Genomic DNA, 288,358 nt, shown 5'->3' on the forward strand with positions numbered 1-288,358 from the left:
CTGCTGAAAAGTGGACAGGAGAGAGCCTTGAATGGTGGTGATTTTATCTACAAAATAAACAGCCAATTCCCTCTGCCAGGATTCAGAATGGGCATGGATGGGGGTACAGGCAGATGGAGATGTAAAGTCTTTCACCACCCTAAAAATTTCTTTACACGAGTGATACTGTGGTGAGGCCGATAGAGTGAGTGAGGGCGATAGAGTGAGTGAGGGCGATAGATAGATAGTGGGGACACGGCCAGTCAGAGGATGAAGTGTGAAGGGGTTGTGAGGAAAAGGGGGACACTAAATGGTTGGTGGCACCTAGGATAGGTCAGGGGAGGGGAGAGGCGGGGGGATAGAGGGATGAGGTGCATAAGTTTAATAGAGGCTAGAGGACAACGTAGAAACTGTAAAACGCAGAAGGGAGAGGGGGCAGAAATATGAAGGAAAATAGCAAAGGGAAATGGAAAAATAGGAATGACCAGCAGGATAGAGGAGGGATGGTGAAGAGGCAAAAATGAATGAGACAGCCTGAAAGGAGAAGGAAAACAGCCTGACCTAGAAAGGGCCAGATTAAAAAAAATGTCCAACCGCTTTCCATATTCTACAGATCCCTTCAGCATTTTGAGCCCCAGTTTAGCATCATATGAAGACTGCAACACATTTCACAGATGTACCCGTTTCCAGAAGAAACCTGACCACTAGGGGTGAGTTCTCTGTACCATGCATGCTGCAGATCAGGGCTAAACACCCAGCGCATGTGTACAAATTGACGGTTACATACTCACTATCAACATATTTATTCTTGTATTTTATTCATGACTATCAAAAAACACCCTGTCACCTCGAAAGGTAGCAGGGATTCTGTGCACTAAGGGCCAGATGTAGGTGGCCGAAAATAGCCATTTACAGATCGGTAAATTCGGCCGTTACCGACTGGTAAATGGCCATCGACATGTAGGGGCCCTTAAATGTTGCATTTTCGGTAATTTTACCGATTCGGTAATTTTACCAAAAATGCAAGATTGAAATGTGGGTAGCCAATTTTCCATTGGCACATGGCTTTCAGAATCGGTATTTTACCATGGAATACAAATCCATGGTAAAATACCGATTCCTGTGTACATGCACATCTGTGCATGTACACATGTGCCATGTGACAGACAGACGTGCCCTTAGGGCATGTCTGTGTGCCACATTGCACACATGCCCGTTTTGGGGGTGCTAGAGGGTGTCAAAGTGACACCCCCTGCACCCTTGACAAATTCGGTATTTACCGATTCGGTAAATACCGAATCGGTATTTGAATTGAATCCTATGGGCTTCAAGGCCCATAGTATTCAATAGCAAATACCGATTCGGTATTTACCGAATCGGTAAATACCAAATTTTTAAGGAATTGGTAATAAATCCAGATGTTGGTACCTACATCCCATTTACCGATTTTGAAATACCGAATCGGTAAAATTCGGTAATATTCGGTATTTCAAAATCGGTAAATGTGATTTACCTACATCTGGCCCTAAAACTCCAGCAGTTGTACGAAAAAGCGTTACATTTGACCACAAATGAAAGTGCAATAAAATTATAATCAAAAGATTAGAAGCAAAATGCAATACAAAAGCCCTAAAAATATCGCTTCGAAAATGTTTGACAAATAGTTGTTACCGGTTAACAAAATTTGAGATGTTCTAGGCCGGAGATTAACAGAATAGGAGAAATACACTGCTAGAAGCCTAGGTCTGGGGAATTTCTAATTTACACAAGTCAAAAATTAATTCCCTTTGGGCGAATTGACATAAATACATAAGTACTTACAGACAAACAATAAACTCACCAATATCAAAAAGTAACAAGGAAGCAATGATAATAGTGAAAAATTCAATACACGTGAAAACACTATGGTAAAATTAAGTCTTTGGACAATTTATTAACATGCATTATATTTGTTAAAAATTGGGAAACACATACAGGATGAAACTGTAATAAATAAAATCAACATTCCAATAAAAAGGAGCTACAGGAAAAAGGACTAAACTCAAACAAAACAGTTATTTTGAATTTTCCTTGGTTTCTTATTCCAAATTCACTCCTTAAGCATCGACGCGTTTCGGCGGTATAGTCAGTATATAACCGCCTTCATCAGGACAATTGTACAAATGTTTCCCAATACTTCTGAAAATTTAAATAAGATCAGTCTTAGTTACACATAATAATCACAACAGATCATATTTAAGAAAGACATATTTAAAAAACATAATGTATGCATCGAAACGACCGAAGTGTGTAAAAAAGCACTATCTAACAAAACAAGGATGGGATTGTTTTTACTACAGAAAAATGTGCAAGTGAAGAGGCAGGAATGTGAGAGTAGAAGCATGGGAAGAGGGGTGAGAGAACAGAGGCAGCAGTAAAACGGGTTGCAGCAAAAAAGAACTAGCCATGTCTTCATCTTCTTGTTCTGCATGAAATTAAAACTACAATCTCAGTACAAGTCGGTAAGGGGGGGAGAGGGAGGGCGGGGGCATTGCCAGGATGGCTAAAATGGCAGACGCCATTTGAACGAGCTCCGACTGAGCCTCATAAAGCCATAAATATCCTGCTGTGAACTCAAGCCTAAAATGACTGCCTCCCCATACTGTGTTTGAGGCAAAGCTGTGGCGGCTCCCTGGGGTCCGAGGGTGGCTAGGAGTACGAAAAGTGGCAAAAGACGGAGACTATGAAATGTGGGCCTACCTGTGTTCCTGTGCTCGAACGGCTGCCTTTCCTGAGGCGACCTGGCCAGGGAAGCGACAACGGCGACTGCTGGCGGACATGCTAGGGTCCTGTTGGCGTATTTCGGCGGAGTTGCTGTGCTCGCCTCCTGGAGTTGCTGACGCAGAGGTATGTGGCCCCCGCCCGAGAATCCTGAAGGTGAGACATGGCGTTTCCTCCTGACCCAAAGCAAGACGACGGATGACTGAGGTGGCGCTGACCGGAGATTGTGCGGCGGATCCCCCTGGCGGGGGTTGTGCCTCTGATAGAAACCCCCCGCACTGGCGGGTGCACGACAGAGAGCTGCGGACGCCGGCTCTGCAACGCTGCTGGCCTGCCTCTGCTGGCCTGCGGAAAGACTCAGCGGCTGCCATCCGGCGATAGAAGGTGGTGCACCTGGCCCAGGAGATATGAGGTGAGCGGGCAAGACCGCGAGTGCTGGACTTTACACTGGGCCCGACCCGTGTGGGTGCAGTGGGGTCACCACATTCGGAGGCACGCCGGAGAGCTGGAAAAAAATGTGCTTTACAAAGAAGGACTGACTTTCAGGGATTTTAATCATTGATATCAATTATGAAGCTATCTTGCAATTGAGTTACACATGGTCCGTGCCGACTCCGTCCTTTAAACGAGCCAGCGCTGAAATGTGCTCAGCCAATGGCGCACTAGCAGGACGTAGCCCTGGAGGCGGCCGAAGGGCAGGGGCTACGAATTCTGTGCAGCCACCGTCCTGCTTTGCCCGTGCAACGCAGCTGCCGTTCCCGCAGAAAGTTACCAGGCTGCAAGTTGTCAGCCTGTCCCTGGTCTGGAGCCCCTGGCCGCGTCGCCCCCGCCCACCCATCCATCGGGAGCCGAGGACCCGGAGCTCCATGAATCATTGTCCCCAACAGCAGCGGTGAGGAGCGTGTGTGTGCCTCCACGCGTGAGTGTGTGTGCATGGGTGAGTGTGCCTGTTGCGCCCGTGCGTGTGTGTGTGTGTGTGTGGGTGTGTGTGTGTGTGTGTGTGCATGCTTGAGTACGGCTGTGTGTGTGTCCATTTACTTGCCGATTAGTACAAAAAGACAAGAGTAAGCATTTCATTTCTAATTCAGCACGTTGAGCGAAAGAGAAAGCACGCCCACACAGCAACCAGCCAGCGTGCTCCCGAGGACAAATCCAAGTGGGAAAAAGCACGCGTCTGACTCGTGTCCACATTCCCAAAACAGGGCGACTATAGTTGTCGAGCTAGACAGCAGTGCTTCGCACTGCTTTTGTCTAGGCTCGACCTAAGCTTTGTTTGCATGAATAATGCGTTTTCCAAATCAGAAATCCCCGTATTGTTTTAAAGCTTCTGTCCATCCCTACCATTCCCACATGTTTAAAAAGTAGACTCCATTATGTTTTCCAATCCATTGTCACATCTTGCTGAAATTTATGTCTTTATTTCCCCCACTTCTCCCCCGTCCCTGCAAACTTCCATGGCCTACGTTATCAAAAAGCTTTAAGTCACGCAATGTAGTGATGAGAGTCCATTGATGGAGGCCGGAAAACACTTTCTACTTTATTAAATGGTAAGGTTAATAAGTTCATACTTCATCTGCACGCTAGCTCCATTAATAATAGACTCTCAGGCCAGGCTAATGCACTCCCTGGTCCAACCCAGTCAGACATTTCCCAGGGATTATGCAGTTTTTAATCGATCCAGGTGCCATATAATGCAGAGATAATGTTCAGCCCTGCTAGCGCTTTCATCACTAGGCAACCGCAATTAAAAGTATTAGCACAATATTTACTTCCCCACCCCCCACAAGAACCCCGCACGGCTGTAAGAGGTGGTAGGGGTAAGAGGGGAGCTTGGGTTTATGGACCAGATATCAGCTGTGAGGTGGCATCCTGCACCCTTATCCTTGGCGCTATTACAATGCCCAAAAAGAAAGTAACATTTTCCAACGCATCATTATCTACACATAACTTTGGTTTATTTGTTCTTTCATTTGTGATCTTCCTATTAGTGTTTCTGACTATAAAAATGTTTCTGTGCATTCATATGATAATTTGCAAAAGGATTCTGTTGACGTACTCAAACACCGTTATTCTTTAAAAAAATCGGTGGATTTGTAAAATAACTTTGCACATTTTTTGCTATCTGATTCGCTAACAGGAAGTACTTTTATTTTGGTGCCCTTCTGAGTTTTCTACGACCTTCGGATTATATTTCCCTGTTTAGTCATTTACTAACATTACAACAAAAACAATACAAATGTGTGCCTCAGTCACACTAATATGTGTTTGCAGTTCCTCTTTCGTTGCCATAGCTGCTCTATTCTGGATTTAGGGCCATATGTATGAAGGTCACGATTTGCGATTCGGAATTAGCGATTTTTACCGAATCGCAGATTCAGAATCGCTAATCGATTACGTATGAAAGAAATCGCAAATAAATAGCAATTCGGTAAAAATCGCTATTTATCTGCGAGAATCCAAAAAGCGATTCCTTTAACCCGAACATTCGCTAAATTGCGATTCCTTAACGGAAAAAAATCGCTATTTTGCGAATTTCGCAAATCAGCCAATCGGAAACCTGGTGCAGCTTGATGACATCACTACCAGGAAGCGACTGACTACCCATGCTGCAACAGTGTTGCTGAGTGAGAGTCACAGTGAGGGAGAGTGGGATATTGAACATTGCTACAGTTACACCATGGCTGAAAGTGGCAACATGGAAATGCCTGAAACACAGCAGCAGGAAGGAAAAAGTTCCAGAAAAAGAAAACTGAAATTTTCTGAAGCAGAACTGGAGACACTGATACAGGAGATGGTGCCAAATCACGATTTGCTGTTTGGGAAGAATTCCCTGAAGGTGCCCGAGACCCGGAAAAGACGCATTTGGGCAGCCATACAGGCAAAAGTGAATGCGCTGGGAGTGACACACCGGAGTGTGTACGTACTACGAAAACGCTGGTACAACCTGCGCCAGCGTTCAAAAGAGAAGTTAGCTGCCAGGCTGGAGCAGTCACAGCACACCGGCAGAGGGACCTCAACTGTGCCAGACTCCACACCTCTGGAGGAACTTGTGGAGGGTACCCTGCTACCAGAGAGCGTGATGGGCGTGGCTGACCTAGACAGCTCAGATCAACAAGCATCCAGACCAGGTAAGAAGCATGCCATCACGCCCCAAACCCCACCCCCCACACCTCCCTGCAGTGACCCAGTGGCCTGGGAACCACATTTCATGCTAGAGCAGGTACACAGGCAGACACACCAATGCATCTTGGGAGATGTAGTCACATGAAAATAAAAGTTGTGTTAACCAGCCACGCAAGGCAAATATTGCGTGTGCAGGTCAGGAAAGGGAAATGAAAAAGTAATGTAACCCCAAACTGTGAAATAATTTATTTTCACATTGCAAATGAGTGCAGTTAATTAATATGTGATGTTCTGTCCACAGCACCAGCAACTACACAGCCTACAGGCAGTGGAAGAGTGATGGGACCTCCAGACTCAAGAGACGCAGGGCAGGAGTTAGAAACAGATGGGGAGGGGAGCCCTGTCAATCATCCGAAAACACAGAGGAGGAACATACTGAGGCCACTGCCACCAATGGAGGACAAGGCAGAGGACAGCAATAGTAATTTGCAGTCCGAAGACACACGCCCACAGCAAGAGTCCAGGCCACAAGACAGCCAAGGTCCACAAGGCACAGCCAGGCGCAGACATCGCACGGCCAGCAGCTTCGGAGATCAGGCTGAAGAATCTGTGTTTGCCGGCTTGGAATTGAACATGCTACAGGTGCAGCGCCTGCAAGCAAAAAACATAAAGGCGTTACAGCGAGAGGTGAGGGCAGGGCTCAGTGGTATACAAGGCGAACTGAGGGGTGCCATGCATGCTCTTTGTGGAGAGCTGCGCCGCAGAACATGCTGCAAGGCGCAGAGAGCTGGAGCGCATGGACCGTTATACACGGGCCACCAACCGCTTGGCCTCTGCCACTAATATCCAGACCAGGCGCAGCATCGTGATGCAGCAGGAGTTTTCACATGGCATACAGGACATTGCGACAGCAGTTGTGCAGGCAACATCTGCTCTTGACGAGCTGCGGGCCCTCCGCACTACAGGCCCTGGGGTACTGAATCCCAGTGAGGAGGACGCACAGTCAGTGCGGAGCAGCAACACCCCACCACCCATAATGGAGAGGAAGTGGCAGGAACAATAGGCCTGCTACGTACAATTAGAATTAAGCGGTGTAACACTAACAACAAGCAGGGGCCGCATTTTGTTTGCTTCGAGAGAGGTCAACTTAAGACCTGACTTTGCATTCACTCCAGGTTGAATTGTAGCACTGTGAGTTAAACATGTGCATGATATTAGGAGTGTGAGTAGTTGGCAGGAGGGATGTGTGGCATTGTTTCTCCTGCAATTAAGGAATAAAAAACACTGTTACACAAATTAAATTTGTCATTGTGTCATTATTTCTTACCTAGAAGTAGTTGCGCGTAATCTCATCACGCCTCTGGAGGCCAGCTGCAGCACCAGCTACACAAGCTGCCTTGCGTCCAGGTCCAGGCCCCTCCACGTCAGAGGATTCAGATTTGCTCAACTCCACTGTTGTGCCTTTCCTGGTAGCGATGTTGTGCAGCATGGCACATGCTACCACTATTTTACAACATGTTTCTGGGGTGTATTAGAGTGCTCCTCCACTTTTATGAATGCAGCGAAATCTGCTCTTCAGTATGCCGAAAGTGCGTTCAATGGTGCCTCTTGTAGAAATGTGTGCTCTGTTATATTGACGCTCCCAGCATTAGCAGGATTGAGGTAGGGTGTCATGATGAAATCCCGGACTGCGTAGGCACTGGCACCTGTGAGTTGAAAAGTGAATGGTCAGTCACTGTAATGCACATGGTAGTCAGTAGGAATGTGCCCTATGTTTCAATGCATTTACCTAGTGGGTATCCCTCGCCCAAATCACCTCTTGAGAGTCTAAGGTATAGCCCACTGTGACGAAATATGAAAGCGTCATGTGTCCTGCCTGGATACTTTGCTACTATGTCAGTGATTATGTTTTTGGCATCACACACCACCTGTATGTTAAGTGAATGGTAGCATTTCCGGTTCCTGAATACGTACTCATTGTTTGAGGGGGGGGGGGATATTGCAATATGAGTCCCATCAATGCATCCTATGACGTGGGGGAATCGGGCAATATTGTAAAAGTCCTGCTTGGTCTGAGCTAGCTCCTGTGGGGTGTTGGGGAAGTGAATGTGGTGTTGCATCCTCTGTGCCATGGCATCGAGGAACGCATGGAAAAAGCGCAACAGGGCACTTTGTGATCCCCTCCTACTGAGGCTATCACACCCTGAAAACTACCTGAGGCCAGCAGGTGTAGTGAACACAGGACCTGGATGTGAGTGGGGATGGCTTGTGTCCTGCGTGTGGGGTGTTCAAGATGGGGTCTGAGTTCTTCAATTAAATCTAGTATACTATCTTCCTCCAGTCTGTAGTGGGTGTAGATGTCCTCCTCAGTGCGCTGGTAGATGGTGATGCGCGCACGGAATATCCTCTCCTGGCGTCTCCTCCTCTGCGCAGCAGCTCTCAGTCTTTGCCTCCTCGCTATCACGTAGAGCCCAGACATTGTGGAAAAAAGTCTGTTGCATTGTGGGCTTCCTTATATACTTTGCACCTGGTTACCACCTGCTCCCACTTGGTGGTAATTGCGATTTCCAAAACTGCGAATTTCGTGAATTCGGAAATTGTGAATTTTTGATACATTCCATTGCGATTCCTTATTTGCGATTTCCAGATTTGCGATTATCGCTAACTAGGATGATCGCAAATTAAGGAATCGCTATGGAAATCGTAGAATTCAGGCTCATGCAATGTAAGGAATTGCTATTTTAGCGATTCCTTATTATGCAACGATTTTTTGCTTCATACATTGGGATTTGCTCATCTTTAATCGCAAATGCAAATTTTTTCTATTCGCAGCCTTTGCGAGTAAAAATTAGCTTCATACATATGGCCCTTAGTTTTGCTTACTTGCCCCCTCCTATCCTAACTTGTGCTTACTGTTTCATAATCCCTACCCTCAGTTAGCATCACCTTTTTAGCACCAGCCAAGCTTCTTTTTTGTGTGCCATTGCCATCTTCCCCTGCTCACTTGTCCGATGTGCAGCCCCATTATGATTAAGCCGTTCCATTTCTTATTTGGAACATTTAACACCACTGCTTCATGCTGCTCTCCTCCTCACTCTCCTTCCTGATGCCTCCCGCTGCTCTTCTCCTCCTCACTCTCCGTCCTTGTGCCTCCCGCTGCTCTTCTCCTCCTCGCTCTCAATCCTTGTGCCTCCTGCTGCTCTTCTCCACACTCTTCTACTAACTCTCTGTCCTTGTGCATCACGCTGCTCTTCCTCTTGCTCTCTTTCTTTGTGCCTCATGCTGCTCTTCTCCTCACTCCCCTTCCTTGTGCCTCATGCTGCTCTTCTTCTCACTCCCCTTCCTTGTGCCTTGTGCTGCCCTTCTCCTTGTTTGTCTTCCTTGTGCCTCACACAGCTCTTCTACTTGCTCTCCTGCCTTGTGCCTCACGCAGCTCTTCTCCACGCTCTCCTTCCTTGCGCCTCACGCGGCTCTTCTCCTCGCTCTCCTTCCTTGTGCCTCAAGCTGCTCTTCTCCTCACTATCCATCCTTCTACCTCATGCTGCTCTTCTCCTCACTCTTCGTCCTATTGCCTCAACCTGCTCTTCTCACATTCCTTCATTGTGCCTCATGCTGATCTCCTCCTCGCTCTCCTTCCTTGTGCCTTATGCTGCCCTTTTCCTCGCTTTCCTTCCTTGTGCCTCATGCTGCTCTTCTCTTTCTCACTCTCCGTCATTGTGCCTTGCGCTGCTCTCCTCCTCTCTCCTTCCTCATGCCTGATGCTGCTCTTCTCCTCGCTTTCCTTCCTTGTGCCTGCCTCACACTGCTCTTCTGTTCCTCGCTCTCATTCCTAGTGCCTTGTGCTGCTATCTGCTTCCTCGCTCTCCTTCCTATTGCCTCACGCTGCTCTTCTCCTCCTCACTCTCCATCCTTGTACCTCATGCTGCTCTTCTTCTCGCTCTCTTCCTTGTACCTCCTTCTGCTCTTCTCCTCGCTCTCCTTCCTTGTACCTCATGCTGCTCCTCTCCTCCTCACACCCCTTCCTTGTACCTCCTGCTGCTCTTCTTCTCACTCTCTCTCTTTGTGCCTCCTGCTGCTCTTCACTTATCATCCTTTTGCCTCATGCTGATCTTCTCCTCACTCTCCTTCCTTGTGCCTCCTGCTCCTCTTCTTATCACTCTCCTTCCTTATGCCTCCTTATCCTCTTCTTATAACACTCCATCTTTTTGCTTCACGCTGCTCTCTTCCTCCCCAAAGAAAGTCCTTCCTGATGCCTCACACTGCTCTTCTCCTCTCACTCTCCGTCTTTGAGCCTCCTGCTGCTCTTCTCATCACTCCACTTCCTTGTGCCTCCTGCTCCTCTTCTTATCACTCTCCTTCCTGTGCCTCCTGCTCCTCTTCTTATAAGTCTCCATCATTTTGCCTCACACTGTTCTCTTCCTCCACAAAGTCCTTCCTGATGCCTCACATTGTTTGAAGTCTGATGCCGGCTGCAAGCAAACCAGCATGAGTGCGGAGAGAGGCTGCTGCCAAATGGTGTGTGATGTGCATGCGCCGCCCGCACACATGCACTGTAGGCAATCCGCCCAGAAAAGCCTTTGGCAGCATTTCTGAAAGTCCTTTACTTAAGTCTCGGAGGCAACGCATGTGTGTTGGCTCACGAGACTCAAAGATTACACTGCGCTCAATGCGACATACACTACAAATACCACTCAGTGCCACATAATTACACGCCACATAATTACACTGCACTCAATGCAACATACACTCCAAATACCACTCCGTGCCACATAATTATATGCTACATATTTTCACTGCGCTCAACGCAACATACACTCCAAATACTACTCAGTGCCACATAATTACACGCCAAATAATTACTCGATCTATCTATCACCCTCACTCTATCTATCGCCCGCCCTCTATCTATCTATCGCCCTTCCTCTATCTATCACACTCACTCTATCTATCTATCGCATCACCACAGCATCACTCAGGGGCACCACAGCATCACTCAGGGGCACCACAGCATCACTATGTGCTACCACAGCATCAATCTATGCAACCATTCAACAACAACTGGTTCAAATATGTTCTATCAATGTTTCAAGCTTTATTACAAATGTCACAAAAATATGTTAATATTTTACTTCTGTTCTTGGATTTTCATCACAATAAAATACACTGAACATAATCTTCACAAAAGTTATTTACAAAAGTGTAAGCTATTGCCATTAGAAATTACAATAACTTTTATTTAAGTATTAATTATTTAAAAAAATTAAAAGACATTGTTATTTGTAATATAAATACACCTAAGTCACGTAAATACAACACATATTGCATTACAAATGCTGTAGGTGTCACATTTGCAAAAGTTATAACTATTGGCATTGTAAATGACAAAGCTATTAATTTCGCTATTTTCAAAACCAACACATAAATAAAAAATGTGTCATTTACAATACCAATAGCTCAAACTTTACTAATGCGAGACCTATTGCATTGCAAATGCTTGTTTTTTTATGTGACAGATCCTGTTTGAGGAGAGATTGAACATGAGAAAACATGGCCATGTTTGAGAGCGTGTGAGAGGGTGTATCGTTGATAAACAAAAATGTCGTGCTTTAGTAAAATATGTTTTGGATGTTGTTGCCACCGTAAGAGCGGACGCTTGGATGAAAGCCAGCCTGCCCCGCCAGAGGGCAGCCCAAGTTTTGATATGTATGTAAAACATGGCCTTAGGCCTATTCTGTTTAATAATTGATGGCATAAGTACACAAAGGATAATGTGGAATTACAATGGCCCTTAACAGGATCATTTGATGAGAAAAAGATACAGTATTTACAGGATCGATTGTTCGCCAAACGAAGCCGGCAGGCAATGTTAGATTCTTTAAAGCAGTGGCAGAAAGAGGCGAAACACCGTCATATAAGGAAAGTAAAGTTACTTAAAGAGAAAAATGGTCAGACCATAACCCAGAAGGCTGTAGCATATGATAGGCAACAAACTGAGAAAAATGTTGAATGTATAGATAGGCAGTTTAGGTTACAGGTGGATAAAAGTTACACGGCTCGAACTGAGCCGGAAGATGAAATTGAGGACCTATTGGATGTGCGTTCCCCACCTCCTTATGCCCCGCAACGAGTATACCCTGTGATACCACTTGTGAATGCCACCGCCTCGTCCGCCCCACAAGCCACGGCCCCGGCTGTTGCTGCGGCCTATACGATCATGGGGCCAACGTTCACTCCCGCTTCCCCAGTACCGGCCACGGCTACATTATTGACCAGTGGTCCGTCTCCTCCCATTATGTCCTCTGTAACGTTAGCTTCACCGGTCTCGGCCTGGCCTTCCCTGTCGGCCACATCGACACCCGCAATGATTGATTCAACCCCCTCCCATGCCTTCGGGACTTTGGGCGCCCGACGGCTGTATACCCGCAATACGGTGGGCTCGAGGGAAAGGCAGATGGTCATAGATCAAGCATCCCAATGGGTGCTGAATGCCATCTATACGATTACAGATATATGGGGGGCCATGCAGGATTTGAACCAGTTATGCAGCAATATGCTTTAGAAACTATGGCCAATCATTTATTTTCCCTATGGGAGCAATGTTTCACAGATGGAAGAGCCCTGCAGGTCCTATATGGCATTGTGCACCGGACACACAAATTTGAATTAGGATTAGAAGATGTATACGGGAATCTGGTGACCATAATGAAGTATCGAGATAGGTTGTTTACTAAATGCCCGAACTGGGATACTCAACATCCCATGCAGGAAGTGCATCCGATCTATCACCCGAAATCCCCGAGGTCAGAGATAATGGTAATCAAATTATTCAAGCTCGTGTTGAAGCCCGATTCCAAGAACAATGGGTTTATACCGCGTGGAAAAGAAGTGAGGTTCTCTTCCTGAAATCCCAGTTACCTGACCCTCGGATAAATCCCACTGCTTATTATAAGGAACTCACTGAAGCCACTTCGTCGGCTGTGATGACCTTGGCTGATATTGAATTCTTTTTTGGGTTACTGGTCCCTGTCAACTTATGGCGACAGCTGCACGATCATCTTCACGTTAACGAGTTGGGAGGAACTTGGGACTAAATTAAAGACTGGTACAAGGATCAGAAACCAGGAGATAAACCAAGACCGCAAATTTTAGCTTTACTGGGTCGGATTATCACATATATGCATCCTTTAATTCCACTCTGGAAGGTGGATTGGGATAAACTAACCGCTTGCAAACAGAAGAAGGACGAGAGTGTCAGATTTCTTTACTCGATTCGAAGGGGTGTTCATTGATTTCAGTGGGCAAGATTTGTCAGTGGAAGGTGGGGTAAGATTATTCGTTAATCGGTTTGTGACTAATCTGTTGCCCGAAATATCTGCCCGGCTCCAGGCAGCCGAAAGTACTTGGACCACCTCTACTCCTTCTGTTATTCTGAGTATAGCCCAATACTACGAACATAGGGAAAATGAGAGCAAAGATAAGTCTGACAAAAAGACGAAGGACCTAAAGACTCGAGTGTTATTACAGCAAGTAGTCAGAGGACGGGGTAGAGACGCAGTAGGAAGAGGGGTGGGAGGGGTGGGAGTAGGACAGGGAGGAGGCCCAGCTGTTACTTTGGGAGCCAACCAATGTGCTTACTGTAAACAGGAAGGGAATTGGAGAGCTCAGTGTCCTTTCCTCTTAGCAAAAAATGGAGCTGTGAGAGGGAGAGGACGAGGAGGAGTTGATCGAAGTGACATGAGAAGAGAAGAAGTGACACGAGGTGAGGCAGGGGGAAACTGTTTTGATAAGACGAAAGGGAGGCAGTACTATAATGAAGATTGTGGAACTGGAGGGCCGGATGGGTATTACTGCACATAGGACAGCCACGGACAGAGCAGGGGTCGAGTGGCAGTAACCGTCAATCAGAGAGGGCATTATGTTAAAGGACAATTAATGGGAACTGTTGAGGATTTTCTAGTAGACACAGGTGCAATGAATAGTTCGATTGCTCGTTCACTGGTCCAAGGGGCTGCTCTGTCCGGGCAAAATAATATTTCAGTCGGGTTTTCTGGAATCCCGGTAGTGAGCCCCATTTCTAAGCCTCTCCCGCTTACCATAGGTCCCGTCACGGTGGATTCCCCATTTTTGTTGATGTCACATTGTGGGGAAAATTTATTGGGATTGGACCTGCTGAAAAAGTTACATGCAAAGATTTATTATTCTCCTGATGGAGTGTATTTAACTGTTCAACCGCCTGGTCAGTACACTCGACAGAGTTTCACGAAAAATGAACCCCTTCCTCTTGAGTTGGCTGTCATTCCATCCACATTATGGGCGACAGGTGATACAGATGTTGGCATTTTGAATATTCTGCCAGTCTCTATTACTTTAAAACCGAATGTTCGTTTGCCCCGTATTCCACAGTACAAGATCTCACCGGCTGATGAGAAGGCATTGTTGACGATCATACAGGACCTCATTGACAAGGGTGTAGTAGAAGAAACGGTTTCCAATATTTGTAATAGCCCTATACTACCAATTTTGAAGATGGCCCCTACAGGAAATGGCCCTGATTATGCTGACGCTTATCGTTTTATAATTGACCTGCGCAGAGTTAATAAAGTAGTAGTTCCTCAATATCCTGTGGTTTCAGATATTACCACCATGATTCCCCCAACAGCTAAGTTTTTCTCCGTTATAGACATAAAGAATGCTTTCTTTAGCATTCCAATACATCCTGATAGCCGTCATATCTTCGGCTTCTCGTTATCTGGACGCAGCTTTAGATTTTGTCGCGCCCCTCAAGGCTATACGGAGAGTCCTAGTATTTACAGTCAAGCTTTGAAAGTACTTTTAGATGAATTGAATTTGCCCCCAGGGAACGTCCTCCTCCAATATGTGGATGATTTATTAGTGGCATCAGATACGGAGGAAGGTTGTAAGGAAGCTGCGGTTAAATTATTGTCGCATTTTGCAGCTAATGGTTAAGGGTGGGCGTAGTTCGCGAAGTAGCGCTACGGGAAGCTACGCGAAGCTACGCGAAGTGCACTTTGCACTACGCGAACTTCACGTAGCACTACGCGAGCTGCGTAGTAGCATGTTCGCACTGTACAAGATGCGTTTTCAATGATTGCACAGTGCAGACAAGCATCCGGCACTGTGCAATCATTGAAAACGGCATCTTGCACAGTGCGAGCTGTAGTTTTCTGCTGCTCAAGTAGATTATTACTCAAGCGGCAGCTTTCTCAACGCGAACTGGTAGTTTCTCATTGAGAGCGTTCGCGAGCATGCGCAACCACTCACAATGAGAAACCTGACCTCCACGCGTTGAGAATCTCGCCCGGATGTCATTTTGCTTGCTCGCGGTCATGAACATGACGTTTAGAACCGCGAACAAGCAAAAAATGACCACTGCACTACGCTACGCTGCACTACGCGTGTTCGCACTGTGCTACGTGCAGCTCGCATAGTGCGAAGTTGCGCAAACTTCGCAAACTCCGTGGAGCGTAGCGTAGTGCTTTGCCCAGGGTTACGAATGGTAATAAAGTGTCTCTTTCGAAGTTTCAATATTGTCGACAGGAGGTGACCTATCTCGGTCATCCACTGTCGAAAGAGGGGAGGGAACTAACTCCTGAACGTGTGTCTACTATTCTTAACATGCCTGTTCCTCGTACTCAACGTGATGTTCGTGCATTTCTGGGCATAACCTCTTACTGTCGCCAGTGGATTCCTAATTTTTCCCTTCTTACTAAACCTCTTTTGTATCTAACCACTAAGGATGTGCATGAACCTTTACCTTGGACTGATGAGTGTCAGGAGGCTTTCGATTCTCTGAAAACTGCTCTCTGTTCATCTCCTGTCTTAGGGACTCCCGACTACTGATAGCATTTCGTGCTCTACGTACACGAGGTGGACGGTTGTTCCCTTTCTGTGTTAACACAAGGATTTGGTGGTAAGCAAAAGCCTTGTGCTTATTTTTCGGCAGTATTGGACTATGTTGCCAGAGCACTTCCTAGCTGTTTGAGGGCTACTGCCGCAGTGGCGGTGGCTATCCGACAGTCAGAAGGACTCGTTTTAAATTCCGACCCCACAGTGATGGTACCGCTCGCTGTGGACACCCTCTTGAATAAAACTAAAACTCAGCACCTTACGAGTGCACGACTTACTGGATATGAATTAACTTTATTCGCTCCCCATATCACTATCAAAAGGAGTGCCACTCTGAACCCAGCCACGTTACTATCCCTCCCTTCGGATGAACCAAACAATGACATACACGATTGTGTATTTTGTACTGAGGAAGAAACGAAGGGACGGGTGGACCTCACCGACACGCCCCTATCTGACCCCCAAGGGGAGTTGTATGTGGATGGCTCCTGTGTCAAGTTACCAGATGGCACAACGACAGCTGCTTATGCAATCACTACTCTTCACACCATAGTTGAGGCTTCTCGAGTTCCCTATCATTCTGCGCAAGCAGCTGAGCTAATAGCGCTGCTGCGAGCCGGTAATTTAAGTGAGGGATTGGAGGTAAACATTTATACTGATAGCCAATACGCCTTTGGCGTGGCTCATAGCTTTGGAAAATTGTGGGCAGAAAGGGAATTTCTCACCTCACATGGCCAACGAATACAAGGCCCTTTGATCTTAAGGTTGTAACTGCTTTTACACTGCCCCGAAAGGTAGCAATTGTGAAATGTAGAGGGTTCCATGATGGAATATCGTTAACATAAATATCGTCAGAAATAAATATAGTCACTAAAATATCGCTTACATAAATATCGTCAACCTATACTTAAACAAGGATTCACACAAATATCGATTTTTTTTTATCGACAACCCTAATATCGTTCACACTAATATGGACAACATAAATATCGACTACTACATTATCGACTTTATTTTAAATAACATTACCTTAGACATATATATCGACTACACTAACATCGACGACCTATCTGCTTATAGAAAAATACAAAAAATATCGTCTTTTTATTACCAACTCGATATGCACTATTCTTTTATTTTACTCACTTTTTTGTACTATTTTAGTTTACAAAACTATTCACACATATAATTATTTTGTTTTCCTATTACTTATTTATATAAAAATAAATAATATAGGTTAAAAAAAATTACATTTACTGATACTATCATACACTCCGATGGCCTAAAAGTGAAACACATTTCTTTATTTTCTACATATAAACTATTTACATATTACACAAAAAACCACATATAAAACTTTTTACTATATACTTTAACAAACAAATAGTGATGCAACAAACTCTTACGAAAATAACGGTTTTCTAATTCAAAATAACGTTCTCAACCAATGATTTTGAATTTTCACTAATTGAACGAATCAAAAGCTACCATTAATTAACTCACTAATATAAAAACAATTACACACTTAACGTAATTTACCATTTTTGGCCCAAACTTGGAGAAAAACGGTTACCTTGCTGAGAGCAGAAAATACAAACCTACGACTACAACTACAAAACGTCATACTACACTTCAAGTAAGTTAAATCCCATTGCTTTTTTCATTCGAACTTAGCTAAAAGTAGATAAACTCCCTAATTTAAAAACTGTTGTTCTTTAGAGTGAAAACAAAGCATGTTGAACTTATCAACAACGACCAGAAACTTAGTTTAAAACATGTATAAACTACCTCATCCATGTCTACTTAGATAGCTGATAGAAATTATTTAAACTTGCTAAGTAAATGTACAATTTAATTCATATGTTAACAACTACTATCATCCAAATACTATAAGTAACACAATGATAATTTTTTCCACAGACTCTACAAACTTATTTGCCTATCTACAACTACACTACCAACATCTTCTACTACATCAAGTAAGTATAGTCACTGTATGTATAACAATTCAGAAAGTAAAATCAAACACCTATTACACTAAATCATGTCTTTCAATTATTCTTTAACACTACTACAGAACTTAAAAAGGAGAAAATTCTGAAAGAGAAATAAGAATAAAAGATTTACCAGTGAAGCCACATAGTAAGTATATGTTCACGCTTTTTCTTGCTCTTATACACACCTCTATAAATCGTGTTCAATGTTCTTAAAAATACATATATATATTTCCACAGATCTACCTTAGACATGGCAACTGGAGCTACTTTCATTACTTTGCAAAAAGGGAAACTAATGCTGAGCTACATGGGTTACACCTACACCCAAGAAAGAATAAAAGCGAATAAGACCCATTGGAAATGTAGTAAATATTACTCAAGTGCATACTATGGTAGAGCAACAACTGTTGATAACAATGTGGTAAATGTACGTCAGCATAACCACCCACCAAATGTAACTGAAGTGGAAGTTAGAGAAGCACTGGAAACATTGAAAGATGCTAGTACAGGATCACAAGAAACAAGCACTAGTATTTTGAAAAATGTTTTAAGCAAAGTGCCAGAACATGTGACAGGACAGCTACCTTCTATTCCCAACTTAAAGAGATTCATTGCAAAAACTAAACGTGCTTCAGATCCAACTCCACCAACCCCAGAAAGTTTTCAGGATATAAAAATATATCCTGAATATACCATTACACATAATGAGGATAAATTCTTAATGTATGACAACCACAGTCATGACAAACGAATTTTAGTTTTTGCTACTAATAGTAATTTGCAAAGACTTAAATCATGTGAAACATGGATGATGGACGGGACTTTTAAAGTTTGTCCCAAACCTTTCTATCAACTTTACACCATCCATGGGGAATACCAAGATACAAATATCCCTCTAATTTATACTCTGCTGCCAAACAAAACAAATACTACCTACGTTGAACTTTTAACAACGATCAAAGAATTAACTGATAATTACTATCCTCAAAGAATTATAATTGACTTTGAAATGGCCATGATTCAAGCTATCCTTAAAATGTATCCCCATACCTCAATACAAGGTTGTTATTATCACTACAACCAAAGCATATGGAGGCACTTACAAAAATCTACTTTAAGCATTGAATATTCTACAAACAGTCACTTTGCTTATCAAATAAAAAAGTTGATTGCATTGGCATATGTACCCACAACAGAAGTAGCTAACTACTACAATTTATTAATTGACAGCCCTTTCTAACTCCCTTCTTGGACTACTTTGAAGATACCTGGGTTGGAAGATTACATTGTTCAGGCCTCCGTAGACAACCTAAATTTCAAATTCCATGGTGGAATGTATATGCTAGTACAATAGCACAGAAAGCTAAAACTAACAACGCAGTTGAAGGATGGCATAATGCCTTCCAAGCCACTTTAGGAAGAAGTCAACCAACACTTCACTAACTAATCCACAAACTAATCCAAAGCATAAAAATAAATAAATAAAAATAAATTACTATTCTAACTCCAATCCAACATAAGTCAGGGAAAGTGCTGGATATTAAACCATAATAAATTACTATTCTAACTCCAAACATAACATAACTCAGGGAAAGTGCTGGATAGTAAACCATTATAAATTACTATTCTAACTTCAATTCAACATAAGTCAGAGAAAGTGCTGGATAGTAAACCTTAATAAATTACTATTCTAACTCCAAACATAACATAACTCAGGGAAAGTGCTGGATAGTAAACCATAATAAATTACTATTCTAACTCCAATCCAACATAAGTCAGGGAAAGTGCTGGATGGTAAACGATAATGAATTACTATTCTAACTCCAAACATAACATAACTCAGGGAAAGTGCTGGATAGTAAACAATAATAAATTACTATTCTAACTCCAATCCAACATAAGTCAGGGAAAGTGCTAGATAGTAAACCATAATAAATTACTATTCTAACTCCAATCCAACATAAGTCAGGGAAAGTGCTGGATAGTAAACCATAATAAATTACTATTCTAACTCAAAACATAACATAACTCAGGGAAAGTGCTGGATAGTAAACCATAATAAATTACTATTCTAACTCCAATCCAACATAAGTCAGGGAAAGTGCTGGATAGTAAACCATAATGAATTACTATTCTAACTCCAAACATAACATAACTCAGGGAAAGTGCTGAATAGTAAACAATAATAAATTACTATTCTAACTCCAATCCAACATAAGTCAGGGAAAGTGCTAGATCGTAAACCATAATAAATTACTATTCTAACTCCAATCCAACATAAGTCAGGGAAAGTGCTGGATAGTAAACCATAATAAATTACTATTCTAACTCCAAACATAGCATAACTGTGGGAAAGTGCTGGATAGTAAACCATAATAAATTACTATTCTAACTCCAATCCAACATAAGTCTGGGAAAGTGCTGGATACTAAACCTTAATAAATTACTATTCTAACTCCAAACATAACATAACTCAGAGAAAGTGCTGGATAGTAAACCATAATAAATTACTATTCTAACTCCAATCCAACATAAGTCAGGGAAAGTGCTGGATGGTAAACCATAATGAATTACTATTCTAACTCCAAACATAACATAACTCAGGGAAAGTGCTGGATAGTAAACAATAATAAATTACTATTCTAACTCCAATCCAACATAAGTCAGGGAAAGTGCTAGATAGTAAACCATAATAAATTACTATTCTAACTCCAATCCAACATAAGTCAGGGAAAGTGCTGGATAGTAAACCATAATAAATTACTATTCTAACTCAAAACATAACATAACTCAGGGAAAGTGCTGGATAGTAAACCATAATAAATTACTATTCTAACTCCAATCCAACATAAGTCAGGGAAAGTGCTGGATAGTAAACCATAATGAATTACTATTCTAACTCCAAACATAACATAACTCAGGGAAAGTGCTGAATAGTAAACAATAATAAATTACTATTCTAACTCCAATCCAACATAAGTCAGGGAAAGTGCTAGATCGTAAACCATAATAAATTACTATTCTAACTCCAATCCAACATAAGTCAGGGAAAGTGCTGGATAGTAAACCATAATAAATTACTATTCTAACTCCAAACATAGCATAACTGTGGGAAAGTGCTGGATAGTAAACCATAATAAATTACTATTCTAACTCCAATCCAACATAAGTCTGGGAAAGTGCTGGATACTAAACCATAATAAATTACTATTCTAACTCCAAACATAACATAACTCAGAGAAAGTGCTGGATAGTAAACCATAATAAATTACTATTCTAACTCCAAACCAACATAAGTCAGGGAATGTGCAGGATAGTAAACTATATAAATTTTTCTATCTAAATTATTTTTTATACCCTATTCCCCTATAATACCAAAAACACGCTTCTTCAATATTAATTTAGTAATTTTTATTAATAATAAAAAAAAATTCGTGTAAAAATGTTAATTTCGATTTTAAAAAAAATGTTCATGATAATTTTCTAATTTATTAATATTTTATACAATTTTTTAACACTACATCTTTGAATTACTACCCACCCTAATCCCCTATAATAACAAAAACACGCTCCTAAAATTTTATTTTGAAATATTTAAATATAATTATAATTTTAATTTCGTGAACAATTCTTAATTTCGATTTTACATTTCGAGTTCATATTAATTTTCTAAATTATTATTATTTTATAAAAAATTTTAAAACTACATTTTTCAATTACTACCCACCCTAATCCCCTATAATACCAAAAACCCGCTCCTAAAATTTTATTTTGAAATTTTAAAATACAATTACAAATTAAATTTCGTGAACAATTCTAAATTTCAATTTAAAATTTCGATTTCGTGAACAATTCTAAATTTCAATTTAAAATTTCGATTTCTTAATTAATTTCTAATTTGTTTATATTTTATAAATTTTTTATAAACTAAATTTTAAATTACTACCCCCCTTATCCCCTATAATACCTATAACCCGCTACTAGAATTTTAACAAATCTTTTGTACAAAATATTTTTTAACACTTATTATTACTAGTAGGAGTTTTCTAAATTTTTTAAAAACATTATACATATTTTTTTATATTTTTTATAACACCATATATTTTTGTGTCGATATTATATACAACGACATTTTACTCAACGATATTCTGTTCATCAATATTTTTGTTTGACGATATTTTTGTCATTCTCACAAAACGATATTTTTTACAACGATATTTACTAATACGATATTTTTAACATTCGATATTCTTACCACGATATTTATGCTAGTCGATATTTTCCCGTCGATATTCTATCTTTATACCATGTAGAGCACACAAGGCAATAGCGGATACTGTAGGAGAGAGGAATGCTTTTGCTGATCAAATAGCAAAGGAGACAGCTAGATCTATAGTTTCTCCCATGTATGTAAGTTCAGCTACATGTGTTGAGGAGTCTGATATGTTTGATAACACCATGGAAAGTGTCCGAGAGATCCAGAAAGAAGCTACCCCTGCTGAACTGTTCCGTTGGGAAAATGAGGTGGGGAGGTTGGATGACAATAGTTGTTGGATTGACTTAAGTGAGAAACAAAGGTGGATGCTTCCCAATGCATTTGTTAATGCTGTAGTAGTTATGGCTCATGGAACAGCTCATGTTGGAACAAAGGGTATTTGTGCTTTGTTAGACCCAGTTTGGAATAACCCTAATATTGCCAAGACTGCGACTCATTTAGTTCAACATTGCATGGTTTGCTTACGACATAACCCAGGAGGGCGGGAATCTGTCCTTGGTGGAAATTTTGCACCCCCATCCTTACCTTTTGAAGCACTCCAGATGGACTACGTACAGTTAGAAAGAGTGAATAATTTGAAATACGTTTTGGTGGTGGTCTGTGCTTTTAGTAAATGGGTGGAAGCCTAACCCACCAAGGAAAACACTGCACTGGCAACAGCCAAAGCCTTGATTGAAGAGTATTTCCCAAGATACGGATTACCTAGAGTGATCTGGTCAGATCACAGGAAACACTTTAATGCAGAGCTTATTAAGCATATCTGTAATGGATTACACATCAAACAGAAATTGCATGCTGCTCGGCATCCCCAGTCTGCAGGGTTGGTTGAGAAATACAATGGAAGTTTGAAACTGAAAATGGCAAAAATTAAGGAAAGCTCCGGGTTGAAGTGGCCCAACGCTTTGCCTTTAGCTTTAATGTCTTTGCAGGTCACCCCCCATTCCCGGTCAGGATTGTCACCCTATGAGGTAATTTTTGGGTGGCCAGCTAGTGTTTGGGGCGTTCCACGACCCAGGAGTTTTCGAGAAATTGACTACCCAATGATGACAGATTATTTGTACACTTGGACCAAAGATCTTCGTTCTATCCATCAACAGGTATCAGACATGTTGCAGCCCCTGACCGAGGGTCCCGGACATCGCTTGGAGCCTGGCCGTTGGGTAATGGTGAGAAATTATCAGCGGAAATCTAGTCTGGAACCCAGGTGGACTGAACCAGTTCAAATTCTACTGGCTACTCGGACAGCGGTGAAGGTGAATGGTCGGAAACATTGGATCCATGTTTCCCATCTGAAGAAAGTACCTTTCCCGCTTCTTTTTGATCAACCCAACCCAGAAGGAATTTTGGCCAAGGAGAGTGAGAGGGCTCCTTGTGTACTTCCCTTCTCTGATGCCCAAGAAATTGAGAAAAGGCAAAAGGAAGGAGCATCAGGCATGAAAGGGGTCTCATCGTCAACAGTGAAATTGGCCCCTGAATCGGTTGCCCCTGTTGATACACAAGGAGTTCAGGATAAATCAGACGTCACGGATGCCACTTCACCTGCTTTGTTTGTTGACCAGGAGATACCTGGTCATGTTCGTTACAATCTGCGTCCCAGAAACAACGCGGTACCCCCGATAAATACAGCAGGAGATAGGGAGAGACTTGAGTGCTAGAGCATTACTAGATTAGTTTGGGGGTACTGAGCGAAACACTGGACTGAACACGCTGAGAGCTGGAACACTGTATTGCTCTGTTCAGAAAGAAAGACTAAGAAGTCAAAGAAAGGGCCCAGGTTGCAACTGTATATACAACGTTATTGCACGGATTTGTTTTCTCTTTGATGAACGATAGGAGCCTGCCTGTGAGGCTCTAGACGGAAACAGGAAAGAAGCACCTTCTGGCAGGTTGGACTGCGTCCCTTAGTGTAGTTTGGACTTTTAGTTAGAATGTATCCCTTTGGTTGTGTTATTCCTGGGGAGGAACGCCCCCTTGCTCCTCGATATATGCCTACTTATGTACCCATGTTTTCTTCTTGGACAACACGTGTGAAAGTCGCTTTTGTAATCACCATCACAGCATTTTTTATTATAATAATGAGTGTGTTTTTATATTTAGAATTTCACCATCTTATGCATACTGTGTTGGGAACTTCTACTCCACCGACTGAACATTATTTTCTTACATAAGCCCCTCATAAGGAAAGGCATCGCCAGACTTATGCTAAAAATTTACTTGTGGAGATGTTGCATAAAACGCATAGTGCTACCAATACGATAAATTGTTGGGTTTGTGGTTTACTGCCCTCAGTGATGCATAGACATGATCTCTTTATTTCATTGCCTTATCTTATTTGGGAAGTTGTGAGACCTGGTTCAAATTGCTGTCAATGATGTACCTCCACTACACAGTAGTTTCTTCTCAATACTCTGAGCGTGATTATGAAATGATCCTGGCTTATATAGAGGTACAAAAGGGGGTGGTGATGGACGGAGCATCTGAACCAATCAAACACTCATACCCAGTCACCATATCTGGGTTTAATCTATCACCGTTCTTTAGCCCACTCTGCCACCCCAGTTCAGACATGGCCATATGCAAATCAGTCTGACCCCGTGCCTCATGGGAACAGTCCAGCCCGAACTTCCAAGCCATGCTTTCCCTGGACCGGAAACAAGCTTCCCAGGACCGGTTTCTGGCATTACAGCCGTCCAGGAAAGACATGGCTTGGCAGTTCGTGCTGGACTGTTCCCATGAGGCACAGAGTTGAGGCTGATTTGCATATGGCCATGTCTGAACTGGGGTGGTGTGGAGCGCAAAAAAATGATGGATTTAGGCCCAGATCTCTGTACTGGGGTGAATGTATGACATTGTTCTGCATTCTGTCCATCAACTGTTGCTTTTACATTTGTCACCCCGAGTGGGATGGGTACAGTCAGCCCGAACTGCCAAGCCATGCCTTCCCTGGATCGGAAACAAGCTTCCTAGGACTGGTTTCTGGCATTACAGCCGTCTTCAGCCAGGCTTGCTTGAATCCAGTGGCAAAGTGAGCAAGGGACTCAAGTCTGAGCATACCCTGTCAACTTATGGCGAAGAAAGCGGTACAAAAGGGGGTGGTGATGGACAGAGCATCTGAACCAATCAAACACTCAACCCCAGTCAACAGATCTGGGTTTAATCCATCACCGTTCTTTAGCCAACTCTGCCACCTCAGTTCAGACATGGCCATATGCAAATCAGTCTGACCCTGTGCCTCATGGGAACAGTCCACACCACTGGAGTCAAGATATCCTGGGTGAAGACGGCTGATAGCTAGAAACTGGTCCTAGGATGCTTGATTCCGGTCCAGGAAAGACATGGCTTGGCAGTTCGTGCTGGACTGTTCCCATGAGGCACAGAGTTGAGGCTGATTTGCATATGGCCATGTCTGAACTGGGGTGGTGTGGAGCGCAAAAAAATGATGGATTTAGGCCCAGATCTCTGTACTGGGGTGAATGTATGACATTGTTCTGCATTCTGTCCATCAACTGTTGCTTTTACATTTGTCACCCCGAGTGGGATGGGTATGCTCAGACGTGAGTCCCATGCTCTCCACACCACTGGAGTAAAGCTATCCTGGCTGAAGACGGCTGATAGCCGGAAAACAGTCCTAGGATGCTTGATTCCAGTCCAGGAAAGACATGGCTTGGCAGTTCGGGCTGGACTGTTCCCATGAGGCACAGGGTCAAGGCTGATTTGCATATGGCCATGTCTTAACTGGGGTAGTGTGGAGCGCAAAAAAACAATGGATTTAGGCCCAGATCTCTGTACTGGGGTGAATGTATGACATTGTTCTGCATTCTGTCCATCAACTGTTGTTTTTATATAGAGGTACACCAGGGTTTTGATGCACAAGGGAATGATGGAGAAGGATCGCTAGACGCAAATGCCTGCATGAATCTATATACAGAATATGAGAATGTTACATGGTTGAAGAGTGCAATCCTTGACTTTGCAGAATTTAACTTTACTCAGTGCTTCCAGCAATTTCAGGATCAGATTGTTACTGATGACAAAGCTATCCCGGTGCCTATATTGAATAGCACCTCTGTCTTCTGTGTACAGGGAACCAGAAACATTTCAATAGGAGACAGCCGGTGTAATTATACATATCGACTGCACACCTTTAGTAGCCCCCCGCTGTTAACATCTCCAAATGTTTATTTTGTGTGTCGCGAGAATGCCTACACATGGCTACCTCGGGGATGTATGGGTCGTTGTTATTTGTCCTTCCTGTATCCACTTGTCCATATAGCACCCTCCAATTATCATAAAGATCATAGGTTAGACGGTTAGTCTGCCTGTAATACGAGATAAACGGGAATTGGATACATCTGAGATAGATCAGACTAATGCTCCTGAACAACCCTTTATCGACATTGCCAAGGGAGTATTTCCTATTTGGGGGCCCATCATCACAAGTAAAGAAGTAAGGCGCCTAGCTAGAGTAGTTGAGAGAGTTATAAATACCACAGCTGGTATATTGACTAATCTGACTGTGGAGCTTCAGGCCATGAGACTTGTTTCTCTTCAAAACCGTATGGTGCTAGACGTTATCTTAGCAGACTGAGGAGGAGCTTGCCGCGTGATCGGCAGCTCCTGTTGCGTGTATATCCCTGACTCCGCCCCCTCTGTCCATTTGGCTATTCAAAAATTGCATCGTTTAGCTTCTGAAATACATGCTGACACAGGTACCTGGTCCCTTTCTGGATGGTTTTGGGGTTTATTGTCTACCTGGGGTTGGAAGATCCTGATGGTATTAGGTAGTATAGCAGGTGTTATCTTTACCTGTTGTCTCTGTGTACACTGTGGACCTGCCTGGGTATTTTTGAGGACTAAGGGCCAGATGTAGGTAGCCAAATACCGGTCGATAACGGCCAAAATTCGGTAATTTCGACCGTTACCGACCGGTATTTGTAAAATGAGATGTAGGAAGCAAAAATGTTCAGAATCGGTAAGTATGAGTCGTTATTCTACTGATTCGGAATTTACCGAATCCCTATTTACCGAGTTCTTATTTACCGAATTGGTAAATAAGAAATGGTAAAAAAAAGCAATCGAGATGTAGGAAACCTCAAAAATACCGAATTTCATGAAAGTCGGTATTTAAGAGTCAGTATTTACCATGGATTGAAAGCAGGTGGTAACCAGGTGCAGGCTATAAAAGAAGGTCCCAAAATGCAACAGTGCAACCAGAATGGCGGCATTTTACGTCATAGCAAGGCGCTATGGCTACAGGCAGCAGAAGAGAGGGTATGGAGAAGGGAGGAGCAGGTCTACAGACAGAGGATAACACTCTTCCAACTGACTGAGCCAGAGATACTGCAAAGGTACCGGTTACACCCCAGAACCATCCGGGACCTGATCAGGGACCTCCACCCACACCTGGATCACCCAACACCAAGGGCGCACACCATCCCACCCCATGTGCAGGTGCTGTGTAGCCTACACCTGCTTGCCTCTGGGAGCTACCAGAGTGTGATTGCTGCAGTAGGTGGGGTGTCCCAGAGCTGCCTGTTCCGGTTCTTCAGGAAGTTCCTTGATGCCATGATGCAGAGAATGCATCATTATATTCGGTTCCCTGACACACCTGCGGAACTTGCCAAGACCAAAACTGATTTTTATCAACTGGCACACTTCCCTCACGTGATAGGCTGCATAGATGGCACCCACATCCCACTCTGCCCACCTGCAGCCACTGAACACATATACAGGAACCGTACGTCAACGCACTCCATCAATGTGCAGGTGATATACAACGCTGGCAACATCATTACAGACATTGTGGCTAAATTCCCTGGTAGTACCCACGACTTATACATATTCCAGAACAGTGGGATCTACCCACGCCTTGTTGCTGGAGAGTTTGGGGACGGATACCTGCTAGGTAAATTACTGTGACACACCCTGAGAGTCATAGCAGATGAATGTTTCATGAGTATGTAACTAATGGCACTCTCTTTTCCACCTAGGCGATAGTGCATATGTCCTATGGTCCTTGGTGCTCACTCCCTACCTCAATCCATCTACCAGGAGTGAGAGGCGGTATAATGTGTCTCACAGATCTACTCGCAACGTAGTGGAACGCACATTTGGACTCCTCAAAAGCAGGTTCCGCTGCCTCCACAAGAGCGGAGGTGCACGCCAGTATACTCCCATCCTGTGCTGCAAAATGATAGCGACCTGTGCCATGTTGCACAATCTTTTTTTTTTTTTTTTTTTTGTACAATCTTGCCACCAAGGAAGGCACAGAGGTGTAGATCACACATCATGAGGACATTGATGATGACACAGAACAGGCAGAGCCCTATGCAACAGGAGCAGCACCAGCAACAGATGGGAGACTGAGACGGGCGGAGATCATATGTCAATATTTCTAAGTAAGTAATGAGACACAGACAGGCTCACTATATGAAGTACGTAGTTTAATTGTCACTACGGCATTCAAATCATACCACACCATGGTATTACAATGTCAATTATCATGACTGGGTGGTCACAGTTAACCCCACCGTGACCTGTCCTGTGGTTTGAGGGCATTTTTAACGTTTGCGTCCACGCAGTACAGTGCGGGATGGACGAGGCTTGGTGTCAAGGCTTTCGGTGGTGCCTGGCTCTGCAGATTGTCGCCTGCTGCTCCTACACATTTCAGGAACAGGAGTGCTCGAGCCACTCCTGCTGGTGGATTCATCTGTTTCCCCCACACCTGTGTCTCCAGCAGTGGCTGCCTGTTGCGTGAGCATCAGTTCCATGGCAGAGGTGACTCTACCCATCCCCCTAGACATATCGGTGCAACAGTGCACAATTGCATCCTGCATAGCAACAGAACATCGGCACAGCAGGGAGGTTGCAGTGGCAAGGTTCAATGCTTTGGTCTGTTGCTGCATACCCAGACGTATCTTGCGCCTCTCTAAGTGGTCCCTATCTAATTTGTCGCACAGGACAGTCATGCACTGGTCGATGTTTGCCATCTTGCTGTTCATACTGCGCACCTGCCTGTGAACTGCCATTATTGCCTTTGCCTGCAGGCGCTTTACCTTCACCATGGTGGCCTCCAGACCGCAGAAGACATCCTCAACATCCTGGCCTTCCCCTCTCTCCCGTGCCCTTCGGTCTCGGACACTGGCCGCACAGCTCTTGGAGTGGGCTGCTGCACAGCGTTGTCTGGCACAGGTGGATTGGTTGGCATGTCACCCTCCTCATCTTCCTCCTCTGATGTTTCGAAAATCCGGAGAGGGGGCACATCAAGCCGCCTTGCCCTTCCCTGCACAGGTGACGGTGATGTTGGTGTAGGGGAAAGTGCTGCTGCTTCTGAGTCTTGAGTCCCAAACAAAAGAGGTGATTGAGGCTGTGGTGTGCTTGTTCGCTCAGGTGTCTTGGCTGCCTGCGCTGTGGTTTTCCCTTGCTGAAATGCGCTGGGACCTGCTCCTTCTCTTCTCTTCTCCTCTCCCTCCTCTCTGTTGTTGGTGCCCTCTCCTCCCTCTCCTGTGCTGTGCTGCACGATGACTCTCCTGTGGACAGACATGGACATTGTGTCAGTGGAGTAGTTCACCTGTGTGTCATGATTAAATCACATTCCTATCACACATTTGCCTGGTCCTCATCTGCTTCTGGAAGTAGTGTGTTGCATGGCTTGCTGTATTCTATGTTGACTGCATTGATGTATCTACCAATGACTACGTGTACCATGATGCATTGCTGGACATTAGTAAAGCCTGTTCTGGAGTGTGATGCAGGCACACAAAGTGGGGAAGGGGGACAGGGAAATGGGTAGGGATTATTGTCCATGCGGTAAGGGGGACGGTGGCAGATTTCCTTGAACCCGCTTGGCGCCAATTTTAGAGCATTACCGCTCGTCATTATTTTAAACTGTTGAACTGTAGAAAGCAGCTCCGTGAGCCTGTGACTAATTTTATTTTGTGAATGCACTGCTTTTGGGAAAGTATTGCCTATCTGTGTGAGAACTGAATACTAGTTTGCACATTGTTTAAAAATACCACTTACCCACACGCACTGAGGGACCAGCTCTTGTTGATAGTCGATCTGTGCCTGCCCGCCCAGTCCGACCCTCCAGCCAATCACGGGTGCGGAAGGCGGGGCAGAGCCAGGAACATCGTGGGAGGCGAGCGGTTAGCGCTCTAGCTCTCCCAAACTCAAGGGCCATAAAGGTAGCGAGGAGGCACTCGCCAGCGCGGTAAGGGGGACGGTGGCAGCTTTCCTTGAACCCGCTTGGCGCCAATTTTAGAGCATTACCGCTCGTCATTATTTTAAACTGTTGAACTGTAGAAAGCAGCTCCGTGAGCCTGTGACTAATTTTATTTTGTGAATGCACTGCTTTTGGGAAAGTATTGCCTATCTGTGTGAGAACTGAATACTAGTTTGCACATTGTTTAAAAATACCACTTACCCACATGCACTGAGGGACCAGCTCTTGTTGATAGTCGATCTGTGCCTGCCCGCCCAGTCCGACCCTCCAGCCAATCACGGGTGCGGAAGGCGGGGCAGAGCCAGGAACATCGTGGGAGGCGAGCGGTTAGCGCTCTAGCTCTCCCAAACTCAAGGGCCATAAAGGTAGCGAGGAGGCACTCGCCAGCGCGGTAAGGGGGACGGTGGCAGCTTTCCTTGAACCCGCTTGGCGCCAATTTTAGAGCATTACCGCTCGTCATTATTTTAAACTGTTGAACTGTAGAAAGCAGCTCTGTGAGCCTGTGACTAATTTTATTTTGTGAATGCACTGCTTTTGGGAAAGTATTGCCTATTTGTGTGAGAACTGAATACTAGTTTGCACATTGTTTAAAAATACCACTTACCCACACGCACTGAGGGACCAGCTCTTGTTGATAGTCGATCTGTGCCTGCCCGCCCAGTCCACCCTCCAGCCAATCACGGGTGCGGAAGGCGGGGCAGAGCCAGGAACATCGTGGGAGGCGAGCGGTTAGCGCTCTAGCTCTCCCAAACTCAAGGGCCATAAAGGTAGCGAGGAGGCACTCGCCAGCGCGGTAAGGGGGACGGTGGCAGCTTTCCTTGAACCCGCTTGGCGCCAATTTTAGAGCATTACCGCTCGTCATTATTTTAAACTGTTGAACTGTAGAAAGCAGCTCCGTGAGCCTGTGACTAATTTTATTTTGTGAATGCACTGCTTTTGGGAAAGTATTGCCTATCTGTGTGAGAACTGAATACTAGTTTGCACATTGTTTAAAAATACCACTTACCCACTCGCACTGAGGGACCAGCTCTTGTTGATAGTCGATCTGTGCCTGCCCGCCCAGTCCGACCCTCCAGCCAATCACGGGTGCGGAAGGCGGGGCAGAGCCAGGAACATCGTGGGAGGCGAGCGGTTAGCGCTCTAGCTCTCCCAAACTCAAGGGCCATAAAGCAACTCGTCGGTCCAACGCGCAGTGTTGACGCGCAGTGTGGCGCCTAAGCCTGCGCCTAAGACGAGCCAAAGACCAGCCCGTCTACGCCCGTCCGCGACAGGACGGGGCTAGGGGCCATGGCGGTCTGCTCCCTCTCAGCAGAGAAGGGTCAAGGCACTACTCAGTTTTATTCACGCCAGACTCTTATGGAAATAGGCAGGTACGTTACCACACTGTGCCCCCTCTGGACTCGTTCCAGTGTGGGGGGACCTTTCTCATGTTTGGGGTGTCACATGCAATTTACCAGCACTGCGGTTATCACTCCCTGTCATCTAAAGTGTGCCAGATCTGCTCAGAGCACCAATCCTGTAACACTGAACACCTATGCCCCTAATGATCCGCCCCTAACGTGTAAAAACCTTTTGTGCAATGTCCGCTCCCTTGTCTCTCACGCTACACAGGTCTGGGACCTCATTACAACAGAGAGACCCCATCTGTGTTTCCTAACGGAGACCTGGCTTAAGCCTCATACAGTCCCAGCCATAACGTTGGGGGTACCGACAGGGTACAAAATAGTAAGGTTGGATCGCCCGATTAAAACGGGAGGAGGGCTAGCTATTGTGTTCAAACAAGAGATGGAGGTTGCAGTCATTGAAACTGTGTGTACCCCAGAAATGGAGCTCATGATTTTTAAGATCAACCCTACTTCTAGGGAGGGGCGTGGCTTAGCAGCATGCCGAGCTAGACGCAAGGCTCGGGAGCTCCCGGCCGTCGCAACCAAAATCCGCCGTACACTTCATGCCACAGATCTAAAATTCGCCACACGGACCCCCTACAGAGACCCTGAAGCTGAGACGCTGCCGAGAGAGGTCCGCGGAACCGCTGGAACCCTATCTTTCGCGGGGTTTGCCTGGTCAGAGAAGGAGGAGGCGGCAAACACAAGATGGCTCCCCGGGATCGGAGCTAGCCTCAGCCAGACACCGGACGACGGAGAGCGGAGCACAGCTACCGGGAGGTCCTCGCACTGGCACTGCGGGGCGTGGGGCAGGAGAGGGGGTGTTGCGGCCCGACAGCCCGCACGGACTGACCCCGAGTGACGGTGGAGCCGCTGTTGGGAGAGGAGGTGCTGGCGGCGAGGAACCCGAAAGCCGATGCCGGGGAGAACACCACGCTGCACAGCGGACCCCGGCAGAAGCGGCGGCACCCCACGGAGAGCCCTAGCTGAGCGGTGGGAATCCTCCCCCCCTCCCCCCACCCCCCGCACTGCTCCCCGGCCGCAACCGCCCTTTACCAACATGGCGGCCTGACCGGCAGTCGGGGACCCGGGATTGCCTGGGGGGGACGTGGCCCGACGGGGAATGGCGTGCGCTGCCTGTGAGGGACTCCCCACCTACCCGCAGGGGACCAGGAGCAGTAGCGAGCGGCCCTGCACACCTTACACCGACGGGGCTGCCCTTCACCAACAGGGCGCCCAAATGAGGCAACCCCGTGCCTGACAAAAACGCAACCCGAGGGGGAAAACATTGGTGCTGGCGCGGAGAGGGGGCGGACTGCGACTAGCGAAGGTGCCGGCGGACCCTGAGGCTCCTGGGGGCCGGTCCAGGGGAGCCTGCCCACGCAGGCAAACACCGGAGTGAGGTGTCCCGAGACGGTGGGGCCCGGAGCTGCGGGGGGCCCAGAAGAAGACGCTGCTGCCTCCGACCTAGATTGTGTCGGCCGCGCGGGACCCTCTTGGGGAGCGCCCAAGTGGCCCCTGAGACCTGGAGAGAAGTACGGATAGCTGGCGCAGCAGGGATGCTTGGCGTCCAGCCGGCGGGGTGAAGGAAAGCCAACGGGCAGAGAGCAGAAACACGTGGAGCTATTCCGGGGCACGGAGTGGGCTCTGGCGGCTGATACGCGCAATCTCGAGAAACATACAGACTGCGACAACCAGTGCGCGGGGGGGAGTGGAACTCACCGGCACCTCGTCGGTGGGCGACCATGGGAAAGAAGGATCCTGTCCCTTAAGCCCTGAAGCAAGGCCCCATGGACAACTTCGCGACCTCCCGCCCAGGGAGGGAACACCCCAATGCTGCTCAGGAAGGCTCTCTGGACACCGATAGACTCCTAGCGGCCATTCAAGCCTCAAGATCCGAAATACAGGAGTCGAGAGCGGCGCTGGAAGTTAAAATAGGTGAGGTAGGGTCCGAAGTTACCCTCCTCCGGCAGGACTTCAGGAACCTTTCGGCGCGAGTCACTGAAACTGAAACTCGAATTGGAGAGGCGGAAGACTCAATTACCACGCTACGCAAAGACATGGCGGAACTCCAAGCATCCCACAGACAACTCCTTTGGAAGGTGGATGACGCGGAAAATAGGGCACGCCTCAACAACCTCCGCTTTGTGGGCTTTAGGGAGGGAATCGAGGAGAACGATATGGCAGCCTTCCTCCACACTTGGCTGACCACGACTTTCCCAACGGCACGCTTCTCGGCATGCTTCGTAATCGAAGGGGCCCATAGGGCACTGCTGGCGAAGCCCCCGGAAGGCGCAAGACCTAGACCAGTGATTGCACGTTTCCTGAACTTTGCTGATAGAGATCTAATTCTTCGTGAGGCCAGGAAAATGGGGGAGATCCGCCTAGAGAACACTACCATCATGATTTTCCCGGACTATAGCCAGGAGGTCCAGAAACAGCGTCGCTCTTTCGACCTGGTGAAAGCAAAACTGATGGCGCTAAAGATCACCTACATGCTGCTCTTCCCGGCGAAACTCAAGGTTATTTATAAGGACAAATCACTCTTCTTTACACACCCTGAGGACGCCTGGCAGTGGCTGGAGGAGAGACCTGTCCTCAATAGTAGAGAGGCGGCAGGGCGCGAGGAATTGGACAGGTCACTGAGAGAGAGAGTCAGCTGGGGCCTCCCAAAACCACAAAGGCGGAAATCGAGGAGGCTGCACTCCCGCACGCCTGGGACACCATATCAAGCCCGCACATCCGCAGGGGCCAGAAGAGGGCGATCGGAATCACCGGGAGAATCCTCCACTGCGGGCGCACGAAGACAGGTCCCTCGCCAATCGGCACTCTCGGATGGAGACGGCGAGGATCGGGCGGAAGAGGGAGTATCGGAACCTGAGGAGGTGGACCCCAGTGAGGAACGGGACTCGATGCACCCGCTTGAGAAGGAGATCCGCCATTTGGAACGGGACTTGTCCTGCAAACAGAGTGGAACTGACTCCGCTACGCAAGACTCACACTCATGAGAACTGCAGAGTGGCATACTAGAGAAGACGGCCGGGAGGCACGAAGACACGCAAGTTGACAGTACTTTCTTGTGTTTGTTATCTCTCTCCTGTCCAGTGTACATGTTTTTCTTTCCTTGAACTGGTTGAGACATTGGGTTAGAAACGACACTGGAGCTAGTGCTCTCACAGCCTTTCGAGTTGGGGTGAAAGGTGAGGGCCGGTTAAGTTGAGGGGAGGAGTGGGTGGGCGACAGACCGTCTCCCGCTGAAAGCTCGGTCCTATATGGGGATGAGGCTGGAAGGGGAGGGTGGTGGGGAGGGGGGGGGTCCAAGGGGGAACAGAGTTATCTTGAGTTGGGGGAAGGGGGAACAAGGTTGGGGGGAAGCCACAGTTGGGGAACACCCGAGAAAACCTACTCTACCACTGCCACAGACACACCCACCGTACGCACCGCTATCAGCTAAGAATCAACACACACGAAGGCAGGTACACTAACAGCGCAACCAGGAGAGGAAGAGGCACTATCCATTTTAACGTGGAACGTTAATGGCCTCGGGTCGAAAGTCAAACGGGGTCTAGTGAACGCATATCTCAAGAGGCTAGCGCCGGATGTCGTTCTCCTGCAGGAGACGCACCTCAAAGGTGACAACTGTACATTCATAGCGAGAGGTAGGCTCAGGGTCCTGGCACACGCAGGGTACACCTCAGACTCGAGGGGAGTAGCGATTCTGGTTAAAAAGTCGCCACCTTTCTGCGTCACGCACACATGGAGCGACCCACAGGGCACATATGTGGGGGTTCAAGGGATGTGGAGGAGACAGCGATACACTATAGTGTCGGTGTATGCGCCGCCAAAGCTTCAACCTCGTACACTTCAAGCGATAGCATCACTCCTCATCGACACGGCAGACACCATACAGATAGTGGGAGGTGACTTCAACGACGTGATGTCAGACGAACTAGACCGTACAGGGCTACCACGTAGAGGGGGACCACAGACAGCTCTGGCACAAACGATGACCACATTAGGACTCACGGACATATGGCGATGGCGACACCCCACACAACCCGCCTACTCCTTTTACTCGGGGGCACACAAAGTCTTTTCCAGGCTAGATTATCTGTTTATGGCTAGGCAACACTTAACGGCGGACGATGTAGTGGACTACAAGGCGAGGGGTATTTCTGACCACTCACCCCTTTACGCGAAAGTGGGGGGGGCGAGACGGAGGAGGGGAACTGAATGGCGTCTGGCGGCATGGGACATCCAATCCCCAGAACTTGCCAGCGGAGTCAGGGCAGACATTAAAGTGTACATAGCCGAAAATGAAGTGTCCGTTGCCTCTAAGATAACCCTCTGGGAGGCGATGAAGCCAGTACTACGAGACAGAATACAGGGCAGGCTGAAAGAGGCGAGACGGAGGCAGCAGGAGGAAGTGGCAGCCCTGGAGGCCTCCATACTGACACTGGAGGAGGACTATCAGGCACATAAGGGGGAGGACACGTTGCGGCGCCTGCTAGATACCCAGCGGACATATAGGGAGCTGGTCTCCAATGAGGCGAAGACACATTCGCTAGCAACTCTACATCGTCTGTACGATGTGGGGGATAAATCGGGTAGGCTCTTGGCCTGGCTCAGCAGGAGAGACAGAGATGCACGGTGGGTGGAACAAATCAAAACGGGAGATGGTGGTGTGTGCTGCACCGACGCTGCGATAGCGGAGGCGTTCGCGACCCACTACGAGAGATTCTACACAGCTAGGGACCTAGGGGACGTAGCTGTGGCGCTGCAATACCTGGAACAGACTGAGATACCAATCCTATCACCTGAGTCCAGTGCGGCCCTAGATGCCGACATAACGCTTGACGAGATTGCAGACGCCATAGCAAAACTAAAAACGGGCAAGACGCCGGGCCCCAACGGGTTCCCAGCGGAATTTTTCAAAAAAGCGTCGGACCTCCTGACCCGGCACCTCAAAAACCTCCTTACTGAATCTTTCAAACAGAACGCGCTGCCACCAGACCTCGCGCTGGCCACCATCGTGCCGATCCACAAAGAGGGCAAGCCTAGAGAGGACTGTGCATCATATCGCCCCATTTCCCTCCTTAATATCGAAGTGAAGGTATTAGCGACCATCCTGGCAACACGCATGAGGGCGGTGATCCCAGACCTGATACATATGGACCAGTCGGGGTTTCTCCCGGACAGGGCGACAAAACTAAACCTTCGACGCACCCATAACTGGCTGCAGGAGGTCAAGGGAAGGAGCGAACCTCACTGGTTCCTCTCCCTTGACGCAAAAAAAGCATTTGACGCGGTGCACTGGCCCTTCCTTATGGCGGTGCTCCAGCGGTTTGGCTTTGGTCCGGCGATCTGCGGCTGGGTACGGCTCCTATATCATGCCCCGAGAGCTCGAGTGAGAGTGAACGGGAAACTATCCCGTGAATTTAAGGTCGCAAGGGGCACACGGCAAGGGTGCCCGCTATCCCCCTACTGTTCACACTTACCATCGAAATCCTGGCAATTAATATCAGACGGAACCCAAACATCCATGGCTTTTCATTAGACACCCCAGGGGCGATGCAGGAAAAGATATCACTCTACGCGGATGATGTGCTCCTATACGTCACCAACCCCGACATAACAGTGCCAGAATTATTCCGGGAACTGGGCAGCTTTGGTTCGCAGGCGGGCCACACCATCAATTGGCACAAGTCGGTCCTATATGACCCGCAAGGGAGGGAGCAGTGGGGAAACATCCCAGAACGCCTGGTCACGACATCCACGGGCTTTCTATACCTGGGGATATATATCACCCGGGATGAGAAACTCTCCTTCTCCAAAAATATAGACAGAATCATGGGAGACGCGGTGAGGGACATGGACAGATGGAAACGGTTACCGCTCACGCTCCTGGGACGGGCAGCGATGTACAAAATGATCACCCTGCCTAAGTTCCTCTATGCACTCCAGAATGAATACTACCCGCTCCCGACCGATACGCTACGGAAAATACATGCAGATCTCCGTACCTTCCTATGGCTGGGAAAGCAGCCGCGAATAGCTCTACAGACACTCCAACGACACCAATATAGTGGGGGCATATCTCTACCGAATCTGGAGGCCTACTACTGGGCGGAACACCTGACGCCCATAAACGAGTGGATCCATGTCCAGGCGGACCACCCGACGTATATGTTGGAAAGACACACACTATCGAACAGAAACATTCTCTATTATTTATATGGTGGTAGGATCGGGGAATCGCTGCTACCGGCGACGTCAATCACACTAAAGGCATGGCGGCAAGCCACCAAACGCATGGGCTGGGAGGGAAAGCTCAGCAGACAAACACCATTGTGGCACTGCCGGTGGCTCCCGGAACTTGGTAAACTCAGAGGCTTCCAACGCTGGGACGATATAGGTATGTCCCACATAGGCGACATGATCTATAAGGGAGAATTGAAGACGTTCCAGGCTCTCAAGACGGAATTTGGGCTCAGCCACACACAATTGTTCAAATACATGCAATTGAGACACGCTTGGAGGGCACAAAAGCTACAACTCGCTGACATACCTGAGTATGCGCCACTAGAGGGTAGACTACTCCAGGAACACATATTGGGTAAAGCGGTCTCCCTCACCTATAAGACCTTGACTAATAATATGCTGGGCGACCTAGTGAGACTGAGGGGAGTGTGGGAGGCAGAGGTGGGTGAGATGGAAGATATTGATTGGGAGATGGTCCTTATGCACCCCCGGGAGGTGGCGATCAAGTCCAGGCTCCGCCTCATCCAGTTAAACGTGCTACACAGGACGTATTTTGATAGAGTGAAACTGCTCAGGATGGGGAAAATAGCAGAATCCGCATGCTTAAGGTGTGGTAGTCAGCAGGGGCACTTCTATCACACCCTTTGGCAATGCACAAACATACAAATCTACTGGACAGACATCTTTACAGAGCTGGGGGAGGTTTTGGGGGTGGAACTCACTCAAGAACCTAAGTTAGCCCTACTGGGCCTGACCACTGAAGTGGACCTGCCTCGCCCCCTGCTCATTTTTCTGGTTCTAGCGCTTGTAGTCGCCAAGCGAGACATTGCAAAATATTGGGGAGCAGCAGAATCGCCGACCCTTGAGGAATGGAGGCGGGGGCTCGACCTTTACATGGCAGCGGAGAGGGTGACCTAAAAAGCGAGGGGATGTCCCAAAAAGTTCCGAAGGGTGTGGGCCAAGTGGAGACAGTATCACGGTCTGGAGGGAGGGCGATGAGGAAGAGTGCCAAGGGGAGAAAGGAGGACTGGAATGTGGACTGTGTAATACTGGGGCGTGTGTGGACTATGCCACCCAACAATGAGGTACCTCCGGTACATGAGACCCCGTGGGGAAACGGAAATGCTGAAATTGGCGGTTGCTAGGGGTGGGGGGAGGGGGGGAGTGGGAATGGTGGTTGATAGATTGGTATATGTACGTGACCAAAGACTCTTGAAAACGACCCAAGGTGTATCAAGTGGCTGAACAGTTGACAAGTTGAAGGGGGGGGAAGGGGAGTTGAGGGTTCAATGGGATTCAAGCCCATTTCACAAAAGCAGATATTTACTGTGATGTAGACTATCCACGCCGGCTAAATTGGTTTGCCTTCAACATACATCTTGCAAGCGCCGCCCGGCCTCCGGGATGTGGGCTGAACGGCTGTGTGGCAAAGTGTTTTATATGCATATTACCTCTCCCGCTTCTGGGACGACAGACAAATCGCATACCATGCTGGTCTTTTCTGCAATAAAAATAAGTTACAAAAAAAAAAAACCCTACTTCTAGGGAAACCAGGAAGGGTGCACTTGTGTATCGACCTCCTGGCTCGTGTGGGACCTTCTCCATTAAATTAATGGAAATTTTGGCTCCTCACATGCAAGCTAACTCTGAGTTCATTCTGGTGGGGGATTTCAATATCCACAGTGAGATCACCACGTGCACTGAGGCACAGACTGTGTTAACAGACTTGGCCACACTTGGACTTAATAAAAAGAATCAGGGGCCGACCCATTCTGCGGGCCATACTCTTGACCTAGTGCTCTGTAACTCAACAGCTATTAACTGTCTTACTCCCAATCAAGTCGATTGGACAGACCACTCAGTTATTATGTTTTATACTCGTTCTAACTATAAAGTTAAAGCTATCCATAGGACGATGGCCGATGTTAGAAGGCCCTGGAACAAATTAATCCCTGCAGACTTCAGGGCAAATTACTCTGAACCCATATGGGAAGCATGCGGTGAAAACGCCACTTTAGCCCTAAGCGCATTTAGTGAAGCTGCGTTAACAACTATTAATCATGTGGTCCCGCCGAGAACTTATAAACCCCGACCGGCCCCAAAACAAGAAGTCTGGTTCACTGGGGATCTCAGACAACAAAAAAAGACCATGAGAAAGTTAGAGAAAAAATGGAGAGTCACACACAAGGCAGACGATAAGGAGGACTTTAGGAGGTCGTTTAAAAATTACCATAAAGCAATCCGAGCTGCTAGGAAACAACATATAGCAGTCCAATTATCAGCTGCCGGTTCTAACGTAAAAACCCTGTATAAAATTCTACAGACGTTCACCAAGCCCACTGCCTGTGACACTGAGGGGATCGAATCTCAAGAACTCTGTGATAACATTTCACAGTTTTTTGTAAGGAAAATCGACGCCATCTATAATAAGATACTAGCGTCGAACTCCATCTCTAATAATCCAGTAACAACTGACTGTCGATTCCAGCTACATACTATGACTACAGATAATGAGGCTAAGAAGCTTACCGTTTTCCCACCCATCTCTATTGAAGAGTTGACTGCTCTTGTCACGCAAACAAAGAGTGGGTTCCCGACTGACATCATCCCAGCACGTATTATGCCACTTCTGCTGGATGATCTGGGGGCTGGAATACGGCATGTAGTCAATCTGTCCTTGTGTACTGGGGAAGTCCCTTTAGACTGGAAACAGGCTCTTGTGAGACCTCTGCGTAAAAACAATTCGATCCCCTGGTCTGATTTGACAAATCTGAGACCGATCTCTCTTCTCCCTTTTATAGGGAAGCTTGCTGAGAGACATGTGAATCAGTATTTGTCAAAGTTCATTGAACACGCGGGTGGACTCGACTCCTCCCAGTCGAGTTTCAGGCCCAGGCACAGTACTGAGACCGCCTTGCTGTCCGTCGCTGACAATCTTCAGATGCTACAGGACAAGGGCTATTCCGTTGTCCTGGTGCTTCTAGATTTGTCAGCGGCGTTTGACACTGTGTCACACGACATCATGACCTCCAGACTAGTTGACATCGGTCTGGAAGGCAAGGCCCTGGCCTGGCTAAGGAGCTTTTTCAGCAAACGCACCCAGAGAGTCATCTTGGGACCATACCAATCAGAGGTGGTGGCGATCTCGAAGGGGGTGCCACAGGGCTCTTGTTTGAGCCCTACGTTATTTAACATCTACGTGGCACCCCTAGCTAACATCATGAGATCCCACGGGTTCATTCCAGTATCATACGCGGATGATACCCAACTCCTCTTCCCTTTTAAGATCATGACTCCCGAGGTGCGTGACTCCTTCGCCCAGGGGATGAAGGAGGTGGCACGTTGGATGGCAGCTAACTTCCTGCAGTGCAACGTCTCCAAGACCGAGGTTATGCTCTTTGGAGAGGCCAAACGCTTATGGACTCCGGACTGGTGGCCTCAAGATCTTGGCCCCGTCCCTGAGCCCAAAACAGTGGTAAAAGATCTGGGAGTGAAACTGGACCATGAGCTTACCCTAACACAACAAACTAATCAAGTGGTGGGCTCATGTTTTCATGTGATTGGGCTTCTCAGGAGAGTATTCCCTCTGTTACCGGATACCACCAGGAGAACGTTGGTCCAGTCACTAGTGTTAAGCAGGCTGGACTATTGCAATGGTTTGATGCTAGCTGCCAACGAGGGTATCTTTGCTAGATTGCAGGTTGTGCAAAACACAGCTGCACGACTAGTTCTAAATGTCCCGCCTCGTACTCCCTCAAAACCGTTGCTGGCCAAACTGCACTGGCTTCCAGTAAGGCAGAGGGTGATGTTTAAGATCTGTTGTGTCATCCACAAATGCCTTATTGGAAAAGGTCCTGGCTACCTCACTGAAAAATTCATCCCTTATGTTCCGTCCAGATCCCTGAGATCAGGAATTGCTATGTGTTCCCAGGGCCATGAAGGCAAGAAAGGGGGGCAGGGCCCTATCTGTAGCTGGCCCCAAGTTGTGGAACCAACTCCCGAAGGAAATTAGAGTATGTAGGGAACATTTCCCTTTTAGGAAAAAACTCAAAACGTTCCTCTTTAATTTCTAGATGGCCTTAGGGCTATTTACTAAATTATTACTAGTTCCTGTTCTTTAGTTGCTGCCAGAGGCGCAGAGATACTCCTTCGGGAGTGATTCACAGCGCCATACAAACATGCAAATAAATTACCTTGTTTCTTTGCAGCTCTGGCAGAGCTGTCAGCGTCCCCAATGCCATGGATGCTTTCCGGCTCCAGGGTGGATTCCACAAGCTCCTCAAGGTCTGTGAGTCGTGGTGCTGTTTTTTCCTCCACCTGTTGCTGCAGCTTCTTTTCTGTGTGCAGTTATTTTTTTCTTCGTAATGATACGCAGATCGTACCATCTCTTTTTTGAGGTCATCTATTTCCCTGTGGGTGACCCCAATGGCATTGGCCTTGGCTTGGATGTCAAGCCAGGTAGTGCGTTTCACAGACTTTGCAACATGCAGAGACTGTTTTCCAAACATTTTGCTGTGGTGTTTCACCACCTCCTCAACCAGCACCTGCAGTTCTGCAGGGCTGAATTTGATTTTCCTCCTGTGCTCTGCTGCATCCTTCTGGCCATCCTGGGTCTCCATTATGCTGCTCAGGTATGCTCAGGGAAGTCTGCTCCTCTGTCTTTCCTCCTGCTCTCCAAACTGTTCAGTTGGTCTGCACCTGCATGGGTGTGGCCACTCTCAGGTACTGGGGAGGGGTGCTTGATTCTGATTGGTTGGTTCCTCTGTACCTTTGTTGTGGGGTGTGGTTAGTGTTCCTGATTGGTTCACAGGCTCACATGTATGTTATTTTCAAACTCCCGAATCAGTATTTACCGATTCGGTATTTACCGATTCGGCAAATATCGATTCTGTAAAAACCATTCATTCCTATGGCCCAGGAGGACCATAGGAATGAATGGGTTTTACCGAATAGGTATTTACTGATTTGGAAAATACTGATTCGGTAAAGACTGATTTTGAATTTCGAGTGATACCGAATCGGTAAATATTACCGATTTTTTACCTACATCCCGTTTTCCGATTCTGAAATACCGATTCGGTATGAGTCGGTATTTAAGAGTCGGAATTTTTTTTTTACCTACATCTGGCCCTTATTTCCTTGATTAGCTACATCATGCTAAAAGGGTGGTTCTGAGGGATAAAATCGATTTCCTACATTTATATTAATTATTTTGTGTTAGCACGATGTATCAATATTCACATGTATATTATAGAACACACTAATTGGTTATGTCAATGCAGGAACTTCTTTTTTGCTTTTGCATTATATTTCCCTTGTACGCAGATTGAGAACCAAACAGACTCCATTTTGTCTGAACATGTATTATACTCGAATGGTGGTCCCGTGCCACCCTCCAGCAGCCAAGTAAGCTCTGTTGGTTGAGCTATACAGACAGCTGAATTCATACTATTCTTTCTTCTTCTGAGACCCAAGGTCGCATCTGGTTTCAGAGGTGATAAGCGCATTCCTGGAGGCGCCGTACCCGTGCTCCCAGGCACCGAGACGAAAGGGAGTCACCCCTGCTGACCCTCCCCAATAATAGCAGAAGCAGACTTCTAAATGAGCTTTGTGTGCTATATATGGTCTTTCCTTTAAGCTACTGTGCCTACCAGTAATTTTCCATGTACGGTGATCTCATGTAAATCAATGAAAGTATATATGCCATGTACTGAGTGTGAATCTGCAGTCTTCTCCACGCACTGAAGAGGTGACGTCGGAGGGGGCTCCTCTATAGAGTGTTGGTTGTCTAATAAACAATTTACTTTTCTTTACTGCCAACTGATTGATTATTTGGTAAGACAATAAGTGTGGGCTATTGGTAGGTATAGCTCCTTAGCTTATTTTTGTAATACGTCACCTTCAGAAGCATGAGAAGCAGAACCACTAGAAGAATCAGTACAAGTAGAACCAATACCACGAGTACCAGGACCAGAATAATCAAAAGAACAAGGTGGACCACACGACAATGAGGACGAGAGAGTAGGCAGACTTGGAGGATATGCAGGATGAGGAATCAGTGTGGAGAACCACTACTAGGACCAGTGCCAGCAGGACTAAGGCCAGAAGAACCAGCAACAGGATAAAGAAGATGCGGGCTCGGAAGATAAAGAGGAGAACTAGGAAAACCAAGAGTTGGACAGTGAAGAGGAGATGGTCCAGAAAGACCAGAATAAAGACAAGAAGAAATAGAGCAGGACAGTTAACACCTGAAGGAGTTGAAGCAAGGAGGTCCAAGACCAGGAGGACCAGTACCACCAGGAAGACCCAGACTATGAGGAGGATGGCCAGGAGGGCAAAGGGGACCCAGACCAGAAAGAGCAAGACAAGAGAAGTACCCGAACAAGAAATACAAAGAAAGGTAGAATGGCTGGGAGGATGACTGGGTGGAAGATGGTGATAAAGAACTTTACAATCAGGAGGACCAAGGACGAACAAGACCAACATGACTAGAACTAAAGGGTGGAGGGGTACTAGGAGCATGAAGAGGAGAACCAGGAGCAGGCAGAGGACACGGAGGATGACCAGGAGAAGTGCAAATATCAAACTATCAAAAGCATCAATAACCCCAAGCCCAGGACCACTAGGAGGACAAAGACTGGGCTCACCAGGAACACTGGTCTCAGGAAAACCAGGAACAATAAAACCAAGGAGGACCAATACCAGGAGGTCCAATACCAGGCCCAAGAAAACCAGAACCAAGAATAGGAATACCAAGACAGTTCAGTTCAAAGTTTATTTAGCATAGTTACTTAAAACCGTTGCTACAAAATATCTCATTGCAGATTTAAAACCAATTAAAAGACATTATAACCTAATGATATTTGCAACGCATTAAAACAAGCAATTATTGTAGCAGCGTTTGTCCTTATACCGATCTGCTGTGTGATAATTCAGGCGTTGGCATTTTCTTCTATACTTGTATTAAAAAAATTTTAAAGCAACAGTTAAGCTGCGTGTCCTCGGGTGAAAAACATGCCAACACAGCTTGTCTCTGTGTGAGAATACCTCTCTGGTTAAAAAGTGGTTTTAAAAACCATCTCCTTTCCTAGGTTAATTCTTTACATGTGCAGAGGAGATGCAGCATATCTTGTTGCATTGTCACACATAAGTGGCAGGGACAGGGATCAGCAGGACCAGAATGACCAGCAGAAGGAGGATAAGAACTAGGAGGAGGGCCAGTGAACTATTGCTGCAGGAACTGCCAGGGAAAGTAGACAGGCAATGAGAGGACTACCAGGAGAATTAGGAGCAGAAGGAGCAAGATGAGGATGACCAGAAGGACAAGGGCACATATGGGAAGTGATGAGGAGGCCCAGGAGCAGAAGGGCCATCAGGAGGACAGCTCTACACGAAGGCTTAAAATTACCAGGACCATGAATGACTAGAAGTGATCCTCGGCTAGGTGCATTAGGGTATATTTTTTGTTACAACATTTATTTTATTTATTTATTTATTTTGACAGTTTTCTATATCGCGAACAAGACCCTTGCGCGTATCAGAGCGCTTTACAGTGCAGATATACCCACATAAAAACGTAAAAATACAATGAATTAGGTGAATACAGTAATGGTAAACATTAGAACAACACATATTTACAAGAGAGTATAAACGATTCAGGTGAATTTGGCCAGGAGAATCGATTTAACTTCTTTTTTTTAAAAAGCTGCGGATGGATTAAGTCTCGTTTCTGGGGGCAAGACATTCCAAATCCTGGGAGCCATTCCTGAGAAGGAACTGTAATATGTTTTCTTCTTGGAGAAACATTGTGGTTTAAGTAGAAGATTGTTAGAGCTCCTTGTAGATCTGTTACCACCCAATAGTACCAGTTTCTCTTCTAGGTATCTCAGTGTTTTGTGATGTAAAGCCTTATGTGTCATACAGGAGATTTTCAAATAGATTTTGGCCTCAAAAGGTAGCCAGTTGAGGGCCAAAGGACAGTGGAAATGTGGGTTTCTTCTGGAGCCTGTGATGAGTCTGGTGGCTGTATTGATTGAGGCTCTTAGAGGAGCGGTCGTTGATATGGGCAGGCCGCCAAGAGCAACACTCCCATAATCCACTCTGGGAATTACTAGAGATTGAACTGCCTGTTAAAGTCACCTGCCGGTATGAAGGGTTTCAATTTTCTAAGGGTGTTCATCTGGAAATTAGCTCCTTTATTTGCAGCGTGGATGTGCTTCTGCATATTTAGCTTATTGTCCAGTGTTATTCCTAGTGATTTAGTGGAATCAATGATGAGAGGTTGACCATCGAGTGCTGTAATGTGCTTCATCCACTCGCGGATGATGGTTATTTGGTTGGGAGGAACGGTTAAGAGAAATTCTGTTTTTAGGGTGTTTAGGTTTAAATGGTTCTTTGCCAGCCAGATCTGTGTTTTATGGAGTGTTGTATTAAGGGACTTGATGTCTTCAAGTGAGTGGACCTTAATGTACAGTTGTGTGTCATCGGCAAACATGTGAAACTGGATATTTGAGGAGTTGAGTAGCTCAGTGAGTGGTTCCATAAACAGATTGAGGAGTGTCGGGGAGAGAGAGGAGCCCTGGGGTACTCTCAAAGTGACCAGGGAGGGGTTAGAAAACGATTGGTTAATCTTGAATCTTTGTGTTTTAGAGGAAGGAAGTGAACCGGTTTAACACTGTACCAGATAGTCCCATCCTGTGTTTCAAGCGGTCTAGTAGGTTGTCATGTTTGACTGTGTCGAAGGCTTAGGATAAGTCAAGCAGGATTAACCGGCAGGCCTTTTTTTGATCCAATATTTGTAATGTGTCATCAAATATGTGGGTCATGGCCGATTCTGTACTGCGCCCTGATCTAAAGCCTGATTGAAATTGATCGAGGGGATTGAAGTGGTCTATGTGATTACTAAGCTGCACGTGGACACATTTTTCTAGTAGCTTGACCAGGGTCGAGATGCTGGAAATTGGGTGATAGTTATTCAGGTCAGATGAATCCGCCGATGGTTTCTTTAGGATGGGGGATACCTGACCAGCTTTGAGGATGTCTGTGATGATTCCTTGTTGAAGAGAGGTGTTTATAATCCTAGTCCATAGGGGCACTAGCAGTGGATTGAAGGTTTTTAAGTGGGTTGCTGGGAGAGGGTCGGTGAAGTGATTGGAGGGATTCAGGGCGGTGAGCATTTCTAAGATAGTTTCTTCGTTGTAAAAGCTGACGTTGTTCCAGGAGGCACTGTTCTTGAGATCGAGCTTTGTAGAGCAGATCATCAGGGGTACCTGGTGTGGTCAGTGAGGCTCTAATATGTGGGTCGGTATGGGATAATAGATTTTTGCGTAGGTCTGTCTTTAAGTTTCAGTCTTTGTTGTGAAAAAGGATGCAAGCTCCTCACATTCAGGGAGTGTTTCAGGATTAGCTTGGGGGGAGTGGGAGACACCCTTAGATTGAGCTTTGAATATTTCGAATAGTCTTTTGGGACGATTCTTGGCTTGGTCTAATTGTTGACGAATGAAGTCAGCTTTTGATCGTCTAATCTTTCTATGATAGGAATTTCTCGTGCTTCTTAGCAATTTGAGGTGGGCAGCGGATGGGGCGGCTCTCCATTGTCTTTCAATTGCTCTTATTGATCTTCTGTCTTCATTTAGCCTACCATCATACCAGGGGTTTGATTGTTTTGCTGTGAGTCTTTTCAGTTGTAGGAGAGCTAAATTGTCTAGTACCTGGTTCATAGAGTGAAAGTAGCGGTTGGTCAGATCATGTACATCCTTTAATCCAACCAGTGGGGGTGTGAGGGTGTGACTAGAGGTTGCAAGAGAAGCAGGGTCAATGTTTTCTGGGTTCCTCTTCCAAATGTTCGTTCTCGTAGGTTGGACAGAGAGTAGTTTGTTTTCTTCCTTGATGTGGAAAGTAATTATGTGATGGTCAGACCAATTGCAAGGGAGGATCAATTCCAACTGGGTAGAGCCTGTTTTGGCAATGAATAGGTCGAGGGTTGAACCCTTATCGGGGGTGGGGCTGTCACAGATTTGGGACAAATTAAGGTCGGACAGAAAAGCTTTGAGGCTATTGACCTCTGGGTCTTCAGGATCATTCCAGTGGAGGTTGAAGTCCCCCAGGAAGATCTGAGTATTTTGTTGTCCGACATTTACGGCTAGGATAGCAATTACATGTTCGATAAAGATGGGGTCGTTTCCAGAAGGGTAGTAAAAAGAATGTAGAGAGCATAGAGGCTTGTTATTGCTTGTGATGTCTAGGCAAAGGTACTCACAGGAGGAGAGCGCCGGTGAGTTGGTGTGGTTCACAGAGAGGTAGTTCCTATGGATGCAGGCAATGCCACCCCCTGGCCTATCGAGTCTATTTAGTCTTGTAATGTAATAGTTAGGGGGAACCAGTATGTCTAAGAGGGGCGTGAATGATTCATTTAGCCAAGTTTCCGTTAAAATTATGAGATCGGGTTTATTAGTTATTATGAGGTCAGCTATATCAGTGGCATGACGTGCTGCCGATCTACAGTTTAGTAGGATACATTTTAGCTGGGCATGGTGGGAGTAGTGTTATGGTTGTGAAGGAGTGGTACCCTCTTGAGGTTATTTTCAACAATACCTCTGGGAGTATGTCTCGAAACTCTAGAGCATGGGTACTCACAAACTTTCTCTCGGGGGCCAAATTTACATTGTGGTTTGGGTCCGAGGGCCGCACCGGTGGGGGTGGGGTCAGTGGGGGAGGGGGCGGGGCTAGAGCAACAACAAAAAAACTGTTGGAATGAGGTTCCCTGCAGCGGACGCCTTCGTCCACTGGGCCACCAGACCCGGCATACACACATCTATCTTTCTCTCTCTATCTGTTTCTCTCTCTCTCTCTCTGTCTTCCTCCCTCCATCCATCCCTCTCTCTATCTCAGTCACACTCCCTCTATATATCTCTTTCTCTGTCTCCCTCCCTCCATCCCTCTCTCTCCCTTTCTCCCTGTCTCCCTCTGTCTCACCCACTCTGACTCTCTCTCCCTCACTCTGACTGTCTCACTCCCTCTCTCTCTGTCTCCCTCTCTCTCCTTCCCTCTCTCCTCCCCTCTCCCCTCTCCCTAACTACCCTTCCTCCTCTCCCTCCCTCACTCCCCTTCCTACTCTCCCTCTCTCCCCTTCCCTCTCTCCCTTCCTCACTCCCTCTGTCACTCCCCTTCCCACTCTCCCTCTCCCCTTCCATTCCTCACTCCCCTTCCCTCTCTCCCTCCCTCACTCTCCTTCCCTCACTTCCGCTTCCCTCTGCCTCCCTCACTCCCTCCCTCACTCCCCTTTACTTACTCCCTCACTCACCTCACTCCTTCATTCCCCTTCCCCCACTCCCTCACTTCTGCTTCCCTCCCCCACCTCCCTCACTCCCTCACTTCTGCTTCCCTCCCCCGCCTCCATCCCTCTATCGACCTCAGCCCTCTGTCTGTTTCCCTTTCTCTGTCTCCATTTCTCGGTCTCCCTCCCTCTCCCTCTCCCTCTGTCTCTGTCTCTGTCTCCCTCCCTCCCTCTACCTCCCTTGACGTAAAGAGTTTCTCTAACTTCCAAATGCTCTTGCCCCATGAACTCCTATTCAATAGGACTAATTCTCAGCAGTGGCTAATCTTGATTCATTTCCCTTTCTGGAAGTAGCATCTCTTACGTGCCCTCACTCCAGACAGAGCGCCACCAACTTTTTGAACCCTGAGGTGTTCCGAGACCCTTGCCACACTATGATGCATTATATTCTAATGCTAAAATCATTGCATGTCTCTCCAAAAGCAGCATAGACAAATGCTCTTCTTGGGCACTCCCAAGCAGGATGAAGAAGCGCATGACCCCCACCACCATATCGGAAACTGCCCTTGACTCGATACTGAAGGAATTAGCTGCATTAAATTTAGAGCAGTGCAACTCTGTGGTAAAATGTCACCTTTTGTGGACTGCTAACATGACTGTGTCTGCCAGGGCTGAGACAGCTTACCGCTTCCAGCTGCACCCGAGCACTTCACACGTCTTTAGAAAGACCATTTGCATGTTAGTGGAGCTTTGTTGATTTCACCTCTTCTTAGGCCCCTGCAGCTCCAGTTGCAGGGGCCTAAGAAGAGGTTTAATTCACAAAGCTCCACTAACATGCAAATGGTCTTTCTAAAGACGTGTGAAGTGCTTGGGTGCGGCTGTCTGTGTGTGAGAGACTCTGCTGCTCTGCCTATCACTGGGTTGGATCACCCGGCCCCCACAGAGCAGCAGAGTCTCTCCGAGTGTCGCTGCTGCACCCGGCAGTGTTTGCAGACATTCTTTAAAAATGTGTTCTTAAAACACGGGTACGATGTCTGCGAGGCCCGCGGGCCGCCAGGGCAGGCTTGCCGGGCCGCCACCGGCCCGCGGGCCGTACTATGAGAACCCCTGCTCTAGAGGCATTGGGATGGATGGGTTGGATAAAGGACAGTGTTTGCAGGTTGTACGTCTGCACAGGTTCAGAGGGAGGGGATGTAATGTAATGTAATGGAAATGCCGATTTGTATCACGCAGCAATCGCTCCAAGGAGCATCTAGGCGCCCAAGAGAGGACCACCAGATGTTAGGTAGTCTCTATGCTTACTTGACCGAGACCAGGGTTACACTAGGCTTCTGGCCGTTGTGTCTTGGAGATTAAAGATCCAGGTTTTTAGGTGTTTGCGGAAGTCTGTTTCCTTGTCCAATATTCTCAGCTGAGGGGGGAGAGTGTTCCATGCTTTTGCTCCCAATACCGCCAGGGATTTGCCCCCTCGGGTTTTGAGTCTGAAACCCGGGACGGTAAGCAGGTTGGCAGTTGAGGAACGTAGTGCTCTGGTTGGACAGTATCTGCTAAATTTTTTCCTTAGATATAACGGGCCTAGGTTATGAACAGCTCTGAAGGTAATTAGCAGTACTTTAAATAAGACCCTTTTTGTTATGGGCAACCAATGTAATGCATTGAGTGCTTTGGTTGCTGATGATCTTTTCGGCCATTTCAGAACCAACCTCGCTGCTGCATGTTGCACCATCTGAAGTTTGTGTGTAACAGCTTTATTTGTACCAGCGTAGAGGCTATTACAGTAATCGATGCGCGATGTTACTAGTGCAACCGTAACTGTTTTTCTTGCTTCGAAGGGCAACAAATCAAAGAACTTTCTCAGTCCCTTTATCACCCCGAAGCACATGCCTGCCACTCTAGCCGCTTGTTGTCTAAAAGACAGGTCAGAGTCGAAATACACCCCCAGATTACGGGCCGAGTTGGTAGTATGAGGTGGTATTTCAGCTTTTTCTGGCCACCATAATCTTGGGATGAACTCGTTTTTTGGGCCTATTGGCATGATCTCCGTTTTACCTGTGTTGCATTTCAGGTGATTTAGGCGCATCCATTCAAAAGTGGCCGATAGGTAACCTTTTGGATGAGAGTTCATAGGAGTGAAGTAGGGAGGTAAGATCTTTTGGTGATATGGGGATTATTTTCCTGGTAGGACGTCATGGGGCATTAGAGTAAGGTACTGTTTTCCATCTGGGGGGGCAGCTGAGGTGGGGGCTAGTGCATGGCCGATGAATGTGTTTCGTTTGTGGCTTGTGTTGTTGCTGAATCAGGTCGTGAAGGGTTTGGATGTTCTCTTTGATTTGATGTAGGGATAGTAGTATCACATCAAGTCTGTGGTCAGAAGTAGGGGCTATCATGTTAATAGCCTGGACTGTGTTTAGGTGAGATGGGGTTATTACTTGTGTGGGGTCCAGGGGCATGCCATGGGCTGGTTTGACGTATGGTAGTTTACCAATGTGATAGTCCGTGGGGGGAGGGGTGGAGAGGGTACGTGGTGGAGTATTGATGCGTACTTTAGTTGGATCTGATTTGATGTATGGCAGTCTTTCTGAGTGGCAGTCACTGGAAACGGGGGGTACAGAGGGGATGGGAGGGGGTGTTGCTGTGAGCTGAAGGCAGAGGGACCGTGAGATTCCAAGTGCGGGGAGATGGGGAAGATGGGAAATGATTTTTGTTATAGAGACCACACTTGATGTATATGCATTGGATTGAATATTAGGTTTTAAAGAGCACATGATTTGACTGTGCACTTCAGGGCACTATCGGTTTGTCATAGAACCTCCAGCAGGTAAAATAACACATCAGACTACAAGAAATGGACACGTTTTCGGGCCTTTCCTGAATTTAAAAAAGATCTTATTCTCCATGTGGGAGGAGCAGTTTTGCTGATGAAACATAAAAAGCTCTGCCTCCCATCCTAGACCTTTTAAAGGATGGGACTTGCAGCTTATATTGGCTACTATATTACAGCATGCTACTATGCGGATACCACTACAAATGATTAGTAAGTGGTTACTAAAACAGGGAATAAGTAACTTTGTGTACAAGGCATACAGCCTTTCATTTAATTTGTTCTCACATCAGTATTAGAGTTTCTAAACGGGTGTGATATGTTCTGTATGCCAGAGATATACTAAACCTCTGGCTGCAGCATTCTGCATCAGTTGCACTCTGTAAATTTCAGTTTTTGGAAGACCATGAACGGTGGCATTACAGTTGCCTAGGCTTAAAGAGACAAAAACTTTGAATGAAAAGCTAAAAAGAAGCAAAACATTTTTCAGAGTGTACTGATGAAAAATGTATAAACTAATAACTGAGCTCTTGTGTGCACTGTGTAAAAAGCTATGATCATTCTTTATACCCAATACAATGCCTGGAATTGGGAATACTGCAAGCGCCCAAGGCCAGAACTCATTTTGACACAGAGATATTTGAATAGCAGGCATGAGGATGTCTGATTATTTCATTGTTTAATTTCAAGTCGTTTTATCCATCAGTATGTTAACAGCTGATAAGGAGCTGATGAAATTGACAGAAGGGATTTAACAGACGTCTTTATCTTAAGCAGTTTCTATCGTTTAAGTACATCAAAAAAGTGTTTCCAAAGGGCTTAATAAGGTGGGTCAGAGGAAGCATTTACAGATGTAACCATAATGGAGGCAATATTGAAGATGAGGTACTCCACAGGTGATCTTCACAGCAGCTGATGATGTTAAATTGGAAGCGGCACTCTGTCTGAGAAGGAGTAACTTATCCACTTCAGAGTGCTATCCAGCTCCTTAAGTCTGGTTATCAGCACCAGGTGGCCTCTGGTAGGATGTATGACGTTACAACCCATGCTTTTACCACGCATGCCTTTACAACGCGGTTTTTACATCGCAATCCATTACAACGCATAGCGCTTAGAGGTGCTGGATAGTGAAAAGTTTAATTTTCTATTCCAACTCCAGTCCCCGTGGACACTAGGGAAGGTGTTGGATAGAAAATTTAACGTATTCCCTATCCTAGAGCGCCCCCCAGAGCAATGCTTTGTAATGGTTTGTGTTGTAATGCCTGCGTTGTAATGGTAGTGCGTTGTAAAAGTTTTGTTGTAAAGGTTGTTCACCCTCTGGTATCAAATGCAGCAGACCAATCTAATAAGGGCAGCGCCACAGAAGTTTAATTGCCTGCTTTCAAGCACCCCACCACGGAGGTTGAGGGAGCAGTGGCATAATGCAAAATGATGGGGCCCCCTGCAGAATATGAGGAGGGGCCCCTGAGATTCCCATATATCAGGGGGGTAACAGAGGGCCCCTGCAGCTCCGGCCTCACGGTTTCTAGTTTTGGAGGGGGCCCCCTCAACCTTTCAAGCCGTGCCATTGCATACCTTGCAGAATGTGTGCAAAGGCATGGAATAAGAAATAGTTAAATGCTCTGGAAAGCCACTCTGCTTTACCGAGCATGCACCTGAAGTGTTGGGAGGGTCCAACCGTTAGGAAGTATTCATTGGTCTTTGGTTGAATGGGGGCCCCTTGAAGGGTTGGGGCCCCTGAAAGGTTGGGGACCACGCCATAAGGGCCTATGTTAAACCTCAGGGTGACAAACAGGGCTACTCAGCCACAGCTGTCCTGCCGTTGCTGAATCTATATACCACAAAACAGGATTTGCCTGATTTTGTGATAATTTTCATTAAAATGGTAGTCTTAGCTGCCACTAGGTGATGGTATAAACACAGGAAAGGGCCCCATATCACATTTGTGACCTGAGCCCCACAAACGCTTCTGACAAAGCTGTCATACAGGACTACAGTAACTGATATTCATGCAATACTACACTGGCAACAAACTACTTGCAAGGGGTGTAGACTTGTATTATTCTCAGTCAAGTCAGGTGTTGATTGCAAACTGCCCTAACAATTTTGATAGAGCAGCTGGGAAGTTGGAAGGTGTAGTGAGCCAACGGGCCACTACCATACATCGTATCTGTAGACACCCGAGGGGCTGGGCGCGGCTGCTTGGTTATTAATAGAGGGTGCGGGCCGCTCTGAGGGCCAGCACGGATCCAGACAGTGGCTCGTATGATTGTGTCCGGCGCACACACAAAGCAGGGGCCTACACACGTGCAATCACCCTCCAAACCTCTGCACCACATTGGCGATGAGGAGGTACTTACCTCGCGAGTAATGGCACAGGCAGTGGATGCCCAGCGATGGTGGCGCAGTGCTTGGCGAGTGAAGTGGTTGATCGTGCCGCCTCACAGTGGTGAACACCGTGTGAGAAGACCTGAGGTGACCCGGGCGACTGGAGGAGCCTGGCAGCGAAACGCGCTGACCACAGTAAGCTGTGTGGTGGTGCACACAGTGTGGATGAGAGAGAGAGAAGCCGAAAGAGGCCAGAGATGCTGGAGGCATTGGTGTGCTGCCCGGGAGAAGCCGGGTTCCGGCACATGTCGAGGAGAGGCCCTGGAGCATGCAGCGAGGAAGGGGTTTGGTCACCTGCACAGAGGAGGGGCAGAGAAAGCAAGGCGACAGCGTGCAGGGAGAGGCCAAGCCGGAGAGCTGCAGGAGCACAGCGTGGAGACGCTCCAAGGCAGACAGCAAGGACACCGTGAAGGGGATTAGTCCTTCTGCAACAAACACAAAAAAAAAAGAAAAGTCAAGTCACGCTGATAATGTGGAAAGACAATCCTAAAGCAGGCGCCCATTAGAGGAAAGAGAAAAACATAAAATAATAAATATAGATAAAAAAAGGGACTACCATACAGGTAGGATATCAGAGGATAGATATCAGAGGATAGAGAATGAGAGGTATAGACTCAATAAGCACAGCACAGCAAGAACTACAGAGAAGAGCATAAGCACGGCAGCGGCAAGAGTTGACAGGAAGCCAAAAGCAAAAAAATAAAGAAAACAAACAAAAAAAATCTTGGTGCAAGACGGAGCAGGAGCGACATCATGAAAGATGAGCACATTACACGTTAGCGGCATTACCACCACCATTCAGCTAGCTAGCAGACCCGACCACAGCAGCGACGAGGTGGAGGAAGTGGATAGGAAGGATGGAGAACTACTTTCTCACGACGTGTAAAACTTATGGGGCAGTGAAAAGGTCAACCATGCTACACATGGGAGGGGATGAACTATACAAACTCTTCCAGAACTTGCCAAACACAGATAATAAGGATGATTAGAATGCGTGGTAACAGCACTCGACAGATACTTTGTTCCTCAACTAACCCCGGATTATGAACATTTCAAGTTGAGACAGGCTCGCCAGCATGAAGGAGAGTCGGTTAACATGTTCTTGGCGAGCACACTGAAATTAGCCAGCACGGTCACTGACAAACAGCTGGAGATACGTGTGCAACTGATCCAGGGGTGCCAGTCAGCAAAGCTAAGGAAGTTGATCCATCGTCAGCCAGGAATATCACTGGATGAGATATTGATCCTCAGCAGATCGCATGAATTAGACAATGTGAGAGCCGGCGAAATGGAGTCAGCCCTGGGCCACAGGACACAGACGGTCACACACCCAACACCCACGCACATCAAGGAGAAGTGGGCAGACGCCATCCAAAAATGAGCTGGGCGAGGACGAGTCAATTTCCCAGCAGGGGTGATGCCGAAGGCATTTGGAAACTGCGGTTTTGCCACCCATCCCATGAGGAACTGCCCAGCAAGAGGAAAAACATGTCTGCAATTTGGCAAAGCCGATCACTACGCAAGGGTGTGCCTGGGAGGAGTGAGGCCTATTACCCATGGAGAAAATTTAAAGAAGTTTGGAAAAGTGAAGGTGGAATCGGACAGGGACGATTAGCAAGGCACAACAGCCATGGTGAGCCAGCAAATGAGATACCTAGAGGAGGAGGACGATGGTGAAGTGTTCACAGAGTCATTTGCCAGACGACAGAATCAGAAGAGGAGACCTCCACCCATATGTTCGGTGCAGGTGAACGGAGTAGAGGTAACGGTGCTTATTGACACTGGTGCATCAGTGAACACCTTGGATGCTGAGCAGTATCAGCAACTGAAGCGCCGCCCGCTGTTGGAGAAGACTAAAGCAAAGATATACAGCTATGGAGTTCCCCATATGTCTAAAAGAAGTCATAGAGGTGGGAGTGCGAAATGGGTCCATGGAGTTCAGGACCAAGTTTTATGTCAGGAAGGAAAGCGCGTGCATGCTGCTAGGCTGTCATATGGCAGAAGATCTGGGACTAGTGCTATTCGCGAGGCAAGTACTTTGGTCTCATGCAGAAAAAATCATGGGTGATTTCCAACACCTATTAGAAGGATTGGGACGTCTAAAGGGGGCCAAAGTCAAGCTGCACATCGACAAAACCATGAGACCGGTGGCACTGTAACACCGAAGAGTGCTGTTTTACTTACGGCCCCTCGTTGAAGCAGAGTTGGACCGACTAGAGAAGGAAGGAGTCATTGAAAAGGTGTCAGGACCGTCACCGTGGGTATTTCCTCTTGATACAGCTCCCAAAACAACGCAGCCTGGGGCCATAGGGTTGTGTGTGGACATGAACCTGCCAAATAAAGCAATAAAAAGGGAAAGGCCCATCACTCCAACAATTATCGAGATTGTGGCAGTCATCAACGGAGCTAAGTGGCCCTCTAAAGTGGGCCTCAACTCTGGCTATCATCAACTGCGGCTGGATGAAGGCACCCGGTACATCACAACGTTTTCCACACATGTTGGGCTGAGGAGGTTCAAAAGACTGAGTTTTTGGGTGTCTTTCACAGCAGAGGTATTTCAGAATGCCATAAGAGAAACGCTATCTGGGTTGGTGAGAGTCATCAACTTCAGAGATGATGTACTGATATCCGCAGACACTCTGGAAGAGTATCATGCAAACCTGAGAGCAACTATACAGTGACTCGAAGAACAAGGACTTACGCTTCACAAGAACAAATGCTTCTTTTACACCAACGAGGTGGAGTTATTTGGATGTCGGTTTTCGAAGGAAGGCCTTTAAGTGGACCCGGCTAAGATTGAGGCAATCCGAGCGGCGGCCATCCAGCAAAATCCCACCTAAAAGTGCAGTTTCCTGGGGATGATAAACTACTGTGGGCGATTCATCCACAAGTTGCCAACACTGACGGAGCCCCTGCGCACGTTGATAAAAAAATAAGAGTTGTGGGAATGGACACATGAAACAGCATGTGCACTCAAGGACGTGAAGGGGGCACTGCTTCAAGGGGCATCGGTGGCCTATTTTAAACCAGGAGGAAAAACAGAACTCATTGTAGATGGCAGTCCAGTGAGACTGGGGGACGTTCTTCTACAGCATGAGGAAGGTGATGAGTGGCTGCCCATCGCGTATACCAACCGCACCCTCACAGCAGTGAAAACCCGGTATGCGCAGATCGAAAGGGAACCTTAGCCATCAGATAGGAGTGTCAACATTTCCACATCTATCTGTGTGCCCACAAGTTCTAAGTAACCACTGATAACAAGCCCCTTGTGCCATTATTCAGCGGATCTGCCAGAAATGGACTGCCCTGAATAGAAAGGTGGGTGGTAGAGCAACAACAGTGCGACTTTGACGTCGCATATTACTCCGGGGAGAGTAATCCTGGAGACTGTCTGTCAAGATACCCGACGGCCGATGACCCATAGACGACAAAAGAAACAGACTGTGGAGAGGATGACTTCGTAAGGCATGTCCCAGAGAAAGCGTGCCCTTGAGCTATGTCCTCAGAGGAGATGGCTCATTGATGAGGAAAAGGAAGTACTCACGAGCCTGTGGCGATGCTGCGATGAACTGAGTGAAATTGAAGAAGGACTTGTACTGAGGGGACAACACGAAGTGATCCTGAGAAGTTTATGGAGACGCACTGGGGAGCTAGCTCATCAAGGACATCAAAGAGTAGCAAAGACCCAAGCACAGTTGCGATCTAAAGCATGGTTCCCATCGGCAGATCGCATGGTGGAAGAGACAGTGAAGGGTTGCCATTCATGCACAATTATGGGAGCCGAGGGAGCCGTTCCTCCCATCATCACGGAAGAACCCTGTGACAAGCCATGGTCAAAGGTCAACATGGATTTTGGAAGTTTTTGCGGATGATGACTAACCTTGGTCGTTATAGACAGCAACTCCAAATTTCCCGCAGTTGAACTCGTTCGATCCACAGCCTTCGAATACATGAAACTAGCAATGGAGAAGATATTCACAATGATGGGGATCCTGGATGAAGTAAAAACGGACAACGGTTCACCTTTCCAGGGTGCAGAGTGTAGAGATTATCTACATCATCTCAACGTTCACCACCGAAAAAACACTCTTCAGTGGCCCCAAGCAAATGGGGTGGTACAACGTTTTATGAGTAGTTCAAATAAAGCACCAAGAATTGAGGTGGATCAAGGGGAAAATCTAGAAGTGTGCTTACACCAATTTCTGATGGCGTATCTGCAAACTCCAAGAGTGAACTTTTGTGGCTGGGTATTTTGTGTTACTATTTTGTGTGTTTTTTTAACTGATGAAGTTATTCATTCCCTTAAGGTTAGAAGGGATGTATGAGCCAACCGGCCACCACCATACATTGTATCTGCAGTCACCCGACGGGCCGGATGTGGCTCCTTGGTTATAAATAAAGGGTGCGGGTCGCATATGAGGCCAGCACAGATCCAGACAGCGGCTCGTATGATTGTGTCCGCGCACACACCAAACTGGGGCATACACATGTACAATCACCCTCCAAACCCCTGCACCACAGCCGGTAGTTCAGATATTCCTAGTTTTGCGCCCTGAGCTGCACCCTCAGGGCAGCACTTTCTACAATTCAAAATTACTACTTTTCAACCCTTCCTAACAATACCTGAGGAATTTAGAACTTTCCCCAAAATATTCCAAGGCTGGAATAGTAAATAAACCTCCTAAGCTCTGAGCACTAGCGCCGCCTTGATTCACTCACTTCTACTGAGGCACAGCCGGGAGCTACGATCTCTTTTGTTTTTAAAAATTGCTTGAACCTGTGTATTTTTTAAAACTGTATACTTGCCTGCTCTTGGCATAGCGATTTCCCTTTGTGGTTCTGACTACTATTGCCGCCATTTCTGCATACCGCAGGACACGCCCACCGGCGCTAGCCACGCCCCTTTTGCCAAGCCTTCTTAAGCGCTGAGCACTAGCGCCGCCTTGATTCACTCACTTTTCCTGAGGCACAGCCGAGAGCTACGATCTCTTGTGTTTTTAAACATTGCTTGAACCTGTGTATTTTTTAAAACTGTATACTTGCCTGCTCTTGGCATAGCGATTTCCCTTGGTGGTTCTGACTACTATTGCCGCCATTTCTGCATACCGCAGGACACGCCCACCGGCGCTAGCCACGCCCCTTTCGCCAAGCCTTCTTAAGCGCTGAGCACAAGCGCCGCCTTGATTCACTCACTTCTCCTGAGGCACAGCCGGGAGCTACGATCTCTTGTGTTTTTTAAAATTGCTTGAACCTGTGTATTTTTTAAAACTGAATACTTGCCTGCTCTTGGCATAGCGATTTCCCTTGATGGTTCTGACTACTATTGCCGCCATTTCCGCATACCGCAGGACACGCCCACCGGCATTAGCCACGCCCCTTTCCAACCCTCTCCCTCACTTGTATATAAGATGTGTCCCTACCGGAAGCGCAGCGGACGAGTGCAGCGGGCGCGACGATTGCGCGACGATTGCGCGCCGAAGGCGCGCCTAAGGCAAGCCTGTCTGCGCCCGTCCGCGTCCGGCCGGGGCCTGGGGCCCGTCACGCTGCCCTATTCACATCTTATGCCCCTAGGGACTTGATCGCTTTACACTCACTCTGTCCGCTGGAACCCGCCAGCTCCTTAAAACAACAACTTGGTGTTTTCCAAGCCTGTAGTGCTTTTCCAGAGCTCAGGGCCCTCCCATCCTCCCTCACCCTGAGCACACAGCCACCTCCCCTCCTTCTAAAGCCCTTCCCGCTCAGGCACCTGCTAACATGGAACTAGCAATTACATACCTCAACACCCGGTCGTTAGTCAGCCACCAACATGACATATGCCACCTTCTGGACTCAGACCGACCCGACATTCTACTCCTAACGGAGACCTGGCTGAATGAGGACTCCTCCCCTGACATCTTGGCAGCCATTCCTCTGGGGTATTACATTCTCCAAGCCAACCGACCAGCTGGTAAACCTGGAGGTGGCGTAGCCGCCATTATCAAACTCTCCATCAGGTTCACTTCCCTTTCTCTACTCACCATCCCCCAGGTCGACTGCCTGGCAATCAGATTCGAATCTTCGGTGTCCCCTCTTACCTGTGTCCTGGTATACCGCCCCCCTCAACCCATGCCCAATTTCCCCTCTCTCTTTGGCGATCTACTATCTCAGCTCACAATCAACAACTCCAAACTCCTGGTTCTAGGAGATTTCAATTACTGGCCGTCAGATGCACACGAAAGCTCCCACTCCCTGGCTTTCACTTACCTATTAAGAAGGCTCAATGGCCTTCAACACGTCCACACAGCCACTCATTCCAAAGGCCACATCCTAGATCAGGTGTGGACCTATAACCTTGAAATCATGTCGCTCACGATCATATCTTGCCACTGGTCAGACCATTTCTTAATCTCCTTTCTTCTCCTGATCCCTCCACCGCCCCCCCGTTGCAGAGGCCCTAGCCTTCTGGCCCGCAACTGGAATAAAGCAGACCTCGACCTTTTTCTAACCTCTTTAACATCTTCAGTTCCGACCAGCCCAGGCTCTATAGACTCCCAGGAAGCCGCACTTGTCAAATGGCTAGAGTCCGCCAGCGACAAGGTCGCCCCCCTTAAGTCAATTAGAACCAAGCGCCCCCACGACGCACATCGTTGGTTCTCAGATAGCCTTAAAACCTTAAAACTGGGACTTCGCCAAGCCGAGCGTCGCTGGCGCAGAAACTATGACCCCTCAGACAAATCACACTTCCTAAAACTATCCGGAGAATACAAACAGGCAATTTCAGCTGCCAAAACTGCCTACTTCTCCACAAAAATCCTCAACTCCGCGCTAAAATCTAAAGAAATCTTTGCCATTGTGGAGGAGCTTTCACACCCGGATAGGGTGACCATCAAACCCCTCCCATCTCAGGCACTCTGCGACTCCCTTAACTGTTTCTTTATAGACAAAATCAGCAAAATTAAAAACAATATTTCCTCTGGATCCCCGGCGACCTCCCTCTCAGAGGCCGCCCCCTCTTTTAACTCCCATTCCCTGACCCAGATTCCCCCTATACTTAAAGAAGACTTCCTCTCCCTACTTCACAAAGTCTCATCTGGTTCCCCCACAGACTGCTGCCCTCCTGCGATTCTCCGGGCCGCCTTTTCGGCTTGCCCCGCCCCTCCACTAGCCCTCCTGAACAACTCTCTCCTGCTCGGCGAGGTCCCCAGCCAGTTCAAGAACGCTGAAGTAGTTCCCATACTAAAAAAAAACAACGCCGACCCCGCAGTTATGGGTAATTTCCGTCCCATCTCCCTTCTCCCTTACTTGAGTAAGGTACTTGAGACACATGTGACCAGCGTCCTCAGTTCCTTTATTGAAGACTCCAACTTCCTAGACTCCCAGCAAGCCGGGTTTAGACCGGCCCATTCGACAGAGGCGGTTATCCTCTCTGTCATGGAGGAACTCCGTAGAGGCGCCGATTCCAACATTAGCCAAGCCTTGGTTCTCCTGGATCTGTCGGCGGCCTTTGACACGGTCGACCACACCATCTTGGTCGACCGTGTCAAAGAGGCGGGCATCAGTGGGACGGCCCTTAACTGGGTCCGCTCCTTCCTGGAGGACCGCCACCAATCGGTCCGACTCTCCCAGTTTTCGGCAGACAGGATGACGGTCACCTGCGGCGTCCCGCAGGGTTCGTCCCTGTCACCACTCCTTTTTAACTTGTACCTCACCCCCTTGATCCGCTCCCTCCGGGAAAGGAATGTCACTGCATTCAATTATGCAGATGACATTCAGCTTGTCTTCAATCTCGACTCCTCGGATGAAGCGGCCCAAGACTTCCAGTCCATCCTCTGCCATATCAGTAATTGGATGGGCGCTCACCATCTCAAACTTAATCCCGACAAGACGGAGCTTGTTCTTGTCGGAGGCCCATCCAATCCCTGGAATTCCACCTTTTGGCCCCTCTCCCTCGGCCCCTCCCCTCGCCCTGCTGACAAAGTGAAAAGCCTGGGGGTTTACATCTCCCATGACCTCTCAATGAAGCACCAGGTCAGTGCTACTGTGTCCTCCTGCTTTTTCCAGCTTAGGAAGATCCGGAAAATAGCCCATTTCCTGACCACTGAAGCCCTCACCTTCGTACTGCTGGCATTAGTCATCTCTCGGATCGACTATGCCAACGCCCTGTATGCTGGCATCTCACAATACCAAATCAACAGATTGCAGCTGATACAGAATCAGGCAGCCCGCCTAATTTACCACCAACCTAAACATCACCACGTCCGCCCTCCCCTCAAAGCCCTTCATTGGCTTCCTGTATCGGAGCGTTGCAAGTTCAAACTAGGCTGTTTGACTCATAAATCTTTGGCCGGCATCGGTCCCTCCTTTATCTCCTCCATTCTGCACCCTTACGCTCCCTTCAGACACCTCCGTTCCTGCCACCATGCGCTCCTCCAGACGCCTAGATTCAGGAGTAAAAAACACGGAGGTCTCAGATTCTCCTTTCTGGCCCCCTCATTCTGGAACTCTCTTCCGCTGGAACTTAGACTTTCTCCTTCCTACCCTCACTTTAGGTCTCTTCTAAAAACTCACCTCTTCCGCAGCACCTACACATAAGTTTTCCTCTCCTCCCCTTTATGCCTCTCACCGAATAAGTGAACAGCGCCAAGAAACCGTCCGGTGTATGCCGCGCTTTATAAGTAATTTTTACATTACATTACATTACATTGAATATTTGGGGGAAAGTTGCTCTTTCCCCTAATCTGGAGAACTCAGGGTCCATACATGTTTTATAGCAGTGGTATTACAGCCCAGTGGCCACTTTAAACTTAGAAGGAACGTAGTATGCTTGCATTTAGGCAATTATTTTACTTTATGCCAAGCAACACCCTCACACCCCCCCCCACTCCCCCCCCCCCTTTAGCAATCGTGTACTTTTTTCAATCCACTGAGCAAGAACGCTGAATTATATCAATATTTGGAAATGAAGAAACCTTCCATAAACATAAGCATGTAGCAGCATCGTTTTTTTTATTTTTTTATTTTATTTATTCATTTATGTATTGCATTTTTATAAAGCGCGGACTTCTCTCTACACTTCGCAGCGTGAGAACTGCATTCCTCCTCCTCCCAGTATAGGCCACGCGCTCTCCTCCCTCCCAGCACACCAGGAAGGGGGGACCCGGCTCCAGTAAATGCCCTTCCCACTGTGGGCGGCTCGTGGGCGTGTTTACCGCAGAAGGGAAGCTCCCTGGTGCGGCCTGTCAGAAACAATGCGGACCCCCTGCGTACTGCTAGGCAATCACTTGTACTGAACTCCGGGTAGGGCAGTAGCAGTGCGCGAGGACCTGGATCTGGTGTCTCCGCTCCTTTCCTAGTTGTTGAAGGATTGACGCCGCCGCGGAGCCGACATTTCCTTCCGTGGAAGATGCAGGAGGGCGCGCGGCCCAGGCTCTCTCTGTTGCTGCTGTTCTGCTGGGCGGCTTCCTGGCAGACAGGGAGGTCTGCGCCCACCCGGATCCCAGGTGAGTGCCCGCTGCGCCATACCCTGTCCCTGGAGACCCCCTGCCTCGTCTTTAACCGCTGGAGCCGCTGTCCGCACGTGAAGGGCCTTTCCCGCTGTACCTTGGGAGTTTCCATGCTTCCTGAGAGGACAATATTGCACTGTGCGAGGAAAGGCGTGTTATTATGATACTGCATACTTATTTTATGAGGTTTCCTGTTCCAAAAAGTAGGTGGAATGTAGCATTGAGGCGTTCGGGTCATAAAGGATTATTATTATTAATATTTTTAGTTGACGAGTATTCTGCGTGTAAAATTATGTTAATAGGATATTTCTATTGAAACTGATAAAAAAATAAGTAGAGGATCCGCGCAGGGAGTTAGTAGCCTGCATGGAAATTAATGAGAAAAGTCACGGTGCTTTTCGGAGCATGGTTGGCCCAGCACCTGCTGGATGTATGTGAGCAAGATGAGTTCAGACCAGCTACAAAGTCGCACGTGTTTGTCACAATACTTAGCCCATTAATTTCAATCGAGTACTGTTGGTGACAATCAATATGTGTTACAGAGGTCGAAGTAGGTCGGATAGGAGGGGCATGACGTGCATGTAATTTTCTAATTTATGAAAAAACGTTCCCGTACTATTTATGAAAAGGCAACCCGTACCGGAACTGTTAATAAATGCTTCAGCTGAAGCGCCATTCAGGGAAACTCCTGTGAAAGCAAAGGCAGACAGATAACTGAACACACCCTTCTTGCCTGCCTGAAAGAAATGCAAATAATCTGCAAAGGGTGCTTGGGAGCCAGTATTGGCTTTAATTGATGGAATCACTTGAAGCTTTGTGATGACAAGGATTTATTCTTTTGACTGGAGTGGTAGTGCAAGGGAGTTTCCAGCTGGACTGTGAAATGTGTGTTTTTAAGGGACGGTTTTATAATACAATTGCATTACATACAGTCTGGGCCTTATTAAAATCTATATTTTGGAAGAACCATTTTCTTAAACCTTTGTGCGCATTTTGTAGCAGTCTATCTTACACTGTGTTTAATGCAAGTTTAAAATAATTACTTAAATATTCAGTGCTTTCTGGCACGTGGGACCTCGTAGCACTAAGAATACGCAAGCTCTATTCTCCACTGCACCAACCAAGGTTCAAGTCTGAGGCTACACACAGACCTCTGCAGTGCATTGACTAATAGAGGGTTCATAATGTATTATAGTGCATTTCCCAATGTTTGACTTTACTTTTTAAAAATGTATTTTCCATTTAGAATGCACATTATTTTATATGTAGCTATCTTACGGTGAAAGACCCCAAAAAAGTACAGAATATTTTTTTTTTAGCCACACCTTTCACCTCGCCCCCACGCTCACTGACCCAGCCCCCCTTGCTTGCAAAATCAATTTCCAAATTATTTTTAAAGCACTTCGATCTCTGGTTACAAGTGAGTTTGAGGAGAGTATAGTAAAGACTTATGCACTATTCAGAACAGATAAACTTACTGCCACATTACTTGAATTTCAATGTTTACCTCATACCTCCACAGATTTTTCTTTTTTCCACTTATTGATTGCATTCCGGAGACAATTGCATGCCCCGGTATCCTGTGAGGTACTGATAAAAACATTTTGTAAGTTGCAACTGTAGTAGTCGCTTTAAAGATTTAAGCATTTTCAGGTCTCTGGCCTGGAAAGTGTGCTGATGAGATAATGGCATGCCTCACATTTTTAGGCAGAAGCAAGCCAGAGCTGAGCCAGGAACATGGCATGGTTTTATGAGCTGATGCACTAGCCAGACCATGGTATGATTAATCCTAAAAATCGGGCAAGTGATATGCAAATTATGACAAGAATCTTTACAATTCAAAGATATTCTGGGCTTATTGTACAAAGAGGCCGTTCTCCAACATAGGTGGCATATTGCACACCGCCTATTTGTGACCTGCCACTGGTTTTGCGATGCGAGCTATGTACTAAGTCATATCAGAAAATCTCTAGTCTGAGGGGGTTGCAGAACTAATGAACATTAATTAGGCCAGTCCCTATTTATGATTGGCTACAAAGAGATGGTGGCCTGCAAGGAACAGCAGACCACCATTCCTGTAGTCGCATGCCGAAATGGGAATCTTTTTTGTTTGTAAAGCAGCCTTTGTTCTTTAAAGTTGGTTACCACCTCCTTAGAGGAGTGCATAACTTATTATTGAGTTGCAATTGATTTCACATGCCATTGATGCATGTCTTTACGAGTCTCAATTAGGAGGGAATGGACCTTTTTATGCCTCCTAGTTGCAATATGGAGCAAGTCATTAAACCTATGTTGCCATTCAGAAAGGCTTTACCAAATCACACAATGAGTTTAGTAGATATGAAAAAATACACTGACTGGCATTTATTAAAATTCATAATTTTACGATAAAAACATTTTGTTAAGCATTCACTCTGAGTGTAATCACTAACAGGTGCTCCCAAATTCTCTAGTTAATGAAAATGAAGCAGCAGGTGGTAAAGCGGTTTGTCCAGCATAATAGAGATCGGCCCAGTGGGGGAGACCAGGTTTAAAACCATATTTCCCCTGCAATACACAGTCTACAATTCAGCTACAGCAGTTATTTCTTATCTTTTTAAAACAATCCAGCAAAGGACATGGAATAATTAAAAAAATTAATGTTTTTCTTCATAGTACAGTGTTTAATGTAAAGAAAGCAGAGCATTTGATTTGCTTGATAATAAAAATTGCCCCCCTTGACTTTTACTAAACAAAACTATTTCAGAAAAGTTTTCACCTTGAGGCTGCCATGCAATAGTTTTGCAATACAATAAGGTCACAGGTGGTGGCATAACATTAGCTAACTCTGTTTGTGAGGTCTTTTTGAACTGTAATAAGCATTAACTTTTTCAATGATTATTGATCTAAGGTAGATTTTATTCTCAAAAACGCAAAATATTATTGATTAAGGCCAACACGTGTTTCACAACATGTCGCTTCATCAGGACCGTAGCATAAGTTCTCTTATACAGATGTTAATACGGATGTTTAAGCGCAAAGTTAAGGCGCTGCAGTAATAAATAAAGTATTCTTCTTAAATTTCACACATGCTGGGGGTCCAGTGTGTGCTGATATTGTATTTCCTTTATTTTTCCCAAATGTAATATTCAACCATTTCATCAGTGTGATAGCCTATGGCTCTGTAAAGTCTGTACAGAATACTTCATTCATTACTGCATCTCTTTAACTTTGCGCTTAAACATCATCATCATTTTGAGAGGTGGCCTGGTATATGCTGTCCACTAATTAAAGTGGGCACCCTGTACCAGTCCACATGACCCATATGATGTATGAGGTCAAAGATAACCTTAAGAAAGCTACCCTAGTGGTAGATGTGGAGAGCAGACTTCAGGCCTAATTTTTTTTTTTTTTTTTTTTTTGAAAACCTTTATTTATCAAAACAAAGTACAGTGCTATTCAGCCGTACATCCCGGAGGCCAGGCAGCATTGTGACTCAATTTGAAAACATGTACAAAACAGAAATACTGGAGTAGTCAGGTTTAATTTTATGATATGAAGAAATCTAAAATAACGAGAGAAACCAACAAAGCCAAGAAAAGAGAAGAGAGGAGAGGGAGAGGAAGAGAGAAAAAGAGAGAAGAAAACAGCAAGGCTAAGGAGCATAAAAATGGTAAGGCACATGTCACGGGCGGAGGCGGGATCGATACATCATACAAGCATCAGGACACAAGACAATCATATGGACGGGGAGCAGAAAATCAGGATGAACCACGTGGAACCTAGGGAAGGGGGAGCTATGGAGAAAGGTGGATCTCCGGCTGAACCATCTCCGGGGGTACACAAATGTCTCCTCTATATGAGTTCCAGGCACTCCAGATCAATCCGCACATCTTGGGCTTACCCCGGGCCATGTAAACAGTTTTCTCCCGGAGCATGCACCAATCCATATTGGTTTTCCAAAGACTAACAGTGGGGGGGGGTCGGAGCACCCCATCTCTGGGCGATGTCCCTCTTAGCTATCATATTGCCCAGGGTGACCCATCGGGTCTGAGCCGTATCGTAGTCAGTCGGACCCCACACGTTCAACAGACAGCGCCGAGCCTCCGCATGCAGGGTCACACCAGTCACAACTCTCATTATCGCTCCCAATACGAAGCAATGACGTGACACTCCCAGATTATATGCATAAAGGTGGCTGTTGCGCCACATCCTCTCCTGCAAAGGCAATCCTGGGAGAGTCCCATGTGAATTAGTCTGGGGCCTGTGACATAGATCCTGTGGAGCACCTTCAACTGGATTCAGGCCTAATCTTGAAGGAATGTAAAGCAGTTTGTTTTACCAGAATATCACCTCCTGAATGACTAAATGAAGGAGAACTTTTGGTAGTGGTAGTGCACTGCGTTTATGTAAACAAAGTTAATATAGTCTCCTGTGCTCCTGGGAATCACTCCCCACTCAGGAATGTAGTTCAAAGTATACTGAAGGTGGCAGCCTCAAGAATCCTTGGTCTGTCTCCCTGGGCACCAGGTGGAATGCCGAGCTCCCAGCTAAGTTCAAAATAAATGTTACTTCACTCCTTTATGCTTGAGTTTGTAAGTTTCTCATTTATTAATACACGATGTTGTATTCACATCAAGTAGTCATGTTTCATTACTTCATGATCCATAATGCATCATTCTTTCTTTTATACAACGTGAATTTCACTACAATTGTTCCCTTCCCAATGCATTTCGGCGTGGTACGCCTTCGTCAGGGGACATATCTGTGAAAGAAATGACGTTTGTTCAAATATCTAAGAAACCTTTTGAAGGTGCCTCCAGAATCTGGGTGTTCTACTTCGCATAGTGTGCTAATGGTTATTCATTACAACGAATGGTGTTAATCTCAATGGTGGAGGCACCTTCAAAAGGTTTCTTAGGTATTTGAACAAACGTAATTTCTTTCACAGATATTTCCCCTGACGAAGGTGTACCACGCCGAAATGCATTGGGAAAGGAACAATTGTAGTGAAATTCCTGTTGTATAAAAAAGAATGATGCATTATGGATCATGAAGTAATGACACATGACTACTTGATGTGAATACAACATTGTGTATCAATAAATGAGAAACTTACAAACTCAAGCATAAAGGAGTAAAGTGTAACATTTATTTTGAACTTAGCTGGGTGCTCAGCATTCCACCTGGTGCCCAGGGAGACAAACCAAGGATTCTTGGGGCTGCAACCTACAGTATAAATGAAGGAGAACCACACAGAAGTTATATAAAAATATGTATTTATTAATGTAACACTCTCTACTATCCTCTAAGCGAGGATTGAACACAAAGCGCACAATAAGAAATTCAATAGAACAGTTGTAAGTAGCACAATACACAGTGGGCTCCAGGGGGAGACCAAACCTTATACTAAAATAGTGGTATAACAGTCACGACTGAGATCAAGACAAGGTCTGGAGCATGTAGAATCGCGGGGAGCCCAAGGAACCACCCAAGGTGAGTAGACCGGGACCCCACGGAGGCCGGATGCAGTGTGGGAACACGACCGCGGGCTCTGTACGATTCTATGGGGAGTCGCGGTTATACTTTTAAAGTTTAAGGACCCTTCTAGGAGGACTTCGAGCCAACCCTTTGGAACTTAAGAGTTTGAAGAGCCTCCCCACCCGTGGATACAGTAGTACCAGAGTAACCTATCCCAGGGGAGCCGGGTGCATAGGTCTGAAGTGGCGTCAGAAACTCTTGTCGTTATCAATGGAAGGCTGTGAAGAAGTACTTCTGCCGTGAAGGTGAAAAGGGTCCAGTGAAATCCAAGCCTGGATTCTGGAAGGAAGGAACCCGAAAGCAGAGGGGACAGTCTGGGTCACTTCAGAGTGACCATGGGCTCAGCAGACGATTGCCCACCGATGTCTGGTGCTTCAGGTGCCAAGAAGGGATGCTTGACTCTGCAGCCACGAGGGCCAGGAGACGTCGCAGACGACCAGGAGCCAGAGGTGAGCGGTCCCATGAAGGATGTCAAGTGCATAGGAGTCGGTGTCCGGCGGGAGCACCAACAAGCCTTGGCAAAAGCAACCCATGCAGGAAGGTCAAGCAGGTTACGGTGTAAACCAGCAAGGTCCAGGAGACTCTCCAAGCAATTGGGAGTCAGGGCACGTCTGAAGCAACTGGGGAAGCCCAACAGAAATCAAGATGACCCTCAGGACGTATGACCAGGAGTCGAGAGGGAACCTCTAGCAAATTTGCAAAGTACCAGCCCACGGAGCACTCGGTGCGAGGAGGCCAGAGTTCTTTAGTGCAAATACTGCTCAGGGTCAGAACCACATGGAGTCCAATGCACAAGCTTGGGAATCGCCAATAAGCATATGCACTTGCAAATGGACACTGCACAGGGGTTCGGGTTATGCAGTCCCCATGAGGGATTCTGGCCTCAAACTCCGTGAGAGGGCAGATTAACCTCAGGGACCTTCGGAAACCCACCTCCTGTGTTGCTGAAATCTTCAGAGTCCGCAGGAGCTCAGGAGCAGCAGACCGGTCAGTTGCATTACAGTGCCTGCAGTTGTAGGGGAGTTACTCCTTCACTTCAAGGGAGATTCTTCAGTTGTTTTAAGTGCACCACAGGCCCTGCACGGAGCCTGTATGGAGCAAAGGCACAAACTAAGCTTTGGACTGAAAGAGGGACGAAGTTGAGCCCAGTCGAGGTCCAGCGAAGTCCAGAGTGTCCAGACAGTGGACGATCAGTGCTTTCTTCTTGTAGAATCTTGTCCACGTTAAATCTAAAGTCTTACAGCCAGGTAAGCCCTTTTGTACCACTCGGAGAGGGTTGGACAGATTCGGGGGACCCTCCTAGGGGAGGGGCAGGACATAGGGGTGGCTACAATCATGTCCTTTGTCCAGTTTTGCGCCAGAGCAGGAGCCAATGGCTCCCAAAACCAAATGTGGCCCAAGTGCAGACTATCAGGCACTTTGGAAGTACACCCACCCAGCCCCAATACACTAAACCCTGTCTGGGAGGTGGTCAAACCTCCCTGTGACAGGATGTATTGTGCTGCCTTCCTCTTCTCGAGCTTGGCTCAGCAGCAGGAGGGCAGAAATGTGTCTCTGGTCGCAGCATCCATTTTTTGCTGTCCTCGGCGAGCATGCTGTTAGTGGAAGGCCTTTAGAGAGAAACAACACTTAGATCCCAAGCATATTCACAAAATGTTAAGCCGTCTCTAAATAGGTCTGCTATTCTTTCCGTAGTCCATGCCTGCTATAATCGCCTGTGCCATTGTGTGAGGTATGTGACCTCTGATTTTTTTCCAAGCAGCCGCTATCGCCAGCTTGGCAGCTCCCAAGCCTAGCCACATTAGAGCCTTATTACTTTTAGCATGGTACTGCAGTACTTCAATCTCGAAGCCCAAGGAGAATACACCCTGGAGTATCTGGAATGGGGTAGCCCAGGATCTCTAATCTAATCCACGGCAAAATTTCTACCCACAAAGTCCTGATGGTAGGGCAGTCCCACCAGATATGTCGGAAATCTCCCAACAAACCATATCCCCTCTAACAGAGATTTGACGTCTCTAGAAAGATTTTGTTCATCGGGTAGAGGTACCAGTCATATAGTATTTTGTAACGAGCCTCCTGCATACCCAGAGAGTGATTACATTTAGCGATCTCGTTCTACAACTTCCTCCAGTCCCCTTCTGACACTTCTCTTCCCAGAACGTTTACCCAGAGGGCTATGTGTCTTGCCTGAGGAGAATGCTGGGTTGTGAGGAGGAGGTTATATAGGAATGTGTTAGTACCCCTAGACGTCCCCACTGTTCTTACAAATTGCTTGATAGGAGTTAAGCTCCTCGTCGCTGCCTCCCTAATATCATGTGTCAAAGCCAATGTTTCAATTATAAGAAATGGAAAAGTTCTGCGGCCGGGAGAGTGGAATTCCATCTACAATTTTCGAACGTCAGGATAACCCAAATGTGGAATAGATCTGCTAGCGTGAAACAACCTCCCTCCCGCCAAGCGTTGAATGGGCCGGGCTCCATGACTGGTAGGAATGCCGGATTGAAGTGAATAGGAGTGTGTGGGGAGGAGGAAGGTCATCCATCCGGTAAACATCCATTTGTACGCGGTCATTACACTGCATACCATTACTACGCAATCGTTACAATGCATGAACTGTAATAACGCATAGCCTTTACTACGCATGTTATTACTTTGCATGCGCTGTTAAAATGCATGCGTTGTAATGCGTGTATGGCTGACGGTAGTCAGGGTATGGATTGGCGAGCTGTGAGTTAGAAGGAGGCAGCGATGACAAGGAGGCAGCAATGACGAGAAGGCAGCAATGACGGCACACACCCAGAATTGCAGTGACTAGGAGGCCAGCAAGACTGTGTGGTGGAAGGCGACCTGGTGACCACAGCATCGAAGCAGGGGCACGAGGGGTTCCGGGCACCCCTGCACTCATCTCAGCACCCTCGTAATTCAGAGGCTTTTGTGGGCAGTAATGCGTGTATGGCTGATGGCAGTCAGGGTATGGAATGGCGAGCTGTGGGAGTTACGAGGAGGAAGCGATGACGAGGAGGCAGCAATGACGGCACACACCCGGAATTGCAGTGACGAGGAGGTCCGCAAGATGGCGTGGTGGAAGTAGACCTGGTGACCAAAGAATCGAAGCAGGGGCATGAGGGGCTCCGGGCAGCCCCGCACTTCTCTCAGCACTCTCGTAATTCAGAGGCTTTTTAGAGGAACTTCTGCTGTCCTTTCATTGACAACGCTTGCAGCCGAGGACAAGGGACGTGCACCGGGGGAGGAAGAAGTAGGAGGAGGACTGTTTATTAAGGTTCAGGGTAGTGTGGTGGTAGTGTATTAGGGTTTAGGGTAGTGTCAGGGTGTCGTGTAGGGGGAAGTGTTTTAGGGTTTAGGGTAATGTCAGGGGGAAGTGTTTGTGTGTAGGGACAGGACTGGGGCACAGGGTAGGGTCGTGCTGGGGGTAGTGTTTCAGGGATTAGAGTAGTGATGGGAAGTTTGTGTTTGTGTAGGGCAGTGTATTTGCATTTAGTATTTAGCGTAGTGTTGGGGTGTTTATTGTTTGAAACATATTTTATTACGTTTCTAAGTGTTGGGGTGTTTATAAAAGAAAAAAATGGATGTTAAATAATGTGGTGTATTAAATTTCATACCGGAGTATTAATTTTTAAAATATATTTTAAGTTACACCCCACCCCCCACCCAAAACCACTATTTGCCTGGCATCCCGTCCCAGGGGGTAGGTTACTTTTAATAAAAAATATTCAAAATGGTCCATGTATGGGAAGTAGTGGTGTGCCAAGTAATCTGCGCTGTAAAAGTAAGTTCTTATCTTATTAATGCATTTGCAAAGTAATGGTATGCGCAGTAAAAATATGCGTAGTAATGGCATTTGCGATGTAAAAACTTTGCACTAAAAGCATGCGTACTAATGGCATGCTAAGTATCGTCATGGATTCCATCCATCCGTCCCTCTTGTTTACTCTATCCCAAGTGTTGAGCGTAGTCTTCATGGGGGTGCACAGATTGGCATTGATGGGGTAATGATCTTTCGGTTTCCATCAAACAGCTCATATACCTCATCCTACTTCACCCGGTCCGTATGTAACCAGTGTTTATCTGATTCCCGCAGAGAACAGTCGGCAATGACCCTCAACTGTGCTGCCTCATAATAGAGGTGAAAGTCTGGTAATGCCAGTTCCCCTTCCCTCTTTGGGCGTTGTAGTGATCTCTGTGGAAGTCGCACCCTCCTACCTTTCCAAAGAAATCTGAGACTTGGAGACACAATGATTGAGACACAATCTTGATTGACCTCTCTAGGCAGGGCCTGAAACAAGTATAAGAACATTAAATTAGTACTTTTATTTATTTGGCAGCCAAAGTGGCATCAGATATCTTGGATCAGCACATAAAGCAAATGGCGCCTGCATAATTTTCCTGGTTTTACTGCTTTAGTGAACAAGTATATTGTTTATCCCTTCAGCTTTACAGTAATGCAAACATATCTTTAAGACAAGACGTTTTGGCTTTACCAATGCTTGTTGAAAATATCTGAAGTTCTGCAGCCTAAACACAGTAAGATGCTTCCAATATTACATTGAAAGAAATTATCTTTAATTTTAGTTCAACAGTTCTTCCTTGTAGGTTGGTGCACTTAGAACAGGTATATTAACCATTTTTACTTTTAATGTGTAATGAAAATATTGCTCTTACTGGCGGAAATATTTACTATTGGCTTTGAATTACTATAACATGAAGACCAAGTTTAAACACACCAGAATGACTGGGGGATGAAAAAGGGAAAGAATAGAAAGAAAAAGCTTTGGAAAAGTACTACCCCACCAGCACGGGTAGACAAAGCCTTTCTTAGGAATCACTCGACACAGCAGGATACTGCTGAATACTACTGCAATTATATGCATCTCTTCCACAAAACTAATATTATTTACTCAATTGATTCATAAGGCAGCGGTGCCAAAATTCTCATTGGCTTGTTGTAGAGTTCTTTGAACACCACTCCTTTTTGAGGTGGGGATTGTATAGTTTATTTCCAAAGATTTGTGATAAAAATGTCTACACAGAAAAATAAAATTTGGCTTAAAATTCTGTTCAAGCTCTTCAGATACTCCAGAGTAAACTGTTTTGGGATTGGGTAAAGTGTTTAAAGCTTATTTCATTACTAGGCATCTTCTTTCCAGGCAGGTAGAGGGGGCTGGCTCCGAATTCCTGATTTGTGCCATTACATCGTATATTAGAATCCGCCGTTTGATCCTGGGCAACTTCTCGCCTGTCCTGGAGGCATCTTTAGCAAGTCAGCGTGTGCTCCCAGACTCGGTTTTAGAATGGCACCAGCTGGTGCTTTAGAAGGTAAAACAATGGTGTGAAAACACGGGTGCCTATGGAGTGTGAAGCACATCAAAGAACAAGGAGGGGTCTGTTGTGCTCCCGAGATGTACTGTAGTGCCAGTACCATTGCCCCTGCAACTCTCTCCTTCTCCTTTTTTGCAAAGCGCTATATGTGACAGCGCCTCTTCTTTCTTCCAAGGCGCTGTATGTTGCAGCATCTCTCTCGCTCCTCCGCTCTCCTTCCCTCTGCCTCTCTCCTCCTCTCACCTTCCTTTTGAAGCGCTGTATTTGGCTACATCTCCATCTCTCTTCACGTCTTTCTCTCCTCGTCCTTCCACTTTACTCCCTCCACCTTTCTGCCTCTTCTTAATTTCGAGGCGCTGTCTGTGCCGGCACCCCTCTTCTCTCCTTCCTTCCTCCCCTCTCTTTCCTGCTCTCGCCTTCCTTCTGAGGCGCTGTATGTGTCTAACTGTTGACATTGTGTGCACGTTTGCCGTAGAGCCCTTCTACGACCTCCTGATGGATGATAATCAAATCCCACTCCCGACCGCCATAACTTTGTATTAATGTAATTGTTTGTATTTATTTTGCATGTGAGTGTGATACATGTATTTGTGTGATGCATGTATTTTTGGTATAAAATGTTTTTTTGTTTTTATTATCTGTGTAAAAATCTTAGTAATTATTACATTTTTGTTTTATCTAATTTTGCATTTTTTATTCCATAGTGGGATGTGGGTTTATAGGGGAATTGGTTGGGAAGTTATTTAATTGCCTCAAATTGTAAAGCGCTCTGATATCCTTCGGGGTCAAGTTCGCGCTATATAAAACTTTATAAATAAACAAATAAAATAAAATTAGACCAGTGACCCCACGATTCTCGCTTCTGAAGGGTGCAATCATATCTTCCACACCAGATACTGGTGTGGAGGTATGATTTCAAGGTGTTTGACACCAAACACAGTATGTTTCTATGCAGCTGATTTCGAGATTGCATTTACCGCGAGGTTATAATGCACCTCTACCTATACGTCCAGCTTGAGAGAAGGGTCTCCAAAGGCTGCAGAGAGTCTCTGCTCATGCCGGGGCACCCTCTCACATAAAACCCAGCACCCTGCCTTCAGGATTGTTAAGGCCTGCTTTAGGGGTGACTTATACTTTTTAAGTGTAGTGACTAGTAGATATAGTGAACCTATATCTAAACTAAGTGGTGCAAGCACCATCTTACACAGGCTGTACTAGCAGACCTAGAGTCCCATTTTGCCTGGCCTCTCATGGGTGGCATAATACATGCTTCAGCCCATGGGAGGCCTCTAGGGGAACCTATGCCCTGGGTACACAGTACATGGTGTACCTTTCTAATTTCCCCGTCAAACAAAATCCATACATTATTTAACTTTGATACACTGCGAGCGATAAAGAAGTGAAACCTCAGCTCAGTTACCAATTTGGCTTTAAGTTGATTTTTTTTTTTTGTGCCAATGCTCCTTATTAACCTGTTTAAGATCATGTTTTTTTATTAGTCCAAGCATTTAGAGGGTTCTGAGCCCTGGAGCAGACGCCTTTCACATTAAAATAATTTCCACATGTTTAACCTGTATATTTTAATCTGCAAAAACACGTTGACAAGACCTTGGTGTTTTTGTTCTGTGTGCATAAATGATTTTGAAGCATAAACGTTCATGCGTACCTTCTCCATTTTATAAGGATATAGATCGCACCTTGTGTAATTGTCAGCGAGAAACGAGGAAGCACAGTTGAAATTTCACAATGCTTCCTCCTCACGCGCCACATACTTTACTGGGAGATTAAGGGCAGATCTTCTCGTTGCTGTGAGTCATTGCTGCCAGGCAGGGCATGCTCTTTCACACGTTTATTGTATACGAGGAAAAGCGCTGCATGTTGTGGAATAAAAACTCATCTCCACCTAGTATTCTTATAAATGATCATTTATGTTTACCTGTAGGTTGATTTGTTATAAAGAATGGGGAGGGGACACTACTTTGTTTTAAATGTGGGTTGTGTGGGGTGGAGCAAGCGGACCCAAAGAAGGTTCTGTCTTCTTGGGACTCCTGCTTCCGCGCTGCTCTGTTGCTCGATTTTTGAGTTCTGATGAGGTCAAGTGGTCCTCAGTCCTGTGAATGAGGGTGCAAGTGTACAGAGAGGCTGGCATGCCGTTGATTCCTCAGAGAGACCTCTCAACTGTCCTGTGGTGAGATCCACTCTCCCTCCATAATACTTTTGCATAGGCATTTGGGCAGTAGAACGTGGCACAGGAGGTGGTTGCCCCATGGCGCTAACTTTCGATCATCTGGAGTTAGCACCGGTTTATAACATAGTACTTGGACTGCATCCTGACTTATGAGCCCCAGAAGCACAACAAGGGGGTGGAAAAGCACTGTGAGTGGCTCTGGACACAGGTCTACAAGTGAGGCCGTCTGGATCATTGACCCCGCTCCTGCTACTCGAAGTACGCAATGATTTTTCCTCTCTAAGCTTCCCCCTCAAAGATGGATCGCACTAGCTAGTAAATTGGAAGTACCTTGACACGTAGTGGACCAATTGTAAATTGGCTCATAAAAGGAGGGAAACTTTTTTTTTCTTCTCCTCCAGGTTCTCAACAGAAATGTCAAAGTTGAAACAGTGTCCCATTGTGGCATAAGAGCGCATGGAACAAAGCGAATGGATGCGAGACAATACGTAACAGGGGTTTTACCCCAGAGTGTTGGGACTTGCAATGGAGGTGAATGAAAGTTCACCTATGCCAGTTTTGGAGAATGTTGCAGGCTCTGATGAAGATAATGGACATTTGGTGGAGAAAACGCAAAGCCTTTAGCCTGCCACTTTAAAGAAATATAGAAATGGTAACACAGGAAGCACGGGGATGCTGTCTTAGACTCCACAGAGATCCGACCATATCGAAAGCAGTGTTGTTGGCAGAGACTGTGGTGTTTGATGATCATAGTCTGCTTTTATTTCCTGACATGAGCTCTGTCTCCCTGGCTGGGAAGCGAGCACGTATGACGTGCAGAAGGCTGAAGCTTCAAGTCTTGTTCCCTGTTCAGTTCGGGTTGACCTACATGGGCAAGAAATATGTGTTCTTCCAAAGGGAAGTGGCTTAGGCATTTCTGGAAAGGCTGAATGAAGATCTTAGAATGCAATCTTGTTCTAGAAACCCTGCTGACAGTCAATAGGCTTTAAAAGGGCGATTAGTATTGATAAGAGCACACATTTCTGTACGCCCCAAGGAACCAGACTTATGACTTTTTGCCTCCGGCATAGACTACTACTACTTGTTGATATACACATTACATGTGACCCTACAGGATTTGATCATTTTTTGTTTCTCAAGTAGGCCTAATTTTGTGTTGATAAAATACAAACACAATTATATTTTTGCCCCATTGCTCATGTTTTTAGAGGTAGGTGAGCCAACCGATTAAAAAGGAGAGTCAAGTAGGTAGGTGTCTGTTGTGATGTTTGCTGCATGAAAATCATTCTGCAAACATCTTGAAAAAATACGGTAAAGCTTTTTAAAAATTCATAAAAGTGTATTTTTTTTTAACATGCACAAGTTTTTCCTTCACCCTGATGACAGTGACACTAGTAAAAGTTAGTTGTCACGTGTACCCTGTATGTGATCTAGAATAAACTCTCTCGCCATCGCTCTTCCCCGAGTGAGCATTTGCTCTAAGCATTGGTTTGGAGATATGTATATATCTGTGTCTAACTTGATGCACAAAGAATTAATGCTAAAGCATTAACCTTTGATGCAAAACAGGATAAATGAATAGCCATCCAAGGGAAGGTGAGAGAGAGAGAGAGAGAGAGAGAGAGAGAGAGAGAGAGAGAGAGAGAGAGAGAATATATAATAAATAAATCTGAGGGCAAATGTCACAAAAAAGGAGAGATGTACCTTGTGGTTCACCTTCCCGAGCCTGATTCGGCCTGTGTAGTACGTTTTTGTTGGTTTTTAAAAAAAAGGGGAGGGGGGTCATGCGCTTCCCCTCCCCATTTAATCTTCATTGTCCCATTCCTTTCTGTTTCAACAATACTCTAGCGGAGCATCTTCTTTGTGCTACCATATAGAAACAGGTATTGGCAAAGCCAATAGGTCTCACCTTCAAGACCTATTGGCTTTCTCAGTGTTTTGTGGCCATGCAGTGCAGCGCCGCTGACAGTGGGTTGTAATGCTACCCCGAGCGATTTCCTGTGGTTGCACTTGTTGTAGGCATACTCCCAACACCTTTTGTGTGACTGCCCCAAGTTGTCTTGGGCCCAGACCTGGGCCCCTTGCTCCCTGTGCCACTGGTACCAAACTACACCTGACTGAAAAGCCCCAATCAGGGCGAAACATTCTTGGGTTGCTTGTGTTCCAGTTCAGAGAGGACTTGGCTTAGCACTTCGGGTTGGACTCCTCCTATTGGAGCAGAGTCAAGACTAATTTGCATATAGCTAGTCTGAAGAGGCTTGGTGAGCCAAAGAACGATGGGTTGGAATGCTACTCTGAGTGATCACCAGTGGTTGGACTTACTTCAAGCATCTTCCTATCACCTTTTGTGTTCATGTACAGCATGTACAGCATCCCCAATGTAAAAAAAGTTTGTTTGTTTTTGAGGTGTGGGTGTGGGAAATAACACAGTGTGCGTGGGTGGGGGAAGGAATGCACTGGCGGTTGGGGAGGGGAAGCAACGGATGACAGAAGGAGGGCGCTCGTCAGGGAAGCAGTACAGCAGTGGAGTGCTGTTAGCAGCATGGGGGCAGGATTGGAAAGGAGAAGCAAAGGACACATGATCAATTAATTTGTGTAAAATAGTGAGCTTCACTTACTGGAGAATAAATTGCTTTTCCTTCTGCATTAATATAACATGTTTTGATAGAACTCTGCGGCCTGCTCGAGCCATAAGGCATGTATCTTAATATATTGTAGTGGTTGTTTTACAAAGAACAGTATATTTTAGTACAATTTTAGCAACGTATTTTATTTACGTGTGCATTTGGTATATGCAATCATTTTAATTAATTATGCATGATAAATAAACTTAATGGGCGAGAGAGAAATGTGTAGCGGTCAGGGGAGAAGGAAACGGGCGAGAAAGCCCCAGGGAGTGGGATGGCACGAGAACGCGCACAATGTGGATGGGTATGTAGAGAAGCACATGAGTGACTGACAGCAGAAGGGGCGAAGAGAAATGCAAGAGGGAGACAGCTGGAAAACATATGCTCTTCCAAGGAATGCTTTACCCAAAAGAAAAAAGTAGTGCTCAAAAAGCAAGCAGTGGGAACATAAAAGTCAGCCAATCAAACTAGATGGTAAAGAGGCTGTGCTCCATGGGAGGGGCAAACATAAAATAGACAAGATTGGACACAAATAAGAAGCATGTAAATGACATTGACAACTAAGCCAACCCGTGGTAAGCGACCGGTGAGCTTTAAGCTGCTGTGATCTGTGCAGGTAACATCGGTGGGACAGGGTGGGATTTTGAGGGACGATGGCGAGGGAAAATTAAATAAATACATATTTATTCCTCCGCATCATCCCCTCCAAATAATCCCCCACTCCCCCATGCGGCCTCACCGCTGTTACCTGTATGGACCGCTGCTGGCTCCAAGCTCCAGAATGTTCTTAGTCAGCCTACAATACATCTCGAAACAGCTAGCAAATGCTGTCCGGTAGGCTTCACCCAAAAATAATTAAATCGGAAATACTCCACAAAACACCAGAAACTTCAATATGTGAACACTTGTGAGATAAATAAAACCATTGTGCCACAAGCACAAATAATTACCCTGTGCAACATTTAGTCTATTATGAGTAACAAATTGATTGACCTAAGTAGCAGCCTGAACAAAGCAGCACATTTTCTAAGTTCAACTGTTGTGTGTAGGTAACTTTTGACTGCTTTGACTGCATCTAACCTTTCCAACTAAACTTTCTATGACCCAACTAAAATACTTCTCAGTAATAGCAACACCATTTCTTGCTGTCTGTGAAACTCCTCATACGGCGCTGCCTTCACATTATAAAAGTAAATCCTTGGGCGAGAAATGCAGAATCGGAGTAATGAAGATTGCCGCTAAGTAACCTAGACATTATCTGTGTTATAGTCTTTTGTGTTTGTTCTAAAACTAACTACACACAGAGGTGTATTTTCGACTTTGACCTCCAAATTGGAAACAAGACTTATGTAAGAGATTTAAAAACACATTTGTGCATACATGACTGTGATACACAGATGCTGCAATACTATCAGGATTTGAGGAGAACCGGGGCATGTTAGGATTTTTTTTTTATTTAAAACTAGCGAAAACCTGTCTTTAATGTTCTTTTGTGCGGCATGTTACGTTGGTGATTCTGGACTAGTGTCAAGAGAATGTTTTTAAATAGAAATTTCAAGACCAGCAACAAATGTAACCCTAAAAGTTAAAATGTTTATGTCTGGTATAGGGAACTTGCGCTCTCTTGTCCTGCCTAAAGTATTGACAGCAAGGGGATGTCCTGAAAGTAGCTGTGAGCGGGATAATTGTTTTGGGTTTCTTACTGTGTTCAATTATGTATGGCTGCAGAGATTTTTTTTTTTTTTTTGCTGACCTAGTCCTTGTACAATAAGTTTTTGAGGAGTGCTAATCTTCTACACTCTGATGCTTCGTAATAATTTAATAGAATCAAGACTGTGAAGGAAAGTTTTAATTGTTGAAACACCATTGTAGAACTGTAAGGCCATAATGTAAGTATTAATCCGAGGTTAACCCCACAATACCAGCAAGTGTGTGTCAGTCATGCAGTGAACATTTACTTAATTAAAATACAAGAAGAGTGGAGCTTGGTGTACCAAACCGTGAATGTAAAAAATATATTTTTTGTTGTTGGGAAAGCAACCTGACCATTGTAGTGTGTAGCTTGTAAACATGTTAGTGAATAATTTTAATTGTTTAAAATATGTTAAACTGTATTTCTGTCCTCGCATTGAGCATTTGCGCAAGCGGTATGTGAAATCGTGTAATGGCTGTCGGGAATTGGGTTGACATTGTGAAACATTTCCACCTTGTGAAACAGCTGCATCAGCTGTGTCATGAGCCTGATTTACTTCTTGGTATGGTAAAATAAGTTGTACCCTTAATGCCTGCCTTCAACCTGTAATTACTTGTGTAGTGCTTTGAACATAACATAACATAGATTAAGGTTAGGGAGACCTGTCTGGATTAGGCATGAAGCTGCTGGAGCAAGATGATGGGAAGACACTCAAGGATTCTTTTGCAATTCAAGAGTAAACATTATATTGATTACCTGATATGATTTGGCGGAATGGAGTTTCGCGTCAGCAGAATTTATAAGTCATTAAATAATGCCAGTTACACATTTGAATATTGTGAAAACTGTGTGATAGTTGTAATTGGATCGCTTTCCTCCTGTACTTCCTCTTCTGGCCAATTATGCTTTTAGAGCATGTAGATCAATAGCCATGCAGGTGGGCAAGCAGCAGCAGCAAGCCAGCAGACATGAGGGGCAGATAAGACTCTGAAAGAAGCTACTGCTCCGGGTCAGACTGGCAGACGTGATCAAATACGCATTAGCAAAGCCAGTATGTCTGGATGTACTGTGCTAATGTACGCCGCATAAGAATATCAGCGCGAAACACTTGAGGAAAAAGGCGGTAGTAGCTGACTGAAGAGGGTGATGGTTATTAAGTAGTCCCTCATGTCACAACATCAAGAAACCTGGGTTCATCCTCTGTGCTGCTGCCCTGTTATAGATCGGCAAAGGAGACTCCTGGTTAAACCGGTCTTTTTGGCCAAGGCGTATGCAGCTGCGCACAGGGCATCCTTAATTTGCTTTAGTAGCAGGTCAGCTGGGGTGTTGGGGAGATGCGCTCAACATGTGGACATTTCAAAACGCCAGCTCTTTCAGCTAAATGTTACAGGTCCCCACCTGTTACAAAGGCAGACTTTAAATGCATCATTTGCCTTGCACCCATGCAATGGCTAGGCAACCTCCAGGTCCAGGACAGCAAGTTGTTTGTCCCCCGATTAGCCAAAGCGTTCTTAATAGTTTTAATTGCATACAGGATGACTTTTATAGGCTTTTATAGTACGTTCGTTGGATTTTAGTTTGTTCTTTTTATTTATGGAGGTATACTATTCGGAAGAGGTTAGCAGCTAAACTACAAACAATTATTATTATATGTGTTATTAGTCTATTTAATGCACATATGCACTTTAGGTGCTAAGCAAATGCAGGTAATTTAAGTATGTTTAATGCTAAGAATGGAGTGTATGTTTACCTCGCTTACTTTTGCAGACTGAATCTATTCCCAGATGAGGGAAGCGTCTAGTGGGTAAGTAAGAGGGTAGTTTGTGCGGTAGCCCAAGAAAGCGCATCACACCTTTTATTCCTCAGAAAACAGGCTAGTACATACATTGCTCATAAAATGTTGTACTAATCTTTTATATCTGCTCATTGAATTCCAACTTGTGGCAGTTGGATAGCACAATGCACTTTATACTTCTCGTGAACTAGGTCAGTGCATACTTTGTTTAGTATGTATATAGAATTGTATTGCGTTTATCTTAAAGATTAAAGTATGTGATCTTTAGCTTCAGCTAGCCTCAGATATTTTGGTTTTCAAATAATGAATTCTGCTAGGATTACTCCCATACAGGGAGTTAAAGCTTTATGCGTTGTTGATCAAATTTCCCTATCGGAGACAGGCTGCTGTAATACATCTATTTTATGCTAAAAACTGCTTAATGCAATGTTAATCAAGTCTCCTTATTTGAGAAAATCCTTTTTAATGTTTACTTTATGTTAAAATTGTTTTGATGTTTTAATTAACTACACAATAAACTTAGCTATATAACTATATAGACTCTCATGCAGTTCAGCTCAAGCACTGGAGCAGAGCTCGAAGGGTACATCCAAGCAGATAGCTGCATTAGGTGAGAAATGAATACTCCCTGGGCTGTGTCAAGACATCATTGACAGTATCTGACTAATGGCTGAATGAGGCTTTTCAACGAAAGATAATGGTTTAAAGGAGTGGACCCAAAGCCCACTTTAGGCATATTGTTAGCAATAACATTGTCCTCTTGCTGGAATGCCTTTCAGGCATAGGAGTTCAAGGAGTAGCTCTTGTTCTGTTGTGTTCCTTCCTCTCAGACAGGAAACAGTTTGTGGCACTGGATTTCTTAGTTTCCAAGCATTTTTCTCTTACTTGTGGTGTCCCCCATGGCTATTCAATCAGCCCGACCCTGTTTAATGTTTATGGATCTGCTCTGGCACCTTTAATCAGATCCTTTGGGGTCGTTCTGACCTCCTATGCCGATGATGTACTAATTGTCATGTCGGGTTCAGACCAGGACATAAACTTTGGCAGCAATTTTCATGATTGTATGCAGGCCATCAGCTCACGGATGAGTAACAACTGTTTAAAATTAAATTCCAACAAAACGGAGGTTGTTCTTTTCTGCAACAATCCAGCTTTCCGGTTTTCGTCCTGGTGGCCAGAGAGATTAGATACTTTACCCACTCCTGTCAGAAAGGCCAAATATGTGGGAGTCATTATGGACAATAAACTTTACTTTGGTGACCAGGTTAATACCTTGATGTCCACCACATTTGTTATGCTCAGAATGATCAAAAAGATCTTACAATTTAAGCCATGAGAGTCCCAGATCTTATCCTGTCATGGCTGGATTATTGTAATAGTTTGTATCTCAACATGCAGCAGCAAAATCTCCATAAAATGCAGGTGTTTCAAAAGCCGCCTCCTGACTCCTTTCGGGCAGCTTCAAATTTTGTTCTGTAAAATAAGTAATTCAGATGCATCACTGGCTATCTCTCAGAAACAGGATCAGGTTCTAAGCCTAGTGTACGGCCTTTAAGGCTTTGCGCAGTACTGGTCCTGCCTATCTCAAACAAAAGTTCATATGGTTCGTACCCAATAGAAATCTTGTTCTTCGAATGCTGGAACATTGGTATTTCCAGATTTAGGAGGTCTAACTGCGGGGGAAGAAGCTTAATTGTTGGTACAGCCAAGGCCTGGAACGAGTTACCTCTTTATTCATTCCATCCCCAATTTTCTAACATTCAGGAAAGAACTTAAATCATGGCTATTCTGATGATTGAACACCTTTGGGTAGCAGTGCGGTCTATAAAATGGATTAACTTTAACATAGAAAAGGAATTTAATTAAGCTTTTCAGTGTTCCTTTTACTGAGGCTTAGTTGCAAGTGCTTGACTTTGAGATGTCCTGAGGAGCAATGCTGTACCTTTTTGCTCTGTGCAGCTGCTTATACAAAGATAGCCGAGTCTGAATTAGGCTGTCTTCTTCGTTCTGCTCCTGGTCCACTGTCACTGCTGACCACGCCACATTCTGCCCTGATTCCTTTATCAAAGCGTAGTAGCTCATACTAGTTGGTATTTCTCAGAGTAAAATGAATTTGTGGTTCAATTTTGATCTGGGCTTAGTGTGAATAGTCCATGCTAGAACATGGTGTGTAGTACTGTTTATGTACCAGGCTAGGTAGGGCTTGGCCAGTGCGCACTACTTCCACAAGCATAGTATTTTGAAATCAGAATCTGGGCCACTAGTTAAATTATTCACCACAAAGGCAATAACTGTTTGGAATGGATGTATGACGTTACAACGGAGGCTATTACAACGCCTGCCTTTACAACGTGGTTTTTACATTGCATACCTTTACAGCGCATAGCGCTTAGAGGTGCTGGATAGTGAAAAGTTTAATTTTCTATTCCAACTCCAGTCCCCGTGGACACTAGGGAAGGTGTTGGATAGAAAATTAAACTTATTCCCTATCCTAGAGCGCCCCCCCAGCGCAATGTGTTGTAATGGTTTGCGTTGTAATGACCGCGTTGTAATGGTAGTGCGTTGTAAAAGTTTTGTTGTAAAGGTTGTTCACCGTTTGGAATATGATAGCCCGGATATCCACGCAAAGCAACATTCTGCTCCTCCTGAAAAAACTTTGCAATATGTTTTATTTTATATACTGTATGCACTGAGTTCACAATAATGACTAAATACCCAGGATTTCTAACAAATGAGATGTGGTCTGCAATATTCTCTGAGAGCAAACACCTTTAACGTCCTAATCCCAACTGATTGATAGAATAAAACACCACCCCTTGCCTGAAAGACATTAAGATTATCTGATGTCTTTATTGGCCAGCGGACTAAAGGAACGACTGCACCTCAAAAAAATCTTAGCTTTTTTACTTAGGATCAGAGATTGAGGATACATTTTTGTTGATGATGATCCAATTTATCACAGGGCTGTAGAGCTTCTTAGCACTGCACTCCATGCCAATTATATTTTGACCTGTCAAATACGGCAATACATTCTGAGGATCCTAATCTACCACTGCATGCTTGCAAAAAGATGTGTTACTTTCTAGCTGGACGCTCAGACACAACCCGTTAATAAAAAAATAAAAAAACTTTTTAATAAAAAAATAGATCATACTCAATAGGCATACTTATGAAATGAAAGGATTCGTAAGTGTAATCCTAATTTCTTTACAAAATGGAGTAGCATCGAAGTACAGTGCAGTAGAGCTTTCCCCCGTCCCATACACACCTCTTAACACGTCCATCGATTTGTAAGAGTTAATTACCTGTGGTGTTGAACCAGAGTAAAAATATAGTTATATCCAGAGATAAAGGATTACAGTTCGGACCTTCCTGTGCGAAGTACCCCAGGCCCTCTCAAAGGTGGGGAGTTGATCCTTCAAGTCTATAAATGTGTCTCCGATAGGTCACACTCTCCCTCTGCTCTTGCAGCCATTCTTCATGGGTCAGCCAGTGTGGAGTTAAATCTTCCTTTCATAAAAATGACAAACTTGGAAGTGCAGTGTGAATCATCTTCTCCAATGTGGTGACGTTCACAAGATGTCCTCAAATAGGACTAGCCATGGCTTGGTCAGTACAAAAGGTTGTTAACATTCCATCTGTGTGCATCTCCAACAGAGAATAGAGCGAAGGATCTGATTTAAAGTTTGGTGAATGGGTTACTTAGTCACACATTTGACAATGTCCTGTTTTCTTCATTATAAATGTATTATATCACATGGCACCTGTAATAAAGTCTGTCACGTTGGTGACGGAGCACTTTAAGTAAACCTGGCCAGACAGAAATGTGCCTGGGACCAGTGCCAGTGCCATATAATCTTTAACTGATTCTCATTGCAGCCTTTCTCAGTCCCTTCTCATGAAAACCTCAAAACTCACCTCTTCAGAGTATTATACTGTTAAACTTACATGCCAGCATTAGAGCAGGAATAGTTCTATTGGTTTGTTGATTAGATCTTCAGGTAAACAGGAGTTTGGACCCTGAGACCACCCCTATGAATTGTCCCCGTGTTCTTCTGTATTTAAGAATTGGTCAAGACAGTAGGGCACATGGGCCGGGTATCAAAGAGTGTTTAAAGTATTATGAAAGCTGAAGATATGTCTAAAGTTGTGAGGGCGAAAAGCAAAATTCCATCTGCAGGGCTCTGAAATAATTCAGATGGACATGTTAGCAGGTCTTGTACATAGTGGTCACTAGTGTTGGACCATACAGGTCATTGGAATGTTTTTCCTCTAATTAGGAGACCTGTATTGTGGAGGTGTTCATACACAAGAACCTACAAATATTCAGTTGCTCATGGATCAAGTGCCATGCAGAATTCAAAGAGTGTATCATGCGGTTGACACATTCAAAAGGAACTGACTTGAATTCATAGAGTAGTTTCATGTGTTTGCTGCCCCTCATTGATATTTTCCTCAAGAAGTAAAAAATGGCTTAATTTGTGTTGTGGGAGGCGCTGGCCATCTGATGTTATTGAGGTATCCTTGCATGGAGTTGGTGTTTTTCACCGTCCCATACACACCTCTTGATCAGTCCATTGATTTGTATGTGTTAGGGACCTGTGGATCTCAATATTAGTATGCCAAGAATGTAAATGCCCTTGTAACCTTGTGCCTAGATTATGGCAATTTGCTGTATCTGGGGCCACGGGAAAGGCTATTAATCGCCTCCAGGTGCTGCAAAATGCAGCCGCTCGCTTAGTTCTGAGGCTCCCCAGGAGATCTCAGTCTAAAGCAGCGCTCCAGGCCTTACATTGGCTTCCTGTCAGGAGAAGGGTGGAGTTTAAGGCTCTCTCCACGTGTCACCATATCTTGAGCGGTAAAGCCCCTGTTCCGCTACAGAGTCTGGTTACTCGTTACGAGCCTTTACGGGATCTGCGCTCCTCCCGTACAGGGCTATTGAAAGTTCCAAAAATAAAGAAGGCCCGAATGGGGGGCAGGTCTTTCAGATATCTGGCCGCCATGCAGTGGAATGCCCTGCCTACAGAGTTACGTTTGGAGCCTTCAGAGTCCATTTTCAGGAAAAAATGTAAGACTTATTTATACTGGAGGTAGGCGACTGTGAGGGCTGCTTGGACTGTCTATTCCACTTACCATAGTGCGGGGACACGCCGGTGCGCGTAACCAGGCGCTCTATAAATCTTCCTAATATTGATAATAAATACATCTGTGGGTAATTGTCTTTTGCAGGCATGTACCCTGCCAATAGAAAAAGGCAGAGCTTCAGGCATCAACAGAAATGGGCAACACTAGAGTACAAAACAGGTTGAATATTGCCTTGTACCATGCTGGTTAGGATCCAGTGGACCAGTACACAGAGGTATTTCACATGTTTAGGGACCCATGTAGTGCTTAATTTGAGCAATAACCAGAAACACTTCTGCCACGTTGGACTGGTGTAGCCTGAGACAAAATAGTTTCATCACATCTGTTCATGATATACCAGAGAGCAGAGAACATCAGACGGTTCGTAACCGGGTGAGGAAAGTTATACCCAACTTGTATGCAATAGCAGTTATGGAAAATGCAGTGTGGCTTAGATGAATCGTATCAGCATATGGAGAGTTTCATACTTCTCTGATTTGGTGTTCATTTTGACACAATTGTTGAATTTATCATAGTCTCCCAATCAGTCTGGAGGTGCCACCATTAGGTGGGATTTACGTACCCTGGTGACCAGGAGTCTTGGATCACAGAAAGAAGATGTTGGAAGGTCCAGATGAGGGCGGCAGATTGGCCAGTGGAGGTTGCCAATGTAAACGAGCAGGAGTGCTCCGGGTATAAATGGTAGAGTAAGTCTCACGTACTCCTCTTGGATTCCCCTTTCATCAATATAACAGCAGACGTCTGGCTAGTAGGACAGCAACAGACAGTGGACGAGAATAACCTGGTGAGTAGAAGGCCCTTGGATGAGACTGAAAGCATTGCTATGTCATTTATCCACAGAATCTCTATGCAAGGTGTTAAGAAGCAATAACACCTTGGCACCTACCAACATAGCTGTTGAGGAGGGGAGTCACCATGTGCAGTTGTGCTTCGGGTCAGAGCAAGCAGATTCATGCATCCAGTCCTGGCTGCTGCCTCTCTCTTGCCAAGAACCAATATGGAGCCGTGGAGTGAAGCAGCCGGGAGATGCGAGGATAGCGAAGCTCATTCGAGCTGATCCTGATAACCAAATCTTAACAAAAAATCATAATGCCCTTTTTTTGCACTGGTTCTCCTTGCCCGGAGGGAATTGTGTATTAAATGGATTCTTCCCTGTTCCCCTACGGAGGAAGAATGGATCTACTCCATACAGAGGGTATCTTTATCAGATCATTCAGGTAAACGGGTTAAGAAAACAAAATATTGGGAAATTTGGGATGACTGGGTCAAGAAAGTCACTTTAAATACACGTCACTAAGTATCACATATATAAATTGCACATTTGTTTTTTCCACTCTACTGTTTTCTCTTCTTTTCTGTTTTTTTTGGACTGAAGCGTTTCTTCTCTCTTCACTCACTATTTTCTCTCTTTATATTCTGTTTTTAGTTTTACGGTCCAATGATTATCGATATGCTAAAGAGACTGCGTTGGTGGCCAGGCACTGCTACCGCAAAAAGCACCTGTCAAAAGAAAAATCTAAGTTTTGGTGTCATTCCTCAACCATGAGGCTAAATTGGCTACCTGGAGATTAATTTTATCTTTCTCTCCCCTGTGGAGTGACCGGGGATAAACAACACCTGCCTAATGGTTATGTTTATGCACTTTTTTTTAAACTTAAAGCATCATTTCGATAAATGAGGACTAAAAATAAAAACTAATACTACTGTAGAGTGTTTGTTAGCTGGCAGAAAAGGGACAATCTTCCTGAGTTTGCAAGGTCAATAAGCATGAAGAAGCAATGGAGTTGATATGTACTGAAAGAGTGGAATGTCAGTTGATGGTGACTCCAAGAACCTTGGCTTTAACAGCTGCAGATTAGATTAGAGTATTTATAAAGCGCATGGCTGCCTTGGCAAAAAGGCGTCCCAGCGCTAGAGAAGAGCAGAGCGGGGAACATAGAAAGGGAATTCGATCTGAGAGAAGAGCCAGGTTTTTACGAGCCGCCTGAAGATCTTGTGGTCTGGTCCGGCACGTATGAAAAGAAGGAGGGAGTTCCAGAGTGTGGGAGCCAGGTGTCTAAAAGAGCGACCGCCGGATCTGGCCTTACGTATACGAGGAGTACGTGCAAGACACTGGTTTGTAGAGCGCAGTGCTCGTGCTGGAGTATACAGGGTGCATAGCTTCAGATGAATGGGGCCCTATATTTGAATGGCACTGCATGCCAATTTAGCCCGTGTGATTATTCCCCAAAAGCAGGTGTTCTGTCTTGCCTGTATTAAGTTAAAAAAAATAGTGATTCATTCACTATTTCATGACACTTGGCTTGTCATTTAATCCTGTCCGTGAATTAGAGGCCCATTTATCTAATCCTGATCTTAATTTGTGTGTCATCTGTGTCAGAAGTGCCTTCAGACAAAGACCTAATGAACAGAGCGAGACCGGGCAGACATTATTGAAGAGTATGGGAAATAAAGAGGAACCATGCGGGATTCTGTTATGAGCTGTTGTACATTTGCAGCCTTGGCATAGAACCCTCATTCGTCTGTATTCTGTTACTATGGTTGGAGTGTAGTGATGTATATGCTGTAGAATGTCAGTTGAAGATTTGTTCAGCTTGCTGACATTACCTGCAGTGACTTCGTTGAAACCAACTTTTGAAATAAACCATTTGTGATACTCTTATAACTCTGGATATATATTTCAATCCAACAGACTTTGTATGGAATAGCTGCCCTTTTGGAGTTTTAAGGAGATAATGGCCGCATCTGAGCCTACTTTGATAAGAACAAGTAGAGCCATATCCTGAATCCCAATCCTTGCCATGCAGCTCATCAGTGTTGCATTATCCACGGTATCAAAAGTCAGCGAGAGATTTAACAGGATCATGGCTGCTGTGTCTCCATTGTCCTAGCATATTTGTTCCTGTGCCAGGATTATAGTGAATTCAGTCCCATGGCTAAGGTGAAGATTCAGCTGCCACTGGTCCTGGATGTTAGCCTCTACAGTTATCTTGCAAGCTTGTTGCTACCATCTTTGTAAAGATTTTAGAGAGGGCCAACAATAACTTGGCTGGCTGGGATAGTTATTCAGGTTTACATTTTTTGAAGTGAGGAGCTACCTCCCCAGTTTCCAGATCGTCGGAATTCTGCTCCTAGACAAGCTAGACAAGCTAGAGTTAAGTGACCAAGCTGTATAATTTAAGGGACAGCGAGCAGAGAGAGACAGCGTTGAAGGCCTGTGGAGGAGCACGCACTGCCACAAATGTGGGGCATTTGCACAGAGAAAAAAAACAGACACCCACCCCAGGCCCCCCCTCACCCTTTGGCCCACCAGCAAGGGAGTGTGGAACTCTTGGAGCTCTAATGTACAGTGGCATTCTTGGCTTGCTGCTTCTGTCAAAACAACCAGGAAGGGAAATTGTGTGCATTCAGTACATTCTTACTAGCCCATCCCAAATATCTGATTAGATAAAGCTTTATGCACACGTGCACACCCAAAAATAAAAAAATAAAAAAAATCAACTGTTTCAGATTGAGTGACGGGTGCCCCGGATGCATGCTTCTCCCTCAGAGTAATGTTTTGGTGCTTTTACCCACTGCTGTTGTTTTAATAGATTTTGCAGACATTAAGGGAAATGGAACTGGCCTGTGCGGACAGCTAGTTGGCATTGAGGCAAACAACCATGAGCTGAGGTAAGGAAGTGTATGTAATGCAGTGGGTCACGTGGTGCATTGCGACACTGCATCCTGTGACACTGCAAGTAATTGCATTAGTGCACGAGCCATGTTATGTGCTGCGTTGTTTTAGCCTTGTAACCCTATCACTCCCCTCCTTTCTCCATTGTTCATCATAACTGCAGTCTAGGCACCACACCGTCCTTTTTACAATATTTGAATTTCCAACGAGCTCCTCCGATGTCAACCTAGAAAACAGCAAGCATTTTCTTTCACTTTGTTGTGTCTCATGTGGTAACTGTGGCACAAGTCTACCCGAACACCATAAACAAATGAAATTCTCTTTTTCTTGACACAGCATCTTTCTTTTGCTTAATTTGGATCTGGATTTTTGTACATTTTAAATGTGCGTAAGTTGTGACTGCTGTACATTTTAGATGCCGTTAAGTTGTCCCTGTCGTTGTGGGTCTAGCTAGTTTATGTAACTAATTGTTCGCCTCCTTTGTTGTGTCTGTGTTATAGGTGGTTTATCACATATTCATTTGTTAGGGCACATCCTGCTGGTTGGTGCATGAACACAGTTTCTTTGTCTGCATAGACTTGTTGTATTCTATGTATTGGTTAGAGTTCCAGGAGGGCATGCGTGCAGGTGGTATAATAGGGTGAAGGTTGGGAGATTCTAGAAATGACGGTTGCAAGTTGAAGGCTATCCCTTTTGCTGTATGTGTTGTGGCTACTGCGGGGAATGAGATTTTGATACCTTTTCTGATTACTTAGATACTCATCTCATTCATCTATTTTGGATCGATTATTTTCTGTCATTGAGTAAAAGACAAACCCCGCATAGGTTAAATAAACCCCATAAACTGACGCAACTCTGAAGAACCACTTACGACTGATGAAGTTTAAAAGGTTTAATATAAAATCAGAATAAGTTGCATATACAATCCTCTCAGGATAAGATTCAACAAGTATACAGGCACTAGAAGGAACATAAATTCCCTAAAGAACCTCAGTCTACAAAATAATACAATTAAAGTCAATTCTAGAATCAACAGATTAAAAAGCATAGACACAAAGTGGTTCCGTTGCGTCATCTACAAAAAGAGAAAAACAAGTTAATTCTGTCCCTACTCTATGCTAGGTGACATCCCTACTTCGCAAGTTCCTTACCTAAAAAAGGTGTCAGCAGTTTGACTTCCAAAGAAGTTCAAACTCTCTTAGCCTCTAATGGTAACTTATGCCGAGAAACAGTACCCTCTCTGCCTACCCATCCGCTCTCTAAGGGTCCTCGGCCTACTGCTCTCTCGCGCTCTGCTCTTTCTCTCTCTGACTCCTCAGGCCATCTGCGCATAACTTCTCCCCGGGGTGCTGTCCCTAAATACACAATCACAGTATGGGTGGAATGCCCCTTGACGCCCACCACGTATACATTTACACATGATGTCATTTCTGGTTCTTTCCATAGCTTCATCTCTTCGCGTCGTCCGTTAAGTTGACCTTTCTTCTTAGGCACCATCTTCGTCTTCTTGCTGGTGACTTCATTGACATTCCATTTGACACTTTCAGAGCAAAGTCTATCACCTCAACAGAACTTCATTCTTTACGATTGTATTCGTAACCTCATTTGGTCCTGTGAACGGTCATTTCTAAACAAGACCCAAATTCCAAGCGTCTCTTATCTCACTTAGGCCATAAACTTCGTCCAGCATTGTCACCTTAAATCTAACAAGACCTTTGACTCTTTGTCTCGCACATTCAGATCAAGGCTATCCCCTGTTCCTGTGAGCCCACTAAATTACATACAGCGGACTACACTCCTGCGAACTCTTGGTCAGTTAGGTTAAAATCACACATGACCAAACTTTTCTAACATTCCTACAAACTCTTCTACACAGTATAACCTTTAACACACATTTATATATAATCGATTTTAGCAAATCAGTGATTATACGCGAATGCATTTTACTTAGAATACAACATTTATATTTTCGTGCTTACATCGTGTTATACATGCTCTGCACATTTCTTCGCTTTACGTTTCGTCTTCTTTCTCCGTTTAATAATTACACACGAATATTCAGTTTTGCACATTCTTCTGTTCTTAAGCATTACTATACATTTCTATATTAGCCCACTATGTATACGGGCCTTCCTAATTCTAATACACTTTATAGAGTAGATACAGATACATTTCCTATTACATTGGTTACATCGGCTAATTTTACGCTACAAGTGTTAACTTCACGTTATAGATTCTACGTTTGCGTTATGTGCTTGTGAATATGGTACAGATATACTTTTTATTCAAATTGCGCTCTCTCAGTTCCCCCCTTTGATGACCTCTAGGGGTCATCACTAAATGCAATTTGAATAACACCTTACACAGAGCTAGTTACAAGATTCCCTCTTTTTATCGTTTCAAGAGCTCTCAAACTTTTGTACTGTTGGTCTTGTAAAGCAGCTAATCTCCTTTCTTGCTCTCTCATGGATCTTTGTAACCGGTTCGACCTATACCATTTATACAATTTCACTAACCCTAACAATGTGATTATGCAAATCAATACTATTAAAACAGGTTTTAATATGTACCACACAACGCTTTTACCAAGATTGGCAAACCAACTTCCAACCTTTCCTACTCCATGACCTACTTTCTCCCAAACATTTACTTTTGTTAAATCTTCGATTTCTTTATGTATCTCTGTAATGTTTTGTATGACTTTCTCAAGTGGTTTTGAATTATCTGTAATGTAAGTACAGCATTCTTGGACCTTCAAAGCCTTGCAGACTCCGCCCTCTTTTGCTAGCAGAACATCTAAAGCAAGACGGTTCTGAAGAACCATTGCCCTAATCGACTGCATCTCTCCTTCTACTAGCATCAATGACCTTGCAGTACTTGCAGATAATCTATCTACAACTGTAGCTAGTCTCCTGATCTTAACATCGTTAAGTATTAAACCTAACATAGGAAACATTGCTCCAAATATGTCTCCAACTACTTCAGCATCTCCTATTTCCCTTCTCGTTCTTGTTGAAGCCTTTCCTTCTATGATCGCTAAATCCTTTGCATGATATATTTTGGGGAAGACAATTGCCAAGTAACACGAACCATACCAATTGTCAGGCAGTTTTACATAGGCATTTCTTCCGCATACAAAATATACATTAGGAATCGCTTGCATCCCTTTCATAAAATCTTTCGTATAGTACTCTAACCTAAAAGCATGTTCGCAATTTACTTCACCTACAAATACACTCTCATAATACGTCTTGCTTCGAGTTAAACATAACTTTCCTTTCTGCGTTCTATCCAAAGCTATTGGACCATTGCTACCCTTCTTCTTGTGTGCTTTTTCTTCTTCGGTCCAATCTGTTTTCCACTGTCCTGACATTTTTAGAATCTTCTGCCTTCTGTACCGGTCATCTACTTGTCCTATGAACTTCTTCTCTACCTCTGACACCTTGCAAGTCAGATTATTTCTGCGTGCATATGAAGTATCTAATGTATCCCAAGGAAGAAAGAATTTTGTTAATCTATCTTCCTTTTTGTAATAGTCCCACTTATTCATTTGTTTATAATTCGGGACTTCAGGCAGTACCGAATCATAATTTGAAAAGTAGTACTCGAACCCTTCTCTACCATAAAATATACTGAGCAATAAACTACATGTTATCCCATATGTCAGTGGGAGATGGTGATATCTGATGCCTTCATCTACGGAAGCCGGCAATTGCATGCATACATAACAATCCTTGGCCTCCATGGCATCAATATACTCATACAATAGCTTGGCATATGCATTTGATCTAAAATTTCCCTGCGACTCGTCTACGTGTAACCTACGAGCTTCATTTGCCAGTAACGTCTTTTCACGGATGACATTGCTCTCCTCCTTATTCCCAACAAGAGCAGGTTTCAAAGTCGTTACAGGCTTTACATCTGTCTCTTTTTCACTTGCATGTCCTACCATGTATGATGTGGTAACTACTGTAATAATAAGAAAAATTACTACCGCTATTAGTGTACCTATTATGCATTTTGCTTTTCGGTTTGGGTTGCCATTCTCCATGTTATCAAAACAGCGTAGCTCTTTCTTTTTCGAAGAAAAGTTTCTTTTCAAGTCTTTGTCTTGCTTTATTTGCTTTCTCAATCTGTAAAGTGCTCTTAATCAACAAAAAGTCTCTTTCACAACAATGTTTTTTCTCTTCAGCATCAGACAACCCTAACCCTTCTCCGTCCTCTAAATGTAATCTCTAATTTTATTCTTCTTTCCACTCGGCGCTAGGTTATCTTCTTCTTTATAGCTTAAACACAAAAGTCTTTATGCATCTACAATTATTCTCGTACCTGCAGCTCTGACATGTTCCAATAGTTCTAAACGAACGACTTTTTCTTCTTGTTCTGGTATTTGATGACCAAAAGTCAGAAACTCTAATCGATTTAGTACTAGATCTTTGATCCGACTTGGGTAAAGGGGTATGGGAAGTGTGAAAGTCAGTAACCCCTCAGTCTCGATTCCAGGCGTCAACATCCATATCTCCACTGCCACAAATGGATCGAGATTGATCACTTTCACTTCTTTCACTCTGCCAGATTTCTGTCCCCAAGACATCTGCTAGATAAGTCCACTCAGGGGTGGCGTACCTTCTGCAGGGCACACGTACCCTTCTTGATCTTCTTGGACTCTCAGAGCCTGAATCCGTAGTTTCTTCTTCTTGATCCGACTCTTCAGAGATCGGGACAAGGGTTCTCTCTTGATTTGCTTTTAAGCTTGGCCTTCTCCTTCTCTCCGGCCAACTAGCTTCGTCACTCCTTGTCCTCCTGCTCCTTGTCCTTGGACTTGTCTCTTGATCGCTTACAGCTTGTTCGGTATCTGATTCGAACTCCCAGGTACTCTCTTCTTCTGAGACGACTTCGGTCTCACTGGTGTCCTGACCGTCGTCAGCCTGCTCCGACACAGGCTCAGCCTCTTCGATCACCTCTACAGCTTGGCTTTCCCCCTCTGTGGCTTCTCCGCTTTCTGCTGGATTCTCATCCGAGAGAGGAGCTGTTTCTTCCAGAGGTGTTGGCACTCTTCGGGTGTGTGAGGCGTGTATCCAGTTGGGCAAGCCTCCACACTTTACTGCAGTGTTCGTAACTAGTATGACTTGGAACGGTCCTCGCCAACGCACGTCTAGACAGTTCTTCCTGACCTGCTTCTTCACCAGGACCCAGTCCCCCGGACACAGGTCATGGCACAAGTCTTGTGCTGATGGAACCTCTGCAGCCTGGACCTGGAGGGACACAGAATGAATGGCATCAGATAGTCCCTTGCAGTAGTCCAAGATCAAATCGTCTGTGATGTTCAACAACGCTGCAGTCGGAACTGATGGCAATCTCCTAGCTCTTCCCATTAGCACCTCGTGTGGAGAGAGACCTGTTCTTCTATCTGGTGTGCTACGTATGCTCATAAGAACCAATGGAAGTGCATCTGGCCAACTCAGAGATGTCGATGAACAAACTTTGGCAAGTCTGGATTTAATTGTGCTGTTGATTTGCTCTACAATCCCCGAAGCTTCTGGTCGATAACTACAGTGGAGCTTCTGGTCAATACTCAAAGCTGAACATAGCATCTTCACTATTTCGCTGTTGAAATGAGTTCCTCTGTCCGATTCCAAAGAGGATGGCACCCCGAACCTCGGTATCAACTCTCTAAGCAACAATTTTGCTACTGTAAGTGTATCGCACCTACGTGTCGGGTAAGCTTCAACCCATCTAGAAAATATACAGACAATCACTAAGACATATCTGAGTCGATTGCACTTGGGCATTTCAATAAAATCCAGCTGCATTCTATTGAAAGGCCCCCCAGACCTCCCTATGTGACTCAAAGTAACTGGTGTTCTCTTTCCTACGTTTAGTTGCTGACAGATCGCACAACGCTGACATACTGCTTCTGCCGCTACTCTAAACTTCGGATTAAACCACGTTTGTCTGAATACTCTCACCATAGCATCTCTACCTATGTGTGCTGATCCATGCAATTTCCTTGCCATTGGACTAACAAGTTCGTTTGGTAAAACTGCTCTCCCATCTGCAGAAATCCAAAAATTCATTTCACTTTTGGTACATCCAGCTGTCTCCCAGCCCTTTTTCTCATCATCTGGAGCATTTTCCTGAACACACTTTAGTTCGTCCCACGTATCTACAGTGTCTAACAACATAGTCAACTCAGTTTTTTCCTGTATTCCCCCCACTTCTACATTGGTGTGAGAATATCCCTGTTCTGCACAATAACGTGCTACTTCATCTGCATATCTGTTGCCTTGCGACACAAAGTCGGTATTCTTCGTGTGCGCGGCGCATTTGACAACCGCTATGGCTGTCGGGCCTTGTAATGCTTCTAACAATAATCTCACGAATTCTCCATTCCTAATAGGAGAACCCGAGGAGGTCATGTAACCTCTTTGAGACCATAACTGCCCGTAATCGTGAACTACCCCGAAACCATACTGGCTATCGGTGTATATGGTGACTCGAATTTTGTTACCTGCTAAACAGGCACGGGTCAAAGCAATAATTTCAGCTACCTGAGCGGAATGTACTCCTTCCAGGCAGGCGGCTTCCACAACTCTGGTAATTGTACAAACTGCATATGCTGCTCTCAGCTGACCGATATCGTCTCTTACGCATGAACCATCGACAAAGAATATTTCATCGGGGTCAGTCAATTGCTCATCTACGATATCTGGTCTCGGTTTGGTGCATAGTTCAGTCACATCAAGGCAGTCATGATCTGTACAAATTTCATCATCAATATCATTTGGAAGTGGCATCAAAGTAGCAGGATTCAAGACAGAGCATCTCTTTAGGGTCACATTCTCAGCAGCCAATATGACTTGCTCGTAGCGTGTGAGCCTACTATTCGTCAAATGCTGAGTCTTAGTCCTGGTCATTAACAGTTCCACAGAATGCGGTACGTACACCACTAACTGATGTCCCATTACCACATTTTCACATCTTTCAATTCTGACACCCGTTGCAGCTACGGATTTGAGACATCCGGGCAACGCTGCGGCTACTGGGTCTAATGTAGCCGAAAAGTAAGCAACTGGCCTACGTGCATTGCCGTGTATCTGGGCCAAAACTGCTAAAGCACAACCTTCTCTTTCGCAGCAGTAAAGCAAGAATGGCTTTTCGTAATCAGGCATTCCTAAAGCCGGGGCACGACACAAGTCCTCCCTCAGCTGCAAAAATGCCATCAAACAATCTTTGTCCCATGGTACCGGATCACTCACTCCCTTGTGCGTCAGTTGTAGTAAAGGTTTTGCCTTCAGTGAAAAGTTGGCTATCCACTGCCGACAGTAACCGACCATGCCTAGAAACATCCTGACTTCCCTTTGAGTTTTAGGCGCGTTCATTTTCATGATCGCCTCTATTCTGTCTGGAGACACCTTCCGTTTTCCCTTTTCAATCCTGTGGCCCAAGTATTGCACTTCAGTCAGACAATACTGCAATTTACTTGGAGACACCTTGTGTCCGTTCTCGGCCAAGTGATTTAGTAAGGTGATGGTGTCTACCTTGCAAGCTTCCTCAGTTTCTGACGCCACTAGGAGGTCGTCTATGTACTGGACTAGAACCGAGTTCTTGGGCAGTACTAGACTTTCAAGATTTTTCTTCAGCAGCTGGTTAAAAATCGATGGGCTTTCTGTATACCCCTGGGGAATACGACACCATGTTAAAACGCGATTTTCCAGCTTAAAAGCGAACAAATACTGGCTCTCCTCATCTAAAGGAATCGAAAAGAAAGCCTGGCACAAGTCTATCACTGTGAACCATTCAGCTTGGAACGGTATCTGAAACAAGATTACTGATGGATTCGGTACCACTGGACAACATGAAACAACGATATTATTAATCTTTCGAAGATCCTGCACTATTCTGTATTTCCCACTAGGCTTCTGCAAACCCATAATCGGGGAGTTACATGGACTTCCCACGATCTCCTTCAGTATTCCCTGTTTAATCATGGATTCGATCACAGGCTTTATTCCTGCAATTGTCTCCGGTGTCAACTTGTATTGTGGTGTTCTTGGATACTCAGCATTGGGTTTTACCATGATCTTTACCGGTTCTACCCCTTTGATCAGTCCTATTTCTTCTCCAGTAAAATCCCACACCTCAGCTGACACTGTCTCCTTCAAGTCCTGTGGAAGCTCCTCCACCGTTAGGGTAGGATATAGTTCCACGCATCCCTGCGAGTTTACAACCTTAAAATCAGCATCATCATCGTTAGTCTGCACTTCTACTCCTTCAGGTGTGCAATATATTGTGCAATTTAGTTTACACAACAGATCTCTACCTAGTAGACACACAGGGCTAGAATCACAGATCACAAACTGATGTTCATCACTGTAGTTCCCTATCTTCACTGACACTGGTTCAGTTAGAGGATTCGTCATTCTCCTGTTTGCGACTCCTACCACCTGAATCGTTTCTCCCGACATTGGCAAACCTGGGACTACCGCCGATCTCAAAGTGGATCGAGTTGCCCCCGTATCTACCAAAAAGGTCGTAGGACGTCCAGCTACCTCAGCTTCTACGTATGGTCCTCTCTGGTCTACCTCCAGGGCTGCTCCTACAGTACAGTCTTCTTCCCTATTCACCCGTTGCCCTGTAAGGGGATCAACGTAGTAGCATTCTTCTCCTCCTACGAACAGTGGCAGTTGTCTATAGGTTTTTCCTCCATTTGTAATGCGAGGAGGTTGAGGGAACGGTGCTCGAGGAGTCTGAGTCCCCCCTTTGATAAACTTTCCCTTCGGGACTGCTGTTCCCTTTACCATGCTGGTTTGAACCTCATCCTCCTCCTGTTCTAATTCCCCCGTCTCGACATTATAGGGACACTCGCGTCTCCAATGTCCCACCTCGTTACACTGATGGCACCTCGTTGTCTTTTTCAATGTCGCGATATCTACCCTCGGTCTCGGTCTTTCTTCCTCATCTCTGCTCTGATTATTCTGTTTCTTTCCTGGGGTTCCTGTTCCCTGTTGCCGCTGTCCACCCTTTCCAGCTGATTGCATCTGCACCAACATCAGCTTTTCCTTAAGTTTCTTTGCTTTTGAATCTATCTCATCGCTACAGTACCTTGCATACCTCAGAATCTCATCTAAAGGTTTGTTCTGCCAACAAATCAAATGCTGTTGAATCATCAGGCTTATGTCTGGCCTCAATCCTAGGACAAACTTCGACACAAACTGTCCTATGTCTTTGGGGTCCATCACATCCAACCCACTGTACTGTTTGAATGCTTTCAGCAATCTCTCATAGAACTCGTGAACGGTCTCTTTAGGTTTCTGAGTTGTTCGATCTATCTTAACCCAGTCTATGTCTTGTACCGGCACCTTCTCTTTTAACCATGCAATTACCCTCTCGTACTTTTCCATGACTCTCTCTGATGGACCATTCGTCTGGGCATCCCTCGCGGGTTCACAAATGGGCCATTCGACACTAAGTTTGCATGCCGTCCACAAATCTCCGGGTACTACGATATCAAACAGAGGGTTCAAATCGATCCACAGTACCTTAGAGATCTTCACAAACCTCTCTACCTGCTTATACCACTCAACGGGGTTCTCTCTGAGTTTTGGAAAGGAATTGGTAAATGCCGCTAAATCCCCCCTACTCCAGGGTACATGCACGTAGCTTCCGTTCGCGATTTCTCGCAAAGGGAAAGCTTCCATTCGCATTAGCTCTCCATCTTGGGACCTCGCAAGTGTACTCCTTCTGACGGATCCCCTCTTAGACCATCTTTCCTCCCATTTATCCAAATCCCTCCATACTCTGATACTAAGGATCAGTTCCTTTATGTGTACTTTCAGCCCAATCGTCCTACGCTCATCTAGATCTTGATCTGTGCAATTTAGTCTATGGTTGCCCTGTAAAGCTTTAGTTCGTGACATGTCTATCATATACCTGTCTGCCAACTCAGATAATTTTTCATGAACTGACCTCGCTTTCCGAGTAACATCCTTAGATATAAACAGTATTTCATCATGATCATACAGCTCTATCCTTTCCATTGGCAATGTGCCGTCTATGATTTCATCCAAGTCTGATTTTAAACTCATTACATCGAGCCGTTTTGCTTTTATCTCAGCTTTCAATACCTCACTCCTAGGCTGTTCGTTTACATCCCTCTCACCCCCACTACGAGCCCTACGTCTCGGTGCAGGTGAGTTATGAGGTGTCCTTCTTGCTTCTCTTTGTTCCCACCTCTCTAGATCCCAAGCTCTCCCATCCTCCCTTGGGGTATGGTGGAACAATGATCTATTCCCCATCACTACATTCTGTCTTTTCGGCTCGGTCTCTCTAGATGCAAGATAGGATCCTCCGTTCTGTTCTATATCACTGCAACTCCCTTGCTGTCTGGTGTCACTTAATAAATGGAAAGGTCCTTCACGGTCCTCCATGTTCCCGCGATCCCGTCCGTGATCACTGGATGTATGGCGAGACCTTTCGCGACTCTCTATATTCTCGTGATTCCAATGTCGCACGTTTTCTCCCGGGGCATGGTGAGTGCACCTGAAGCTATCTCGGTACTCCTGCGTCTTTCGTTCTCCCTCACTAAGAATGAGGCGAGGCACTCCCCCACACCCTGCGCTCTTGTCCTCACACATTTGTCTAGTGCCACCGGTGGTATGGCAAGTATCTCCCTTGCTTCCTTGACTCCCTCTCTCCCACTCTGGGCTGCTTTCGCTAGCTCCGCAGTGAGAGAGGATCCTGTTATCCTGATCTCTCCATTCTGCTTCTGTTTCTAATCTTTTATTCTGAGTCTCTTCGGCAGCATCCCATTCTTTCAAATACTCCCCTAATTCCTTAAAGGTTTTCGGTCCCCTCAGATCCATCCGTCCTCTCTGACCCCCTTGTTCTATCCAGGAACCCGTTGCTGAATCCAATGGGGTACTCCGACTCCTTGGTCCTAGCAACTGCCTTTGGGAATTGATCGTATTATTCCTACTCTCCATCTCCGCCCTTTCCCTGTCCCATCGTGCCTGTTCCTCCTGCTGGGCTCCCTCTGGGTTGTAGATTGACACTATAGGACCTATGGTAACAGGTACTTGTAGAGCATCTGGCAATTGATACGACCTTGCATGCTGCGTTTCTGGCACCTTCTGGACCACGAATCTTCCTACTACTCTCTGTACGGGACTAGATTGAGGTACTTCCTCACCTTTCTTGGGATCCCACTCTGATACTGGGAGCGGTTTATATTCCCCCCATCTAGCTCCGTCCCCTTGCTGTAGTTCGGGACTTTCGGCTTCTCTGTTGTACGGAGGTGGTCTATCTAATAATAGCCTTTCTATCAGATCCTCATCCGGCTCGCTATCCTCATCTTCTTCTAGAGGTTTCTTTTCTCCCATAACCTCCAGCATTGGGTACAATTTGTCTGCTTCTATCTTCTGCACCCTCCACTTTTTAGCTTCATCATCCCATTTAGCATCCTGCACTGCTTTTACCGATCGTCTCACTCTTTCTTGGCGTCTATTCAAGCTCTTTTCGTGTGCTGTTCTAAACCATGCACTAAGGGCTTCGAACTGTGTTGGCCTCGGTAGAGGTCTCGTTGCAAGCATTACCGCTTTCAGTTGGTTCAATACTTCTATCCTAAACGTCCCGTATCTCGGGAACGTCAGCTTATTCCACTCTGAGATCCATAGTATTGAGTGTAAGCCTACATTCACTGCCATATGATAAGCTGGTGTGCCTTCTGGTGGAGCTTCTTCTCCTGCATACAAGTTTCCTCTATCTCTCCTAAAGATTGCCCTTAAACGCTTAAAACACTTCATTTTCGATAATCTACGATTTTCCTTTTCTCTTCCTTGTTTACGTCCTGATGACAAACCACCCAATCCCTACGCGGCTCTCGCTGACCAGCCTATCCCAGCGCGACTCTACACTGACCGACCAATCTCAGCGCGGCTCTACGCTGACGTCACTCGTCCCCTCTGCAGCAGTTCCCCTCCTTTCTCAACTCGTCTCACGGTCTTGCATGCGTTTTCATTCATACGCCGAAAAATGACTACTTCCATCCAAGCGATCACTTTTCTTGACTGTACGTCCACAGTCTAACTGTAATTGTCACCTCAACTGACGAGACGTCTTTCCTCTCACGGTCAGACGCTCGCCTTAACTGATAGGTTACTTACACACAGTAAACGTCCGACCAGCGTCCGTTACTCATTCACTCACTCTGTCACTCCCCCTATCATCGGTCCTAAGGGCGATCAATGGTACCTCATGACCCCCTTTACAATGGTAGACAATTACTCTGGGTGTTCGATACACCCGAACCACTTAAGCCCTTCTCTGGATCTTAAGATTTTATCCGGTTGCGCGCGCTCACAACCTTCCCTCAATCACACTACAGGCATTCAACTCCGCTTGACATTACAACACAGGTACAACACAAAACACCGCAATCTGGCAACGCATGACCCTTATACTCACTCTCGACCGACTCTGCTGCTTTTCTCTCGACGCACCGTCAGCACCGTCTTCGGCAGGGATTCTTCCTCTGGTCGTCGATGTCTAGGGACCTTGGGGTAATCTAGACCTGACCTAGGTTGTCTTCCTCAAGAAGAAAACCATCTTTCTCTGCTACCAACTGCGGGGAATGAGATTTTGATACCTTTTCTGATTACTTAGATACTCATCTCATTCATCTATTTTGGATCGATTATTTTCTGTCATTGAGTAAAAGACAAACCCCGCATAGGTTAAATAAACCCCATAAACTGACGCAACTCTGAAGAACCACTTACGACTGATGAAGTTTAAAAGGTTTAATATAAAATCAGAATAAGTTGCATATACAATCCTCTCAGGATAAGATTCAACAAGTATACAGGAACTAGAAGGAACATAAATTCCCTAAAGAACCTCAGTCTACAAAAGAATACAATTAAAGTCAATTCTAGAATCAACAGATTAAAAAGCATAGACACAAAGTGGTTCCGTTGCGTCATCTACAAAAAGAGAAAAACAAGTTAATTCTGTCCCTACTCTATGCTAGGTGACATCCCTACTTCGCAAGTTCCTTACCTAAAAAAGGTGTCAGCAGTTTGACTTCCAAAGAAGTTCAAACTCTCTTAGCCTCTAATGGTAACTTATGCCGAGAAACAGTACCCTCTCTGCCTGCCCATCCGCTGTCTAAGGGTCCTCGGCCTACTGCTCTCTCGCGCTCTGCTCTTTCTGACTCCTCAGGCCATCTGCGCATAACTTCTCCCCGGGGTGCTGTCCCTAAATACACAATCACAGTATGGGTGGAACGCCCCTTGACGCCCACCACGTATACATTTACACATGATGTCATTTCTGGTTCTTTCCATAGCTTCATCTCTTCGCGTCGTCCGTTAAGTTGACCTTTCTTCTTAGGCACCATCTTCGTCTTCTTGCTGGTGACTTCATTGACATTCCATTTGACACTTTCAGAGCAAAGTCTATCACCTCAACAGAACTTCATTCTTTACGATTGTATTCGTAACCTCATTTGGTCCTGTGAACGGTCATTTCTAAACAAGACCCAAATTCCAAGCGTCTCTTATCTCACTTAGGCCATAAACTTCGTCCAGCATTGTCACCTTAAATCTAACAAGATCTTTGACTCTTTGTCTCGCACATTCAGATCAAGGCTATCCCCTGTTCCTGTGAGCCCACTAAATTACATACAGCGGACTACACTCCTGCGAACTCTTGGTCAGTTAGGTTAAAATCACACATGACCAAACTTTTCTAACATTCCTACAAACTCTTCTACACAGTATAACCTTTAACACACATTTATATATAATCGATTTTAGCAAATCAGTGATTATACGCGAATGCATTTTACATAGAATACAACATTTATATTTCCGTGCTTACATCGTGTTATACATGCTCTGCACAGTTCTTCGCTTTACGTTTCGTCTTCTTTCTCCGTTTAATAATTACACACGTATATTCAGTTTTGCACATTCTTCTGTTCTTAAGCATTACTATACATTTCTATATTAGCCCACTATGTATACGGGCCTTCCTAATTCTAATACACTTTATAGAGTAGATACAGATACATTTCCTATTACATTGGTTACATCGGCTAATTTTACGCTACAAGTGTTAACTTCACGTTATAGATTCTACGTTTGCGTTATGTGCTTGTGAATATGGTACAGATATACTTTTTATTCAAATTGCGCTCTCTCAGTTCTCTTATAATATTAATAAATCTTACCTGTGGAACCAAATGGAAATCCCATCATTACATGTTTTGGCGATGACTGGGAGCTGGAGCAGCCATGACATCCTGGGTATCCTGTTGTTGGCAGAATACCTGAGCAGCAGGTCAAGACTTCGGCATGTACATTTCCCGCAGACAGGTGAGGGCTGTGTTTTCGAAGGTGCAGGAGCTGATGGGGGTTGCAGGTATAAATCCTTGTACAGGCCAAGTATTTTGGCATTTTAGCATTTCACCACTATCAGCTGAGGCACTATTGCGGACAGTGGCAAACTTTGGAGCGTGCTAAGGCTCGACTGCGGACACGGGCAAGCACAGGAGCATGCCGGGGGGGAATCAACTGTTCGTGTCTACATCATTCTGCCACTTTCAATTGAAGAGCCCCGACAACAGTGCAAGTTTGTCACTTGGGCATGATCTTGTCACACTTAATGTCAGGAGGCCATTTTGGGTCAAGGCCTTTCGCAACTTCAGCTGAAGCGGAGCGTGTTTTCCAGCTGCAACTTTGTACAGCAGCCGGTTCGTATCAGGCGCTTGGGTGTACTCGCACGATGATACGCTCACCTGTACAGTAAGCAGTGTACATCGTCTGCGTGGTTCCACAGTGAAACGCTCACCTGTGTTTCACTTTGCCTTAAGGAAAAAAAAAATGTTTAAAGGGAAACGTTCATTATTTTAAGTAGTGCATGGAACGGGTGCACAGCTTTACATTGTCAACGGTGTAATGCTCATCACATTGGAGCATAGCCGTGATGTAACTTGCTATTATTTTCCATAGTGTATCCACAGGAAATTATCTTTGTTAAAACACACCCTTGGAGGGGTAGGTCTTAAAGAATATACTATGTTACCTCCTGTGGAAAATCCTGTTGATTTGAATGTTTTTAAATATGTGATAAAACAACTGTCTGGAAGATATGGAAAAACAATCAACACTGTAATGGAAAGGTTGAAGTTTTATTCCAAGGCACACAAAGATGAGGAGAGTATCGAAGATTATGTGTCAGCTCTTAGAGCTTTAGCGGCATCATGTTCGTTTGAGACCATAACGTATGACCAGGTCGTAAGGAATATGGTAATGATGAAAACCAAAAGTAAAGCAGTGCAAGAAAGACTTTGGGTGGGCACAGACATGACATTGAATGCCACGATTAGTATTGCTAAGGGAACTGATCAGTCTGAAAAATATCTGCATGGGATTTGAGGTTGTAATGACAATAGGTTTGGGGATGGAAAGAAACCAGAGTCCAGTACATGTGTCAATGCTGTTAAAGGTGAGAAAACAAAGTGTTGCCACAAAAAAAACGTGCCTACAATTCTTTACAGATGTGGCAGTAGTTTTCATCTTGGGAATTTCAAAGGTTTCTCTGCTATTGACGAATCCTGTAGCTGTTGCAAGAAAAGGGAACATTTTGGAAGTGTGTGTTAGAGGACATGACAATTGTGTGGCAAATAAGGATGAGTTGAATCCCAGCGCTATATTGTGTGTACGGGATGGTGGGGTAAATACTTTTCCAAAGTGTGCTATGTACATTAATGGGAAAACTGTAGAGGTCATGGTGGATTTGTGTGTATGGTACAGTATCATTAGTAAAGCCCTATGGGAATTTCATTTGCAAAGTAAGAAATTGTTGGAACCAGATGTACGTCCTCTTGGCTACACCGGTCACAGGATTGATTTACTTAATTATTTCTAGGCTAACATTTGTTTTAAAGAAAGTAAGAAAGACCGCTGGGAAAAGTTATGTGCCCGCTAAGGGTGACCCCCATTTTGGTATGGCCTCATCAACAAGAGTTAAACATGAAGTTAGACCCAAATTCAGTTCCCCCTGTGTATACGGTGGAAGTTGTAAAACATGAGGTGTGTGAATGTAAAGTCAGAATTTCCAGAGGTTTTATGTGATAAATTGGGAAAGTTTTATAGGGTTCAAACACAAAATTGTCTTACAAGATAATGTAGTTCCAGTCAGACATATGGTTCGTAATGTTCCTCTTTCTTACAGAATGAAGTTGAAAGAGATGTTACAGGTTTTATGTAGCAAAGATGTAATTCAACCAATAGAATCTTCACCATGTGTGTCTCTGGTGGTCATTGCTTGGAAGTATTTAGGATATATCAGACTGTGTGTGTACCTTAGGAGCCTTAACAACAAAATATGGATTGACAAACATCCTTTTCCAAATATGCATCAGCTAGTTTCCACTCTGTCTGGGGCGACAGTGTTCTCTACATTAGACTTGGCCAGTGGTAGAGATCAGGTAGAGATACAGGAGGAATTGTGCCATTTGACTGCATTTGTGATCCCAGAAGGAATGTTTCAGTTCTGCAGAATGCTGTTTGGGCTGGCCAGTGCAGCATCTGTTTTCCAGCGTTTGATGAAGAAAAGGTTAGAAGGTACCCAAGGTGCCATAGCATACCAAGATAACTTTTTGGTCTATGAGAGGGATGAGGAAGAGCATTTATCCAATCTAAGGTGTTTTTATTGAAAGGTTACTACAGTAAAAAGGTTTGACTCTAAAATAATTTATATGTAGATTAAAATATGATAAGGTGGAGTATTTGGGACACTGTATTTTATTTATTTAAATGGAATTGAGCCTAAACAACATCATGCTCCCGTTCCAAAGAAAAAGGAACAAGTATTATCATTTTTGGGCCTTACAGAGTTTTACTCTAGATTAATCTATAACCATGCTGCCAAAGTTTAGTGTCTACACAAGCCGCTGAGAAAGAACAATGAGGTTTTTTTGTGTGGGTTAGAGCAAGATATTCCTGCTTTGGATTTCAAGAAAGATTTGGACTTTTCTTAAGTCATTCAATGTGGGAACTGAGTTCATTGTTGCTGTGGATGCCGGCAATTATGGTTTGGGGGTCATGCTGTTACAAAAGATGATGGATGAGGAGTATGTGGTGCCCTATGCTTCCTGTGCTTTTGAGGGAGTCCAAAGAAACTACTCCATGAAAGAAAAATAATTATTGGCATGTACTTGGGCGGCAGACTATTTCAGGCAGTTTTTGTGGGGAATACGATTTGTGTTAAGAACAGAGCACAAACCTCTGGTTTGTGTTCTTTCTGTAGGTGGGGACAGGAGTATGACAGCCAGACTGGCATGTTTGGTGGCAAAATTTCAATCATATCAATATATTCATGTTTCAGGAAGATTAAACGTTCATGCTAATTTTCTGTCGCGATTGCCATTAGGTACCAAGTCTGAAGTGAGTGATAATGAAAGTGACTGTGAAGTGGCAAATACGATGGAGGACATCAGTGGTTGGGATCACTCTAATGATGATCTGGAGATCATTTCAAAAGTGTTGGGTGGAGCAACTGAGAAAAGATGTGGATTTAACTATAATATTTGATAGCATGGTTAAAGATTGGTCAGATGAGCGGAAGTTGAGTGGACAAATAGGGATATTTTTTAAAGTACGGAATGAGTTGATTGATGAATTCTGTTTGTTTTGTGGATATAACATTGTCCCACCTTTTCCAAACGGGGCATGAAGGACATGTTGGTATATCTGCAACTAAAAAGCGCATTTGGGAATTTCTGCTGGTGGCCTGGTTGGATTGCATGGTGGAGGAATTGGTTAGAGAGTGATTATTGCGTGCAAAACAGCGACAATTCTGTAAAATCGTTTGTCACAGAATCTTCTTCAGTTGAATTTGCAACTGGACCATGGAGGAAATTGGATATAGAAATTTGTGGTCCATTTTGTATAATTCCTAGAAAGAAGCATTTGCCATTGTCCTTGTGGACTATTTTTCTAAATGGCCTGCGGATGAAATGACTGAGGAAGTAACTTCAGAAGGTATTATTGAGTTTTTGTAGGATACTTTTTGCAGGGGAGGTTTGCCAAAAGATGTGGTTTCTGACAATGGACCGGTTCGTTAGTAAGTCTTTTGAAGATTATTTGTCAAGGTGTGGGGGGTGAATTATTATAAAACTGCTGATTATTATCCCCAGTCCAATAGTCCGATTGAGATATGTAACCTTGTGGTTAGGGAATCCATTTAGTTGGCTGGCAAGGGAGGATTACCTTGGAGGATGTTTACCTTTTGAAGTATTGCGTTGTCGGAATCCAGAAACCAAGTTGTCTCCTTGGTGGTTGTGTTGGAATTTGTATTGGTGACTGGGTTCGCATCAGGAGGCCTGCGGCAAGTGGGAAAGAGTTACCCAAGTGGTCAGAACCTAATAAGGTGTTTCAAGTGTATCACAAAGCTGTGTTCAAGTAGGAAAAGGTGGGAATATGAAGTGCGTTCCTCTATTCAGAAGGCCTGTGTTTGCTAAAACTAAGGATGTGGAACAGTTTCCAAGAATGGAGGATGATAGTAATATTTTCATGATTGTGGAAGTCCATGAAGAGAATGAGGTGCCAAGGGAAGCGGAAACTGCTCCCAATGGTGGTTGGCATGCTAAGGAATTTGTGGACGTGTTAAAAAATTCAGTAACTAAGCGTTGTTCTGCAAAGTTCGGAGAATGTTGATTATTAATATATGTACTACTCTGAGTAATCCTATTTATACATTTTTTTAATCAATGTGTGTATATACCTTATTCTTGCTTGAAGACTCCTTTGTTATTTTGGGAATTATTTATTATTTGCTAAAGGGGGAAGGTGTGTTGTATTCTATATATTGGTTAGGGTTCTGGGAGCGGGTGGAATGCTGTGGGTGGAATGCTAGGGTGAAATGCTAGGGTGAAGGTTGGGAGATTCTAGAAATGACAGTTCTAAGGCGATCCCTGTTGCCATATGTCTTGTGGCTGCTCCTGTACTGTGAATAAATCTTACCTGTGGAACCAAGTGGAAGGCCCGTCATTACAAGACTGAGCTTCCTGGGACTTAACACACCATCTCACCCAGTCAGAATTTATGAAAATGTTATACGTTCCTTTTATATCTTGATTTATCTTCCTGTTGATTGAGAATGCTTCCTTTGTGAGTGAATTTGTGTGTCTGAGCTTGAAGACTGTTACAACATAAGCTGAATTTGACTTCTGACGAAAGCAGAAGGCCAGCTTCCTTTGTCCTGCAAATTAAGGAAATGCAACTTTGGGTCCACAAAAACAAAAAAGTAGTGAGTATGCATGCCATTTCTCTTTTCTAGATGCACAATAAGCCCTTCCCCGATATACAGAACCATTTCATTTTGCCAGAATGCAAGCTGTTTTGATTTGATTGTTTCCACTGCTTCATGCACACAGTATGGGTGAAGGATTCATACAGCATGTGGCTTTACCAACTAAAAAGATTTGTCTTATATTATCACTCTATGACCATTCGACTGGTGTGAGATGGCTGATAGTCATATTTTCTTCTAGTATATTAAGTTTCTTCAGATTGTGACCTGCCGCTTTCCAAGAATTGGGCAAGTCTAGTCAATCCTGTTGTTCGCTTTTCTTTCACATTTGCATCTAGTGACTATGGCCCTGATTTGAAATGCCTCTGTATTTTGGCACGGTAATACAGCTCTGTCGGATGTACCATCCTCATCTAAGATCAGGAGACATTGGCTCTACTGGTTCTGATTTGAGTTGGACAAGATAGGGAGCAACAATCCCAACCCCAACTTGCACTTGAACTTGCTGATATCTTACAGATGTCAACTGCGTATATGCTGCAGCGGGCATCTCAGACAATGCTCCAATGGTGATCCGCTTTCACGCTCAGGACGGGAATGGCGACTGATTTTGTGACTCAAAGCTTGGCACTTGGTTGATAAACAGTTTACACAATACTTGGCGGACTAACTGAAAGCGTACCTATCCATAAACACGGACTCAGTGGAGTCACCCGGCTACATGTGGGCCACCAGGAAAGCCATCAACAAATCAATGGGAGAGCTAGGGTTTGTAGGGCCGTCCTGTCCCCAAGGATAATCTGAATAAACAATGTGGACTAGCCCACTATGTGTATGGTTTTTGCAATTATGCAGTTAGTCACCCCTGATGGTGGCCTGAATGTTGGACCCATAAGGTGTTGTTAAAAGACCCCTCACACACCAACATGGTTGGTGTCATGCTTCATCATCGGGGTCCCAACCAGGCGGTCGAGTGCCACCTGGTTGTGCTTCAACGCCTGACTACAGCGGAGCGGGTGTGGTGCAACAGTGTGATGTGGGTGAAGATGAATTTTATTTAAAAAAGAAATACCTCTGGGGATCCTTACCTAGTGTTTTATTGTTGGCGGCCCAGGGTATTGTTCTAAAATATGTGATGCAACTATTTCTAGGAGTAATTATCCTATTAGTTGTCTAAAGTGATGCGGTCTACATGTTTCAGCCCCCTCAAGGTTGCTAATGGGGCTTTCGTCAGGACCAAAAGTGATAAGGTGAGTGGCAAAAATGTGGCCAAGTGATAGTGTTTTTTCTTACACATGCGCTAAGGTGTGTAATACAAATATTTTTTAAAATATTTTTTTAAAAGAGGGCAGTGCCGGCGTACTTACAGACACCGTTCTGTAGCGAAAAAGTTCAATGCTACGATGGAATTTGGCAGTTTTTTGGGGCTCGGGAGGGGACATAACGTGTTGCCAATTTGGTAGTACTATGTCCTCCGCGGAAAACCTGATTCTGGTCCTCCGGTGTCCCGGTTGGTGGAAAGCCACCCAATGGTGCGTCCCTCTGTCCTATCAGAGGGTAATAGCCCAAGATAAACAATCTCAAATTTGTGAACTGAAAACTAAACATTTTGGACTCGAGCTGGCAGACCGCAACACCTTCAATCAACAATCATGGCAGCAGCTGGAAATTGATTGGTCTTTCCTCAGACAGCTCTGTTTGGAGAAGGCATGCCAATGCTGTATTGCATCCTCAATAAGGGTATAGGAGTATGGAGACAAATCTTGGAACACGGCATCCTCCGAGATTAATTTAGTCTTTCATCTAGATCCCTCAGTCAAACTGCCAAACTAGTGCATCACATTTGACCCTGGCTGGCAGGAGCCAGTGAGGATCGACTTTGGTGGACTACTTCCGATCCCTGTACACTGTACGTAACTATCTCAATCAGGAACTCTCCTCTCCTTTTATGAATGACCTCCCATTGCCCTCCCTAACCTCTACAGAGTGGCTAGTATTAAAGCAACCGATCACACAGTGGGTTGTAGGAAAGGCCCTGTAGGGCATGAACTCTGTAGGACCCTGGGACCAGATGGCAATCCCATGGATTTCTACTGTAGGCTTCGTCTGATCATCCTACTCCCACTGTTAGCCATGTATGATGAAGCCACCTGAGAAGGCTGCTTCCTCAGAGACCTGGCGACCATTGTGGACCTCCTTAATCTGGTTAGGTCACCGGACCACCGTTCCTTTCATCGCCAGATCACACTCATCAACACAGAGGTTAATCTATATGCCAAAGTCCTGGTGAACAGGCTCCTCTGAATAATTAGCCGTTTGGTCCACCTGGACCAGTGCTGCTTCATTCCTGATCGTACTACATTTCTCAGCATCCGCAGATTATAAGTTGCCCTGGCACACCCGAGGCATCTCAGAGACTCTGCAGCCCTGCTAATCATGGACTTCAAAAAAGCATTTGATTCCCTACAATGGGAATCTCTGGAATGTGTACTTGTCAAACTGGGATTCGGCTGTAGGTTCAGATCATACATTCAAATCCTTTGAACCTGCCTGCAGGCTCAAGTGCGAGTCAATGGCATGTCCTCCGCACGGTTCCCAATATGTCTAGGTACCCAACAAGTATGCCCTTATTCCTCATCCTTTTTGTTCAGGCCATTGAGCCATGGCAACCTGGGTCAGATGTGATGCACATGTTTGGTAGTTTGAGGGATCTAGACAAAAGACTAAATTAATCTCTGAGGATGCCGTGTTCCTATTTCTCTCCTATCCTTCACTCACTGGACCATGCATACTGCACATGATAGGGCTTTATGTAGTCACATCAGGTCTGCAGGTGAATGGTCATAATACCTGCTCATGCTCTTTAAGGGAGACAAGGGGTAAACAGAGTGATGGTCACAACTGCAGATCCGTAGACTGAGCTTTAAATACCTAGGGGGGTTCACGTTGCCTCATTCCCCAAAACTGGTTTCAGGACCTACTCGCCTAGACTCGCTCATTTGATTGGAGGTAGCATGGTTGGAACATCATTGACATACTCTATGGTTGTCCTATTTTCTCCCAGAGATTGCTATAGTGGTGTTTTTGGAATCGCAAGCAACCCTCTGGTGGATGGGGGCAAAGGGTCAAAGTTGAGACTCCCTCCCAAGCACCCAGCCCCCTCCCTCTCGCCAGTCACTGCCGTTGGTTACTGCACACAGCTTGCTGGGTTTTACAATTGGCACCTCATCGGTATCTCGCGGGTGGGAGACTAATGTCATGGGTCACAGATAAGTCGTTTTCTAACCTCGAACAAGAATACAGCCTTTATAAAACCCAATTTTATAAATATCTTCAGGTGCATTCACACAATATTGAGAGAGTCTGGCTGAGATCACAGAATACAGCCTAATGGAAGCCAAGGTCCACATGGGACAGATGGAAAGATATAACAATATGTAACTTAACTATTCGCATGTTACGTACCTTACACCCAGAAGGCTGCGGCAAACCGGTGCCGTCCCACAGCAGAATACCTGCGATGCCCGGAAGGAAATTTTTGTTCCTATGATTGGAATTGCCTCCTCATTATAATATATTGGCAAGAATTCTTCATCCATCTATCAAGAGTCCTGATGCGTCGGATAGACCTGTAGCCCCATATTTCCCTATTAGGCCAGTTGGAGGATTTGGGGGGTGGGGGGGGGGGGTCCAGGGTCCAGGGGAAACAGGCACTGGTGGGGATGATTACACTTACTAGACAGGATTTAGCAAAACATTGGAATCCTAGAAGTGCCCGAACTATTAGTGAATGGAAAAGGGCTATGAACCGCTGTACAGAAATGGAGGAGCCCAAATATGGGGTGTGGGGCCGTCTCCGGAAACATGCGAAGATATGGGTCGGTGGTGGGAATATAATCGTCTGACTCATTGTCAGTAATGTACCAAGAGGCTCGCTGTTATCTGGTTATTGCACATTATAACTGCATTGTTATGTTATAGTTTGTTCTTGCTAAAATCAATAAAAACCGTGAGTGTAAAAAATATGGTTTAATGATGTGAAGGAGAACTAAACTATTTTATTTACAATGAGATTGTACTTGTATGATTCTTTTTGACACCAACACCCCAAATTGTTGGATGCTGCTTCAGTGCTTGCAGAGAATTTGCATACACCGTTGCCACTTCTTTTGCTTCTTTCCAACCTTTTCGCTGTGCAAATTTTGCCCGATTTTATGGGGTTAAATTTGCTCTGGGAATATATTTGTATATTTGTATATTTGTATATTTGTATATTTGTGGGGTATTTCTAGAGCGCAGCGTCCGCTCCGGAGGGAGCATCTTGGCGCTGAAGATCCTGAAGAAACCAGTCCAAGAGGAATTAGATGGAGGCTTTGGAGTAATCGTCAGGGAGATTGAAAATCCATGTCTTAAGGAGCTTTCTAAAAGGTTTTTCCTAGGTGAGTTGTCTGAGGGTTTTGGGCAGTTTATTCCAAGCTTTTATGGCAAGGAAACTGAGGGTTTTCCCACCCTTCGTTTTCAGATTGTATTTAGGGGGAAGGATGAGGTTGTCGTGGGTCGAGCGAAGGTGTCGACTGGGCGTATAGTGGGGAAAGCGCCTGGTGAGGTATTTAGGGCCTGTTTTGTTGTAGGCACGAAAGGCTATGATCAGGATTTTGAAGAGAATCCTTTTGTGAAGGGGTAGCCAGTGAAGCGATCGAAGTGCTGCAGTGATGGAAGATTTGCGGGGCAAGCCCAGGACTAGACGCGCGGCTGTATGTAATACGCTCTGCAGTTTCAAAATAGTGCTCTTTTTGACTCCTGCGAGCAGACCGTTGCAGTAGTCCAGGCGTGAGATTATGAGTGCTACTGTCACCGTTTTTCTGGCGTCGATAGGGAGAAAGTCGAAGAACTTTCTGAGAGATTTGATCGTTCCGAAGCATTTGCCTGCGACGGTTCTGGCATGCTGATCAAAAGAGAGTTCGGAGTCAAAGATTACGCCAAGATTCCTGGCCGATGACACTGTCTGAGGGGGAGCAACAGAATTGTCCGGCCACCAGAGTGCTGGACAAAAGGAGATGTTTTTACCGATCGGGAGGATCTCCGTTTTACTCGAATTACATTTCAAGTGATTGTTGTCCATCCAACGGAAGACTTCAGTCAGGCAGAGTTTAAGGTTGAGTTCTGCTTTAGTAGATTGTTCCTCTAGCGGCACAATGAGTTGTGCATCATCGGCATACGAGGTGACAGGTATGCCGAATGATTCAATCAGGTTTAGAAGAGGAATGAGGTAAATGTTAAAAAGGAGAGGGCTCAGGATGGATCCCTGCGGGACGCCTGAGGAGACCAGTTTGTCTTTGGAGTGGAAGGGGCCCAGAGCGACAGTTTGAGATCGGTCAGAGAGGAAAGACTTTAACCAGGATAGGGCGGAATCAGAGATACCAATGTCCATAAGCCTACTAATGAGGATAGAGTGGGAGATGGTATCAAACGCCGCCGTTAGGTCAAGAAGGATGAGAATGGAGTTTTTCCTCTGATCTTGTAGAGTTTTTATGGTGTCAGATAGTTCGATAAGTGCGGTTTCTGTCGAATATTTGGGACGGAACCCAGATTGTTGGGGGTGGAGAATGTTGTTATCGTCCAGATAGCGTTTTAGCTCACTATGGACTAGTTGTTCCGTTATTTTTCCCAAAGCCGGGAGCAGCGATATTGGGCGAGGGTTGGTGAGATCTGTCGGGGGTTTATTGGCCTTTTTCATAAGGGGTTTGACAATTCCCTTTTTCCAACGGCTGGGTACTGAGCCTGTGCTGAGCGATGAATTGATTAGATTGTTGATGGTCGGGTTAACCATGTCGATTAATTGGTGAAGTATTTTGGGGGGACAAGGATCCGACGGGGAGCCCGATTTGCAAGCCAGGATGGCTTTTCTGGACTGCTCTAAAGTGACAGGGGAGAAGCTACTTAAAGTGCAACCTTGAGGGACCGGTGGAGGGGGCACCGGAGGAGTGGCTGGGGGGGGGAAGTTGATTTGAATAGAGGCAATTTTGTCCTCAAAGTAGTCCAAGATTTGGTCGCAAAATTTCTGAGAGGGGGGAATTTCAGGCAGAAGTGCCTTGGGCTGCGTAAATGATTTTACTATCGCGAACAGCGCCTTTTGTTTTTGGCATGAGTTTTTAATGGCATTAACATAATAGTTTTTTTAGCCGATTTGATTTCAGAAAGATAGTTTTTCCTTAAGGCGATATAGGAAGTGCGATTTATGACCTCGTATGACTTTCGCCATTTTCTTTCTGCCTTTTTACATAGCAGATGAGCGTTTGCTAGTTCAGATGTGAACCAGGGAGCATTGGTTTTGGTTTTTCCCCGGGAGGTGCGGGGGCGTGAGGGCGGGATTCTGGAATTCATTTCTTATGTGATCCAGTTGTGAAAGAGATCGGCGTCGGTGTCGACGTTGCCAGATAAGGTGGGGGTTTGAGTTTGCATTAAGGGTTTAAGAGTGATGTTCTCTTGGACCTTTTTCCAGTTGATGTGATTGTTGGGGTAAGAAGTGGCTTTGTTGCGGATAGGCGGATTTACGGTCAGAATATGGAATGGGATTAGGGAGTGGTCAGACCAGATCTGAGGCAAAGGGGGCAGTGTGATCAATGAGGGGGAGATTGTGCAGACTCCATCGAGGGTGTGGCCCAGGGAGTGGGTGGGTGAAGTGATAAGTTGCTTAAAATTGAACATGTCAAGGGTTTGCACGAAGTTGATGGTTTGTGCGTCTGCTTTCGATTCAAGGTGGAGGTTAAAATCTCCTAGGAGGGTGAAGAATGGGTATCTGAGTGAGAGTTGTCCTAAGGAATCGTACAGGGAGTCGAGGCACTGGGAGGCATTGCCGGGTGGGCGGTAGATGAGTCCGCCTGAGAATGAGGTGTGTTCGTTCAATTTAATAGAGAAGCCTAGTCCTTCTGTCTTTTTTAAGAGCTCTAAACTGAAGGTGTGGCATGGGAGGGTGTCTTTAAGAATGATTGCGACACCTCCGCCTCGGCCCATAACTCTATCTTGCCTGAAGAGTGAATAGCCCTGGGGTAGGGCAACAGCAATGTCAGGGTTACTATCTACCGTTAGCCATGTCTCAGTAATCATGAGGCAATCGAGATCGGACTCCAAGATGAGGTCATGTATATCTTGATTGTGCTTGCACATGGAACGTGCATTGATCAGACAACCTTTGAAGGAGGGCTGAGGGGCCTGAAGGGGTGGTGGGTCGGCTGATGAGGGGGCTGAGTGATGGCTAGTGGTCCAGTGGCAAAGTTTGCAGCTAACTGGGCCTGACAACGCGGCTGGGTCAAGTATACATGGACAATGCTTAGTGACCTGTAGTTGATGGAGGTCGCTGGGCTGGTAGGAGATGTGGGAGGAAGAATGGGCAGAGTTTCCTGCGCTTGTCTCGGTCTTGTCGCCGACGGGCGCAGACGGGCTTGCCTTAGGCGCTCCCGCTGCGCTCGTCCGCTGCGCTTCCTCCAGTGGCACATGTTTATGGTGTGGGGAGGCAGGGGGGCGTGGCCAGCGAGGGGGCGTGGCCTCGTTGCACGCCGTAAATGGCGGCGGACAGAGGGCGTTTGCACAGAGTGAAAGGGGGCACTGCTCGTAAGCAGCAGGCTCCAGGGAAATGAAATTCTCACACAAGGTAAATCTGTACACTCAAAGGGTTTTAAAAATTGTTAAAACAGCTTAAAACAGGAAATGCGGTTCCCGGCTTTTCGCCTCAGGAGTAGGGATCTTTATGATACCAGCGCTCGTATTCAGCGCTTATGTACTCGGCGGGGGGGGGCGTGGCCAGCGAGGGGGCGTGGCCTCGTTGCACGCCGTCAATGGCGGCGGCCAGAGGGCGTTTGCACAGAGTGAAAGGGGGCACTGCTCGTAAGCAGCAGGCTCCAGGGAAATGAAATTCACACCCAAGGTAAATCTGTACACTAAAAGGGTTTTAAAAATTGTTAAAACAGCTTAAAATAGGAAATGCGGCTCCCGGCTTTTCGTCTCAGGAGTAGGGAATACAACGTCAATGTGGTAAACACACACTCTCCATAATCTCGATTCGGGTGCAGTCAACCTGAACCATGGTTATCAGTGCACCTGTAATTAGACAATGCAAGTTTTTTTTTAAAGAATTTTTTTTTTTTGAACAGATGAAATGCTCCAAGTAGATAATCCTCGGTAAACATCCTGGAAGATGCTTCAAGTTGGATGAAAATAGCAGAGTAGGTTGATGAATAGTATGTTCACCACCCACCAATGTTCAACATAGCCCTGTGCATGCCCACTCTGGGAGGCTATCTTGGAATGATAAAGTCTACCACAAAAAAGACATTGGCAAAGCCTATTGGTCTGCAGCCAGAGCCAGGCCTATTGGCTTTGCAAATGCTTGTTGTTTATTATTCCAACATTTTGAACTTTCATTTCAGAACTGTATATTTAAATACAAATGTGCATATGAGTGCTTCACCAAGAATGGGGCAGCCCAGTACAAGTGTGCAGCTGCAGGTCACTCGCAGAAAAATAAACATGGGAGGGCGGGTGGGGGGGTGGAGCTTGATCAATGGAATGGTTAAGCAAGTAGCCCAACAGCACAGTGTGGCTGCCGGACTCTGGAAAAAAAGAGCGATGCAGGAAAGGGTGGTGTGGGGAGCAACAGATAAAGCAAGTGGCCCAGGAGCAGGGTGCAGCTCTTGGGCCCTTAACATGTAAGTCACAGTAAGCATTGGCAAAGTGAATAGATCTTGATTTTCAGTGGTTATAAGCACCATGATGTATACTCACACACGTGTCATCACGCATGTGCATGTATGCGCCATGACACTGTAGCGACCTCCGCATGATAACAAATGCACCTCCATATATAATGATGTGGCAGCCATTTTATATTAAATTACCATTCCAGGAAAATTGGGGAGTGGGGGATAGGGATTTGAGTGGGGAAGGAGCACACCAAGGAGCGACCACGAAGATTCATGCTCTTCAGGGAGAGTGGCTAGAAAAAAAAATGTTCCTTCAGTGTAAGCTGTGGAATCGGCAAACTGATGGTAAAAAAAAACAAAATTACAAAACTTCAGCTTCTGGGGAGAGACCAGCACAAGAATAGGGCGGGCAGCTGAGATAGATAAGAACACAATCCAGTCAGCCGCATGGGGCCAAAGCCCACTCTGTGTACTATATTGTACCCAATAAATGTTTAACATGAGAGTTAAAACGGTCTGTGGGCAAGACCCTAAAGAACAGAGGCCGGAAGAAGAGCTGACATGTGCATTTGTTACCCTTTCTGCCTTCTTTTCTGGCAAGTTCTTTCTCCATATGCATCTTCCTTCAGTCGCTGATGATGTCGCTGATGAATGTGGGAGGAAGTACTTTTGTGATTGTTGCTTTCGTGTAGTGTTTCTATGGCTGTTGTTCGGGCAACAACGACAAGACGTGTCAGTTGATAATCTGTTTTGGTGAATCTAGTTACACCGCAGGCAAAAACATTAACAAACCAGTGTACCTTTCAATAGGGTATTTCGAAAATCAATCTGAATGTTCACTGTGAATGGCAGAGGCTCGACTAAGGTGGTAATGAACAAAATTATTGTATCTGATTGCAATCAATCCAACACATTTCTAGATTTATAGTGCATATTATGAAGCAGTAAAACTAAGAATATAGGCTCAGCAAGTCACTTGTTGATGCTAAAGTAGTTCCCTCACATTGGATATCAGCAAGGCCTGGCTATACTCGAATCGGCAAAGAAGCATTGGAAAATAAATGATTAATTTAAAACTTTATGGTAAAAATATCAGTGAACTGATATCAGTGATTGGGCATTTATGATTTCTTCTCAGCAGCTCCCAGTATTTGACTCTCCTTTTCCATGATTCGTACTTTGTGAGAGAATTTGCATCAGTACAATATAGAAATGATACACTTACTAAATTAACAAGCATTTGCAAAGACCTGCCTCGCGTTTTGACTCCTGACTAGACTACTTTTTAAAAGTCCGCTGCAGTGAAAAAACAAAACATAATTTCTCTTACTATAAAATGCATCTATGATATGAGATGAAGAATTCAGTGTGTGAAGATTCAGTGGACTTTTCAAATGTATAGCACTTCTTGATTGCGAGGCAAACACCCCATAGGAAGCGGAAGGTGAGAGGGTAATGCTCCAGAGGAGTGAAAATATAGCATGCTCTACATATATGTTCAAGAATTTGTAACAATAGGTCTTGCAGACAGCTGCACTGTCAATCCAGATTTAAAAGCGAACACCATAGCCATACCTAGAGTCCAAGGTGTATGTATTTTTGATTCCTATACATTTTTACTTCTGCCCCAAAATCTGTCTCTGCTCCTAGCAAAACGGAGAGATCAGTGGTTGCTTCCTTGGTTGTCACCAATGACTCCGTGATTACAGTTAAAGCATGTAGATTAATGTGTCGCTTCTTCAGGGCCTAATCCTTGTATAATCATGTTTAAGAATGCAAAAATGAAATCAAATTAGGCCAAGTGCCAGATGTTTAGGACCATCAGTACCAGACAAAGGGGAAGGCACAAAAGAGAAACACGATAAAAAAGAGAAGAAATGATGAATGAAAACGGTAACAAAAAAGATTTTTTAGATTTTACATTCATGAAATTAAAATCTTATTGACAGAACTCACAAACATTACCAATAAAAACTAAGTTCACAAAAGGCGGGAGCTATTAATCACAAAAGAAAATCACCATGTAAATAAATCAGTCATTTTTACAGTTCACCCTCTAGGGCAGTGTAATAGGCGAACTGTATTAAATAAGAATGAAGTAAGTACACCATTTGTGGTCAGATTCTCTTCCAGTAACCTCAAAAAAGCTCATAGTATTTATATTTTCTCAACATTGTGAATTACCTATTTATAGTCACAATGATTAATCTCTCTAACTTGACATGTTTTTCTTATAATTCAAAAATAAAGAAATCCTGCAAACTTCAAGGTCATAATTGCAGTCATGATGAACCAGAAGCGTCGTTTAACACCTTTTAACCCTGAAAGAAGTGAGCTGCACGTTTTCACACGCACTTTTATGTTAAAAGGTGAACTACATATTTCAAGTATATAGAAAGAAGGCTCTGATGTAAGAAGAGTTATAAACACCTAGGAATAGCATCTTCCTACCTACTGTTCAAAATCTTTTGTAATGGTGTGATAAAGTGATTGTCAAGGCATCAATTCAAAAGGACATCTTAATCCTGCTAATAGTAAGAGATAAACATTCCTAGAGCGTCCAATATTCCCCCAAAATGTTTTCTTTGGGACACTCTAAAAAGATAATCATCCTTGATATTATGTGGGTTCCTAGGTATGTCTGTACTATATTTTACTAACATTGTTGTCTGTTCATTATATGACCAAATTGTACTTCGATGATTCCATACTATTGGTGGATAGGAATGCACCTGCATGCAATAGATTATTTAATATCATAAAGAGGGATGACATTTTGCCAGGTCATCCCTCTTTATGATATTAAATACATTAATAGCCTTCTAAGGCCAACCCAGTGTGGTGGTGGTGTACAGATTGTAATGCTATCTAACCTAACTCGCCTTTTAAGTTAGTATACAGAAAGTGGTTCGATCAACAATAATGTGATAAAGTTAAAGGAAGGCATATTCTGTGAGTAAAAGGTAAACCCAGAACTATTTATTCATGAATTACCATAGCGTACGTAAGCACCTCATATCACATAACACTACCTCGATCTGTTATCATGACAAATACGATTGCTTCTTACCTTCTCAATAGGTACGATAGCCTAACATTTTTATTTTCATGTTCCCACATTTAGTATTCGGTACCTGCCAGTTCGTGGGTTCTTTTTATAATCACTTCATTTATAAGTGCATAGGCCATTAACCATAAAGTCTGTCGCACTCTATGGTAAAAATGAGCTAGTGCACTCACTTGCTCCATTCAGGGCTCCCTGTATCTGTCAAACCCTCCGGTTGATATAACCTACTATTGTAACACATTTGTACACATTAATGCAGTATTTCCTCCTTGGATCCCACCATGCCTCTTATTGTAATCCTAATTTTTTGAGTGCTTGTCTCATGGTTATAAAAGGTTGTACTATTCACAATATCATGTCTTGTATCCAACGAGAAAAAAATAGAACATATTCCGGTAAGCTCAAGTTGGTCTATGGAATATCTAGAATTAACCCCTCAATCCAACAACCCAAATATAAAACCCATAACTAGAAAATGAAAATGAACAACCTGGGAAAAGAAAAAGCATTTAACACCAACAACCAACCATGACAACTAAACTGGTGACTGGGACACTAGTGGATTACCATGATTGTGCTATATTTTGTTTGGCCAGTACAAGCTTCAGAATGATATATTTGATACAGATCTTTTTTTGGGCCTGGAGCCCAAGGCCCAATAAACCTATCTTATGACTCAATAGCCCAGGCCTGTCAGTCACCTAGGATGATGACCTCAACAAGCTTACCTCAATGGTGTGCCATAATAGGGTATGGGCACACCTTATGGTAGAATCCAGATTCCCGCACAGACATGCATCATTGATCCCCAGGAAAATCTTGTTTACCCTTTGGGGAGTAGGATGGTTCCGGTGCAATGTGTTAAATTGTAAAAGTTTAAATCTAGTATTCCTTGATACTTGACTTCAACACCAGTGCCCTTACTCATCGGAGATGTGCACTCGTATCTGTAGCCGTAGGTCTGAGTTGGACAACTATGCTATAAGTTACATATTTGAGCATTATTTGCCAGGGGTTCTGTTCAAGGTCAGGATATATATCGCTAGTTCTGTAATCTAAATTCTACAAATGGTGAGTTTGTATTCGAGCCAAGATTCATACAGTCTTTAGCAGCATTGCATAAAGAAGCCAAGAGGCTTTCAATTTCTGAAATGTAGTGTTCAAATCAGCATGTTTTAAAGTGTGTCTGAATGAAAGTTTTGCCGATGTTGGATGACAAGTAAACAAGACGTTTTTTCTCAAACTACTGTGACTGTTGTATTAGCCAATACCCATATCATGAGGGTTTGTTATTATTGCCTTTCTGTTTCACGGTAATAACTAACATTTCACAGGTATATCTCCTTCTCCCCCTTCCCCTTCCTGTATTCCATGTGCAACATCATGAATTCCAATTCATTCCAATTGACTAGTTCCCTCAGCCATTTCTTGGAGTTGTTGCTCTAGTTGATTTCCATGTTTGTGTTATACAATGTTTGGCCAAATTGATAAACTTTGTATGAATCTTTTCTTTTTTGGGCTTGGGGCCAAAGTCCAACAAGCATGTCTTGGAGCTTAATAGTCCAGGCCTACCATTCACCTCCTTAATGAGCCCCACAACCCACAATAATCAGATCTATTATGGACACAATGTATGCTAGAGTCCAGCATCTCCCTCTCAGGAACACAAACATGCCCTATTGACCCAAAGGAAAGTCCTGCTTACCCTTTGGGGAAGAAGTTGCATCAGGTGCAATGTGTTACACTGTAAAACTTTAAGTCTAGCATTCCTTAATACTCTGGGGTATACTTCAGTACTGGTGCTCCTTCCTCATAATGGGTGTTCTGAGTCAGATCCATAGCTTATGCTTCTTTAAGGCTACTCTGTTTGTTATTATTGGCCTATTGCACTTGGTGCAATAATGTGATAGATTTCCTGATATCACCCAATAACGTTTGTAATCCAATATTTGTTTTTGGTTCTCCTGTACCCATCCTACAAAGAGCATGTAGTTTAGCATCCAACTTTACATAGTTATGAAGGTGACTACTGCCTTCCGTGTATCACAGGCACCTCTGTCTCTCACTGTCTTTTACAGCAGTACTGTGCCACAAACAGAAGTAATATAAGCCTGTCAAGTAGGGACAGGTCGCACTGCAGGTTTGCCGCAGCTGCAATCTGGCCGTAATTGTAGGCCTGAAGCCATGTTTTACTTGTCACATAACATCAAATTCGCCTTTTCCGCAATGGCTACTCCTGATTTTTTGTTTGTTTTGGGACACAATTTTTGCTGGTATTTGAACTGTGTGCAGGAGCTCTAAACTGTAGTAAAGTGCCTGTTCCCCCTCTAAGCATGTCAGAATTGGCTTAACTCTAATTGGCATCTTTAATATTTCTTATCCGGCCACAGCATACATAAGGTGTAGAATACACTGTCTGACAGTTCTGCACTATGTAGAAAACCGAGCAGCACTGGCCTGTATATGTCGTACCCAGCAGCAGTGATGTGTCGAAGTGCAGTCCTCCTCTTTCCCCCCTGAGCTCATCGTGATGACCAAAAACGATCTACGTGGAGGAAGCACCAAGGGGAAACGGGGGAAAAAACAAGGAAAGTGGGGGAAGAGAATCTGGTTGACGCGATTAAGCTGCGTTCTCCAGTAGCAGAGTCGAGATATTGCATTCATACTTCATTGTCATAACTATGAACATGTTGGGATGGGTAAAGTGGGGGTAGGAAACTTAATTCGGACCTGCCAGAAAAACAGAACAGAGGTTTGTTTGGAGTCTCAGAAATCAAGAAATACCATGTCTTGGGCTCTAACTCCTGTGCAGACTGAGATCACTTAATTCTTGGCAGCTGTACACATGATGGTGGGAACGTTTTATGCCTCAAAGTAGAAAACTAAACCACGATTCTGTGAGTCCTCTTCACCCGTGTCGACAACCATATGGTCTTACTCATCTAAAACAGTGGAACATCTCTACCGTACAACAGCTCCCCTCTTGCACAGCTTTGAGACTCGTGGGCAGACATCCTTATTGGGTATGTCCCAAAAAATGCTGATGCTGATGAAGGAAGTAAATGTAGCTCCTCACTTAAACGACAACCTCACTATATAGTTATATCTATGAGGTGGCTCATTATATGCACCTTCATGTGAAATTTCTCCACTTAATATGCAGTGTGCGCCTGCACATGTAGCTTTTCTAATTTTTAAAGTATATCGCAAAATGTAACCTAAAATGTCTGTAAAAAGTGTTTTTATGTAAAGAAATTGAATCAAAACTGCTTCTTTTGTTCACAATTGTCCTTATGTAAAATGCTGTGTCACCGTTTTGGATCTAATCCGCCCTTTTTAAAACTGCTGTTATAAAATAAATTAATATAGTTTCAGTCTTTCATTATATACTAGCCTAGAAGTTAGAAAATGACACGTGGTTCTGGTAATAATAGGCAATCATTGGGATTGAGCACAAAAGATTTACCAAACATTTTAATAAGAGGCTATAGAATCATACATTGTACTTTCTTATCTTTAGGAATGTACCCAAAACTCCCTGACCTTTCATCTGGGTAGCTGAAAAGAGCGCAGACCTCATGTTATGCGGCGGGCATCTGATTTTCTCCAACACAAGGAGATGATTGATGGAGTGCTGAAACTTTTCAAACACTATCCCCCCCCCCCCCAATCACAGATCTGGATTAAATCCATCATCATTCTTTAAATCACTTCTTCACCCCAGTTCTGACACAGCTATAAGCAAATCAGTCTTGACCCTGAGCCTCATGGGAACTATCCAGCCCAAACTTCCAAGCCATGTCTTCCCTGGTCTGGAAACAAGCATCCTGGGACGGTCATCGGGGGTAACACCCCTCATCAGCCAGGCTAGCTTGAATCCAGTGGGAAAGTGAGCAAAGGACCCATGTCTGGGCATACTTGCAAACTTAGGGCGAACAAAGCAAACCAGGGAGAGGATGGACGGAGTGCTGAACCTTTTCAAATACTCACCCCTAGTCACAGATCAGGGTTAAATCCATCATCATATTGTACCTCACTGCAGCACCCCAGTTCAGAAACAGTTGCATGCAAATCAGTCTTGACCCTGTGCCTCATGGGAACAGTCCAGCCAAACTACCTAGCCATGTCTTCCCTGGACTGGAAACAAACATCCTGGGTCCGGGTCCGGGTCCGGGTCTGAGTCTGAGTCCGCTTTCGGGGCAGTACCCCTCATGAGCCTGGTTACATATGAAAATATAGTACACAGAGGCCAGAAAACCCCAACTACACATAACATAAGCAAAAAGAAAACCTGGTTATTGTAAGATTGGGCGTTGAACCTGTGTGGATGTATTTTGTGTCCGTGTTTTTGCTGTATTTCATGCCAGTTAAAGTGTTGGCGGATTTCAACAAGTTGTATTTTTTTGTCTCTGTACACAGTACCGGGCGCTGCTGCAGAGTATGGCACTTTTATATAGTTTATAATTATAACCCAGGCAAACTATACATTGTACAGTGAGTTGCAGCTCTAGGTTATGTTTGTGGCCACACTGATGTTCACTTTCTTTGCTTTGACCTAGATAGGGAGACCAAGCTCTGGGGCAGCCCGGGATGTGTCTGATATCTTGCTCAGTCAGAGTGGCTGTTGTGGGCACCGTGCTGTGCACCTCACCCGCACAGCACAACTGCCAACATGATGACTCATCCTTGTTTTCTGTTAGAGTAACAATTACTGCACAGTTTGTTAAGGATAGTCATCTTTCACTGCAAAATGATAGTTGATAGGGGAGTGTGAAGTTATCTACCTTTTATTTGTATGTGTGTTTATGGTGGTTGCATTGTTAGTGGGAGAACCAGTTTAAATGTAGCTTGGTGTGTACATGCTTTACATGTTAATATTGAAGGAGGGCTCGTTGTATTCAGGTTTTGGACATTCTGAAAGAATTTTTATCAGCCTTTTGTTTTGTTTTTAAATGTCAAAGGGGCGTAGCAATTTCTGCATATTTCGGTCAAGAAAAAATGCAAACTAAATTTAGATTTTACCTTTCCTGATCAGCAACTAACGTGGACCGATGGGAAAGAGGTAGACTTTTTCACAAGTGCATGTTTGATACCGTTCTGATGCCATGGCACACATGTTGTCAGCATATGTTGGTGGGATCTCTTAATCGGTTGGAGGTTGCAACTTATGGTGTGTGTAGTAGGGTGGCCAGTACAGAATGTGTGGTATGGAAAATTAGAATACACGTGTTTCAATGTATGCTTTGAGGCGGGTATTTAAAAGTATTAAATAAAGAAAATAGTAACTTAATATGTGTGTAAGTGGATCTGGATGAGCGTGGACGTGGGGCATTAAGGATTTCGTAGAGGCGCATGCAACTCGTGTTGGTTTTAGAGACTGGAGAATTATGGTTTTGTGGCTATTTGATAAAGTTCAAGATGTCTTGGAGTTTTACTGGAGCAGGTTGCATTCTTAGAGAAACTTTAAAATGAAAGCAGAAGTGGCCGAGTGAAGGCACAGGGGAAGTGCTAATCAAAGAATCGCCTATCCGAAATGACTATCTCGACCAAGGAAGAAAGAATAACTCTAGAAAGGATTCGAGGGGATTATGTAAACATTTAGAATTTTTCTGTTTGGGAACCATTGTATTTTTGTTGTCCGGAGAACATGACTGCAAGTTGTAGGTAACTAGTGTTTACCGCTTATTGAGGATCGGCACTATTTTGGCAATTAAATATAACCAATATTTACCACTATATCTTTAGATGAGCAGAACTCTCAGAGGGTGTGGTGCTGTGCTCTGCAGAGGATTTCTAGGATTTTGGCACGTTTAAGGGCCCTTGTTTGTTATTCCTTAAGTGTTCGACCCAGTGTGTGATATTTAACCAGTATTATCCAATGGGGAGGGCACTTCTTTGTGGTTTTTGACTGGGGTGAGGTCAGAGGGCACGAGGCAAAGCCTGGTGTATATAGAATCTATATCCACAGGGTAAGTCACTGTTCTATAGTAGACTAAAGATTCCATGGTAGTCCCCATACTTGTGCATTCTAAATGTTCATGCAGAACGTTATTGACTCTCAGAGGTCAGTGGTACTGGTGGGTGAAGGGTCAGGTTGATTGAGTTGCCAAGAATTCTAGGTTGAGAGAGGCTGTAGCCTTAAGGCTAGAGCGGTCTACCTAGAAGCCGGGGACCAGGGTCGAGCCTCTGCATCGACGCTCAACATTCTCTGATATATATATATATATATATATTTGACTCACGCCTGCTGTTCATTGCTATTTTGCTCTCCAGCTAGATTTGCTTTATACAAACACTCATAAAACATACATACATACATCCATACGTTTGATTATCAACCCTATAAAACCATTATAACTTTGGTGAAAAACCGACTCTGCTCTCACAATCGGAGGAGAGAGCATCGAGCAGTACAGGGAGTGGAGTATGAAGTAGTTCCTGGCTTATGGGGGAAGAAAGTGAGTGTGCCTGGGGGAGAGGGAAGGGAGCAAACATGACTGCTGGCTGTGGATGTGGTGAGGGAGAGAGAGGAGCAAGTATGAATGCCTGGAAGTGGAAAGTAAGGGAGCAAGCAGAGGGAAGTGCCACAGAAGAAGGGTGTGCTTTGGCAGCCGAGAGGGGGTCCCATGCATCCTGCTTGTGGGAAAAGCTCCTGCGGAGATTTCTCTTTTGATTGAGAGATTTCGTTTTTTTGTGTTTATTTTTATTTTATTTTTGTCTGGCTTGAGATGCCTCAAATGATCCCTATCAGCGGGAGAAGTTCCCCTGAACTTCCTACTTCATTGGAGAGCTTCTTCTTAATTGAGTTTTAGGTCTGACTTGACAGCACACCTATCTCCCATCATTAATTGATAACCAGAAAAACAGAGCTTTATGAAGTTTTACTGAAAGGGGGCTTAGTTCCTCCCACATGTTGTTCCGCCTTGCAAGCTTTTGATTGGGCAGAAGGTTTGTGCTTATGCTGAAAAAGTGCTTGCGTTCTACTGTTTGTCATGGAAGAAACGTTATGCTCAATACAGTGGGTCTGAGTTCTGGTGACAAGCCAGGGATAATGGCTAGAAGACTGATTGGTCCATTTGGGAACAGTTAAGTAAAATGTCATGGGTGTGACCTATTTAGTACAAAATGTTAGGACAAAATCACGAGGCCTGACTTATTTATTGAGAAGAGCATAAGTTAAACCCCATAGGTCTTTAAAAGTGGACTGTTACACTATTGTGAAGCCTGTAGACTGGTACTTTGTTAATACAGTCTTAAAGATCACCATAGTTCACCTATTTTGGTGTTACTGCCCTTGACAAACTCTGGTGTTAGAGAATTTGCACTTGATAATCCTTGCATTATCCTCTGTTATTTTGACAATTTAAGTTTTGTATATATCAAATGTTTATTGTAGTGTTTAACTGTGTATGTATTAATGTTCACTTTACATCTGGCGTGACCGCTTTATCTGTTTGCTAGTCTTTTGTACTCAAAAACATTTAAAAAAATACATATTTACATGCCCACATAGAAGGACTTTGTTAGCCCTCTTCTGCAATTGTTCTATTTGAGTGTCATTCAGAATGTGCTTCCACCGTGGTAGCGTGTACCAAGGATAACTGGGTCAGTCCACTTCAGCCATTGATTTTGCTGCTTGTGCAGAACTGTCTTTTTGTCTGATTGTGTGTTCGCATCTTTTCTCATATTTCTTTTCTTTTTCAGAGGCCTCGTCAGGCACTTTTACTGACTAGGCTACCACACTAAAAGCTTCCTGCCCATGTGCAGAGCGCTGAATCCAGTGCGGCTACTGCTTCTAAACAGGTGACCATCTTGGAATGGTAGTGTGACTCTATCACTTTTTTACCTTATCAAAATGGCCACCATATTTGCAGTCAACATTTAGAATTGACATCCATCTTGGATCAGTTCAGCAATGATACACTGTGCGTGATATTCTTCCAAGATGGCCCGTTTAATTTTTCCTGGGTGGCCATTATGGACATTATTGTTTTACCATTCCAAGATGACTGACATGTTGCTTCTGAATGTGGGAGCGACGTTGGAACTTTAAAAGAAAGATACACAATGCCCAGTGCCATTCCAAGATGGTTTTCTGTTGCAATGTTTAATTTTTTACTTGTGTTTAACTAGAACATTGAAATGTGGAAAGCTCCATTGAAGACAATGGAGTAGCTCCGGGCTTATAATGGCTGGTATAACATTCCTATGTTTTTTTTTCTATTTCTCCCTTTTTAATTTAGAACATTTTTAATTTATTCTTAGTGGGTGGAATGTTCTAATAGTCTTATAGTCCCTCTGCCTCAAGCTATACCGGTTGTTAATGGCTCGTTCACTCTTTATAAGGCTATAACTGGTTCAGGGCCTTAAACAACAGGTATAGCCCTCGGCAGTGGGCGATAGTGTAAGCATATACCCGCTACATTTAGATGGCAGCATTTTTTTCTTTTTTCTACATTTATTGTTTTAAGTTTACATGCATAGGCTTTATGTTTTTTTGTGGGGGGCTTAGTGTATGAATGCAAGAATTAGCTAATTGATTGACAAATGGATAGCTGAGTGCAAGGATGAGTGACTAAGTGAATGCATTATTAGTTATTGTGTACCTAAACTCATCCAGTGACTAAAAAGGCACTTTCAGTTAGTTAAAAGGTAGATATTTTGGCATTGCCAATGCTTGTGTTTTTTTAATGCCCTTGCTATAAAGGCATTTAGAAGTAGAAGACACCTTCAACGGGCGTAGCTAGATGGTGCCATTGAGATGAAACTTACGAATAACTAAAATGTACCTTTTTTATGTAAATGGGATAACTTGAATCCAACCAGTTATCAGTCTGTGTTCTGTTACACTCTTGGAAGTCTATAAAACCTTTCTAAAGTCTTCTTAACACATGTTTCAAGGGCAAGAGGTAGGACATTATTCCTCAGAAATAACTGAATATGTTTAGAAACTCTCAGCTACTTCTAAAACCGTGATTCTCTTGCAGCCCTCTTGCCCGTGCCAGCAACCCTGTGAAAAACCACACAGTGCTAACTCTTGCTGCCTACAACGCACTACTTTGTTATTAAAGTTCTTATTGCCCAGTGCAGAGGGCTGTACCAGCTGTTAAAGGCCCCAAACCTGAGTTATAGATCCAGACTACAGGCAAGGGTTCTAAATTAAAAAAAGGGAGAAGCAGAAAGACAATCCTTGGTAGGTTTAGGCTTTCTGCTCAACATTCCATTATTAGACCTGAACCACTTCACTGTGTTCCAAGGAGCTGCCAGCAATCCAGTGTTCTAATATTGTATAATCCTCTTTATACTAACTCCACTTGATATGTATAGCACTTTATGAACCCTTCGGGCTAATTGCGGCATAGAATGCCCCAAATAAAATTTAAAAAACGGGCCTGGTTTACAACAAGGATTGATACTTTATAATAATGTTTTAACTTGCTTCATCTAGTCACAAAGCATGTTCCCTTGAAGTGCCTAGTTGACACAGTCAACCATAAGTAGCTGTGTTAAAGCATTCTCCGGCTTATTTCAGACCCTCCCCTGATTGAGCTGCTGCTCGTGTCTTGGCAACGGTAAACCCGCCGGGGTTTGTTTTGCCCCAGGTGACATTACCAGTATGATCTTAGTAAGCGCAGAGCAAATTATTCTAATTGGATTCTTTCTATGGTAACAATGGCTTTTTGCCTTTGCCACGCTACAAGAACAGAAGCCCTTAATTTCCATTGGATACAAAGAAGAAGGGAAGGTAGTAAATATCGTGCACGAAGATGGCAACTGGCTCTGAGTCACAAAGCATAATTAGTCTCCAGAGATGTTGTTCGTCCTCCGAATACAAAGACGCTGAAGAACAAACATGACTCATGCAAGTTCTGTGGGGGAGATGTGGGCCTTGAAGGAGAACCACTGACTACAGTGGACAAGCATTTAAAGTCGTATTAGTATATGTAAAGAGCGAAGCTTTTAATTTCAAAGAGTTGTAAAGACCCACCTCTGCCCTAACTCCCCCTCCCTGCCAAAAATAGTATTGACAGGCTGGCAATGCAAACACACGGATGGAAGTCCCTCTAACCATTGCAGCTATCCATCCCTGCCTCATTCATGTTCTTGAAGTAGGAGATTTTATGACCTTCTACGAATATGTTTTGAAATCAACTTTACTAGTCGTATTACAAAATTCTGGACAGGTTGCAAAACGTTCTCTGTGCAATTTTCACCCACTATGTGAGACCATCCCAGTGAGATATCACACCTAAAATTCTGACAATCAATTTCTTGGTTTTGAGTTTACCATGACTTTGAAAAAGGCAGATTATTTATGTGTTGTTTAGCAAAAATGCACATATTTCTCAATGCTCCAGAATTTTGGAGAAAAAATCCACAGCTCAATTAATTTTTGTGTAGGCTATTAAGGGAAGTAAGGCAGGTAGAGCTTGCCTTCGCCCAGAGTGCCCTGGGAAAATTGTATATGTATTGAAAATGTGGGAGGAATAGAAGGAAGGTGAGGATCGAGACAAGATTAAGGAGTCCTGTTAAAAGAAAAACAAATGAAACGCAGAGAAGAGCACCAGCAACTTTCAGAAAGTATTCATATGCACATTTCTTTGGAGCAAAGTCATAGGGGAGACTGCTGTAGGGAGCTCTAGCGCCCCTCTGAAGGTTGACTCCCTGGGCATGGACATAGCTAGCACATATGCTAAATGATGGCCTGAAGGAGAGGATATGCTGGACCTTCTTATTCTATTTGTTAGACCTAGGGTATCCTAGACTACATAGGGTAGCCTGGCACAGTAGGGGAAACAGCTAAACTCCAAGGCGTTGGTTAAGTGCTTACAGGACCCACTCACAGTAACTCAATGACTGACCACTAAAAATAAAAGACGCTACACCAGTTTAGAAAAATACCAGTACCTTTTATAAAAATTCTCTTTTGTTCTTTTGTTAGGCAAAAGCAGTACACATTTAGTTCAGCACAGATTTCATATATATCACATCAACTTCAATACTTTTCTCAATTCAGTACAGGTTAATCAAAGGTACATCACATTTGAGGTAAATTACTATCAGTTTCACAGAATGCTTCTTCACTTAGTTGTTACAGAAGGGAAAACTCACTTTACACAATCTTGGCATGTACATTACCCATCTGCACTCAGGGCCCAGGTCAAGCTTGTCAGACTTCTACCCCCAGCAGCGTTGTTCACAGAGCCCACAGCCAACTATATAGCTAAAAAGGAGACAAGGTAAATTAAGTATGCTTCCTTGGGACTTTTCTATGGCTACCCCTCTCCTGTAATAGAACTGACTCCGAGTGTTTAGCTGCCTGAGAGGTTATTGTGACTGAGCTCTGTTCGTTACCGGCACCCTATGGCCCAACTTACACAACTCCTTCACAAGGCACAAGAACCTAATGCTTCGTTTCCCTTTGTTACTGCTCCCCCCGTTATTAGCTTGGTTTTAACGGATACTAGTGTACTTAGAGGGTTGATGGCCAAGTTCCTCATGTTTCTATTCCTGGCGGTTCACTAGTTTTTCAGTAGTTTTTCCCAATACTGCCGCTTCACTGTTCTCTGTCAGCCGGCTCGGCCGCCTCCCGCTTCCCCTCGTTTCTCCCCCGCTTACTTTGACTGAAGGCAATCCGGCTTGAGATGTCCTCGCGCTCGGTTGTTCTCTCCTAGCGCTGACGGCGGGGCCTCTGTGGAAGTCGGCGACGGGGCGGGGAAAACGGGAAGGGCTTACTCTAGACGGGGACACTCCTCCGGCGGGTCCGTGGCGGCGCTTCTGCTTCCTTCCGCGTTACCTCAAGCCGAAGCTCCGCCTCGGGCGCACCTCCTCTGACGCGCCGGGTCCTTCCTCCTGGCTCCGGACTCCGCCTCAGGCACACCTCCTCTGACGCGCCGGGTCCTTCCTCCTGGCTCCGGACTCCGCCTCACCTCCAACGACGACTCCTCCCGTCAACACACGGGACAGCTGGGCACTTCACTCGCGTGTGGGACAGGCTTGATGACGGCGCTACACACAGGTAGGAGCCTCAGCCGATCTCACCGCCTTTCTCCACAGTGTGAGAGCTGGTCTCGAGTGGGGTGAATGTGGCTGTCCTCACTCCTCAGCCAGACAATACAGCTCTGGTTCGACGTCCACCTGCTCCGCCCACAGCCTTCAGGGCAGATGTTCAGGTCACACACAAGGGTCGCTTTGTAGCAGTTTGCGAGGGTCTTCTCACAACACAACCCGGTGATCTACAATCTGGTCACAATGTCTCTGGTCACGGTTAATGGATGACGTGACAGTGGGGTTTGGTCAGCCTGAAAGGGGGCACTTCCCAATAACGCGACAGCCGGCCCACAGGTCGATCTAGTCACCACTGGTGCGCAATCCTCCTCCACAAGTCGCCTCTCTCCTCACTGGTCACTCCTGAGACTGCACAAAATGGCTGCTGGTCACTGGCCTTTTATAGAGTGGCCTAAGACCTCTGGAAGCCACTAGATGTTTCTGGAACCTTCCTCATGTTAGTCTATGGGTCTGTCCTCCTGGAATGTCCGGTATGGCAGTTGGTGGACACCATTTTAGGTTCTTGAGTGTCCCTAGATTTTCCAGGAGCTTAACTAGGCCTCACAGAATATGAAGGGAAAATGGCGTCATAGTCCAGGAACACCTAGCCCCCTGACAGCACTGAAAAATCCTGGTGGACATAAAAAATAAAAATAGAAACACTGGGAGGCTAAGAGGGACAAAAATAAATAATGATGGTTAGAACACCCCCAGATGCAGACAGGTCTAACACTATTTGACTGATTTGGACGTGATATCACTGAGTTCCATAATTATCTGTGCCTCCTGTGTGGGTGTTTAGAGTGTCCCAGTCTTCCTTTACTTAAAGGATGCTGTGCTTCTGGAGTTTGTTAGAAGGGTTCCTTAAGTTGCATGCACACAATGTGGCATATAAACAATACATAGATATTAGTGCAGATTAATAAGTAGGCTCACCGTTGGCGGGCAAAGCTCCAGATAATGTAAATTTTCACTGATGTGTTCTCATCCGGGCTTCAAGCTGGCAGCCACTGCTTAATAAGATTGATGTTGCTCTAAATTCTGCTGTGGGCTGATGGAAGGTGTCCACAGGGTTAGAAGTTTTATATTGTACAGGCTCCTTAAGCAGCTTTTAAGAGGCGAATCCTTCACTGCACCACTAATAATGATATAATGCCAATCCGGTACGAAGATGGTGGCCATAGTATGAGGCCGTAGAGCCTTTTTTCAAACTTACCAATATGATGAACCTATTGGCCATATGGTAAGATGAGTGCTAACCATTTCACTTCCAATCTGTTTGTGGCCTTTGTTGCAGAACACTTTTCAATAGATTTTACAACATCCCTCAAACAGGAGTACTTCTATTTAGCTGTGTGTATATGGCTATGGCAAAATAAAACTACTTTATTAGAGTGTATAAATGCAGCCAGAGGGAAGTGAAAGGTTTCAAGGAAGTGGTCTCAATGCATAGTACTGTAGAATTGGCGACTTTGTCGGTAAAGGCTATGCAAAAATATAGGCCTGTTGGACAGCTGGGTCCTGTCAGGGCAGCACTATGTTCTGCAAAACAATATAGGATTGGTTGATCTTCAAACTTTGCAGCCCCCTATCCTCGGCTCACTTACCATGCAGCATGCGGAGGCCTAAACCTTGCGAGACTCTGAAGTTTAACTTCGCACGGCCTATCCACATGAGTTTATTAATACTTTGGTGTACACCAAATTGCTGGCCTGGAAGCGGGAGGGTCTATCCAAAGCCTGTTGTCCTTTATCGAGTCTGCAGAAAAATCCCACCTTTTCTATCGCATCTGTCCTTTGAGGTCCAGACTGTTCATTATCTGCTGCAGTATGAAGTAGAAAGCTTAAAATATGTGACCTATTTGTGCTATTCGAAGCAGTTCTCAGTTGTCCAGACTGCGACTAGGGCATTAGAGGCCACTTTAGATCTCAACTGTATACGGATCATCACATATTAAATAATTTTATCTTACATACATCATAATCAGAAAGTCATCGGGTTTTTTTGTTAGTATTTTTACTGACAGGCTTGTAAAAAAAAATGTTTTTGTCGGGGATCAAAATGTGAGCCAGGCCTACAGACTTTGCCAGTGCTTATTTAATCTGGTGTTGTGGAAAGGCTGGCCGCCCTCTAAAAATAGACAGGGTTATAGTAGTGCACCTAAGGAATGCAGAAAATGTGCCACTTTTGGTCACGTAGGAGCACGTTATCCGTTAGGTAACCACAGTGGTTTGTACTTTGTTACTATTGAAACCACAGATCACACCTTCTGTGTAGGCTGGTTAAACGTGTCAAACTTGATTTTAACAATGTGGCTTTTCACACCGCGAGCGTTGTTTCCGTTTCGGAGTGTTATTTAAGATTTACCTTTGAACGAGAGACTTGAATTGAGAGTAACATTTAAAGCTTGCTGAAACATATCATCCATTTCTTTTCCCTGAATTTTATCCCTCAGCCCACTTAGTCCAGTCAAAATTCAGAAACAAACTTGATTAACATTTGTGGAAACGCCGACAGCGCCTCATGTCATTTCATGACCCTAATGATTTCGACTTAAAGAGGAAAGCAAGCAATTCCGCTCTGTTGATCAATTCCAACGAGTTGGGAAGTAGAATCCGAAAGGTGCACCTTGTGATCAGTAGAAAAGAAACAGCACTCATGACCACCCTACACACACTGCTCCCTGATGTTTGCCATTGCACCCCCGAATCAAAGATCAAGTAGTAGGTGCATGTAGGCATTATAAAATATTAACATATTTTGCTTATAATCATTTGAGGGTACCTAAATGCATTATTCCTGCCTGACGAAACCCAAAGCACATTCTTTGGAGAAAAAATTGCCGAATTTATTAACCTTCCATTCACTATTCTCTTATTTAAACTGCTGTTGAATAAGTAAATGTCCTTCAAAACCGACTCCACAGTGCACTCTTAAAAGTGCCTTCCAAAATGCCTTCAAAATCACACTGCTGAGGCCCAAGGTTTCATATTGGTGATGCCTTGTAACGGCTAGATATATTTTCTTTTATGTCCGTTATTGCGCAACGCACCTTAAGGGCATCCGTGTACTTTATAATAAATAAGGTGGTCATTTGGAAGGATTGTGGTGGTCTTTAAAGAGAAAAATTAATCAAACAGGTAAAACATAGCAGAGAAGCATGTGCCTCGTGGAAATAGCTGGTTATATGGGACAGGGGATGAGTTAAACCAGAAGTAAGAGGAAGTCACTGGGCTCCATGGTTCCTATGAGGGTGGTGCCTTTTTGTTTTTGATATTGCGACACAATTACAGAGTTTTTAGTGATTTCCAGAATGCTGAAGAGTTCCTAATTTTGGTTTTTAGGATTTTCAGATCCAGGTGGCAGAGTCTGAGCAGGACTAGGATGAAGCCTGATCTATATATAGTTTTGGAAATTTCACTCTGGTGTTCTGGTCAGGCCAGTTTAAATGTGTTTCAATCCACAATAAATGTCTTATAGGCTGTGAATGATATAGGATTATTTTCGCTCTCGATGTTGATGTGGCCGTTGCGTGGTTGTAGATTTCAGAGCTTCCAAAGGGACTGTCTGAAGCTCAGGGTTGTTGTTCTTGAGCCAATGCCGGCAATGGCAATTTCACGGCTGACTGATTTGAAATGTTTGCATGGGATGAGAGCCCCTTCATGAGGAGGTATTTCTGTAGATGAGACGGTTTGACTGTTGTATTGGTGTGATCTGTGTTTTGGAATCTCATGAAGGTCCGTCAGAAAACCAGACCGTTTGCAAACTTCTTGATTTTCACAGAATTTCTAGCTTTCTTGGAGTGAGATGGACAGTCCCTAAACACTTTATTTTGCTACGTCCGTTCAAATTGCATTGGACTGCGTTTATGCCATTTACTATTGGAATGTGAGGCAGTGTAGCATCTTTATGCCTTCTACATTCTACTGCAACATGTATGGTTTATAACGTACTCAGTTGGAGATAGTTGCTTATATTTTTTTGTTGAGCACTCCTGGGGCAAGGGTTGGGTGGTTCTTGGGTGGGAAATTTACATCCCCGCATCATTTTCCGGAGGTTTCTCCTGGTCTCCACTCTCTTTCACACCGTTTTTCAGTGGATTAGCCTCTGCTGCCATGACCCAATCACTCTCACTCCCCCTGCATTTTTAGGAGCTAAAGAAAGTACATCAAGTATACTATCCATTATCTCCTCCCACTCCAGTGCCGCAGGAATCTCTTGGGTACCATTAAAAGACTGAGTAACCCTTCCTTCTAATCATGCGCTTACCAGCTCTATTCTTGTTTGCCATTGTTTGGCCACAAGGAAAGCCTCAAAAGGGTAGAGATCTGCCACTATATTGCTCAATATGCTCCGTAACCAACCAACCATCCATCATCACCATTACAGATCCCCTGGTTGTTTTGACGACCCTGCATCATTGTGCTCCCATGTCACAGGACCCCAGTTGCATTACTGACAGCAGAGATTATTGTTCTCATTTAAATATCCAGGGCAATTTCTAGTCCTATCAAAGTGCCATTTTGCAGAAGCCGAAGTATAAAAACTTTAAAATATCTCAAGGCCATTTTAGGGAAGTGCCTTTATCCTGCCTAAGGGTGGCAGGAAGGTTGCCTTCTGACCACCAGATTTACTTAGTACCCAGGACATAACTGATTCGGGGTCTCCACTTGTGCCAGATGTTATATTTCTGGTCTGGGGTTTAAGACTCCGGATAGGAAGGTGCCTCACGCTTGTCTATTAATCATCATGGCAAATTGTTCTTCAGCAGCAATCCGCCTTTAACTATTTCAAGCTCCACTCTGGCCGTTTCTTACCGTCTGCCACACCTCATCTACCATCCATCTGTGACTAGCCCAGCCTTCAGTGAGGAAGTGTCCAAACTCGTCACAGAAGCTTTCGGGTGCGTGGAGTCAAATATATGGTTAATAATTTGAGAGGTTGTATCCCTACCAACTCAATAAATTCACTCTGGGTAGATCAAAACACAATTCTGAGAGAATCTCTGCTAACCTCTAGTAGCTATAGCACATGCCTCAGGCCATCCCCAGAGAAAAGTGTGCTAAGTTCAAAGAGTACCAACAATTTTGAAGTAAAGTACACAACACAATACCATTCCAAAATCGTTTTTGAAAAATGTAGACAAAATTAATGAGCAAAAAAATTCAAAGACCATCGAAAAATTTTAAGGGGAAACCGGAGATATGATTTCTTACAGGTTGAGGCAAAAAGTACCTAGAAAAAGCCAAGCACAATGGAAACAAAATTTTATAGTGGACCTGGAGCAAGGTGCAATTTCAGGCTGACTGTTATGGAGCAGAGGTCAGATACACCCAAGTGGGTTGTCCGGGTCAAACATCTGCCTTTAGTCCCTGGGTGCCATCGGGATTCAGGGGTCTTTGAATACATGTGTGAGTCTACCAGCAGGAGTCTGTATCTTTTTTTCAGCAGGGACTTCTTTCTTGTTCGGATGGAGTCTTCTTAGCTCCAGGAATGTTTTAAGGAGGTGGTGCTGGAGGTGCCAGATTCCTCTTCTGCACTACTCAATCATTGGAGGAATTCTACTGCCCAGACAATTTGCCACCAGGGAGGCCTGCCTGCAGATTCTGGCCTTTCCCCTATCTGACAGGGACAAAACTACTTTCCCTCCCACTGTGATTGAGCTTGTCTAGGAGGGTTCTGGGAATAAATAGGAGAAGCCTTCCCAGGCATCACTAAGACAAAAGAGGTAGTAATAAAGCAGTCATTTGTTCTGGCAACTGTTCCTGTCCACTCCCAGATAGGTAATTCCTGCTAAATTGTGAGCAGTTAACACCCATTGGCCTTGAGGCAAGCTGTTGTCCTCTGAGTCAGCGTTGTCAGCTCTCCCAACCCAGCTAAAGTTGTATTTTCTAGCATTGGAGGTGTGATGAGTTGGAGACTAGCTTTAGGGTGCCTGACCCTGAACCGGCATTAAAGTAATTTTTTACAAAGTTACATTCCTGCTTAAGTTGCCAAATATCAGACTTCACCAGTAAGTCAGATTAAAAAAACAATACCTAAGAAGGAAATTACTTAGACAAATTTGTGAAGCACTTTCCTTTACTTAACTTCAGTATGTAGTGTGCCCCAGTTTTATATGTAGCAAAATTTAGAGTTGACTTGTGAGTTTATAAAAATAGACTTCTTTCACTGTAAATAAAATTTTCCCTGCCATATGTCACTGCAGTGTATGAAAACTTCTGCTTAGCTAGGGCATAGTAGTGCTCCTGCAGAAACATATTTTGCCATTCATGTAGGTGGTATAGCACTTAGCTTCCCATGCCATTGGTTTACTTAAGAAATCCATTTGCAAAGAGTTGTAGAAAAGTTAAATAGGTCAAATAGAGACTTCAATGTACAGCACATGTAGTAAAGGTAGCACCTTTCATTAACCTTTGGCAGGTGAACTCTGCTGGAATTTAAGAGGGGATAATTTGTCAATATTTGCTGGGATATGTGGCTTTGGTCTCTTAATCTGCATGTTATTCCCCAAAAAGTCTGAGGTGGGGCAGTTTATTGCATCCACTAAATTGTGAAACCCAGGAGTTGGATTTTATGGTTTGCAATGAAATCCGACTATTCCTCTGGGGTATCCGTAATCGCACCCTCTGTCATTTATGAAATGTAACAGTAGGCTCAGTAGTTCCTTTATAACATTCATTTTAAAACACCCAAGAGATAAAAACGTATTTTTAAAAATAGCACTGGCTAAGTCATGCAAGTAAGGATGTATATTTAAAAATAAAAATATGTAGGTCCAATAAAGCACTAAAAATGGGAATGTTTATTGATAGCCAATCTGACCATATAGAAAAGGTAACATCATTTTGCAATATGTAAAGGTAAAAAACACTCCAATTTCGTAATATTGTTGGACTTATCCGCTAATCAAAAGGGGGTTAAAGCTCATAGAAGCACAGATTATTTCCCCTATGTGGTAATATAAGTTGCCTAACACTTGTGTGATCACAAAGCAGGTCATACAAAACATCAAGAACATAAATGAACAGGCGTTTACTCTGTATGCAGGTGTTTGACTTGTCAAAACCACAATAGAAGGACTTTGACTTAAGTATATTGCCTTAAAAAGTAACACATGCAGTGCCAGTTGTATTCGATTCTAAAGAAAAACTTCACAAAACTTTCACTGTGATCCCATTTCCTCACATTTTGCAAATTAATGACCTTTCCTAAGATGAAGAATCCATTCTGCTGGAAAAATCTGTGCCTTGCTGTTTTTTCCAGGATACCATGGATTCCTTGTGTCATATTTTATGGGGAAGCCCCTTTACTCCGTTCTTCCCATCCTTATTTTTCTTTCTCGTTTGTGGTAATACCTCACACACTCTCACATTCCTCCTCCCTATTCTGTTAGTCCCTGTTCATAACCTCATGTTCCTGCACACCTGTTTTATTTTCGTTAGCACTGGGTTCAGCCTCTGCAGTTACCCAAGTACCTTTACCCCTCTTACACACTAGTATCTCCACTCCAATAACACTCTAGTTTCTCCACCATTACTGCCCCTTTCTACCTTTATCCCTACTTGTACTTCAGTACCTCTACACCAAGCTATACTGTGGCATTTCTACTCCTGCTCATTCTTTAATGCCTCCCCCCGGGTCCATTACCTGACCCATTTTTGGGTCTCGCCTAGGCAGCGCGCATGCGTTGCTCTAGGAGATGACCTTTAGAAAATGGTCAGCTCTTTTCAAGCACTCGTGCTTGTGCTGGCACCCACCTTGCGAGAGCAAGCAGCGGCAAGCAAGCTAATTGAAAACAGATAGCCGCGCGCCCCTGCTCGCTCCCGCAAGGTGGATGCCAGCACAAGCATGAGTGCTTGAAAACAGCTGTTTTCATTTGGCATATGTTTTTAATTAGGGACACGTGCACGTTTGTTAGCCTGCTCGCGGTCGCTGTGCCGGCGCGCTTTCACTTTCGTTCGCAGCATTCCCTTTGACCTTCGTACTTCATTTATTCTCATAAAGCCAGGATGCCCACATTGTGGGCAATCACTTTGCCTACAAATTGAAAATAGTTAAATAAATGTATTTGAGTGCAATTCTCTTACACATTAATTGGGCTGTTTCCCTTGCTCAGAGAGCACTGTTAAACAGACCTGTAACTCTTGCTCTTATCTAGTTACTTTGTATGACTTCAACGTAAGTGGATTTCATGGTGTGGCTTGCCCATCCCCCCAATCCTCCTTCATTGCTTTGACCCATCTGCCCCCACCAACATGGCTGCTTGTTTTAATTACTGTCACTCGCCACAACCAGCCTCCGATGCACTCTTTGCTCTTCCAAGTCTGCTGTAAAGAGGCAAAAGCCAACAAGCGCTTCTGTTGCAAAAGCCCCAGACTGCCTCTGTGTGCAAGACACAATAGTCTGCTCGCCACAGCTTCCTTCGAGCATGTAAACTGTGGGACGGTGGCAGTCCTCCCTCCAAACCAACAATCTGAATAGTCAATGTACACTTTTCTCTAGCCCGCACCCTCCAACTCCTCATTACTCTTGTACCATGTGCACTCCTCCTGCCCCACGCTGCACAATGTATTCTTGCCTGTGTGACTGTCCCTGGCCTGTATTCCTGTCCCTGCAGTGACCACAAAAAAAAACACACACACCCCACCACAAACACACTAAACACATCACTGTGATAGAAGACCACACATGCACACATAGACGTACAAGCACACACATCACTCTTCTGGGGGCATTCAGGCACATATCACTGTGTGAGGCACAGGAACATACACAAATCACTACATGAAGCGCACAGTCCTCTGCTGGATGCAGTGGCGCCACTTCCAGAGAGAGCTCAGGTGACAGCACCTGCTCTGAGGGGGTAGCCTGTAGTATTGGCTCGGGGGTGTCGGCAGTAACTGCATGGCAGCACCGATTTCAGCTATGTGGGTTACCTCACTGCAAGCAAAATGGTAGGAAGGTTACAACCTACTACAGAGTGAACAGCACTGCTCTCTGTACTGCAACCCGCTGTGTTGCTGTCCATATCATTTGTCTTTCATCAGTGTGTGCCTCAGCCATTCAGAAACCGGTACTCCTGGGCCAATACCATGCAGCTGTCTTTTTTTGCCCTACTGCTTCTGTCTGTAGTCGTATTGCTCTATCTATGTGCCCTGTTTCTGTCAGTACTTGCACAGCTCTCTCAATGTTCTATATTGCTGTTGGTATGTACCTTTCTACTATCTGTATTTGTTGTGTTTTTCTGTGTGTGTGCCCTGTAGAAGCCTGTTTGTGTTCTGCTTTTTTCTTTATTTGTTGTGCTGCAATCTGTGTGTGTTCTGCACTGGTCTTGGTGTGCCCTGCTGGTATCTATATGATCCCTGCAGCTTTGTGTGCTGCATCTCTCTGCATGTGCCCCGCTGTTGTCTGTATTTGTTGTGTTGCGCTCTGTGTGTACCACACAGCTGTCTGGATGTGCCCTCCTGATCTATATATTTGCTGTGTTGCTCTCTGCATGTTACATACTGATAGCTGTATTTGTTATGGTGCGCCCTGTGTTTAATCTGCTGCTATCTGTATTCTGTATTTGTTGTCTTACATTCGGTGTGTGACCTCCTGCTATCTGTATTTAATTTTTAGTTTTATTTTAGATTTTATTGCAAGCAAAATCAGATACATAAATTAAATTGGGAAGAAATACAGAAACATACCTAGAGAAACAGCAAAAAGAAAACCAGGAAAAAAAAGTAGCGACATAAAATAACAAAGTACAATGCAATTAATATAGAGAAATTGCTAACTTCCCAGTTCTTCCTGTATCCATTGATGAATTGGATCCCAGATTTTCTCCCCCATTAGTCTTTTAGCACGACCTTTCACAGCATAGATTGCCTGTTCTATGTTGTATTTTGCTAAAAGATGGGCCCTCCAAGTATGAAATTGTACCGGATCAGGACTTATCCATTCCTGAGTAACACAAGCACGATATATGGACATACATATGAATACAAGTTTTTTTTTTATCCTCAGGAATGTTGATAGAGGAGGTGCCTAGCAAAACAAACTCTGCTGTGAGAGTAATATTACATCCAAGAATTAAAGACATAAAAAACTGGATCTGATTAAGCACTGATGAAAGTATTGGACAGGAAAAGAACATGTGAGTCGCGCCTGCAGCTTCTAAAGAGCATCTCTTACATGCAGTACCTACAGAAGCTCCCCATTTAGAGATTTTTTCAGGGGTATGATATAAATCATAGAGAGCCATATAGTGTTGAGTGCGGGATCTACCCGTTAATAAAATAGAGTTAGCCATCGTAATGGATTCTTCTATTATTACATTTGTCACCCCCAGTTTTCCTGCCCAACGTTCTTGAGTTAATATTATGTCATCTGAATATGATGAAAATCTTTTGATGTATAGAGATTCAATCAGAGGTATTTTCTGAAGCCCTAAACGTTGTTCTGGAGATAAAGTATTAAAATAGCTGTGTAGTTGAAAGTATTTAAAATAGTCCAGAGTCGGGATATTAAACTTAGCCTGAAGAGTCAGAAAAGATATCATCTCATCATTCTGCCATAAGTCATTGATACAATTGATTCCTTGTTTACTCCATTTTAGCATAATATGATCTCTAAAAATGTCAGGCAATATATATTTAGATGGCAAGGGGGTGTATCTCAAAATCTTCGGTATCCCTATATGTCGCTTAATAATCTTCCATGCCCGGTATGCTGCTATTACAGTCTTAAATTTAATTTTCTTAAAATAACTCGGTTCAATATTTTTTAGAAAGCAGCCATGAGCTTCTGCTCCTAAAGAAAATTTGTAAATGGAAGGGAAGTGTGCTTCATGAATTGGGGCTTTAATGCCAATAATTAATGGATTAATAAACTGCAGTATTGATGCTATATAGTAAAATAAAAAATGTGGTGTGCTCCATCCTCCTCTGTCCTTGGGTAAAGTGAGCTTTTTAAAAGCTCTGCGATGACGTTTATATCCCCATAGAAATCTGCCCACCATTCTCTCTAATTGTTTAAAAAATTCTATTGGGAATTCAAGGGGTATAGTTCGAAAAAGATATAGAAATCGCGGAACTATTAACATTTTTAATACATTATTTCTGCCATGTAATGATAAATGTAAATGGTTTTTCCGTTCCAAAGTAGAATTTGCTTTTTTAAGAATGGGGATAAAATTAAGCTTAGGAATATCAGATATTGGGGTTGTAATGTTAATTCCTAAATATGTTGCAGTGGATACTATATTGAGATGTGTTGGTGGAGTTTGACCTATATATAAAATTTAGGTTTTTGAAGAGTTTAATTTATAGCCTGAAAAAATGCCGAACTCTTCCGCTATCTCTTCAATTTTTGGGATTGTTGCTACAATATCTGTGGTTGTCACTACCACATCATCGGCATATGCCAATGCTCTGTAAGTAGTTCCAGCCACCTCCACAGGTTTTATGTCTTCCTCTTGATTAAGTTTATTAAGATATATATCGATATATATTGAGAATAGCAGTGGAGATGATGGGCATCCTTGTCGGGTCCCACGAAAGATAGAAAATGGGTTAGAATTACGAGACCCAATTTTGATATGTGACGATGGTGTTAAATATAACGTTTTCAAAGCTTTAATCATTTTTGGTCCGAAGCCCTTCAAAGCCAGTACATCCCATAAATAAGGCCATTCCACCCTGTCGAATGCCTTCTCGGCATCCAACAGGGTGATTCCAATGGATGTATTAGTGGTTTGGGCCCAGTCCATCATAGCTATTATTCTTCGGACATGGTCCGCAGTGTCTCTATTAGGGATAAACCCGTGTTGCCAACGTGAAACGATGGAAGATATCACTGTTGACATGCAGGTAGCTAAAATTTTGGAGAAGACCTTGCTATCAGCATTTAATAAAGAGATCGGTCTGAAGGACGCTGGGTTAAGGGGAGGCTTATCCTTTTTTAAGGTCGAGCCTGGGAACACGCATCCGAAGGATGCGGTCCAGGTGGAGAACTATAGTGAGCTGACACGGGGGAATGACGGACAAGAAACTGTCACGCACTTCTCCCCGGCTGGATTCAGCTGCCTGCACGCGCACCCACATTCACGCATGCGCACAGCCACACGCATACACAGGCACAGGCACATGCATACACAGGCACGCACACACACACACACCCCCGTCGCCGGACCTAAACACACACACCCCCTCACCCCCCCGTCGCCGCCGCCCCTACACACACACCCCCTCCCCCCCCAGTCACACACACACACACACACACACACACACGCATACACACAGACTCCAAGACACATACACACACGCACGCTCACACATATACAACGCGCACACACACACACACACACACACACACACACACACACACACACACACACACACACACGCGCACACACGCACACGCACACGCACACACACACACACACACATGCCCCACTCACCGGCTTCCTTGGTGCGGCGGCTCGGCGGCTCTCCTCTCATCGGCAGCTGCAGGGCCCGGCAACAGGACTCTTCCTTCGGCACCGGGGCGCAGGGTAGGCTCCTGCCTGCTCCGGTGCTCCAAACAGCCGCGGCTCTTCCGTGGGAGGCGGGGTAGGCTCCCGCCCTCCTACTTCCTGTTTCCGGTTGTCCCGCCCGGCCTGCCTGACTTCCTGGTCGCAGGCCGGCGGCGAGGTTCCGTTTGCCTGAGGAAAAAGCAAGACCGTGGTATGTGTGTGGGGGCAGGGGGCAGGGGGCCGGGGGCCGGGGGCCGGTGGGGGGGGGGGGGGGGCGCAGTGGTAGAATAGCAGCCACGGGGGTCCCTGTACAACGCACGCTTATTTATTTGACGGGCTGCATGAGCCCAGCCTGCAAAGATTCTGCTGCATTGGCAATAAAAAAGGCATTTGCTTTTTTGTGTTTTGTTTCTGCTTCCCTTGACGAGCCTGTAAATTGCGGGCCTGCAGCTGCCCTCTCTCTAACCAATGATGGGTGTAGGCCATTGTATGCTTCTCTCAATCCACACCCTCTAACTCCCCGTCATTCTTGTACCATGCCTTTCTGTGCACCCCGCCTGCCCCACGATGCACATTGTCGTCTTGCCTGTGTGACTCCCTCATCCGCATTGCTGTCTCTCACAAATCAGCGGATCAGTGCAGGGGCAGTAGAAATGATGCAACATAGAGTAAGTCGAAACTGTGACGGGCGTATTTTTTTTCCAACCTGTATTGCTTCTTTCCCCGCCCACCACTTCTCATAGTTGCTGTCACTCGTCGCCTTTCTGCTGCTTGCACTGTGATCGCGCTTTCTAAAAATGTTTTTTTCTATTTTGCCCTTGTTGTTTTGCTTGTGTTGCTTCTTTCCCATTGCTTGTGTAACATTGCAGCCCATTGCCTCCTAACAAGATGCTATCAAGCATTTAATTTGTGTCGAGGCAAAACCGTTCCGGAGCATAGCTTCCCTACGCTACAATCCTGGAGACGCGTGAAGCGAGCATTGACAAAGCCTGTAGTTAGGCTGAAGTGTGGTGAACACGTAAAGCGGACAGCTGAATACTGTCAGTCCTCACATAGGGTGCAAGTGCAGCGTAGAACCCTATACAGCTGCGCCTGTCACAGGATGTAAAATCCCGTAAAGTATGAAACTTCATCAGTCAGTTCTGAGCTCTCTTCGGGTAAGTCTCGATTCTTCAAGGTTGGGAATCTCACTTGCGTACAGTATATTCTAGCTTGATCAACAATTTAATAACTGGTCTACTGTAAATCCTGTGCTTCTAATAATATTTCCTTCTAAAATTCTCCAGATTAATTGTCGTTTTATTTGCGGAGTTTGGCTTCCTCAGAAGGGCTGTTTGCTTGCTCTGTGGACAAACACTTTTGTGATAGCCCAGTGTAAAGGAAGCCCTAACTTACATACTCATGTCAAATTATTTGTTTCTTCCGAGTGTGACGATGCCTTTCATCATTTAATTTCATCTTTATTTCGATATAAAAGTATCATAAAAGGTACATAAAAGCGCAGTTCATAGAAAAATTATCACAATATTACAGCTACCATGGATAGATACAATTCAAGGAGTAAATGATTAGTGGGTGGGAAGGGCCTTTCACTTCCTCCAGGCCCCCACTCCCCCCGTTACTTTCAGACTTTTCTTTCTTAAACACTGCAGGTCCTGTCTGGCTTCTCCTTCCTGTTCGTGCTACTGAAGTTCAGATGCAGGATTGGAAGTTTTCTTTGCGTATTTGCATAAATGTGTTTTAAATTGGCTGCTTACTCCTGAAAACATGTGGAACTTAAAATGCCCGTGGGTCTTTTGTCTTTGTGTTACAGCTTACTGTGTGGGCGTTTCAGTTGGCTCAGGATTTCAGCCTGATCCAGTAAGTGAAATCTGTAATTGTGGGCATGTGAACTTCTGAGGCCAAAATCAGTTGGTTACATGCTAACATGCAATCCACACCATGCACAGTTACCCCAATACGCGCACACACACAAGCACAAACCCACACGTTCATGCAGTTACATTCATTACTGTTACATATATGACCGCACAAGCACTCACGCACATATGAGCTAATTCAGACATGTACAGATATAAAAAAAATAAAGCAAAGACAGACAGATACATGCAACAATTGACATAACGTGTACACAAGCACAAAAGCACTCATGCGCAAACAACAAAGACACAAACAGAGCATACACAAAATACAGACATATGATTCCATAGATAAACAGCAACGGTTGCTATTTATCTATGCTGCAACACACACATGCAACCGCAAGCAGACACACAGCACACCTACACTACAGCACATCACAAAGTGTGTTATATTATGGCATGCTCTGAGCGTGTTTTTATAGTACATTTCCACCCCAGCATCAATCTGCGCAACCATTCAACAACAACTGCTTCAAATATGTTCTCTCAATGTTTCAAACTTTATTACAAATGTCACAAAAAGATGTTAATATTTCACTTCTGTTCTTGGATTTTCGTCACAATAAAATACTCTGAACATAATCTTCACAAAAGTTACTTAAAAAAGTTTAAGCTATTGCCATTATAAATTAAAATACCTTTTATTTAAGTATTACTTATTTAAAAAAATTAAAAGCCATTGTAATTTGTAATATAATACAGCTAAGTCACGTAAATACAAAACATGTTGCATTACAAATGCTATAGGTGTCACATTTGCGAAAGTTATAACTATTGGCATTGTAAATGAAAAAGCTATTAATTTAGCTATTTTCAAAATACTGCATAAATAACTTTTGTACAACACATATTTTATATTTACCTTTTTGTGCAAAGAAAAAAACAATAACGCATAAATGAAAACATTGCCATTTACAATGCTAATAGCTCAAACTTAAATAATGCGAGACCTATTGCATTGCAAATGCTTGTTAAGGAAAGCCATCAATGTGGATTGACTCCAAGATACAGGTGGAGACCCTCTCTGAGCTTCTTGAAATGTAAGCAATAGGTCTTCTTTCATAACATTTCTAGATATCCTAAAAAATTCAAGAGGGATACCATCGGGACCCATGGCTTTTCCCGTAGCCAACGAGAGTAAAGCTAATTCAATTTCGTCCCATGTAATATCCTTTTCCAGGGAATTTGCTTGTAATTCATTTAATTTTGTAATATTATTTTCTCCTATAAAATTTAGCAACATGTCATGAGAATATGTCATATTATCAGTTTTATACAGTTGAGAATAGAATTGTCGGAATACCTCAAGAATTCGATCTGGATCCACATGGACCTGACCCATCTCATCTTGTATTGCGTTAATAGAGTTTGATATTTCTTTCTCCCTGGTTCTTTTTGCAAGTATCTTTCCAGAATTTTCTCCCATTTCATAAATCTGAGATCGAAAGGTTGCAAGTTGTTCCGCTAATTTGGCTGCAAATATCTCATAAACCCTGGCCTTATGAATATCTAGTGTGGTTTTAATTTGTTCAGTTTCATGATGCCTGGAGATAGCTCTAGCAAGTTTTTCCTCCCATTCTCGTACTAGGTTAAAGTTCTGTTCTGTTTTCTCTTTAACTATTTTTTGTTTTTTAATTGAATAGGAAAGTGTTTCACCCCGGACCCCCGCTTTAAAAGCGTCCCAAATTATCTGTATAGAAGTACTATTTCTATTAAAATGAAAAAAATCTTTAATCCATCTACCCATTGTTTCTAGATAAGATGGATCTGCCAATAATTTCCGATCAAATGACCAGGGTCTTGTAGATACAGAATTACCAGTCATTGTCGGCACTTCAATTACTATTGGATTGTGGTCAGAAATTATTCGGGGAAATATTTTAAATAATGTGTTGTTTACTAGCCTACTATTTAAAAAAAAATTCATGCGTACAAATTTCTGATGGGGATTAGAAAAAAACGTAGATCCAGGTGCTATCTGTATTTCTTATGTTACTATCTGTATGCGTCCTGCTGCTGTCTGTAGGTGCCCTGCTGAGGTCTGTATTTACTGGGTTGCACTTAATATGCTTATGCAGCAATCTGTGTGCTTTCCAGTGATCTGTATATGCCCTGCTCTTTTCTGAATTTGTTGCACCTCCTCTCCCCCTCCATCTGCTTCCACTCCCAGCTCCACTCCCTCCATCTCCACTCTCCCACCTTCACTCCGCCCTCAATCCCTACACCTCCCTCCCTTACCCCTCCCTCCACCTCCACTCCCCCACCCACTCCCTCCCTACACCGCTACTCCCCCCCTCATCTCATCCCTCCCCTCCCTACCTACACTTCCACTCCAGTCCTCCCCTCCCTATACCTCCACTCCCCCTCCCCCACTGTCCCCTTCCTTGCATAAACAACAAAACTAGAACACACTTTTAGTGTTAATTCTAGTTTTATTAGGATACTTCAGTTGTATATAATGTTTTCTATGTTATATATAAAGTGCCAAATGGTTATAAGACTTTTTTAATTATAACTTTTAAAAATGCTGCAGAACATTCACGATACACTGCAACACATGATAAAAACGTTAACAAAGCCAATAGCTCTCTCTAATCACTTATAAGGCCCCTAAGGCGAGATCTATTGGCTATGCCAATGCTTGTTCCCTCAATGTTTGTAGGCCTTTTTAATGACCCAGTGTGCCTTTTTTCTAATGCTTTTTTCTGTAGAATGTCTTCAAATTTGCAGAAGAAAATATTTTCTCATTTTAAAAATTAACTAAAACTGTGTTTCTCCATTCTTCGATTGTTGGATTATATTTTCTTTTCCCTCGAAGATGAGGTATGCCCAAAGTGTCATATTAAAGAAGGAATTGCAAACCAAACTTTACATCAATCTCAAAGAGTCCTTCCTCTGATTCACGAAAGGCTGATTTTATACCAAGGGGGTGGTGGCCTGATGAGGGAGGAGGGTTTGGGCTGTAATGTCTAATTTATACACTCCCTGGGTGCATGGGTGTTGGGACAACAAAATACCTTGCATTGTGACAGACGTGTACCCCTGACCTGAGTGACCTCATGCTTTTTGGTCATGAGTGAACACGGATCATGCATCTGACCTATGACCTAGGCCTGTCTCATGGACTGTGGTCTGCTTATACCCGGACGTGTGCCCAATTAGTTACCCTAAGGAGTAGCAAAAACGCGGTGGTGGCAGCATAAAGTGTTTTTTTTTTGTTTGTTTTTTTGGGGAAGTGAGCGGGTCCAATTTACCTGTGTCACTAGCGTGGTACCTCCTGCCCCCCCCTCCCCCCCCCCCTTAGTAAAGTTCTGCTGCTGTGTGCTTAACTCCACCCTTAGCCTGCATCGAGTTGTGTGTTCAGCGCTATTAATGTACATTTGAGAGATGGTACAGTGTAGGATGAATGGCACAAGCAGTTGCATGTGTGTGCCTGGGAGATGGTATGGTGCAGGCTAAATGTTATGAACAATTGCGTGTGCGCCCACTGATGGAAGATCTTATCTTGTAAGAATAGTCGAGGGGCATTGGAGACCACTAGACCAGGCGGGGCGCAACTAGCCCTCAGATATTCTGCCATGGTTATTCCATGGACCAAGGTTCGGGCATGTGTCTTTTTTAAAACCATAACTTTGGCCCAATCATCTCCTGTACTAGGAATGGCTGTTGAAGGTATGTTCAAGACACTGGGCATACTATCCAATATAGAATGATATATGGCATCATCATACGCAATACCACTAATTTCTGCCATTTGCCCCTCGACTATTCTTACAAGATAAGATCTTCCTGAAGGATTGGTCGCTTATAGCATGGAGATGTACTAGAGACTGGCTAATATTGATCATTAGCACAGCAAAAAGAATAGCCGATACCATCTTGGTTGAAATACAGGTTTTAGAAGCAGCAATAAGAACAACAGTAACACCGATTCTGTTTAAAAAACAGCAGGACGATTCGAACAAAAACTCAGGTGAATTCAAGGAGACTATTCTGCAAACAAAATTAGATAAATTTAAAAAAGATTTCAGTAAATGGAAGCATGAACGTGTGTACCCCTATACGAGCGATACGTACACACCACCTGTATACAGAAACAATGGAAAACGTTATGGGTCTAACTACTCTAGTTCAGGGTCTGACAGTAGTGATCCAGACAACACCAACACGGGCGCTCCTAGCTTTCCACAACGTGGGAGAGGTAGGGGGAACAGACCCTACTCATATGGCAATCAACATATTGATCCATACCAGCAATGGTGGCCACCCACCCCTTGGGGTTTTCCACCGAACCAACAGCCTTACCCTGTACCTCCACCTCCGCTGAATTTCCAAGGGTTTCCAAATGCCCACAATTCTCAACATTTTTTAGGGTTTGGCCCACGCCGACCAAGAGGCAAAAGGCGAGCAGCACAAAACACAGTTGTACAAGGGGAAGGCCAGACAGGCCCACATGCAGGTACACGGAGCCAAACTGCCAAGAACCAGAAAGCAGGCCCATCGAACAATCCCTCGTAGTCAACTTATTTAACAAGATACTAACTCCACTTGAAGAACAAGTACTGAATAAAGGCTTGGGTTTCGTCATGACGAATCATGGGTACCCATTCACTTTCCAATGCGAATTGAGTCAGTTTTTCAGGAAACTTAGATTACACTATCTCTTCAAGGATCAGATTAATGCTGATTGCGACACAAACACCGGTCTTAGACCAAAATCTAAATTCCAGCCACCTATTCACACGGTTCCTCCACAGGTCTTAGCCTTTGAGCAAGCTGTTGCGGGTGATATTGCTTCACTGTGGAGCACAACAGTCAGGTCATTTAACAACCTTACCAAATCAGAACAAATGATACTGAAATCACTTTCAGAGGATCATTTAATAACTATAAAGCCTGCAGATAAGGGTGGCTCTATAGTTATTTTAAACACCACGGATTACCAGACTGAGTGCTATAGACAACTAAACAATAGACGGGCATACTCTCCCTTGTCTACAGATCCTACAGAAGAGGTGACTAAACAGATACAGGATATGGTTGAAGAAGCTTTATCCGAGGGTTGGATCACTCAAAGTGAGGCGACTTATTTGGTTGCTAAACACCCAACCACTCCTTATTTCTATCTTTTACCAAAGGTACACAAACCACAGAGGCCACCACCTGGTAGGCCTATTATTTCAGTAATAGGGTCTCTCCTGGAGCCGTTGTCCACTTTTGTCGATTATTTTCTGCGGCCAATTGTACAGAAAATGCCTACATATGTGCAGGACACTAAAGATGTCTTGTGTGTCCTTGCAGAAATTGATTATGATATTGAAAGAGACCTCCTGGTATCTTTCGATGTAGAATCACTGTATACTGCTATCCCTCAAGAAGAGACTTTGGAAGTCGTAACATCCATCCTGAGGGATAGTATATGTGAAACTATCACCCCTGTACCATTTATAATGGATTTGGCAACTATAGCCATGAAAATGAATTTCTTCAAGTATGAGGACAAGCTGTTTCTCCAGATCTCGGGCACGAGTATGGGCAGCGTTTTCGCGCCGAGCCTGGCGAATTTATACGTGCACCAGTTCGAACAACAACACGTACTGACACCCACCAACCCCTTCCACACCTCTATTAGGTGGTGGAAGCGTTATATTGACGGCGTGTTGGTGGTGTAGAGAGGCACGGTGGATTCCGTCAATGAATTCCACCAATGGCTAAACAGTAGAAACCAGTTTCTTAAATTCACCATGGAAACAAATAAGTAAAGAATTGCATTCCTAGATCTGTCGATCTATGTCACTACTGCAGGATTGCAGAGTGAACTGTATAAGAAACCTATGGCGCGGAACTCACTCCTCCTTTACGAGAGCTACCACGAAGTCCCTGCGCCAGAATCTACCATATGGCCAGTTCCTAATTTAATTTAATTTAATTTGCGTGTTTATATAGCGCTAGAATCACTCCCGGGGGAGTATCTCCGCGCTTCGACCGCTGCGAAACCCTTCCTGGCTTCCCTGAGAGATGGTCCCTTAATGGGTATCTCCAGGGTGAGACCAGGCATCCCCGGCGGTCTGGTGGGGCCGTTAGTGAAGATGAGGCAAGCTAATGCCCAGAGTTGCCGAGTGTGATCGCTGATCAGAGTGGGCACCGAGGCGAGAGAATTATCGAGTCCGCTGACCCTGGTCCAGAAACCTGCCGCGCCGGGAATCGAACCCTGGTCCCGGGCCGTCCTCTGCTCTCGGGTCTGCCGCCTCTAACCAGTGAGCCACACTACTTAACTAAGGGTTCGCAGGAACTGCTCCAATAGAGAGGACTTTGAGGTGCATGCTAGGAATCTCTGTGGACAATTACGGGACAGACACTATCCAAATTCACTCATAAAAAGATCAAAAAAGAGAGCGGTTAACAACAATAGGGAGGCCCTCCTGGAAGCTCCAATCCCTAAACCACCTCTGACTAGACTCACTTTCGTGAGCACCTTCAATACTAGAAGCAATGCCATCCAGAAGATTGTCAAAAGACACTGGCGCCTTCTGAACCATGGGAGAGAGAAAATCGCGCAACCCTTGTTTGCGTTCAAAAGGGCAAGCAGCATTCGGGATCGATTTGTTCACACACGCCCAAAAGAGCTCCCGAGGAAACTTGGTGGAACACTGTGGAACCTTCCACCAGCTGTCGGGCATCACCCTTGCGGCACTTGCTCAGTCTGCCCTCAGACCAAACACACGAAGGAGATAGATATAGGCACCACGAGACCTTGGTTGCAGAGTAACTATAGTAATTGCAATACTACCAATCTGATTTATATGCTGACATGTCCTTGCTCCACACGATATGTGGGTATGACGACCCGCAAAGTCCGCACCAGGATGTTGGAACACAAGAGTTCTTTTTGTTGTAAGAAAAACAACACTAAACTTACGAGATATTTCCTGGAGCGTGCACATCTAGAAACGGACTTCCAATGGACTGTCCTGGAGAAGCCATATATACCCAGTCACATAAGTGATGTGTCGGGTTAACTTTTTAGAAAAGAGCAAAAATGGATTTATAAACTTCGGACAGATACAGGAGGATTAAATGATGATATTCCTTGGACCTCCCTGTAGCCTTTGCACTAGTGAGTAATAACTGGGATATACTGACTGTAATAGGGTGTGTCTATATAAACATGTTGTACATATTGATTCATGCCTGAGTTACTTTGCTCGCACTCTTCTCATAATATCACAAATGGGTTTGATTATGGGAGTTTTCTGACATACACTGGAGGGTGACATATAGCTATGCACAATCATTAGGATGGTTCCCACATTGTAAGATTTTGGAGCATCTGCATAGTTATGCCCATTGAATACACTCTGAGGCCACTCATGGCATACTACTTAGAGCACTTGCGTTCCTAAAAACAACATTGGAATATCACAGACCAATAGGTTTCAGTCATCGCACTACAAAGATGTCCGAAATGACATCATTGGGCAGCTGTCATTGCTCAATGACTGGTACTTTTCCAAAACAACACATGGTCAATCGTGATTCTATGATATACAGGTCGGAGCCTTCAGAACTACAAAGATGGCCGATATGTTGTCATCGGGTAGTTCTGAGCGCATCTTCCCACGTGATTTCGAGCGCTAAGTAGTGCGCTCTTGTTTCTAAGAAAACAAGCTCAACTAGGCTTACTTTGTAGAAAAATAGGCAGTGACTCACAACACTGGGGGCATTCTAACATCATATGCACGTGAGGAATAATCATGGTCTAATGATTACCAGATTATAGTGTTAGGAACTACAAAGATGGCCGATATGACATCATATGGTAGTTCTGAGCACTTCCTCTCGCAAGATCTCGCGAGATTTCGAGCTAAAGTAGTGCCCTTAGTCTTCTTATGAAAACAAAGACCAATAAGGCTTACATCACAATAAATGTCTGATAATAGTGTCCTTGCCACTAATATATACCAATTGAAGGGACACATGATAAGATTGCCACTATCTAGTATACATCTTAAAGGTGGAGGGATACTTCCCTAACAAACCCTCACTAGACTACTTATACTAGCATCTCCTACAGATCGGTGCGTCCCCCAAGTCTCAGATGGGAGCTTGAGGTACCGACGGAAAGGTGAGCAGCTACCACAGAATATTTTTAGCTATACTATGTTGTAAACTTTAGCAAATCACAGGTTTTGAAGATCAGTATGTTGTAAAATTCCTGAATAAGCATACAAAGGAATTTTAATCTTCCTTAATGTTTGGTGTCTTAGTCGAGTTTCTGGGTCATTTTGAGGCTTAGTACACTGAGTTTGGGGTGTTTATCTACCTCATATGTTTTGCCTCTAGATACAGGGCATTTGGTTATAGGAATGATCATAGGCAGGGTATCAAGCGGAAAAATTTCTTTACAGCATAAAAATTAATTTTCTGACACACATTATTGGTTGGCTTGGTGACACACTATGCACATGAGACTGATGCATCGAATACAGTACTAATGATATAACGTTTTCCTTCACAGAATTCACAGTAACCATTGTGAATCTGAGGGTTAATGTCCATGGTTGTTACAGGTTGTACCGTTTCTAACCAGTTTTACTATTTGTTTTGGTGATGGTGGTGAATTCTATATTTCACTATTAGGAGTGCAACTATTATACGAGCAGAGGCCCTGACGAATTCCAAGGGATTAAATACCCGTTAGGCAGAAACATGTTGGCCCTTATGTAGACAGATAATTGTCACTGTCTTCTCTTGCACTGTTCTATTTTTTAATTAGGAGGCGTGTCCAGTCCGCAGAATAAAGTATTTAGAAGGAGGACATTCCATCCTATTTTAAATCACTTTCTTGATCGTTGCACTATTTCTTCTTACTTTACCATCAAAAGATCAGTCATCATGGACGGTTTGTGTATTTGGTGGACCAAATCCTGATACAACAATAAGTTGCGGAGCTGAGTGTCCCACTGATCAGGGGACCAGCCCCATTTGCACATGGGTTTGGCCAAATGATAGGACTGATCATTGAGTCTAATTTGATGGAAACCCTTTACAATCTGTTGTGGATTAATCAGCCATTTTGCGAATAATCAATGATGTACCGGTCTCCTCTATGCATGTAGTGTTAGCCTTTTTTCCTTCTCTATCCTTATTAATACGCTATGTGTGTGCGATAAAGATATTTTGAGATCTTGTTGACTCAGTATCGACAGTGTAGCCTCTCAATTTGGCTGTTAGACCCCCTGTGTTTCGTGTGTTATACACTCATTAAAAATGGCCAAGTAGTTGCTGTTATCGAAATACCCACTAATCAACTAAATTTCTGAAACAATATTTCAAACATAAGGAATCCTAGTTTTAGTAATACTAGCTTCTAGATCACCCAGTTACTTCTCCAAATACGAGACAATTGCGGGAAACAGCACACACAGATACTAACTTCTTAAGCTAAACAGTTGGGTTCCAAGGCCAAAGGAACCCAGGAATCAAAAAAGTACCTTGCGATGTTTTTTCCGAAAACATGCGTTCTAACAAGAAGTGGAGTGCATACACCCACCTGCACTGTCAGTGGTCCCTCCGTGACAGAAGATGTGTCCACAAACCCAGCAACCGCAACCACAGTGATTTTAAATATGGGCCTTTCCTGTTAGTATTGCTGTATGAGACCCTCAACAACTAGTGCATGGCAGTAAGGCACCATATTAGGTGTGTAAGAGCACAAAGCAACAGGACTTGCATACCAAAGATCCCATCATATGCGTGGCCCGGAACTCCTTACGATCATTCAAAACCTTCTTTGAAAACCGTTCCATCTTAGAATGGCCCAGATTTCAAAACATCCCCAAGTAATGCACAGAGTATTGTTATGTGGAACACTCTACATTTAACGTGCAGCAGACCTGCCTTATATTAAATGTCTCGGATTCCTTTACAAGGGACCTCACATACTGCAGTTCCAATTATGTGCTTAAACTGGAGCCTCTTAATAACAAATCATACTATGTTCCAAATGATCATAAACCGGGGACAAATATAAGAGTAACAGCCCTCTACGAAAACGGCGGCCATCTTAGGTTGATCAAGAGTTCGAAACATCCCCTAGTAGTGCTGGGAGGAAGAACATCCCACCAGTAAGAGAAATAGCCATCTAGATTCAAAATAGCCAATTTTGAAGGCTGAACTCTCTGGGCAGCATATTCCTCTAAAGTGGTTCTTATCTCTGTATTTTGTGCCACTTGACCAAATTGTTTAATCTATATTGGTCAGTTTTTTTCAGAAAAGTTCCACAGGGGCCTCTTTCCAATAAGGGCATTCTCTGCTCACATCAGCCACTGGTCAAGCCTCTCCAACAGTGTCCACTGGATATCTGTAGGATCATTGTTCACATTCTTGAAATGTAGCACCAACTTCGTAGTCCATCTTCCAGCTTTTATAATACTGATATGTTCTTTCACCTGAATCTTTACTTTCCTGGTGATTAGACCTATAAAAAAACAGGTTGCAGGGGCATCTAAGTCTGTAAATCACAAAACTAGAGTTGCAATTAGTCGTTTTGTTCTGGTACCACATCCTGCCATCACGTAGTGTAACACTCTGATGGTTTAGTCACTGCACGCACTGTAACCTCCACTGGGGAAGTGACTCCTAGTGGCACAAAGGAATGGAATCTGTTTCACCTCTGTATCTCTCATGCATGTGTGAACGAGTTTATCAATTTGATTTGATGCTCGTCTTAATGCAAAGCATGGTCAAGGAGTCCCATCTGCCCCCATATTAAGTATGTGCTAAATCCTCCTTGTAATATCGTGGGAAATATCTGGGATCATTACAGAGTTTTGAGCCAACCACTGCTAGTGTTTCACCTCCCTTTTTGGCGTAGCCTTCAGCTAATTACCCCATTAGCCGCTGATCTCAAATCTATAGGACGCACATACCAGATGATAGCTTTGGTCAAGTGTCCCTAACCCAAGCCATTCAAGAATTTGTGCTTAATTGTTGGGATCCAAAACTGAACTCTAACCTCAATCAGCAGCCATAGGAGCATATGCAGTGTCGGGAGGTGTGATCAAATTTGGTAATAACTTTGTGTTACTGGGCTCCAAATAGAATAATTTGAGTCATTTATCACTGGTGTCTTGGGGCCACCTTACTGTTGGACCCCCAACTGGGTTATCAGGTGCTCCTCCTCAGCACTTAACTATTCTATTCTCAAGAAGGTGCTGTATGCCTGGAACTCAGAAAGTGAAGTATTTTATTACTTTGAAAAGGCAGAAAAGGAAATACTTTTTACATTTCTCAATCAAACGTCTGTCAGGTACTGTTCCTTTCTCACATCCACTACTGCTCTTCTCTGTGTCGTCCTTCCTAAACACATTGTTACCCAATTCAAGCTATCTAATACTAGTGCATTTGTTTAATTTTTCTTTTGAGCACAGCATCCATATTTCTCCCCATCTTGCTGAGATTTGTTGGTTACCACTTTCATCTCCGTTCAGATTCGGTTAACTCTACATTGTCTTCGAGTGTCTTCATTCTATTGCACCACCGTAGCTATTTTTTTTATTTCTTTGTGTATTCCAAATCATACCCTTCAACCTGTCTCCTAAATTCTTCTTTCAGTTCCGGATTCTCCTTTGCCTGTACATGGTGTTGATCACATTTGCCATTGAATACTTTGAGAAGGAAAATGAGAGAGTGTGCCTCATAGAACTGGGAAGTTACGCAACACTCCACAGGCTTTATTGTGTTGCATGGTTTCTGTGCCTGTATGCAGAGTCTGCTCAGGTCCAAAGTCAACTCAAAATTGTAGAAAAGCCCACTCTGACTAGCGGCTTGAAACATCAAAGATAGAGGTACAGGTGGGAGGGCTGGGCAAGGGGAGCCTCTGACACCACATTTAAGGGAGTTCATGATGTTGGATGATGTACAGGTGATGAGGTACATATATATCGGGATCCTCGTGCTTTGTATATGTTATTGAAATAAAAAAAACGAATCGGTTTACAACCACTGATCATGGTTAGCGTTTTCTTATGCTAAGGTGTGATTTATAGTGGGACTATATCTTGATAACCACCGATCACTGTTGGATTTTTTTCCACACTGGGGAGAATACACATCAGGCTACTATTAGGACCCCATCAGTACATACTACGTTAAAAGAGTGATATCTTCACATTAATAGAGAAATTTACAAAGTCCTATCAATCCATGCACACATACACAGAACACACTCTTCATATACAAAATATTTCATTAGAAAAAGAGCCATCTGTCAACTTTGCCAAATCATGTTCTCTTGAAGCTGCTGTTGTGCAAATACCTTGTTGCTTAAGAGTTTTTACTTGTTCCTTTCTACTTCCTCTTCGACAGTGAAAAGCTTGCATCACAGGGTTAGTCCAGGATAAGAAACAAGTACTTTACTGTAGCAGTGGCTTTGCCTATAGTGGCATTGCATGTAAAGTCCTAAGTAGCCGTCCCCCTGCCCTTCTGAATGAGATTTGAACATTCCAGTGAAAAGGGTGCAGTTGAGAAACTGGCTTCCAAAGTTGGGCTTTACAGCTAGTTAAACAATTAAGACATGTCTTAAAGTCGGGTATCCCCTTGAATGGTGCCAAGATACAGTCAAATACCTTGGCATCCACATTCATTTGGACAAGTCCAATATAATTAGTCTAAATTATGGACGAACCGTTAGCTCCTTGGAGTCACAGGTAGAACGATGGCTTTGTTTTCCATTGTCCATGGTGGGCAGGATCGCCATATTAAAATTATAGTGCTCCCTAAGTTTCTGTTTCTTTTTAATAATATTCCCATTCCCCTCACTCAGTCCTTTTTTTCTGCAGTTGCGGTAACATCTCCTCAGGTTAGTTGGGAGGGGGGTGGGGGGGTAAGCTACCTCGGGTTAGCTGGCAGATTTTGACTCTTCCATAAGAAAGGGGGAGGTTTTGGCGTTCCGGATTTGTTTCTCTATTATTTAACTGCCCAGTGCAATTATGCATATGCTTAGTACCACCCGGATGTGCGGATTCCTTTCCTGAGACCAAACTTTCATATTTTCAAAGCATATACCAGTGGATACTACCCAGTTATTAAATTCCCATCTGAAAAAAAAACAAAATTTTTTTTTTCCAATATCTTTACATCAAATACATGAACTGTAACAGCTATATAATTCCACAATCAAAGAGTCTAAGAGTCTTTTAGATCATGTAGGTATCCTTTAGTAATTGCAACACTGGTGAAAAACTGAGTGTTCTCTTTGTAAATAACTTTCAACTTAGCCGGGTTCATAATATAAGCTTGTGCGCCTTTTTTTTTTAAACCCACTCACTAATTGTCTTAACTGCCATCGGGTGTCCATAGTGTATTTACTATAATCCGGTGTTGCAAAGAATGTAAACCCTTCCCCCCCTGCTTTTACGATTTGGTCTTGTGTTCATATATACATCTTCTCTAGCCCGATAACTGTTAAAAGCTACCAAAATCGGTCTGGGTTTGCTTACATTTCCCCCGGGACTAAGTTGGATATTAAATGGATATCTATGGGCACGCTCCACCTCTCGTTCCCAGTCCCATCTCTTCAACTCCGGAAATGCTCTTTGAAACAGTTCAACAATAAATTTACGTGGATCTTGTCCTTCTTTGCCCTCAGGAATTTGTATTAGCCTTAAATTGTTACGTCGAGAGCGATTTTCAAAATCGGCCATTTTCCAAAGTAGATCCTCTTTATTGGCGTTCAAATTTTCTGTGACTGTTTTTTGTTTTACTAATTCGTCTTCAATATTAGACACTCTTGTCTCAACCTCAGTGAATCTTTCCCCAAAGTCAGAGTGTGACTTCGCCAATCTACGAATAGAGCTCTGCAACTTTCGACACGAATTTTGAATTTTTTGACTGTCTCTCTCCGTTTTATCCATATGACTTAGAATTGTCTGGTAAATGGTTGTTAAGGTGATATTATCATTTAGTTCTTCTTGGCTCCTGTAGCTCCTTCCATTATCAGGGAATCTCCATTGCCTCTCACTGTATTAGGACTGTCTTCAACATATTCCTCAGGTTCGTCGTCTTCATCTATTTCGCTCTCACCTTCCTCTAAACGCATTTGTTTTGAGTACTGAGCGGCTACTTCCTCACATGAAGACGCTGAGTTTTCCGACACTGAGTAGAAGTCCAGTGACTCTGCCTCGTTGATTGATTTTGTATCTATATTTGGATTTATCAAATTAAACCCTTCCAGAGAATCTGCAGTAATCCCCCCGTCTTGGCCAGAAGTAGCGCAATCTCCTGAAGGGGTAGTAGCTACATCTATATTTGTCGATAAAGCGACTGCTGGTGTAATAACAATTTGGGGTGTCTCAGTAGTTAACTGTTCAGTTCGCTGCTTTTCCCCTTCCCCTATTACAGCTAATGTATTAATTTCTCCATTGACACTGTTAGCTGCTTGAGAAGCTGTCGGGGGACTACACCTCGCTTCCTTCCGCTTTTTCTCCTCTACTGCTTTGAACAATGTGGAAATTGTTTGCTTAGCTACACTTGTTGCATTAGTCAGATTAGCTACATTAGTTGAATTAGGGTTCTCGGCAAGTGCCACTCCCCCCGTTTTCTTTTGCAAAGCCGCAGGCAAGTCTTTCTCCAGACCGTTCGTACTCACGGTTGTGTTGGTCTCTAAATCTCGTTTTTTTCTCATCCCTTTGGGAGCCATACTGATTCTCCTCGCAGGTTCTTTCTCTTCCCTGTCTCCTGAAGCGCGGTGTTGCAGAGCTCAGATCGTCTCTGACTCGGCGTTCGAAGCACAGCTGATTTAGAGTATTCCCGGCACCTGTGAGGGAAAGCGCCCTCAGCCCACAGCAGAGTCTGTCAGCAGCACCAACGCTGTGGTCGATTTCCAAGCTCGGCGTTTCCCTCTTGTTTCACTTATTATTTATTCAGGGGCTGCGCCTTCTGTAAGTGAGCACCCAATTCAGCGATGTCTCGTCTCCGGTATCAACGGCAGCTCACCAAGCCGGACCGAAGCCCAGTGCTCAACAGCCTAAACGGTCTCAGCAGCCTCGGCATCAGTTTCCTCCAACGTTCAGCGTCTCCAACACAGCCACCAACTTCTCACTTAACCAACATTCAGGTACGAGAAAATACCGCTCACGATTCTTGATTAATTACTTCTAGCTCCTCTTATTGTAGTTTTCACTCGATAATCGGGTATCACGCTGGATATTCACATTAGCAAAAACCTGTGGGCTGAAGGAGAGCAGAGCTCAAACGTCTGACACGTCTCGGCGTTCGGGCGCCATATTAAGTGCATTTCTTATTGGTTGGTACAGACGATAAACTGGGTAACTGTTATATTTCATTTCAAATTGAATCAGTGATACACTCTTGAATGGGCGAACTTGGGACTTGGTTGACCGTTGCTCCTTTATTATTTGGATTAGCTTTCCAATTGTATTGCCTTATATCGAAGTTTGCATCTTACAGTATGTTATTGATATGTGACGAAGCGCCTGACAATGTACCGTATTGATATTACTCATTTCTTATCGTACAATAAAACTGGAAAATAAAGCTAAAAAACAAAAAAAGTTTTCTAAGGTGTTCTAGAGACCTGCCTGAAAAAGTACTACTTAACCTCATGCGCGCTAGCGTTATTCTGCTCGCACGCTGGGATTTTATGAAGTGCACTTTACATGACGAGCTGGGCTCGTCATCAGTGTGCGAGGAGGCTACGCCATGACGAGCCCAGCTCGTCATGAGCGTGGAAGGGGTTAAACACAGTTTTGACCCTATGAAAGCAATTAACATGGTAAAACTAGTGTTGCAGGTAAATTACTTATTCCAATTAAGTGATGTTTTCAGTTTGCTTATTTTTTTTCTAGGTGTGCCCCCGCTGGCATTAATTTCAGTGTAGATTTTTGGTTAAAGACTCTTTTGCCACAAAGGCCCATATCCTCATGCTTAAATCCGATATTCATTTTAAGGATTATTTTTCTTTATCTGAAGTTGCAGACTCTGAAGATAAATTAAGAGGCTGCTATAAGATTGGTACCTTTTGTCAACCCGATTTGTTTAGGCACACAGATTCTGATTGGACATGATTTTAATACAGTGTTTTTTTCTTCTTTTTTTCAGTACCGCCCCCGACAAACTTGGTGATGACGTCCTATAATTTTAATACTACACTCTCCTGGGATTACCAAGACACTTCATTTACACCACGCTTTACAGTGGAAATCCGTTATTATATGTAAGTATTAATTTTAGCATGGTGGTATGTCAGTTGTCAACCTGACTGCAAGAGAGCTTAATGTGTTTTTGCTAGAGTGAAATGTTTTTCCTGGAACAACATCCCACTCTCCTGTGACCCTACGAACACCAGTGCAGTGTGACTGGATTCTACATCAGGGCATTTCCTTTGGTAGTGTTCTTTTCTAAGACCGTGTTTTCTCAAACCGCTGCACGTTACTTTCTTCATACAATTCAAAATAGGATATTTTGCCACTGAACGTTAAAACAGATGAGTTATTATTTTTTTAGGAGAAGCCTACTTTTGGCAGAAGGTTTTTTAAATATTCATTCATCTCACACTGTGCTATTCTTTTTTGATGCACACTGTTAGGTTTCCACCGGATGTGGCAATATCCGAAGGTTTACGAATTCTGGGTATCAGTCAATGACAGAATGAAGTAATCGCTGAGTAAAGTGGTTTCCTTGAGTCGAAGACCAGTCTGCTTTGGTTGACTCCGTATTCATTGAGAACAAGCTCAAAAGAAAGTTGCCAACACTAGCACTGGTCTTGGTGCAAAACTGTCTACCAATCAATTTCTGCACAACGTGACCACAGTGGTATATTTGTTGATGTACTGATTGATTATGTAGTGAATTGAATGACCTCAAAACGATTGTACTAATGAATATCAACCCCCAGAAAATTGAATATAAGAATTTTAAGGATAGAATACAGAGGGACCGAATATCGAAAGGTAAGTGCACATAGGGAAGCATTGATTTCCTATTCCTTGCTTCACATCCACATACCTTGAAGATATGTGTACCGCATAGGTACATATGTTTGAAGTTAGGTATAGAAAATCTAGATTTACCTGTTAACTTTTTTTCAATATTCTGTCCTAGATATTCTGTTTGAGCGATATTCTGGGATTGATATTCAGGGTGTAAACCCACAAAACAGTGCGTCAGTCCTATTGTATGTGTTGTTGCGAGAAGACAGGTTATCGGCGATGGCTCCGCCGTTATTGCGGAGTCGCTTTGCCCGCCGGCTGCTAGCGCAGCAGGCACACACATTAATAATATGGTAATAATTACCATCTTATTGTGTTTTGCTGGCTCCTGCTGTTATAGCGCAGGAGCAGGGGGCTGGGCTGATTCGTGCAATTGCACTATTACTTCAGTCCAGCAATGCACATGTCAGATTGGCTGGCTATCTACAGCTGGTAAATCTGGCATGCACACTTAAGAGCTAGCAATCCCAGGGCTGAGAAACAGCCGAGGGATTGCAGCCGCAGGTACCCATCCTCAAAATGAGTGCTGGGTTAGCTTGCTCCAACCAATCCTGGAGCTTCAATGGGTTGGTTTCACTTTGCAATGGGAGGAAGTCCTTCCTTTCCGCCCCCCATCACTGAGGAGAGCGCCGGGAGAAGAGAAATCCGTAAGACTGTGTGCCAATAAATGCAATATATATATGGTAAGTTTTGTGGGCATCCTGCTCTACCATATTTTAATGTTGCCGGCCGCTACTGCAGGGTTTCCCTTGTCAAAGGTGTTGTTCTGGTGAGGTTTCATAGCCTGCTTTGTCGTGAAAACTGGCTTATTGTATTGTACTGTTTCTTATTTAGTAGAAAATGAATAAAAGGTGTTAAGAACATGCGCACAACTGACCACCCCAGATAAATCTGTAGTCTCAGTACACATCCGAGTTATGTTTAAAACCTTTTCTGTTTACAAGAGGGCACCCCTTGGGTAATGACGCTTGTTTTACTTCTTTTCTACAGAGCACTTGCATTGAGTCATTTGAAATAGAAGCATATTTTCCCCAAAGTGTTGTTTCTTGCACTCTTTGAAGGAAAGCGCAAATGTTGTTGACTTTGAATGGCAGCTGAGTTTACTGGGACTAGTTATGTTCCGCAGCTCTACCGCCGGGCTGGTAGCAAATGTAGGTCATGGAGTACTTAAATGTGTTTATAATTGCTCATCTATTTTTATTTTTATCAAACAAATCGCTTTGCACTGTTTACTAGAATCTCAGTTATTGAGACAGGAGAACAGAGTGGAGCATGGTCACACCCAGCCCAACTTCCCTGTCCCCAAGTCCTTTACAAAACATGTGTCTGACCTAGCCCAGTTTGCCTTTTGAATCATAGGAACTGATTAGTTTCACTTGTATCCTGAGGCAGACAATCCAACAGCATTTGACACATTACAAACCTGGACCTTTAAGGCTAAGCACCTGTATTTTTGGCTTATCTCAAACACTTTACCAGGCAGTACTAGACCAGCAACTCATGCAGGTGCTATGGAACCCTGTTATGAAAAGGGTTAAACATCTGAGTGACATTTTTAGAAGCGGTTCTCCTTTTCCAAGGGAGCTAATATATATCCCTCCATTTTGGTTTGACGTGACAACATTTCTGTACTGTCAATGAAGCTTACACAATGAAATTATATAGCGCATTTCAAGAGTCCAACTTTACTAATAGAGGTGTAATTGCAGCAGACTTGGGGCCAGATGTAGGTAAATCACATGTACCCATTTTGAAATACCGAATATTACCGAATTTTACCGATTCGGTATTTCAAAATCGGTAAATGGGATGTAGGTACCAACATCTGGATTTTTTACCGATTCCTTAAATATTCGATATTTACCGATTCGGTAAATACCGAATCGGTATTTGCTATTGAATCCTATGGGCCTTCAAGCCCATAGGATTGAATTCAAATACCGATTCGGTATAAATACCGATTTTTGTCAAGGGTGCAGGGGGTGTCACTTTGACACCCTCTAGCACCCCCAAAACGGGCATGTGTGCAATGTGGCACACAGACATGCCCTAAGGGCACGTCTGTCTGTCACATGGCACATGTGTACATGCACAGATGTGCATGTACACAGGAATCGGTATTTTACCATGGATTTGTATTCCATGGTAAAATACCGATTCTGAAAGCCATGTGCCAATGGAAAATTGGCTACCCACATTTCAATCTTGCATTTTCGGAAAAATTACCGATTCGGTAAAATTACCGATTCGGTAAAATTACCGAAAATGCAACATTTAAGGGCCCCTACATGTCAATGGCCATTTACCGGTCGGTAACGGCCGAATTCGGCCGTTACCGATCGGTAAATGGCTATTTTCGACCACCTACATCTGGCCCTCATGTTTTGACTGAGTAATATACTGTTCCTTCTTTGTAAATCTAATATGTGTGTAAACCAAAGAAAAGTATTACATTTACTTCTACCTCCGTTGGTAGTGAAACGTACAATGAATGCTACACAGAGAGGTTTTTCCAATTTGAATTCAGAATATCCTCAAAGAATCTCTCGATTTGGAAGTATGTGCCTCAAATGACTCCATACATTGGATAATGAGATTAAACAAAATGGCAACACACAAACATTTAAGAGGCGAGAAAGCAGAACCCTGCAGTGAAGATAGTGGCGGATGTTTGTGTGCAATACTCTGAATGTCGAGGACTTGAAACAAGCTTCGGACCTCCGCTGACACACTACTAAAGAGTTTATTTCTAGAATGATTGCGTAGTGTTGAAGGTGGCCTTAAAAGGCAGTAAAAATTAGCACCTCTGTCATATTGTATTTTGCATCAGAAAATTCTGATGATGACATGCAATGATTCTGGTAAAGAGCTGCATAACATTTGGAGATGGTCTGCTGCGCCTGGCTGGTTTCTCTGTAACTCTGACTAACAATAAAGCACTTGAATTACAGACCTAATGTTGGTGCTTTAATTATGATAGCCACACATTTCCCCATTCGTCTGCTGTGTAACCTCATCCTCCAGAGCCAGTAATGGCATTTCCAATGTTTCAAGGCACCTGAGCCCAGATTATATCTTTAAATCGTACAGTCTACCAAAAATCTGGAACTGAACAGACCACTCATAAAAAAGATGTAACTTTTAACCCGACCAATTCATCCCTTTTCATTAATAAACCTTTGTAACAAGATTAGTGGGAACCTCGGCCATATTCTCGGGACCTGAATCTTCTTGTAAATGTATGGATCACTATTGAAAACCGAGACATTTAAATCTAAAAGTAGTTCCACTAACTTGGATTTTGTAAGATGTAGAACGTCAGAATTCGTTGCCATCAATAGCATAGTAGAAGCAGAATCGATTCCAATGTAACTGTAATACATGCTGATTGTCGCACTACATTTCTCTGGTTGCAAGAGCCGCACAGCTCCTTCTGGCTTCTCAAAGTCAGATCTTTTTGCGTGAAAGTTACACAGAACTCCTAATTATTGAACTTTTCTTTTCTCCGTTTGCCATATCAACAAGTCTTTAGATTATTTAACAAGTACATTACTTAAACCTCTTGTATGCACATTGCAGAAGTGGGAAAACATCTGTTGTGAAGGCCTGCAGGAATATTTCTGAACACTTTTGCGACCTTTCCAAAAATGTGAAGAATCCAAAGGATAGCTACTGGGGTAGAGTTAAAGCCATAGTTGGAGCCGAAGAATCGCCCTACGCAGAGTCAGCAGCATTTTCTTTGCCCTTTCATGGTAAGTTGATAAAGTTATGAATGTGATTTTCAGTGGTGTGCCTTCGAATATTCATGTGAATAGTCTTCTTTTGTCTTTTATTTAACTCATGTAGTTCTAAATGCCTATCCCTAGTGTCCAAGGCAGGGGACTGACTCGCAGCTCTAGGAGCACAAAAAGGTTTAGTGTGAAATAGTCTAAGCTTTATGTACCTGCCCCCTTAAATGCTCTTACATGTACACCTCCACTATATTTGATGATTTCACTGCTCAGTCCAGACTTTACATAGAACTGTGCATTCCTTTTCCTTCTCTAAAGCCTGGAGACAGATTTGCTTGAAATATGTAGATTTCCTACTTCTCGATCTTTTATTTCTGATGGATACTTCTTAACTGCAAATTCCTCATCTTGTGATTCTTCACCTTGTGAATATCTCTAAGTGCCAGACTGGATCCGGAAAATTTAAGGCAGTGTTTCTTTGTGCCGGTAGGTGGGGTCGTGCTCCATGTCACCGCCTTACCCCTCCGGAAGTGATACCAAAAGCCACTTATTAGCACCTCCCCACAGTCTGAAGTCCATTCCCTTCTTCCGATGCCTTCAGATGCGGAACTGGAACTTCACTCTTCTTTTTTTCTTCACTTGTGAATAGACTATTCCCTTCCAAATTATTCCAGTGTGCAAGGGTTGTCACCCCTTAAGACTACAGGGTTTTAGCTTTGTAGAGAAGGTTGCAAACAGATGTCTGTGACAGAACACCATGAGGTGTGCCTTTGGTGCTTGAGCTTGTTGCACAACTCCAAAGCCTGTAATGACTGCACTCAGATGAACCTGAAAGCTATCCGGGATTCTGAGGCAAAGCTCTACAAGGTGAAGCACCGGAAGCCTCCTGGCAAGTCCTGCTTCAAGTCAAAGTTGAGACTGCGAACCCGACCATAGTCCCGCTCTGGAAGTCGTTCTCAAGGCAGATCTTTCTCGCTGTCGAAGTTTTCAGTAATATGAAAATAAAAAAAAAATTCTAAGCCAGATTTGTCTCCAACCTACCATTTTTCGTAGAAGACCGGAGGGCTTTACTCTGCCTCCTGGTCTTATCCCTGTGGCACAGAGGAGCCGATTCCATCTCTGGTCTCTATGCATCTCAAGTTCATGAGCGCACAGTAACCTTGCAGCTGCACACCCCTCTGGAACCCCTTCAGACCCCAGTGATATGGAGGGCCTTCTATATAGGTTACCACATGTGGTTTCACCCTTTGTACAGTTTAAACCCCTTGAATCTGCCTCGAGTTCTGTACTGCTGTCTGGATCAGCACTGATCACCACGCAATAATCTTGCTCATAGACACCGGCACCAATGGCAGTGAAAGACCTGCATGCTATAATACTTTCCACCTCCTAGCTGGCTTCGGCTCAACCCCAACAAAGCCACATCCAGATCTTGACATACCACATCCTATACTGAACCCATCAGACTCCGACACAGTTCCACTACTGTGAGGCTACGCACATACATTGCACCTGATTTTTGGCTTGGACTCTGATCAGAGCCAGCCATATGGTGATGACAGTGGAGGGGGCGGGGAAGAACTTACCCCTCCTTACGACTGGTGTATGGTTTTGCAAGATGCCAGGGGACTAGACACCTCACCCGACACTGAGTAGGCTTTCCCCCATCCCAGACCATCAACACTGGAGACAACTTCCTTGGCTACAGTAATCACTGATGAGGTCTTTGACGCCCCACTATGAAATTTAAGAAGAACGTCCTAACAGTGGTTCTACAGACTGGCCAGGTATCGACAACACATATGTTACCCTTCATTCAAGCCCTTACTAACAAGCTGTTGGGCACATGGGCTAAACCATGCTTTAACCCCCTAGTCAATAGACAAATCTGCCGTTACCCGTTGCTCCAGGCGACCCAAAATGTTTGACTACACATCCGTCATCTGAGAGTTTGGTGGGGTAGGTGTCCACAAGTAAAGTAAATCTGAGCACTTTTCTAAACGCTCCTCCTGATAAGAAGTCAAATGAGTGGATACTTTTGGTAGTTGTATGTTCTCCTCAACCAGCCTTAGCCTGAGGTCAGTCAGTGCGAGCTGTCTTCAGGAATTTTATACCCATGCATTTTGAACCATGGTGGGTGAAATTTTACCTGCTGTTCCAAACAACTCACTGGCTTCACTAGCCCAATCAATTCAAGATGGTTGGAATGCAGCCAAATTTGTCATCTGCTTGGGCCGAGGCACCACAGATTGTCTAGGCAGGGTTGTGGGAACTAGTTTGGTGCTTCAACGCTATGGCTGGATGACGTCCACAGGCTTCTCTAGGGACAACCAGGCATCTTTAATGGACATGCCGATCTACAACTCCCATCTCTATGGCAAAAAAGGCACACTCCACCCATTAACCTTTTAAAGGGAGCTGAGTAATGGCTTTTCTCTTGGCCTCTCAGCTCCCTGCTGGAAATCCTCCCCAACAATTTTGCCATATGGCAAGGTGCGTGGTGTCTCGACAGAACCATCCCGCACCATCTACACAGCATGCTTCTTAGCCCTTTCCAGGCTGGGGGGGGGGGGTGGGGGGGGGGGTGTAAGGGGGGGAAATCGGGTGAAAAATTTCCTGGCCATCAGGGACATAATTTTAACCAGTCGTCTGCCTCTGCAGCAACAAGTGCAAACCTCTTTAGTGCGCCTTTAGCAGCACACAGCCAGACGGTGGTAGTCGGACCAGCCACTTCCTGCAGTGGTGGAAAAATATCACATCCAACAAATGGAAACTGAAGATGTCCAACGGTGCCATACCCTGTTATTTCTTTTCAAGCCAACTCACTTGCCACCTACAATGCAATGTGTCTTGGAAGTCATCCCGTCTGTCATATGCCGGGAAAAGTAGGCTCTTTTGGCCAGATGAGTGTGAGTTCTTGCATCTGAAGTGGGGACTGGTTGCTATTCCAGTTACTCCCTTATGCCAAAGAAGGGCAGAGGCCTCTGTCCTATTGTAGACCTTCGTCTCTCAATGCCTTCTTACAAAAAGACAAATTTAAGATGCTCGCTTTGGACCAGGTTCTTTCTGGCCTGAATCCGGAGCCTGGGTGGTGGTGTTGGACCTGAAGGATGCTTATTTTTACATCCCGTTCCTGCAGGCCCACAGACCCGGTCTGCATTATAAGGTATGTCACATGCATTTTTAGCTTGCCATGCACCCTTTCTGACTAACTAGTGCCCTTCCTCAACAACTCGTTGTTGGGAGTGGGTTTGGCAAAGTCGGTCACGGACCACCTCCAGATGCTGGCAAAACTTTTGACATCGTTTGGCTTCTCTATCAACCTGTTGAAGTTACACCTGACTCTAGTCCAAAACATTAGGTCTGTGATCTCGATGTCGTGACCTCTGTCATTGGTCCCCTTGAGAGCGGCTCTTAGGCTTCTGAGCCTATTAACTTCTTGCATCCTGTTCACCGATCATGCCAGATGACTTGTGCAAGCTTTAAAGTAGTATCCGAAGTTTCAGTGAATGGAGCACTAAGGGAACCTATTTGATTCTATCCAGGTATCGGAGAACACTAAAAAAGATCTGCAATGATAGCTGTTCAATCACAATTGGACTTGAGTAGACTCCTCTCCATATCTCACCCATAGTGGATTGTGGTGACTTATTTATTGCTACTGGGTTAGTAAGACCATCTGGGAGAGGTGGAGATCAGAGGACTCTGGTCTCCATATTTCAATATCAACTTTGTTGAAGTTGTGGCGATTTGCTAGGCACTGACGGCCTTTTTGACAACTATAACAAGGTGGCAAGTAAAGGTACGCACAGACCATACTACTGCCATTTTGTACTTCAATAAGCAGGGCCTAAGGTCCTGTGCACTTGAGTTTCCAAGAAGACTCTTTCTGAAACACATTCTGCATAGATTTGAGAACTGGAATACTGTATGCCTTCCCACTGCTGCATCTCCTGCCTTGTGTTATAAAGTTTAGTAACCACAGGACCCAAGTTACCCTAAAGGCACCGGATTGGGCCAGGACGGTGTGATAAATGGAACTTCTCGGCCTGAGAATCTACCCTCTGATCAGGCTTCTACTGCAGTAGGATTTGCGGTCACAGTAGCAGGGCAGAGTCTTGCTCCCGTGCCTGCTCCATGTGTACCTCCACGCATGGCGAATAAGCAACATTAATTGGGTTCTTGTGGTCTCCCTCCCAAGGTTGTTGATGTCATCCTAGTGGCCAGGCGCTCTTCCTTGAAATCTGTTTATGCAGGGCCCTGGGTCAAGTTTGTGGCATGGTGTGAAATCCGGCAGATAGACCTGTTGTAAGCAAAAATGTAGATGGGGTGTGCGCTTCTGGCCCAGCAAGGCTTTGCTCTGGGCAGAGTTAAAGGTTGCTTGCTGACTTTTTCGGCCTTGTTCAGATTGCCGGACCAACTGTTGTTGTTCAAGTATTGGGTTGTGATGCATTTACTAAAAGGTTTGCAGCATGTGTTTTCACCAACACCTTCCTGATGTGTACTCGTTTTGAACCTGTGCACAGTTGTTTTTTGCACCCCTTCACCATAAAAACAGTCTTTGTGGTGGTGATACATTGGCATACCCTCTCAGTCCAGCCTCCTTACTTCAAAATTTTCCCCAGAGAAACTGGTGTTAAGAAATCAAGCAGTATTCCTGCCGAAGACGGTGACCCCTTACCGCGTCGGGCATGCCTTCACTCTTACAGCCTACTTTGCTCCTCTTCATCCTTCGAAAGAGGAAGAGAGACTCCATTGTCTGGACCAATAGAGAGCACTCCGGTTTTACATTTTCACAAGGAACATTGGGTGAACGATCAGCTATTTGTGTGGTGCACTGGTGCAAAAAAGGGCAAAGCAGTGCATAAGTGCACCATCTCACAATCGTAGCCCTCTACATCAAGATCTGCTACAAATTGGCCGAGAAGAAGCAGCACACAGAAGGTCTGTGGCGCACTCCGCCATGTCTGCTCCCACTGCATTGGCACAGGAGTATCTGTCCTAAATATGTCATGTGGCTACGTGAGCATTGGTGCACCCCGGTTTTTCAATTGCTCCGTTGGTTCCCCATCTGAGGGGCAGAGGGATTAATGAAATATACTGATGTCTGCGCATGGGTGGTGCCTTTATGTGGGTCAGTTTGTCACTTCCAGAGCAGAATGGCGTTGACATGGAATCACACACCACCACCTACTGGTGTATGAGGGTAGTGCTTTGAATTTTCCGGATTCAGTCTGACTCCTGGGGTTACTTACAAGGTGAGCAATGTGCGGTAGATCATTGCCTTTCATTTTGCTTTTGAGCAGAAATCTTTTAAATCCGTGGCTAAATATCCCTGGGAGTTTTCCTATACAACAGTTGGGATGGCTTCTGGTTCATCCATGTCTGGGCTCTGTTAATGCCAATTCATGCCTCACCTTTCCTTCATGTGCATACCGCAGAAGTTAGGTATTCAAAAGCTAAAAAGTGAATGCTTGGCCTCCTCTTCATGTTTGACACTAATGCCTATCTGCTACATTCAAATAGTAATGTTATGTATCGAGTTCCCTGTGTTTGTCAATAGATCTTTAATTAACAAGGAACAATAATCTTTTAGTAATGTTTAGCAAATCTAGCGCATCTTTGGTACCATTACGAATCCATTATCTCAGCCCTTTATTGATTGTAACCGTTTAGGGGTGAATGCCCACATTTTTTTGGTCCGGGGTTGCTCCACCTGCCAGTAGAATCCAATGACCTTAATTCTCCTTTTTTTTCTTCATCTCCGTGGTCGTTCTTCCAGCTTGTGCATATTCCATGCCTTCTTTACTGTTCACCACTAAACATTTTCATTTTTGTATGCTAGTGAAATATCACTGCACCTTCATCTTATTGGCAGTGTCTCTTGCCTTCCTTACATTTCTTCATCCAGTATTTGTTTGGACAACAACCTGGGTATAAACCTGTCTTTTCACACTATCACACTTCCATTGGGTGATGGGGGCAGGGGCGGCCTTTGACATGTGCAAGCTGCGCACCTGCACAGGGCCACCAACCCCCAGGGGCTGCCACGCCAATATATATCCTTAATATACGAATCCTCTGAGGATGGATACATCTTTGCGTGGCGGCCCCTGGCAGGGATTTGGCGTCCTCCGGCTCTGTTCCACTTCCAAAGACCCTGACCCCGGTCCCCCCCTCTTCATTGGCCTTTGTGCCTGCGTTCCTCCTCTTCCGGTGCCCCCTACCTACGCTCCCTGCCCAGGGCCGCCATGAGCCCAGAGCCGCTCCTGATGGGGGTGTGAAAGCAGGGGTGTGCATAAAGGGACCTCCGCATCCTGGGAACCACAGGAGGTGCAGAAGAGGTAAACCATCAGTGACTGACTACAAACGCCAAGATTCATTATGGAGGGGAAGCAATAGAGAGCTGCAATGTGAGGCACGTGGATATTTCAGAAATCTCTATCACAAACCTATATATTTTTCCTGACTAATGGTGAGGAGACTTTGGGCAATCAGACTACCAATTGCTGCAGCGAATATCACCAAGACTCCCGTATTTATTCTGCTGAAGGCATACCTTGAATATAGTGCGGTACAGTACGTGTACTAGTACTAGTAGGTTTTTGCCTAGAAATAGGGACAGAGTCTGCTCTGGTTTCGGTACCTGGCCATCTCAGAGTGATTTAAGATGGCGGGAGTGTCGAGGCCTGATTCTATATGATCTGTTAGCGACAGTTAATTCTGTCAACCATGACATCTTCCTGGAACACTTTTGCTGTTTGAGTCAACCTCCTATATGTATCACATATGTGTACTAATCGAGTGGTCTTTAGGCATCATCTCATAACACATCAAAATATAAAGAAAATGCAGCATCCCTAGTCAGCCAGTTTATTTAGCATCCATGTTGTCTTTCCTAATCTTGGCCCAGTGCTTCCACTCTTACAGTTCTACAGACGACACTCGTATCGCCCTGTGTCTTGTTGTAGATTCCTGTGTGCATAACTGCAGCTAGTTTCCAGCAATGTGTGGTGCAGGTCCAGGGAACTGGAAGGGGATTCGATGGGTCAGACAAAGCTGAGCGGTTGGGGAAGAGTAATCAAGTAGACCCCTAGAGGAAGGACTGTTGGCCTACCGAACTTGGAGTCTGCCCAGTGGACCCCTTAGGTGGTCAATAAAATCAGAATTCTAATGTTTATTCTTCTCCTTTGCCTATCCTTTAAAACAGACCCATTTCTTCTAGCTTAAACAATGGCTCACTACATCTAGTTGTGCTACTGCTGTTACAGCTTTAGGTCGGATATGACTAGATTTTGTAAATTCACTGTACCTTGGACGTCCTAAAAACCATCTCTAAATTATTCTGCACCTTAGTTGAAGCGTTCATAGTTGCTTTAGGTGCGGTCATAAATTCCTGCTGGTTTCTGAATAGAATCGTACTCTTTCGCTGGTCCATGGAGGAGAAAAACACACTTTTTGATGTCGTGTTTGAACGGAACATTTGAGGCAACTGGACATCAGTGAGTCTTGGCCCAAGGGAGCATTGGAACTGTGTGGGTACAAGTGGTTTGATAGCGGTGGCGTGGGCAGGGGCTGAGAGGATGGCCCAGCTGATGGCGTTTGCCTTTTAGATCAGCATCCTCAGAGCGCAGATTCTCCTGCCGCAGTGCACACCCTTTGCACTGCCCACTGTGCCACATAGGTAAGTTCAGCCCTCTAGGCCAGTCTCCGCGCCTACAGCTGTTCTAAAGAGGCTGGTACATCCTTGGAACACCATAGTCCATTTGCACACTCGCCTCCATGTTCTCCCCGTTCGAAAATAAATGTCAGTAAAAAAGAAAACAAAGGGGCTATTGGCTGTCTGTGAGGGCGACTAACCATAGCAAGGGATTTGTGATTTGTTTCAGAAGGGCAAAGTCATAAGGTGTAACAAAAGTGCACTTGCAAAAACATTTCAATGTTCAATTTCTCCATCTAACATTCAGTTTGTTGTCAGGCAGTGCCCTCTTGTGGTGTGGCTTGGATTATTTTAAATCAATAATGCAGACTTATCAAAAGGCAAATAAAGATTTACACCACATTTTCATTCCACCGCCAAACAAGAATCAATTAATATTACTTTTTGCTCTTCTGTACTCCGCTCAGTGATTTTCTCAATATTGGTACCGCCATGTATTCATGCCTAAAGGTGGCCGACGTTTGTTTCTTTAAATACTACAGGGTGTTGAATATTTTGGGGGAATTGGGATGGTGCATATGTGTTAGTCGTGCGTTCTGATTTGCTTAAGAAATTATAATTTTACTCAATCTCTGATGGTTTTGAAAAATTGCTCATTTTCGATGTAAAAAATGTATATAAAAACCCCCTGGTTTTGGGGGTGAGCCATGGATTTCCCTGAGCTTTCCTATGCTGCTAGGGATGCAACCCGATTTCCTAATGATTTTTCTGCCCACGGGGACTTAGAATATTTTCTGATTTTACATAGACTGTATTACTTTAAATGCGAGAGCCTTCATGGCATTGCCTCGCTACTATTTAATTTGAATTTTTGTAATAAAACCCTTAAACTTTTCATTGATCTAGAACTCCATTACTGAACTGTTTTTACTCTTTTATTTGATGTTCTGGGAGGGACACATTGCCTCATGAAATTAAGCTTCTCTGATCCAGTAAACTGTGGGAGAAACAAATGGGGGAAATTTTGGGCTGCACACATTTTAGACTAATGTTTTTCTCCCTCATTGACTACTTCCATAAAATTATTACTGTGCTTCCTACCTCTTATAAATGTTGGAGATGTACTATGAGAAGCTGGATGAATATGAAACCACTCCAGAATCCTAATTTGATTCCAAGGCTTACATTTGATTTGCACTGACTTTCTTTTATGCATCCTGCATCATGCTGTCCCAAAAGCTTCCTCTTCTATCATCAGTGTCATGCTCCCAGATATAGTTTTGTGTTACTTCTCTAATTTAGATCACCACCTCGGCTTCTTCTGATTGTTCGGCATCCAGTGCCTGAGTGGAGTAACTTCTGTAGACAATATCTGAAAAAGACACGTTAGTGATAGATTCCTTACCTTAGAATATCCCCAGGCGTCAGACTGGATCCGGAACTTTTTGCGTAGCAGTACCCTTGCACGTCGGTAGGCGTCGTCTGCGGCTCCGCGTCAGTCGTCGGCGTCGCGAGCGCCGTGATGATGTCGTCGGAGTACTTAAACGCCGCCTCCGCGTGCTGACGTCAGTTCTTCTTCTTTTTTCCGCGCCAGCAAGCGCAGATCTGGAAAAAGCAGTAACCCTGAAGTCATTTTTTGACTAACTTTTTGGATCATTTTTAATCATCTTTTCGAAGTCGATCGACTCCGGACGGTGCCTAGGGATGCCTGGTTTTAAGCACTGCGAGGATTGCGACCGCACAATGTCGGTCACGGATCCTCACCGTCTGTGTCTCCTATGCCTCGGCGTCGACCACGACGACAAGACCTGCCCCGACTGCCGGGCCCTGTCTACGAAAGCCAGGCGGGAGCAGTCCCCCAGGCAACTCGAACTCCGGCAGTCGGCCCGCGCCGCGAAAGGTCCCGGTCCCACGGTAGGTTGAGGGACAGGTCGCGGGGTTGGAACCATCACAGCTCCGAGAGTCGGCACTCCTCCTTCGGGTCGAAGTCGTCGACAGGTAAGAAACACAAGAAGTCGAAGAGACGTCATCGCTCTTCTGACTCCCCCCGACGCGGCCGGGGGTTCGGGAGGCACCGCCCACGTGGCTCCGTCGGAGTCGCGGGTGCAGCGTCCTGCTCCACCCCCTCCGGTCCCTGGGGAAGACTCGCCGCCGGAGGAGATCGAGCGCTTCCTCATGGCCATGAGGTCCCTCTCACCTCCGACGGGCTCCGCGGCGCCTTCGGGCCCAGCGTACCCGTCTGGGGCCCCTAGCGGGTCAGCGGCTTAGGCCCCGGCGCCGTCGGGTGCTTCGGCCTCGACAACGGCAACGCCTTCGAGCCCGGCGCCGCAGGGCCCCAGGGTCCTGACGCCGCCGGCGCCTTCGGGCCCGGCGCAGCAGGGCCCCACTGGATCCGCTTCGGGATCCGGGTCGTCGCCGGTGGACCTAACGACCCCCGGCGTCGGTCCGTCAGGTGTCACCTCCGGCGCCGCCCTCGGGGAGCGCCGTCCCCGATGACCCCCTCACTCCGCTTCCAGCGTCGGAACGGCCCCGCTGGGCGCCGCTTTCGATGCCGCTTGGGGAATTTACCTTCTATGAACCGGCCTCATCGTTTGACGACCCTGACTATCAGGGGCTGGGTGAAGAAGAGTATTGGGAGGGGTCTGAGGACCCTCTGACCCGAGAGTGTCGGTCTCAAGAGGACTGGACAGGTGGACACATCTCCAGACACTGGTTTTGTCTCACCTCCTACCGTGGCTTCGGAGGATGGGGCAACCTACAGTGTGGTGTTGATGAGGGCAGCCAAGGCCTTGGGCCTTGAGCTCCCCGTCGTGGCCGTGAGGACTAACCTCCTCACTGAGGTCCTTAAACCGCAGTCCTGCTCGGCCGAGCCTCTGCTGCCGTTTAATGAGGCCTTGTCCAACGTTCTTTTGGGCACTTGGTCCAGGCCCGCTACGGGTTCGCCCGTAGATAGGAACATAGCCAGACGCCACCGCCCGACCCTGGCCGACCCATGTTTCCTGTCCACCCACCCCACCCCCGAGAGCCTGGTCATCCAGTCATGCAATTCTCAGACCGCATTCCTGTCGGCTCCGCCGGACAGGGAATCCAAGAGGTATGAGCAGTACGGGAAAAAGATCTTCTCATCCCTTAGCTTGGGACTGCGGTCTTCCAGCACCACATGCCTCTTGGGCCGCTACAACCACTCTCTGTGGGATACGGTTGCGGAAGTGCTGCCAGAGTGTCCGTCGGAGTTACGGGCCAAACTCTGCCAAGCCCTTGTGGATGGCCGGGAAGCAGCCAAATATTCAATACGGTGTGGGCTGGATACCACCGACTCACTAGGTAGAGCGATGGCAACGTCGTGGCGATTAGACGCCACGCCTGGTTGAGGTCCGCCAACTTTTCAGCCGATGTCCAAAACACACTGATGGACATGCCGTTTGATGGCCGTCGCCTTTTTGGCGACAAGGCAGACCATGCGCTTGAGGGCTTTAAGGACTCCAGGGCTACGGCCAAGTCCTTGGGCCTCTCGGGCCTGCGTCAGCAAACGAGTGCCTTTCGCTCCTTTCGTGGCCAAGCAAGGGGCGCCCCCACACGTGCCACCAGCCATGCACCGCAGACTAATATCCAGCGAGGTGGCAGCCGTGGTGGCGGTCGGGGACAACAGCGAGGCCAGTCCACACCCTCCCCCGCAGCATCCGCCTCCAAACCCTCCTAGTCCGTGCTTTTCGGCCCATGTGACGTCAGTGGGGGGCAGGGTTTGCCATCACCACTCTCACTGGCGCACTGTCACTTCGGACAGGTGGGTGCTGCAGATCGTCCGAAGGGGCTACTCCCTCCCCTTCGAGACGAACCCTCAAGCCATGCCACTGCAACACCACAGCGTATCGGGGGATCATTTGTGGCTTCTGCAGGAGGAAGTTTCGGCCCTCTTGGCCAAGGGGGCCATCGACCGCATTCCTGGGCCAGAAGTAGGATGCGGTTGCTACTCCCACTACTTTCTGGTACCCAAGAAGGGCAAAGGGGGCCTACGCCCTATCTTGGATCTACGGAACGTCAACGGCTTACTCCGGAAGGAGAAGTTCAAAATGCTGACTCTGGCTCAGGTCTTAGCTGCCCTAGACCCAGGAGACTGGATGGTAGCGTTGGACTTGCAGGACGCTTATTTCCATATCCCCGTCCTGCCGGCCCACCGGCACTACCTGCGGTTCATGGTAGGACATGAGCACTTTCAGTTTACCGTGCTCCCCTTCGGCCTTACCAGCGCCCTACGGGTGTTCACCAAGGTGATGGCGGTGGTCGCAGCTCATCTACGCAGGTTAGGGGTTTCAGTCTTCCCCTACCTCGATGACTGGTTGTTGAAGGCGGGCGGGGTTCCCCAGACAGTCGTCAGCCACCTCCAGACAACGGCAGACCTCTTGCACCAGCTGGGGTTCTCCATCAATGTGCCGAAGTCACACCTGTGCCCCTCTCAGAAGCTCCTTTTCATCGGAGCGGTTCTCGACTCGGCGCAGTTTCGGGTTTACCCACCCGAACAGCGGGTTCCAGATATACAGGCTCTGATTCCAATCTTTCAGCCTTTATCCCGAGTTTCGGTCAGGTTGACGCTGCGGCTTCTGGGGCTGATGGCTTCCTGCATCCTTCTGGTGCATCACGCCCTTTGGCGGATGTGGGCTCTGCAGTGGGACCTGAAGTTTCAGTGGGCCCAGCATCAGGGCAACCTGTCCGACCATGTCCTGATCTCGGAGGGCACTGCGGACAGCTGCAGTGGTGGCTCACAGACCGTGATTGGATCAGCGGCAGATCGCTCTCCCTTCCCCAACCGGAGCTCGTAGTTGTGACGGACGCGTCCCTCCAGGGCTGGGGTGGCCACATGGGAGAGGCGGAGATCAAAGGCCTCTGGTCTCCGGCGGAGTCCCGGCTCCATATCAACCTTTTTGGAGCTGCAGGCGATTCGTCTTGCACTGAAGGAATTCCTCCCCTCTGTCCGGGGGAGTGTAGTGCAGGTGTTCACGGACAACACCACCGCCATGTGGTACTGCAACAAACAGGGCGGGTGGGATCGTGGACCCTCTGCCAGGAGGCTCTGCACCTTTGGCAGTGGCTGGAACATCAGGGTGTGAGCCTGGTGGTTCAACACCTGGCAGGTTCTCTGAACACCAGGGCGGACGAACTCCGCCGCTGGTGCATGATGGATCACGAGTGGCGTCTGAACTCAGACGTGGCGCAAGGCCTCTTTCTGCAGTGGGGAGAGCGTTGGTTAGATCTATTCGCCACCGAAGAGAACACGCAATGTCATTAGTTCTGCGCGTTGGAATTTCCAAGGCGGCACTCGCTCAGAGACGCTTTTCGTCGCAAGTGGAGTTGCGGTCTGTTGTACGCCTTTCCGCCTATACCACTTCTGCCCAGAGTGCTGAAGATCAAGCGCGACCCGGCACAAGTCATCCTTGTGATTCCGGACTGGGCAAGAAGGTTCTGGTATCCCGAGCTACTCAGTATGTCAGTCGATCCCCCGGTCTGTCTGCCTCTTCAGGAGGACCTTCTGTCGCAGCAGCAGGGGACGATCCTCCACCCGAACCTGTCCAGTCTCCACCTCCATGCTTGGAGATTGAGCGGCGACAGTTGAGGCCATTTGACTTGCCTCCTGAAGTCTGTAACCTCATTCTGGCAGCCAGGCGCCCCTCCACAAAGTCGGTATATGCCTGCAGGTGGAACAGATTTGTGGCATGGTGCACAGCAAAGGCTGTGGATCCTCTCTCTGCCCCTCTTTCTGAGGTTCTTCTCTTCCTTCTTTCTCTTGCCCAGCAGGGCTCTGCTCTAGGCACTATCAAGGGCTACCTTTCTGCTCTTCCAGCCTTTTTGAGGCTGCCTGATTAACCTTCTTTGTTCAAGTCCCCTATTGTTAATCGGTTCTTGAAAGGCATCACACATACGTTCCCTCCTGTTCCCTTTGTGATGCGTCAGTGGGACTTGAACTTGGTTCTTACTTTTCTGATGTGCGCTCCCTTCGAGCCACTTCACAACTGTCCTCTCTGCCTTCTTACATTGAAGACTGCCTGCCTGCTAGCCATCACCTCTGCCAGGAGAGTGAGTGAGCTCCAGGCTCTATCCTGTAAACCTCCTTTCCTTTCGGTCCATCCGGACAAGGTTGTGTTGCGGACAAGGCCCTCTTTCCTGCCCAAGGTAGTCACAGCCTTCCACATCGGGCAATCCATCACCTTGCCCACCTTCTTTCCGCCTCCGCATCCCTCAAGAGAGGAAGAGGGGCTCCACCGTCTGGACCACAAAACGTGCGCTCTCTTTCTATTTTATTTATTTATTTTTTATTTTATTACTGATTTGTAGAGCGCATGGCTGCCCGTAAGCGTCCCAGCGCTAATGAAAGAAGACAAAATGGGGGGAAGTGAGTTTAAGGAAACAGCCATGTCTTGAGAAGTTTACGAAAAGAGAGCAGATTCGATTCAGCCCGAATGTCCAGCGGGGGAGAGTTCCACAATTTGGAGGCGTTATAGGAGAACAGACCGGATCGGGCTCTCTTGATTCTAGGCATTGAAGTAAGGTAAAGATGGGAGGATCGGAGGGCTCTGTTGGATGTGTGGGGCATAATAAGATCCTTCAGAATGGTAGGGGCCTTATTGTGCAAGATCTTATGTGTGGTGCATAGGGCCTTGAAATGCACTCTTTGTTGGATGGGCAGCAAATGAAGGACCTTAAGGGAGGGTTTAGCTGAACAATGACTATGCGTGCCCGTGAGAAGACGTGCCGCTGTATTTTGTACGACCTGGAGTTGTGAAACAACCTTTTTAGGGGCTCCAAGGTAAAGGGCGTTACCATAGTCTAGGCGAGACAGTATTAATCCTTGGATCAGGAGTTTTTCGGAATGGGGGTAAGCAGAGACAACATTTTTCTAGAGGTTCGTAAGAGGCCAAAACGGGTGCCCGCTGTTTTCCGGGCCTGGGAGGAGAAGGCGAGACCCTCATCCAACCAAATCCCCAAGCTCTTAATTTCATTTTTGGGAGATGGAGGGGGTCCCATACATGGGGGCCATAAGGACTCTGGGCGGAAATGGGATTGGTTTCCCAAAATCATGATCTCTGTCTTTCCGCTGTTTAGCTTCAGATGGGATCTGTCCATCCATTTAGTTATCTCTCCTAGACAGGTATAGAGGTCAGGGGATGGATGATTTTGATGACTAAGAGATACCACCATCTGGGTGTCATCCGCGTAGGTAAGTAACTTAATCCCTGACGCGGTGACAATACTCTCCAGGGGGGACATATATACGTTAAAAAGGGTTGGGCTCAATGATGAGCCCTGGGGAGCCCCACAATATCTAGGTATATTTTTAGAAGTGAAGTTCCCTTCTGCCACCTGGAAGGACCGGTCACTTAAAAAAAGAGTTGAGCCAAGACAGGGCGGACCCTGAAATTCCCATCCCCTTAAGCCTGTGAACCAGTATGGAATGGTTCACGGTGTCGAAGGCCACGCTGAGGTCCAGGAGGATCACTGCCACTGACCCTCCTTCATCCATGATTTTTCTGGCTTCTTCGACCAAGGCCACCATTGCAGTCTCGGTACTTTGGCCTGGTCTAAAGCCCGTCTGAGAAGATTAAGCAGGCCGTTAGATTCCAGATATTCTGAGATCTGATGATTGATTATCTTTTCTGCTATTTTACTGACACCTGGCAGTAGAGAGATTGGGCGGAAGTTATTCAATTTTAGGGGGTCCAGATTGGGTTTCTTAATCAAGGCTCTGACAATAGCCTTTTTCCAACTCAGTGGCACCATGCCCTGAGAGAGCGAGACATTAATCAGGTGGACCAAGTAAGGCAATATGGTTGGAGTGACTAGTTTTAAGATATTTAAAGGCGCGGGATCTAACGGCGATCCGCTTTTAATTGATTGGAGGGCAGGTAGAGGCTTCTCGGGGGTAGTGGAAGCAAATTGAACTAATTTAGGCTTCTGGGCCTGAGGAGGAAGTCCAGACAGCTCTTGAGGATTTGGGGTCTCGGGGGGAGGGTCAAGGGTCTCGGAAGGGGAGGATGGAAGAGAAATAAGAATTTTTTTAATTTTGGCATCAAAGAAGTCGGCTAGTTCATTGCAGCGACTGATCGAGGGGCCCACAGGAGGGGGAGGATTAGGGATTTTTAAGAGTTTCTTAACAATTTGGAATGTCTCCCTAGACGAATTAGTGGAGGAACTGATTTTTTTATCAAAATCCGTGGACTTTGCAGTTTTGAGAGATTTTTTGTAAATATGCATTACGCGTTTATATTCTAGCTTTTTTAAAGGGTCGAAGTCCTTCCTCCATGCCCTTTCAGATTTTTTACAGAGTTTCTTTTGGAGGCGTACATCCGTAGTGAACCAGGGCGCAGAGTGTTTACTTCGGGGTTTACATGAGGATTTTTTTGGCAATGTGATGTCCAGTGTTTTTCCTATCCACTTGGAAAACTCGGAATCAGCTATGAAGGGGTCTGGGTCGCATAGTGGAGGGGAACACTCTAGATTGTGCCTCCATACTTCTGGGTCCAGTTTAGCCCAGGGGCGTGTTAGTTTGCTCGGAGGGGGACTGTGACGTGGGGGGGTCGGGATCTGCCATCTAAGTAATAACAGATGGTGGTCTGACCAGGGTAACGGGGATGGACTGGAGATGGAGAGATTGAGAACGTTAGAAAAAACAGGGTCTAGAAGGTGACCCATCCTATTTGTGGGAAGATGATTTTCCAAACACAATTGATGGGTAGCAAGATCTAAGATGAGGTCCGAAGCTAGCTTGTCTTCCTTCTTGTCAAAGTGGAGATTGAGATCCCCTAAAATCATAAAGTTAGACTGAGTGGTCGCAAGCAGTGATGAATGCTCCACGAGTGAGCTGCAAAATTGGCCTACCGAGCCCGGAGGGCGATATAAGGAGCCCGAGAGGGATTTACATGGAGATACTTGGATAGTAAAAAGAGCATTTTCACAATCTGAGAGGGGGCTACCCTGAAAACGGCAGGAGAGAGAATCCCTGTAGGTTATGGCAATTCCCCCACCCTTGCCCTTGCAGTGCTGTATGAGGAAGCCCGGTGGGAGGGATCTGATGATGTCTGGATCGGAGTCAGGTCCTAGCCATGTTTCTGTCAGAAACAGAATCTCCAACTGGAGATCTTCTAGCAAACTATGAATTTCTTCCGCATGTTTAGAAAGTGACCTACAATTGAGTAAGGCCATACGTATAGTTGTAGTAGAAGATGGGCTAGCAGTATTAGTAATTAATTTAAAAGGACAGTGAGGACAGCAGGTAGAAAAACCGTCAAGTGGGATGGCATGAGAGCAAGGTGATACTATCTGTTTCCTCATGAGAAGCAGAGCTTCTTTTAAGTAGACAAAGTGTGGCTGGTGAGTGGCAACCATAGTGCTGGGCTCTGGGCTCTGCCTGCGCGGACGAGCGCAGACGGGCTTACCTCTGGCGCACCTCCGGCGCGCCATCGTCACGTTGCTGCGCTCGTCCGCTGCGCTTCCGAGGAGGGAGGGGCATTTTGTAGTGCTGGGCCTAATCTCCCTGAGCACTAGCCTGCTGACGTGCGGTACGCCCAATATGGCGCCTGCCTATGATGATTTGCGCCTAGTCCTGCGTTCCAGGGACCTTAATCGGCCGATGAAGGCGCGTGGACTTTCAGGGCAGATGAAGGAGGTAAAAGCAGGGCGTGAATAATAGTTAAGGCGCAGTAACACAGCGCTCGACGATAATTTAAACAGCAAACTTTATATTACCGATCTTTACTCACGGTGCTAATAAAAATGGGGTAAGAATTGTTTTAAAATAACACACTCGAAGTGAGACGATCGACTAAATGGTGCAAAATAACATTCAGAGCAGACAGTAGCTTTCCCTGACTCCCGGCTTCCGCCTCAGGAGTCTTCTAACATACAGCGCAGCCCGCAACAGTCAGCTCTATATGTAGTGCTGTGCCTAATCGCCCTGAGCACTAGCCTGCTGACTTGCGGTACGCCCAATATGGCGCCTGCCTATGATGATTTGCACCTAGTCCTGCGTTCCAGGGCCCTTAATCGGCCGATGAAGGCGCGTGGACTTTCAGGGCAGATGAAGGAGGTAAAGGCAGGGCGTGAATAATAGTTAAGGCACAGTAATACAGCGCTCGACGATAATTTAAACAGCACACTTTAGATTACCGATCTTTACTCACGGTGCTAATAAAAATGGGGTAAGAATTGTTTTAAAATAACACACTCGAAGTGAGACGATCGACTAACTGGTGCAAAATAACATTCAGAGCAGACAGTAGCTTTCCCTGACTCCCGGCTTCCGCCTCAGGAGTTTTCTAACATTTCTATCTGGATCGCACACGTCCGTTCCGGGTGGATGACCAACTCTTTGTTGGTTACGTGGGCGCTAAGATGGGGAAAGCGGTACACAAGCGGACCATCTCGCGGTGGATCATATTGTGTATCCAGGCGTGCTACTCCTTGGCTAAAAAAGGACCCCCTGTTGGGCTGAGGGCTCATTCCACTCGAGCCACGGCTACTACTACTGCCTTGGGCCGAGGAGTGCCCTTGCAGGACATTTGCCAGGCAGCTACGTGGGCCTCGCTGCACACGTTTGAAAGACATTATTGCCTGGACAGCCAAGTCCGGAGGGATGGCTTCTTTGGCCGTTCCGTCCTCCAGGACTTTCTGGTGTGATTATTGGTTCGCAGACCCACCACCGGGGTTGGTATTGCTGGGGTATCTATTCTAAGGTAAGGAATCTATCACTAACATGTCTCTTTCAGATGCACAAGTTACCACTTGTGTAACGATATATCTGTAAGAGACATTAGTTGGTGATCCATCCCTTACCGACCCAACCATCCTCCCCGTTCTGCGAACCGATATCTAGGGTTAAGGTCATACCCTTTCAGGGCCCTAGTTTCAAGGCACCAGTGTTGGTTTTTGGCATAGCTCTGCATTTCTGGCGCGGAAAAGCTGTGTCTAAGAACTGACGTCAGCACGCGGAGGCGGCATCTAAGTACTCCGTCATCACGGCGCCCACGCCGCAGACGACGGACGCGAAGCCGCAGACGACGCCTACCAACGCGCAAGGGTACTGCTATGCAAAAATTTCCAGATCCAGTCTGACGCCTGGGGATATTCTAAGGTAAGGAATCTATCACTAACTAATGTCTCTTACAGATATATCGTTACACAAGTAGTAACTTGTGCTTCAATTCACTACGAACTGCTGTGTGGTCGGGTACAGAGGTGGATTCAATCAAAATGCTTTTTATGTTTCATAGCATATTATTTTGAATTTTTGCCATTGCCCTGCCTAACCAGGATCCAAATGAGACTGCTCAGCAATTGAGGCACCACACAGGGTCATGTTTTCACCTTTTAATGGTACAGGACAGCGGGACAACTTCATCATCTTCCCAGATACGTATATATATATAGATACATTTGCAGATATTGGCACAATTCAATTATATAAATACAGAACAGTGTAACAGACTGCGAGAAAACTTGCCTGTGCCACTTCGCTTCCGCCCCATGCTGCACCCCCTCCTCCCGAATGTCGAACAATACATTCTGTTATATATCTACACCATATGACCATATGACCAAACCTCTGCATCAAGTGTTAGTCATCGATGGCTGCAAGTACAAAGTGAGACCCCTGTAGTCCGCCTACCTCTTCCAGATTCGTAAGTGTTTCTGGTTACGTCCCCTGACTTGAAATACAGGCACCTCCAGCCACATGCAGCAGTCCATGGCTCTCTTCCTGCCTCCCATAGTCGAGCTATATCTCGCTCAGCAAGCATTAGACCCAGGAATAAGAGATGACACCTGTACCCAGTCGTCCTTATTGATGAGGCCAAGATCTGATTGCCATGTCTCTCAGAGAGCCTCAAGCGTAGAGGCACTATTCGTTAGTAGCGATTGGTATATTTTCGAGATTTTATGCTCCCCAAGATCTCCTGTCAGGAGTTTGCCTTCTAGTTGGTTAAAGTTGGGCAGGGTCGGTATATTAGCAATGTACGGCAGTAATGCAAGACAGAATTGCAGGTATTTGTAGAATTGGCTATGAGGCATAGAGTATTCCGCCTGCATCTTTTGGAATGATTTATGGGTGCATCCATGTAGGACAGCTCCTAAAGAGGAGATCCCAATTTGATCCCAACCTCAAAAGTCTTGAAGAGCAGCCAGCTGAGGGAGGAGTCTATTGCGCCATAACAGGGTTTCATGCATAAAGTGACCCCACCCGACAAATAGATTGCCACACAATTATCACCACCTTAGTGGCTGGGAGAAGAACCTGAATATCTGATCTATCATATAGGTATGCATATTGGGTGGGGGTCCCCTAACAGCCAGCGTTTCATGGCATAGGCAGGATCGACCCTGGAACCGTACCACTAGCCATTCAGCACTTGAAGGTGTGAGGCCCCGTGATAGGACTGAATATCAGCTGCTGCGATGCCCCGGCAGTAGGTAGAGTGAAAGCATGTACGTAATGTCACCCTAGTGCCACCCCCCGCAAAGGAAATTGGCCCAACATAGCATTAACTTGTCTGAACCATGACAAAGAGATGGTCTGTGGGTGGTTTTGCAAATGATAGAGTAAGCTAGAAAGAGATACCATTTTAAAAATAGCAGAGCGTCCATATAGGGACAGCAGCAGTTCCGACCATGATCTAATCTCGGCTTTTACCTTGTCTATCGTTGTTCTCATGTTATGCTCCAAGGATACCTCGTGTTTATCAGACAGGAAAGCTGTTAAATACCTCAGACTCTCCCTAGTCTGCAGCAGATCACTTGCCCAGCAGCCATCGCTGAGCGTCCTCCTCAGTGGCCATATGTTGGTTTTCCCTACATTCATGAATAAGTCCGATGTCTCACTGAAGATCCGCATAATCTGGAGGATCCTAGGACCAGATCTGTGGGGGTCTTTAAAGAAGAAGAGGACATCGCCTTCATATAAGGCAATGCGGTCGGCTATTACGTGAACTCCGTCAATCCAGTGTAAAACAACTGAATATATGTCAAAAAGCATGGGCCAAAGTTAAGGCGTTTGAGCAGTATGAAAATATATGCCAGGCTGACTGAGTCAAAAGCCTTATCTATGTCGGAAAGAAGCAGGGTGTCCGGACGGTTTAAGGGATCAACAGGAGTATTAGCATTAGCATTATGGGCTCATCTAATATTTTGGCGTGTCGCCCTGTAAGCATAAAAGCCACTTGATCCGGGTGTATCTGATCGATAGCTGAGCCTGTAATGTATTGGCGAGGGCTTTAGCTAACCGTTTTGCTTCTACGTTCAAGAGAGATATCGGGCAGTATGATGCGTGATGTTCTGGGGGGCGTCCTGGCTTCAAAAAGACCACGATTTCAGCGCGTCTCCAGTCTGGAGGCAGGAGTTTATTCTGAACTGCCTCTTGAAGAACTGCGAGGCAATGTGGGCCTAGCTGGGACATAAACGCCTTATATATTTCACTTGGGAATCCATTAGGGCTCGGCACCTTCTCGGAGCACAGCTCCGACAGTACTGTCCGCCGCTCCTTCCGCATGAGAGGAGCCTCCAGGGACTTTCGGGCCTCCTTGCGCAGGGCCCTCAGGGGAATATCCTCGAAGAATTGCTCAATCTGGGGGGCATCCATTACCTCTCGCTAAGTGTATATAGGGTCTGGTAGTAGGTGGCAAAACTACATGCCAACACAGCGCGGTCAGTCAGCACTGCACTGCTTCCATTTTAGATCCCGGGCAGTTGGGTCGGCATCACTGCGTTTTGCATATTCTGTATAGAAGTTTCCCGACTTATCCCCTCATTGATCGATTCCACTCTGTGTGGCTAGCCATACACATCATGAATCTTCCATCTGATATTGCTGTTGGGTCAAACATAATTGCCGACGTGCAACGGCCCAATCACTTCCCCGGCCCTGTCTCTCCAGTTCGATAATGCAGACTTCTAATTGTATTCAAGTGTGTCTAAGTTACTTACGCTCAGCTGCACAGAAACTGATGTCGAACTCCCGAATTGTAGGTTTCATGGCCTCCCGTAGCATGTCCGCAGAGGGGGCCGTCGCCACATTAGGAGAGCTGTAATAATTGAAGGCCTGATCAATATTGGTTCGATACACCTGGTTCTGCAGGTGCCATGGGGAGAGCCGCCATCGGAACGGGGGAAGGCCCAGACCAACTAAAGGCCGGATGGCCATCGGGGAGTGATCCGATAATCCTCGGGCAAGGATCATGGCCTCTGCCACTCTGTGCACGAAGACCCATGGAGTGAAAATATATTCTAGTATGGAATAGGATGAATGAACAGAGGAGTAGAAGGTAAAACCTTTGTCTTTGGGGTGGTCGGCTCTCCACGTGTCCTCCCATCTCACCAAGTCCACTAGGGACTTCAGTCGAGACCATCGAACCTCTCCTGCAACCCCTGATGCTCGCCACCTGTCCCCATCAGGATGCATCACATAATTCCAGTCCCCACCAATAACTGCCAAACCCTAGGGCAAGGATCCCCTCGCATCCACCAGATGGTCCACATAACTCTGGCAAAGGGGCGAAGGACCGTAAATGCTGCCCAGCACAATTTGTTCCCTGCATATGATCCCATGTACCGATATGTACCTGCCGTGTGTATCTGTCCACATCTGTACAAAATTTAAGGGGATTCTACGATGTATCATTATGGCTACCCTCTGGACCCCATGTGAAACCAGCGTGAAATGTGTGTGTATACCCGTAGCGGGCTAAACAAGGAATCTTGTTTCCCAGTAGGTATGTTTCTAGCAGAAATAGGATGTCTGCCCCAATGTGTTTGGCCTTGCAGAGGACCGCAGTGTGTTTTACCTTGTCAAGCATTCTTCGGATATTCCAGCTCACCACATACAGCCATCCGGAGGCAGTCTCTGTGTCACGTTCTGTCATACCAGTATCGGATGAGAACATCACAGCTAGGCAGGGTGAAGGGTCTCCACCATGAGGGAATACAGATATCGCAGCCAATGTAAGAATGAACAATACGAATATAACCACCATCAACCCCCACCCCCTCCCCAATACCTCATAACAACTGAAGTATCTATCGGAGGGGGTCCCCCAAGCTAACTTCAACGGAAGGCAGACATAGGGTCCCTCCATTGGATCACCAAACTCCCCATATTCATTTCAGCAACCTGAGGGGGTCGGAATGTACCCGTCTGAACAGCCTATAGAGAACCAAGATACTGCAACCGTTATATCAGAAAGAAGGGGGATTCACCCGGCCAAGGAGCCTCAAGATACTTATTTACTAGAGTTTGGCATCACATATTTGGGGCCCTTCTCTGGATCTTTGTTGCAAGCTTTGGAACCCCATGTCGACCTGGACTGGTGTCTGCGTTTGTCAGACGGTTTGTTTTGTAATCTAAGGGGTTCTCCTGAGGAGCAATCTGAGTCCTGGTGCCGGGGGGTGTGTGGCTTCAAGTATCTTTGTTCATCTGTCCATTTGAAGACCTCCTCTGGAGTCTCAAAGAACAACGCGCAGGATCTACTCGTAGACAGGTGGGAAACAGGAGCATGTACGGTATTTTAAAATCCCAAAGGCGGGCTATAGCCACCGTAAAGGATTGGCGTTGTTGTTGCACCATTTTAGTATAGTCCGAGAAAATCAGTATTCAGTGGGATTTATGTAGGAGTTCAGCCCGTGATCTTGCCTGTCTGAGAATGACTTCGCGATCATGAAAATTCAGGATCCGAGTGATTACAGGCCACAGCCTGGTGCCCGGAGGCAGCCGCTGAAGCAGGGCCCTATGTGTGCATTGTATTATAAAACAAGTGGACAGTGTGTCTAGTGGAATACATGTTGTCAGCCACCGGGTTAGGAATTTCCCTATGTCTTTACCTTCAAAGCCCACAAGGCGTAGGTTGTTTCTCCGGGCTCGCCCTTACATGTCTTCACCCGCATGGCCAGGCCTTTAGTGAGCTTTTCAAAAGTAGAGACTTTGGTTTGAAGTGTAGAGATGGTGTCTTTTATGCCAGAGACTCTAGTTTCAACTTCAGCTATGCAGTCAACAGCATTACTGAGGTTTTGGCTCAATAGCATCACCTCAGAACCAACAGCGCCAATCCTGGCCTTGAGAGCCTCTCTAGGTTGTATCGCGGCAAGCAGAGCAGGTAGAGTTGTAGTACCTCCCCCGGTGTCAGCCTATTGAGTTCCTGTCCCAGTGGAGCAATCCACTGTACTCTGTTTTGACCCACGTCCAGGGTGGGCTTATCTTTTATCATGGCGAGAGGTGATGGGCCACACAAGACAGCGCAGATCCACCTACTCAAGCTTCATCCATCAGGCTGGCCAGGACTCTGACCCACCTCTCATTGGAGTCCGGATTGTCCCTATATATGTATTCACTAGGTCCTTTTGTTGTCGGGGTTGGTATTCAGTAGGTCGTAGGCCATAGTGTATGCGTTTGTTAAGTGAAGGCTGAGGAGAGCTGCCGCACCGGGGCCTAGACTGGCCGCCACCGCGGACGGGAGTATGCTCTCATCCCCCTAGCCTGCACCTCACCTCTTATAGATGCTGCTCGCAGCCTGACCGTCCTCAGCAGCACTTAGATTTCACAGGGTCAGCTAGCCCGGTACTCTCAATCCCACAGTCGGGCTAGATGTGCTGAAACCATATCATCCGTCGGGTGGGCCGTACACATCCAATAGCGCGGCCAGCCAACCCCCAGCAATGCCGCTGCCGTGTCGGATCTTTGCAAGGCCGGGTCAAGACCAAATAGCCCACACTGGCGCCCAGGCCCGCGGCCGCTGCCTTCAATTCCACAGCCACCGGCCAGGCACTCCAGTGCAGCCAGGCCCCATCAGCAGAAGACAGCGCGAACCAGGGCACAGCCGACGGGCTCTGCTCCTGGGCCTCGCCTGCCAGCAGCACGCTCCTCTCAGTTGTCCACCACAGCCTGCGAAGCCTGCAGCGTCCCGGAGCCAGTCGCGGCCCACGCTTCAACACGCCGCTGGTCTGACAGCACGTATCAGCCCTGGGTGACGCTCGGGCAGCCCGAAGTCAATGAAAGGGCCGAAGCCAGTCTGGATGGGAGATATCCGGTAGGATATGGAAGGATTTTGGATGTGCCGTTGGAGCTTGCCTAATGTGCATCAGCCATGTTGGACCACTAAGCCACACCTCCTCCCGCCCCCCCATCAAAATGCTATTAAGGCTGGGTAATCATCTCCGAAGACGATTGAAGCACATTATCAAAGGCCAAGAAAAATCATTTTGTCTTTTCTCAGACATCTTGATCTTCCCCCGGGTGGGAGCGGCGAGATCTCTTAACAGCATTTTTAGGTTGTCCAGTTTGGTTTGTTTTATTTAGGATTTCATGCCTCCAAACACTTCAGCACTGAATGAAAGGGTTTGTGGATATTTTGCTGCTATGGTAATTAGAAAATTCCCTTTCACCTAGGCTTAAGATATTTATTCCTTACTAAGTTTCCCTCTAGGTACCCTTCTAGGCGCTGTATCAATGAAGTTGTCAGAATCTAGAGACAAATCTATCTTCTGCAGCAGCGTTTGCAGTGCACCTCACCATATGTAGTCACCTCTGGTTCCTTCCTGGTTAAGGATGCTTCTAAGGCTGTCGCTGACCTTTTCATTATGTTAGAAACTATTGCTGTTAGGTAGACAGCATAGCTGACACAAAGAATTGGCAAAGCAAATATGTCTACCTTTAGTTGGCTAATGCATGTAGACGCTGGCATGGACGTGCACTGTTTGCTTGTTTGAGCACTTTAAAGTCAGAATTATTGAGCTTGCCAATGCTAGGTGCCTGAGAGGAAGCTGCACAAGACCGCAGTACCCCAGGCTGGTACTAGTTTGGAGAGGGAGCATTAGTGCCTGCCGTCTTAAAGACTCTTACTAGGTGTGAGCATCACAAATTTGCAGTACGGCAGCCAATTATTGTATATTACATGATGAAAAAAGAGGAATTTATCACATCGCAATTGCAAAGTAACTGCAATATAATTTCCAAAATGTTTAATAAACGAGGTATCACTTGTAGAAGAAAAGACTGGGTTTTCTTTAGAAACAGCATGTCACATCCTAGAACATTTAAATAATTTTAGCTGCTATTTCGAGTAAGCATTTGCTTATGTGGTTGGGGATATGGGCCTTCTGCATTCACCAACGCTGAGGACAATTCAGCTCATGTTTTGTAACAGACGCACTTCGTGGAAGGCGGAATAATACGCCACACAGCCAGTGGCATGAGATGAGAGCTGTTTACCCTGTGTTTTGGAACAGTAATAACTAAAAAGCCCTAGCAGAGCCCTGCGCTGTCATTTCTGGATATAACCCAATTGTACAGCTGTAAGCTCTTATTGAGAGGCATGGGTGTAGGCAAGTGAAGGTAGACAAGTCCAACCATGGTAATCATTTTCGGACTTTTCTTTGGTAAGTACTTGTGAAACATATTATTTTAATGTTTCTTGTGTTACTTCCCCATGTATTGAGATTTTGCTGGTGTTCACGTTGTGACCATCATCTTAGATGAAGGTGAGCTGTAGATACGTAAGCAATCCACACATAGCATTTGTTCTTCGAAAAGCCAGGCTTGTTGAGTACAACTATATTTGCTAACTTCCAAAACGTTGTATGTCCTTTAACCTCATGTACAACTAAAACAGTTCTTCCCTTCATTGAGAGGAGCATGGTAACTACCTTTTTAGGTCTCGGCTAAAAGACGCGCGTAAGCGCGTCTCCGCCGAGATCTTATGTCAGCGAGTAGCAGTCCCAGGAGACAGTCCTGGCCACGCGCATCCTTCCAGGCGATTTGTAACTGGAACGCGCGCTGTGGCCAGGCGCTGTCTCCTGGGAAGCGCAAGCACCACACACGCATGCGCATACACACACACACGCGCCCATGCACGCACGCACATACATACATACAGAGACACCACCCCTGACTCATACACACACACGCGCGCACACACACACAAGTGCACCGAGGCCCCCCCCTCCCCCGCCGTCACCGTCGCACACATACATACACACACACACACACACACACACACACACACACACACACACACACACACACGAGCACACACACACAAGCATACACACACGTGCACCTACCTTACCTCAGCACGCGGTGCCCAACCTCCTGCTGGCGCGGCCCCGGGGCTCTACACCGCTCACAGGAGCCCCGGGCCGCGAGACGCTACGACTCCGCCTGCCTCCTCTTCCAGTGTGAACGTGGCCCCGCCCCCGTCACAGGCGACCGTGCCTGACTTCCGGGGCGGCCGCGCAAGAAAACTGCAAACAGGTTGGGCTTAAGCAGGGCTTTCACTTATCTGCCCCCACACCAAAAAAAAATTAAAAAATTGCAGCCACAATAATTTATTTTAGACATTTACTAACTATATTAATTCATGGAAAACGTATGGCCTATTGGGAATTTCTCTTTAAAAACTTATCGGGACTTTTTTTCTTTAAAACTCTTGAGCATTTTGCGTCACATTAAAATGCGTTAAGGTATTTCTCCAGCACATTTAATGCTTTTGTCCATGTGAAACAAGGGCTTCTGTGTTTTCCCACGTTCTGCACCACGTGTGCCAGTTACTTTAGGGGTGAATTTAAAACGGCGTTGAGCGTGGGAAAGGCATGGCGAATATTCACATAGCCGTGGTGTTTTCCCACGTTCTGCACCACGTGTGCCAGTTACTTTAGGGGTGAATTTAAAACGGCGTTGAGCGTGGGAAAGGCATGGCGAATATTCACATAGCCGTGACCCTTTGTGGCGTGTCCAACACAAGCCCAGGAGAGCGGGATGCAGGCTGCATTTTAACGCTGTCCACTTAAGGCACATACAACCAACCTGTTGTGCGAGTGGCCTTTTATGTTTAAAGTTTGGACTAGATCCGCCCCCGGGCCTGCTGTGCTCGACACCCCACCCATAGTGCCTCAGGACCTCTGCACACTTCAATTTATACTTATTTTAGCGTTTTGCAATCATGCTGAAGTCGAACTCATAGCTACAATGGAAGCATTTGGCCCGACGAAAAAGTACGTCTGCTCTGTGCAGTTTGTATGCAACATGCGCAGTTAATTGAGGGGGTGGGTGGGGGGCGAGGGGAACGGTGGATAAGTGGTGAGTGCAGAGTGGTGAGTGCAGAGTGGTGAGTGCAGAGTGGTGAGTGCAGAGTGGTGAGTGCAGAGTGGTGAGTGCAGAGTGGTGAGTGCAGTGTGGTGAGTGCAGTGTGGTGAGTGCAGTGTGGTGAGTGCATGAGTGGTGAGTGCATGAGTGGTGAGTGCAGAGTGCATGAGTGCAGAGTGCATGAGTGCAGAGTGCATGAGTGCAGAGTGCATGAGTGCAGAGTGCATGAGTGCAGAGTGCATGAGTGCAGAGTGGAGAGTGGTGAGTGCAGAGTGGTGAGTGCAGAGTGGTGAGTGCAGAGTGGTGAGTGCAGAGTGGTGAGTGCAGAGTGGTGAGTGCAGAGTGGTGAGTGCAGAGTGGTGAGTGCAGAGTGGTGAGTGCAGAGTGGTGAGTGCAGAGTGGTGAGTGCAGAGTGGTGAGTGCAGAGTGGTGAGTGCAGAGTGGTGAGTGGTGAGTGGTGAGTGGTGAGTGCAGAGTGGTGAGTGGTGAGTGCAGAGTGGTGAGTGGTGAGTGCAGAGTGCAGAGTGCAGAGTGGTGAGTGGTGAGTGCAGAGTGCAGAGTGCAGAGTGGTGAGTGCAGAGTGGTGAGTGCAGAGTGGTGAGTGCAGAGTGCAGAGTGGTGAGTGCAGAGTGCAGAGTGGTGAGTGCAGAGTGCAGAGTGGTGAGTGCAGAGTGGTGAGTGGTGAGTGCAGAGTGGTGAGTGCAGAGTGGTGAGTGCAGAGTGGTGAGTGGTGAGTGCAGAGTGGTGAGTGCAGAGTGGTGAGTGCAGAGTGGTGAGTGCAGAGTGGTGAGTGCAGAGTGGTGAGTGCAGAGTGGTGAGTGCGCAGAGTGGTGAGTGCGCAGAGTGGTGAGTGCGCAGAGTGGTGAGTGCGCAGAGTGGTGAGTGCGCAGAGTGGTGAGTGCGCAGAGTGGTGAGTGCGCAGAGTGGTGAGTGCGCAGAGTGGTGAGGGCGCAGAGTGGTGAGGGCGCAGAGTGGTGAGGGCGCAGAGTGGTGAGGGCGCAGAGTGGTGAGGGCGCAGAGTGGTGAGGGCGCAGAGTGGTGAGGGCGCAGAGCAAGTGTGCAGAGCATTGTGTGCTGTTGAGTGCAGAGTGCTGTGTATTGGCAATGTTAATGACAATGCCCATTTATTTTTGATTTAAAGAAAAAAAATGTCATGAGCAATGCCAATAGCTCTACCTTTAATGATGCCGAGACCATTGCATTGCAAATGCTTGTTATAGTTTGGTGAAGGATAATCTTACCTGCTAAGGTTTCAGATTGCTATGTGTGACATTTTCTTAATTTCTGTTTCATTATGAGTGACATTTCAACAACTATGAGCTACTTTCTCACAAGCAAAATCAAGCAATGAAGACGAGGGAGACATATAAATATCAGAAATTGAATCCATTTGTGCAACAAGAAACTCCAAGAAGATCTTAAAACTGCTGCAAAGCACCAGGAATGGAAGGCCACTAATCTAGGGATGTATGACGTTAGCACGCATACTATTACCACGCATACCTTTACAACGCGGTATTTACAACGAATACCGTTACAACGCATAGCGCTTTGAGGTGCTGGATAGTGGTAAGTATAATTTTATATTCCAACTCCAGTCCCTGTGGACAAAAGGGAAGGTGTTGGATATAAAATTAAACGTATTCCCTATCCTAGAGCGCCCCCCAGCGCAATGCGTTGTAATGGTATGCGTGGTAATGCCTGCGTTGTAATGGTAGTGTGTGGTAAAAAATACGTGCTAAACGTTGTATACCCTAATCTAGTGCCCTTGTAACCGGATCATTCTGCAACCATGATATTAAACATGAAACAAGTCTTTCCGAGGCAGTACTTTTTTAAAGATATGTGCACATAAGCAGACACATACTGTTAAATACAAAAATACTTACTGGATGCTACAGATTGTCATGTATCGTGTGATAGCACTCAGGAAATACATGCACCTTTGTAAACTCTTGAAAACAAACACCTCCAGTATGCAGCATGTGATTCCTTTCGCCATTTATTATAAGCAGTTTAATATGTACCTCCCTTCTAGAACAAGTAACCATTATAGCTGCCTTGTATCAATATGAATGTCTGTTATAGACTGACATTTTGTTGAATAATAAGAGCTCAGCTGAATAGTTTACTGACAGCCATCAGTGTATTCCAGTGCTTTCTTGCCCAACTCAACAATGATTGTGACTTTATTAACCTTAAAAGGTTGAAAGGGACAGCTAGCCCTGCTGGAACCCAAAACCTGATCTGCAGTTATTATGTGAAATTTGTAGCACTCAGTGATCCCCGACTTGCTGCCTTTGTCGTCCACCTGCACCAACTCATGTTCTAGAGTCTACAGCGGCGATTATAGCATATCAGGCGTATGATACCCTTCTGTGTATAGCTGACATCTTAAGACAGTAGGCACCGCGGAGTTGTCCCAGCGGGACACGTTTGAGGTGTGAACAACAGTGTGCTGGGAGCCAGTCGCCCTGTCCCTTGCCGCACGTAAACCAGTGAGTGAGACTGAGCCAGCAGCCGGGCCAGTCCGCAGCAGAGTCCCCAAAAAATTGTATAACTCCCTGTGCTTTCTGGTAGCAGGACGTGACGTCCTCCTGCTGCGCCAGTGCTACAGCCAGTCTGAGACTGTAACTCAGCCCTGGTGCGCCGCGGAAATCAAAGATAGATATATTGTAGCAGCACTAGCTGCCACTGTGAGGCTGAGCTTGCTCATTGCTGGGAGCATCCTAAGCCTGCAGGAGCAGCCTCGCAGGTACTCGCTCACACTGCCAGCTGCCACACAGTTTGCAGCACGCCTTCTGTGACAGCTGAAACTACTGCATTATGTGTGACAATGCATTTCAGTGTGGCGATGCGGAGCACAACAATGAAATGCGTTAGTCTAACTCCTGATGCGTGGTACTTAGCAGCACTGGATAATGTAAGTTTGCTGTTAAAGAAGACAAGGAGGAAACATGAATTCCTTTTTGTTGCGATCATTCAAATAGCATTTTTCAATATGTGAAAGGCTACACAGATTGGGTTGAAACCGGAAATAAGCAACATATTAATGGTTGGTCGTTGCACTCAAAGCAGCCATATGCAAGAGTATCTAAATGATGTAACCTTACAGTGAAAAACCTTTTATAATATCTGACAAGCTTGTTTTGGTTGGAAACTTTAGTCGGTGCAATGTCTTTCCTTCAGACCAAAAGTAGTTGGGCCACTTTTTTAGGTCGAGCTAGAGCAGCGCATGCGCTGCTTGCTCGACTTTTTGTAACTGGCTTTTCAAAGCGCTACCATAGGCTGGCTTTTCCCGGCCACCAGCGTGCAAGTTATGTGCAGCGTGAACTTGCACAGTAGCCATCTGGCTTGTGTAATGGCTCATTAAGCCCTACAGGGCCTGAACCATGCTCCTCCACCCCCCTCTCTCTGCTCTCACGTGTCTTTAAATGTTTGTCTTGTAGCCGTATTTGAGTCTGCTTAGCTGGCAGCTGACATAGCCACCCGTCTATCTTAACAGCTGCATGTCTTTTTTTACACCATTCTCTAGCTGCTTGCTAGGGTTTCTCTTTAATCTTTGACGTTTAAATAATCTGGCAACTTCCGTTATATTTGGATCGATATAAAGCCGTAAGTTCCTTCTTGTCCATGAGCCCACTGTAGTTCCAGCTGTCATTTCACATCAAGACTCTTCATAGCATCCTGCATCATTAATGGCATAAATATTGCTGGATGCTGTTATGGTAATATTTACACTTGCCGTTCTTGACTTTGTTTTACAATGTATACATTTCACAAAAAATGTACTTGAATTGAAAAAAAATAGCTGAACTCTAGCAGATTGACCTGAAATGGTGCTGTCAGTAATGCAGACACGTGAGCCTTGTGACTTCATCAGAAGGTCAGATCCGATGCCCAAATTGCAGGGGTGCGCATAGTCTGGGGCCCTCCTCCAGTGGTTTCGGTTTCTTCTGAAAGGGGTGCCAGCCAGTGGCAGAGGGTTTGAGACCCCCCATTTCTGTGTGTCCTGTGCACCGGGACAGCCCTCTGAAGCGTGGTTGGACCAGCAAAGACATTCACTGTTGAGTAAACAGCAAACGTTATGCATCATGGATGTTATTAGATATTTAGAAATATTATAGGAATCATCCAGTTTGAAGGATTCCAGAACACATTTAAATTGAGAAATTTCACATTTGTAACCTCATTTGATGGAGAAAACGTTCATTTTTCTTATGTAAAATGTGGTCAGTTAACATCACTTTTGATCTTCAACAAATGTGCGTGTATATATTTCATCAGCTGATAAGCCTCTGAGGTTAGAAAGATAAAAGGGCTCATGTTTGCACGAAGAGTTAGTAATGTTTAATACGAATACAGTTACTAAAGCCATGCATCACTCTTTTTATGTGGAAGTAACATCGGATTTCCTGCTAATAATCTTTGTGACCCCCTGCCATTTCTCATAAGTGAGGTCCCTTGTTAATCTAAAAGATACTGTTTTTGTTGTGATGTTGCATGGTGTTGAAAAAACAAACAATCCCCTACGTAATGTCTGTAATAAACTCGAATACATCACCCACGCCCCCAAAAAAACAGCATTGGCATAACCAAAAGGTCTCGCCTTTGGGACCTTATAAGTGTTTAGTCATGCAACGCTTAATGTTGTTGCACCAAGGATATTATGCTGCATAACTAAACACTTATAAGGTCCCAAAGGCGAGACCTATTGGCTATGCCAGTGCTTGTTTTTTCTCTCTCTCTTGTTTATCTTGGGCTGTTTAGATTGGACGGGAGTGGTTGAGATATGGGTTCTTGCTTTAGTCGGGAGACATACATCCTCTGTCTCCATTTAGTCCAGCTTGCAAATCCACAAATGTTATGTGTTTTCATGTCCTGTTATAGAAAATGCCACTTTCTTTAATAAAGTAGGAAAACATTAAATGTGTCTTTTATTTATTTTGTAGGGAAAATAGGACCACCAGCGCTCCATGTTTCAATGGAGGGTAAACAAGTTGTAATCGAGGTTTACCACCCACCAACTCCATTCAAAAATCTGACTTTACTGGATATTTATGAAGACTTTAACTACATTTTGTATTTTGGGAATAAAGAAATCGAGGTATGTTCTAAGCACAAAATGTTGGATTTCTTCCCGTGATGCTGAAAAACGGTTTTAAGCCCAGACGAGATTGGTTAAAAAAGATGTGCATACATACTCTGCAGGTCATCCTAAAGTAGATTTGCTAATCTAAAATGTTAATTTTATGCACGGCTCATAAATCCCAGTTTGCCTTTCTAAAATGTGCAAGAATAAAGAAAATATGCATTTCATTTATTCAGAACAAGGAATGTACATAGCTTATGTGACGAAGTGTCCTCTTCGACCTGTGCCTATTTGAACAATTAAGGGCACATTCTGCACATTGCTGCTGCCATTCTGATTTCAGCGAATCAAGTGTACCAATTTTAAAAACAGGCATTGGCAATGCAAATAGTCCTGCCTTTGAAATGCCTGAAAAAAATGGCCATTGGCAAAAATAATTTTTAAAAAACAAACCATGAAATGAAAGCAAATTGACACACCAGCCTTGGCAATGAAGTGGACAGCTTTTTAGGCAGATGTGCACAAGGAAAATGACATCACTAAGAGGGAAGAGAGTCATTGTTTGAAGTGGCTGATGCATTGACCCATTCTATATGCTATGGTGGGAGAAAAGAAAATGACAGGAACAATGGATGAAGAGTAGCGATTGATGGCCCACGTAGGTATATGTTGGTATTTCTATAGAATAAATAGTAGCTGGCTAGCAACCGAGCTCTAAACGGGGGCAAGCTTCTGTGGGGAGGAGACAGACGAAATGGGAAAAGCTAGTAGAGTGGGTGAGATGTTAGCCTGCTGAGTTAGTCTTCCTTGAACAGGTGAGTTTTCAGTTTCTCCATTAATTGTACGAGGTTTACTAGTTGCCTCCTGGGACACACTTCGCTTGCCTTATGGAATATGGTGAGTGAGATCTTGCCCACAGTCCATGAAGTAATTTGTATAATTCTTGCACACTTCATACAATATGGACAAGATGCGATAAAATAAATTATCCGATCTGGGATGAACACCACTGACTGTGCGAGCAGCTTGTGGATGAGATCCACAGGCTTTTCAAGTAACGTTCCTGGGTCGTTCATAAACATGCCATTTGAAAGCACGTGTCTTTTCAGCCATATGGCAGATTCTGCCATGGAGCGCTTCAAAGAGACTAAAATCACAGTGCCCTCCCTCAGCTTTTATGCATCCATGAGGCGGTATCCCCAATAGTTTGCCCCCTTTTGAGGCTTCAAAAGAGGCCAGGCACAAAGACGATTTCAAGGTCCACCTCAACAACAATACACCCATCAGTCCTTTCGAGGTCCGAGATCTGTCCAACAACATCCAGGCAATCGGGGGCAATGTACTGCTCTGTCCCCCACCCCTACTGCTAACGCATCCAAGCCACCTTAGCTTGTCCCTGGTTGAATATAGCTATCCCGTTGGAGACAGGATATGGCATTACCTCCACGGGTGGCAGAGCATCACACCTGACTGATGGGTGCTTCAAATCGTTAAGCATCGGTACGCACTGCCATTCCTTTCCACTCTGCCCATAAACCATAAGCACCACAGCACAGAAGATGTCGGAGGAATACTTATCCATTTTACTGAAGGAGATTTTTGTCTTTTGGACAAAGGAGCCATCAAGAAGGTCCCAGCATAAAAAATAGGGACTGAATGTTTTTTCCACTATTTCCTGTTGTTGAAGAAGGACGGAGACCTTTGTGCTATTTTAGGACTTCACTCTCCCTTCTTTAAAAAAAAAAAACAAGTTAAAGATGACCATTCAGTCCCAAGTTCTATCTGCTCTGAATCCAGGCTACAGGATGGTGGCATTGGATTTTTAGGATGTCTATTTTCACATCCCTGTCCCGCCGTCCCACAGGTATTACCTGCGGTTAAAAATGGTCTACGAGCATTTTCAGTTTTCCGTACTCCCCTTTGGCCTCGCCAGCACTGCTCGGGTGTTCAAAAAAGTGATGGCAGTGGTCGCTGCACATCTCCTGAGGTTGAGAATAACAGTCTTTCCCCTATCTCGACGACTGGCTGCTTCCAGTCAGTCATAGACCACCTCCAGATGATGACAAACCTCCTCACATCTTTGGGTTTGCCAATTAACCTGCTGAAGGCACACCTTACTCCTTCCTAGAGACTCCCATTCTTCGAAGCTGTTCTGGATACTGTGTTTTTCAAAGCTTTTGGCTGGCTGACCTGGTCCAGGACTTTTGGGATATGATCTCAATGCATCCGCTTCTGCCCTGGGTCTCTGTGAGAACGGCAGGGAGTCTTCTTGAACATCTTGCCTCCTGCATTCTGCTTGTGTAACATACCAGGTGGCATATGCACCTCTGCAGTGGGATCTAAAATCTCAGCGGACTGAGTATCAAGGAAACCTGGAAAACTCCAATCAGATTTCGAAGGAGACTGCTAAAGACCTAAGGTGGGTGCGACTTGACCACTGTTCATCCGGTGGCAAGCATCTCCCTACCCCACCCAGAGTTGACGATAATGACAGATGCATCATTGCTGGGTTGGAAAGGTCATGTGGGAGAGGTCATGGATCAGATTTGCCCTGATTTCAGCCAGAGAAGGGATCACAGGGCAGAGTACCATGCAGTCTCTTCCTGACATGGAGGGGTTCCTTCAGTGTCTGCTGTCTGATGTGGAGGAGTTGTTGGACACCCTTCCTGCAACTTACACTGGGCATACTGGAGTGAACCCTATAAGATTTGAGTTCCTAACCCCATGTGAGGCTTGGATGGAGAATCTAGTGTCACAGTTGACTCTGAGCATCATCAAGAAGAGTTGCACCATATCCTTAGGCCAGCTATGGAGTAGAGGCGCAGAGTGGCTAGCCCTTTTGTATTCTAAGCTTTGTTATCTAGCATTATAACCCACTGCTGAGGGCTGTACCAGTTGTTAAGTGTTCTCTGAAACAAGGAAATGGGCCTGTATCAACCAGTATAAGGAAAGGGACTATAAGTATATTTGGACTTTCCACCAACTGAGGGTAGAATTTTCTAATTTAAATGGCGAGAAAAAAAGACACTCACCAGAAGGTTGAAACAGAAGACTTGTGCCAGTCATCATTGTTGGCCCTTGCCTTAGGTGGAGCTCACATCATTCCAGTGTTGTGATGAGTTTGTGTTCACATGTATATTCAGGTTGCCCTCTTCCCTATGCACACTTCATTGTTTTGTTATTGTAAAGATTAGTAGGGCTAGTTGTTTGTAACTTTTGTTTTACATGCATCTCGCACAAAACCTAGTCTGTCCTGCTCTTACATCGTTTCCATTAAATTGGATAGAACAGGTGAAGCAAACTCGGCCTCCTGCTGCACAGAAGGGTGGGTACCCAAATCCCAAACCTCACTTGAAGGCGAGATTCACTGCTAAGAACATACACTCTCCACATACACACCCTCCCCCCTCCCCCCAACACGCACCCCAAGGCACTGTGGCATACAGCATTTTGAAGTAAACAGTTTCTCACTGAGTTCGAACAGAGGGTGTGGGACTGAGGAAAGATAGTCATAGGCAGGGCCGGACTGGACGTAGTGAGCACCGGGCGTTTCCCCGGTGGGGGCCGCTTTTGGGCACCTGGAGGGCCATTTTTGTTACTGGGGGCTGGCAATATCGTCCCCCTGTAACAAAATCGTCCGAAACCAGCCCTAACAAATAGCTCAGCCGCACCCCCCACTCCTCCACATCCCCCCACCGCCCCAGGGGGGGCAGCCGAGCAGTTTGCCAGGGCCACTTTCGGGTCCCAGTCTGGCCCTGGTCGTAGGAGGAATCACAACCTATATCTGTCAGAAACCAATCGTACCAAGATTGTATGGCCTGGAGCAGGGGCGGCTCTAGGCTCATGGTGGCCCTGTGCAGGGAGCGTAGGTGGGGGCCCCGGAACAGGGGGTCCGGGCGGGGCGGAGCTCAGGAAGGTGTTTTAATAATACGTCCAGAAAAGTTGTTAGATGACCAGTACCTGCGGCTGCTCCTACCCTTCCGATTTCGTCTCAGAATGATACAATTTAGGAGGAGGAGGGCATTGTGACACACGATGTGAGGGACTGGGCGCACAGACAGCTTCAGTGCCAGGGCCATGACAGGGGCACCGGTCTCCTTTGAAAAACAATGCATGCCACAATTCAGAACTGCCATACCCATGCGCAGAAAAAGTTGAATGGCACCAGATCTCGAGGTACATGGTGTTACCCCTTTACAGAGCCAGCCAGAAGAAAGCAAAATGTCACTCGATAATACAGTAAGCAATATTTAAGCATGCTTATCATGTGACTATTCATATATACACCCAGTAAAAGAAGGCAGCAGGGTCTTAATGTACAGCACTTCGCACCTCCTTTCAAAAAAAGGCTCTGAGCACGCCTTAGGCACAAACGGAGGTGGAACATCTTTGACTCGAAGATGCAAAACCAAATGGCTCTTTATCGATTCTGCTCATTCTTCCACGGACACACATTTTATCTGCATGTTGCAATGACAGCTGGCAAACCAACGCTCGCTGGTTTCTCAGAAACATCAGTAAACACCCTTTTCATGAATTCTCTCCTTGCACCAATTTATGGCATATGTGAGAGAACACTGAACTGATTACAGGCTCCCACTGAACCAGTTCTCTCCTGCAGTCACATAAGGGTATAAGTTATACCCTGTATAAGTTGTGTGTATAAGAGAGGAGGGGGAAACCCGCTGCCGCTGCTTTTAAATATTGCTTCAGCTTGTGTCATCTTTATGTTAATTGTGTGTAATTATGCAATGGTCATATGCTGACATCTAAAAAAAACGCTCTGACGACATGGTCTTCAAGTTTAAACTTTCAAATACATGTATGACAAGGTTTGGCTTTATGCCCTCTATAAGCTTCAAACTTGGTAGTGATTTCTTTTTTGTTGCCAGGCGTAAGGCACTGCTGCCTGCATGCTAAATCATCACACTCATGGTTTCACCTCCTTCTTTCACTTCTACATATCATGTCACAGGAATCGCTGTACCAGATGACCGTGGTTAATAAACCATAAATGGCCAGTCTAGTCCTTGGGGAAAGCAGTTTATGTGATCGTCAGTGTCCACTACGCAGCCCCATAATTTGTCTTTTTTTCTTAAGCAATTTTGCCCGGTTAGTAGAAAAACAATATTCCGAACAAGGAGAGTCTCAGTAAAACTTTACTACGCCTTTACATACAAAAACAACCCAAGCAACCCGTGGATCCGATCCTCGTCGTGGTGGCCCCTGGGGTTTGGCGGCCCTGTGCAGGTGCACACTTTGCACATGCCTAAGGCCGGCCCTGCCTGGAGGAAGAAGCAGGAGCTTTTATATACTTTATGCTGTATGTAGACATTGCTGTTTGTTGATGGTATGTCATTTGTGCCCAGGACAAACTATTAAATTCTACTACCAGGTTGTCTATATCCTAGGCAGTGGCAAAACTGAGACTTGGGGCCAGCATTGCTCACTAAATACGCCTGCCAAATGCAACACTAACACAGAGATTAGAAGGGAATAGAGGCAGACCATCTGAAGTCTACTCCATTGTTTGGGACCTCAAACAGAGTAAAACGCACTACACAAATGCTACAGGACACTACACCATGGAGGTATCGATGCTGAATTGTTATTAAATCTTGGTGCCAGCATCTTCTCTCAAATGTATTATTAAGTGGAGTCTCAGAGACCCCAAAAATATGTTTCTTCATAGTAAATAATTAAGGTCTTGTGCATGTCCATGTCTCCTAGCCATGAATCAACGTGACATAGATATTTTGACTACCATTTTCTATGCCGGCATGAACGAAGGTGTTCTACCTTTCAACTTCTAAAAAAAAATCTTGAATGTGTCACCCACTCAAACATTGGCACTGTGAGAGAAACCTAGCCGCCTTAAGGTTATAGTAAAGATTTTGTACTGTCCACTGTTAGCATTAATGATATACATTTCACGGTTATCTGTTAAAGCAGACTTTCAAGTTATAATCATCAAATGTTTGGTAACTTCTTAGTCTTTTATCACTTCTTCAAACACCCTAGAGTGCTGTATGACCCTTTCACATATTCACTACTTCAGCAGAATTGCTGCAGGTCCACTCACTTGAACATCGAGGAGGCTCCAAAGAGGATACAACTCTGCTTCAAGCCTCATATCAGCCTGAAGATCACACCGCACTAAAAGTGCTATATATTTTCTTCTACTTAAGCAAAGGGTTGAAATTGAAACCTTTTGTCTTGTTCTTAAGGCTTTTCCTAGCTATGCCCCACAGTATCCTAAAAGAATGTCCATTGCTACTGCTTTCCAGATGCAAATATTGTGGAAAGTCCCTGCACATTCAAGATCATCGTTTTGGAATGCTCTACCTTTTCACCTTTGTATTTAAGAACGCTTAAGAAAATACTACAAATAACATGAAAACCCACCTCTATTGCTAATAATTACTACACGGTTCCCCCAGCAGCAGGCCTCCCTTCTGAATGAACTAGTTAGTTGTACTAGCGCTCTACTAAAACAGTTATAAGCAAGCAGTGTCAAAACGAGTAGGTTTAGCCTTTGGGACCTAATCGCTTTGCTATTGGTTATAGCGATTGTATACAAAATCTGTGACACTTCCCATTATTGCTTGTGTGCCTGCTGCACCAAAAAGACCTCTGGGCAGGTGATCATGTGCAGGCGCTTTTAGAGAGGAAGGACGGGGTGGCCCATGTAGGTGGTAGCACCAGCAGCCTCCCTCATGTCACCAGGCTAATTCAGGAGAAGATTATTGGGTTCCATTCTGGCACAACTGGTTCCCGACACAGGGTAGAGCCTGCCTAGAGAGAGGGGGAGCCCGCATGAGCAGAATGTACAGTGGGAATGCATTTGATTTGTCTGTTAACCCAAAGGCCAGAATGGCGCTCAAACTCCACTAATACGGAGTAGGAGATTATCCTTGTAGTGTGAGAAATATAGTGACAAACTCCAATCCCGCAACCCTCGGTAATGACGACAAGTCTGAATAGTACCAGCAAGGGGCTCTATAGCCAAGACAAATAGGTGGGAGAGGGGGCAGCCTTGGTGTGTACCCCTCTTGATTACGTGCGGCGAGGAAATAATAGAGCCAGTCTTCACACGAGCCACAGGGTGTGTGTAAAGAAGGCATGTCAATATAAGGAATCCATCACCCACCCCCCCAAGTTAGACATAGTCGCATACAAATAATCCCAGCATAGGGAGTCAAATGCCTTCCCAGTATCCAATGCCATGACCAGTACTTTCAAGTCGTTGCCAGGTGTGGGGTGCATAACCAGTATCAATTGACGACCATTCCTCGCAGTATTCCAGGTAGCGATAAATTCCAACTGATCATCATGAACGAGGCTCTCAACATGGGGGAGCATTCTGTTCACCAACATTTTGCTCAATATCATATTCTCGGTATTAAAAGACCGGGGTCAGTAAGAATAAACCAACTGCTCTGGCTGGTTTGACGCAATGTCATAGAGAGGGAGCCTGTATTTTTGGCAGAGTTGAACAGTTTAGTCAACGCCAGTGCCAGAGTGTCAATGTATATTGAATACAATTCCAACGGGAGGACTTTGTCATGAGCCAGTGCCTTGATGCCCAGGACCAAGATTTCACTACCCATGGCCACTGTGATTGGGAGTATGTGTGTCTCTTCAGCTTACATATAATTTTGTATGGAGTGGCTGGGAGCCTCACCTTGCTCACCATAGATCTGTACATAAAACCGTGCTAAAACCTCATTGATTTCAGTTTGTCTATGCACTACCTAATCTGCAAGCATGCATGTCTGCAGGATCTGAGAGTCTCGGGGATCAGGGCTAGCCAAACAAGCCAACAGCCTCATCACGTTCGTCATGCACTTTAGGAATGTAGGCCCTATATTGATAAGCCCTGAGGCGCTCAATGATATAGCCAGATAGGTTGGCATAGGTGAATATTACCACTTTTGAGGCGTCTCCAGAGGGTTTAGATTTTGCCAATGCCACACTCCTCAATCACAGGTAGTACCCAGCCCCAAAACCCTCTGGGTAAACATTATAGAGTCCAATTCAGAAGTAAGAGATGTGGATTCCTGCACCAGGCTCCTTCTCTTCCTACCCAGCACCACAATGAATGCAGCTCTAATTTGATTTTGCCAGCACTGCAGGAGCCTGTGGGAGGCCATGTGCCCTCCTTTCTACCGGCCTTGAATGCAGTTGCTTTGGGCCAGTTTTCCTCCCGATAATAGAAATCGGGACCCACCCTTCATTTAAGATCCTCCTTAAAGTCGCCCCATACTTTCACATCCCAATTCTGCAGTAGCACCAGAAATAACTACATTTTGTAGTGGGGTCCACCCATTACCAACTTGCAGTTCTCTAACATGGATTGGCTTCACCAAGGTGATGTTGGTAGTTATGGCCCATCTGAGATGGTCAGGTATTCCATTTGCCCATACCTGGATGACTGCCTGCTCAAGGACGAGTTTCCGGAGTTTGTGTTGCACCATCTACAGTCAACAACAACTGTTATTTCACCTGGGCTTTTCAAGAAACAGACACAAATCTCTTCTGGAGCCTTCCCAACAGCTCGTGTTCATAGGGTCATTCCTGGATACTACATTTCTTTGTGCCTTTCTCCCTCCTCAGAGGAGAGGCCATGAAATTCAGAAGATGATTATATCCTTCATGGATGTCTCAAGAGTTCCGGTCCTAATGATCTTGCATCTGCAAGGCCTGCTGGCTTCCTGCATCTTCCTGGTTGAGGGTTGGCATATACGTGGTGCTGCTGCAGGCAGTGGCTTCAACACAGGGGATATCTGTTGGACACCATTGTAGTGTCATGGGACACTGCACTGTGTGTGGGTTGGTGGGAGAATGAGGTGCACCTTCCCAGAGGGTTGCCCTTCAGTCACTCTCCAACCGTGGTCACAGTACTAACTGAAGCCTCTATTCTAGGGTGGAAGACCAGCCTTGAGGATCTGGAGATCAGAATCTCTGGTCTCCGGAGAAGCATGTGCTCCATATCAACCTGCTAGAGGTGTGAATTATTCAGCTGGCACTCAAAGCCTTCCATCCGTCCGAGATGGGTCTGTTCAGATCTTGATGGACAGTACAACTGATGTTTGTTCATGTGCCACAAGGGGGAGTAGGGCCTCAAATCCTGTGTTTTGATGTGTTGAGGGTGTGGACTTTTGCACTTAGTCATGGGATTTGGTTAACAACCATTCCCCTGGTGGGTTCTCGGAGTAGCAGAGTCAAAAGCATGAGCACGTATTACCTTGCCATTCACAAGTGGCATCTTCCTTTGGAGGTAGTCCTGGGCATCTTCACCAAGTGGTGTACGCCTCAGGTGGACATTTTTGTCTCCTCAGAAGATGCTCTGTGCCAGCAATTCTATGCCCTCCACTATCCGTTAAGGGAGGGGGATGTGTTTCGGTTGAGGTTGGACTTTAATCTTCATTGCACGATTCCCCCACTACTAAGTTCTTAAGAAGATTCACCAGACCTGCTGAAAATGGTCTGGTATGTAGACCATCTGTTCTTCTCCCTGTGTCCCCATTTCAATGGCTATCCAGGGCAGACCTCTCTCCCAGTCGGAGGAGATTGTGCTGCACCCCAATCTTCGAGAACTCCACCTTCATGCCTGGAGATTGAGTGGGACATCTACGCTTCCTTTAGCTGACAGCAGAGGTGGTGGACGTCATCCAGTGCACTTGTTTCCTCTTCACAAAATCTGTTTATTCCGGCAGATAAAACCATTCTATTTCATGCAGCACATACAACAATGTGGGCTATTTATGAGCCAAACTATCAGAGGTCCTCCAGTTTGTACTCTCTCTAGCTAAGAGTGTGTAATGTGGCCAATCTAAAAAGTTATTTGGATGTTTTGTCGGCATACATCTGTCTCGCAAAGCAGCCTTCCCTGTTCAAGTCTCCTATTGTGATACAGGGTTTTGTTTTGTGGGAGGGGGGGAGGGGGGGAGGGGGGTTGGTGGCCATCACTTCGGCAAGGTGGGTCATTGAGCTGCAGGCACTGTGTGCCGAGCTGCCGTTTATTACCTTTTTCAATGGAAGGCAGTTAAAAAAGCCACTGCACATAGCGAGAAAATCTACGAAGTAAGCGAATCAGTTGGTCATCAACTCGCCATACGTATGAGGCAAGAAACATCTCAGAACTTCATACGTGAAATATCAGATCCAGTGGACGGCTTAATCTCAGAAAGTAACAAAATTAGAGAGGCATTTTGGCACTTCTATAGCACTTTATACAAAGAGGAAGGAGGTGCCGATATAGACAGTATAAGAGAATACTTAAATCAAGGAACACCCAGCAGACTCGCCGAAGAAGATCGAGATGATCTAGAGAAGATACCAGTTCTGGAAGAAATCCTAGAGACAGTGAAAACTTTACCTAGAGGAAAAGCAACTGGCCTAGACTCGATCCCCCTAGAGTTCTATATCACCTTCTTAGATCAAATCAAAGGGATTCTCTTGGAAGTATGTGTGCACATATTTAACGGGGGATTACCACCAAGATCATGGTCAAAAGCGAAAATAGTAGTATTCCTGAAGAAAGATAAACCTCCTAATCAGATGGGCTCTTATCGCCCTATCACTTTAATTAATGTGGATTCAAAAATATATTCCAAGTTAATAGCGAATCGTATGGCACCACTAATCCACAAACTTGTCTCACACTCCCAGCATGGGTTTATACCTGGAAGAGGAACCACAGATCATATCCATAGAGTGATCACCCTCTTTGACAGCACAGAGGTGACAGGAGACCCAATGGCGCTTATTCTTTTAGACGCTGAAAAAGCCTTTGATCGGGTCTCCTGGTCATTTCTGTGGCTGGCAATGGGTCACCTGGGATTTGAACAAGGATTCATTCAGGCAGTACAAAAACTATATACCAGCCCTAAAGCAGTAGTGATGATAAATGGGAATCTATCTAAAGAATTAACAATATCAAGGGGAACTCGACAGGGATGCCCATGCTCTCCATTACTGTTTGCCATCTACATTGATCCCTTTATTCGCAGTTTGGAATCTAATGCCAGTATTATCCCTATTCGGACCCAAGGCTATATAACAAAAACTCTTGCATATGCTGATGACATAGCCATAGTAACATCAGATCCAGTATTAGCCCTACCTATAATCGAAACCGAGGACAAAAACTTTGGTAATATGGCCGGCTACATTCTCAATCAAAGTAAAACCCAAGTAGTCTTAAATGATAAATGCATCATGATAGATCCTCGAGTGACAATAAAGGCGACCTACTTAGGGGTATGTATCTCCTCCAACCTCGATAAATTGGTTGCATTAAATTTGAGCCCTCTGCTAGATAAAATGCAGAAAGATCTTCATCGTTTAAATAACCTACACTTATCTTTGATTGGCCGTGTGAACGCCTTAAAAATGGTATACTTCCCTAAACTGCTTTATATGTTCAGAGCAATCAATCTGGAAATCTCTGAATATTGGTTCAAATTGATGGAGCGTACTTTCTCAAGTTTTATTTGGTCCTATTCACAACCACGTAGAGCCTATAAGCTCTTGACTCTTCCTAGAGAAAATGGAGGCTTAGCCCTCCCTAACCTCAAATTATATTATTGGGCTTGTATGCTCTCATATAATCATGAACTCTTTTTTTTATTAGATAATAATGAGATAATCTTAGGGGAAGACCTACCATCAATCCATCAGCTGGTATTAGGTAATGGGAGCAAGGGTTATCTGTGGCGATTTCTTTATGATAGCTATCACAAAAAGGTCCGCCTAAAGACCTTACTCGGAGGGTTTAAAGCGTGGAAAGCTGTGAGGAAATTATTGGGCATCGGACGACTCTCGCTTTATTCTCCACTAAGCAATAATCCAGCTCTACCTGAAATCTTTAGTGGAGCCTGCATTAAGAGATGGACCATGACTGGAATTACACACTTTGGATGTCTTTTCGTAAATGAGGGGTTACACTCGTTTGAAACCTTGAGGGAAACATATCATTTGGAATGGAGGGACTTTTTTAAATATCTACAAATTAGAGATTTTTTAACCCAAAGAATTAGAGAAAATACCTCGTTTAATAAAATACCGACAGCAGAAACATTAATAAAACCAAAAAAATTTACGATTGGTGAGATGTATTCTCACTTGGTATCCCTTCTTCCGGACAATCTCGAGAAGGCATTTCAGAAGTGGCAGGGAAAATTAACAATGACTATGGAAGAATTCAATCATGCCTATGATTTATCCCAAACCATCCTTATGTCAACCAAATTGCAAACACAATTTTATAAAACATGCTTTTTCTTGTATTATACCCCAGATAGAATCGCTAAATGGGGAAGTGGGAGGGGTACATGCTGCTTTAGATGTACATTATCTGAGGCGGATAGCATACACGTATTTTCTTCCTGTGTAAATTTATCCCCATTAAAACTGAGTATTGAACAGTTTTTAACTGAGATTCTAAAAACCAGAATAATCCTCTCTAATGAAATGATTTTGCTTGGAGTAACCAATCTCAATGAATCATCACTTGGACATGAACTAATATTTATTGACATGGCGGTTCTAAGAATATGTATTGCTTCTGCCTGGCTAGACCCTAACCCACCATCCTTTCAACAATGGTTTTCTAGATTGCTAGCTATATTTAATTTGGAAATGGCTATATATAAAAGAACAGGCAGAAGGAGGGTCAGGGGATTGAAAATTTGGAATCCTTTGATTGAGTGGTCCCAATCTCAAAGTAATTCTCTGTAACATAAAGCCATATTCTGCGGGATTTAAATACCACAAAAACTTAAATGGTTAAAGATGCATATTATTTGAAATCTAAAATTATCTAGATGTTATGTGTATCTCCTCAAAAAGAAGGGAAATGTTTTCTTGGTTGTTTGATTAATTTACTTAGCCATTATTGTACAATGTACGAATTCTCTAATTTTTCTGTGTTTATATGTGAAATATTCTTTGCCGAACCTGTATGACCTGGGGGGAGGGGGGGGGGGTAATATACACTGGAAAAAACTCAATAAAGATAACTTAAAAAAAAAAAGGAAGGCTAGTGTTGCGAACCAGGACTCCTTCCCTCCCAAAAGTTCTTATTTCTTTCTATCTCGGTCCATCCATTACTTTACAATCCTTCTATTCCCCACTTCAACCCACACAGGAGGCGGATTGGCAGCAGCTCCTGGAACCTAGGCTTGCATTACCTTTCATTTCCACTCTACTTCAGGTATCAGATTGCATGACCTAATCTTAGTCTGTTACTTCGGCAGTAGAAAAGGAAACACATACAGAAATTTACATTGTCCAGCTACATTATTCCTTTGTTTCAAAATGTGCTACACACTTGCCAAGAAGGAGCCACCTGGAGAAATCAAAGCTCACTGTCCCAGAGCCAAGTCTTCGTCTTCTGCACTCGCAAGAGGCAAATCTGTAAGATGTCTGCGTAGGCATTCCTACACTGTTTCGCAAAACATTACTGCTTGGATTCTGAGATGCATAGGGACAGGACTTTGCCAGTTCTTTGCTACAAGACTTCCTTATGTAACCTGTGGTTTGCCTTCTTCTAGGGAGTGTACTACCTAGTAATCTATTTAACACACGAGAAACTTGCAAGTTGAAGAAAAAGTTACTTACCTTCAATCAGTATTTTTTTGGTAGCTACTCTATCTACCTGCAGATTCCTCCCCACTCCCACCCACCTCTGTCTGATAGTTGTAAGTTCAGGGATTGTTCAATAAGGTATCAGAAGTGTATCTAATCAAGGTTTCTGTATCTGCTTGTGTGAAAGGCTTGAAAAAAATAGGCAGAAATTGATGTTGCCCAGAGGTGGTCTCTATATGGCTTCAGACGTCAATACTAAGCCAGCGCCCAATTCCCAGGTCATAGAGTTGTGAAGTTTTCCGGGTCCAGCCTGAAGCCTGTGAGGAGGAGGAAAGAGACAGAGAACCAGGTGAGTAATCTGCAGTTAGAATTATCCATCAGAAACTCCCTAAACACCAGGGACATTTGTTTTTTGCTTTTTATCAACAAACACCTGATTAATGGGTTCGTCTCTGACAAGCAAAAGAGAATGCATACCTATTCGGCATTCAAATGAGCTGAAAATGCATCCACTGCACCGACAGATGCACTTAACTCAGCAATCCCTGAGAGAGAACGGAGGGATTTCCCCCTCCTTCTTCCTGGGGGGGTGTTTGGGAGGGAATTAACGGCCCACTGAGCCCTAACTGAGTTCCAGGATTGTCATGCTTCATAGTGGATATGCCAAAGGTTAAAAATGTATGAATTGTTATGTGGGACCTTCAGTAGGCAAATTAGGTAGCGTCAAATATACATCATACTGCAACTATCAGTTGAAAATAGGCATGTTGTCAGAGCTTTCTGGGCTATAAAGGATCCTGGATGGTCACAAGATGTTTTAGAGGAGCACCCATTGGAGCTAGGCCACTGCCCTTTGGGGATATTTAGGCATGCTACTGCAAATGGGGAAACCTCCTTTACAACGCAACTTTTACCACGCAGTGCCTTTATGATGCAACTATTACAACGCATGTCATTACAACGCATAGCGCTGGGGGCGCTCTAGGATAGGGACTAGATTTAATTTACTATCCAACACCTTCCCTACTATCCACGGGGACTGGAGTTGGAATAGTAAATTAAACTATTCACAATCCAGCACCCCTAAGCACTATGCGTTGTAAAGGCATGCGTTGTAAAAACTGCGTTGTTAAGGCATGCGTGGTAAAAGCATGCGTTGTAATGTCATACATCCCTGCAAATGTGGTGTCAAGAGGCATATATGTGTTGAATTGGCCACCAGAAAGATCATTACTAAAGGTAAGTACATTTTTCTTTCTGCTCACGATGTAGGAACAATTCCTTTTTTTTTTCTTTCCATGACCGTCTTACCTACATCATTCCTGGGAATGAAAAATTGGGGATGGTATCCCACCTTGAATACGGCAGAACTACTTCTACTGTGACTGGGTGGTCCTTTTGTTGACAGACCAATGAATTATTAGTTTTGGCTGGTGACTCTTCAAGCCGAAGTCCTGTGATTTCCCCCACCCCTAAATGGGGTAAGGGAATATAGTGAGGTGGGTGGGTGGGGCATCTGCTTTTTTTGGCAGATGCCTGATCCCACTCGAACTACCCCTCTAATTGTGCTGTAACAATCATAGTCCGCCCTTAAATGGCAATATTTTTTATATAAACCCTTAAAACCAATCTAGCTTTAACTTACTTTAACATGACTTTTCCGAGATGTACACGATGTGCCTCATACTAAATGCTGAAGTAGGGTAAAACATGCTAAACATATCTTACTTTCCCTATTACAGTTTGAGGAAGAGGAATGTGACATTGAGGCATGTGGCACCGAGATTCTGCTCCCTCAGAAGGTCTCCAACATATGCGTATCTACTCAGGGAATATCAAAGCATTGGATGGTTCCTGTGGAGAGATCGGAAGAAAAATGTCTTGACATTGTGAACAGTGAGGCTAGCAAAGGTAAATACTTGTACCATTACATTTTTGGGTAATGTGATAGAACTTTGAAGAAAAGTGTGATGTACTAAGTAGTAAATATTAAACGTACCTTTACGATAAATGTTATATCCACCACACTATTTGCACAATTCATCAACAGCCCAGGTCAGAGGTACCTTCCATTGACAATGAACCGCATTATGGAAGCAGGCTGCCTCTTGGTGGTAATATCATTGAGGAGAGTAACTCACCAACCAAGGTTTGTGAGAAAAAGATCTGAGTACAATGTTTTCCCACATACCTGCCTTTTTTTTAATGCTTATTTTCTGTCTTGGTCGCTTGATATGGGGGGTAGGGATCGCCCCAATTAAAAAGCCTATGTGGTACCATCGTACCTCAGCCCCAAAGCATAGTGGGTCTAGGGTAGATCTCACTTCCCTTGCTAGCACCTCCCACATTTAGTACAGCAACAGACTGGTCAAAATGTGGCCAGTGTCTTTCCTTTCGTGTTCCTGTGTATGTAATGCTGGAATGGCATTGTATCAAGTGATGATGGGGTCATGCCTTAGCTCCCTCTCAACTGGCTGTCACTGGCAGAGACTCTCGAAGGCTGGTTACCCCACCACCTGTAGTCTCCACCAGTCACGGCTGAGCATCCTGCTTTGTGGCAAAAGCTTCCACCTGGCTCTTCGCTGCGTATTATTGAGTAAGGCTACAGTATCCAAATTGAGGGGTTAGAAATATTTTTCTTGGCACCATTTCTTACGGTGAACCCCACACAAGCTGGAGATGAAGAAGTGGGAATGTGGCCATCCTTTTGTTTTCCACTGGGCAAAAGTCACCCCTCAACTTGAACTCTCCGTTCCATATTTAAAAGATACCTGCAGTCAGCTAAGAGCCATCTTCATAATTATTATTTCAAAACCATTGGCATACTGTTCACAATCAACAATTACTAAAGGTATTAAACACAAAATGTCCTGTTTGGAAAGTGCCACTAAGTTTGTTCTCTGATGCAGCTTCATTGAAATGCTGCCACCATATAGGCACAGGGCTGACCAGTCAAGCGATACTAACTCCTCAAGGCTACAGGCATTAAGGCCAATTGATGTTTTCCTCAATCTTCATCACACCGAATGTTAATGTACTGAGCACCAGATCTGCAGTTTTTGTAAGTCTGTTGGACTTATGGTAGGTGGCAGCCAGTTCTACGTTCAGGTCCCCAAAACATTTTACCAGTATCCTTGTTAAAGAGTAGGAATAACAGACCTTCCTAATAAAATCGGTTGCATCCCTAAAAACTTCATGCCTCACTTTGACCCTGTTGTGTGTGTGTTTGTCTGTGAGTGCATGTGCACATGAGGGCATCTTACAAAGGTGTGGATACCACTGACAAAGTAGGAATTAAGTAATAGGTGCACAGAATGATAGCTTTCCTTTAATGTTGTCATTATCTTTTGTGTGGACCTGATTCCCTCCATACTCCTGTACACGTCATCTTGGCTAGGGGATGACATTGATGTTTTTGATAAGCCCAAGAACTCTGAGCATCAACAGTACCAGATTGTCCATGGCCCTGCATTTTCTTTTTCTTTTTTTGTGAATCTGTTTATTGGTTTTTCACACGAGAAATCAAAGAAAAACAGTACTGTATGCAGAGGAATACCATGAATGTTCCGTAGGAGTCAGGGGTGATTTTAATCTGTAGGACATTGTAATTCAGATACAGGAAGTGAGAATAACAATTGTGTATTATAGTGCGATACGGGCGAGGACAATAGTGTAAATACGCATTTACATTACATGTGGGCACACACAGTGCAAGGTTATTATGTAACAGATACTGAAAAGGGGGAATGGGGTAGAACAAAATGAGGACAAAGCAAGAATAAAATAGGGTCAACTGTAATTGATATGCCGCCAGGGTGCCCCCGCTCAAACTCTCCCCGCATGTGCACTGTCCACTTTTAGCAGATATTTGTCACGTGTGCCAAATGTGTAATTGCTGCCTGCTTGTGGGAGAAGTCATTAATGAAGGTTCACCCTGACTCTGTAGGGATGGATGAGCACCCCCGATTTATGCCGCCACAATGGTTGGCTCCTCCTCTATGGATGTACCCGACCAATCCATGCCATTGTTCCTCTGCAGGTCCGATAATATTGCGTCCCAGCTGGCAGCTAGTGGGAGTTTGCGGAGGCCCAGCAAATCTTCTCTGTGCAGGGCAATGCTCTCTGCTTTAGCCCAGTAAATTGCAACGCCACACTATAGCATGAAGGGGCACAGGAGAGTTCCATCTCCTGGTGATTAGCTGGTAAGCACTTGCCATACCCAGATCCAGACAGCGAGATGTAACCTTGTGTCTTTTACCTCTTCTGAAGAGATGCAAAATATAGGTTTCCCAATGAAAGGGAATGCCGTGTTTAGTTCAGGGGGCAAGGACGTCGGCTTTTGTTCCACAGTCCCAGTTGAGAGCGGGACAGTGCCACTGCATATGTAAGAGGTCCGCGTCAAACAATTGACACAGAGGACTGTGGCAGTGTCTGTGCAATGGAAATATTCATTAACTTTAGCTGGGATAAGAGACGCTCTATGCAAGATAACAAATTGGATCTGGCGAAAGCGCTGATTGCGAGGTATTCGCGCGGAGCTCTCCAGGGTTACTGCCCACTCAGATTCTGTGAAAAGATGTTCGAAGTCACCCTCCCAAGGAAACTTCAATGCTTCCAGTGTGGGCGCCGTGGTCCCTGTATTTTGAAGAGCATCGCCTAGTCATGAAGATAGCTGGCCTAGAGTAGGGCGTGCTATCAACAAATTGACAATGTGGTGACTAATACCAGCTAGCATAGGGTTGGCTGAGAGTCCTTGACCAAAAGTAGCATATCATTTTGTTGGTTCAAACTTCCTCCCAGTGCCTCCAGTGTAGGACAGTGCTGACCCTCTTGAACCAGGAAGTTGTTCTTTATTTGGACTTAAAGAGGAACGTCTGAAAAAAAGGATCTTAGCAGGGAGTAAGACTCAGCATGTTGGTGTTTCTCCTCAAGTAGAAGACTAAGCTTAGGATCCAGTCAAACCTTGCTTTTGCGACCTGTCCTGAAAAGTAAACAGAACTCTGTTATATTGAGGAGCAGGTTCTTGGTCAGTAAGAATGAATTATTAAGATGGACTGAAACTTACTTGGGCATTTGCTCATGGATGCGAGACCCCTGGGAGTCAAAAGAACATTGTAGCCCAGCTAGCCAGGGCTGGCTCAAGGATGTGTGCAACATCAAGGTGGCTGAAGACTTCCAAATAGCAGTCCAGAACTATGAGTGTGTTTTGCCTGCATTGTGCTAATCTGTCTCTGTTGGAGCTTTCATCGCTCCATATCCAGCCTCAGAGGGAAACAGCATTTTTACTGTAGCCCTAATGCTTAGATTGATATGCCTCAGGCTAAAATGAATCCTCCCAATTCCCGTACGTCAGGACCACTTCTGTAGCCTGCACTGTTCAAGAAATGGCATGGTTTGAGTTCACAATTGGATTGCTAGAAATGCAACTCTGGCGGGTTTTGTACCCATGGGGATAGCACTTTGGCTACTCATGTAAATTTAGTGCCAGTAGCCTCTGTGAAAAGGTTGATTGAAGATAATTGGGATAGGTAGTAGACTCTCCTGGCCTCTGTGGAGTGTTCCAGACCCTAAGCACCAGTGGCCCTGTTAACCCAGATATAATTACTTTTTTAATCCAGTCAACTGGCTTTCTGAATCTGTTCCTTTGACTTGGGTGGGATTCCCTGTACATCTTGGTTCTTGGTTTTTCAAGCGACATTAGTATTGGTAATTCTGACAGAGTTTATGCCACCTGAAACTTATGGAGCCATCTGATCTGGTACCCAGTTCTCCAACTTGGACACAGTTAAGACTTTTTACATTGCAACAGTCTTTCTTGTGCTGTTGGCGTTGATTTGTAGCAAGAAGTTATCAAAATGTGCTGGTGCCTGGCAATGTAAGTGGCCTGTGCGATAACAAGTGCATCCTGTTATGGGCCCTCACTGGACAATGTTGACCTAAGAAAGGCCTTGCATCCCCAAGCTTGTTGCAGGAGCTGGACTGGTGCCCCCCGAGAAGTTTACCACTATCCTGTTTATTGTTTTTGGGGATGCATTGGTCGTGCTAGAGATTTCACATTTCTCGCTATCATGTTGATTGTATCTGAGGAAGAATTGCCATTACTAGCTGATGGATGTTGTGGGTGCATTGCCATGTGTTTAATTTTCACATCTTTTGTTCCGTGCAATTACAAAAGGGTAATTAAATGCATATGTTTCATCTGTGTACTGTTTTACAGTCCATGATGGAGAAGGATTGATTAATATGGTTTGGCCAGACGTTTTGTGAGCTTTGATCTTAGCTTGAGCTTACTCACAGAGAACAAAGTAGGAATTAAGTAATGATTTTGGAGAGAGAGAGAGAGCGAGAAGTCCATCGCAAATGTTTGCCTGGAGCACCTCTAATTCATCCCCAAAGAAGGTAGTGCTGCGCATATTTGACTTTGTCTTGACTGGCCATCTTTGAATTAGAATTTCTTCCATGGCTTCTTGAAGAATGTGTTTGTCAATGAGGCAATCTACATGATCTCTAAAGCAGCTATCACCTATATGGGTAAATTGACTTTGCTTTTGAAAACCTTCACCATGTTCTCGCGCTGAAAGGGCCTCCCCATTGCCTGTTGGGACTGGCAGCACTGTTTGAGATGGTCTACTGCAGAAATTCCTGTATATTCTACTGAACGTACTATGCGAAATTCCAAATAGGTTCTTTTAAAGAATAGATAAATCACTAAGGCTTTTATGAATTAAAAAACCCACTGTATAGCAATAACTACCCTGCGGAAGAGCACATATTAGGGTGGCATAGTGTAGGATGCTGGCTCTTTATATGATATTGCCACTAGGTGGTAATACCGTGCACAGAGTCGGGTTCCCCAAAAGTGTACAGGCCTCAATGCACCCAAAGTGCTCTAGTAGTGGTAGTGTGGGCAAGCAGCCTTAGGCCTTACACAGAGGAGTATCAGATAATTATTGCACAGCAGCGATCAATAATGGACACACGACTCCAGGAGATCTAGACCAATTTAAAAAAATTATTCTTTATTTGAAGAACAATCTTTGCAATAAGGTAAGTACAATTTTTATTAAATACTTTTCACTTTGAAAAATCGGCATTTAGAAACTTTTCAGCACAGTTCAATGTTACCCTATGGGGGAAACAGTTTTGCAGTTATTCAGGCAAGTACACAATTTTCAGTTCCAGTCTTCGGAGCCAAAGGTCAGTAGTGGGCAAGGATCAGGTAAGTACCAACACTTCACCAGCAGCAGTACAGGGACGGCCGGTGTAGAGGTTAAAATCAAGTTCACCCAAATGCGTTTCTATGGAGACCGGGGGGTCCTTTGAGCCACGCTGCTTGCAGTTAAGTGGAACCGTTGCCAGGACCAAGCTGTGGGTGTTAGGGCCATCACAGGGGGAGACACAAAGAAGCACCAAACATACATCACTAGCGGCACAGGAACGGCCGGGTGAAGGGTGCAAACACAGCGGCAGGCACCCAATGCAATCTCTACTTTTTGGAACCCGACTGCGGGCATCGAACCGGAGAGTCCAGGCAGAACACCAGTGACAGCATAGCGAAGTTGAGGTGTTTGGGGGGATCACAGGGGCACCGCTGGTTGAGCTCCCCAAAGCCCAGGGGCTGTGGTTGTGGGGGTGGCTCTAGATATCGGAAATATTATTACCAGGCTGGTTGTGTTGAGGAGGACACTTCAGATTCACTCTGCAGGCACTGTTGTGGGGGTCAGCAGAGGTCGGCCAGCGCTGGATTCGGAGTCCAGGTCGCTGGGGAGACTTCACTGGGCAGTTGGACCAGTCAGACTTGGGCTGAGGGCATTGGGTGCAGAGTGAGCAGGAGTCGTGAATCTGCCTGGATCCGGAGTCTTTGTTGTTTTTTTCTTCTGGACAGGAACGCTGTCCACCGGAAATTTGAGTCTTTGTTGAAGGCAGCAGTCCTCCCAGGGATTTCAGAAGTCGCTGACTGCAAGACGGGGCACACGTTCGTCGAAGCTGGAGACAGGCGGTAGGGCTGGGAACAAGTCAGTTGTCGTCTTCAGGCTTCTGCTGCAGGGGTTTCTTTCATCTTCGGTCATCACAGATCCAGTTTCCAGGCTGGAGGAGCCACCTAAATACAAAATTTCAGGGCATTTTAGGGGAGTAGCTGGTAGGGCCAATGTGCACCTTATCTGTGGTGACTACATCCTCCATTATGCCAACCTTCTGTGGGAGGGGTGCATATACCTAGCCCTGAATGGAGGGCCCCCCCTATCTTCAAGATGGTGGGGACTGAAAGATGGGCTTCACCTTGCCTCCCCAACCTTAGGGGTAGAGTTGACAGAGGTGGGGACACCTCCTATTCGTCTAAGTTTTTCCACTGGTTTTCCCACGCAAAGTGGGTGTGTAAGCCAGGGGCTGCCATCTGCTGCTAGCAGCAGAGGCTGGGGGTCGCATTACGAAGGCGGCAGGCCTTTAATGCTTCCTTCTTTGAGCACTGGCCCATCCTGGGGCAAGAGATGTGACACCTCTGCCAGGATGTGCATTGTTTCTGGTCCCAGAGAGGAGGGGTTCTCCACCCAGGGTTTCTGAAACATGTCTTGTGGTGGCTGCCTGCCTACAGCCAGCCAAAGACCACACCAGGGTTGGTAGGTTTTCAGGGGACACCTCCGAGGTGCCATCTGGGTACATAGTACAATAGATTCCACACTGGTAACAGTGTGGATTTATTAAGGGGAGTCATTTGGTACCAAACACTCCTGTGTTCAGTTAAGCCATTGTGGTGCTGTTGACCTCTAGTTGTCGAGTTTCCAGCCCATGTACTCTCAATGGTTTCCCTGGTACTTACAATATTAAGGAATTGACCCCAATAGTGTAGTGGCATATCTGCTCCTAGCAGATATGCCCTTACTTGAGGTACAGTGCACACTGCCTTAGGGCTGTGAGGCCTTCGGGCAGTGCTGGTTGACATGGCACCCAGGCAGGGTGCCCTGTCAACTTTGTTGATTGCTCCCTCCCAGGGGCATGCAAGCTGCAAGGGCAGTGGAATTGTCCCAGTGAGGGGGTCCCAGGAGACCCTCTTCAGCTCCAAGGACCTAGGTACCGAGGGTACCATCTACTTGGGACTTATGGGGGCAGAATTACCAATTGGGGATTAGTTTTTTAGAGAATAAGCACTGCACAGGGGACCTGACTGGCAGAGACCCTGTGCACTACAATTGAAACCACATCAAAACCAGGCAAAAGTGGGGCGCTAACCTTGCAAAAAGAGGCACCTTCTCACACATAGCATTGCCCGACATTAGGAATTGCCAAGAAGCAGCCTGTTAGTGATGATTCAAGAATTGGCCTTCGGCCCCCCCAAACGGAACCTGCTCTAAGAATTGACAAACTCACCTTTGACAGGAATATATAGAAGAATGCAGGAACAAGCCTTACCACCAGCTAAACAAATTAAAGAACATGGTTGTAAGAGGCAGGATTGAAAGAGACTAACCCCCAGGACTCTGCTATGGGTTGTCAACCAGATACAAAATGAACGACCTGGAGGGGTCAAGAGCTGTGTACACAGAACGTGTCTCTACCTTGCGAGAGACATGGACAGGGAGAGGAAAGATCCCATTGATGGGCCAGATGTACGACAATTTTAGTCATCTCAAACAGAGAATTTCGCCATTTGCGACCGCTAACGAGATGTTTGCAATGTACTGACCCTATTTTGCGAGTCGATAACCTATTATCGATCCTCAAAATAGGGTTTGTGAGTCGGATTTGGAAGAGGTGTTTCAAGGACGTCACTTCCTAATAGCGAGTTGCAGGGACATGTATAAATGTTTTGCGACCGGAATGTGGTCGCAAAACATTACGATTTTACCGACTCCGTGAAGGAGGTGGTAAACCATTAACAAACAGGTTGTGGTCCCTAAGGAACCCCTTTTCCTTGGCGAATTTGTGCGCCAACATTTTATTAAGAGCAGGCAGTGGTCCCTCGGACTACTGCCTTTCCTTAAAATATTAGAAGGAAACTTCATTTTTCTTTTTTTCCTTTAAGGAAAATGGGCTGCATTTTTTCAAAACAAAATGCTTTATTTGAAAAGCAATTGCAGAACTGGTAGTCTACTGACCACAGCAGAGCACCATTCCTGTGATTACAGGCCATTCCCAATGACTCGCAAATTGTGACCAGCTTCATGAATATTGATGAAGCATGTCGATTTGCTACCCCGTTGGGAATTGCTAACTGTGTATGAGAGACATAAGAACATTTCATTTTGCGAATTCCCCAAGTACGAGTCGCAAAAAATATCAATTAGAGACTTGCAAAATGAAATGGTCATACATCGGGCCTTATTCAACTTAAAGCGAAGTACTTGATGGATGACTCTCAGGCATTAAATATATGCCAGTGAGAAAAGCCTTACGCTTGACAACGTAGGAGAAACTTGAGGACATGGAAGAGACACTGCTAGAAATTAAACTAATGGAACTAACATGACAAAAAGCGGTGCCCATACATATGCCACCCTCTTGATCAATATGCAGAAAGATTTAGGGGAGCTGGAAGATATAGGGGACCTGGAAGATATACCATGAAAGGAGGCCCTATTAAACCACCATAAAGTATGTCTAAGGGTCAGCTTCAGTATGCCGTATTAGACTTCAAATTATGATGTTTGGTAGAGCAGTAATGACACACGCCTTTGCGACTGTGAGCTGCAGAGGACTTTAATCCACATACTATTGCCCTACCCATATTTGGATATTCTGGTCAGAAATACAGAGGGAAATTGGATAGTACTGGGACATCCATTTAAACAAAAAGCAGATACTGCAGTTTTGGTGCCTGGAAGGGACTGGGTCTCACGAACAGGCAAGATACCAGAAACTATTTGTCAAACAGGGTTTCGCAGTTGTAAAATGCAACATTGCTGAAAATATTGGGGCAGCTCAGAGCACCCCACAATCACAAAGTGGCACATGATTTTGAACTAGTTTATGACAATGGAAAGCTCAGTATATACATGGCGTCAGTGTCCCCGAAAGTCTGAAAAAAGTATGGTGTGATTGGATGGCACGATATGGGCTATGTGAGGAAACAAGCCAGCACTGAGGCAGACTACATATCAGCAGACACTGGCAGAGGTCAATTGGAGTATAGAGAAGACCAAGTACTAATAGTGCATGGGCAATACTTGCCGTTGATTAAAAAGATTGGTAAATTTGTGCGTAGGCTGGAGGAATTTCCGATTTTTTTTGTTCGTTTAACTTAATGAAAATTCACTCATTTATCAGTAGAAAAACATTACTTACAAGTACACAGACCGAAGCATTAAGTACTCACTCATGCTTTCTACAAAAGATGGTTTCTCCATTTCCTAAACTTAAGTTGAGCTGCCAAAGTTTTTTTTAGAACTCCACAAGACATAGCAGAAATATTATTATGGACACTTGATGTTAAAAGAACACTCAGCTCGATCAAGCTGCTGATGGGCATCAACATCAGTGCAAAGTCATTTCAAAGCCAGGCTGTTATGTCTTACTGTAAAATCTATAAATGTGTTCTATTTAAAAAAAAAAAATCAAGATCTTACAAATACTATATTAGACTTTCTCATGGGCCGCAACAGCTCTCTGAAAGTCCCATACATAAAGTCTAAAAATGAAGTCCCAAAAATCATATGAAATCCCACCTGTATCGGAATTACCACATGTCCAAATGACCTAGAGATTACCCAGTTTAGGCCCTATTATAACATAGTTCCATCCTCGATATTGTGTCCACGGATTGTTAAAAGGCTGTATGACCTTATTGTGCAGGTGCATTATCTGAAAAAGATAAGATTTTCTCAGTCTACTTAACAGAGATTCGTGAATTGGTTTTATTCTGAAGTGCTGTATATTTGTTCTACTGATGGTCTATTGTTTTCTTGTGCAGGTCACTCCGGGTTTAAAATTAATGTAATTAAAAATAAATAAAGCAAACACAAAAACGTTTGATATTTGTTGTGTGAATAGGAATGCATGCTTCTGTGCCTTTATCTTGAAACCCAGCACGTTTTCGCTAGAAATCTGGGATCTTAACATAAATGCTCTAATGGTTCATGAACAACATTTGTTTTTTTAACACCTATTGTAGTCATCAACTATGCACATATTTTGTTTGTTCATTACCAACAGTAATATATAATTCTGAAACCTCAGAGGTGTCAATGAATGTATCTTTGATGCACAATGCACCTTTGTACTCAGTATTAAATGGTCATCCTGTTTCTTTTATCCTAGATAAATCATACCAGCTAGCAATGATCTTGGTCTTCTCCATTGTTGCTGTCATATTGACCATTTTGGCAGTGTTGTTTGTTCTCAAGGTACTACAGGAAAGGAATATCAGCTTACCCAAGTCTTTGGTAAGTTTGTCTTCTCTTTATTGAACTATATATATATTTATTAAGTTACTACAGTGGGCTATGACCTGTGGATACTAACATTTGCAGTGGTGGTAAATCATTTCAAGCAAAATGTGCATGATGCCTTTTGAATCGGCTTGTCGTGCTATTGGAATGTAACTCAGGTTAATAAAGTGAAACTGATGTTAAATACATGGTTTTCTACATAAATCTAGGAATTGTAAGGGACCTGAAATCTTTGATTGATGCTAAATTTACCTCTTTAGCCTGAAAGGATCGATAGTCTTGCTGTGTTGCTTTTAATTTTAAATCCTGCATTTTCTTTCTCACATTATCATGGGTATTGCTGCAGTAAGTTTACCTAGATTAGATTACAGAAGCAATTTCGATTTTAAGCGGCCTGCCTTACTGAAAAACTACTAAGCCCTCCTTCATATTTTTTACTAAATCCCAATTCAGCTGACCAAATTGAGATTTACTTAATGTGGGTTGTGGTTGGCTCTTTGTTTGCACTTGGTGTGCAACGTCCCTGGGATGACCTAATTGCAGAGTCTGTGATTAACTTTCGTGTAGGTTTCTGAGTAATGGACGTCTCCTTGATTTAGTGGTCCTGCGAAGTCATCAGAAGTTTACTTGAAAGTGGAAAAGACAACAGAAAGCTCAACTTAATTCACATTTGTTTTGACAGCCTCTTTAATAGGGTATATTATTTTTGGAGTCATTTTGTCTTAAGAGTCTTAGATCTGCTTCAGCTTTGTACTGGTTGGTTCTCTATTGTCTAAGTCCAGGTCCAGAACATGTGCTTAGATACCATCTAGAGCTAATCTTTGTATAACTGGTTCAGTAACATCAGGAAAAAGCACAAATACTGGAAATCATTATGAGGTACAGAGTAAGTCAATGAAAGGCGAGACCCTTAAGCCTAAAGAACCCAGAGTACATTTATATGGTTCATATGCTGCCCATACAGTAAGCACATAATTTGTGTGATGCAGCAGCTGAACCACACAAGACACTTCTTGAATTGTTCTGACACTGAAGAACATAGCTAGGAGGTCCTCTGTACCTTTGGCTCCTTCAGTTTCTGAGGCAGGGTTGGTGATGCTTAGTGTTTAGAGTACTTTTTCAAGTCTTTGGTGCGGCCTCTCTTGAACTGATCAGGAGGACCTCTCGAGTGTTGATAGAAGGGTAATTTTCCCTTCAATTTAGTTAAGGGGTTGGGGGAAACCCTCTGTGATATCCTTAATTGACTCCACTTCGGGTCCCAGGAGCTCTACTCTTAGAGGAAAGAATATTTGACAGAATTATCTGTCTCTGCACTACATTTGGTTTCAGACCAAGGACATTACTCAACCCTCTGCACTCCTGTCTCCAAAGGCACGTTTGCACTATCCTAAGCCAGCCTTCATCCCTCCATTGTCTCTGGCCTCCATTTTTCCACAGGTCATGGTGACGCGATTAAGCATACTTACGCTCTCCTTCATTACTATTGTTCCTGCAACTGTTCAGTCCATGCCTGCGTTGATACCAGTACTCCTGGTACAAAATACTGCAACTATCAACTAAACTAAAGGACTTGGATATTTTTCCTGACCCTAATTCTACAAGTCTGTAGGATGTTAAAGAGGATGGTCTCATACCATGATTTCGCACTAGAATGTTGAATGATATAATGCTTTGGATGAAACCTTGCCCTCAAGCACCTTACATAAATCTGTGCTCTCCATGCAACCCGATTTTAACTGGACAAGTTTACCCATTCTTTATTTACAATTGTGGCAGCCATATGAAAAAGATATGGAAGGATAGCTCTTAAGAAGACTGTCCTGCTGTTTCTCATTTTGCGTCACAGTCAAATAGACAAAACAGTCCAAGCAATTATTTTGAGGGCGACTCATTTTCATTTTGGTTAATGCAAATCAGTTTGTCATTATAGAACATATGGCAAAGCTGATGATGCAGTGGTCAAAACAGCATCTTGCAGTGCATTAGTACCGAGAAGTTGCTGATGAGTGCTCGCCCACTGGTTGGCCCAGGATTGCAATATCATAGTGTCATCTCCTTTTTCATTTTTACCATGTAACCTGTGATGTCCAGGACTACATATTACACAGAGAATACCATTTTGTTGCAACTCTGGGCTGTACGAGTGTTTGAAGCTTGTGGTCTGCGTGCCATATAAACTTTGTGGAGCAGAAGACACTTTTCTGACTTTGATTTTTTATTTTTGCCCTTTTGTGGGCGGACACATTTATTTTGCTGTACTACAACATTACAGTACTGTTCTGTTCTTGCAATCAAGTGGATTCCCATTCACATCTGTTGTGTCCTTGTTTTATCATGAAGATTTAATTGTAGACTCTTATGATTTCAGCTTTACAAAGGCCTCTGACACCGAGGCACTCCTCAGCAGCCTGGCCCTGGTCTTGCTTGAAGGGGAGAAACACAGTTTAGTGGTAGCCTGTTATTGCCTGTTATTATTAACTTAGTGCACAGGCATAAAGAGATACCGGAGTATCCATACTTGCATAATTCATATTTGTTGTTTATTTTTAGAAAGCATTGTACGTAGCAAAGTGACATTTAATCATTAGTACATTTATAATTCATCTCCCCAATAAAAATAATAATAATAAAAATAATAATAAAGGGGTTTATAAAGCGCATGGTGACGCCCTCCCGGCGTGTCCCCGCGCTGTGGAGAGAGAGTCAGATGATAGTGAGAGGCTGGAAACTAAAGGGAATACAGGTAGGTCTTTAAAAGTTTCCTAAATTTAGTTTCAGTGTCCGCTAGCCTAATATTTGTTGGAAGAGAGTTCCATTTGTTGGCTGCCAACACACGAAAGGAACGGCCTCCCATTCTGGCTTTTTTTATCCGGGGGATTTTGACTAACATAATAACAATAACATACATAATAAACAAACATAATTTTATATAAAGTTCTTATTTACATATCTGCTTTAATCAATTGCAAAGTAATTAAATAGTACATAAAACGAAATATCTGAATTAGTATGGACCAGCTTAGGTAACATTACATTTATAACCAAAAGAATTTCATTCTGGTTTCCTATATGGATCTCTAAAACCTTCCCAATTATTTCTAAAATTTGGACTTGCACCAAAACAAGCTGCATGTGTAAGAGTAAATCTTGATTTGATGTGTGTGCTAAACATTATGAACAATTTTACACTTAAACGAAAATTCTACACTATTTGTAATAGTTTTTCTGTGCCTTGTAAACTAGGCCCTGACTCCATTTTTGTTTCCAAAGCAGCCATGTATTCATTTCTTATACTGACATTGCACACTAAAATGTGCACTGATGCTTTGTGATGGCATGCTGTTCTTGGTGAGCCTCAAACGAAGTTCACTGTAACTATATATACACATACCTACATAAAATGTCATTTGTTAAAAGCAGGTGCAACAAGCGTATAAATGGAAATAATGGAATGGGTTGAAAAATCAGACTTCTAAAGGCCACAGAGAAAAAAGTGCAGCTTGGTAGAAGTATAGCAGCAGTACCTAGATTCTGCCCCCTGCCGACACGTACCCAGTGCTCTGGCAGACCACGGCTGAAGGCTGAGGGTCGGTTATGTGGATAAAAGGTGGAGTAGGCTTTCTCTGTCCTTGATCGCCAACTTTGCAGCACGATTGGCTAGAGTTTAAAAGCCAGGCCGGGTAAGCAGCAGCCTCATGCGCTCTGCGTCCTTTAGGTTGTGAAGCTGGAGCAGGAAGCTTCCAGGGTTCTTGGTCTCAGCATACCTGCCCACCAGGTGGTCAAGCTGACACTGCTAGGGTTAGTGCATCAGGTCGGACCAGCCCTCCACAGCCTGCAGGATGGGCAAATGGATGTCTCAGTTGAGTCCCATAAAGAGTAGTTCTTGTGTCCAAGCTGCAGGCTCTGCTGTTGAAGTAAATGTCCCCGGAAAGTAGGAGATCTGCAGTTTTGTGAGCGTGAGAAACGGTGCCTCATCTCAACCCCAGAAAGAAGGGTCTCGGAATGCTTGGGACTGTTATTGCAGACTTATTGCCATGGACAACGCTGAATTAGCTCCAACAAGCAATGTGGGAGGTGGACAGAATGGGGGCACCAAAAGGAATGTACTTGGATGGTGGGATGGACAAGAAACTTAGGGGAGGGTGGGGAAAGCAAGACCTTGTGGCGGAAGGTTGGAAGGGGAATGCAGCAAGATGACAGGACGCGATAATCAATGAAAGGCAAGAAACTAAGTGACCGTGAAGCCAACCAATGGTAAATAATGTGCAGGCTAAAATCCTCTCTATAGAGTTGTTTTTTTTGCCGGGGTTGAAAAGAAAAGCTAATTTTAAGCAACATTGCATGTCTTGTAGGAGGCAGCGGGCATGCACAGTTGTATCCCACAAGGGTATTAAAAAGCCCCTCACTCTTTAGTCAAATACTAATGAAAGAGTTGGTGATTCTGAAACCGCCCTGTAACTCTGTGTTGGTGCAGCACATAGACGACCTGATGGTCACATGCAAAACAAAAGAAGATTGCAAGCTGGATACAGTTGTGCTCTTGAAACATCTTGCTGATAATGGTCACAAAGTGTCCCACACAAAAATTCAGTACAGTAAAAAAGATGTTATTCCTTTGGGCCAACACCTTGAAAAGGGGGTGAGAAACGTGTCTAAAGAATGCATTTCTGCAATCCTGAGTGTGAATTCTGCAAGCACATAGTGAAAATTTAGGATGCTTTTGGGAATAGTTGGCTACTGTAGACCGTGGATTTCAAGACATTACTGAAGCTTACAGCAATGCGTCTGATCCGGTGCCATCCGATGAAGAATGCATGACTGCCTTCCCAGAGTTCAGAGACAAACTGTAGTACACCCTCTCTAAGAATGCTAAATATTGAAAAGGATTTTTATTTATTCTATCATGAAAAAGAAGGATGTGCGTTTTTGATACAGACACCAAAGCATGGTGAGGTAGAGCTGCCGGTCACTTACGCCTCTGCTACATTAAACCTAGTAGCCACCTGGCTGTCTGAAATCAGTAACAGCGGTCTGTCTGGAATTCAGCAGAGTGAAGCGATTGTAATGGGTTACACACTTATGTTAGTTCCTCACTTGAGAATTTACCTGTGAACTCCGCATTTGACAGTCGTCTTACTAAGTATGAGCAAGTCATTTTGGCAGCGAACAGTATTTCAGTCAGAAGGTACAATACCCTGAATCCTGCAACGCTTTTGCCAATTGCAGACCGAGGTAGTGATGACGAAGGTTGTAACCATGATTGAATTGATGAAACCAAATTGTGTCCCAAGGCAATACCATATATTCAAGATGTTCCACTTGAACAAGTTTGTGAGATTTTGTTTGTGGACGCGTCCTGCCTGCGAGACTTGCATGGTACACTGAGAGCAGCGTACGCATTCTGAACAATGTCAAATAATGTGGCAGCATCATACTTGTGTGATGTCACTTCAGCACTAGTTAAAGAATGAATTGCAGCTTAACTGATGGATTGCGTGTTTCAGTTTACACTGACCGATGCATAGTCCATTATGTTGGCCATTTGTGGCCACAAAGGAGCTTTTATGACTTGTTCCACTATCCGAAATGAAACATTACACTGACCGATGCATAGTCCATTATGTTGGCCATTTGTGTCCACCAAGGAGCTTTTATGACTTGCTCCACTCTCCGAAATGAAACATACATTTTACATCTGTGATAAGCGATAAAGAAGTCTAAACCATTTTCAGTTGTTAAGTATGCAGAACACAAGTCAAGGAATAGTGTAGTTGCACTCGGAAACAGCTAATAAGAGTTGGTAGCTAAATATTCTCCTCTAGAGTTTATTTATTAACTCAGATGAGCAAAAGCAATGTGAAAATGATAGTGCAAAAGGAAATATAGGCAATGTTTTATTTTAATTTTAGTCCAAACATTAAAATAATTAAATGAGCTTCACGAGGGGCACCAGAAGATGAGAAAAAAATATGGAAAATGACTAGTTGTATCAAAACCCAGAATGACAGATGAGTAACATCTGATAAGGAATATATTTTGATTGATGCAATGTTGTTCCCCATGAATAGGTTGATTCATGGCCGAACTCCTGTAGGTGGAGGTGGTTGTTTAGCAAGTATTGGTAGACCCCCAATTTAGGTTAGTTGTTGAAAATCTATTCCAGCACTGTTACTTGCCAACAGAACAATCCAGGAAGGACTTGTGACACCGAGCAACATAGGAAACTCCAACGGTCCTTTCACTGGGATTTACTAGGGTTTGGTAGAGACATCAGTCCACAATGGTCTTGGGTACATTCTGGTGATTGCTTGTTTTCCTTCTTTCCATTTTCATTCTCTGTGGTGTGCGCAATCCATTTGGGGAAATACCAAGTAGTGTTATTAAATAATACAACCTATATCTTAATCACAGCTCAGTTTTTCTACACCGAAGCATGTCCCAAAAGCCTGTTGTCTCCACTTGAGCAAAAGAGGAAGGTAAAATGAACAGGCCATGTGAACTTGTGCGGTCGAAGTTAGAAGGACTAAGGATATTGTTATTTCAATTAGCCTTGAACATGCACCTTACAGCCCTTTAAAATAAACTACAAATCCTTACCTAATATGTTGCTACACAAAGGTCACCTGTTTGGTTACATTTTTGTTACAAGCTCTGTTACAGTGGTGAATGGATTTCTGTAAAGGCCATAATAGCATGTTATAGAGTGATGAAGAGATGGAGTCACTATTTTTATGTCCTTACTCCACCAGAGCACTCTTCAGACCTTAAGTATGCACTGCACCAATAGTAGAGTCCACTACTAGAGATAAGTAAAAAAAGAAAATGCACAAAGAAAATGATCCATGAATTAGTTTGATTCATGTAATGCTGGAAGAAAAGGAATATGATGCTGCTGCTGCTTCTATTTTTCTTTCTCAATCTCACTCTGGTTTAGCTTTTAGGATATTTAGGGAATTTGCTTGCTTTGGGGACCAGGTCACAGGCATGTGGCATTGACAAAGGTCCACCTTCGAACATTGGAAGGTGGGCTTGGATACCCCGATTTCCGGGCCTACGATCTGGCACTCAGCTGTTACGGTTAGCTTACTGGCTGGTGGGGCACCACCTCTATGAAACTGGGCTATCTCGAGCCCAGATTTTGGATGATGCACTTCTTCACGCTCTTTTTTTGAGTACCAGATCCCAGTGGAGGTCTCCTTTTGATGTTGCAGATTGCTGTTAGCTGCCTTTAGAGAGCTATCACCTATTCTAAACAGCAACAGACCTGTGCCCAGGTGATCCATCTTTTGGGACTACCAACTCGTCTTGGTACTCTCACTGTCAGAGACCTTGCACCTTGGTGGAGGTTGTCACAGAAACGGTTGGTGACTTGTTCCCAGAAAGAGCTCTCCTAACTTTCCTGAATTTGACGGCTCAGTTTAGTCTACAGCGGATGCATCTTTCTTACCTATGGAAGCATAATGGGGGATGCTAAAACAGGTGTGAAACATACAACAAGCAGAACCCAAATCAAATGCAATCCTTCCATTTTTTGCATACTATTGGACACGCCAGAGGCTAGTCACCTGGCTGTGTAGAGCTAGCCCTAAAAATGCTAAAGTGACTCTTCTCCCGTCCTGGAAGCAGTGGGCGTACAATACTGGCCAACTTTTTTACAATAGTGAGTGTCAGAACATCTGATAATACCACACACAAAGTCTCTGACAAAGCAACATTTAAATCTATTCAAATTTTTCCTACTTTACAAACCTTATCTCATCTCTCACAGACTTCACTGCATCTTCCCAGTAACCCAATACTCCTACCCTAGATGCTGTCACTCCCTGGCTGACATGCTTGCTCCATGCGTTTTGGTCTTGCCCATCCCTCTGTCTGTTTTGGTCCGGAGTGCAGAAGGACATAGCACAGATCACGAAACATACCGGTGTTGATAACTCGTTTAGCTGCCTCCTTTGCATTTGTCCCAGGCCCAAAAACCAAAAAAGTCTCCACTAAATTAATTAACCTTGCTTTGATTTTGGCCACGCGTGCCATTGTGAAGCAGTGGAAGTCCTCCGTCTCTCCAATTCCTGTGTCCTGGAGGACTGAGCTTAGATGCTAGGCTCAAGCCGGAGGACCGGCCTCCATTCTGAGGAAAAGAAGGGATTTCACAAACAGCAGATCACTTACTACTGAAATGCCTTACTGAAAGGTTTCTTGAGTAAATTTTTTTGGGCAGTTTTAGTGCAAATTCGACCCAAAGGTGTCAGAGCGCTTTACATGAGCACCAGTAGCATTACAGACTGACATTCATTTTTGGGCACGAGGAGATTAGGCGATTTTGCCCAAAATCACAGGGTGCTTGAGCCTCCGGCCATACTCGAACCGGGTTCCCAAGCTTCAAAGTCAGCTGTTCTACCCATTAAGCCACATCCTCTTCCTATTAAGGATGATTCTGGTGCCCCTTAACTGGATAAGCTTGCCACTCTTCCCAGTTGTGCCTCCCAGGGATGGGGATGGCTTGCCCTCTCGTGTGGGATATTTGGCCTCGCTTTGTAGCTTTTAAGGTTAAACGATCTCCGTACTCCCTCTCTGGTTTTGCTGCAGCCTTCCATCCTCCGGGTCGCTTTGCCGCTCTTCTCAGAGGAGTTGACGCTCTCTAGTCTTTGCTGACCACATTGCCCCCCTTTTTCTTCATTTGTGATTTTGTCAATTTGTACTCTTCAATTTTCCTACCATATGGAAGTTGAATCTACCTATGGGCTGCGAGGCTCGAAAGGGAAGGGAGGAGGGTTTTGTTTTACTGTTTCAAAATATTTTTTTTTATGTTCTTTGTGCTCATGTGCCTTTTACACTTCTACTTCACTGTGAAGTTGAGTAACCGTTAGATTGTCATAAGTATATTTGCAACCCATAGAAAAAGCCGGCTGGGTGTGAGGGCTCCCCAATTCTTGTCTTGAAAGTTGGTCCCTCCCTCTAGAAATTTTTATGGATCTACGATGCGACATCAGACATTTGGCTTGATGAGAACTGAATGCATTGCACTGGGCTTCCCAAGTGAACTCCTTCATCAAGTTTGCATTGCACTGAAGACATTTTAAATAATCAACAAAAAAATAATAATTGTAAGAGGAAAACACCAACATATGAGGAGGAAAAAACGGTGAAAGTTTATGAATAATGATCTTGTCATAGTATATACAGTTATTGCTCTAAATGGGAATGTCTGTTGATGTAACGCCCAGCCTGTGATAGAACCTTGCATGTTTGCGTCAGTCTGTATAGAATAAAGGTTTAGATTGGAATTCCATATCTATAGTTGGGCACGATTGCACTTTGAATGGGTGCTGTATTTTGCATGGACCTCTTTAACCCGAATTTATTTGCAGGTTGCATTCTTTTCTTGATAGCAGGCTTTCATTTTTTTGTAAAAACGTACTGTTTTTAACTTTTAGTCATTCAGCTATGTTTTTTTTTTCAGGCTTTGTTTGGACAAAAAACGGGCATATCTACAGGCGGGAGCGAAAGTCCAAGTAATTCAGAGCAAGTTTTCCCAGTATCTGTTGTCGAACGAGCGCCTCTTATTGCCAACTACTCGAAACTACCACCTGAGCCACCAGAATTGCTAACTGAGAAGGATATTTCCCAAAATTTAATTGAAACTTCAAACACTTCAGTCTCACACGAGAACGAGGAACAGTCCGAAGGATATGCTGCGCCTGACCTTTCATCAGGCAGCAGCGAAAAAGATAAATATTTTCAGTCCGACAATAGTACAGCAGAAGTAGAAAGTTGTACTGGAAACCCAAGACCTAATTTGACTGATTTTGACCTTAAGACACCAGAGAATCCTTCCGGAAATGTGGTGAGCCAGCCATTTGGTTATGACAAGCCTCATGTCCCTTTGTCTCTCTCCACAGAAGGTGATGAGGGAATGTGAGTATGTCGTTGAGTACTTAAAGCACCTACCTTGGTGGTATCTCCATGGAAATGAAGAAAGAAGACAGCTGATATTGTGTATCTTGAGACGTCATGCAAAGGAAGTATCAGAAATAGACTGGTTCCAGGATCGTTTGCACATGGTCGAGTATGCTTACAGGAAATGAACATTTCAAAATGGCGGGTGGCAAAAGCACCATAATGCATGTTCAGCCTGATGGGCGTGGTAAACAGTAGATAAAATGGCTGGTGAAGGAGACAACAAAACATATGTGTTCCCTCTTTTTACCCGTTTATCCTTGCCCTGTCACTTTCACTTAGACTGTTTAAGAAATGTTGGATACATGAGTGTTAGAGCAATAATGTTAAGACATGAATAAGGACTTTCAATCTGAATGGCTACAAAAGCTTTTTTATGTATTATATTTCGCTGTGGTGACTACTTCACACCAACTGTCTTGAGCTCTGAGCATTCAAACTCTTCAGTCCCTTAGTTTTTGCGTTTTTTAATTCCTAAAAACTACCATTTGAGGGTAAATTTTATTTTCAGGCATTCTTTTTACTTGTACATACATTTTATTTGTTTTCAATATAATGTGTACAGTTGAAAAATAAAGATGAGATGATTGTAATATTTAAAATAGCATTAAACTTTTTTGACCTATTAACTTTGAATGTCCACTCTTGCTGTGTGAAGGTGAGCCTGTTTGAAATGGTGGTGAACACACACGTGCATGCGTACTCTACATTTAAATATGCGAAATAGCTGCCTGGAGTCTTGGGCTTCTTGTTGATGATGGTCCTTTAAGCTATTTATCTTCCCTGTTTGTTAGGACCAACAGGATTTAAAGACACTGTTGGGACCAAGCCTGTGTAACTATTCTGCTAGCCAAATTCGTGGCACTCCACGAATCTTTAGGTGAAAATGTACATAGTATTATGCAGCCTCTAACTAGGATTGGGAGTAATGTCAGCTTTTTTGTTAAAGTTAGGCAGAAGCGAATCCTGATGAGATTCCACCATGTTTGGGAATCCACTTCCACCTAGAAAGAGCTGAAAACAAAAAGTGAAGTGCAGGCGGTAATTTCATTACAATTGGTGGACTTATTCAAGATGACCATCCTGTGTGCAAGTTTTGGCCAATTTAGGCGGTTCATAGAAGGGCTGCTCTGATTGGATATAAAAAGCTAGTCACAATGGACCTATAATAATCCGTTTGGTGACCTTTCAAATGCATCAGAATATGCCTCTGCATTAGGACCTATCTGAGTAACTGCTGGCAGCCAATCAGAATCACTGTGGGAGCTCAAACCTGTTTGGACTGCTTTTTGTGGTCCAGGGAGAATGCAGGCAGACAGAAGGCAGGTGTTGAAATGTGAAAACTCGTTGGCTCGGTCATGAAAACGACCGTTTTTTCTAGTTTGGAGTGCTTTTAAAACTAGTTCTTTGTGCTGGCAAATTGACACTTTTTTTCTCCCAGATTCGCTTTTCTTAAAAAGATTCCCCCACCCCATCCTTTACACTCTGGTGTTATAAGACCGATTGCTTTTGACTCTCATGGTTGATAGTGCGCTTTACAAATACACATAATATAACATTGCTTTATGCGTACTAGAAGAAGCAGCGTAGATATGTTTAATTATTTCTCTGTATGGGCACACAGGTATCCTAGAAACATTAATGGAAGATACGGTTTAGAAGAGGTTTCGAATCCAAATCTATTCTCAGAAATAACTTCTATTACACTTTCTTGGACACTTGTGTTCCCATATTGTTTCCAAAACAGCATAGTTGGAAAATTCTTTCATTCAGCTTTCATACACAGGTGGAGTGTGATCCATCCGGCAACAAGCAGTAATATGGCCAATGGAAGTGTCTGCAGATGTGAGATTGTTTTTATCTACCAAGGTAGCACAACACTTTGCATGTTTGTACCTACCAATATTCATGTATGATCCATATGTAGTTTGTACTCCAGATACTGGCTCTACTTTGCACAGCCAGCAAACTGGTGTCAATATTCAGTGCCCTCTAAATGACAGCATGGACCTACAATAAATGTAATCCTTTTTTGTTGTTGATTTCAATAGTTTAATATTGGATGTTTTGTAACAGATCTGAACAAATAATATAGCACATATGAAAAAACAAATGTATATATGCAATGAGAAATTGACATAATAGAATAAAGATTGGATTGAAGGTGACACCATGGCAATGTAGAAACAACGAGCGGGATAAATTGTCAGCAGCAATGTGAGATAAACGAAAGGCTGTAGCAGTCACCTCATATAACCTCTGTCCCACAATAATATAATATACATAGACAAAATTCAATGTGATGTAAAATAGAATAGAAAAACTGAAAAACAGAAGCAAAAGAAATATTTCTAACTATAGATTATTACTAGGTTATGGTATGCGTATACAGGATATATGTACTTTTAAGGTATAGTGAGCTAATGTGAGAGCAAAGAAATGGTCATTTGGCCAGACCTTCGTGACTCCCCAATCATGGCAATTTATGAGATGTGAAGTATCGGTCTAGGCTGTCCCACATGTGTCTGAGTGGGGATTTCCATGGAGAATTTTGTGGGGCCACATTGTCAGCACCCCTTAAGTTGGAGACCCAGTTCAGCCAGCACTTGAAAGATGCTTTACATGTGTCTTTCCAATTATTTAGGATGACCTTAATCGCTGCTGTCAGGAGTAGGTCATTTTTGAGGGAACATGAAAAGAGATTGGAGATTAAGTTAAAAATACTGTCCCAAAAGGGTATCACACATTTGCAAAATGGTAATAGATGGGCTAAGTCTCCTATCTCTTCATTACATTTCCAACATGTAAGATTGTCACTGATTTTGTGTGTATGTAAGTGGGCCGGTGTCCAATAGCCTTATTTAGAAGCCAGAATTTAGTCTGGGAAAGGGCTGGTGAAATTTTATTCCTCGAGACAGACTTCCAGGTTTTGGGCCAGTCAGCCTCAGACAGCGGGGAAGAGGAGTGTGATTCCCAGAAGGATACAATCTTCTTGTTGATGGTGAAGTATTGTGGGCGGATTCATTTGTAGATCCAATGAGTCTTGATGTCCTAATTTGTTTATTCTCTCTATTGTGGCAGGGACGGTGGTGAGGGCAAAAGTTTAGCTTTCGTCAGTGCTGCTTTTATTTTTAAAAAGCTATAGAACTCTAAGGGGTGTAGGTTGTATCTAGTCTGAATTTCTTTGAATGTTGAGGGGTAAGCTGAGTCGAACAGCTGATATGGAAAACATATTCCACTATCAATCCAGGTTTCATTGTGCAGTATGTTCTCGTTGTATAGGATTTTGGGATTATCTCAGAGGGACTCGATATTAGAGCTTCGAATGCTGGTATCTAAATGTTTGTCCACTTTCAATAGCGCAGGCTTAGAGTTTTTAAAAATTGAAGACGTTGGTGAAGTTTGAGGTTAGAAGGGCTGCTGGGGTGAGATTTTTGAGTAATGATTTTTCTATTTCTAGCCAGACCGTGGTATATTCTTCCGGTGGGACAAGCCAGTACGAACCCTGTTTTGCTAAAAATGCTGTTTGGTAGAGCTTGAAGTCCGCTAGGTTTACACCCCCCCCCCCTTGGATTTGTCTGATCTGAGTTTCTTCAGACCAATTCTGGCCCTTTTCCAGTTCCATAAAAAGTTTGAGAGCAGGGCGTCCAACTTGAGGTGGAATTCGTCCGACAATATGAGGGGAAGCATGGTAAATAAATAGTTCAGTAGGGGCGTAATCATAATCTTGATGGTCTCAATCCTCCCCCACCATGTGATGAATCTAGGGGACCATGCCTTGAGGAGGGTTTTGATTTTTCCCAGGGTGTTTGTTTCATTACGTTGGAGTGACTCTAAGATAGTGCTACCAAATTCTATTCCCAGGTATTTGATATATCCCGGCTGCCAGGTAAGTCCTGAATCTCCTAGTATACCTCCCGTGCAGTGGACATTTAAGGGTTTAACTTTGGATTTGTCCCTGTTTAACTTATACCCAGAATGGCTTGAGTAAATTTCTATGGAATGCATCAGGGCCTTCATGGACGAGCACAGGTCTTCTGTGACTAAGAATATCATCCGCATACGTGGCAAGTTTCACTTGAGAATGTCCAAAAGTTCCTCTTTTATTATCATTATTGCGTTGGATGTCTTGGATTAGTGGTTCTAACACTAGAGGAATATGGAGGGGGAAAGAGGGCAACCCTGCCTGGTACCTTGTTCTAATGTAAAGGCATCCCGAAGAGTACCATTAATCACTATATGGGCAGTCGGATCTGAAGACATAGCCATGACCATGTCTACGTAAGGACTACCTAGATTAAAAGCCTTCATACGGTGTCTCAAAAATGACCACGACACCCTGTCAAACGCTTTTTCAGCATCCAGAGTGATGGTGATAGAGGGGACAGACGACAATCCTGCCTTCTCACATACGTGACACAAGAGTCTAGTGTTGTCATTCGACATTCGGTATTTGAGAAAGCCAACCTGAGAGTTACTGATTAGTTTAGGGAGAACCTCATTCAATCTTACCGCTAGGATTTTTGCATATAATTTACAGTCCACATTGATCAAAGAGATTGGTCTGTAGTTTTTGGGTAAAAGAGGGTCTTTCCCTTCCTTCGGTATGATGATGATGATATTAGCTTCTTTCATTGAAGTCAATGTACAACCCTCTCTGGCAATGGTATTGAATACTTTTAATAAGGTTGGCTGAAGAGAACCACCAAATGTCTTGTTTTAAGCTTATAATATATTCTAAAGAGATATTGTCTTTTGATTTTGTCATTGCTGGTGCTTAACACACCAAATTAATTTTTGTTTGCAGTATCTCCTAAGTAACAAAAATTATCTATTTCTCCGATCCTTGAATTGCTAATATAATTGATAGCTTCTTTTGTGACATTGCATACGATTGAGCTATAGTATGTTTAGAGAACTTGTGATTACAAAATGTCTTATTGAATGCATGAATCTCCCTGTCCGGATTCTGTGGTATGGATGCTGATGCTAACCGTGTGCATCCTTATGAGTTTGACTATAAATGCTCAAAATAAAGCCCACTTCATGTGAGACTCTGAATGAAACGGGGATGAAGGATAAGAGAAGGGAGAGATACTGGAACTGCCCCACAGACCTTTTAGGACTGCTACCCTCGCTCTGTGGTCCACCACCTATTACAAAACAGTGTGTTAAGTGTGGACATCAATTGTAAAAGCAGGAAACAGGGAGGGAGCACACTCCTGACCTCTTAACCGGGTCGCCCCTTCGCATTATGGTCAATGCAGTTCATACACCTCAGGATAAAATTAGTGGGTATAACACCAAGTTGGTGCAAGCAGGTGCTAGTATCTGATGTCTCTAGACGCAAGACATGGCTCGCGTTTCTGGATAGTATCCGTCATCAGTAGAGATAAATCCGGGGTGGTTAAGAGGCTGCAAACAATCCAGGCTTCGTTGCCTCTCGGGCGCGGAGGTGCATCGCCTATAGCTCGTCAGCTAAGGAGGCTCGAGGAAGCCCCAAAAACAGGAAACAGGGAGGGAGCACACTCCTGACCTCTTAACCGGGTCGCCCCTTCGCATTATGGTCAATGCAGTTCATACACCTCAGGATAAAATTAGTGGGTATAACACCAAGTTGGTGCAAGCAGGTGCTAGTATCTGATGTCTCTAGACGCGAGACATGGCTCGCGTTTCTGGATAGTATCCGTCATCAGTAGAGATAAATCCGGGGTGGTTAAGAGGCTGCAAACAATCCAGGCTTCGTTGCCTCTTGGGCGCGGAGGTGCATCGCCTATAGCTCGTCAGCTAAGGAGGCTCGAGGAAGCCCCAAAAACAGGAAACAGGGAGGGAGCACACTCCTGACCTCTTAACCGGGTCGCCCCTTCGCATTATGGTCAATGCAGTTCATACACCTCAGGATAAAATTAGTGGGTATAACACCAAGTTGGTGCAAGCAGGTGCTAGTATCTGATGTCTCTAGACGCGAGACATGGCTCGCGTTTCTGGATAGTATCCGTCATCAGTAGAGATAAATCCGGGGTGGTTAAGAGGCTGCAAACAATCCAGGCTTCGTTGCCTCTCGGGCGCGGAGGTGCATCGCCTATAGCTCGTCAGCTAAGGAGGCTCGAGGAAGCCCCAAAAACAGGAAACAGGGAGGGAGCACACTCCTGACCTCTTAACCGGGTCGCCCCTTCGCATTATGGTCAATGCAGTTCATACACCTCAGGATAAAATTAGTGGGTATAACACCAAGTTGGTGCAAGCAGGTGCTAGTATCTGATGTCTCTAGACGCGAGACATGGCTCGCGTTTCTGGATAGTATCCGTCATCAGTAGAGATAAATCCGGGGTGGTTAAGAGGCTGCAAACAATCCAGGCTTCGTTGCCTCTCGGGCGCGGAGGTGCATCGCCTATAGCTCGTCAGCTAAGGAGGCTCGAGGAAGCCCCAAAAACAGGAAACAGGGAGGGAGCACACTCCTGACCTCTTAACCGGGTCGCCCCTTTGCATTATTGTCAATGCAGTTCATACACCTCAGGATAAAATTAGTGGGTATAACACCAAGTTGGTGCAAGCAGGTGCTAGTATCTGATGTCTCTAGACGCGAGACATGGCTCGCATTTCTGGATAGTATCCGTCATCAGTAGAGATAAATCCGGGGTAGTTAAGAGGCTGCAAACAATCCAGGCTTCGTTGCCTCTCGGGCGCGGAGGTGCATCGCCTATAGCTCGTCAGCTAAGGAGGCTCGAGGAAGCCCCAAAAACAGGAAACAGGGAGGGAGCACACTCCTGACCTCTTAACCGGGTCGCCCCTTCGCATTATGGTCAATGCAGTTCATGCACCTCAAGATAAAATTAGTGGGTATAACACCAAGTTGGTGCAGGCAGGTGCTAGTATCTGATGTCTCTAGACGCGAGACATGGCTCGCGTTTCTGGATAGTATCCGTCATCAGTAGAGATAAATCCGGGGTGGTTAAGAGGCTGCAAACAGTCCAGGCTTCGTTGCCTTTTGGGCGCAGAGGTGCATCGCCTATAGCTAGTCAGCTAAGGAGGCTCGAGGAAGCCCCAAAAACAGGAAACAGGGAGGGAGCACACTCCTGACCTCTTAACCGGGTCGCCCCTTCGCATTATGGTCAAGGCAGTTCATACACCTCAGGATAAAATTAGTGGGTATAACACCAAGTTGGTGCAAGCAGGTGCTAGTATCTGATGTCTCTAGACGCGAGACATGGCTCGCGTTTCTGGATAGTATCCGTCATCAGTAGAGATAAATCCGGGGTGGTTAAGAGGCTGCAAACAATCCAGGCTTCGTTGCCTCTCGGGCGCGGAGGTGCATCGCCTATAGCTCGTCAGCTAAGGAGGCTCGAGGAAGCCCCAAAAACAGGAAACAGGGAGGGAGCACACTCCTGACCTCTTAACCGGGTCGCCCCTTTGCATTATTGTCAATGCAGTTCATACACCTCAGGATAAAATTAGTGGGTATAACACCAAGTTGGTGCAAGCAGGTGCTAGTATCTGATGTCTCTAGACGCGAGACATGGCTCGCATTTCTGGATAGTATCCGTCATCAGTAGAGATAAATCCGGGGTAGTTAAGAGGCTGCAAACAATCCAGGCTTCGTTGCCTCTCGGGCGCGGAGGTGCATCGCCTATAGCTCGTCAGCTAAGGAGGCTCGAGGAAGCCCCAAAAACAGGAAACAGGGAGGGAGCACACTCCTGACCTCTTAACCGGGTCGCCCCTTCGCATTATGGTCAATGCAGTTCATACACCTCAGGATAAAATTAGTGGGTATAACACCAAGTTGATGCAAGCAGGTGCTAGTATCTGATGTCTCTAGACGCGAGGCATGGCTCGCGTTTCTGGATAGTATCCGTCATCAGTAGAGATAAATCCGGGGTGGTTAAGAGGCTGCAAACAATCCAGGCTTCGTTGCCTCTCGGGCGCGGAGGTGCATCGCCTATAGCTCGTCAGCTAAGGAGGCTCGAGGAAGCCCCAAAAACAGGAAACAGGGAGGGAGCACACTCCTGACCTCTTAACCGGGTCGCCCCTTCGCATTATGGTCAATGCAGTTCATACACCTCAGGATAAAATTAGTGGGTATAACACCAAGTTGGTGCAAGCAGGTGCTAGTATCTGATGTCTCTAGACGCGAGACATGGCTCGCGTTTCTGGATAGTATCCGTCATCAGTAGAGATAAATCCGGGGTGGTTAAGAGGCTGCAAAGAATCCAGGCTTTGTTGCCTCTTGGGCGCGGAGGTGCATCGCCTATAGCTCGTCAGCTAAGGAGGCTCGAGGAAGCCCCAAAAACAGGAAACAGGGAGGGAGCACACTCCTGACCTCTTAACCGGGTCGCCCCTTTGCATTATGGTCAATGCAGTTCATACACCTCAAGATAAAATTAGTGGGTATACCACCAAGTTGGTGCAAGCAGGTGCTAGTATCTGATGTCTCTAGACGCGAGACATGGCTCGCGTTTCTGGATAGTATCCGTCATCAGTAGAGATAAATCCGGGGTGGTTAAGAGGCTGCAAACAATCCAGGCTTCGTTGCCTCTCGGGCGCGGAGGTGCATCGCCTATAGCTCGTCAGCTAAGGAGGCTCGAGGAAGCCCCAAAAACAGGAAACAGGGAGGGAGCACACTTCTGACCTCTTAACCGGGTCGCCCCTTCGCATTATGGTCAATGCAGTTCATACACCTCAGGATAAAATTAGTGGGTATAACACCAAGTTGGTGCAAGCAGGTGCTAGTATCTGATGTCTCTAGACGCGAGACATGGCTCGCGTTTCTGGATAGTATCCGTCATCAGTAGAGATAAATCCGGGGTGGTTAAGAGGCTGCAAACAATCCAGGCTTCGTTGCCTCTCGGGCGAGGAGGTGCATCGCCTATAGCTCGTCAGCTAAGGAGGCTCGAGGAAGCCCCAAAAACAGGAAACAGGGAGGGAGCACACTCCTGACCTCTTAACCGGGTCGCCCCTTCGCATTATGGTCAATGCAGTTCATACACCTCAGGATAAAATTAGTGGGTATAACACCAAGTTGGTGCAAGCAGGTGCTAGTATCTGATGTCTCTAGACGCGAGACATGGCTCGCGTTTCTGGATAGTATCCGTCATCAGTAGAGATAAATCCGGGGTGGTTAAGAGGCTGCAAACAATCCAGGCTTCGTTGCCTCTCGGGCGCGGAGGTGCATCGCCTATAGCTCGTCAGCTAAGAAGGCTCGAGGAAGCCCCAAAAACAGGAAACAGGGAGGGAGCACACTCCTGACCTCTTAACCGGGTCGCCCCTTCGCATTATGGTCAATGCAGTTCATACACCTCAAGATAAAATTAGTGGGTATAACACCAAGTTGGTGCAAGCAGGTGCTAGTATCTGATGTCTCTAGACGCGAGACATGGCTCGCGTTTCTGGATAGTATCCGTCATCAGTAGAGATAAATCCGGGGTGGTTAAGAGGCTGCAAACAATCCAGGCTTCGTTGCCTCTCGGGCGCGGAGGTGCATCGCCTATAGCTCGTCAGCTAAGGAGGCTCGAGGAAGCCCCAAAAACAGGAAACAGGGCGGGAGCACACTCCTGACCTCTTAACCGGGTCGCCCCTTCGCATTATGGTCAATGCAGTTCATACACCTCAGGATAAAATTAGTGGGTATAACACCAAGTAAAATTGTAAAAGCAACACTGTTGGTATGTGCCAAGGTAATTGATCGCACTCACCACTGTAGGTTATGGGTAAGGCATCACCCACAGCGTGAGTAAATATTACAGTAGTGTACTCAGAGTAGAGGAGGAGATGTTAGAAGCAGGACCAGGTGTCGGTTCATAAGGTTGGAAACTTGGGAGATGACGTGCAGGGGTCAAGCAGGATATAGTCAGAGGGTAAACCAAATGGAGGTATCGTCAGAGGGTAAACTAAATGGAGCAGCCAAAACAGCAAAGGTGCATACGAAGGCTAGCAAACACAAGGCGATGATGGACTGGGAAGATGAAGCGGGACCAGGTGCTGGTTCATAAGATTGGAAACTGGGGAGATGAAGTGCGGTGTCCAGCACGATATAGTTTGAGGGTAAACCAAATGGAGGTATAGTCTGAGGGTAAACCAAATGGAGCAGCCAAAACAGCCAAAACAACAAAGGTGCATACGAAGGCTAGCAAACACAAGGAGATCCAGATCCAGTACTCCCCGACTAACTCCCTGTCAGGCCTCCTGGTGTATCGGCCGCCCGGCCACTCTGGCCCCTTTACGGCCGCCCTTCTGGAAACTGTTTCCTCCTCGGCACACCTGACACCCAACTTCCTTATAACAGGCGACCTCAATATTCATTTCGAGGATCCTCTGGACGCAGGAGCAGCCGACCTAATTGGCGAACTAGCGTCCTTTGGTCTACTTCTGGCCAACTCTGGCCCAACACACACGAAAGGGCACCTTCTCGACCCGGTGTTTTCCAATATCCCCTCCCTCCGTTTCATTAATTCCCAACTGCTCCCGTGGACGGACCATTTTCTGGTCACAACCCACCTCCCTGGAGCATCTAAGAAGCCCCAAAAACCCCCTACCCTTACTAGAGACAGAGCGTGGGCCAGTCTCTCGGTGGAGGCATGGTCCTCAGTCCTGGACGCTACGACCCCAAGTCTCACGGAGGACTCCTCCACTGCCGACTCCCAAGTGAGTAACTGGATATCCTCCTCCCTTGATAGTATTATCCCTATAAAAAATCGGGAGATTAAAAACAGGATAAAAGGCCAGGCCCCCTGGTACACCTCTGACCTTCGTGACCTCCGCAAAGAGTGCAAAAAGGCTGAGAGACAGTGGAGAAAGGACTGGCTCCACAGTAACAAAGACATCTACAACAGCAAGGTAAGGCGCTACAAATCGGCTCTCAAACTAGCCAAGGCAGGATTCTACGACAATAGAATACATAACGCCACTAATTCCGCAAAGGAATCTTATTTGATCCTCAAGGAACTCCTCACCATTCCTTCGGCACCCACTGATGCCCACGCCCCCCCGGACAGAAGCAACGACCTTGCCTCCTTCTTCGACTCAAAAATCTCGAGAATACTGGACTCTCTCCCTCCCACCACCCCCCTTAATTACGCTGATACAGAGGTCTGTACCAACAGCCCGCGGCTGTCCTCCTTTAGAGAAGTTTCCCTTAGTGAGGTCACCTCCACGTTAGCCAAAATGAAAAGTGGCTCACCCCTTGATCCGGCCCCGGCCAGACTTTTAAAATCTGTGTCTCCCAGCATAGCCCCTACCATCATGGATCTTATTAACATCTCCCTACTCCAAGGCATAGTACCTCCCAACTGGAAAAACGCGGTCGTCAAGGCCCTGCTTAAAAAGCCCCATTTGAACCCAGATGACATGTCCAACTATAGACCCATATCACTCCTTCCCTGTATCAGCAAAATGGCTGAGAAACTAGTTAACTCACAACTTTCCCTATTTCTTGAGACCAACAAAATCCTGCGCACATCCCAAACCGGCTTTCGGCCCGGCCAGGGCACGGACACAGCCCTCCTCTCTGTCATCGAGGAGTCAAGGTGCATTCTGGATTCAGGAGGATCAGTGGCAGTAATCCTCCTGGACCTCAGTGCCGCCTTTGATACGGTGGATCACCGTGTCCTTTTACATCGCCTGGCCGGGGCAGGAATTGTGGGTTCAGCACACGCTTGGATTAACTCCTTCTTATCAGGTCGTTCATTCCAGGTGTGGGACGGCAACTCTCGCTCAGACCCCCTACCACTCACTTGTGGAGTCCCTCAGGGGTCCTCGCTTAGTCCCACCCTGTTTAATGTTTATATGGCCCCCCTGGAAGATGTTGTGACCCCTTATGGGATAAAAATAGTAAACTACGCTGACGACACCCAACTTGTCGTCTCTCTCTCCCAGCTAGACAAACACCCAGACAACCTGCGGAACTGTCTCCAGGACATTTACACCTGGATGTGCAAATCCTCCCTGAAGCTCAACGGTGCAAAAACCGAAATTATGCTGCTGGGCAACAAATGGTCTGCCATCCCCCCCGCGGTCTGGCCGGACGCCTTTGGTGAGATACCCACACCAAAGACAGAAATCAAAACGCTAGGTGTCTGGCTGGAACCGAACCTTACCATGAAGACCCAGGCCACCAAGACCGCTGGAACATGTTTTGGCCTCCTGCGGTCAATCCGCAAAATTCTCCCTCTCCTCCCCCCGCCTGTCCAGGAAACTTCTGGTTCAAGGGCTCATCTTAGCCCGGCTTGATTATAGTAACGCCGTTTACCTCGGCGCTCCGGAATTCACCTTGGCCAAACTCCAACGGGCACAAAACGCCGCGGCTAGGCTCATTATGAACCTCCCTCCCAGAGCCTCTGCCAAACCGGCCCTCAAGGCTCTGCACTGGCTCCCTGTCCGCCAGCGAGTAGAGTTTAAAGCCATGTGCATCAGCCACAAACTCATCAATGGTGCCGGCCCGGCCGCCCTGAAAGATATGGTCGCCCCCTACAAAGCCCCAAGAACACTTCGATCTGACGACGAACATCTGGCCATCGTCCCAAAATTTAAGAAGGCTCGCACCGGTGGCCGTCGCTTTTCGGTTAAAGCCTCTGCAGGCTGGAACGCACTACCCCGCAGTTTGCGACTGGAACCCTGCCACGCCCTCTTCCGGAAAAAACAAAAAACCTTTTTATTCCCTAAATAGCCTTCCGGTCCTTTCTTCTCCTGGTTTTTACAACTTCATAGCGCGGGGATGCCCACGGGTCACCAGGCGCTCTATAAATTTATAAATAAATAAATGATGGACTGGGGAGATGAAGTGCAGGGGTCAAGCAGGATATAGTCAGAGAGTAAACCAAATGGAGCAGCCAGAACAACAAAGGTGCATACGAAGGCTAGCAAACACAAGGAGATGATAGACGGAGCACTGAAACTTTTCAGATACTCACCCCCAGTCACAGATCTGGGTTAAATCCATCATCGTTCTTTAGCTCACTTCACCACCCCAGACACAGCTATATGCAAATCAGTCATGACCCTGTGCCTCGTGGGACAGTCCAGCAGTCCAGCCTGAACTGCCAAGCCATGTCTTCCCTGGACTGGAAATATGGCATGCTGATCAACATACGATGGAATTAGGCCCAGATCTCTGTACTACCGCCCAATTTCCCTGCTGGACTCTCTGGTTAAGATAGTAGGTAGAATAGTCTTGAACAGATTGCAAACATGGGCCGAGGATAATAATATTTTATCTAATGTACAGTACGGTTTTAGACGGGTTGGGGACTTTTGAGCAGGTGTTGACCTTTATAATGCTGTCAGGGAAATATACTCAAACCAAAGAAGAGAAAATGTACTTAGTGTTCGTGGACCTTACAGCCGCTTTCAAATGCGTCGGTCATAATAAACTTTTGGATATTTTACGAGACATAAAAGTAGACCCAATTTTAATACAGTTTCTAAGACAATTGTATGCAAGGGCCTCAGCAAAAGTGAGGTATAGAGTAGGGGGCGCATGCACTGCGTCGTTCCCCGTGGACAAGGGTGTGAGACAGGGGTGCGTCCTGGCCCTGTTCCTCTTCTCCCTATATACCAACGATTTAGAAGAGGTACTAACGGCCAGGACAAAAGAGCCTCCTTATTACAGCGATAAGCCCATTGTATCTCTGCTCTACGCGTACGACGAGGTGCTTATGGCCAGAACCCAGCTAGGCCTACAAAGTGCCCTTAGTACATACACTGAATTCATGGCTAGACGGGGCCTAAAACTTAATGTCAAGAAGACATATGTGATGACATGTGGAAAGGGGAGAAATAATTCTAAAAGTTTGCCTTTAGGGAACGAAAGGATAAACGCAACCAATATTTTCTCCTATTTGGGTGTCTTGCTTGATAATACAGGGACATGGATCCCGGCGGTTAAGAATAGAACTCTTCTGTCAATTGGGGCACTGATTAACTTTTCTAATAAATTAGGTAAAAGACCGCCGGGGATACTACTTAAAATTTACCAAGCAAAATGTATGAGTATAGCTATCTATGGGGAGGGAGTATGGGGATACCGGGATGTAGCAATATTACAAAGAGAGGAAAATGTGTTTTTAAGGTTTTTACTAGCAGTATCGCAGAGCTCCTCCGTGTATAATTGTCACAATGAATTGGGGTTTACCTATATCTCTGACCTGATTAAGATGCAGCCACTGCAACTATGGCACAGAGTCTGGACGACCAACAACACTGAGCTAAACAGAGACATAATTGGAGATGTTATGAGTTTAACCCATACAAATAGGATTCCATGGTTAAATTATATTAGAAGATCTTTAATAGACATGGGTAAACCTGACTTTTATAATAACCCCGAAACTCGGAGTACAATTTCCAGGAAGGATTTTAAAACTACTTGTCAGGCTCACTTAGAGGCTTTAACACCTCTGCTGCTGGTCCGATTCCCCTGCTGTGCTGGGGGGAGGTGGGCGCTCACAGCACCCCGGTGCTAATGACGAGCTCAGCTCGTCATGAGCCACGGTTCTCGTGTGCTCATGACGAGCTGAGCTAGTCACGGCCACGCCCGTTTCAATAGAACGCTCAGCACAGCAGGGGAATTATCCCCGCGTGAGAGCGTTCTAACGGCCGTGACGAGCTCAGCTCGTCATGAGCACACGATAACCGTGGCTCATGACGAGCTGAGCTCGTCATGAGCATGGGAGGGGTTAAGAGCGGCCATAGAGATGAAGAAAAGTACTATAATCCCACACCAGCTAACTCTTGTATCCTACAATATCCAACCATATTTTGAGTGGTGTATTGGAGGATATGATAGGTATGTCCTTACAAGACTCAGATTTGACAGTTTCCATCGATTAGTCAGCTTCCCAAAACCTAATGATTGGACCAGTGACCTAAGCAGGTGCCCCTGTGATAAAAGCTCCCCTCAGACGACAATACATGTGATTTTATTTTTTAAGTTTTATAGCGCGGAAAGAACAAGGTGGATTTTGCCATTGCTGAAGAGATGGGGCTGGAGGCAATGTCGCCCTGCCTTCCTATATTTACAAACATTGGACAATGTATACTGTGTGGGTGTTATGTCTGGACTTTTGAAATCCATAATGAACAAGCATTTACAATGCAATGGTCTCTCCTTTGCAAAGGTTAGAGCTATTGGCATTGTAAATTACAAACATTTTATTTATATGTTGGTTTTGAAAAAAGATAATTAAATGGCATAGTCATTTACAATGCCAATAGCTTAATCTCCCGCAAATGCGAGACCTATTGCATTTGCACACACACACACACACACAGAGCCACACACACAGACACAGCCACACACACAGCCCCACACAGACACACACACAGCCACACACAGACACACACACAGCCACACACACAGAGCCCCACACACAAATACACACACACACACACACACAGAGCCAGACACACACACAGAGCCAGACACACACAGAGCCAGACACACCCACACAGAGCCAGACACACCCACACAGAGCCAGACACACCCACACGGAGCCAGACACACCCACACGGAGCCAGACACACCCACACGGAGCCAGACACACCCACACGGAGGCAGACACGCCCACACGGAGCCAGACACGCCCACACAGAGCCAGACACGCCCACACAGAGCCAGACACGCCCACACAGAGCCAGACACGCCCACACAGAGCCCCAGTGCATAATTCCAAGAGCCAGCAAAGGTGAGTGTGTGGAGGGAGTAAGGGGTTAACACTAAGGGCGCAAAGCGTGTCTGTTTTCAATGCGTATATAGGTGCTGCCGCACGCAGTGAATTCCGGCGCCACCCACGCCCCGCAGCACCTTTCTGCAGCTCACGGGACGCCGCCCGCACCTGGCCTGCATCCGCCTCTGCCACCATTAACCTGTGCTAGGCCGCGCCGCACTCACCACCTCCGGCGCTGGGTACACAGGGGCCCGCCTTCACTGCAGCCGCCGCAGTCACCAGCTCCAGACTCCCCCCGCTGGCAGGTGCACCTCACGTAGGCCCGGGCTTTTTATATGCTATTTATTCACTGCAGTCAACGAGGCGCTCGTGTGGCCTCCAGAAGCAGTTCCTTAGCCCACTCCACACTTAGACCGCACGCCCAGCTATGACCGCCGGGGGGAGATAAGCCACCACAAGTATTTTCAGAGCTCACAGGCCCTTTTAGCTGTCGGATCACTCACCCCTAGGGATGGTACATACAGTTGTTCCTCGCCGGCATGCCAGGCGGACTGCAAACACAATTAGGGCTCTCCACGCCCACATACCAGCTCCTACGCTATCTTTCCCCTCAAAGCCACTGCTCACCTCAGCTTGTATCTTCATGCAATCTCGTACCCCCGATCCAGGCCTGGCAGCTCCAACTCGACCGCAACTCCCTCTTGCCTTCAGCATCAATCACACCTGGCACAGGATGTGGGGGGGGGGGGTCGCAGCCCGCACTTGCAATATAGGTTCCTAGCAGCTCCGGCCTAACAGCACAAGTACGGCAGCCGCCATCTTGCCGTCGCAATACGCCTCCGGCTTCAAGTTTAGTAGGGTCGCTCGCCCTCCGCTCCAGGGCTCAAAATGGTCAGAACATTATTCCCATTCCGATTCAGTTGCCCACAACTGCAGATGGACCGCTGTAAACAGGATTATGGGCGGATAGTCAAACTAGGTCGGTGTAAAACGCGCACGCTGAGTGAGGTAATATTTAACTTGAAGGGTCGTGACAAACGCACCAGGCATGGAGAATCAGAAATACAGTTGCGTCGTGAGCAAGATGTTCATATTTCACATTCTGCAATCTGTAGTACAACGTTATCTTGTGAGTGTCTGTTTCCTGCGTTGGGAATGGCAGTGTGCTGTGCGAGATGGGGCGGACTGGTAGTTAGAAATTCATTGTCCATAACTGGGAGTGGCGCTACATGTGGAATGCGTGCCTCTGCGAGACGCCGTAGGAAGTCTGACTGGAATCCGAGGGTGATTGAGGACACAGAAAGCTTTAACCCTCGCCACTAGCTGTGCTCACAGGGCTCGCACATTCTGTCGGAGGTGGCGGCACACGGTTTGTGCAGTTAAATAAAAAGCTTTCCCTCGCAAATTTAATGAGCTCAAGATTAACTCGATTGAGCTTAGAGCAGTGTTTTGTGGTCGGTGGCAGAAATCAGTCTGCAAAAACACTAGACAGCGGGAGGGGGGGCGGGATAGACATACAAAGTGCACATGCCGCTTACCTGCTAGCAAAGCCAGGAAACTGAAATCGTGCAACCCACCCCTGCAAACGACACTTTCAAAATGGCCAAAACAAACCTTTTAAAAAAAAAAAAACACCGCCGCAATGACGATCGCAAAGGGGCGGAGAGCGAAAAAAACAGCGGAACGCCCACGAATCTGCTCCCGCGAAGATTGACACATCGCTCTTCCAATGGCTAGCCTCCATTTATGGAGCTAGCCAATGGAAGAGAGAGGCGGGACAAAGCCCCGTACTGTCTAACATAAGATTTCGCCTGCGCGAACACTGCTGCGCAGTGGACGCCAGGCGAAACCTAAAAAAAGGAAGAGTCTAATGTGGGAGACCCAATCTGAGGAGGACCAATGTATAGAATTACTGGTTAAATAAGTATGAATTAAATGAAGAAGGGACGTTAAGATACAAGTGGTATATAAAGATGTAATTTTTGTATGTAATATTTTAATTCTTTTTAAAACAGTATTTTGTAAATTTTAGTATGTGACTTTTATGATTTTTAAATGCAAAAAATCGATAATAGTTAATTTGATTTGAACTAACATTGTGGCCATCTTAGGCTAGACTAGACCTCAGCTACAATAAGTGCCTGGTCCACTATCATATAATATTTATACAATAAAACCAACTTTAAAAACAAAAACTGGGAATGTAGAGGAAAAATACAAATTCATTAATAGTCATCCCAATCAGTTCTTTTTCCAATGTGTATGTTCCATTTCATCACTCCTTGTGGCTCCAATTCTGTATACTATGTATTTCATCATACAACAGAATTAAACAAGCATTTGCAATGCAATAAGTGTTGCATTACTGAAAGTTTGAGCTATTGGTGTTGCATTATTATTTGCAACCCCAGTAGGTCAAACTTGCTTGCATTTGCAAACCTAACAGTTTTCAAATGCTTGTTTAACCATGATCTTACCTCCAGGATCCCATGAAGTTCTATAACAGTAGGCCTGAAAAGGGCCTTCATGTTCCCCCTCCAGATAACGATATGGATGGATGTTGCATTTTCGCTCAGAGTGTGGGATGGAGCTCACGAAATAATTTTCTTGTAATGGACTGTTTTAGTTAATTCATATTTTTGTATACATTATTTTACCAATGTCACTTCTCATGTTATCGTTGATGTCAAAGTTTGCGACACATCACTTTTTGGACTATTATCAAATATATGACTTAGTTCTCACTCCTACAGATTTTCAGACCTTGGGAAGCAGCCAAAAAACGAGCTGTGTTGTAAAATAATAAAGATGTACACTTAAGGTGGATCACTCAGCAACTACAGTGAGTGCATTTGAATATACCCACCTCAGCAGTGTAGTCCACCTTCTCCTTCGTCCAGTAGCAGGGGTCTTTGCTTGTCAGCAGCCACGACTTGTGGGTCACCATCCGCCTGATATAGAAGTGCCACAGCCCGCTAAACAGGGAGAAGAGATGCCTTTCGCTGCGAACATCCTCCTAAGCCAGCATGGGTAGCCGCTTCCAGTGAAGGGGGGTCCTGGTTTGGTAATCCAAGGCATAGCGTGGTGAATCACATGAGCAATTCTTAACAGCCTGATACTAAGAATAAAGTAACTGCAAAAGACGAACTGAGTATCCGTTTTGGAATGGGGGAAATGAGTGTATGGTATCCTATACTTAAAGAGAACCTGATAAGAACTTGTAGCTTTTGATGATCAACAGACCGTGCCGTTCGAATAGTTACCCCATGAATAGTTTCATGCCAGCAGCAATGACAGGAGGGGGGAGGGTGTGTGAGCGAGAAGTCAAGAGATAGCCAGAGCTGGCCAACCCAAAAAATCAATTAGTAAGCCCGCTGGGAGGGAACCAAGCACCAAAATGTGGGACAGATGCGCAGTATTAACCAACCAGAGAAATGTTTTATAAATTAGGCCAACTACCCAACCAAAAGGGGTGGGCGTTCCCAAAGTACCCGAAAGCCTATATACTAAATACAGCATGCCTCACAGAGCAGCCCATGCGCTGCCCAGGCTCGACCTAAAAATAACAAGCATTTGCAATGCAATAGGTCTCTCATTACTGAAAGTTTTATCTTTTGGTGTTGCATTATTATATGCAACGCCAATAGCTCGAACTTTTAGTAATGCAAGATCTATTATGGCATACCCTGCCTAAGTTAGTAGGCTATGCCCAGACATGTGTCTCTTGGTCACTTTGCCTCTGTATTCAAGCTAGCCTGGCTGATCAGAGGTGTTACCCCGAAACCGGTCCCAGGTTGCTTGTTTCCGGTCCAGGGAAGACCTGGCTTGGCAGTTCAGGCTGGACTCTTCCCATGAGGCACAGGGTCAAAACTGATTTGCATATAACTGGGTCTGAACTGGGGTGGCGAAGTGAGCTAAAGAACGATAATGAATTCAACCCAGATGTGCGACTAGGGGCAAGTGTCTGAAAAGTTTCTTCACTCCGTCCATCATTTCTTTGTGTTTGCTTTGTTCGCCCTAAATTGGCAGGATATGCCCAGACATGGTTCCCTTTATCACTTTGCCACTGGATTCAAGCTAGCCTGGCTGTTGAGGGGTGTTACCTTGAAACAGGTCCCAGGATGCTTGTTTCTGGTCCAGGAAAGACCTGGCTTTGCAGTTCAGGCTGGACTGTTCCCATGAGGCACTTGGTCAAGACTGATTTGCGAACAGCTGAGTCAGATCTGGGGTGGCGGAGAGAACTAAAGAACGATGATGGATTCACCCCAGATCTGAGACTGGGGGTGACTCAGTCCTGCCAAGTGTCACGCATCATGCGTTAGCCTAACCCATTTGCAGGCAAGTCCCTGCATTGCCGCATTAAAAATAATTATCACGCATATCGCGCCTCTCATACCTAGCTGTCAAGGCTGGAGGACTGCAATATTATAATTAGCACTCCGAGCAAAGCTGCGGTCAACCCTAGTCCCCACTGCTTGGGGCTGGGGGCTGGCTGAGCTGCGGAGATACATTCACCCTTGTCATTTTGGATCACGTACCCACGTCAGGAGAGTAGAGTAGAAAGGCGCATCTGCCATTATTGCAGCTGAGGTGTGCCGCGCTGGTTTTAAAAGAAAAAGCATTGGGGGATAGTGGTATCCTGCCTGCAACAGCAGGCAGAAGAAAGTGATTTAAGAAAATAGTTCACACAGGGTGTAATTAAAACATGTAGCTTAACAACACATGTAACAGGGGCACTCCTCATGGGAGGTTACAACAGTAGAAAATGAGGCACTAAGAAGGGACTGCCAAGCTTATTAACGAATCAAAAGACACAATTTACAAAGGACAGAACAGGAGCCAATTGAAAGGCTAGGCGGAAAATGGGTGAAGCTTAAAGTCCATACCTGAATACAGCAGATCTCGTCAAAATAGCTCAAGCAATGCCTAGGCGAGACCTAAAATTGGGTAATATACAGTACTGATGTGGAGTGTCTGGTGTTTCATATGTAATACTTGTAATCATTGATTTTTCTGCTCTTTCTAGTGCAGATGTCGGAGAAATTAAGATATTTTGTGATCAAAGTACATGAATGGAATTCAGGTAGAGATAAAGCAGAACTGGAGATAATTGTAGATTTTAATGTGGAGCCATGAATTAATGTTCTATCCTTAGTCTTGATGGACTTTGTATCATGAGACACACATTTTTCATCCTTGGGCGATAGTTGCTCATCTATAAACTGAAGTGTATGGAGACCATCACGTGAATGAGACAATATATACATAATTTATTGGCAGAGTTTTCAAGGATGTGCCCTTTAAATATCGGTTATATCATGGGGCCATTCATGTATATGCTCTCTGGGGTCCATATTGCCCTTTAGATTATATTATCATCGATGCGTGTTCAGCCTGCAGTCACTTTACATGTTCGGTTGCGTCAGGCTAGATAGAAGATAGGGAAGACAGACTCTACTAACTAGAGAGGAGCTTCACATAGGGTTTTCTATGCTCAGGCACTTGGGGCTTGGTACTGAAGTCTCAGTAGAAACAGGTGAGGGGTTGTTATTAGTGATATTTAAATGACTAGAGCCCTGGCAGTGTTTGGAGTGCTGGTATATGAAATGCTGCGTGTAATGTGCTGTACTTTGCGTAGTCGATATGGAAAGTGGAATGCTAAGGTGATTTTATTAATTAGCCAGATGGCGGAACAAGCCTACCAACTTTAAAAAGAACTGTATTAGGCAGTCAATGGTTAGTGAAGCTCTGCTTTTGGCAATTATGGATTGGGTTGGTGGTGACGTATGGGGGGGAGGAAGGTTCCTCCATATTGGAGTGAGCTGTTGGTGACAGCTGGTGTGAGAAAAGGTTGCCTGCCTTAAGAAATCATGCATGACAGACCTGACGTGGTGGCCAGCTTATTGCTTTGGCTCAAGTTGCATTGCAGTACATTGAGGAGATGAACATATTGTGAAGGAAAGAATTGAATTGCATCTATGTGTAAAATGTCTGATTATTGGAGTATCACTGCCCATTCAGAGACAGATTAACTAGCTATGAGAGAAAAGAAGTCCTGAATTATCAATATTTGCATTGATGGCATCAATTGGAAGATACATTATTGGATACTACTGTCTAACATGGAATATATTATAAACGTGCCATTGCACTTAGATTTACTTTACTGAATTTTGAAAGCATAAACAATATTTTTTGGGGAAAAAAGAATAAATTATTTTTAGAACATTAATGTTAAAGATTTAGTCATGTTTTCAGGACTTCAAGTGTGCACCCACCTCACTCATTTCTGGCTCTGCTAGGACACTCGCCCATTAAGTGGGGCATGTGGGTTGATCTATTTCAAGCATGTGTTGAGGCATTAGAGGATGGTGAATGTACCCCAGAAAGGCAATTATTATAATTAGTGAAATTATCTTTAGGGATGGGGTGTTCTAGGAATTTACATTCTTTAGAGAATGTGGTTGATAGACCTGACAACCTTGGCATGGTATTCCCCCAAACCTTTTCCCTTCACTCCCTGACTTCCTGACTTTCTGCTGAACACGTTTTGGTTCGCATTAGGACTCTGTGCACTTTACTCATGCTAAACCGTGCCATAGTGCGTTTGCACCCTCTCTTAAACCTCGTAAAATTGCCCTACAACAGATTGGTACATTTAATTTACTTGTAGCCCCCTAGTAAATTGTGCTACATGTGCCTAGGGCCTGTAAATGGACTACTAGGGGGCTGTAGCACTCACTAAAGTAGCCTTTTAAAACATGTCTTGTGCTTTCCACTGCAGACTGTAGTGCAGTTTTAAAATACCATTTAACCCTGGAAAAATAAACATTTTGCTAGGTCTAAACCTTCCTCTTTAATACTTATAAGTCACCCCTAGGGTAGTCCCTAAAGGCTCATAGGTCAAGGTGCACAAAAGTCAAAAGTACGACGTGTGTTTAAAGTTTTGCATGTCCTGAGAGTGAAAAAACATAGTCATTTTTCACTGTTGCAAGGCATATCTTTCCAATAAGCTATCACTGGATTACTTCATCACACTGAATACGTGCTAACTTCATATTTGGAGCAGACATTCTGGTTTTTTTCATTTAAAATCCACTTTAATGGTGAAGTCAGATTTTAAGTTACGGTACATTTTCTTGTGCCAAGCCAACTGTGTCTTTCTGCCAGAGTTCTGGGTCACATGACTGTGAATGGCTTTGCTGGAGGGGTTTGTGTAGTTCTTCCAGACAGTGAGTCAAAGGAAATTTAGATGGGAGGGGTTAGGGTCTAGCTGACAGGATGGCTGGGGAGGAGCTACCCCCTGCCCTGATTACATTTCACGGGATCCTGCTTGAGGCACACACACAAGAAACCTGACACCATGCTTGGTCTGCCTTTTGTCAACCTGCACAGTTTGGAGCCAGAACCAGGGCGAGAGGGAGAATTACCATAACCAGTTTTGTGGGTAGATCAGGGAGTGCACCCCAAAAAGGCATGCACCATGTATAAAATTGGGGCTCTCAGAACCAATCATGAGAACAGTCCTGGACCTGTGAAAGATTCAGACAAATGAATGCCCTGCTGCCAGAATAAGGAAGACTGGACCTCTGTGGCGGCTCCCCCAGTGGGGCGTGGGGCGATAGGAAGAAACATAAACGGTAAAAACAACCAGTTATGTTTCTACTTCTCGCACTGAGAGAAAGCAGAAGTGTCTCTGTGCCTGGTTGGGGGCGGGCGGGTGGGCGGTCCTGCTTGAGGGCAGGGGGGAGTTGCCCCAGCGCCGAACAAAGCAGTCATGAGCACTTCCCTTTTTCTGTATGTAGGCTGCTGCATGCAGGCTACATAGAGAAAATGGCCTGGCTGGGGCGCTCTCTGCTGCGCCTCAACCGATTGGCTTAGAGGAGCAGGAGGAGGGAGGCTGCCTACAACGCGCCAGGACTCCAGAGTAAGCAAGAGCTGAGGCAACGGCACATGATGCGGTCTCGGAAGAAGCAGGTACGTTTTTTATTTTATAGATAAGCCGTCCGTGACGTCCCACTTCCCTGCATTGGATGCATCTGAACCCCGGTGCCTCCGGCTCCCTTTGACTCCACCGTCCCCTCTGCCCAGAACCTCTGGCCGGGAGCCGCCTCCCATCTACCCCAGGTCACCATGGCCTCATCCGCGCCCTTGCTTCTGGCTCTCGCCTGCCTCGCTCAGGTTTGGAGAGGTAAGCAGAAGTGGAGTTCAGCATGGCATGGGCTGCTGAGGTGGGCAGTGTCTCTTCGGTGCAGCAGGGAGGGGATGTCTGCAGGGTGAGAGCTCTGAGCTGAGCCGGGACATGCCTCAGACTTTCCCAAAGCCAGTACTGAGAATCCCCTTTGACACCCACACCTGCTGGTTGTGCGCCTCGTATCTGTTTGTGCATGATTTGTTGCCAGGCGAGGGGAAGAGTAACCCAGTGGGACTTCGTTAGTAAGTATATTAAAAATAGGGGTTCTTCTTTAACCCTTTCGATGCTGATGACGAGCTCAGCTCGTCATCACCCACGGGTGTCGTGTGCTGATGACGAGCTGAGCTCGTCATGGTGCCACTAAAATGGCATTTTCCAGCACAGGGGGGGGAAACGGCCAGCAGCCATGTGGTTAAAAGTCCTGTTATTCTGTGCAGGGGTTTGGCCGTTTGTTTAAACTCACACCTGCAAACAATTGCCTTTGTACTCAATGTTTAAAACATTCATACCAATACTTGGTGACACCAAGAGTGGTGATTTGTGACAGCTGGAGTTATATATATATGGTCACTGACTTGCATTGTAATAACTTAGTTAGTTTTTTTAAGTGGTAGGTAGTACACAACAGTGTCATTCTGGATTTTTAAAAGAATTACATTGCATTAGCTGATAGTATAAAGAATACCCGATTTTAAATCTCAAAATGTATTGTTTTTACGCCACATTGACCTCATTTGAACATCTGTTGGACTTGGCCCTTTTTGCAGGGTCATCCCTGAACTTTTTGCCTTCCTCCTATATTTTTCTAACCTGTTGGCTGTTTTATTACTCTGGGCACTTTACCACTGCTGATTAATGCTAAAGTGCATATGCTCTCACTATTGTAAATTGATGTATGGATTAGTGATTACATGATTGGCTGATTTGGTTTACTTGTCAGACCCTAGTACAGTGTACTGAGTGTGCCCAGGGCTTGTAAAGCAAATGCTGCTGGTGGGCTTGCAGCACTGGTTGTGCCTCCCACAAAAGCAGCCTCTAAAAGTGTCTCAGGTCTGCCATTGCAGAGCCTGTGCGCAGTCTGGTACTGCCATGTTGACTGGGCAACTGCACCCACTTGCCAGTCCCTAAACCTTCCCTTTTCTTCATATTAGACACCCCTATGGTAGGCCCAAGAGCAGGGTGAATTGTAAGTATAAGGTAGGACATGCCCTTGTGTGGGTGGCATGTCTAATAGAGAATTACAGCCATTTTCGTTTTCACTATTGCAAGGCTACCTGTTCTCCATAGGCCAGAATGAGCAGTTAGATTATTACAGCTTATAATCCTAACTGACTCAGGGAACATGGTAGAAATTCGAGTTTAGTATGCCTGAACTCAGAATGATAAAATACATATTTTAGTGAAGTTGGTTTTAACATTCTGTGTTTGAAAATACCACTTCTAGAAAGTAGGTATTTTCTTGTCTAACTATCCAAGCCTGCCTCTGCTAGGTTGTGTATTCCTTGTCTGGAGTTTGAGTGACAGGGCTGGGGTATACCAGGACACAGAGTGAGTTAGCCCAGTGGTGTATAGAGAGATCTTGCATCTAGATGGGAGGGAGGAGTTGCACCTTGGACCTAAATAGGGCTGTGCCTTCCCTCCACAATGCTGGCTCCACCTCTTGTGGTGCGTCTGATGTCTCTGCCCTGCACTGTGAAAGAAAAGAAGGAGTCATGTAAACAGAGTGCTCTAGAACTGGTTTGGACTAGGCAAAGGCCCCTCTGCCCTCAGAGGACAAAGGGTTTTGGGGTATAAGTATTGGCACCCTGATCCCAAGAAGTTAGATCACTTTTGGACAACAAGAAGAAACCTTTGCTGAGGAGAGGACCTAGAAGAAACTGAGGAGAGACTATCCTTAAGCTGAAGTGCTGCTTGGGGGATTGGCCCGAAGTGGTTGCCTGCCAAAGAAAGGAGAAAGGAACTTTGTGTGCTTTATTTCAACTTGTGAAGGATCTCCAAGGGCATGAGAAGAGCGTGCCTCCTGCTGAAGTCTCAAGGACAACAGACTTCAAACCCCAGCTCCCCAGAGTTGTTTGGAAGTGCCTGCTCCTGTTTTGGGCCTTCTGAGGGACTGCGTGTTGCAAGGAGCTAGAAGCGCGACTTAAGAAGCATGTCGCCTTCGCAGCTGATGCCATCGTATAACTTACCAAAGGTGTCGCCTTTTGTAGCTCACGTATTGCACCACATCTCAAACGTCCCACAACTCCGAAGAAGTGTGTTGCCATAGCAGCCGCTGCCGTCGCATTGTGGATGTTGCCACTGTAGCTGACGCATTGCACCGCAACAAGAGAAGCGTCTCACAGCAAGGAAAAAGCGTCTCGCTGTCGCAGCCGCTGCCGTTGCATCACTGAGTAAGAATGTCACAGCTGTAGCTGTAGCATTGCACCGCATCACAAGAAGCGCCTCACATCCATTGAGAAGCGTGCTGCCGTCGGAGCTGCTGCCATTCGCATCACTGAACAAGGGTGTCGCCGCGGCAGTTGTCGCACCGAGTAGAAGCGTCTCGCATCGTCGGAGAAGAGTGTCACCGCCAAAGCCACTGTTGTCGCATCACTGAACAAGGGTGTCGCTGCTGCAGCTGACGCATCGAGCCAAGACTTCTCGCAACATCGGAGAAGCGTCCCGCATCAGGAAGAACTTGACGTCTTTATTTTTTCGCACCGGATCTTTGCCGCATTTCCATTTTTGTAACACTTTTGTTGCCCTGCGTGTCGCATCTTAAGGTACATTGACTTAAAGTGTTTCTTTATAATAACTAAAGAGAACTAAGCTAAAACTACCATTTTAAGTACAATATTGTGGATTTTTGTTGTTTGTGGTCTTGTGATAAGGCTATATAAAGAATACTTATTTTTTAATATACAACTTGTGTGGTGTCCATCTGTAGTGTTGTCACTTGATTACTGTATGTGTTCACAAATGCTTTACACACTGTCTCTGAGATAAGCCTGTCTGCTTGTGCCAAGCTACCAAGGGGGTGAGTAGGGGTTATTTTAGGAGTGTACCCCCTTACCCTGTGCCAACTAGAGATCCCCAAATCTAACAACATCCAATCTAACAGCCGCATTGTTGGGAGTTACATATACACCACAGGTAATGGTCAAATGGTTGAATTAAGTCGGGAAACACAAGAAGCTGGTTCAGCAGATTTTCAAAAACATGCCTGTAGTTTGCAATTGAGCCTCACTCACTTGTGTGCTATGCATGGGTCTTCTTGACACACACATTACTGTTATAAATTCATACTGTGGCGGCTTCTTTCAGCCAACCCACATTTAATAACCAGACAAAGCTGGTGACGATGGGCATGCATTATCATTCATGTTATATTACATTAGTACTCTAACAGTGTGGGTAATACACCGTAATCAGATCCCGCCACTTTTATCGCATTTGCATTCTCTCTAATAAGGGCAAAGCGAACTGTTTCATTGGGCAGTCAGTAGATTTGTCTGATTAGGTCTTTGGTTTAATACCAAATCATTACCGACACAACTGTGCCGAACATAAACCGAGCAACATCCTTAAACAGTGACTAATTTAAAGCTGATAAGTAGAACAGAATCTTGCAAAACATGCAATTGCTAAGCACCGCTAGGGAAAATGACAGTTTAGGATCAAGTCTAAAGCGTTTTGATATTTGAAAATAATACTCAAAGCACAAAAGAGGAAATAAAGTAAGATTAACTTGCTACTTCCAAGGGTGCGCTTTTATTAGAAAACACACGTCATTATCTGCAGTCTATAAAATGATATGGTGGTGAGTAATTGCATGTTGGTTTACAGTTTCATGAAATGAGCAAATACTGGTGCCCTGCCAATTCAATATTACCTACTGGCGGTCGCCAGTAGGTAGTTATAGTTAGGATCGTTTTCCATAGGAAATCCGCAACATTCTATTGGGAATAACTTTGGCGCCGATTGAGGGATCTGCCTGTAATTTTCCTTAAATTTGCCTCGCTGCGCTCCGCTCCTTCCCTGAAAGTTTGGAGGGGATTCGTCAAGCGGGGGCCGAGATAAAAGGGGGGTCCCAAAACATGTTTTCCCCATGTTAATTTCCATAGGGCGGTTGGACTCACTTTTAGCCCGAACGGCTGAATGGATTTCCACAAAACTTGGCAAAATTGTAGGGACTGGTAGCCCGATGTGCCTTTGCTATGTCTCAAGATATGTGCTCCAGTGGATTTTGAGTAATTTAGGTTCAAAAAAATATATATATCTATAAGCGCGCCCCGGTACGCGCACCGGGGTGCGCTCCAGCGCGCTACGCGAGTTCGCGAGCAGAAAGCTGATTGGCTCTCGGGTGTCTGTCAACATTCCAAACAGTCCGGAGCGGCCGCCATCTTGTGTCTCGGTAGGATCGAGACACAAGAGGTGGCAAAAACAAAGGGGGAAACGACCAAAAGGGGGCAGGGTAGACACCCCCTAGGTTTGATGTGGGGGCCCGTAACCATGCGCTTTATAAAACTCCATAATAAAAGGGCCCCGCGGGGCAAAAAAAATATATTTTTTTTTTCGATTTGCGCGGGGGGAGCGCCCGGTATGCGCACCGCGGAGCGTACCGGGGAGCGTACCATGGGGAAAAAAGAATGACCGTTTTTAAAAAATGTAGCATTTTTTTTATAAATTGGAGGTAGTTCTAAAAAGAACTGTTTTTTTATTCTTTTTGTTGTTTTATATTTTTTTGTTTTTTGGAACATTTTTTACTTTTTTTGGCTTTTATGAACAATTTTATATTTTTTTTGTAATTTTTATGGGGACAAACAAAAAACAGAGAATTGTAAACGGCTCAACTGGAGCAAAAAAAATCAGGAAAAAATTAAGGTTTATTTTTGCAGTTGTGGTTGGTTCCAGGACGGTTAATCAGTTAAATACTTTGCTCGCCATAGCAAATTGTAGTCCCGCAAAATTTACAAACAATTTTAAAATCTCCAAACTGGGGTTGGATATTTGGGACCATCTCCCTTGTCTCTGGACCCGATGGAGTGGGTTATTTACTTTTGGAGGTGCTGCGAGAAGATTGGGGAGGGTTACTTGTCAGTTCTCTGACCTCTGCCGCAGCATAGTTGTTTGGGTGCCTGCGTTGCATATGGCGAATCAAAGTATTGTTGCCAAATGAATACTTTTTGGCAGGGTTCCCCCTGGAAAGTACAGTGCCACAGATAAGACACGTCACTTTGGGAGCATTAACTTTCTTTAGTCCCCTTGGGATTTTAAAAAACTCACACACAATGTGCTCCTTTGGTTTATAGGGGGTATTATCTTCAGGCAGGAACTGCCTCTCCTCCTCCTCCTCTTCTTCTTCACCACCACTGTGGTGTTGTGGTGGTCCTTGTGGTGGTGGTGGTTGAGATGCTCCTGCTACTGCTGCTACTTTAGCCATTTCTCACTACAAACAGGTCTGCAAACAGGTCTTCCTTAGTCAAAGTAGAAAGTGAGAATGAGGAAAAAAGGTGGGGGCTTTCATCATTTGGAAAAAAAACTGTTCTGAACCAATGAAAAGTGTTATTTTCAGGCCACATGACCCGACGCGCTTACGCTACGCGCCCCGGGGCGCGCCCGGGGGCGCTTACGTAGTGCGATCGTATGCGCTCGGGAGCTTCCGGGTGCGCTTACGCCGTGCGTATCACGCGGACGCGGCTACGCGATACGTCACGATGATGTTTTCGTTCGCGTCAATAGCGCTAACGGGACGCTCGCCGGTACGCGCACTGGGGCGCGCCGCAAGACTTTGCTTACCGGTGCGAGGGCAAAAAAAAAATAAAAAAATTAAGAATATACATAAAAAAAATAGTATTACATAAATATACAATATAGGATTCATTATAAAAAATATTATATTTCATAGCAATAGAAATTTGCTATTGAAAAACCTTTGAAATTCACTGAAAAAAACATAGGTTTGAGGCCCTATATATAGTTAGGAATTAGCATTTACAAAACCTCTGAAATTCACAGAAAAAACCATACGTTTCACACCAGTTATAGTTGGGAATTAGTATTTAAAAAACCTATTAAATTCACTGAGAGGGAGCGTGACCAAGGCGGCGAACATGGCGGACGCAGCTTGAGTGAGCTCCGTCCTGCCGGCGCAAAATCCTGCATTTAAATCCTGCATCGCCCCAACCTAACCCTACCCACGCCGAGCATTCGCCCATCGGAAGTGAAGAGGGGGCCCGGCGGCGATTTGGGCGTATCGTGAGGGTGCCTTTGAGCAGATCGGGCCCGGTGGCGGTGAGGCCCATGCCGCCTGCTGAAGCCGGGACCCTGGGTCTGGTGTGGTCCGACCGGAAGTGCAGCGGCGCCGGGATCGGCAGTGCGAGGGGCGCCGGCCTTCCGGAGCTGAGGAGTGACGCGGCCGGAGATTGCCGAGAACCCCGGTGCTGATCCTGAATCCCGACACTGGTGGCTGTGGGGTAAGCTGCAGGGGGAAAGCGAGTGGCTTCGGGGGGGGTGACTCCCTCAAAACGGGCTGTTTCATTCGGCGGTCGAATCGGACCGCGGAGCCCCGTGGACCGGGAGATCTGGGGGGCTCCTGTCTTGGTCCCCCCCCCTCCTTCCCGAGGGACAGCAACCCCTCAAATCTCACCCCCTCTCCCCCCAACGGCTAGGTGTATTGCCGCCGGGAGTGGTGGCTCGGAGTAGGCCGCAGATCAGTGCGGCGCAGTGCCGGGTGCCCCCCGTTCGGCAGCTGAATCGGGCCGCGGGGCGGAACTAGCATCAGGGCCCGACTGGTTAATAGGGCGACGACGCATTCCACGACCAGGGTGGACTCGGGCTGTTAACTGCTGGCCGAGGAGCTGGAGGGGCAGGCGGGCCATTGCGGCTTTGTGGTGCAGAGCCGCACCGGGGGACACGCACCTCCTAGGATGGCGGCCAGGCGATCATCCACCATTGAGGGCCATACTACTGCGGCAGGCTCTGAGGAAAGGAGAAATTGACGCGGTGCCCTGTGATTGTGAAACACCGCACGTAGCCGCGTTGCGGTTCATAGACCTCGAAGAGATGAACCCCCGCAGGAGTGGGACAGTTCTTATTGGGGTCCTCGGCTGGAGTGGAGAGGGCGACTTCCTGGGGATCGGTTGGGTCCCCTACATTTGAGCCTTCAGGCCACCATGATGCGGGCGGCAATAGTGATGGCGATGCGAAACAAGGCCCCATCGACAAATTCACAGGGCCAAGTGGCGGAGCGGGGGCCTCTGGAGGCCCACCGGGACCGGGTCCGGATAATGCGGCCCTTGTGGCAGCCATAACGCAATCAAGAGAAATGCTGGACGCAAACTTTGGGGCAGTTGGAGCTGATGTCGCATTACTCCGTCAGGATTTGCGAAATGCTGTGGCCCGCATAACTGAAACTGAGACCAGAATCACGGGGGTGGAGGATGATGTGGCGACTCTCAAGAAGAAAGTGGCGACTATGGAGTGGATACGAAAGGGCCTCGCACTCCGGGTCGAGGAAGCAGAAGGGCGAGCCCGGAGGAACAACCTATGATTTGTGGGCTTTCCGGAGGGCAGCGAGAAGGGCGATATGGAGACGTTCCTGGCGCAGTGGCTGGAGGGGTGGCTCCCCCCGGACTCCCTCTCGCGCTGCTTCATAATCGAGCGAGCACATCGAGCACTTCTTCCGAAGCCACCGGTGGGAGCTCGGCCCCGTCCGGTGATTGCCAGACTCCTCAACTACCACGACCGCGACACTATCCTGAGACAAGCGCGGGCAAAGGAGCCCTTAATGTATGAGAACCACAGAATTCTGATATTCCTGGACTACACTAAGCTGGTGCCGCAACAACGGCAATCCTTTACTGCAGCAAAAGCACAGCTGCGAGGACTTAAAATCCAATATGCCCTGCTCTACCCAGCCCGCCTGCAAGTGATTTTCCAGTCCAAAACACAGTTCTTCAATACTCCGGAGGAAGTTTTTGCCTGGACAGATGAAGCGGTCCAAATCAGGGTGCATACCCCCCCGGGCCGTGATTCCAACTCGTCCTCCACGACAGGACCCCCAAGGACACCCCGGAGGTCGCGAAGCAGGAGCAACTGGAGAGCGCGCTCTCAAAAGACTCAGCCTACATGCGATGGGGAGGCAGGAGGCAATAATGCAGCTGATGCACCGGCTCCGGTGCCATGAGGCCCAGTGATCTCCTGACACCTCCAAATTCGTGACCTCAGATGGTTGTGGACGGATCACGCCCCCACCGGGATTGACGGTATCTCTTGGGGATCATCACCAGACTTGTATTTGTGCTTAATGGTCGCTGTATATGGGTGGGTCATGGGTCGGGGGATGCCTACAGGAAGGCGGACATCACCCCTGTAGTTAGCAAAGTTAGTTGGACAAAGGGGTAGTTGGGATTGGGTGGGTAGTTGGTGGGGATCCATTGGAATAGCAGGTCTTTAGCCTCACGTTGGGGGCTGGAGATGCTCTATACCGCGACAGATACTTCAATGTTGCTGAGGTATGGGGGGGTTGGGGAGTTGGGGGCAGGTTGGGAGGAGGGGGAGTGGTAGGGTGGCTGTTGGGAGGGTACGAGTTCAGGGGGGGAGGTTGGGAGGAGGACTGGGGGGGGGAGGGGCAGTTAGTTTCGTCACAGTGTCCATTCATGTCCGGTTGCAAATGTATGTGTGTGTGTGGCTCCGAATGCCCAGGGCCCTGATTTTTCGGCCTTTCGATGGCGGTTGACGCCCATGAGACGGGCCCTCCACGGGCGTTGCTACGAGTAGTGAGTTGCAATTTCCGGGGAATGCTCAACAAAATAAAGAGGGGTGCGGTGTTGTGATTGGGGAAGAGAGAACAGGCGGATGTGCTTCTTTTACAAGAGACGCATCTCTTAGGCACCAAAACCCTTAGCTTGCAGCGGTATGGCTACCAACAGGTGTTTCATGCAGGTTTTGCGCGAGGGTCAAGAGGGGTTGCAGTCCTACTACATTGCAGACTAGCCTATGTACATGAGACACAATGGGTGGATGCCTATGACAGATTTATTTTTATTAAAGGTATGGTGGGTGATGACCCTATGGTCTTTGGCAGTGTATATGCCCCACCCCCATTGCAGGAGGCGCTTATTGAAAAATTGTTTGAGGTTTGGGCCGAGATCCCGAGTGTAATGGCGATAGTGGGAGGTGACTGGAATGACGTGATGGATGGACGGATGGATCGCCATAGGGCCTGAGGGGGTCTCGTGGCGGATACCCCCACTAAATTGAGTGGCATGGTGCAGGGGATGGGATGGATTGATACATGGCGGTACCAACATGCTCATAGCCGCGAATACTCCTATGTTTCTGCAGTACATAAGTCCTTCTCCAGACTAGACTATCTCTTTATTCTGCATACTTGGATAGGGAGGGTGGCCTCCACGTTCATGCTCCTGCGTGGTCTATCGGATCACTCCCCAGTGGCGATAGATTTGCACCTAGATAGGAGGCGACAACCCTTTCGATGGTGCCTGTCCACGTGGCACCTGCAGCAAGATAGCTACCAATCACACATGTGTGAAGCCATATCTCAGTACTGGGACATCAATGATAGGCCGGAAACAGATGACGTCACCCTCTGGGAGGCTCTAAAACCCGTGCTCCGTGGGGTTGATATTGCCTGGTGCGTGGCGGCCCATAGGACTCGCGGGGAGGACGTGGCGGCGGCAGTGCAACGGGTCCGGGACCTGGAGGAGGAGTGCAATACTGGGGGAAATGTAGATGCTGTCGGGCAGCTACTACTGATGCAGCAGTCTTATACGTCCCTACTTCTAGACGAGGCTCGCCAACTGTGGTTGGCCACACAGAGTAGAATCTATCAATGGGGAGATAAATCCAGCACTATGCTATACCGGCTCTCTCAGAGTACCTTCCAGGCTCAGACCCTGCCGGGACTTCGTGACGAGATGGGGGACCCATTGACGGCCCCGGAGGAGCTGGCTGCCAGCTTTGCGCAGTATTATGAGACCCTGTATGCCCCCCGGGAGGTTCTCCCGGCGGAAGAGGTAGACAAGTTTCTGGCGGACCTCCCGCCGCGAGCACTTTCGGATGAGGGATGTGACCGGCTGGAGCTCCCGTTATCAATAGAGGAGCTGGATACGGCTCTTGGGGTGCTAAACACTGGTAAGGCCCCTGGGCCTAATGGTTTCCCATGTGAATTCCTAAAGACGTTTCATCTTCAGCTGGGGTTGCGATACAGGAGGGCACTAGAGGCGGCCAAGGAGCGTGGTCGCCTTCCGCCGGACTGGCGACACGCTGAGATTGTAGTTTTCTGTAAACTTGGGAGGCCTCCTGAACACCATTCATCATATAGGCCAATATCGCTCCTAAATGTTGAAGCGAAAATACTGGCGAAGGCCCTGGCCAATCGCCTCCTCCCATACATTACAGATCTGGTTCACCCAGACCGGGCTGGGTTTATGCCCCATAGGGCGACGAGGCACAATATCAGACGCGCGCAGGTGGTAATAGAGGCGGCCCGAGCGGCCGGGATCCCTGCGGCGCTCCTTCCGGCTTTGATTCGCTAAGTTGGGTCTATCTCCGAGCACTACTGTCACGCTTAAACCTTGGGCCCCACTTCCTCTCATATTTTCAGTTGCTGTACACAGATCTGACGGCTTCGGTGAGAGTGGCGGGAGCAGTGTCCGACCCCTTCCCTATCGGCCGAGGCACCCGACAGGGATGCCCCCTCTCACCCTATTTATTTGCCCTGTCCATGGAGCCGCTGGCGGCATGGGTGCGATTGGACGCACAGATGCAGGGAGTTGAGTGGGAGATGGGCCCCTCAGATCGAATTGCACTGTATGCTGACGACGTCCTCTTCTTCCTCACGGACTTAGATAGATCCGGGCCCAGAGTCCTTGAGATAATGCGGATATTCGGAGAGGTGTCTGGCCTGTACTTGAACGTGCGGAAGTCTACGTTGTGGGTGCTGGGGGGACGCGGAGGGCGAGGAAGCTGGGCGTCAGCGCTGCAAGAACCGGCTGGCGGCGTTAAGTACCTGGGAGTATTACTGACGGATGTCCCTGGGGTCGCTGGGGCACGCAATGTGGTGCCTGTTTGGGACCGCACGCGATCAGATATGAAAACATGGTCCAGAATGCCCCAGAACATATATGGCCGATCAGCCATATTCAAGAAGGTGGCTCTACTGCGTCTCCTGTATCAGCTGCAAAACCATCCGCATCCTATAGCACCACAGTGGTTTAGACAGGTGAACTCGGCGTTGAGTCAGTTTCTTTGGACCGGAGGGGTGGCGAGAGTAGCGCTCCGCACCTGTTTCCTATCCACATATTGTGGAGGCCTGGCAACATCGGACATCTTATCCTACTATCAAGCGTCTCACCTATTGGTGCTGAATGAATGGTGGTATGGGGACTGAGGCGACCCGTCCCATGCCCTCGAGAGATACATGATGGACCCAGATACGCTGCACACCATCTTATACTCGGCGGCCATACGGAAGAGGCTCCCAATGGTTACCCAGGTGGTTTTCCGGGTGTGGCGTGGAGCCCTACGCCGCATGGGGTGGTGGAATAAACTAACGAGAGAGACCCCATTGTGGCAGAATGGGCGGCTGCCGGTGCTGGCGTCCCTGCAGGGGTTCCGCGGCTGGGACGCCATTGGCATATCGGCGTTGGGCCACGTCATGCAGGGCAAGACTCTCAAGTCGTTCCAAGCACTGAGAGAAGAATATGATATGCCTAAAACTCAATTTTTTAAGTACCTGCAACTCCGGCACGCCCTGTCCCCCTCCTTGGTAGGCCTAGACTCGCTGCCCGAATTTAGTCCCCTTGAGGCCAAGGTGTTTATGGGAGAATTGGAGGAGAAGAAGATATCTAATATATACCAGACTCTAGTTACATATTGCTCTTCTTCATTGGATAAATTGCGACCTGTGTGGGAGGGAGACATAGGTGCCTTGGAGGAAGAGTACTGGAAGGAGGCCCTGGAGGCACCGAGAGGGGTGGCAATAGCAGTGCGCCTGCGCTTCATCCAATTTAAGTATCTACATAGAGCCTACTACACTAGAGACCGACTGTGGAGGGCTGGTTTGATTGCCTCCCCTGAGTGCTTGCGATGTGGGCGTGCAGTGGGCACATTCATACATACGGTGTGGTCGTGTGAGAAGCTGTCGAGGTTCTGGATGGGAATATGGGATTGCTTGTCGGAGGTGTTGGGCTGGGACCTTCCCCGCTCGCCGCAGCTGGGTCTTCTTCATGTCATGGAACAGGTTGGAGGAAATATATACAAACGCCATCTGCTGGTCCTGGGTCTTACGGTGGCCAAAAGGGATGTAGCTCGGGCCTGGAAGGACCCTAGGGCTCCATTGATAGAGGTGTGGAAGAGGGGCTTGGACTTTTGTATGGGACTGGAGCGCCCGATCTTTGAGGCCAGGGGCTGTCCCCGTAAACATTTCAAAATATGGCAGCGGTGGGCGGACTATAGAGGGCTGTGGCTGGAACCTCCGGCACAACAGGATGCTGGTGTGGAACAATTGCTCGTTGAACCTGGGTAAAAGGGGTACACACGGATTATGACTTGATACGTTTTACTTCTGGACCATGTCGACACTGTGCGGGCTGGGGGTGGGATCCGGGGAGGTGGGCAAGGGGGGGTTTGTCCTTTTGTATCAAAATTCTGATTGAATTGCATATATGTGATGGCTCATTATTTGCTCACTGGCCCTCCGGTTCCTGGGGGGCAGTGTCCTCTATGTGATTCTTCAACAATATATTAATAAAACTTGTTCTGAAAACAAAAATTCACTGAAAAAAAACATAGGTTTGACACCAGTTATAGTTAGCTGGAAATTTTACTGACCTAAAACCATTGAAATTCCCACGTTATAGTTAGTTGGACTCACTATAACTTGCGCGCCTGCAATGCACTGTTGATGACGTCACATATTACATCACTCATAACATGGTCAGTGACATCACTGGTTTTTTCAGTGAATATATATATATTAGGAGAAAACGTGCAAAAGCCACCGCAGCCGCAAAAAAAGAAATGGTTCAAAAAAAAAAACAACAAACAGTGATAAGCGCAAGTACCATTATCAATTTATCTGACATAACGTTAACCAAGGCTGAGCAACAAATACTCATGCTGGGTCTCAATTTTTGCCCTGAAAGCTCTTTTGATTATACCAACACCAGAGCTGATGTCTTCTTATATATTCGAAAATTAAAACTTAAGAAGTTCTATGCCATCAAATCCAAGTCCAATGTGAACCCGTCAACAGCCACTGGGGAAGCCAATCCAATCGTTGTATCCCCACTGGTTCCTGTCAGTGATGCCAGAACACTCATAACGCTTCGCAATCTGAACAGCGGAGCAGCCCCACCAACATCTAATACGGATATTCCTGACACGCAGTGCGAGCTGCGAGCGATCGACATTCTACAAAAGGGAGCCGGTGATAGCCCCTTCAAACCTAAAAGTAAATTTGTCCCTGTCATGCCAAAAGACGCAGTGGACATTTACCACGACTGCATCATCGAAGATTTGAAAAAACTCAACAGACAAATCCATAGCAAAAAAAACATGTCCAGTTTTCAAACCAAACAATATAACAATTTGATGGCTAGATTATCAAAAAATCAAGAAGTAATCGTGAATTCTTCCGACAAAGGAGGAAACATTGTTTTGTGGCAAAAGGACCAATACATCAAAGAAGCAATGAGACAATTAGAAGACGCCAGTTGTTATGTGAAAAGCAACGGCGTTCAATACAAGCACGCTAAAAAAATGCTGTTATCTTACAAAAGAAACAATTTGATTTCAGCTACTGAATGTGCTTTTCTTTTGGTGGAACATCCAGTCATGCCGCATTTGTATCTCATTCCCAAGGTGCATAAAATGAAAGATCCAACACTGGGGAGACCCACCATCTCAGCGATCAAAAGTATGGGTGAGAACATTTCACGGTACATTGATTTTTATTTACAGGAGCATGTCCAAATGTTGCCAAGCTACATCAAAGATACAGGGGACTTTTTGACTAAGCTAGAGTCCATACAGTGGCAAGAAAATTGGTGTATTATCACTCTAGATATCGAGTCACTGTACACCTGTATTGAACATACGCAAGGTATAGAGGCGATCAGACATTTCCTGGGACGTAAATCCTGTGCATATTATAGTCATAACAAAATGATATGTGACTTGGTGCTGTGGTGCCTCAATAGCAATTATTTTTTGTTTGGTAAAGACATTTGGAGACAGATACGCGGTGTCGCCATGGGATCTTGCTTCTCCCCCAGCTACGCGTGCTTGCACGTGAGGCTGTGGGAGGAGCAGGATCTGATTGGCGTCCCTGGTTTTGAGCACATTAAGCACTGGATGCGTTTTATTGACGATGTTTTCTGTGTATGGGAGGGTGATACAACCAGTGCACAACTCTTTGTCAATGCGCTTAATACCAACCATTCTAATTTATTCTTCACATCAAACATCAGCACTACATCTGCTGAATTTCTTGATGTTTGCATCAACATTAATGGTGCTATGATTGGTACATCTCTACACAGGAAACCCACTGCTGGCAATAGTATTTTACATGCCAGCAGTGGTCACCCCAAACACGTCATAACTAGTATTCCTCTGGGTGAACTGTTGCGTTTAAAAAGAATTTGCAACACACAGGAGAAGTTTGAGGAGGGTGCAGTTGCGATGATGGCAAGACTCCAGGCAAGGGGGTATAGTAAAGCTGCCTATCCAACGCACTAGAAAAGAGCAGAGAAAGGTCAAGATTCTCTTTGCTAGCACCCAAACCTCCTGACGTTAATGCCAGTGCAGACACTACCAGATTAATAACAACTTACAGTAGGCAACACCGCCAAATTAAATCTATTGTCAATAAACACTGGGCAGTACTTAAGACTGATGGTGTTTTACGTGACATGACTCCAGACAGACCAGTGGTTACATTCAGGCGTGCATTTAGTATGCACAGCAAGCTGGTCAAATCCAGCCCTGAACTTCCTAGGGCCAATGAATGGTTTGGAGGCAGAGGCTTCCATAAATGTTTCTCATGTCGAGCTTGTAAATTTGGGCAGAACATCACCCATTACGGCACTCCATTTTCGAATATAGAAACACCTATTCGTGGTAATTACAACTGCCGAACGGAGTTTGCAGTTTACGTCCTGACATGCACCTGCGGTCTGCGCTATGTGGGCAGTACCGGTGCTCAGGTGCATGTCAGGATACTGCAGCACCTTCGTGCCATTGTCAACCACGACGGGGCTTATCCAGTGGCACGTCATTTTAACATCAGACACAACAGGGACCTGTCTTGTCTTACATATTATGTAATTGACGCTGTTGCCCCACTCCGACGCGGTGGCGACCGTGACAAACTACTACGCCAAATGGAAACGCGATACATTATTAAGCTCAACAGCAAACAACCCAATGGGTTGAATGCGATGGAGGATCTGCACAATTTTTGTAAAATTGTTGATCAATTACATATACACTGCAGTCAGGCCATCAAACCTCAATATTGGAGGTTCCAGTAACCATTCATAGTGTACAGCATATTGGAGTACATATGATTTAAACATTATGTAACATACAATAATCTACTCAACTTTGGTGAACTGCAGTCCTACTACTGTTTTTAGATTGGTTGTTTATGTTTTTTAACAATGCGGTCTTTTAAACAATCATTGGTTAAAAAAAAAAAAAAAAATTGGGTGGTTCATTTACACTGTGAATACATTTGAGCACTTTTTTCACTTTTGTACATATATTTCTTGTAAATAGGTCTTAATATTTATGAAATATGAAATTTATCATGTATAAATCTTAAATAAATATATTTATTTATTTATTTATTTATTTATTTCTTACACTTATAATGCGCGCAGATACCCACAAAGGGTTTCCCGGCGCCATGGCTACGAGAAAAAGATACTGAAAGGCAAAATACTGTCACAGATCAACAACCATTGGTAAACACAATTATTTATTAAACAACCAGGTTTTGACTTTTTTCTTGAAACTGGCAAAATTTCCCTCTTTGCGCAAAGCTAAAGGGAGAGAGTTCCAAAGAGCTGGTCCCAGGTGGGAGAAAGATTTACCTCCCATTCGGGCCAGTTTGAATCTGGGAACCACGAAAGTTGCTCCATTTAAGGAACGAAGATTCCGTACAGGAACATGGGGCCTGACCAAATTCTGCAGGTACCGTGGTGCGGTTCCTGCCCTGATCTTGAACATAATGGTCAAGGCCTTAAACCGGACCCGGTTTTCAACTTTCAACCAGTGTAGGTCTCTAAGGTGCTTCGAAATCCTTGCTGTCCTAGGGATCTTACATAACAGCCTGGCTGCGGAATTCTGGACCAATTGTAGTCGTCTGACTACGGCTAAATTGGAGCCCAGATAGAGAATGTTACCGTAGTCAAGCCTAGATGTTATTAGCGCGTTGACTACGGTCTTCTGGGTATCCACATGAAGCTTCCAGATAATCTTCCGCAGCCATTTAATGATGGTAAAACAAGTGCCAACCACTTTGTTGGCCTGCTGCTTCATGGACAGAGAATCGTCGATACACACCCCAAGATTTCTAACCTGGGTAGCCGGACTAGGGAAAACGCCCATAGATGGCGGCCAGTGTCTATCTTGCCACAGCTCACGATTTTTCCCCAGGAGAAGAATCTCTGTCTTCTCCCCATTAAGCTTCAGCTGGTTAGCTGACATCCAGCTGAAGACCTCCTGGAGACCAAGTTTCAGGACTGAAGGGGATGAAGACTCTGAATTAGTAAGGGAAAAAATAATCTGTGAGTCATCCGCGTAGGTCATGAGTTCCAGACCTACTCGCTCTGCTAGATCAGCGATCAGCGACTGTAGCTCAATATCACAGTTGTACACTGAGGTGCATTTTGGTGGCATGTCCCCCCTTTTTTTCACAAGCTCCAGTTGAGCTCTGGATCAGGTTTCAACAGTACTGTAGTTAGGCCCAGCATTTAAATCTGTCTATAATGCCATTATACATGTATATATTTGATTTTTCCATTTTTGGACTTAAGCTGATTAAGCTATGAGTTATGCATTGAAGCATATCATTTAAAATTCAGTCTGTGGACAATTTTCATGCATTTGTGCAGCAAAGATAAATTTTCTTTTAATGTATTTGTACAGCAATATATATTAATTCCCATGTATTGGTGATTACTATGATGAAATTGACATCAGAGGCATTATTTTCGCTATTGATTTTAAATGCTTACAGTGCGATTTTATCCAACATCTGTGATTTTAAATATGTACACAGTGACGCACTGTTGCTTTAAATTGTTGAATCCAGGCCACAGACTGGACCATGTGATGCACTTGTGGTAGGTGTGGCCCATAGGTGGGGTAAGGACCAACAGCATAAAAGAAAAATTCCAAATACGAATGTGGTGTGTGAACAAGAGTACGCTAGTACTCGAAACGTTACATTTTGAAGGCTCGTGAATAAAGACAACCTGCCTGGATATCGTGGGGTCCGCCTCTTCTTTTGCCGCTTGTGTGGAGGTCTGAAGATTTCTCGCTCTATATATATATATATATATATATATATATATATATATATATATATATATATATATATATATATATATATATTTTTTTTTTTAATGTTATTTTTGTAACTGCCATGGAAACAATGTTTGATACCCGCACTTCTTTACAGCAGTGACACGCCTCACTGGCACTTTAACGCTTCTAAGAGGCACAGAAGCAGCACTTGGGAAGGGAGCCTGCAGTGAGTACTCACACCCAGTGCTCCATTTCAGACAGAGGCTGTTGGCTCGGGTGCCCTGTCTATGCCCTCTGGATCAGCTCCGCCCCCTAACTCCTGATAGACATAAAGTGACTGGATGACCGACTGGCACCTTAGATCCTTACTAATTTACTAACTATTTTAAGCACAGCTTGCAGCATTCCGGGATAGTGTCACATTCTCAAATTTGCTTCAAAATGCACTATTTGCATTTTTTCTTGGCGGGGGGGACACCCCCCGAACCCGCCATAGGTGGTTCAGGCTCACTCGCTGCACTCGCTCGCTACAGTGAAGTACGACAATTGTTCTACCCCCCACCCCTTTCAAATGTCACCAGCCACCACTGCTGGACCTAAATACCTTGATGCCAGTCTACCCAGACTGACTCCAAGGGTCAGTTGGCTGACCTGTGTGAGCAACAAGGACACAACAAAGTTCCAGGGGCCTCAAAGCAACTGTCTAGCTGACCAGCATAACTGGACCTGCAAGAGCCCTGCTGCTGGAGTACATCCTGATCCATAAGAGATGTCCCCATAGTCCTGGACCCTTGATCAATATATGTCAGTGTATCATGCGTTGGCTGTTCCGTGCGATTTTGAGTCTACAGAAATTGATGGGTGTCTTGGGGGAGTTTATGGCCTGAAAGGGTATGGTGATTAATACATCTAAACTGTTGTAATGAGTAGTGGGCACAAAACAAAAAAACATAGATTTTTGTTTTAATTGATAATACGCCTATTGTTGGTGTACACTCTTCCTGTTACTTGGGAGTCCTAATTACGAGCAACGGCTGCTGGATCCAACATGTTCTTACCGCTAAAACTTAAATGGCTAGAAACACCACTGAAATGTTTAAGTTTTCATCTAAGTTGGGTAGCCGGCCAATGAAAGAAATGGTACAGATATATAAGGCTGGAGGAGTAGCTACTGCTACCTAAGGGGTCAGCCTTTGGGGGTTATACCTCTAGTAAGCAATTACAACTAGAGGAAAATAGCTTTATCAAATGCTTACTTAGTTTACCCACTTCTGCTTCTAATTTTATTGTCCAACAAGAGCTTGGACTACAATACTTGGAGTATCTGCTTTTGATTAAATCTCTACTCTTTTGGTTTTGTATCTGGTCAAAAGTGGTGACTAGTTTTACTAAATCATTCATTTTAGATTGTTTAACCTTGGATAATTCCTCACGCATTTTGTGGTTGTTGTATATTAATTCTTCTTTTAGCACCCTTTTTAAACTGTCATTCTGAGACGATCCTTTTAAGGTCCTGATAGTTTTTTTTGATAATCAAATTTATTTGAATTTGAAAAAACCAAGACATACAAGGACAGCATGTGAATGCACAGTAAATCAAAGTCCATAACCGGCAGACAGCCGGAGACCATGCCTGAATGTAAGGCCCTCGAACCAGCCACCACCTTTAAAAACAATGTAGAGATATAGAACAAAGCTCAAAACAGTAGATTTAACCACTTGCCCCATTCCTTTTGAAATTTTTCAGGACACCCCCGGGCCTCGAAGAGGGGTTCCTCCAGGGCTGCGCACCAGTCCAGCCCCCGTCCCCTCTTACGTTTGGTAGAGGGTTTGGCCTGTATCCAGGCCGCTGCGATATCTCACTTGGCCACTGTCACTGCAGTGCCCAAGAAGCGTTTGTCGGCTCTAGAGCCGTCCAGGCCATCAAATACTACCAGGAGAAGGCGTATAGGATCATGAGGAACCTGCTACCCCTGAGTCTGCGTGAGCTCTGATTCCACACCAGACCAGAATGGAGCAAAACCAGGGCACAGCCAGACAATGTGGTAAAAATCAGCCGGGACGTGGCCACATCGTGTACATTCTGGGGAGGGGCGTGACCTGGCCTTCTAGCGGACTGAACTCAGGAAGTGAGGTGCTTGGTAGAATATGCATAGTGAGGGCATGACGGAGTTGCAGATACTTATAAAATTGGGTGGTGTGAAGGGAGTAACGCTGCTGCAGATCAGAGAAGGCCCTGACGTGATCTCCCACCCAAATATCCCCAAGGAGTGAAATCCCGACCCAATCCCACTGTCGAAAACCCTGAAGAGTCGATACTTCACGCAGCCATGTGCCGTGCCACAGAGGCGTATGTTGGGTAAGCCTCTTGTCCCATCTCGTATAGTGCAGGGCAGTGCGCCAGGCCGTTAGAACCGCTCTTGTGATAGGTGGAATAGTTTGTGGAATGGGGTCCCCATACAAGTACGCTTGGATTTGCGGGAAGTCATTAGTTCTGAGCTCGGTCCGGTAAACCGGGTCAGACCAGCCTCCAGCGAACCAGTCGTGGACGGCAATGAGTCTAGTGGCCAAGTAGTAGAGGTGGGTCACACCCATGCCACCGTCAAAGGGAGGTAACCGGCAGAGAGCCAACGCCATGCGTGGTCTCCTGCCCCCCCAAAGGAACCTGGAAATTACCCGATTGAATACATGGAACCAGCTACCCGGGAGGTGAAAGGTGATATTTTGAATAATGTATAGAAAACTGTGGAGGAGAATCATTTTAAAAAGTGCCCCTCTTCCAAGGGGGTTGAGTGGGAGGGACTGCCAACGCTTAAAGTCGGCTCTGACTTTCATGACAAGGGGTGTAAGGTTGAGAGCCCACTCCAGCTCCGGAAGCAGAGTCACCCAGATCCCAAGATATTTACACTATTGTCTCTGTAAGGGGATATTAGATTGCCAGTCAAAGCAGGCTCCGAGGGATGGAATGGAGATCAGAGTGGACTTCGACGGATTGAGCAACAGGCCCAAGATGTTCTCAAAGGCTTGGAGCACCTCCAGACTGCGTGGACCAGAGCTCTCCGGGTCGGCCAAGAAAAGTAGGACGTTGTCCGCATATAGGGCAATTTTATCGACCTGGCAAGGGTCCCAGGACCACCCTCGGATTTGGGGATCATTAAGCATAAGGCAGGCCAGGGGCTCCATCACCAGTGCGACTAAGAGCGGTACGAGACGGCACCTCTGACGCGTGCCTCTTCGGATTGAAAAAGCCTCCGAGAAGGCACCGTTAGTCAGGACTCTTGCTTTGGGGTTGGAGTACAGGCCATCTAAAATGTGGGCCAAACCCCATTGTGATGAGAAAGTCCTCCAAGTAGCTCCAATACACCGTGTCAAAATCAATCCGTAGCAGGGTCAGGTTCGGAGTGAGTAGATGGCGATGGGCCAGGGCAAGGTGGAGGTGCCGTATGCAGTGCCGAGTGCTGCGCGCAGGCATAAAGCCACATTGATCTGGGTGGATCAATTCATGTAACAAGGGACGAAGACGTTGAGCCAGGGCAGTGGCGAAGATCTTCATCTCTGTGTTAATGAGAGAAATCGGGTGGTAGTCCGCACAGGAGAGAGAAGATGGCTGAGTCTTTGGAATGACCACAATAGTGGCCACATCAGTCTCTGAGGGTAAAGAGCCCATCTCGACCACATTCCGGAAGAGGTTGACCAAGTGGGGCCCCAGTAAGTCCTGATATGTCGCGTAGTATTGCTGAAGGAAGCCGTCTGGCCCTGATGTCTTCCCAGAGTGCAATAGGGCCCATGTATCTCCTCTGGGGTAAAGGGAAGGTCAAGGTCTGTCGATTCGGCCTGAGAAAGGCAGGGCAGCTGGACCTCCGCTCATTCCAGCAGGTCAACCAAAGAGGCCCCAGGGGGCCGAGCTGAGTAGAGTTGGGCATAGTAGCCCGTGAAGGCTTGGGCAATAGCCCTGTGAGGTACAATGGTGAGTAACTGCAGCGTCACAGATTTCATGGATAATTCTGTTGGCCTTAGGATAGGAAATTAAGTTGTGCAACAGCTTTCCATTCTTGTCGTCCCACCAGTAGACACAGGCCACATAGGAGCACCACAGCATCTTGGCAGAGACTAGGGAGATCTGGCCGATCTCTTCCCGGATCGGCGCAAGGTGTCTAGCGGGATGAGCATCATCCATGTCCATAGGGGTCATCTCCAGCTGTGTGGCCTGTGCCTCAAGCAGGGTCAGGCGAGCAGTCTGCACTGCCCGTTTCGCGTGGACCAGACCCCTAGCCACACCACGTAAGGTAGCCTTACCGGCCTCTCACAGTGTGCCCGGAGAAGGGACTGAGCCTTGTTTGGCAAGAAAATAGTCCCTCAATTTGACTGCAAGAGCGTCCTTGATCTCCATGTCTTGCCAGAACCACGTGTTTAGCTGCCAGACCGTACGCACCCCATCAGTGGTACATCCCAAGCGGAGGGAACTGGCAGAGTGGTCCAAGATTCCACAGGGGAGAATAGAGATGCCAGAGACCTGCTGGCACTCGGTGGCAGGCAGGAGGATCAAATCAATGCGGGAGTGGGTATGGTGGGCCACAGAAGTTGAGTGTACTGTCTCTCTCCAGGATTCCAAATCCTCCAGGCGTCACAAAGACCAAGGTCAGTTGACCAGTCCGATAGCCTTTTAGAACAGGCTAGGTGCGATAAAGAGGGGCCACCCATTGTATTAAGGGACGGCTGCATTACTGTATTGAAGTTGCCCCCAATTATTGTCTGACCCTGGGGCAGAGAGGAGTTTACCTCCGTAAGGTGATGGAGAGTAGAGGGAAGCGTGACTGGAGGGATGTATGTTGATAGTAGGTTGAGGACATATCCTTCAAGCCTACCTGACATGGCCACATAGCCGCCTTGCGTATCGGTCATCATGTGTACTGGGGTGAAGGGAAGACCTCTCCGTGTTAGTATGGCCACCCCTGAGAGCCTTGTGCGAAACCGGAGTGCCACACCCTGTCGAACCCGTATCGGGCGAGAAAGGGGCAGTGGATTCCCAGAAGGTGTGTCTCTTGAGGGAGGAGCACATCAGGTGCCTGGCGTTGAGGGCTTTTGAGGACTGCTGTGCGTTTGATACGGTCTAGCAAGCCATTTACATTCCACAACACAAAATGGAGGGATCTACAGTGAGTGAGCATCTGAGGAATAGCTGGTGTGGGAAAAAGGACTAGAGGAACCTGGGTCCCAGTCAGAGAGGCAAATCGCAGCTAGGAGAGGAAGATGTGGCTTCTGGAGGGTGGTATGCCCTCTGTCGGTGTTGATAGTGCATGCATGTAGTAGGCTGCCATTAAGAACGAGAAACAACGGCTCAAACAAGGCCGAAACTAAAGAGTCCGGAGGGCAACTGCCCACCCTCCCCCAACCCCACCCAACACCCCCACTCTATACTTTCGAAATTGAAGCATCTGTCACCCTGAAAAGGAAAATTAACAATAACACTAACTAAGAGCTAAGCTACCACGTTTAGCAGGGCAGTTCGTGGCAATGATGGACCCCTCCATGTAGACGGATGTCATAGTGTCATCAGCAACTTAATAGCAAAGAATAACCATTCTGCCTTAAATCTAGTCTCGTGGGCCTCCACCGTCAGATTCCTGCATCGTCGCCGGATCCTGGAGTGCAGGACTTCTAGATAGATTGGAATCTGATAGGACGGATCGCAGTGTCTCAGACGGGTCTGGGCCACAGCTTAAATCAATCAGGGAATTGGCTCATCTGGGGTCGTCAAGAGCCGGAGGAACCTCAGAGGAGACTAGCAACTGGGACCCAGCGCCCGGCGATTGCGAGGACCCCCCCTCCGGTCTCCCCCTCCTGCGGGACCGATTGTGCCTCCGTCGCGGCTTGGGAGGAGATGAGTGTGAGCGTGTATGTGTTGATAAGGCAGGGGGGGGAAGTGGGCCGGGTCTGTAGAGGTCGCTCCGCAGTGAGCCAAGTCCAGGCCGCCTGTGGGGTGTCAAAGAAGATTTTTTAGCCTTGGAAGACGACTCTGAGACGGGCAGGAAAGAGAAGACCATATCACAGTCCCAAGTTGCAGAGCTTTTGTTTGACGTCCATGTAGGTACGACGTTGGGCCTGTACTTCTCTCGTGTAGTCTGGGAAAAGGATTATAGTATTGTTTTGATATTTTAGAGGGCTGTGGGCCCGCGCCTCTCGAAGGCTAGCATCCCTGTCCCGGAAATTGAAGATCCTAATGATGAAGGGACGAGATGGTGCCCCTGGAGGAGGCCTGGGTGCCAGCGAGCAGTGGGCATGTTCGATTGCGAACCACATAGAGAGAGCTTCTTTAGGTATCCATGACTTTACCCAAGTCTCCACAAAGGTGTTCGCCCGTACCTGTTCGACTCCCTCAGGGAATGGTGCAAGTTGTTCCGTCTGGAGCGGTTCTCCGCATCTTCAGCCTGTCGGTGTAGCTCCGAGGTTTGAGTCTGTAGGCGGGTCACTTGGGTTTTCAACTGACCCTTCTAGTCCTCAGTCGTGGAAACTCAGCCTCCGAAATTCTCGCTGTGGCATTGCATAAGTGCTGGTGGATAAGAGCCGCTTCCACCCACACCTTGCCAATCTTACCCTCCGCCGAAGCCTGAGAGGCTCTGATAGCCTGCAGGATGGTCGAAAGGTCTCCCCCCAGCGAGGGGGGAGCCACCAGTAACCCCCTCCACTGGATTCAGATCAGTGGTGGTATATTGGTCCATTTTAGCTTGGGCCTGTTGAGCGGGCGTCTTCAGGGCGTGATCTTGACCCATTTCCGCTGTGGGCACAGGACTCAGGTGTCCAGGTGGGTGTGGGGGCAGGTGCAGGCCGATGATTCCCCACAGGAGGGATCCAACACCCAAGCCGTCAAAGGCACTGAATCCCCTCCCACACTGGTCCCCCAGTCCTGAGGGACCAGTCAAGCCAATCCGGAGACCCCCTCCCCCACCGCCCAAGACGACAGCCCAATGAGGGGGAACACTACTTCCCCAACAGCGGAGTAGGTGCTGCAAGGCCAAGGGGATGAGTGCAGCCGGTTATGCCTCACCCCCCCGGGGTTGTTTGCAAGATGTGGGCGGCCTCTGTGACAGCCCTCGTGGGTCAAAAGCAGGGGGAACTAGGCGACCGGTCAGCGGGGTCGGGCAGGGATCTGCAGATTGGATGACAAGGTGACCAGTTCAAGGAGGAGGGGAGAGCCGGCACCAGGGACCCCACGCCGCGTGATGGGTGCTCCCGATAATGGGTGATGATTGCCAGCCTGTGGGGAACTCCAGGGCCGGGACACGGGGCCAGGAACTGCGTAGGGGGCCCAACACCAGAACCCCAAGCCACCTGACAAATGCTGCAGAGACCGCGTCAACAACGAACCAGAACAGCCGTGGGGGCCCAGATCGGCCGATCGCCTTCAGGATGGAAAAGGAGGGGTGGGAGCCCGGTCGATGCAGCCGAAGCGGCGGCCCGGACAACAGCCAAGATCCGGTCCGGCCAAGGCAGCAGCAACGGGAGGACCAGGCATCCAGGTAGGCCCCAGAGATCATCCACAACGGCCCGGAGCGGCAGAAGCATCCAGGGCCCTCGACAGCGGTCAGGCGTGCCCCAGAACATAGGCGCCGGGCCGCTCACGAAAGATCGAGTCACCCGGACTCCGACGCCCGATCCGGAGGCCAATATGCTGCTCAACGACCCGCGCCCTCAAAGATCACATCTCTGGCGCTGTAAGGTGGGTCGGTGGCATCCGCAGGCCCAGCCAGGCAAGGGGGAGAGACCCGTCCCAAGAGCCAACACCGGAGGATCTGGCAGTTCATCTCCCCGGCAGCGGGGAATCCACAGGGGGCAACCGGGCAGGTCACCAAGGCTCTCAAGTCTCGCCAGGCAGACCCCAATGACAGGCACAAGGGCGCAGAAGAGCTTCAGGGGATAGTGACTGCAATTTTAGATGAAGGTGCGCCCGAGTCCAAGGCAGGGAATTTGACTCCGCAGGAAGGCAGGACGGCATCAGGCACTTCGCCGAACAGTGCGGGTCAAGGCAGAGGCCACAGCAGCTGATGAGAG

The 288,358-nt window shown here is 45.5% G+C and overlaps 1 protein-coding gene across 1 annotated transcript; it reads left to right on the plus strand.

Annotated features, from left to right (window-relative positions):
- Positions 1 to 63,474: 63,474 nt before the first annotated feature.
- On the plus strand, positions 63,475 to 239,544 carry IFNGR1 (interferon gamma receptor 1). The gene is made up of 7 exons (XM_086927580.1): positions 63,475 to 63,835; positions 165,503 to 165,617; positions 169,972 to 170,144; positions 202,843 to 202,997; positions 218,318 to 218,486; positions 228,828 to 228,952; positions 238,419 to 239,544. The coding sequence occupies exons 1-7, from the start codon at positions 63,739 to 63,741 to the stop codon at positions 238,875 to 238,877; spliced, it is 1,293 nt and encodes a 430-aa protein (XP_086783706.1). The 5' UTR covers positions 63,475 to 63,738; the 3' UTR covers positions 238,878 to 239,544.
- The last annotated feature ends 48,814 nt before the right edge of the window (positions 239,545 to 288,358 follow it).

Source organism: Lissotriton vulgaris, chromosome 6 (genome assembly GCF_964263255.1).
Source record: "Lissotriton vulgaris chromosome 6, aLisVul1.2, whole genome shotgun sequence".
In the NCBI taxonomy this organism is placed as follows: domain Eukaryota; kingdom Metazoa; phylum Chordata; class Amphibia; order Caudata; family Salamandridae; genus Lissotriton; species Lissotriton vulgaris.

Coding starts and splice junctions, on each gene's coding strand:
- IFNGR1 (XM_086927580.1), top strand. CDS start 63,739: ATGCAGGAGGGCGCGCGGCCCAGGCTCTCTCTGTTGCTGCTGTTCTGC. Junction 170,145..202,842: donor ATTTTCTTTGCCCTTTCATG/GTAAGTTGATAA, acceptor TTTATTTTGTAG/GGAAAATAGGACCACCAGCG. Junction 228,953..238,418: donor TCAGCTTACCCAAGTCTTTG/GTAAGTTTGTCT, acceptor TTTTTTTTTCAG/GCTTTGTTTGGACAAAAAAC.